The 288,358-nt window shown below is 38.6% G+C and overlaps 5 protein-coding genes and 1 long non-coding RNA gene across 19 annotated transcripts; 4 read left to right on the forward strand and 2 right to left on the reverse strand.

Annotated features, from left to right (window-relative positions):
• Positions 1–1,230: 1,230 nt before the first annotated feature.
• ABCB11 (ATP binding cassette subfamily B member 11) lies at positions 1,231–43,561 on the forward strand. Its single transcript, XM_053982216.1, has 29 exons — positions 1,231–1,306; positions 3,293–3,395; positions 6,847–6,868; positions 8,101–8,148; positions 8,240–8,288; positions 10,125–10,366; positions 13,324–13,411; positions 14,297–14,430; positions 15,088–15,259; positions 17,018–17,142; positions 17,917–18,091; positions 21,112–21,225; positions 23,142–23,252; positions 24,190–24,315; positions 25,133–25,336; positions 26,580–26,750; positions 27,129–27,330; positions 28,089–28,167; positions 29,117–29,252; positions 30,796–30,954; positions 33,567–33,671; positions 33,770–33,931; positions 35,724–35,927; positions 37,802–38,043; positions 38,153–38,309; positions 39,062–39,259; positions 40,022–40,228; positions 40,948–41,094; positions 41,620–43,561. Exons 2-29 carry the CDS (start codon positions 3,320–3,322, stop codon positions 41,818–41,820), a joined length of 4,056 nt encoding a protein of 1,351 aa, XP_053838191.1. The 5' UTR covers positions 1,231–1,306; positions 3,293–3,319; the 3' UTR covers positions 41,821–43,561.
• G6PC2 (glucose-6-phosphatase catalytic subunit 2) lies at positions 21,139–60,076 on the reverse strand. 6 transcript variants are annotated; one of them, XR_008437857.1, is made up of 10 exons: positions 53,002–53,219; positions 52,538–52,647; positions 49,428–49,539; positions 48,471–48,586; positions 47,043–47,263; positions 32,440–32,563; positions 30,874–30,990; positions 27,165–27,309; positions 25,758–25,909; positions 21,139–21,193 (listed from the first exon to the last, which is right to left on the reverse strand). XR_008437857.1 is itself a non-coding variant. In XM_053982221.1 (6 exons), exons 1-6 carry the CDS (start codon positions 53,217–53,219, stop codon positions 40,909–40,911), a joined length of 783 nt encoding a protein of 260 aa, XP_053838196.1. In that variant the 3' UTR covers positions 40,564–40,908. The 6 variants fall into 6 exon arrangements, 4 of the variants coding, with proteins under 4 accessions (XP_053838196.1, XP_053838194.1, XP_053838193.1 ...); XR_008437858.1 differs by lacking the exons at positions 21,139–21,193; positions 25,758–25,909; positions 27,165–27,309 and adding an exon at positions 30,365–30,459; XM_053982221.1 differs by lacking the exons at positions 21,139–21,193; positions 25,758–25,909; positions 27,165–27,309; positions 30,874–30,990; positions 32,440–32,563 and adding an exon at positions 40,564–40,914.
• Positions 60,077–60,182: 106 nt separating this feature from the next.
• On the forward strand, positions 60,183–63,510 carry SPC25 (SPC25 component of NDC80 kinetochore complex). Of its 3 annotated transcripts, none has more exons than XM_053982948.1 (7): positions 60,183–60,345; positions 60,432–60,600; positions 60,689–60,754; positions 61,517–61,663; positions 61,801–61,905; positions 62,212–62,310; positions 63,252–63,510. In XM_053982948.1, exons 2-7 carry the CDS (start codon positions 60,447–60,449, stop codon positions 63,383–63,385), a joined length of 705 nt encoding a protein of 234 aa, XP_053838923.1. In that variant the 5' UTR covers positions 60,183–60,345; positions 60,432–60,446; the 3' UTR covers positions 63,386–63,510. The 3 variants fall into 3 exon arrangements, with proteins under 3 accessions (XP_053838923.1, XP_053838922.1, XP_053838921.1); XM_053982947.1 differs by having other exon boundaries at positions 60,184–60,324; XM_053982946.1 differs by having other exon boundaries at positions 60,186–60,295.
• An 8,353-nt stretch (positions 63,511–71,863) lies between these two features.
• On the reverse strand, positions 71,864–170,900 carry CERS6 (ceramide synthase 6). Its single transcript, XM_053982802.1, has 10 exons — positions 170,608–170,900; positions 136,147–136,252; positions 133,755–133,885; positions 118,130–118,187; positions 105,919–105,969; positions 104,760–104,852; positions 98,272–98,400; positions 94,818–94,924; positions 81,145–81,301; positions 71,864–77,749 (listed from the first exon to the last, which is right to left on the reverse strand). Exons 1-10 carry the CDS (start codon positions 170,775–170,777, stop codon positions 77,588–77,590), a joined length of 1,164 nt encoding a protein of 387 aa, XP_053838777.1. The 5' UTR covers positions 170,778–170,900; the 3' UTR covers positions 71,864–77,587.
• Positions 158,986–163,997, forward strand: LOC128810171 (uncharacterized). Its single transcript, XR_008437965.1, has 3 exons — positions 158,986–159,053; positions 161,916–162,014; positions 163,901–163,997. It is a non-coding gene; the product is annotated as an uncharacterized LOC128810171 (long non-coding RNA).
• A 32,886-nt stretch (positions 170,901–203,786) lies between the features above and the next one.
• On the forward strand, positions 203,787–286,227 carry STK39 (serine/threonine kinase 39). Of its 7 annotated transcripts, none has more exons than XM_053982713.1 (17): positions 203,787–204,011; positions 220,995–221,107; positions 226,067–226,175; positions 227,586–227,727; positions 229,888–229,943; positions 231,558–231,667; positions 231,766–231,867; positions 232,059–232,192; positions 234,658–234,706; positions 234,813–234,878; positions 248,459–248,581; positions 248,710–248,742; positions 250,706–250,773; positions 264,815–264,867; positions 266,725–266,793; positions 280,641–280,705; positions 284,747–286,227. In XM_053982713.1, exons 1-17 carry the CDS (start codon positions 203,981–203,983, stop codon positions 284,819–284,821), a joined length of 1,398 nt encoding a protein of 465 aa, XP_053838688.1. In that variant the 5' UTR covers positions 203,787–203,980; the 3' UTR covers positions 284,822–286,227. The 7 variants fall into 7 exon arrangements, with proteins under 7 accessions (XP_053838688.1, XP_053838685.1, XP_053838690.1 ...); XM_053982710.1 differs by lacking the exon at positions 203,787–204,011 and adding an exon at positions 204,206–204,531; XM_053982712.1 differs by lacking the exon at positions 203,787–204,011 and adding an exon at positions 218,163–220,506.
• The last annotated feature ends 2,131 nt before the right edge of the window (positions 286,228–288,358 follow it).

Raw genomic sequence — 288,358 nt, forward strand, 5'->3', positions numbered from 1 at the left:
ACAAAAACAAACAAACAAACAAACAAACCCAAAAAACCAAAGGACTCATCAAGAGTATGCCAATGTGAACTCTGCTAAAGTACCTTGAAAACCAAAGGCATTGCCTTTGGCCATGTTGCTCCTGAGGAGGCTGTCAGTGGGGGTTGAAATAAAGCAGAGTTCTGCTCATCATATATTTTTTCTTCCAGCCTTTCCACTACTGTGAAGGAAACTGTCCCGCATTGCAAGTAACTGTTTGTTTTACTCTGGTTCTGTGCCATGGTGGACTAGATTATTATCACTGTGATGTTATCTCCAGTAGTGTTGTTCTCAAATCTGTGCTGCATGCAGTGGTATAGCTGGAGACTTCTTTTTGTAAAATAGTGGGAGGAGACACTGGGTTTGCACTTAGTTGTGCTGTCATTGTAAACACAGTAATGATGCTAACCAAGGAAAATTGGATTTCTGCTTATCTACATTTAATTGTGACACACTTTTGGGCATGAAGCTTTATCACTGGAAGTGTGAGAGCACAGAAGACTTGAAGAGATCTGACAGTCACTGTGATTAAGACATAGTCTTTCTATCTTGTCCTATCAGTCAGGGCTCTCTGTAGTGAGAACTGATTTCAGAGAGGAACTAAACCCTGTTTGTCATTTCCCTCTAAACTATGTGGTGATATTGTCTGAGGTCATAGCACTGTCTTCATCAGTGTCCCTTACTGAAAAATCCATGGAGGGCTTGTATCCAATGAGAATTCACTACTACTTAGGAGCTTCCAGGCTGTAAAATCTTCATTTCAAAGGAAAAAATGGAAAAAGTTAGAAGCCATGTGGAGATGGGCAATCTGAGAAAACCAAGCTTTTGAGCAAGTTTTTAATCTGAATTTAGCTTAATCTTGGAACCAGTTATCATGTTATTCAGCTGATGTTGCTATGTACGGTGCAGACAAGAGCGTACACAATTATTGTCTGCCAAATAAAGTTGCTGATAAAATTATGCTATAATAATTCTTCCTGTGCATTCAACTGTGAGTTGTTTTCCAGAGAACTGTCTGGTCTCCTCATGTATAATTGTTTTCCAAGTGCACTGACTTTGGAGATTGCATTAGTCAAATTTAAACACTCCATTAGATGTCAATGAACTGAAAACATTGCGACCGCGTGGTTACTGACCCAGGTGCAAATAGCCAATGCCCAATTGAAAGATTCAGTTCTGACAAATGGGTTAAAATAATGAAAATATGCTGGAAAATGCTCGAGTGCTTCACTAATTGAACAGAGTCCTTGCAATTTGTTTATGACCCTATGATTTTTCACAGCCACAGGTGAGTAACAAATTTGTCCTGTTAACTGATGACGCTTCCTGAACTGAAAGGTATTTGTATTTTTTTCCTTTGGACAATTTAACCTAAATGCTGCATTTCCTGTGCACAGTTAATGTTGGTGGGTTTTTGTTTTGTTTTGGTGGGTTTTTTTGTTTGTTTGGTTTTTTTTAATTTTTAATTTTTTTATAGGACTGTTTGAAGAGTAAGACATTTAAGTTCTATTTTGAAGCAAAATATATCTTTCTGTATAAATGCTATCACCAATATGTGAGGAACGTAACTTCAGAGAAACATGAAGGATAGTGCTTTCAGGTCCAATTTTGTTTGGTTTTTTTTTCCTCCACCCCTCCACTCCCATTTATGTTAAATAAAGATCTGATCTGAATAAAGAGGTGATTTGAAATGGATTTCAAAGGGCTTTAGATCAGGTCCTAATGTTACTCTATTTACAGGATGTGTTCCTTTGTTAGCATTTTCCAATATTACTTATTTGAATATGGATTTTGAGTTCCTCAAAGATTTTTGTCTCTCAAAAATCCAGCAACTGCACTGTAACTGGCTAAAATAAGATGCTATTTCATTTGAGTGCAGTTTGAGTTATTCTCTGTTACTAGGTTGTATTCTGCACACACATCATGGGTAGATCTATTGCTTTCTACTTTCTCTGATTTCTATTATCTTGATTTTAAATTGCAACACTATTTTTCAAAATACTAAGTGATCCCCATTAAACATTCAGACCCTGAGGAAGGTTATTTTAATAATCAAGTACAGCACGTTAATCTGCTATACAGATTACTAATCTGTTTAAGTAAACTAATGAATGATGCCTATGGAACAGGACAGTAGTTGATGTGTTGAGCTTTAGAAAAAATAGGAAAAATGTTTCAGAAATGTGGGATGGTCAAGTCTGTCAATCATTGGGTTTTTCCATTTTTCCTGTTACTTAAAACTTTAACAGCATTCAGGCTTATAAAAAAGTTACAATTACAGTTATCAATTACAAAATTGATAAATCTTTGTTAAAATGAAATAAGGACAACTGAACTATGCTATCTAAATGCTTAATATATTTAAAATGAGAGGTTGTGAGTGTTTTATACAGATGTATAATCATGTAAGTGTTGATACTTAAAGACTGGAAGAAGGTGCACTAACTGTGCCTTGGGATACATTACATTAAGCAATGATGTAGATGAGATAACATTGGTTGTGAAAGGGCATATTTTGGGGATGACTTCTGCAGCATTTCCCCCTAGGTGCATCTTGGATGCCAGGCTTTCCTGGCAGATTTTTCCTCACAAAAGCACTTCTTTAACAAAAAGGTATTAACTTTGTCTTCTTATTTCTTTTCATGTATGATATCTTCTCAGCACATTAGTGTGACTACAGGAATAAAACTGCTCAGAGGAGCAGCTCTGGTAGCCAAGAGCTGTGGGAATGCAGCTGGTGGTGATGATGCAGATGTCAACGTGGCCCTGGGGCTTCCAATGTTCTCCCTTCTTGAGCCCCAGTTGTCCCCTGTCATGGTTCTCCCAGCTGTTGCCAGCTGGGACAGCACAAGGCAGGGGCAGGTCCTGCTGCTGCCTTGTAATTGAGGCAGGATCTGTCTTGGTATGGTCTCAGCCTCTAAGCTACCCTCCCAGATGCCACCCTCACAGAGGCAGTAGTTCACTTCAGCAGAGCCATCCCTGGGGACAGGGCTGTTTGTCAGGATCTGCCAAGCCCCAGAGGGCAGCCTCCGCTGGAGGCAGGAGGCACCGAAGCCTCAGAGGCTTGAGAGGGGTGGGTTGGGCACTCTCCAAAGTGTTTTTCTGCTCTGTGGTTTCACTGAATCTGTGACATCTGTCCTGATTACAACTTGTGCTGTAATCAGTGGTGTTGTCCTGCGATCATGAGGGCAAAGGGGGAGTTTAACATGATGTCGTTTTATGTTCACGAACAAATGTAAGCTTCTCCCCATCCCCACACCCCATCTCTTTTCAGAACTTTTGATTGAAGTAAATAATCATCATGTCTGACCCAGTAGTTCTGCGCAGCATCAAGAGGTTGGGAGAGGATAATTATGCTTTTGACTCGGATGGCAAATGTAAGACGTTTATTCTTCAGTCACCTCCTTATGTTATAAAGCATGTAAAATAGGTGGTGGGTGGCCTAAGCGAAGGAAGTAGTCTACAGAATATAAGCAAATAGTCTGTGGAATAAATAGTGTTATATGTTACCTGCTGTCTTAAGTATGCTGCCCCCAAAACTTTTCTGTAAAAAATATAATAATCCCTACTCATGGACAATCCTTATGGGTAAACTAACAAGTTCAAGGTTTTTGTACACAGGTTTTTACACTCAGTACTTTGTTGTATGAGTAAAAGGGTTCTAGTGAAGAAAAAAAAATAAAAAGTGCTGTCTTACACAGTTTATTCCAGCAAAGACTCATATTTGTAGTCATACATATATTTGGCAGAATTCTTATGAGCTAATTCTAAGATCTTAGCTAATGCTAAGATCTGCATTCCTTCTTCTTATCAGAGCTTGTCCTTTTTTCCATTTTTCCTTTGCAATATGCATTTTTCCATTTTGTCAGTCCAAATGCAGAAAGAGTCAAGGAGAAACATGAAGAGAAACTGCTAAATATTTTGAGTTCACAGAATCACAGAATAATGAGGTTGGAAGAGACCTCTAAGATCATCAAGTCCAACCTATGCCTTAACACCTCAACTAGACTATAGCACCAAGTGCCATGTCCAGTCTTTTTTTTTAAACACATCCAGAGATGGTGATTCTACCACCTCCCTGGGAAGACAATTCCAGTACTTTATTATTCTTTCAATGAAAATTTTTTTCCTAATATCTAACCTATACCTTCCCTGACGTAGCTTGAGACTGTGTCCTCTTGTTCTCTTTGTAAGACCTAAGAAAAGCAAAAAAAAAAAAAAAAAAGGATGTTAAATATTTATACAGATTGTAAAGTACAAAGGAAAGCAAAACAGTAGTCCATAATGGAAGCTAAATAGCAATACAGATTAATGGGATTTGGCCAACTTCTGGGACAGAAAACTGTTCATCTCTTCCCAACACTTCCTTTGAACTCCCAGGCTGCTTAGATTTATCTTGCTGGTTTGAGGAGTTGTTTTTTTTCTGCCTGTTTGTTTTACACACTTGTTGCTTTTACTTGTTATGAGATTTTGGCAAAAGGCTATCTACTGGCAAAAGACTATTCTTCTTTTGACAACTGGGTTGCTCTTTTGGGCTATCAAGTCAGGTTGCCTCTGGATTCTTGGTTTCCTTGGACCTACACCCTGTTTTCTGCTTAATGTAAGGAGAAGGTTGTGAAACTGCTAGAACACCATTTCCAAAGCAGATAAAGCTTCAAGACCCCACTGGGATTCTGCTGATTGATTTCATCTCCAGTGAGGTTCGCTTCAATAACCACCTTTTGTACAAATTAGTTAGGATTAGCTCTCTCTGCATCAACCCTTGAACACCACACATGTAAGTGCAGTTAAGAGACGGATTTATTTGGGAACTTTTTGAGTACAATTTTTCATCAGTTGACTCTCACAGAACTTCTTCCTTGAGTGTTCTCACTTTAACAGCATACACTCAGATTCTTGCCAGTGTTTTTCAGCTTTTCGTTGAGTCTCTGCTGCTTTTTTTTTTTTGTTTTGTTTTGTTTTTCCAAATTGTAAAATTTCTTTCTTAAATGCCTTAATTCCTCTTTCAAATTTTTTTTTTGGCATTCAAAGATAACTATGGCTTTTTTTCTTTTGGGTTAATGAATTCTTTTATCTTCCCTACATTCTTTTCTTTTCTATGAACATCATGGTCTATCCTCCTTTTTCTTCTTTTTCAGTACTCAGTGTGAACTATTATTCATCTATTTTTTTCTTTCAAATTAACATAATTCCAAATTCTTCTCTTATAAATTCTTTTTCTAAAAACTGCTGGCCCACAGGAGCTGGCCTGCAATTTCTTCCACTATTGAATAGTATTGGTATGCTCTTGTTTCCCTCTTCAAATTCATAGATCAGGGATTTTTCACATTTGGACAGTGCTTGTTTTGCTCTCTCAATTCATGACTCAGAGAGCTTTTACACTTGGCTCTGGTTTCTCCCATTTTCCTTCCACTAGCCATTTCCTTTATTTCTTGCAAAACACTTTGTATTACCAGCCCATAGAAGGAGCTTTCTCTAAACCTTGACTTTTCTAATAAACCTTAGAGAATCCTCCAGAAATGGTTTCAAACCACTACTGTTGTTACCTGCTGCCAGACTTCAAATAACCAGATATATTCTTTCTTCACAAAAGAAAGGTTTTCTAGCACCAAATGATCCTTTGTAATAACAGTTTTACAAATTAGAACTTTCCTGGAAAATGTCTGGGATTCTTGGGATACATGTGCCCTTAATGAAATAATTTTTTTTTTACCATCCCAAAGTAACAGAGAGCAAAATACAACCACTAGAGTAATTGTTAACTAAAGCCAAATAAAGTTATCTTATTAACCCTAAAAAGGAGATGCATCAACTGTTCCCTCAGTCCCAAAGTCAGACTGTCTCCATCTAACATTGTAACGGAGGTAATGGAAAAGTCTTCTTCCCCTGGGTAGAAAAATGATAGAGGTAAAATATGTAGTTGCAGCGACTTCTTTGTACCCTCTGTGAATTGTGATGCAAACTTCTTCTGTGACTGATGTGTGAAACAGGCCTGTGCATGCTTAGTGATGAGTTTCTAGATGTGAAGAAAGGAAGGCAGTGCTTGAAATGCAAACTATGGTTCTGAACTTAATGTTGAATTGGCAAATGCATTGTAATTGAGCAAAGTACATATGCTCAGTGCCCTTAGGTTATCCAAATTGTGATGTAAAAATAAAAATAAAAAATAAATGTAAAAATGTAAATAAATAGATGTTAAAAAATGTAAAAAAACCCACTAACTCTTTATGATGACCCTTCTCTGGGGCCCCTGATAATACAAGCAGTGCTTTATTATGTCTTTTACAACATCTTTTGAAAGGGGGCTAAATCCTGACCTTTTCTAAGGACTAAGGAATTGTCCTACAGCTTGATTATATCTTGTAGTATGATTCCATTTCTCTAAGCTATGGTTCCTTAGACAATATCTCTAGAGCAGACATCAGTGTGGAAAGTTAATTCTACCCTCCAAAACCACAACTGCTCATCTTCCACAGGATTTGCAGTCTCTAAGTTATGAAGACAAGAGTGAAGAGCTACCACTCCTCTTTTGAGGGAGCATGCATGGAGTGAGTACTAGCTTAGTATCCTTAAGGAGGCAGTGTCCAAGATGACTTGTTGAATATTAGCAAAGAGTTGGCAATGAAAATGACTTTTGGCAAATGTCCTGAATAATGTTCTTAGTTTAAACCACATCCTGGCTATATGTATTAGTGGGAATAAGATGTTTATAACTCAGGAAAGATCAGGTCCCATGGAGTTCTAGAGTTTATGTTTCACATGTCTATAGAAGGTTATGTACTTTAACAGTAATCATTAACTAGACTGTGCATTTATTTTCCCTCACAGGTAACAGCTTCAAGAAATCAGAGTAAGTCATGTACATGATTAGAACAATCAATATTTCTATGAATATTCAAAGAAGTTAATTTTATTGGATCAAATTGATGGAATATTTATTTTTTTAAAAAAAGCTGTTCTCTAGTGGTTGACCCCCCCTTATTTGATACAACTGAAACAGGTGGACCAAAGCAGTCCTAGAAATTTTAAAAACATAAATGCCAGCAATATGATCTTCCTTCTGAAAATGTTTTTGATATTCAAATTTATCTTTCTTCATTGTTTTTAGTTTGAGAAATCACTTTTTCAGGAATTTTAATCAGACTTGATTAATTTCTCTTAAAACTTAATTGTGAGATTTTAAAACAAAAGAAATTATCTCAGATACTAAGATTTAAGTGTAGAATTCTGGATAGTTAAAATTTGGGATGATTTAGAGAATTTGGCCTTCAGCTATTATTAGAGGTCTGATTGGAAGTAAGAGCCTCCTTCCTAGACCTTTGGACAACTCTGTAGCAGGCTGGACAATAACAGTACTATAATTTGAGCCAACTCTTTCTGACACAGTGTACCCAGTCTGGAAGCTACCTCTAGAATAAGAAAACCAGAGTATCTCTTCATTTTTCCCATTGTCAGGTTGCCCATCTAAGAGAGCACCAGCCCACTATTAGAAGTCTACCACATCTTTCCACCTTGAAACCCAAGTTCTGTTGGACTTTCACATGTAACATACCTGTACATACCTGAAGGAAAGTTTTCTTTAGACTTTCTAGGATCTGGTTTCTGAAAACAGTTTATGACAAATATAGCTTGAATAGTTTGCTTCATTAAAAAACAAACCAAAACAACCCACTACAAACAGAATATCCCTACTCATTCATCACTGAATGTACACAGCTGATGATGATTCCTTGCTATGGGAACAGGAACTTTCTCTGTCTTAAAGGAAGGATTAACCAACAATTTGGCCAGTAGGTTTTTCTTTAGCTGGCCTCAAAAAACCCACAATCCACATTATAGGAACAGTGTGTTGAGGAGCTGCTTATGGAACAAAGTATAAACCTTTAGAGAATTTTAAACTAACCTTCATTCTAATCTCTGTCTAAAATTTCAAAGAACCATTAAATCACTGGTTCCAAAGAAATCTGAAAGAAACAGCTTGTCTCTTAAAATTCTGGGCAGAATGTCTCAAGTAAAATGTAATTTCAGAGAAGCAACCAAGAGAGTAAAAGTAATAATGAAAAATCATATCCTTTGTGCCAGAAATTTCTACGCATATGAAGAACCTTTTATAGAGAAGAAAACTGAAATGTGAGTTAAGTTCAATTCTTTATACTTTGCATGTAAAACAAAATAAGTACTAAAATACAAGTTTATGATTTTATGTTTTCTGTTGTTGAAGGTCATCAAAGAAGAAAGAAAACCGTGTTCGTGTTGGCTTCTTTCAGCTGGTAATGAAAGCAATGTCTATAAATATTTGATGTGTATTGTGTTGCAGAATAAGTGACAATAACCAATAAGGTTGTTTTGGGGTATAGCTGTGACTAAGCTGAACTTTTAAGGATTAAATCTTTTGGTCTGAAATCCTACCAATAAAATTCAGTCGTAATTCACTAGAACCCCTTGTCGTCTTGTCAGTTTGGTGTAAAAAATGTCTATTAAACACATTATATTTAAGCTACAGGTACACATATGGAAATGAGGTTAAGTTGCATAGCAGGGATCTAGGTGACCTTGGTTCATTCTTATTTCTGCCAAAAATTTGCTGTGTCATATTTGGCAGATAATTTAGCTCCCTCATAATTGTTCCATGGGTTTTAGAAAATTTGGTTGCAATGGCAACTTGTGGATGCACAATACTCAGTGGTATGAGTTATATCTAGCCTTTGATGTAATTCCATTGGGTTAATCCAAATTTTAAAATAAATGTAGTCAAGAGGTATCCAACCCAGCAGCATGCAGCTAAGAGATCTTACTATTCCTGTTTTGCACATAGCCCAGTCAGTTAGTCTGTAATGTGTCCAAATGAGTATGGTCCTGACTGTTGTAGCAGGCTAGTGCAGTAACATCCCTTGCAATGTACCTGGCTAAGTATCTCAGCTCCTGGTTGGGTGGAGAGAAGAGTCTGTTGCCACAGAGGGCAAACAGAGAGGTTTGAATTCTGTAGCTTCTTCTGCACAGATATTTAACTCCTGAGGTGCAGTTGGTAAATACAGTATGTTTGCTTCAGATGTGCTGAGAGATCAGACATCATATATCTGTGCATTTTCTGTGTGCTTCTTTTTTAATCAAGTGAATTCCTAGGCTTCTTATGAGCAAGGTTTGTAAAACAGTGGTAGAGTTACAGTTTTCTTCTGACTTTTTTTTTTGTTTTCTTTTTTTTTTTTTTTTTTTTTTTTTTTTTTTTTTTGTAGAAGGACGTTTTATTTATTTATATTTTATATTGTGTTAACTGGTTTTCCCTTTATATTGTCTTTGCCCTAATGTCCCTTTCCATATTTGCTGTAAATTCCCACCCTTTCTTCTCTAGGACACATTATAGCACCTACAGAACCTGGACAGGTTCTTCAGCAGGCTGTGATTCCTCTTGACACTTGATACTGATATTCTATATGGACAATTTAATCTATATATTTGCACCTGACTTCACCCAGAGAATCAGATTTCATACAATCATGACAAAGGCAACTTAAATCACTGTATTTTTGCCAAGCTACATGTGTGCAAACACTTTTCTACACATTTCTCTCTGATTAAGAGCCAATCCACAACTACGTGGCTCAGCCAAAGCATTTTAGAATTTTAGCTATGAAAACTTGCTCTGAGATGTTTGCTTGTTTTCCTACCACAGCACCACATACTTTTGCGAAATTGCCTCTGTTCAGAGGCTCCACATAATGCCCTAAGGCTTTTTGCTCCCCTCCCACTCTCTCCACTGGAAGTCTGCAAAGCAGACTATATATATGAATTATAGTTACTATTCTTAATCTCTTACCTAGTTTCTGGAATTATGATAATGCAGAAGGATATTGAGCTATTAATGTTATCTGATAATACATTCATTCACATGTTAAAAGGAAGCTTGTAATAATTTATGAGGCTGTAATCATAGATGTAATTAGATTAGATTGGACAGAGAGATTTGTCTTCTTTCTACATTGAAGATAATTCTGAAATTTAAAGAGAATGGTTTTTTATCTGATCCACCTAATTAACGATTTATCATTACACAACCAGTATGAAGACTGCCTCTCAACAGAGACCATATTTTTTTCTTCCCTCTTTAGTTTCGTTTTGCATCATCCATGGAGATTTTAATGATGGTTGCTGGTAGTTTGTGTGCTGTTGTTCATGGAGTAGCCCAACCAGCTGTGTTGCTTGTGTTTGGTGCAATGGCAGACACATTTATCAAATATGACATTGAAATGCAAGAGCTTAAAGACCTAAACAAGACATGTGTAAATAACACCATAGTGTGGATTAATGGTACTATTCATCAGAATGAAAAGAATGCCACAATAAGCTGTGGGTAAGTATGGATGTATTTGTTTCTTTCCCATTGTTATCACAGCTTGTCAGAGAATGCATTGCTATTGAAGGTCCTGTTCAGCCTCTAAATCTTATATTTTCTGTTCATAATAAGGTAGAAAAGAGGCATGGTTCTTGTTACATAGTCCTGTTTCTGAGCTGGCGATATTACCTGGAAGGACAGAAGGTCAGCTTGGATCTTGGTCTTTCAGTTATAGTTGTTAGCAAGAATATTTTTTGATTATGATTGTTCAGATAACAGATATATATGTTACATGTCTGAGTTCATTAATCTATTTTCTCTGATTACACTGTAGGTAGTTGTTGCATCCTGGGTTTCTGGTCATTCTGGTCAGGACTTAATTACCTGTAGGTGCCTGCTGACTTCTGAGCTAAAGTTAGCTAAACTTTTGTCACTGAGAGAAATAAGCATTTCTAGAATGCAATTCATCTTAGCTTATGGGGGATGTCTGAGGCAGTTCAGAAGAACTGCCCCATAAGACTGGCTGTTTCTTTCCATTAAATATAATAAATGGAGTCTAGATAATTCATTCAGATACAGATATCTGTTAAGGCCAAATTTGAACATGTAATCTTTCCTAAGAATCATTTCTTGGTGCATCATTACAAGAGTTTTCTAATCCCTAAGTGACATTTAAGTACATACTTAATTGGAATTAAAAGATACTTGTCTAAAGGTCTCTGAAATTCAGAGCACATGGGAAGGTATTCATATTCTTAGATGTAGGTGTAGATTTGACTAGGGACAAATGATTTTGCTCCAAGCCATCCAAGATAGCCTTCAGAGATGGGCTGGCAGATAGAATACAGGATTTACTACTGACCTCTGTACCTCTGAAGCAGCAACTACAGACCAGGCAGGACAGAACCACAGAACCGTAGAACAGTTTGAGTTAGAAGCGACTATAGGGATCATCCCCTTGTTTCAATTCCCTTGCTATGGACAGGGACACTTTCCACTAGATCAGGTTGTTCAAAGCCTTATTCAAACTGGCCTTGAACAATTCCATGGATTAAGAATCCACAGCTTCTCTGGGTAACCTGTTTTAGTGTCTCACCATCCTCACAGTGAAGAATTTCTTTATAATCTAAGAACTCTGTTACAGTTTAAAGCCATTTCCCCTCCATGCCCTCGTAAAACTTCTCTCTCCTGCTTTCTTGTAGACTCCCTCTAAGGTGCTCTAAAGGTCTCCCCACAGCTTTCTCTTCTCTGGGCCGAACAAGCCCAACTCTCTCAGCCTGCTCCAGCCCACTCGTCATCTTCACGGCCTTCTCCTGGACTTGCTCCAGCAGGTCCATGTCCTCCTTATGCTGGGGCCCCAAGAACCTGGATGCAGCTCTCCAGGTGTCACCAGAGCAGAAACAGAGGCAAAGTTCCCTCCCTTGGTCTGCTGTCCACACTGCTCTGGATGCAGCCCAGGAGGACATGGTTGGCTTTCTAGGCTGAGAGCGCACATTGCTAAGTCACGTTAAGCTTTGTCCACCAACATCCCCTAGTTGTTTCCCCATGGCTGCTCACAATCCATTCTTCACCCAGCCTGTGTTTGTGCTTGGAATTGCCCTGAGTCAGGGGCAGGACTTTGCACTTGGCCTTGTTGAATTTCATGAGGTTCACCAAGTCCTACCTCTCAAGCCTGTCAAAGTCTCTGGATGGTATCCCTTCTATCCAGCATGTCAACTGCACCACACAGCTTGGTGTCATCAGCAAACCTGCTGAGGGTGCACTCAAACCCACTGTCCACTTTGTCATCAACAAAGATGTGAAACAGCACTGGTCCCAATACCAACCCTTGAGAAACATCATCTGCCACTGGTCTCTACTTGGACATTGAGCACTTGACTGCAACTCTTTGAGTACAACCATCCAGACAATTTCATATCCACCGAACGGTCCATCTACCATGTCTCTCCAGTTTAGAGACAAGGATAGTATAAAATGCTTTGCACAAATCCAGTTAGTAGATGATGCCAGTCACTCTTCCCTCATCCATCAATGCTGTAACTCTGTCATAGAAGGCCACCAAATTTGTCCAGCATGAGTTGCCCTTAGTGAAGTCACACTGGCTGTCACCAGTCACCTCCTTATTTATCATGTGCCTTGGCACAGTGTCTAGGAGGGTCTGCTCCACATTCTTAATTATCATGTAAAATTGTTCTGGATATCTGTGTCAGATAACTTAGGTTAACAACCTAAGTTGTTTCCATGACAGTTTTTTTGTCAGAGATCAAGTCAGGTGCAGAGTGTCTCCTTGTGGCTTAAAATTTCAGGGTACAAAATTTGGGGTAAATTAAATAAAATTTGCTGTTCTGCAGGTTGTTTTTTTAAAAAGTTATCTAAAGGCATAACTTATAACAACCTATTTCAAAGTAGATTAAATGCAAAAGCAGCAATTCAGTGCCATTCACTGATATGAGGAGTAATTATCACTACTACTTGAGTAACAGAACAAATTATCATTTTAGATTAGCGAGCTTATGGTACAAAGTAATATTTTATTTGACTTAAGTAGCCCTCACTTCTCCCTATAAAATGCAGTTGAAATCTGAATGTTATTAGTTGCTGTAATGGTACAAAGCAAGCACATTCAACATCTAATGAAAACTTGTTGGGCAGCTCTTCTCTGAAACACCCTCTCACCTGTGCTGTTTCAGAGCAGGCAGTCTGGGGGCATTTCCTAGAGACTACAGGGGTGCTCCTGGATGGTGGAGCTTTTTTTGGTACCTGCCAGCTCCCAACCTCTGTGCAACAGCCGGAACAAGGAAGCCAGCCACTAGCAATAGCCTCGGTATTGGGATACAATGCCTCTGTTAGCAAAACAAGCTGACTTCCCCCTGGTCTGAATCTAACTTGAAGAAACATCAGATTAGAAACCTGTGAGAAACTTTAAAAAGTATTACTTCTTTTTTCCTTTTTTTTTCCTTTTTCTTTTTTTTCAGGCTGCTGGACATTGAACATGAAATGACCAAGTTTGCAGGATACTATGCAGGAATTGGTTGTGCCATACTTATATTAGGATACCTCCAAGTCAGTATTTTGTTTTTCATTTTGATTTCAAAGTTTAAATCACTAAATAATTAAGTTTATAATTATTATGTTGGTTATAACTGTTTAGCTACTTATTTGAGCAGAACAGATGCTTTCAGTTCTCATTCCATCACTGAAATATGTTAGCTCTGGCAATCTGGGAGCTCCTTGGATTTGCGCATGCATACCTTTGTAAAAGGATGCATTTTACCCACACCACAAGCAACACTTGATCAAGTGTTGCTACTGTGGAATCCACATGCCCTCCAAAACAGCTGAAGGGCATGCAGATTCCCAGTAGGCATCTCAACTGTGTTGAGCGCTGTTTCTGTTACAGAGATATTACAGAGCAATACTAGTGTAAAACTAATGCTGGAGAAGAATTGTACCCTACATATTCTGTAGTAATTGTTCAGTCCTTATGACTGAAGTGAGTCAAAAGCTTGGATGATTCCTGAATAGTCTGCTGAAGGGCCCATGGCTTTTGAAACTTTTTATAATTGCAAAAATCACTTGTCAATCTCCTTCCTGAAAATGATCCAAGAATTTTGCAGAGGTAGGATGGCTGCCATCCCTGTATTACTTACATTTGTAGATGGAAAAAATGTTGTCCATATGGCATTCATGTAACAGTATAAGTAATTTAACTTGCCTCTCCTCCCATCTTATCAGAACTGAGAGAAATGCCTGATCCAGAGGCTATATAAAATTGTTGGATTATTTAAAGATCAAAACAGCTATCATGTCTATGTAGTCAGAATGTATTTTACCTGAATAGTAATTTTATCAATAGCCTTTCCCATTGTAGCCATATTGCTTTTTCTGATTTGTTGGGAGTAGAAAGACTTTTTACTGCAATTATCAGCTGTTTTGTGCTTTTCCCAGGTCTGCTTTTGGGTTATGTCTGCAGCTCGTCAGATACAGAAAATCAGGAAAGCTTATTTCAGGAAAATAATGCGAATGGATATAGGCTGGTTTGACTGTACATCTGTAGGAGAACTGAACACCCGAATTTCTGAGTAAGTAATCTAAGACACCCATATGCTACAGAAAACATTTTACAATTCCTTCCAAACACTGCAGAATTCCAATAATCAGGCATGTGACAAACACCTTTTAGTAGAATTACAGCTATGTTCGTGGGAGCAGCAACCAGACTCTCCCATCTTTGAACTAAATACCATAACTGTTGAACCACTATTATTTCCCTTTCATGCCTTGTCTGACAGCAAATGTGTGTGTGTGTGGGTGAATGGGTTAGATGGGTTTTGGGGTGGGTTTTTTCCCCAGTTTGTCCTCTCCTCCCTTCTCCTTTTGTGCCCAGTCCTTTCAGAGTGATCTATAATTTGGGTGCCAGTGCACACTTCCTGAATCAGCTGGGGCACAGTAGTAAGAGACAGCTAGTGAATAAGTCTGCTGCCAGAACATTTCCTGGGAAAAGACAGTATATTCTCTGCAATATTCATGCCTGAAAGGCTTCTCCATTGCAAAGGCATCAGGTTTTCTCATTGTACTCCAGGGTCTTTGTATGGGGTAATGGTGAAAGAATAGGGATGAGGATGGGCCCTCTCCAGTGAAAAGAACTAACTCAAATGTGGCCAAGACCTGCAATGCAAATGAAAGTTATGCTCACCACTCTTCTGTTGATTTTTGTTGCTGTTGTTATTGTTTTCCAGTGATGTTAACAAAATTAATGAGGCTATTGCTGATCAAGCAGCAATCTTCATCCAGCGCATAACCACCTTTGTAGGTGGATTCCTACTGGGATTTGTCAGTGGCTGGAAATTGACCTTGGTTATCATTGCAGTCAGCCCTCTGCTTGGGGTTGGAGCAGCTCTCTATGGCTTGGTAAGTGAATTGTGAAAGGTTCACATTGAGCAATAATGAACAGGAAAGATCTGGCCAGAAAACTGTGAGAATTGGTGAAGTTGATTACACCCCTTTAAAGTCAAGAGAGACAGATTATGGTCTGAGGGAGCACTGAGGGAAGGGGGAGGGATGGAGGGAGGGGTGTGGTAGAGGGGAGGTGGGCTTTGCTCTCACTTTGGTTTTTCTAATTCCCAGAATAATAAATCCTGCTTCTAAGAGGGGAGTGTAAGCTTACCTTCTTGTGGGTCCTGTGGATGGGTATAAATGCTGAGATCAGAAGCTGGCCTTTACCTTTCTCAATTACTACACACCTACTTTAGATGGCTACAAGATACAGGACTTGATTTCTCTATGTAAATTAGTGACTTTTATGGGTGCTAAGTTTCAGAGACATAAAATGGTTGTAAACAACTTCTCAACCTTACCTCAAACTGTCCCTGCTCCCAGAAGCTGCTGCACCTTCTCCAGTTGCTCCTGTTCTGCTTCTCCATCCACTTCCTACAAACTTTCACTGTACAAAGGACAGTGAAAAGGGAAACTGCAGGATCCTCTGCCCTCTCATCTCCTCTCCCACACTCAGCAGAGCTGGGTAATTCCTGCTTATTCTCTTCATTCTTCTTGGGTTCAGTCTTCTGGCAATCTCATTTCTTTCACATCAGGAACAGCTTGCTATCATTTTGCTATCAAACATCTAATGTAACTGTGACTAATTTCTTGTCTTCCAGCTCTCCTTTAGCACCTTGTGCTGGCTGCCAGTAGCTGATATGAATAATGACTCATGTGAAGTGGGAGAGCAGAAGCTTGGCAGGAAATGAAATAAAACCCAAAATGTTTTTCCTTAATTTGTTTCACCTTATTCCCCTTTATGCTTTATGTTTGTAATTTTCTCCCTTTCCATTCTTACTTTTCTGTACCCATCTTTTTCCAGTCACATACCTACTGTTATGTTTTTCCTCCTTATAAGCCTTTCCAGCCCAAGTCTTTGTTTTACACCATGAAGAAAATAGACCCAAAGTCAATCTGGCCTGGTTTCCTGTCTTCAAAAAGGACTAATAGATGCAAGGGGTAGGGTATTTGGAAAGAGAAAAGAAAGACTGACACATTACACTTTCTAATGATATCTCATTCCCAAGTCAATGTGGTATCTCTGTGTATAATTGTAAATTACTACATTTTCTTCCATTAATTTGAGCATTTTTTGAGTCTAAGTAAGCTTTTGGCATCCAGTGAGCTCTTGGTTGCTGTATAGGGACCTTTTTGCTAATAGCCCACAAAACAAAGCACAGTGGTGGGCAATATCTGTTTTTATCCTCCCCCACCACTACAGTTACCTCTTTTTCCTCAAGTTGGGATCTGCCACAGTGGTTAAAGGGATACTCCTGGCACTTATGCTCCCCCTTCCTCCCACTTTGCACAAACCCTCAGTGTGCAATCTGCTTCAGCCTAGTGAGAGGAGAGAGAGGGAGGGAGGGAGGCAGGGAAAGCAGAAGTTGTCAGCTGCTCTTTCTAGCTACTTGGAGCAGAGCTGTTGCAAAACATATGCTACAAAGGTGTATGCCCTGGCACTAGAAGAACTAAGTCTTCGAGTGTGCAGCATGCCTAATAAAAGCCTGCTTGGAGTGCAGGAGGTGACCCAGTGCAGAGCAGCCAGCACAGGGTGATAGCCAGCATTGCTCATCACTGTCCTCTTCTGTACCTGGAGTTCAGGTGTAACCAGCACTGCTTTTGCTTTTGTAGGCTGTGGCAAAACTAACAGGCCGAGAATTAAAGGCTTATGCAAAAGCTGGAGCTGTGGCTGACGAAGTGCTCTCATCCATCAGAACAGTGGCTGCTTTTGGTGGGGAGAAGAAAGAAGTTGAAAGGTTTGTTTGGGCAAATTCTAAGGTCTCTGATTTCTTTTTCCTGAAGCAACGTAATGCTGTAATGCACATGAGATTCATAACAATTAATCTCTATATTCTACAACTATGACTATCTATTAGCTTTGAAACTTATATGCATGTATATTTCAGAAATTTAGGTTTCAAGTAATGTATGCAGAATTAGTTTTATAATTCAGTCAATCAGTGAAATAAAGCATCAGCAATACTATCTTCAATTCATGCTTACTTGTAGGAACATTCTGTCAAATTTTTCCCTAGATGCTGTCTGTTGTATCACTTTTGCAGCATATCTGAAAACTTTGTCCTTTCAAGCTAAGTAGAAGAATTAGTTTCATCAGGACATCATGATGACATTCAATCATGGCATCATTTTTCATCAGAAGAACATCAGGTTTTTCTTCTGCAAATTTCTCTTAAATTCTATGAAAACATAACATGGCTGTAGGATGTGCTCTGGAGTGTTGGCCAAATTCTCAAATCCTGTGTTAATCTGCTAAAACTCCAAACCCCATGATGAGGTATCTGCAATGAGTGTGGCTTTTCTTGTGCTTATTACACTAGAACATACAAGGATTTAATGATCTGGGAGCACTGCTAGTTTCAGCAGTGCTCTCTCCCTTCAGATTGATTCTGTATTGACCTTATGTGTGGACATTCTGCTGAGTCATCAAAGGTGCCTCATATGATCTTTGCTCATTTTGAAATTTCTGTCAAATTTATTTAATTACCTCTTATTTTTCTCTCTTTCTACAGATATGATAAGAACTTGGTGTTTGCTCAGCACTGGGGAATTCGAAAAGGAATAATAATGGGATTATTCAGTGGTTACATGTGGTTTATAATTTTTTTAAGTTATGCATTAGCCTTTTGGTATGGCTCTAAACTTGTCCTTGAGGAAGAAGAATATTCACCTGGCACTCTTCTGCAGGTACTCATTTTAGTTTTATGCAACTTTCCTAGACTGTTCTTTAAAATAATAATTCTGGAACACTTATCTGTTCTGGTATCTGGTCGCTCCATGGTAACAAACATTATTTATGTCTTTTAAAGATTATTACTCACTATATGTATGACACAACTGGATAAGATAAAAAAATGTTTATTTTAAATATTTTGAATATTACTTATGGTTACCAGAATAATGTCTTCATTTGACAGCCTACACAATTACCAGAGGCCTGAAACTAGCTTTTCCATTTTGTGGGTCAGCATGGGGCTTTTGGGATCTTGGCTTTTCTGAAGAATTTTACGATGAAAAATGTTGTGGTAAAGAGACACCTAACTGAAGAAAGTCTTGTCATATCTAATTTCTCATTAATACTTTGTGTTCCTTTGAGAAACTATTTCCTGTTGTTTTGTTTTTACAAAGGCTATGTAAACATGTATGCAGATAAAAATACACCTGGCTGTGGCTCCTGCAGCATGTACAAAAACTATGTTAACCTGTATGGCACTCATGCATTCACTTCTGCACAGTAGGTGCTTTAGACACTTCTGGCCTCAATACAACAAAGCCAACATCTACAGGTATTTTGGTTAGCTGCTTAAGCCAGGACTGCCCAAATGGCAGACTCCAGTCCAAACTCAGAACAACTTTTCCTGAACCTTAGTAAGTTCTGGGTATTCTGATGAGACATCTACTTTTGCTCCTTCTCTGCTGGATGCACACCATGAGAGTTTCCAACCACCTGCTGTACACAGTGCAAAGTTAAATGGAACTTGGCAAATTATTCTAAGAACATTGTAAACCTGAGTCATTCTGTTCAAGGAGGAAATCATTTGCACCTGCTCTCAATACCATAGCTGATATGAGGTAGTGCTGTGAAAAACAAAGTGAGCAATTTCTTTGCCTTGCTCACGGTAACTGTAGTCCAGTGCTTACAAATGACAAACAGTGGGGAGCTACTCTGTAGCTGAAAAACTGTAGCTGTCAATGGAGAGAGTCTCCCTTATGCCCTTCCTCACAGCTTCCAGTCATCTTTCTTCTACTTCATATTTTATACCATACACTCCTAGTTTGGCAGGGGGGCAGGAGGGGGAATTTCTAGATACAAAACATTGAAACATGCTTTTCCTGCTCTCTCAAAAAGTCATACACCTGCCATACTGCATGGAGCTGTACTAAGTATTGCCTTCCCTTCTTCTGCCAGGTGTACAGAACATGCTCCTTCATGTTCACGATAGACGCTGACAGGCATAGAAGCCCTTTGCTTTAAGACTCATTCCCGCAAGAAAATTAGTTAGTAGTAAAGCTGAGTGTAAATGTATGGCATGACCTCTGCATCCCAGATGTTTGCAGTGCACAGTATGCGTTCAGTAGATTCCTCCACTTTAGCTATAGTGATTTTCCCAGTAAACATCATTATACTGCAAAGGAGAACTAGTCCTATGTACTGTTATTTCTTTCTCAACAGTTTTCCTTATACAGTTTGTCCCATTTATCCTGAGTTCTGTTTGTGTTGTAGCCAAAAGCTTGGCTACAACAAAAGCTTTAGCTGGGTCCTTGATTGCTTCTTAGCAGAATTTGCAGGCCAAGCTAGAGCAAATGGTTACATACCAGATATAACATTCCATGTCACCTTATGTGCAGGGTGAATGTTCAAACCAGCACCCACAATAAAGCAACAAAATGGATCAAAAGCCTACACCAAAGACATTGTCCAACCCTTACAATCTGTTCTGCCAAAACACATCTGTAATTGAAATACCAAGAAGTAAAACAGAGTAAATTCTAGGAAAAAAACTGTCAAAAAGTGTTCAAAAGCACACCTATATGTTAACACTGGAAGAATAAGCTATACTTAAAATACAATGCAGAAAACAGACAATGAAATAATTTGCATCTATGTGATATACAAGTGCTAAATAAGCCTCTACCTCCTTTATGTTCACCACCTTCCAGTGTCCCGTTCTTTGAAGCCCCTGCCAGCATTTGCAGTCTTAGTTCCTGTCTATATTTAAGAACCTTCATAAAAACCTTTCATAGAAATGAAGTATTGGCAGCTCTTAGGAAATTTCGAACAAACACTTTTGTATTTTAGCTGATAGGCTACAGCTTCACTTGCTTCTGATCGCAAGGTCACACACCAAGGGTGAATTCTTGGACTCAAGGGTACTCTGATATTCAATACTGTATCCAGGTGCCTTTATTGTCTGTCAGTCTTCCCAGGAAGAGCAGATGCTGTTGCTCATTTTCTCTCACGTTGTCCTAGGCTTAGGCAAAAAGGGGATCCTTGGGCTTTCAGAAAATGGTCATTAGTAAGTAACTCTTCATTTTGGTTCTTGGAAAAGGATTTAAAACTGTGAGCCCATTGGGTATGTGCCACCTGTAGAAACTATCCACCCACACTGATAGAATAATTTCACCTCAAAAAGTGGCTTATTCAGTGTTGGTAGCAACCCTTACAGTTCATTTCTCTGTGAGACAGAGAAAAAAATATTCTCTATAGCTGGTACCTCCTTCAAAAATAAGTTTCTGAGTATTGGATGAGACAGGAGCTGCAGTATACAAAGATTGTAATACAGTGTTTTAAGCTCCTTTCTATTTTTGCTTACTGGTAAAAGGCATCCCTGAAAGAATCTCCTTCCCACCAATGTCCTGTTCCAGACCTTGTTTCAAGGAAAAGGCACCTGGTCAAACTGAGATGGCTTAAAAATACATCAGTGGCATCTCAGTAAATACCTACATGCATACTTTTTTAGGCAAAGACAAATATGAGTTGATTTACTTCAACCTCAAACAGAGCTCTGAAAGATAGCTAAAATACCTTCTGAAATGCATTTATTTGCCTTCTTATTGGCTAATAATGCTCATATAGTGAATCACTTCAGTTCAGCAGATGCCTGAGAAGTCATGAAGCTACTGTAGTTGGGTTTGCCTGTCTAAGCTGTAAGCTATAATAAAAATGTGATGTCATATTTTGTTAACTTCTTTTTCCACTTCTTCAGGTTTTCTTTGGTGTTTTAATAGGAGCGTTAAATCTTGGCCAGGCATCTCCCTGTCTGGAAGCCTTTGCCACTGGTCGTGGGGCTGCAACAAACATTTTTGAGACAATAGATAAAGTAAGTAATGCATTTCTAAGCTGTGCTACTTTGTAGTGCAAAAATAATTAAATAAGCCTGAAGTGGTACTAGTTTTATCTGCTGTGTAAATGAGGAAAAATGAGTAAATGAGTCCGATTAAAGAAAAAACTGCCTGTGCAATAGAAAAGTCCAGTGGGATGCACATGGGCTCAAAGAATGCATTGAACAGATTTCTTAAGTGGCCTGGTTCTGAGTTCTGAAGCTTTATCACAGCTGCTGCTATTCCTTGTTCCCATTTCTCCTTACATGCAATTACTTATCAGTGCTGGCCCATGGAAGGTGTGCTGGCAGGCAGTAATAGCCATTCTGCAAACAAACTTGCAGCAACCATCCCATAGCTCCCAGCCTCTAGATGGCATCAAAAGCTGTGGCTCTGTTGGCATTAGTGGTGAAGGTGGCCTCTGTCACCTCTCCCAGAGCTACCCTGAGCAAAAATGGGGCCAAATGAGCACAGGCACTGGTTATGCAGCTGTCATAAATGTTAATCACAATATTATCTAAACAGATACTTGAAATAATTGTATGAGAGACCCTGAGATGCCACTGAAATTTATTGATTCCTTTCTTGAGGATTCCTTTCTATAGCTTTATAAATGTAGTGGTTGGAAATGTACTGTTGATTTCTTAATGTATTATCTCTGTTCACTCACAAGCTTCACTGTGCTGAAAGCTGTGTAAACACATTAAAATGCTGCTTTTCTTCTACAGAGCACATGGTAATGCCAACAGTTTTTTAGTAACCCTTCAAACTCCTGAAATAATGATAAAACATATACACTTCATAAGCTAAAGCTCTAAAATGAACTGAAAATAGAGATGAATTAGGAATGTGTTTTTCTGAGACAAAATTTAAAATCATAAAGAGTTGCAACAGTAAAGATTAATCTCAATATTCAGGATAAGGCTGAGTCACATAACCTTACGGTAAAAAAAGCAAACCAACGTCACATTTCATCTATCTAGAGAAAGGGTGACAAAATTAAATCCATCTGCTTGCCACATTTGTAGATTTGTGATTAGACAGTACATGCACAGTTCTGCCCTGGCACTAAAACTAGTCATGTTGAGGTTCCCATTTGCAGGATCACTGAAACTTTTTTATACATTAGTATCGGAATTTAAGTAAGTTATATTCCCAAAATGGAACCAATCTTGTAGCTGTTCTTAACATCTTAGAACATACACATTTATCATTTTAACTTTTCTTTCAATCTGTTAGGCTATATTAAAAAAGCATGCACATTTCAGTTATCAAATATTCATTGCTATAGTTTTAATTTACTGTTTGTATTCCATGCTTCAGAAATCTATCCTTAGAAAATTTTATTTCTTTGTGATTCCTCAAATTTCTTTTAGTTATTTGCTCATGTCTAGCAGTCCACAATACTCTAGACCTGGCCAAAACTATGCGAGACCCAAAGCACTTGTTAGGAAAACTTCAGTATTTCAGCTCTTAGGACTGGGTGTACAAGGATGGATGTTTTAATTGCCAAGTGGCGAGGCCCGAAGATTTTCAGCAGTTTTTGAGTGAGGTAGTGCCATTTTATTGCTGAGGAGCTGGCTAAATTAGCTTAGTCAAAATGCCTCTGTCAGTCAGCTACTCAGTTCCAGCAAAAACTGCCTGAGTGGTTGGCTGTGGTATTTGCAGTAAGCCTACAATAAGAGGGTGCATCCTTCTTGTCTGTGCTACCCACCAGTGACAACTCCCGCATCACTCTGGCCCTCAATTCCATGTCCCTTGCCTGCTATCCCTGTGCCAGAGCCTGCAGCTGGCTCCATGCAGCTAAGTGCTGTTCTAACAGAAGTGCCATGGCTTTGTATGGTATTGTATTTATCTACTGCAGCACTGTTGACTGTTTAACACCAAATAAATAACCAAATAATTTTCATCCTAGAAACCCACCATTGACTGCATGTCAGAAGATGGCTACAAGCTGGATAAAGTACGAGGTGAAATTGAATTTCATAACGTAACATTCAATTATCCATCCAGACCAGACATAAAGGTAAGTATTCATCACCCATCCTGTGAACACAATTATTGTAAACAAGAAAAATATCCTGGCTCTGCCAGCAATTTCTAGATTTTCTGTAGAGATTGTTTTCCAGAAGCCCAGACTCTTTGCTTAAAAGTAGACTAAATAATTCTTCCATTAAAGTGTTCTTCTGCTTACTGTTTGGCTTATTTTACCATTCTGACATATCCATTGCCAGATCTGCATACTCCTTGCTGCTGAACACAAACTCCAGTAATTTTGGGCAAATTCACCTGCGTACAGCTTCTCTTGCAATCAGTGATGCCCTTGTATCAATGTGTATGAGATAGAACACAAAGTAATAAACTGAATGGTGCAAGGAGATTTTATAAAACTCTTCCATTACCCTGGGGATGCACCATGTGACCCATTAAAAGGTTAGCAAAGGGACAGGAGTGTAGGCTGTATATTCCACTATTTCTTTACTCCTGTGTTTGAATTGACAAATTCTCCTTAGAAAAGCATGTTATTGGACAAGCATATTAGTGCTATTACATCTAAAGATGGAAGCACATGTTGTATCAGATTTTTCTACAAAATTTCATGGTTACAGTCTTAATATTTATGCAGTGGCATACATTCACAATACACAGTGTTCTTTAAAGGGAATATCATTTAATAACTTCTCTAATGTATTAACTTGACTAGTTCTTATTGATGAACAATAGGAACAATGAAAGGTCAAAATCTGCCTGCCTGTTGTAGAAATGAGTGCTCTGCATCTACAAACTCTTCAAACACTGTAAAACTATGTGGCTTGATTTATCCTCTTTCTTCATAATACTTTTCTAAATTTTGTAAAATTGCTTTGAATCTTGACTTTAAGGTACAGACTATACTCACTTGGTTGCATGACTGTGGGAGAATTAAAATAGATTCTCTTTCTGTTTTTTTTTTTCCTATCCAGATTTTGGATAACCTTAATATGGTGATTAAAGCAGGAGAGACGACAGCTTTTGTTGGAGCTAGTGGAGCTGGGAAAAGTACAACAATACAGCTCATCCAGCGTTTCTATGACCCCACTGATGGCATGGTGAGACATTCTAGGTCCCAGCCTAGAATGTGATTCTCTGACTCCAGAAACTGAAAGAATGGCATGGTTTCTTCTCCAAAGTGGGAAGAAAGGCTAACTAAGGCTAACTAACTTCCTTTTCATTTCTTTCTTCTTCTTTTTTTTCCCCAATTATTTTTTTAAATGAGTGAAATATCTTCCTGCACATTTCTTTTATAAAACTGTGCTTAATAGTCTTATAAAAACAATTATGTGAAAGAGCAAACTGTTAGGAGAAAATAAAAATTCAGTGCTGAATATGTATAAAAACTATACCTACAGAAATGATAATTCAGGAGTGACAAATGTTTTCTGGAAAACACAGTATTGAACATTTAAACATTAACCCATAATATCACTTAAGTATGTGCAACTACCACTTAGTAATGGCTTGGCTAAAAATATGAATTATAGCTATTCAAAATCTCATTCCATTTATGTGTTCCTATATCAAATAGGAACACATAATCACATACATGTTGACCTGTTTTGAATATATAAAAAACAAAGAAACTAATTACTGTATATAACATAATCATCACTTTCATTATTAATTTTCCCCTGGTTTTATTTCTGGTGCCAAGCAGAAATGGGAAATGAAATCAAAGAGCACAACTCCAAGAGCCAATACTACTGCTACTGCTTTGCCACCTTCTGTATCTGAAAGCTGATATTTATGCTGGTCATGGAAACACAGCATCACAGGCCCTACACTTCCACTGTCTTTCTTTGTCTCTGAAGTGGAGGGCATAATGCCCCTGATTTTTTTCTTGATTTTGTGTCCATGTTCTAATTGTAGATTACCCTGGATGGCCATGACATTCGTTCCCTGAATATCCAGTGGCTGCGCTCACAGATTGGCATAGTTGAACAAGAGCCAGTGCTCTTTGCCACCACGATTGCAGAGAACATTCGCTATGGGCGGGACGAGGCTACCATGGAAGACATAATCAAAGCAGCCAAACAGGCCAATGCTTACAATTTCATCATGGACTTACCACAGGTATGCTCTGCCTTGGAAAGTGTTTGGCAGAATTTGATACGAAAAAGAATCTTTTTGTCCTTTTGTCCCTCCTAGCCTGCAGCAATTTGTGCTCAAGTGGAAGGGCGGAAGATAAATACAGATAGGAGGCAACAACCTTTCCTTTGACTACAGTTATTTAGGTCTTACTACATGTATGCCATGAAGTTATGAAAGTAAACATCCCCCCACCCCAAAATACAACCCCGAGAAGAATTAGTTCCCCAGGAATCATTTACACAACATTCAATATCATGGTAATAATCATAACATGGTTTAAAAATTTGTATTTTTCATGTTTTGAAGATCTGTTTCTGTTCAGGCCAAAAGCAATGTAGAGCTCAGCCTCTCACTAGCCAGTGTTTGTTACTTCACCTGTCTGTACTGATACTCACAACCTCACCTCCTTGTACGAGCTCTGTAAGCCAGCTGGAGGTTCCTTCTCCAGTTTCTTCCCTGATGATGACAGGGCTTCAATCATTCCTCCTTACAAAGCCCAAACTGGGTAGTATCAAGCTCTTTACTTTTCTAGAATGTTATTTTGCCAAGTAGCTTCTGAAAATGACATGTTACAACAGTGAATGTTATTGACATGATTCAAGTACCATTAACTAATATTAGTACATTGTCTTTATCCTCCATCTATGCATTTTGAGGCTTCCAGGAAACTATTTACTGAAAGGCTGTTCAAAGGCCCCTATTTATTTCATGGAAATGGAGGAATAAAAAAGATTTAACTCTAAGTGAATACAATGATCCTGTCTCTCAATATGCCAGACTTTGTGTATTTATTTAATTCTCTACCTGAACCCAATGCTGCCAGAGTATGATATCCATGAATCACAGACACAGTGTTCACGAGTCACAGCTCATCAGCAGATAAGGCCAGGAAAATTTTGCTTGTGAGTTATCTGATGGAGAATAGGTAGGTGATTCCTCTCCATTTCAGCTTCTGCTGACATAGCTGTTTCAAGCTGAACCAGAACATCTCACCTTTTTAATCAGGGCATACTTTTGCATGGGGTTGAAAACCTGATTCAGGCAAAATGATCTTGTACATTATCAAGAAAGTTATTTCACCTGTTGCTCTGTGAATCTGCTGCACTGTGTTTTTGTTTAAAGTCTACTCCAAGGACAAATCTGAGACATTTTGTCAATACGTTCACCAGGATCTTAACAGGCTTTTTACTTATCTGTTTAATTTTAACTTTTTTCCTTCACACAGAAATTTGACACTCATGTTGGAGAGGGTGGAAGCCAGATGAGTGGAGGTCAAAAACAGAGGATAGCTATTGCTCGAGCTTTGGTGCGAAACCCCAAAATCCTGCTCCTGGATATGGCTACATCAGCACTGGATAATGAAAGTGAAGCAATTGTCCAAGAAGCACTTCATAAGGTTTGCTATAGTATAGCAAAAATCAGACTTGAAAGGGCAGAAATTATTTATAATGCACTCTGCAGAGGGTGCTCCTGAATTGCAACAAATCAAAAAAGTCAGAAGGGTTTCTTAATAACTGTTTTATAAGTACAAGTAGAACCTTAGTATTATGGACTGAGAATAATTTTTACTTTCGTTGGGACATCAACAGAAACCTAAAGCTCCCTTTGCCCAGAAACAGATGCTTCTCTGTGGGCTGTGGATGGAGCTAAAGTCAAAGTGAGCTGAACCCACTAGAAGGACTCCATTTAATTTGACAAGGCTTTAGATTGCACAGCTCATTGCCAGCGGTTCAATGTGCTGTGCTGGGAGTGGGGCTGCTGTTGTCTCCCTCAGGCTCGCCTCGGCCGCACCGCGATCTCCATCGCTCACCGCCTGTCAGCCATCAGAGCCGCCGACGTCATCATCGGGTTTGAGCACGGCAGGGCTGTAGAGAGAGGAACTCACGAGGAACTCCTGCAGAGGAAAGGGGTTTATTTCATGTTGGTGACCTTACAAAGCAAAGGAGATGCAGCACCTAACACAGAAGAAACACAAAGTAAGCATTTTGTTTTCTTTTATAAAATCATGTAAAATCCCACAGAATGCAGATTTTCTTTGTTTTTCTTTTTTTTCTTTTTTTTTCTTTTCTTTTTATAAGGGCTAGTAGCTGCTTTTTTTTTTCTTCTGCTTTTATGGCTGAATTTTATTATTCATAGAAGTAATACACTGATAGCCCTGGCCAAACTGGTTTTGCTACATATGCACTGAAAGACTTTCCTAATATAAATCTGCCCTGAAACATTAGTTCTGATCTGCAATATCCATCATTTTATAACTCCACTGAGTGCCAAAAGTCCAGTTCTGCTGCATTTGGAATTCAGGCACATTACAGATTATGCTGAAATCATCCTATTTGTTTTGGAGGCAGATTTGAATCAAAGCTTCTGGAAATTAAGGTTCAATAGAATGATCTGTTGTATTTTTGTGAAGCATACATTGGATATTATTATACTGAAATAAGAGAGCAATTGCAGGGTTAAAATAGTTAAAAATGCTTTAGCAGTCACATCCAAAGTGAGATGGTCCTTGGGCTAATATTCAGTTAACATCATTATGTCAAATACAAATATAAAACTTGTGAAACATGTAGGTTGAGTAGAAAGATTATATTACACCCCTTTCCTTCTATGAAGTATTCAATTTATAACTTGGAGGCTATACACTTTTTTTGTAGAACAACAGTGTATTTAGGTTGTATTCAATTTTGGCACTAACTTCAGAGCTCTGTATACCTCTGTATACTGTATTTTGCAGCAGCAGAGAATAATGTGGTTGAGCCAAATCTTGAGAATGTCCAGTCATTCAGCAGGGGAAGCTATCAGGCCAGTTTGCGGTGAGTCTTAAAAATGGTTGTAAATCTCGATGTTTCCAGACTCTCAATATTTCTACTTCATCTCACTATTCCAAAATCCTAATAGCGCTAATAAATCATTTTTCTGTGTGCTGTGTAAAAGAGGCTTGAGGGGCTTGCAAGCATTTTACTGAGATAGAGTTCTCTTGCAAAGAAATAGTTTGAGTAATAATGCTACTGATTGAAATCCATGGATAAATAGCAAGGCTCTTAATTTTGGTCCTTTCTATGCATAGTACCTTCTCTCCAATTGTGATCTACTGTTAATGTTCTGGTTTTGATATTACTAACATACAGCCTTGGTTGTAATATCTAATGCACTTTCTGTCCAGTTGTTTGAAAAATTACTTGCTGTGCAATTACATGAGAAATCAATGCAATCCACAAGCACACTTTTATTATGGCTTCTATTTGATGAAAGTTAAAGCACTTTACAGCCAGACTGTCTTGTAGATAGACACTTCTTATTTCTTCCAGGCAAGCCTATGTCAGGCATGTGCAAATGAATACATCTCCTACATTACAGAGTTATGTTTTGTCAGAGAGAGAGGTGCATTGTTTCAGCATCCTGTTTTGCTGGACTGAATTACTGGTAGTGGTAAGAGTGATATGGCTTGGTGTCTTAACTTGTGCAAATGTAGTAGGACACAACAGAGTTTTACTTAACAAATACATAGTACATGGTCCATCTAAGACAATGTCTGAGTGGTGTGAATGGCATATGATCATGAAAAGTATTTGTCCCAGTTGGTGAGATATTTTCTTCCCAAGAAGTTGAGAGAACATATTCAAGAAAGAAAAAGTCTGCGGGATTCCTATGAATTGCTTCAGTGCATTCTGATTTAATTGACATGAAAACTGTACCTGCTTTGCAAGCAATTAGTGTTTTTACTAAGCTGTAAAGAACAGGCAATTTCTGTTCTCTTTGCAGAGCTTCACTTCGGCAGCGCTCAAGATCACAGCTCTCTAACGTGGTCCCTGACCCTCCACTGTCTATTGGAGGAGATCCTGCAGAGTCTACCTATCTTACGCCTTCTTATGGAGAAGATGATGGAAAAGCAAAAAAGGTCAGGTCCAATAGTTTGTAATGAAATTTTCAACTGAATAGGTTATATTACTCATTAATGATCACCTGTACCTATGTGCTCGCAGCTTAAGAGTTCTTGGTAGGTACATCTTGGCTTGATCCTTTTCTCTCCTTAAACAGAACCACAGCTTCAATTCTTATCTCTGTGTAAACTCTAGGCTTCATTTTGATGGCTGTTTTGGTTATTGGTATAAAATATAAAATTTCTAGCAGAGAAATTTTGCCATTTGCTCTCTGCTTGTTGGTAAATGGATATATGTTGTAGATTTAGTTGAAAAACATGCATTCATAAAAGCTGAATTAAGTGACAAAAAGCAAACTGCTCAATCTGTAAAATGTAATAAATGGCACTGCTTCTTGTTCATTAAAGAATAAATTCACTTTAATCTAAAAATCATCTGGAGACTTGAGCAGAGAGACACCCTCACTGCAACCTAACCCAAAATCCTTTTGCTTCAGTGTCTTCATGCAATCAACTGGCATAGAAAATAAAGGCCAGCATGCCTTAAAATTACACAGAATATGTAGGAACATGCACAGTGGGTTTCCAAAATGCCTATGAAGCTCCCTGCATCAATTTGCATGGCTGCAGTTGTTCAGTACAGAGAGCAGCAGATAGAAGTTACCCTTCTTGCTATTGCCAAGCCTATTCTGTGGATAAATAGAGGGCTTGAGTGCTGTCATTCTGGCAATAGCTCAGAAAAAAGAGAAAATACAAGATGTTTCCACCCACTTCTCCCTGCATATTTCCAAAAGACAGGTCTTCACAGTGTCTTTTTTGTCTGGCTGTTTCTAGTCATATGAATTGAGGGAGATAAGCAGGGCTGAGCACACAGTGTTACAAAAATTCTACACAAATAAAACTGAAGGATAAGTTATAATTTGATGATGAATATTCTGCCCTTACTGGGCATAATTATGGGAATTCAGCATATAGTCTGAGGATGTTTCACAGAAGGGAGGCATAATTACCATGTAAAAAGCCTGAATCCAGCTATCACTCTGAAATCTCTCTTGTTTTAATGATATCACATACCTGTTAATTTGATGCAGTCTGATCAGTGTGGTCACTCACAATACTTTAAAATAATATTTAAGGGATTGAATGAGTGACAGACAAAGCTGTTTGTGAGGAGGGAATTTAAGTTTTGGCACTGGGTATTTCATCACACCTTGTCTGGAGACAGCTGAAAGGGAATAACTTGAGTTTCAGTGGCAGAAAATCTCAAACTGGTTGTAAATAACCTCTGCAGCTGGAACAATTAGAGTTGCAAAAGATATGAATCTCTCTTTTTCCCCAGGGATGGTAAAGGTTGTTGTTTATTTAAGAGGTTTTTAAGTAAACTTGACTTATTAGGGCCACAAAAGAGCTCCAGACAGCAGCCATCTCTGTCCCTCCAAAGCTAGAGCAGCTGTTTGGGCCACTAGTTTAACAAACTTGCTAACTATTTTATCTCACTGTCAAAGGGAGAGCATCACTGATGGAATGCATTCATTTCAGAAATCCAACCTGTTTTTTTTAGGAATCTGTTGTGGAGGAAGATGCCAAGCCTGTACCATTTACCAGAATTTTGAAATACAATGCCTCTGAATGGCCCTACCTGGTGCTTGGATCTCTGGCAGCAGCTGTGAATGGAGCCGTCAATCCACTCTATGCTTTGTTATTCAGTCAGATTCTTGGGGTATGTTATGGTAATATTTTAAAGTGTATTTTAGCTCTGAAACAGAGGAGAGTGAATATATGACGCACAACTTGACATGTTTTGGCAAATCTTTAGATCTTATCAGGAAAATCAGGTTAACCTTCTTGCCTATAAACAATTATTCAGTAGAGATATTTATATCACTGTCATCAAACTATCATTAGAGCTCTTTGAAGGGGTAAGCTTATCAGCATTTGTCATGTGTTCTTCATTATCTCTTTTGTTCATTTTCCAGGAACTGTTGGGAATGGGTTTCTATACTTGCATACAGTTTATTTTAGATGAGACAAAAAGTACCTCACATGCAGGTACAGTGGAGAGAGACACATCCAAAGGTCATTCTCTGCAGAATTTTATTATACAGATTTGGAAAGCCTTTAAGAAAGCTTTGGATCAGATCTAAAAATACTTCACTTTTTTTGTTTACATATTTCAGGCACCTTTTTGCTGCCTGCTCCCTGTAGAATGCCTAGGGAGAGGTAGGTAATTGTACCTGGGTTCACAGCCACCAGCAAAGAGTAGGCTTGAATCAATAGGTTTGGAAGCAGGAAGTAGGAATATGCTTTAAACTTTAACATTCACTGAAAGATACAATTTAATCAAAATCCACCACCACCACCTCTCTTGAAACTTGTCAAGTTGAGCCATGAGTGTTTATTTCTTCAAAAACTTGTGGTGATAGAAAAAAGGATGCATCCTCTTTTGTGTAAAAGCTTTCTGGGGAAATGCTTGTCAAGTTGGTGGGAAACTGGAGGGCTGCCTAAAAATATTCAGTGCTGCTCTAACTGGTGCCTAGGAAAGTGTCTTGAATTTTCAAGAATTAGGCTAAAGAAATCCCATCTGTTCATGCTGTATCTTGTTAAGTAAAGTAACAACACATTCAGTGGGAACAAAATGGGAATGCCACAGGTTTTTTGTGGTTTTGGTACCCATCTGATGTAGGATAAAACTTGTGCTTCCCACTCACTTGCATAGGTCATGGTAGGTACACATGGGTGCAAAAATATATGCCCTAAAAAGTGGACAGATGTTGGAGGTCAAAAACCTTACAGGCAGGAAAAAGCAAATGAATGAACAAACAAATGAATGACCCAGCATTTGAGCTCCTGGTAGAAAAGGAATCTAAGAGCAATGTCAGTAATCTATCAAAAGAAAGTTTGACCTTTTGTTGTTTGGTTTTTTGGGGTATTGTATTGGCTTAGACATTTCTCTCTGGGAAGTTGCTTAGAACTTTGAATCACATTTACTAGCAGTTTTGCATTTAACTGAGATCCTGTGAGGAGAAAAAAGAATGTTCCAGGCCCTGTTGATCCACTTAACATTTCTGCCCAATGTCCTTGGCCTTTAGGCATAGGTGTGCCACCTCCAAACACTTTTTGAGTGTCCAGACCTCATGTCAAGGACCGTGGCTTTCACTAGACAGCAGGTGAGACACCAATATACACGTTCCACAGCAAATCTAACCTTTGATTCCTTTGGAGAGGAGTCTTCTAGACCTTGGGAGGTCTGGGGCTAATGATGCTAAATACCTTCATTGCCAAGGATGAATTCCTGCTTTTGAAGGCCTCAGTCTATTAAAGAAGAGAGGCTGCAAGAAAAAGCAAGCCATAATGAACATGAGGGAAGTCCAATATCTGTGTTTTATTATTCATAAATCTAAAATATTTCTGCCTCGTGCCAAGGCAGTCAGACAGATGGAATATACATCTGCTTTCAGATCTGCCCAAATATCTACAATGTTGTTGTGTCCAACACATGGGCTTGTACTCTGGGACAAATATGCTGGGGAAGTGAGGGAAAAATCCCCACAGCTATGAAGTGAAAGGATAAATTTAGCTAAGTCTGCCCTGAAGGTTTTCAGAAATAAGTCCCAAAAAGTCAATGAAGAACTAGATAATACTGTGTATGTACCTTTTGAACAAAGTTTTCAGTAGTTTCTTTTACTTATGCTTTGGTTCTCCCTGTGGAATTATCTCAGAGTATGGATCATTTCCAGTGAAACTCAACTGAAAGGTGTGCTCTTACACCTATTGGGCATGGAGTCCATGGCTGCAGTTAAAAGGTAGTCCTCACTAAAACTACTGAGACTTAAATGATCTGAATATGGACATATCCATGCTATTATCCATGCTGCATGTTGCCATGATCAGTGTTATTTTTTTAATAAAGAGCACAGATTAAAAACATAACTGACCATGTTAGGATAGCTGCAGAATGGGATAGTTGGATTTTACAGGATAGATTTTACTGTTGCTTTGTTGCTATGCTGTTTATTACATTGCTATTCTCTGGTTATCATTATTTACAGTGTGAGGTGAGTGGTTAATTATAACCAGGGATAGGCCACAAATAGGAGTAGTGTGTGCAGACACCAAGCATACTAAACTTGTTGGTTAACAGGAGTAAAACCCATTACCTTTTAATCCAGGCTTACCTTAGGAAAAACAAGGAGTCTGACCTTTGCAGAGGGTGAGGGAGAACTCTGTGTTCTGGCTTTGGTTGCAGGATGGGTTTCTGCACTTGGCAACTGGGAGTCAAGTGCATATGTCACACACAGCAAAACTGACATTTCTATTTATTTCTTTTCAAAGACCTTCTCCATTCTTGATGAAGAAAACCAAAAAAATCAGATCAATGGTGTCTGTGTGCTCTTTGTCTTAGTCGGAGTTCTTTCATTTTTCACACAGTTTCTCCAGGTAATAGTCCAATTTAGCAATACATATTTTTGGTTTTGCACCCTTTCTCAGTGGATGTCTCTCTCTTTACAGTCTGTTTTTATTCTCATGTGCCTCAGGGTTACACTTTTGCCAAGTCTGGTGAGCTGCTTACAAGACGGTTAAGGAAAATTGGTTTCCAGGCTATGCTCGGGCAAGACATTGGTTGGTTTGATGACCGGAAGAACAGCCCTGGTGCTTTGACTACCAGGCTTGCAACAGATGCCTCACAGGTCCAAGGGGTAAGACCTGGCACCTTATGAATCATTTTACTATAGACACTGATTGAAGGCTTATTTTGGCATGTTGTCACAGAAATTAGCTACCATGCAACCAGCCAGATCAATTAAGCCAATTCTTGGTAAACCAATTAAGCTGATTCTATTAATAGACTGCCACTGTGGAAGCAATAGTAGTATATGGTATACCATAAAAGTACAAAAAAGAACTCAAAAATCAATAAAATAACAACCAACAATGAAATGGGAAGAAACACCCAGTGTAGAAGTTTGATTTTCTTTTTTTTTCTGGAGATGAATTAGCTTTTTGCCACAATGTTAAAGTGTTTATTTCAAAAACACATCAAAATACTATGTTAGTGACAGTCATTAATACCCATGTTTTCCAGTTTTCAGCATGGTATTGTGCATGTTGTGGCAATTTTGATCTAAACTGACAACCCACTTGAAAAACCAATCTGCAGTACTGGGTGGTGCTCCAGCTGGGAATCCTGCAGCCAGTTTCAGTGTTTGGGAAAGTGAGACACTAGCTACTTAGTTCCTTAGTGGCTAAGGGTTAAATCATGCTGAGCTATGTATGTTCCCTATCTGAACTGATCCTTAGGTAGAAGTGAGTCAGATGCCATTTTGCTGGGCTGCAATGCAAGCAATTTCCTAGAAACAAGGAAGATGTACAGATTTATTTTGTTGCAAAAATTGTCATGTTTCAGCTTGATTGAAGATTGTAAGTTAGTTTTAAAAAACTTCAAACAGGGGTTTTAGAGAAGAGGTTTCCAAAAGCCCTGTCAGCAGCAATTTCTACAGAATCAGAGAAACCTGTTGCAAACCTCACAGGCACTTACAAGATATATTTTAATTGAAATAAATAAACTTGTAAAACTCTGACTGAACCATTTAATGTCCTAAGGGACATCTTTGTTTGAAGCACAACAGTGAGGCAAAGCAGTGAGGCACAGCCATCCAACCCACAGCTTGCAGGGGGTGAGGGAGACCAGAGCTACCTGTGCAGCAGTGCCCTGCACCTTTCACTGCCTGACACAGACCTTGCTGTAGGTCAGAGGAGGAGGAGATGATGAGCATTTTGTGCTGCCAAGTTCATACCCTGCAAATGAGTTTGACTGAAATCATCAAGGATATCAAATGTACATTTTTATTCTAATACATAGCAATATTGTTCCTATTCAGGGTGCTGTTTACTGCTATGAAAGAAAATTACTTCTGAGTAAATAAGTCTATTAGAAAGAATAGCATTGTTGAAGTACATAAGGAGCAGACAAATGTATTCAATAAAGAAGATGTCAAAGCTTTTTTTTTCCTTAATAAAAGGATAGGCAGAAATGCAACTTTGTTTTATCCCTTTTCAGTGATGTTGCTTACTGATTTTAGCACTGCTAAGGCTTTGTTGTTAATAGCTAAGCTATAAAATGGTCCAGTTGATTATTTATATTTTCATGGATAAATGTAGAGGCTAAAAAATGTATTCAGATGAGTGATTCTCCAGGGAACCAAGACAACAGATTTCAATAATTACATTATCCTTCTCACAAACAGTAGAAACAATCTTCTGAATTCCCAATGGAAAATTTGGTGGATCAAAGGAATATTGGACATTTGCAGTTCTGCTCTTGATCTGATTAACTGGAAACAGTATATCCAGAGTGGATAAATTCCAGTGCATTCTAGCTGTTAGTGTCTTATATTATTTTAATTCACAGTTTTCTAAAGTTTTATAGGAAGAGCTGTTTAATTTGTTTTTGAAGTACAAATCAATGATGTCTGTTTCTTTTCTTCAAAGGCAACTGGATCACAGATAGGAATGATTGTCAATTCCTTTACTAACATTGGGGTGGCCATGATCATTGCCTTCTACTTCAGCTGGAAACTGAGTTTGGTAATAATGTGTTTCCTGCCATTTTTGGCTTTATCTGGAGCTGTGCAGGCTAAAATGCTGACAGGATTTGCCTCGCAGGACAAGAAAGCACTGGAAGCTACTGGACGGGTAATGCTGTTTAAAGACTAATTTATATTTGCAGTCACAGGTAGATGAAAAATCAGTCTTTAGGGACCATCAGTAATTCAAATGTCATGAAACTGGCAATGCTTTGTTAATAAGTTGCAATATTTCAGCTTGTTAAACCATGGAAACAGCATTGGGAACTCCCAATACTGCAAAAGCACTTGCTGCATGGAATGTGACTGACTTGCAAAAGTTATTGGACTGAAGTGGTAGACACAGATCTCTCAGCAGTCTGGTTCACCTTTGTTCGGTTTTATTTAAACTCCCATTTGCTGATGACCCGTGATTAAGCTGTCTTCAGAAAGCAGTGATAGCTGTTCACCTAGAAATGCTCGCACCTGAGAATCTGGCACTGAACCACAAATCAGTATGTGGATTTTAGAGAGGACAGTTGTTCCTTTGGTGGGTCGCACCAGCTTAAGAATTAAGCTCTTAGCCCTTCCCATCTTAAGAATTAGGACCTGACCAATTGCCTGCACCCAGAATAATTAATTATTTACAAAATTCTTAAATCAAAATACTTCCTGACAAAGAGAGAAACTTCACTAATGAGTCAAGGCAACAGCTCTTACTCAATAGAACAACCCAGAGGCTATGATGAAGTCGTATTTTTAAGCAATGCTTCAGCAGTTTTGGTGATGATTGATTGTGTCTGGTGTTATTTTCTAATTTATTTGCCAGCACTGCATCCAAAAGCTAAAAACACCACATTCTTCCAAAGTGATTGCTCATGAGCCACGCTAACCATTGAAAAAGTCTGCACAATCCAATTCACAATACCTATTATCTGCTGATACCTATTATCTTCACATTGAATGATAATGCAAGACTGACTCTCAGTTTTGGCCAGGAAAAAAAACCCCTGAAACTGGATTTCTGATTGTCTACCTTCAGATCTTTTCCTCCATGCTGAAAACATTCATAAGCTATAATACCACACTTGCCTCCCAAAGGAATGTGTTACATTATGAATCTACTATCAAAGTCCAAGTAAACTACAGCATTTAAAAACAATTTCTTAGTAAAATTATTTGAGATTAAAAGGGTGAAATTAGGACCAAACAAGCCGTCAATTTACTTCTGTAAGTGAAATTGTGGTACTCTTTTATTGGGATATAAACCCAAATTCTGACTGACAATAAATTACAATATGAAGCCTACAACTAAAAGAAGTTCCACACAAGTTTCTGTGGGGATTATCTCATAATTTCCTGTGTTGCATTTTTCTATGTGCATAGGCAAGCATTTGCTTACTCTTTGCCTATACACAAGATAAAAATCTTGGAAATTGTGTCACTGAAGATTTTATATGTTCCATCTCATCAGCCTTTTGGACATCAGAGAGGGAGAGAGGGTGAGCAGGTGAGGAAAGTTAGTAAATTCAAATGGATACAATTGATGAAATGGAAGTTTGGGATGCTATCCCTTTTAACTCTTTCTCTGACTATTGCGAAAAGTAACACAAAACAATTGAAATAAACATATTTAATTAATAAATCCATGCAACCAAAGAAGTTCCTAAAACAATTTTTCCTTTTGTGGGAGTCACATTTATTCACATTATGTGAAGTAAGTCACAAGTGAGAGCATGTGCCTGATTCCCTAAAAGTACTTACAGTAACAGCTCCAGTGGAGCAGGCAGAGCATTGCTCTTGAGGAAATCAATAGGTAATTGCTTATAGGAAAAGTTCTCTTTAGGCTATCTGATGTTTTGGCCAGTCTGCATCATGTCTGAATGAATTTATATATAGCATCAGTGTCCTGAGCTCATGAAAGAATCATGCACTTGTGAGACCACACTCTAATTTTCCAAGTAAAAATTAGGAGTTTTTACCCATTTTTTTTTCTTCTTCCAGATTGCCAGCGAAGCTCTCTCTAACATCAGAACAGTAGCTGGGATAGGAAAAGAGAAAATGTTTATCGACAATTTTGAGAAGCACCTGGATTTGCCCTACAGAGCTGCAATCAAAAAAGCACACGTGTACGGACTCTGCTTTGGCTTTGCCCAGAGCATTGTGTTCATTGCCAACTCCGTCTCTTACCGCTATGGGGGATTTCTCGTTAACACTGAAGGACTCCATTACAGCTTTGTGTTCAGGTGAGGGCTGGCTCAGAGCCACAAACACGTCTCCAAAAGTTCTGGGCTTGATGTGGTGTTCAGTTTCCTGATGGCTTCCCAAGAATGACCGTTTCCCCCTTCCCCACAGGGTGATCTCTGCAATTGTCACCAGTGGAACTGCTTTGGGAAGAGCTTCTTCCTATACCCCAAACTATGCCAAAGCCAAAACATCTGCTGCACGCTTTTTTCAACTGGTTGATCGGCTTCCTAAAATCAGTGTTTACAGTGAAAAAGGGGAAAAATGGGTAAGAGTGGAGACGCGTAATTTGTGATGTCAGCTCACTACAGGCATGGATGTTGCACTACTGATTTAGGAGTTGATGAGGATCAATATTTTACAAGAAGGTTATGCTGATTGTAATTTTTTTTTTCTTTGCTGTTTTGGAAGCAAGCTCTGTACTAGATAGAAACAGCAGTATAAAGTCAGCCATTAGGAATTTATCAGTGTAAAACTCCTATAAATTGGAATGGAATCGATTTGGATGACTTACAGAACAGCAAGCTCTTATTTCCTGCTTTACAGTTCATGACAAACCTTACTATTGCTGATTATAATGAAGGTTTTTCCATTCACATCAAACTGGTGGGGGGTGTTCATAAGGAGGCAAAGAATTGTTGAGTCAGACAAAATGCAAATGCTCAGTTTCTGGTGAATTGGAAAGTCAGACCCAGAAAATTGAAATTACTTATTTTATACACAGTGTCTATATTAAAATGAAAAATGTGCCCATTTGCAAGGCAATGCCATTTCCAATTTATGCCTCTGACCAGTACCATGCAGGGAAGCATAAGCAGAGAAACAGTGTTATGACTAACAGCTTCACCTCTAGGACACCTACTCCAGTGTGTTTTTTTCCCATTTCCTGAGATAATTTCATAAGTACAAATGTCAAATTTTAAGCAAAAGATGCAAGAATGGATCAAAAGAAGAGTTGTCTTGTACTTTACAATTGAGGTTGAGCTTGAGCTCACTGTAACATCTTTTTCTTTTCTCCAGGATGATTTCAAGGGAAGCATTGAATTTCTTAACTGTAAATTCACATACCCTTCTCGGCCTGATATTCAGGTCCTGAAAGGACTCTCTATATCTGTTAAGCCTGGACAGACCTTAGCATTTGTTGGAAGTAGTGGCTGTGGAAAGAGTACCAGTGTCCAACTTCTCGAGCGTTTCTATGACCCTGAGAAAGGAAGTGTGGTAAGCAAAGAAAATGTGGTTTCTGTGCTCTGGTTTTCAGCAGTGCTCCAAGGGCCTTCTGCCTGTGTCCTACTGTGCAGCCTAGCAGTGGTGGCTCATACATGTGCAGTTGAAGGCTTCCTCTCCTTCTCAAAAGGACAGATGTGGACTATTTGGACAGTTCCCAAGTATTATCTCAGGCATATTCAGACAAGATAAGAGAACTACATGCCTCAGGTGCACTCTCATGCATTAGGCATTTGCCTTGGTAGCTTCTGTATGAAACATACAAATGTATGCTGTAAATTGTGAAAGCACAAGTAAAATCAAGTCTGAATGGAGCAACAAAGAGCCTGAAACTTGCCTAGATTTAACTTCCAGTTATTCAATTACTGATAGCTCAGAAAGCTTTTTTATGTTTTCCTAACATAAATACTTACCCATCTAGATTGATTTATCTTTCTCTGGAAAAAATCTGTGTGGTGATCACTATGTCAGGAAGGCAATAAAGCATAAGCCTAAACTTAAGCAATTAAATAGTTCAGTAGGACTTCTGTTGAGCAAATGATCCAGTGTATTTTGTGGTATGGATCAAAGCCATACCACAAAATACACATCATGTACAAAGGAGTCAGAGACAAGCAATTCAACCAATCACTTTAAATCAGTTGTGTTTGTGTTTTAATGATATGGTTCAATAATTTCATTTTGCTATAAACTATTTTGGTATTGCAATCTGTTGTTTTGTAATGATGTTTCAAGTTTTCTCCCATTTCCTCATAGTTAATAGATGGACATGACTCTAAGAACGTAAATGTGCAGTTTCTTAGATCAAAAATCGGAATAGTGTCACAGGAGCCTGTGCTATTTGACTGCAGCATTGCTGATAATATCAAATATGGCAGTAACACCAAAGAAACAACGATGGAAAAAGTCATAGAAGCAGCCCAGAAGGCTCAACTGCATGATTTTGTCATGTCTCTGCCTAACGTAAGTAGCTGCAAGGCCTTGGCTGCTCAGTGTTCATTGCAGGAGTTGCTCTGAAACCAGCTGAAGTTGCTACATGCATACACCTTTTATGTCCTTTTACAGCCTTGACAGTAGGAGCAAGAGGGTGCTGTGACCATTTGTTTAGTTCCTTAGAGACTGGGTGTGAGTTACTACTGAATTCTTACACAGTAGGCAAACACGTAAATCCTGTTCCCAGCTGTGGGAGATTTGCCTTGTGAGTAGGACAGGATACTTAGACAAAAATATTTGAAGCTGGCTTCAAATAGTACACTAGCTTATGTACACTTAAGAAGTATTTAAATGCACTAAAATAATATAAACATAAAAAGAACATATGGATACAATTTAGGCACCCAAACAAAGCACTTTTCTAGAAAGCCCTTAAATCACTTTCAGCCTCTTCTCCCAAATCTAGGGCAGGGAGAATTCTTTTTGCCTCTAATAGCCAACATTTTGCTATTATATTTTCCTTCCTGGCTCATTATTGTGCTGCCTGGGCCTCAGGACCATGTGCAGACAAAGCAGAGCTTGGAAACCTCACCCCAAACATGTCTGCCTGTACATTGTTTCTGCATTCCCAGGTTCTGCAAGTGGTCAGCAGTGGTCTACTTTCTTTCCTCTCTCTTGCTCTTCCTTTAGCTGTGTACTGGTGTGTTAAATTACACCTGAATAAAATACTCCTTTTGTATATTTTTCAGAAATATGAAACTAATGTTGGGGCTCAAGGATCCCAGCTGTCTCGTGGGCAAAAGCAACGCATTGCCATAGCAAGGGCCATCATACGAGACCCTAAAATTTTATTACTGGATGAAGCTACATCTGCTTTAGACACAGAAAGTGAAAAGGTAAATGTGCAGTGATAATCAATAAGGGAAAGTTAACACAATGGCCTACAACATACAATACCTTTTTTGTTCTATAGAGATGCCAATATACTCTGCTGCATGATTGCACATTATTCCACATTGTGAATTCAGCACTTTCACCTTTAATGATCTTTCCAAGAAGTGCAGGAGGTACAGCTGTAAGAAAATGCAGCCAGCCCCAAGTGCTCTTAAACTATCTATGAGACAGCACTTCTTCAGAAATGTCTGAATTGCCTGGATTTCAAAGCATTCAGCCGACATTTAGCATGGCAGCAGAGTGAAGGCCTTCCTTAATTTCTACCTCTACCCCTTGTTTGTACTACTGGTAAAGAGAGTCCATGACCCAGCTAAGCACATCAATATCAGAACCTCTGATTTAGTCTCTGTCCCTTTTACAAGTCTTGCACAATATGGTTAATTAATCTGAAGCAATTGGGCTCCTCCAGCTCTGAGCTCTGTTGTATTTGCACATTTTAATTCTGACACTTTGTCTGTTGCCTTTAGACTGTGCAGGCAGCGCTGGATAAAGCCAGAGAAGGGCGCACCTGCATCGTCATCGCCCACCGCTTGTCCACCATCCAGAACGCTGACATCATTGCTGTAATGTCACAAGGACTCATCATTGAAAGGGGCACTCATGATGAACTGATGGCTATGGAAGGAGCCTACTGGAAGCTTGTTACTACTGGAGCCCCAATTAGCTGAATTACTGTGATTCTAAATTTGAAAGATTTCTGTAAGCAAATACTTTGTGGTAGGTATGTGTATATTGGTGCTCCATTGTGCTACAGAGTGAGTGCTCTACAATACAGTGAGATCTGTAGAACCCTGAATGTATGTAGCTGTCTGCATCAAGTACACTTGTCCAGCACATGCAAGGCACTATGCACAGGCTGATGCATTCAGGAAGTATCTTAGCCCACTGATAAGGGAAAAAAAGTGGCAAAGATCTTTCCTGGTGATCTGGGGAGTTGCCACTACCTGCAGTCAGACTGCACAGTTCTGTCACGCCTCAAGTAGTGATCAAGGAAGACTCTGGTGTTCAGGAAACTGCCCTTTCTCTAGGTAAGCTAAATGAGTGAAAACAACCCCTCAAATGATGCTGTACATCTGAAGGGATCAAATCTGTCCTAACGTCTGCTCTGCAGATGATTTCAGCAGAGGCCTTTCCTGTGCATGCAGAAGCCCCGCTCTTTCACCCATTGTACCACACATGTCAGTGGTGCTGTTGGGGGAGGCTGGGCTTCCCTTGTGTGCACCTGCAGCACTGACACAGCTGTGCCCCTTCAACAAACAATCAGTACTTACAAAGAAGGCAGCTCCACAAAAGTAAGGAAAGCAACCAAGGTAAGGAACAGAAGCTGGTGAGGATCATTTCCTAGCCCATAACTCTCTAGCTAACACTCATCATTCTAATCAGCTGTCAAAAAGATTTTTGAATAGGAATAAATGCCTTGGTTAAATTAATGTAAAATTCTATGCTTAATCATCATTTAAACCACTTCTACTGAAATGGTGATGGATATGTTCTTTTCTTCAGAAGGTACTACAATCATGAGTGAAGGTGGAAAAAATAGGCATAATTAGTTCTTTGTATTAAATACAGTTGATAAACAGAGCAACAATATATTCAGAAATGACAAAGGTCAGGAAGGAGCTTCTTTTGGGAGAAACTTGTGTCTGTCACAGTTTATTGTAGCATCTACCACAAGTTTCACCGAAATATGTTATTTGTTATTGTCTGCAGTACAACAGGACTGTTTCCTTTAGTGACTAGGATCTTGGAGAAAAGCAGATAGAAAGTATAGATTACAGTTTCAATATTTAAATATTGATTTTAAACAACAGAGTATCAACTGGAAAAGTCATTCTCCATGTCCTAAAATCTGCATCTCTGGTGGGTGGGGGGGTGTGCAGGCAGGTTTCCACTCACTTTGTACGTCACACCACTTCTTATGAAATATTGCAACAGTAGCAGTACATAAATAGAGCTGTAAGTGTAAAAAGTTTATTAGCATACATCCCTTAATTCCAGGCAGCAAAATCCAATTTCAACTTTTATACAACTCCATTATCAGAATCACTGCCACATACCCTATTGAAATCACACAGCCAGCACTGAAATGGCTATCTCTCTAAGGAAGTCTGTATTTTAAACCTTAACTGAAAAGTATAAGCTGCATTATTTCCTTTAATCTTTTTAGTCTTGTTACATTTCAGAGCAATAGGTAAGTTTGATGGCTCAGGAAACTATTGGCAGAGTGACTATCAATAACCTGCAGACATGTGTATGTGATATTTAATTAATATTATTTTTTAAGGCCACAGAAAAAGAATGACTCTTCATTAAAAATTACAATGACTATGTAAACTTATTTAATAATTCTTTTTCCTAAAGGGCAATAACTTTGTAACCAAATTAAACCAATAAATTGTATTTTTTTAATGGCTCTTGTGCTCTAGCATTTCTTCTCTTACCCTTCAGCCAAGCACATGAGTATGTGGGAGCTGCCAGCAACTATCATGTCTGTGACAAGGGTTTGCTGTTCAGGACAGAGCTGCTGAGAAGGCCAACTCCTGCCTGCACAGGAGCCTGTTGTCTCCCTACAGGAGCACAGGGCCACAGCCCAAGCTGGGTGATTGTGCTGCTGCTCTTCAGTCTAACATTATCCTCTTTCCAGGCAGCTGGGAAACACAGAGAGCTAAATTTTGGGAAGGGTGCCACTCCAACAGAATGAACTCACTGCATTTGATGCCACTTTGTTCCTATGTGCTGTTGAAAAATCTCTGGTACCTGGGCAAAGGGATTGGATTGCAGGTGGCACTACATGGTGCATGGGCATGGGCAGCAAGCCTTGACTGAATGCTCAGTGCAGAGCTGGACTGGTCTTGCTGCTGCAGCTGCCTCACTGGTAAAATGTCCCAGCCCTGGGTCTTGGTGACAATATTCCCAAACCATTCCCAAGTCATTTGCTTACATCTTTCAAGCCAGACCTGAGTTATTACTCTTGACAGTAGACAGTGTCATTTGGTGTTTCCTGCTGTATGCTTCTGTGCATGGTCCATGGCAGCTGCATTTTCCAATACCCTATTCCTCTAGGCAGATATAACCATGATACTGTTTTGGGATAGCACCTAACTGGTCTGCAAACACAGTTCCTGCTCCAACTAGACTCCTCTGGGTAGGAGCATGTCAGAGTCCCTCCACCAGGAAGGCTAAACAGGGAATGGGGAGGATAAAAGGAAAAGCTGCATAGTAGCAAGAGTGTTGTGAACTGAATGTCATGACAACTTGTCAGCTAGCTGGTATGAGAAGGGACAGCTTCAGTTCATATAACTCCTGCCTCATGAGACTCTTTCTGCAGAGACGTGGAAGTACTTTTGGAATAGCATTTTCCCAATGCTATTATGGGCATCTCTAAGTCAGGAATTATTTGGTATCTCTAAGTCAAGAATAAAAGGTTAAATTTCTCCTGGGATCCTACTAGTGGGAGCAAAGGGATCAGTCCTACACTTTCCACTCTCTTTATTAACAGGAAAACCTTAATTCAAAAGGTTTGTGGCTCAAACTAAGCTGAGTTGCTAGCTCATCCTGCAAGCTTATATGTGCTGTATCTGTTCCAAGTATTAACAACTGAAAAGCCTGCAAAGGCCTGGTGAAATTGCAGCTTAAATGTTTGACAATTTGAGCTCTTAGTAAGGTCACACAGTCTATTTAAATAAAGTCTGGGGTATAACTTTTGACTGCAATAAATTTACTGAAGCCTGAGTAAGGGACATGCAGGTTTATTTCACTGCAACAACTGGTTCCTGGCTCCTGGTTTTCAATTCTGATTCTATCAAAATATCACGATTATCTTGACACTTTTCTATTCCACTTCTCTGGAAAAGGCTGGAAAACTCAATCAACCTGCTACTGCTCTGCAATGCCTCTGTAGGTCATCTCACTAGTAGGGAATAACAAAGCACACAGTATCTTGAACACAGCTGAAATCTTTGTCATAGCTGTCTTTGTTCTTCATTGTTTGTGTCTAGACCCATGAACTTAGTGATTTTGCTTAAGGAGTCACAATTATAGAAAAGAGTGGTTTCAGGTCAGCTGCTGTGGGAAAAAGTTCAGAGAACCATTAGAGAAGAATTCAGGAGATGCACAAAGCAGAATATTCCTCAGACTTAAAAGTAGATGACTAATTTTCTTAAGTCATGGTAGTCTTACTAGGCTCTTAATTAAGGATGCCTGTTTCAGATTTGCTTCTGTAATTTGCATCTTGTTAATTCCCACAGGCCAACACCAAACTATTCACCTTGTTTACCCAATTAAATAAGATTCTTTCAATTACCTCCTACCTAATTGGACGTCTAGAAGCAATATCATGTTTACATCTTCTAAGCCTTATTGCTTTCAGATCATATATATGCACCCCTCATTACTCATAGCCAGGCATACTAAGACTATATATATATATAGCTTATATATATATATATATATATATATATATATATATATATAAAGAGAGAGAGAGAGAGAGAGAGCGAGCGAGCGAGTTTTATGGGATGGTATCAGCAAAATACTGCTTAAAGATTGTGCACTGAAAGGGAATATACAATAATAGATGCCAAATAATGAATAAAGTGGAAAGTATCCCTTTAGAAAATCCATTTTATATAGCAAACATATATTCAACATATTAGTTACTTGTGTGCTTAGTTAAAGAATAGAAACTTGAAGTGACAGTCTGCAACCATATTTTCATGTTTACACAACTACTAACAATGATTCAGGCTTGTGACTGTGGATCTGAGAGAATTAGCAGGGAATTACCTTTGCAATACAGGAGCATGAACAACATCCTTGAGGTCATCTACTGAGATAATTTCATTATTGACAACTTTTTTCATTTGTTGCTCTGTGTAGATGTACAAAAACCAAAGATTTTTTACACCATATTTAAGCATTTTCCCTATTGAAGGTGTGATCTGTATCATTCATAATTCATATGACCACTTTCAAAAAGTAAAAATGACAAAAACCACACAGTAATGCAAAAATATATTCTACAGAGTCCAATGGCAATAAACTTCTTTTTTTCTCATCTGACTTAATCAGAAGCTGGTTTGCTCAGGAAGCTCAATAAATTAAAGCCGTGTTTATAACTATGCTGGCCTTTTTCACAGTGCCTAGGTACAGCTGTACAGTAGGTGGAGTGATAATGTCACACCATTATGTAGCAGTATAACGCACAGTATCTATTTATTAAAAAAAAAATATTGAGTATCACTATGTACAACTCATGCTTGAAGCATTATCTAGCTAGAAATGGACAGAACTAAAACACCACCATATGGCTAAATAAAGATGGTTGGTTATACTTTAAAATTTCATTATGACCCAGAGTATTGGGCCATTTCTAACCATACTGCAGTGTGCTTCCAATATTTCTAGGAATAAAATCAGCAACTAATATTTCTCAGCTGTTTGAGTGTACTGATTTTGGATGTACTGGTTACTTACCAGGAATACCTCAAAGATGCAGTGGCATCCCCTTGGTTTAAATGAATTAGCAAAACTGCCTTTGCAGAGGGCTCTCAAACAGTTCACATCCATCCCCACATTGCTAACCATTTTGAAACTTTACCTAATTCAGTTTCTTTTCAGTTGTCCTCATTAATGAGTGGACACAGTACGGAACCAAGGCAACTACAGTCAGAGGCATAGCTGCGCTCTTACAAAAAGAGAGAATGTAGAACAAATACTCAGTATGAGTAGGTATCTTAACAAAATTATACAGCTGCAGGGTAGCTAAAGAAGCAGCTATACACAATATGCGGAAACTTATCTTGCAGCTATTTATACCTTTGCAGCTTGTGATGAACATTTCAGAATTAATTCCAAGACCTAAACCAAAGAGTGCACCTAAATTCCTCACCAGTCCAGCAAATGGAGTTGTGTCAATGTTTATCCAGTCTGGGTTGGCACACCACTTCTTGGCCTTTGGAACAGACCATAGCAAGTCAATATCAAGAAGCTTGAGGGATAGATAAAAGCCAAGGGCAAAGATGAAAAGAAACAAGTTTGTCTTGATGTACATTCTCAAGCTTGCTGTCTGAATAGCAGGGGTATGCTCAAATGCTTCTGCCACAAGAATTCCTGTGGATTAGAAATTCAATGTTACAGGGAACAACACACTTGTGCTTTGAAGAAGTATTTTCTACCGTGTCCCTACAGAATTTGACTTTTAAAGACAGAAGAATATATCTATGTAATAAATATCTACGTGTGTGTCTATATCTATATATATATATATATTTATACATACACATATACACACACAATTTACCACTTTTGCAGTACATTACAAAATCTTTCCTCCCACTCAAAACTGCCACTTTGGAAAAAAAAAATACCAAACACTACATGCTTTTGATATGAGGCATACCTTAAGGCCTGACTGCATCTCCCAGATGACAACCTATCAAATATTAGATGTAAACTGGAACATTCCTTTTCCAAAAGAGTCCCTCACTCAAAGACTGGCTCCAGCAATGCAGAATTCAACACCAGTTCCCACACAGGCTTTGAGTGTTGTAGGAAAAGACACAGAACACACTTATCTTCTCTTGTACTCATTTTATCCTGGTTGTGAAGAGGGAAAGCTGTTAACCAGCACTGCCCAGGTGCACTGCATCCATGAAAGAGAACATGAGCAGGAAGCCCCTGCTAAATACACTGGTCACCCTCCTTAAAATCAGATAGATACCAGAGATACTGCTTACAGTTTGGACTCCATGAATACCAATTTATAATATGCTTAAGTAACTCTGAAAAATGTACTTTAGCGTCTTAAATCACTCAGGGAGTTTGTCCTGCTATTTACAATTTTTTTCCATTTTGTCCCAGGTCTCTGTGTTTGTCCACATTGCACACATGCTATTTTGCAACTGGACACCATTTGAAGTGACCCAAATAACTTCCTCCTGTGAGGAAAGGTCAGAGCCATGTAGGAGCAACTTCCTCTCTGATCTCTTCCACACAGGCAGCACAGTTAAAGATCAGATGCAGCCAGTTCAAAGCAGTCAGAGCTAGTCTGAGGCAGTGTGGACACAATACAGTCAGCATCAACTGGCAGGTGGACAAGGGCTCACTCCCTTCACTGTGAATTACATAGGCAGTAGGTACATTCTACGTCACAAATTATACCTTTGGACTATTATCAAATCCGAGACTTTCCAGAGAGTGGAGAGCACCACTGGGGCTTCAAGACAAGTCCAACTATCAAAAATCTCTTGTCTTCTCTCATATTTAAAAAATAAAATTGCATATAGGCTAAATAGGAAAGAAAAAATAGCAGCATTACCAGCAAATACTCCAAGAACAACTTGATGAGGGAAATGTGTTGCTATGAATACTCTTGAGATGCACACACTGATCTGGATAATCCAAAAAATACTCCAGAGGAATGACCATGTTAATCTAAGAGGGAAAAGGAAGATGCTTAAAAATTAAGACAAGATATTTCATCTACTTATTTACCCCAAGGCCCATCATGTAAGGCTCATGCTTTTACCAGCAGAGGTTGACTAAGTAGAGTAGTTTAGAATTAGATGATTAAAAACTAGAAGTCAGTACTAAAACATTATCAGGTGAGGTTACATTAACAGATCTCAGAAGTTTCAGGTCCAAGACACCTCTGCCGTTTAAGTGATGAAAGTCATCAATGGCAGATTAAATTAGGACTAATACCTTAAACATAGCTCTCATCGTGCAGTCATAGCTATTTGCAAAACTCAATTATTTCACGACAAAATTCACACAGTATGAAAACAACCTTGCAGCCTTAGAAAGAACAGCCACCAAAGCAATTACAGGACTTTTCCACAGAGCTAAGCAACACATTACAGTGAATTTTGTCAACATTACGTGCACTTGCTTTAGAATGGGCGAAGGATGACTACCAAAGCAGTAAATTTATGTACTAACCAAAAAAATCCAACACATAGTGACAATTATAGAATTAAAAATTTCCAGCACTGAAGATTTAGGACTGATTCAGAGATATTGTATGCAATGTCTGTAAATTGAATGTCTGTAATTGTATGCAATGTCTGTAAATAAATACCAGACTATACAAAAAGAGAAATCCTCTTAATATACTTTTTCTTCAGCTGAAGTAGATTATAATAAAGGGTTGTTGGCTTTTTCACAAAATAGACTAAACTGTGAATATTTATTTAAATTAAGTCCATTAAAAGCATAGCATGTATTTAAAGAAATATCTGAATATAATGAGTTGGAATCATGGAAAGACACTGACCTGTGAAGAGTAACAGCTGATTTATCTTTCCATCTAACTGTGTAGCTAAGTGCTGCTGTGACCATTACGTACCAGACGCAAGATGATCCCATGGCATGTCCAGATGGGCTTCCTAGTAAAAACAAAAAGGAAATATTCAACTCAAGAATGAAGACTGTGACATCTGTCATACAGAAAATGTCTACTAGTAGTTACTCAGGCACCTAATAATTTAGAAGGGAAATGGCTAACAAAGGCTGAAAGAATGTGAACTGCTTCTCAAAAGTTAATTTTTGGCAAATGAATTTTTCAGAAGGTCCACCTACAGGGAATCCATAATACTTGTCTGAAATAAAAAACGTAATAGCTTACTCATTTTATATTGGTGTAAGTTGGAATCTTGAAAGGAAAACATATTATTTTCCCATTACTTGGATTTAAAAATTTTAAAAAGCACCTAGGGCTGTCTTAGAGCTGTAGCATGGAATGTAGAAATTATGTATGAGGAACACATAAGAAAAGTTTTGAATGAACCTCCCCATAATTAAAAGGAGCAACAGAAATTTAGCTCTTTGTGACATTCTAAACTAAAGTACCAGTATAACTTTAGATAACACTTCTAAGCTGCTTTTTATCTTATATTGCTTCTGCAATTACCATGGTGTTAACAATTGTGAGCTGTGTCCCATTATCAATATTGCAATGCAGGTAATTAACATTTTGAGTAGCTTTGTAATAATTTTAGAAATGTATCGGAAGCATGGAAAAAATGTGTCTTTATGCTTTACTTTGATAAATTTTATAAATATTAAGGTGCTGTAAAATATCAACCAGAATAAAAGCAGATTGTCAATGAAACTGGCACATGATATGATGTTCTAATTGCTGTACCCACAAGTACAGCACACAGCAGTCTACCTACAGCAGTCTATAACAGGGAACACTCTTTCATCTAGAGAACAACAGTGATTTCTTTTTAGTCCAAGTTATAATAATATATGTGTCATTTGTTTTAATTTAAAAAGTAAAATTTTAATTTTACTGGAAGCAATATGAAACCACAGAGAAGTTCCTACAACTGTGAAAATCACCATAAAACAAGGTTTGCTGGCATAATGCAAGGGAAGTGATTCCTAAAATCACTCTGTCACTTCCTTTCTCATATTCACCAGATTTACATTCAACAAATCAAAATACAGAAAGAAAGAAAAAATTAGATCATTGGAATCTGTCAATCTGGGACCTTTACATCTTGGCTTTCTGTGGAGACAAAAGAGAAGGGACAGAGTTATTTCACTATTAGAAGAAATAATTTAGGCTCAAGAATGTGATATGAGCCAGCACTATCTAGTAGTGTGTACAGTAAAAGAATATTTCAGTGAAGTAGTAAAGCAGAAATGTCTAGGCAGGACAAGCACAATGATTTCTGACTCCCTGCATTAATTTTTGCTATTCTGCTTGGCAGTACATTTAGAGTCACTCTACCAGCTCTTTTGTTAATTTCCTCTCAGATGTACACTCCTAAACCTCACAATGGAACAAACGACACTGTAGTAACATTGTATGTTAGCTGTGGAAAAGCCTCTCTTTGTTGTCATCTAGGAATAGTACTTCATAGTTTATCTGCAAATTACCTACTTGAAACAGCATAAATTCCACCTTAAGGTTTATATTCTTAAAGTTTTACAAATACCAGAAAACAAATGGCTGCCGAGTTTTAGTTCAGTTAATTCCAGAAGTACAAACCAAATTCAGGTCCTAAACTGTTTGCCATGTAGTCATATGAACAGTCCCCTCACTTCCCTTTTGCTGAGACATGGAGTTTGGGGTTCAGGCTATCCTAGCAGTATTTGGATCTGCTTTTCTCATGTCTGTGGCTGCTTCTCTAATCTTTTAATATAAATTACTATTTTAAAAGTGTGTGAAGTACCATGTAAGCTCATACAATGATTGTGTGCACACAACACCTGCACTGACTGCACCTCCTCTTGCTAACAAGAAACAGGTCAGTGACAGTCTTAATGGTCCAGTGTAAGTCTCGTAGTCATTATAAGTGCAAAGAAGGAATCAACATGACAGTCGTACCCACTAGACAGAAATAGGAATGACCTTTCAGAAAGACAGTAACAAGAAGAAACGCTTTCCAGTTCAATGAATCAAAATGAAACACACTGACTGTCTCCTGAGCCAGGGCTCAGGTCTACACAGCACTGAATGGGCTCAGTTCTGAAGGCTTTCGATAAGATCTGAAGGACTTCAATACTTTGTGTTAAGTCCCAAATGAAGTAACTTGAAAGAAACTGCAGATTACATAAAGACCAGGTATTATTAAACCCTGCCTCATACAAGGGCTTAAGATTCTTGTTTACAATTACAATTGGAGGTTATGCAGGGTACTATTAACAAAATACAGCTATGCAAACTGCTTAAAAGCTTTCAGTGGCATTGACAAGTTGCAAAGCACATAATTTCCACAGTCAGTATTTTCTTGCACAACAACTTAAACTAAATTTAGTTAGCTCAGTGCAAATTCATCTTATTGCGCATATTAGGGTTGCACAAGTTCATTTAGCTTCACCAGTATTGCATTTGATTTCCACAGAAAAGATAATGAGACATAAAAAGTGAAAATATATTGAAAAGGTACATTTCAAAAATAATTTTTCCACATATATTTGTACACACACTCTCACACACACATTCAGTGGCAGTGTCTGGTTCTGGTTCATTTCCACTTGTGATACATTATATAATCGATTGCTGAGACTGCTGTTATTTACACTGAACCATCTATTTAGTTTATGGGGTTGAATATTTGTTGCAACAGCAAACAAGCCCTCAAACTCAACAGCCCTGGGCTCTGGAACACATTAAACAATGTATTACTATCTAATAGTAGTTATTTTTAAAGCAAGTCCCCCTCCCTTGCATCTTTTAAAGGCAATGAAGGAAATAGTCTTGTCACACAGCAAATACCTATTGTATTTCTTCCTTTACATGTTTTTGTGTTCTATTTTATATGTGAGCTCTGAGATTTCTGTATCATATAAGACCTTCCTAAGTCACATTCTCTCCCTCTTGAAGCAGCTATCCCTATCAAATGTACCAAGGAAATCTCCAACATTTCTTACCTGGTCCAGTTTCACATGTTATAGGAAACTGTTCAAGGCATGGGCTTGACTGATTAGGATAAATCATTGTTTCTTGCACCCACCAGTAAGGGCGATGGCCAAATAAAATCCTGACCCCAAAAGAAAAAAAAAAAAAAGAAAAAGAAAAAAAAATAAGAAAAAAAAAGACATTAGATGAAAATATTTTTACATAATAAGGCCTCAGCAAAGCATAATAAATAATCTTACATGGAATATCAAGAGCTATATTTGCAAAGCTATTCTATAGTAGTTCTACAGGTTCTTCTCATCTTATTACAATGTTATTTCAAACATATCTTAAATATCTTCATTGTGAATTCCTATTTTATAATTACCAGGGAAAATCTACTAGTACATTATTCACAGAAAGTTTTCTAAACTTGAGGTACATATAGTAACTATTATTAAAAATACCAAATTTTAAAACAAATCCTACTTCTTACCATTTAAATATGAGGTTGAACCAATCACCAATGACAGCCACCCATATCATTTTAGTACCAACCACTTGGTTGAGCTGAAACCAAAGAGGAAAATAAATTGAAAATATATTCCGAGGATCACCAACATGTGACATAAAATTAAGGAAATCCTGGTAAGCCCTGTAGTCCCTCTGTAAGTGCTGAATGATAAGCACTCCATTGCTGTGAAGGAGATCCATATTAACAGATGAAACTGTACTTGAAATATAGTAAAGTTCCTTTAATCTTAAGTTTCTAGTGATAGAGAATGAGAATCGTGGAGGGGAGCTATTAAAAAGTGAGAGAAGGTGATTGACGTTGCCTTTATATTATATTGGCGTGGTGCACCCAGCCATTCCCAAAACACGTGGCTCCAAATCTCTGAAAAGCATATAAGTCTCTTAGCACTGGAAAGCTTTTTTGTTTGCAAATTTTAATTGTAGGAAGCTAAGTGAAGTACATGCTGAGCAGCAGCAAATTGTGGGGAAAGTTTTGTGGAAACAAAATGTGTGACTGGTGCAATCCTTTCTAGGAACAGTTGGAACATGTTTGCTTAAATTTTTTCACAGTTCATTTCTCAGCAGGATGGACATCTTACTAATGTGTGTGCTTCATTAAGTGTTGCCTGTACAAAGGATAGAAAGAATACACAAATTACTGATCTTCACAGAACTGTCACTGAAGCTGTACATTTCACTTTGAAGCAGAACTTGGCTGTAACTAATACTTTGCACAACACATTTTTTCAGTCAGGGAAAATGCAACCAGCATCCATATATCAACCATGCTATTGAGCTCTAGATTTATTTTTAAAGCAACAATATTCTTAAAATACTGAAAAACAATTGTTTCCTTCCTACAAGAGGCCTGTTAATCCAGGGCCCAATGAAGATGATGCTCAGTCTCTGAGTCATCTTTCAGTACTGCCATTCTTGGGCATTGCTTACATGATACCAGTCCTACGTCCCTCCGCCTGCAGGAGCTGCAGCCCCCCCTTCTTGCTGCGCAGCCTGACAGAAATGAGACGTGCTGTACAAACCAGAACAAGGTTGGGAACAGATAATCAGGAGTATTTCCCTGAACTATTCCAAAGGGAAGCACAGTAGTTCTCCAGAGCCAACAGCCAGGAGCAAACAGATTCTGCCACACAGCAGGAGTTTAAAAGATTACAGCAGACAATATATTAGCATATCAGATTTATCAATATTAGTACTAATAACTGTAGTGTAGAATATTATGTTCATTTGAGGTGTGTTCATGAAAAGAACTTTTCCTACAAGAGATTAAATGGATACTAAAAGCCAGATGATATCAACTTCTGACATCACCAGAGGAAAACTTCAAGCTCTTTATCAGGCTCTAATATTCTGATGATTTCGTACCTCATACCAAATTATTATCTGTGCATCTGAAACAGTGTGAGTCAGAAGACAAAAGCAGCTCTATATATGGACTGCACACTTCTCTAATACTCTTTCCATGCACTTCAAGCTAAACTGCACAAGCTGTGGAGACAAAGATATGAACTACTTAACTGTTTTTTGCTGAAGAGGGGCTTAATGGCTTAAGAGGGCTTCATGATGTGTGGTCAGGAAAGTCACATGGAAACATTAAGTAGATTCAATAAATAAGGCATGACAATTAAATGGGCGTAGAAGATTTATCTTCCTGACACAATCTCACATTTACTTTAACTACTCCCATTTACTTTAGCTAATAATAGTCTGGTTTCAGACATTTTTTAGCACATTTAAATCCTATATGTTTATTGCTACCAAATGCATTAGCCATATAGAAAATCTTAACGTTAAAAGTTTCTATGCAGTGCTTCTCAATAACTACAATATTTTTCTATATACTGAGCGAATTATTCACTTTAACTAGTGATACCTGATTTCAAGGGAAACCCTTCCAAATTCAAAATTTCAGGATATTTCAACAAAAAATATTTCCTAGATTTTTAAACTGAAAATATTTGAGGACGTTTGTTTCTTGCTAAGTTGTATACCTTTACTGTTTTTCAGAATGCGCAGCAAGGCAACTGTCATAGAAATGAATGGATGGAATGAATTTTCTCTCTCCCAGTACTTCCCCAAGACCATACTTGTTTAGAAAGCTCTCTCTAACAACTCTGTACCTTATTGCTAAAGAAAATGTTCTTTTGCTACATTTTTTACTGCAAAAGTATCTTGCTTTTAAAGATAAGTAAGACAATATAACAATAAAAAACCCACTCTTTTAGACATGTCTGGGTTTAGTATGCAGAAATGTAGAAAATCTGAGGTCTTCCTCTGTTTTCCAATCTAATTTAGCAAGAACAGTTAGCTTCAAACATGAGTGCAAACACCAAGTCAGTTGGCAACTGAATAACAGACATCTTACTTCTAGTACTTGGTTAAAAAAGCAACAATTATAATGAGGTTAAGTCTAAATACCTATTGTTCTATTAGAAAAAAATATTTTGCAGTACATAGGTTTCCATCAAGATTTAATGTCCTCAGGAGAGTCAACCAGGTAATAAAATAGGTCATTTTACAGTCCCTCTTTAATGGCACCACTGTTAGTCAGTGGTATCTGAAAAATTGCCTCTGACACAGGATGTGCAGAGGCATTGCAATAATTGCAGTAACTTTTTGCATGTTTGCTTTATTTATAAATTCAAACCCAGCCATCCATATTATCTATGCACCAGGACAGCGATGCATCTGCTCAGGCCAAAGTCTTCTGACAGAACCCCTCAGGCACACTTTGGCTCTCCAGAAACTTTGTAAATTTAGTGTTTGAAGGTATGTCTTTGCAATGTTTCAGTAAAGTAGCCTCTTTTAGTATAAATGCTGAAGACGTCTTGATACTAACTTTCAGGATTTTGCTGCTGATTCTTATGCTTGGATAGAGAAAGATAAGCACCTTAGACATAAAAAAGACTAACAGCAAGAGAAAAGGCTTTCATTTTCTCCTACATTCTTTCTGAGTTTTTCAGAAGCTCCTACATCATCACCTTAGAGATACCAGAGGAGTCATGTTTACAGAGGATGTTTAAAAAACCTCAACAAATCCACAATCTAAAAAACAGACACCACGGAAGTTTTGGAACAGGTAAGTGGTTTCTGTGGGAGAGGCAGCTCTCACTGCCTAGAATCAGTCATGATCCTGTTCCATCCAAGGGAAAATCAATAACTGACATAATCTCTTGTCCTGCCTGTCATATTACACAACCAATAAAAGCCTGAGACACTAAAGATCTTCCAAGCTCTAATAACCAACAAAGATGGTGAAACATGACTTGAAATACTATATTTAATAACTTGTTTGACAAAGGAGAAACACTTCCTCAATAGACCTTCCCTCACTCCCCTATGCAAAGCACTGCAAAAAGCTTCTGAAATCCCCCTAATGCTTCAAAGTCACTCGAGATAATACATAAAACTATTTGCTGTCTTTTAGTATGGGGGATTGCAGGAAAACCTAATAAGCTATACAAAATGGTCAGAAAGTGTAAGCAATTAAGTTTTTACATTGAAGCTTTCTCTTGTTTTGATATTGGAGAGCCAAGGTTTGGCTTTCACATAAATTAGTTCTTAGTTCAAAGCAAAAACCTTTCAAATGCTATCTCTTAATATATTTTTAATTTATTGATAATTTCTTGATTTACTGTGTCTTCCAAGACAAACAAAACCAAAGACTTCATATATACATGTGTATATATATATATACACATAAAATGTAAAAGCAGCAAGAGTCAGGCTGATGATCCACTGAAGGGAGGATAAAATGTTTACAGCTGCCTTGCACCTACATTTTAGAGCAAATATTACATAACAGTCAACAGATGCTTTTAAGTAAATGTTTGCAAGGCATGGAAAAACCACCAAAGCAAACATTTTTTGAAACATTGTTAATGGAGGCCTATGTAATGGGCCTAACTTTCTGGTACATTATGCTTAGTTAATTGAACAATAACATGAATTTCCACACCAGTATTTCCATTGACACTGGACCAACTACAAGGATTAACAAGCAATTTACTAAGTTCACCACAGACACTGTATATAACAGCTGACAGGCATTTCTTCAGGTGGGAATGTTTTCCAAGTGGAACACTGAGAATATACACCTTAATTTTTGAATTAGGAAGAGAAGAATATTTCAAGAAGTTTGTGCTCTCTCTCTCTCTCTCTCTCTCTCTCTCTCTCTAATTTTTCACTTTCTTTCTTATCCCATGTCCTCAAACATTCCTCATTGGACCCAGGCTTTTTTAGGGTTGGGTTCACCAATAGAGGGTTAGCAATAGTTAACATGACCCAGTCTCTTTCTCTTTTCATTCTGCCACCTTAACCTGATCTTTCCTAGTTAGTACAGTCTTTGCTATAAAGTTAACTATACAAGCACACAAAGCCAACAAAACTAATCTGTGCACTATAACAATAAACAGATCTGCCAGACCTTAATATTTGTTTACATTAGTAATGTAAATTAGTAACATAATTACATTATATTGTGTTTATAACTGCAACAGTATAAATTATACAAACAATGCATGGAATACAATTCTGGCATGCCTATGAAAAAGTCACATCTAAGGAATTTTACTTATTTTAGTATGAAGAACTACCTTTTAGAAATTAGAAGCAACTTAGGATAAAATTCCTTCAAGTTCCATGAACTGCAGGCAGAAATGGAACTGAACCCATTAGGGCAACAATCTCCAACCCATTTTTTCAATTCCCTTTCCAATAAGAATCCTGTCTTACTGTCATTCTCTAATCCCTGAAACTGGCTGGCTCTAATTCTTAAAACTAGCCCTATGCCAACCATAGCCAAGGGAGTCAGAAACCTGCCACAAGAAGTAGCTGAGTCAGTTTATTAGTACCAGCTTGTCAATTTTGTGCTCCTTTAGAATGTCCTCATAAGCTGCAGTAGCTCTCCAACCCTGAGCTAGACTTTTCAGCTGCCTTTTAACCCAGCACTGAACTGCCCAGGACTGACTTTCTGTTACCAATAAAATAAAGCAGCAGATTTTTGTTGGCAACATTTTGCCCTTCAGTTTGACTGCAGGGAACTGTCACCCTGCGGCTGCTGCTGTGCCCCTTGGAACCTTGAGTTTAACCAAGTAGCCTGGGGTTAAAAGGACACCCATGAAGAAAATGCAGAAATAGCACAATTAATGGTCTCCAGCCAAGCTCATAGCATTAAAAATAGGGTAAATAACTGTTGAAACTTTTTTCCATCCATGACTACTCTGTGGCTGGCTAGGACAGACATTTAGAAAACAACATTTCAGAACAATTGTCTGGGCTAGAGTTATGGTGGATTGGCTGCCAGCATTTCTGTCTAAGGAACCTCTTGAATCAGACCCAGAAGAGGACTGAAGAAGCATCTGACCTGCACTAGTTTGGGCCATGAGGCCATATTCCTGTTTGTAGCTGGCAAAAACCATCAGTTTGAACTGAAACTTGCCAAAATCACTGTGCTTCCCTGCAACACACACTTGGTAAACTGATGGTGGACAGTAGCGGGAAAGGTTGAAGATAGGTTATAGTACAGTTCATGTCTCTCAAAACCTCTAAATGAATTGGAAAAGAGATCAAATAAGGTATGGATTCTGGCAGTAAATGTCACAGGCTATATTTAGTCTGAAACGGCGAAAGTCTAAAACAAAGGAATAGGACTAATGAGTCTAGAAGAACTTCACTGATGAAGAGAAGATAGCTAACATTTTTGAGCTAGTGCCTAGCATAGTGCTACTATGGGGTGAACCCATTATCTGTGTTAACCAGCTGTAGAACCCACCAAAAGACTATGGATTAGAAAATAGGGCTTGTTTAGATCAGTTTAACTTGTATTTACTAAACTCCAGGGCCTGGGAAAACTGTGTACTTAGAAAGTTATGAGCTCAAAAAATAAAGGCTAATAATGTCAGGAGCAACACTGAAACTTTATATTAATAGCACACACTTTGCTAGGCAAAAAATGTTCCTAAATAAAAAAAGGCATAAGGTATAGGTCCACAGTGCCCAAATTCATATGTGGCTAGGTAATCATCCCTGGACCAGCCCAACTTCAATACATTTAGGTGTGAAGCAGGTAAGAAACAGGGGTCTATTAGCTTTAGGAACAATGCTGAGGAAACTGTGAAATCTGGAGAACAGCATGTCCAAATCAAACAAGACAGGAATACAGTGGGGTAAAACTGTTTATACAAGAAGGCTGTATAAGAGTAACGGAATTAATAGTTGGTGGTCCCAGCTCAGACTTTACTAAGCATTGCACAGGTGGAAGATAGTAATTACACAGCAATCCTCAAAGCCATGCTAAATATACATTATCCTGGGATTACCTAAATAGCACTGGCATAAACTAAAATTCTGACAAATTCATTAACTATGGTGACAAAATTATTAAAAGTAGCTTTCATAATAAACTGAAGGCTGCTACCTTGGATCACAAACTAGTGCTTATCAACAGCTAAAAGGGACTATAAACAACTGGAGAAAAACCAGTCACACTGTCATAAAGAGCAAACTCACTATGACAGACATTTATGGCAAATGTTTGACTGGGTACAGGCAGGGCTACTGTATGCTGGATTTGTTCGCACCAAAAAGGACTGCCATTACCCCTGAACGTCATTCTCCTGTCGGAACGAGCTTCATCCACATTTTTGAGAGAATTTAAGCCAGGGGAATTAAAAGGCAATTCGGAAACTCACAAAATTTAAGACCGGTTACCGCAAATGTGTTCCATGAGTAAAACCAGACACTGGGAACAAGCTGTGGCTTCAGAGGAGCGTAAATGAGTCGCGCTGTTTGCTCAGCACTGAACAGGCTGTTCCCCTCCACCGGCCCAGCTGGCAGCCCCACTACCACCCCACCAGCAGACCCTGGCAACCCATCCCAACAAGCAGTCCCGAGGGGAAGGGGAAGGGGCAGGGGCAGGGGCAGGGGCAGGGGCAGGGGCGGGGGCGGGGGCGGGGGCGGCCCCGGCCCACCTTGGCGGCCGCGCCCCTCACGCCGGCCACGCCTCGCGCCCGTTACCGCAGCAACGGCCCGGCGGGCCCGGGGCGGCGCTCAGCCAATCAGCGGCGCGCTTGCTGCGGGGCGGGCGGGAGCGGCCGTTGGTGGCGGGAAGCGGCGCGGCTCGGACGCGGTGGGTGCGGGCCGGGCCCGGCGCGGGGGCGGCTCCCGGGCCGGCGGGCGGTGAGGGGGCGGCGGGGAAACCTCCCCTGGCGCGGTAGCCGAAGAGTTGCGAGGGAAACGCGGCTCCCACTGAGTCGATGGTGACGACAAAAACAACTTGCGCGAAGAGGTTTGAACGACAAGCGGGGCGGTAAAACCAGCCCTGAGCGTTTGTCCTGTGAGTTACCCGTGCTGCTTTTGCCTCCCGTGTCCTGACGCTCGTCCGTTCTCTCCCAGGTTTGGTACGGCGCTATGGGTAATGCACAGGCGGAAGATGAAGTAGCACTCTTTGAAAGAGATATGAAAGAGTTTTGGATCCAGTTTAAAATCAGTTATGGCACAGAACAGAACAATCAGACTTCAGCGCTGAGAGATTTGTGCAAGGAGACTTTAGAAGCTCTTTCAGGTACAAAGGCTCTATGCTCCTCTTAACTCTGCTTTTTGCAACTTGTCATCAAGCTTCTTCAGATAACTGAAGTAACTTTCCCTTACAGAGAAATGGTCCAAGAAGCTGAAAGAAGAGGACCTGATGATTGACAAAATTCACGAGTATAACAATGGTACAGTTATTTATTGTGTCCAATTTTTATAAAATTAACTAAATACACCTGAATAGTATGTTTATCTTCATTCTGATGTTATTACTTACCTTTTTAAATGTAAAGACAGAATTAAACCCAAACATAATGGGTTGGTTACAATATGAATTTACAATGTAAATTTCAAGTCAAAAGCAATTTGTTGAAAAACTTCCTTGATGATGCAAAAATTTGTTTTCTGCATAGAGCATAGGTATTTAAAACAATAGAGTATCAGAATTTTCTGACTGCAGTAGGAAAAGTAACTTAAATTGCTTAGTAAAGCTAAGTACTGTTATTTATGAGTTTTCCAAATTCGCCAGAGAATACTGTCAGCTCATCAGTCTAGGGTTAACTTGGCTGAATTTTGTAAACTTCAGAATATCAGGTAAAAATGATTGCAACTCTCATATCAGTGTTTCCATTTTTGGCTTTCTGTCATTACCTGTGGGCGGGAGCCACCATCTTCATGCTTTGAAGATGTATATAGTGCTGGCACCAGAAACAAATTTCATCTCATTAAAGTATCAGAGCATCTCCATACTTTGTAGCTTCTCTTAGGAATAACTTTTAAGTTTTCATTTGATGCTCTTGGTATAGTTAAGCTGACTTCTCTCTGTAGCTATGGTAGCATGTATTCCACTGTGTTTTATTAATATAAATAATTTCAAACTGCTTAAATTTTAAATAGCAGGGACATACTTAATCAACTGTATATGTTCATATTTTCTTGCCTCCTTGCAGAGATTCTCCAGCAGAGCAAATACGTAGCAGAAAAGGAAGAGCAGTTGTTAGAAATAAAATCAAAGCTAAATCAAGAAGAAGAGCAGCAGAAGAACTTGACTGACAGCATCCAAGAGCTTAAAGAAGAGTTGATGAAGAAAATGGAAAGTAAGTAAGAAAAGGATAATAAGTAAATTTTCTTAAAGATGGGTTGTTTTTAACACTTGTGGCTTTTTTGCTGTTCTAAATGTTTTTTTATGTGCTTGTTTTGCCTTTGATACTTACGATGGACTTTTAAATTCTAGTAAAATCTTCGAAAAATAAAGCTGCCAAGGAGAAAGTGGAACAAGTGAGCAAGATTAAAACATTGTTTCAAGAGCATCTTGCGTTGGAGATGCGTAGAATTCCAGGTAGGTTTCTGTACTTTCCATAGTTTCTGTGTGCATTGATACAATGTGGTTCATGTTGGATTGTGCAGTGAAGAGCACATAGCTTACACACTTGATTAGTTGGCTTAATCCAGATACTACATTTGTCCCTCAAATGGCAAAATATGGTAAAATGCATTTGTCTTGCAAAGAGGCCAGGGTTGCTTAATTTGTCAGTGTTCTAAGAATATTAATTGAAACTAACTTTGTATTGTGAGTTTTAGTCATCGTTGTGACTCTGCAGCAGAGGTTAGTGGTGTTAATTAATTCTGTTTGTGTTTATTTTAGATGAGCAACTACAGTTCATATTCAGACACATTGACCACAAAGATCCTGATAAGCCATACATGTGTACCCTTTCCATAAATGAACAAGGGGACTATGAAGGTATGTGAATTTTGAGTACTTAAATAAGAGGACTGAATCTGACACCTCTGTTTGAAAAAAGGGGAGGAATAAAGTGCAGTTTAGTTGTAATCTTTTATCTTCCAATTGCCAAATGAAAAATCTTGCAATGGTAATATTATTTCTTTAATTATATTTGTCTTGTTAACTTACATGACAATACGACTGCTTTTATTCACTACCCTGCATTTGTGGTGATGCTGTTTACTTTGTATAAAGCAAAGCAAGAGAAGGACCATATACAGAGATAAGGATGCTTCATTTATAGTTTGTTTCTGCTACAGTGGGTGTGTATGCTGACAGGCATATTTCAACTTGTTCCGGAAGCCTAGAGGGCAGAAAAATGGTGACATAGGTGAAAGAATAAAACTTGAAATCCAGCATTCCCCTTCTGTAAGGGCAAAGCCTTTTGGATCTCAAAGTTGGTTTGGCTATATGGGTTTTACTTCAGTTATGGAATTTGAGTGCTGGATAGCTTCTAGACAGATGCTACTGGGGCTCTGCCATGCCTCTAGGTATGAACTGAGCAGATTTCTGGTTTTACTAATTCAGATTTAAACTGTTGAAGCTAGAAGTCTATCACATGCTGGGCTACATCAGTTTACAATCTGCTAATCTGCAGAGCAACAAAATGGTTTAGGAATGTGTTTCAGTTTTTGAGCAGGCTGTGGATTCCTGGGAATTGCTGTAACAATTCAGGCAGGAGCACAGCACTGAGTGGGAGGTCAGTAAATCAAAAAACCTGTTATGTTCTTTGAGGCTCTTTGCTGAAAGAAAATAGGCTTCTCAAAAATAATGCAGGTGGAAGTGAAAACATAAAAAAGATAACGAAGTACATCAGTATTTCACAGGTGCAGGAAAACACTAGTATTGATTTATTATTTTAATAGTTTCTGATCTTTTGCAAATTTGTGTCATTTTAGTGACTTCCTGTACACCTCCTCTGGACTGTATTGCAGAATTACAGCTTAAATTGAGAGAAACTAACAATTTTTCTGCATTTGTTGCCAACATCAGAAAAGCTTTCACTACTTTATCATATAAACAGTCTGCATGAAACTGGTTTGTACCTCTCTTTCTGACTAATAAGAGTAGAGCACTCTTACTCCCTTCCTGTTGGTGAAATGGTGTATTTATCCATGTCTGACTCTTAATTTCTAAATAAAGATAATGAAAGCAGTATTTTAGTCTGATGTTATCTGGACACATTTCGGATCATTCTTCAAACAATAGTATCACCAACTACTGCCTTAACTGAATGTCTCTGGACATGTAAATTTTGATCCATTACATGCATTAATGATGTAATGGTTTGTATTTAGCTGCCACGGGAGATAATAAAAATAAACTACATTCTATAGTTTGTGTATCTTTTCCAAAAGCATTGATGTCTCTTTCAAGTTTCTGTGTCGTTGAAACAGGCCTGAAACCTGTTTTTTTTTTAAAAAAAAAAGTGTGCTGAAGCTTAGCACTTAGTTCAGTTATTTGTGTCATAGGTCATTGTCTAGATTTTTACCCTAACTTGTACTCTACAGTGTTAGCATTTCTATTCATGCATCTAAATGGTTGTTTTTCCTCTGGTCTGTTAAACTTTGTCATTGGAAATCTTTTGACATGGCAAAGCCTATATTACAATGTATAATGTAATAAAGTACAATGAAGTACAATATATTAAATGAAATAGAGTGGTGACAGATAAATCATGTGTATATTTTGCATCTTATCAAGAAGACTATTACTACCACAATGCTCAGCTTTGACTGAAAATATTCTTTTTCTATCCTTTAAACTGTTTTCATTTTTACAGAATATTTAAAAGGACTGTTGCAACAAGAAATAAAATGCTTCATTTGATAATATACCATAGTTTAAATAAAGTCTTGACTTAAGTTCAGTCCTAGGTATTCTAGTGAATCAAAAACTAATATGTATGACCTAGTCATTTAGGCATGTTTAAATCTGGTGATCAGATATTATCTGATAAGATATTCTTAGTACAGTTGGGAATATTTCCCAGTCACATGTGAACTGCATTTTGAAATAATTTGGTTTGTCTAAACGTAACCATGTGGCTTGATTGATGCACCACAGACTACACCCTCATCTTCTAGGAGCACAACATAACAAAAAAAGTAAACGAGATAATCTTCCATTTCTTCTTCCCTATAGGGCATAATTTGCTTTTTTCCAAGTAGTGCATAATTTTCCTTGGTGTGCCCTGTTTTTTTTTTTTTTTTTTGTCTTGTGTTGCAGCCAGTTATACACAAAGAACAGTAAGAAAAGTAAAGGTGCCAACTGATTACACTGCAATTTTGGAACAGAATGACAGCAGAGAATTACTAAGCATTACTATAATGAAATCTCAAATAAAACAAATCCTCAGTTTCTGCTTTGTGTCCTTACTCAGGACAAACCCTGTGTCCTCTCTGAGAATTCTGTAACTGGCAATGGTACAAAGAGGCGAGGGATGGGAGCTTGACTTCAGGGGTCTCATTGTTCATAAGTACATTTGCTTCCTTTTCACTCAGATTAACAGGATTTACGGTGCAGGTATTTCTTTCAACTAATTGCTTCTACCACTAAGAGAATGCTGTAGGCATTTTTATGGACGGCAGAAGACTAGTCAGGAGTTAAAAAAAATGTATTGAGCCAGCTGTGCACTTCGCACTTGAGTCACCTCTCGAGGCATTATGGCTGCTGTTGGCATCTCTTCCTTGTACAGAAGCCCTTACCTTCAATGGGGGAAAGCCTGTCCCTTCTACCTTCTCACTAAGGGCATTGCCCTCACATCCAGAATGACTCTTCATTTTGAAGTATACCCTTGCCCTACTTCACCTATCTGTGCCAAGCACCTCTGAGCTGCTCTGAAAGGAAATTTCAGCATGCTCAACCAAGTAGTTTACAGCTGTAGTATGAAAGCAAAAAGACAGGCAGGACACAACTTCCTCATTTCCTTGATTTCAAATGGAGCTGTTTAATCATTAAGGGTGTACATTTTGCTCAGACACCCCCTGTAACATGTGATTTGATCATGTTCACAGGAGAAAGAAACTGAAATGCTTTGAGTAATGAAGATAGATGTTCAAACTTAGTGCCATTTTCTTTTCTTGTTAATTGCAGGCATAAGTAGTTGGTGATAAAATGAATTTGTCAAGATTGCTATGCACAGAACATAAAATATGTGACAACTACTTTATTGGAATATACATTCTTAGAAATTATTTGCTGGAGAATATGTTGTAAATGTCCTGTGCATATGCCTAAGCAAGAAGTTTGGAATATTTATTCTGTGTAATACAAACCTTTACAATTCATTTTGAAGCTTGAATAATGTGCCTGCTTATATTTGCCAGAGCAAATCAGAGACCTTCGTTCCACTAAAACAGAGCCAGGCATTCCAAAAGTGGGTTAAAGCTAGGAATGTGTATACAATACATGTGCTTCTGTACTTATTCTAAAATATGAGTAAAACTGGCCTGTGACTTCCATGAAACAGCCTCATTCTAGTGGAAGATCTGTCTTGACATTTTAAAACCTTTGTTTTAAATGTGCACTTAGTGCTTATAGAATGCCACACACTTGGATCTGTGTTAATTTGGAATTTTTTATTTCTATTTTCTGTTTGTTATGAAGCTTCACAATACAGTGATATCAAATAATAGTGAAAACAACTAGGATAACACAATAGACTGACCCAGCAGGTACAGCTATTGGGAAGCCTCTGTGCTGGACAGTACAGATACAGACTGAAATGTCCCAAAGAGCAGATGGGAAAGCTCTTGAGCTCAAAAGCAATATGCAGCTTAGAGGCTGTGACACACAATCAGCTAATGCTGGTGCTCCATTTATTAGCAGGATCTTAAGGCAGACATAGATTTTAATGAAGGTCAATAAAGGCTTTTTTCATAAATCACTTTGCCCAATGCTGAACATTGCTTTTCCTTTCAAAGTGCTGACCCATACTTAGCTACCAAGGGTCAAGTCTGAAATGCATGGGCCATGAACTAATGCTGACCATACAGTAAACTGCTGATGTACTGGTGCTCAGCACCTTATCAAATTTATCTCATTTGTAAAAACCTGGGGGAAAAGTGTTGAATTTATGAGATACTGGAAATACCCTATGAATTTAAAGACTGCTGGGAAGACAAAGTAACATTAAATGTTAATAGCGTATGTATTAAATGCATTTAATCACTATTGTTTGTATGCTAGCTGGAGGTCAGATTTTTAAATAAATCTAATTACTGTGAGAGTCCTGGCTAACAGAACAGTTCTTTTACACAACTATTCAAACAAGAGTGGAGGTAGTTACTCTTGGATGTTGTTAGGTGTATCTTGAAAAGCAAACAGGTATTGGCTACACTTATGAAAATAAAAAAAAACATGGAAGTTATGCTGTGCTTATGTCATACTATCTTCTCTAGTATGTCAATAAATTGAATTTATTCAGTACCTTGAAATTGTCTAAATTAGTTTTGTCACTGTAATACCATAACATTGCTGTGCACTCACTTGTCATTTATAACTTTTTATAACTTTTTAAAAGGCTTGTGGAACTTGACATAACAAAGATATGCACGCATAAATCAATCTCACAGGCAGAGTAAGAGTATGTATTTTAACTGTGTGAATAAGCTGTACTATATGATTGTGGTATTAGTCTTACCTTTTTGAAAGCAATAGTTGCAATTCAGTTATATGAGGCATTACTGCTAAAACAGGATTGTATGCCTGAAGGGTTGGGAGGAATGGCTCTGACTGCCAGACAGTGACACTACATTCTTTTTATCCATATTATCCCTAATTACTCTGACAGCTCTATACACAGAGACCCCTTTAGAGTCTTGAGCTTATAAATAAGTTGTTGCAGCAGAAGCAGAGGCAATGAAGCCTGATTTCCTACAGATCTGTGGGTTTGTCCTTGAACAGTGCTGTTGCAGTGTGCAGCTACGCAAACGGAGCAAAAGGGCTTTGTGAATTTGAGATGGGAGTTTCTATTCTGTATTTTTACGTGTATTCATCCTCCCCCCGGAGTAATTCCCATTGGATTTTACCTATAATGTATTCACACTGGGCATTGTTCTATTGGTCTCACCTTATCTCTTATTTTTCCCTATAAAACCTTTGTCTGGACCCGAGATCATGGTCACTTGTACGTGTGGCGATCGGGCAAATACAACCTACTTTGGACTGCACAACAAGTGTCCAATCTCTTGAGTCTCTTTATCCCGGTCTTGCTCGCGCTCTCTAAACAGCTCTGTCCGTATCAAGCGAACCCACAAAGGTGTTTGTTGCCTCTCTCTCTCTCCGGCTGCTCCCGGAAGCGCCTGGCCAGCGCCCCGGGAAAGCGGACCGGGCGAAAACAAGGAAGTCGGAGAGAGAAGAAGAAAACAAAAAGCAACACAGTGCCATTCTCTTCACTGTGATATTCAGCTCTTCTTTACAGTCTAAGGATCAGAGCCATGAACCACTCCTGAGTTATGCCAGTTTGGCTCCTGTTTTGCTGCTGCTAAAGCTGCAGGACACCAGTTGCACCCTGCCTACTCTTGGTCCAGTGCATTCATATGTGGTTCTCTGTACTTGACTGCTGACTTTAAGTACATTATAAGGACAGGGATAACTGCCACACAATCTTCTTTTCAAATTTGGACTAATTGAGCAACACATTCAAAAGTTGTTGGGGAGACTGACAGAAGCTAAAAATAGTCTTCAGTCATGCAAGTGTGTGGTGGTTTTTCATATGACATTTTTATAGATATATATATAAGTAGTTATGCACTGAAATGATTAATTGAAATAAGATACAATTAGCTTCAGTGTGATTTTCTTCCTCTTCAGTCACAGCATGTTGAACAATGCAAGTTGCTACTGACTCACCTGTTTTGTGACTGATGGATAACTTTCTATGTGGAAACATGCTCTTTGACTGACTTGCCTCAATGGATTATTTTGCACTGGCTACTGGATCATGGCCTCAATTCTTCATTATCCATTATCTTCTACACCACAGCTTCAGCTGGAATAAATGGCTGGGCAGAGAAACAGGTCTGTTAGAACACCAGCTGTGTATCACTATTTTGATTTAGAAGCATGCTACACTTCATACTGATGGCAATTGCTTTATGGTAATCCATAAAGGAATCCAGGCTTTTAAGAGAAGACTGCATACATTAACCTTTTGGCTAAACAAGGAATAGGTCAAAATGATAGGTGACCTTATGGGTGGTTAACTAGCTAAGTTGCAGCACAATACATTAATGTAAATGCTTACCTCACAGGCAAACAACTAATACTTATCTTCTCATGCAAAGCTAATGAGAGAATTTTGCTTGTTTAACTCCATGTATGGCACAACTTCATAATGGAATGACAAAGCAGCAAATCGGTAAATTTTATTTTTTTAGTATTGTATCAGCATGACTTACTGGCCTGTATTTTCCTACACTTATTGCAAAGGTAGATAAGCCATCTGACAAACTCATGTTTCTAAAGGAAAGAGGAAAATCCTCTTCTGGCATGCAATTCTCAATGCTGTCAACTGCAACTCTGCAGCAATTACCCATCCTTTTAGGCTCCAGCCTTCTCTAAGGTTAGTCCACAATTCAGACAGTCTGCTTGGGACAGTAGTACACTAGGGATTACCTTTACTAAATCTTGTACTAATGGCATCCCATTGAATCAAAATATGAAATCCAAAGTCAATGTGAATGCAATTTACATAAGAAAGATGGTTTACTGTTCCCAACTGCTCCTGCTATTTCCCTTTGCTGTTAGCAACCCATTCTTCTTCTCACAAATAATACAGTTAGCAGTCTATTATAGTTACCTGTCAAATGTTATAGAGGAGTTCTTCTATGCAAAACAGCTTTGTTTGTGCTGGATGCTTGGACAAGTTGCAAGAGTAGTGCAGACCATTACAGCTCAACTATATGTAATCTCAATGGTTCACATGCTCCTTAACAAAAAGCCTTAGAAAAAATGAGATTCAGTTAGTAGGAAATTGGAATTAAAGTGAAACAGTTATTTACAAAAATCATGTGAGAAGGCAGCTGCTTCTAGTCTGGACAGCAGTCCTGGCTGTTGTTCACATCCACCCAGTCCAGGGGGTGCCACAACTTGGATCATCACTTCCTCAACATTGCTGAAGGACCAAATGTTGGACCTGTAAGTGAGCTAGACTATTTACATGCAAATCCTTTTCTGGAACTGAAATATGATTAGACTGTCCCATAAAGTAACAGCTATGGGCAGTGATCTCACTTGGGACATAGTTCCATGAGAAACCACATATAAAAATGAGAACCAGGAACACCTAAATGCTTTGGATGAATTAAGTTTAAATTAAGCCTAAATGAGGGACTAAGCAAAACTATGAAATAGCAAGCCTTTCTGGTGGGAAGCAGCTTTTTCAGATACCTTAGGAGACCAAGAGTAATTAAAATTACCATTACTGGGAATTAAAAGGTAAGGTTATCTTCATTATAGGCTCAGAAATAGGACATAAAATTGCTAGTTAGATTAATGTGAAAAAGCTGACGCAAGTTTAATTAAGGAAGGATCACATTTCATCTTTGGATTTCAGGATTTTGTGAGGGGAGATTGCAAAAAGTTGTTGTAAATATGCAAGAAACATGGCAGTTGTGCAGGGACTTTTGCTTGGTTTTGAAAAACTGAGAAATAACCTGTGCAGTATTTTCTAGGGACAATACCTTACACTTTGAAGTCTTTAAAAACTATAAAAAAACCCACCCACTATGGTGTTTTTCAGATGTCTATGAAAGAGCATTAATTTAGGAATATAAATATATGTTGCCAGCCAGTAGCTTAAAAGAGTACATTACCTTTTCATCTGATCAGTGAACTATAGCAGTAACATTACAGCTAGGTCATGTTGCTCTTACAAAACCTACAATACCCAACTTCTAATACTTAATTATATATTGCACTTTCCAGGGACTAAAATCTAACAGTTCTGTGTCACATGTAAACAATTACCTTTGAAAGTCAGAACCTCAGGAACATGTCAATGTCGCACACAACTCTGCATTTAAGAAATCCCTCTACAAGAATCATCATTGTTTTAGCAGACTCGGGGCTGGAGAAGCTGGGCATAAAACACAAACTGGCATCCTGTTCTGTGAAACCCACTTAAGCCATGTAAGAAGGTTACTGGCTGACAAGAGTAGACAGTGTAAAATCTGTCCAGGGGCAGGACTAGCTGCAGCAGAATGAATCACCAAAAAGACCAAAAACCCCAGCACAACTTATGGAAACAAGAACCCTCCACCCACACTAGCAGAGTTGGGACTAACTTCCCTCCACATAAGCTCCCAACCTCTCTCCATCACAGTATGATGAGCTACTGAGTCATGCAGGAATTTGCTCATCTGGTACATCTACACATTTGTATTCCCTTCACTCACCTTCTACATCTACAGGAAATTGTGTCACTGCCTTCTAACTCTCCTGAAGCAGCAGAGCTCCTCCTGTCCTCTGACAGCCACTGTTTCCTGTACAAAGGATCCTTTACAGACTTAGAGCCAGAACATAAAGGTCTTGCTCTTTATCATGTTATCCTGAGCTGCATTCTGCACACATTGGCTCTCCCTTGTGCTACGTAAGTTGAGAAGCACATGTGGCATAGGGAGCAAAAGACATTACACATACCACTGGACAATATTCCACATAAATAAATCTCTTCATAAATACGTTCAATAAACATGAACTGAAATGCTATATTAAATATAACACAAGAGTCTCTGTATATTATCACAGAGCCGTATTAACAACTACAATTGCTAAAGATCTACAGTTCTTTAACACAATGCAAATTCCCAGGTTTAATTCTCTTCAGTGAAAAAACTTCAGCTGATGTGTGAAGATCCCTATATGACTGATACTTGTGTTATGAGAACTGTTGCCTAAATTTCCTGCTGAAGTTACGAGAATTTTTTCAGGCATCCCATTTCTAAGTACCTTCGCATCATCTTTTAATGCTGCACCAGAGCCTGCCTGATAATGGTGTTTTGTAGGCTTTCCTCTGGTGAGCTGCAGACTTTCCTTAGGAGAGCCACTCCCAAGAGTGGCTCTTTTCTCTCACTTCCACAAGAGGTTAGTAGGTGGAGCTTTGCTGAGTGACAGTTTTGCTTAAAAGAAAACATCTGAATGTGTATTTCTAAAGAAACTCTGCTCACCTAGACTGAAAAAAGACAGCTTTTCCAAAGTGGGCTCAGCTGGAGATTCAGGAGTTCTTACCATGCAAAATTTTGATGTTTAAATCCTTGAAAAATATCCTTTTTTTTGGTACTGACAATATTTCATTTGTATAGAGAGAACTTGGATCTTCCCACACTTCCTGTTACAAACCGTTTCATACAAGAAATAACATAAAGTACTGCAGTGATGAACACAGCAAAAATATACTTGCATCTGTCCAAAGAGTGTTGGAGTCTACAGTGTGGGTAACAATCTTTGAGCTAAAACAAAGGAAAACATTGTCTGCATCTCATAGAAAAAATAAGAAAACAAAATCTACATTTCTAATACTTATGTTTATTATGAAACTGTCTCCAAATTAAAATAGCCCACAATATTGGTTTGTTCCAGAGATTTTATGAGGAATAATTATTCTCCATATTAGAAAAAAACCCAAACCCAGTCAAATAAAAGACAAAATAACTCCCAAAGTTCCACACAATAGCTATACATGAAAGGACTTCTAGCTAGTGCATCACTGTATCCAGAACAGTGGAGTTCCTACACATCACCACATTTCTGAGAGTTGCTCAAGCACAGGATTTTCATGAAAACACAGGTGAAAATGTGTCATCTGCCTCACCCTGACTTGCAGCAGTCAACATGCACAGTATGGTATGAAAGCTTGTGTAAAGGTAAACCCCAGAACAGCAAAAAGCTGAAGCTCAGCAGAAGCCAGAGAATGTGTTTTGTTGCACCCATTTTAAGTCATGTAAGACAATATTTTTTGCCTTTTGTCTGACACATGTGATCATTTACATGACTCCAAAACATCCTCTCATGGTATTTCCTCCAGTTTTTTTTAATTGCAAGCAATTTCAAAGATTGAGAAGTATGTAGAGACACACTCAAACACTGTGTTTTCATTGCAACTACAATCAGAAATCTTTACAGTGTAAAGGCTGTACATGTACACCACCTTTGCAAACCTTCACTAGAGCTTTTTAAAAGAAAAGGGAAAAAAGAATAATGTTGTCTTACTGAAGTTCCCATTAGGTCTCTTGTTCCAAATCAAAACCAGTCAAAACAACTAATACAAACTGGTTTTGCTTCATGGTTTAAAGGCAACTGTAGTTTGCAGAACACTGAAGTTAGGCCTAAGAGGGTCTACATTACAGGAAGGATAAAAAGTATTTAATACTCCTCTCCCACAAATGTCACAGGAAGTAGACAATAGGAGACATACAAAAATGAGTTGTAGCAAAGAGATTAAGAAAATACCAAAGCATCAGCTGTATAAAACCAATAATAGCCCATATTTCTCTGAGATATAGAAGGCTCTAGTAATGAGAAAATGAATGAAATGGGCATTAGGCTTCCTACGCGAGCACTCTGTGTAAAACACGGAGTGTCTCAATCAACCAGCATTGATCACCAGTGGCGTGTGCCGTGTCACGGCTTTCACCCTCATGTCCTGTTCAGAAGCAGGAAGTGATTTTCACCTGAATCAGATACAGATTTAAGACAAGAATCACTCCACTGTAAGCAAAGCTTTAGTGCATGTACTTGGGTCTCAGAAAAAAGCATTGGGCATTGGCAATCACATGGTCACAGAATGGTCACAGGCTGAGGCAGGAGATATGAAGCTGTGACACCTGTACCAATTCTGCTGGAATCATTAAATAAATAACAGATAGAAAAAACTACAAAAGGACAACAAGGAAACAGCATGGGGCACTTTGGTATTTTAAAACTAGCACTACTTAACATTGATCAAGACCCAAAAGACTCCAATGTCCACCCTTATTGTTTGATCAGGTATTTTTACCATTTTCTGCAATATTCTTCTTTATGAAAAACAACCAAACAAAACCACAAACCCACCATGTATTTTTCTTTTGATACAAAATATGCCAATATGGGAAACAGTACACAAAAGGTAACCTGAATCTTATTTTACTGTAATCTGGGCTGTCTAGGAGAGAAGACAAATTCTTACTATTTACTAATAATCTCTAATTTCCTCATTTTTCTACTTTGACATCTCAACCACTGTGTCATATACTGTACTACAAACAAGGAGCATAGAACTCAGAGAGGTTATAGAGTACAAACTTTCATTTCTAGAATTACTAAATTACAATTCTACAAAAGGTGTGAATAGACAGAACCTTTTAAAGTCTCACATTTACCATGAACCATGCGAATAATTTCAGCCAATCTTCTAAAATATGTGGAAATTAACCTCTAAATAGTCGATGACCTCCAAATGCACCTTGCAAAGCTCTTAATCAGAAAAGCAATCAAATTCAAATGAAAAAGGAAACAATTTCATGGCATTTTCTCTGCAGACTGGAAGATGAAGCCAAAGTTTTCACACCCATTAGTTGAAATGATGAATCAAAGCACACTGCCATGTCTGATCACTAAATCACTTGCTCCTTCCTGCTAGAGACAGAAAAAAAGTATGAATTTGCAATTTTTATAATAAACCTCTAGCTTGAAAGATCATTGTTTAGCAAAGGTTGGGAAAGTTCTTAAGGCTTCCTCTTACCCTATTTCCCCAAATGTGTCATTTGAATATCTTAACTTACTTTCCTGACATACCTGTATAAAGTTTATCCTAGACTGCTAAGAACAGACTTCAAAAAGCCAGGATTACAGGGGATAAGCATGTCATTGGGTGTTAGCTGAACCAAGGTAACTGCATATATGCTTTAGCATATCACAGATGGAACTGAATTTAAACCTCAAAGGAAGAGTTTCAATCCCAGATGCACCATTTAACAGTGGGGATCAAGGGACCTTGACAGGCTTGAGAGGGAGGCTGATGGAAACCTCATGAAGTTCAAGAAAGCCAAGTGCAAAGTCCTACTCCTGGGTTGTGGCAATCTCAGGCACTCCTACAGGCTGGGTGGAGAAGTGGTTGAGAGCAACCTTGTGGAGAGACTTGGGAGTGATGGTTGGTGAAAAACACAACGTGAGCCATCAGTGTGCACTTGCAGCCCAGAAAGCCAAATGTATCCTGGGCTGCATCCACAGGAGTGTGGGCAGCAGGGCAGGGGAGGGGATTCTGTTCCTCTGCTCTTGTGAGACTCCACCCAGAGTACTGCAGCCAGCTCTGGTGTCCCCAACATAAGAAGGACATAGAACTGTTGGAGCACTTCCAAAGAAGGGCCATGAAGTTGGTAAGAGGACTGGAGCAAAAAGGAGAAAAGTTTAGGTTAGCTATTAGAGAGAAATTCTTTACTTCAGGGGTGGTAAAATACTGAACAACTTGCCCAGGGAAGCTGTGGATGCCCCAGTCTTGGCAGTGTTCAAGGCCAGGTTTTATAAGGTCTTGAGCAACCTGGTGTAGTGTGAAGTGTCCCTGCTCATGGCAGGGAGGTTGGGACTAGATGATCTTCAAGGTCCCCTCAACGCCCTAACATTCTATGATTCTATGATACCCTAACAGCATATCTAGTGATAGTAAATCATCTCAAGGGTTGTAGCCTTGACTCTACATCTGAATGAACATTTGAACATTACAGAGCATTGCTGAAGAAGACCAACAGGGACTAAAGGCCCCTGGCACCGGGATTGTTGTTGGGGACTGCTCTATGCTCTGGTATCACCAACATTGCAGCATGTGGTCTATGTTGTGCATGTTGACAGTTCAGAGCAACATTCTGTTCTCATGTAAGACAAAGTATTTTGCCAGAATGCCATTTCTGTATCCATCTTTGCAGAAAGGAAATGGTTCAATGCAGGTAGTAATCAACACTATGAAAGAGCTGTGTTTAAACTGATATTCTCAGTTTCCATTGTAGCAGGTCAGATTTCACAAATTATAATCTTAATTTAATTGATCCCAGGTTGGTTTTATTTTAAAATCTTGGCATCATCTTTACAGTAATTACTACACAGCTGCAAACACCATGGATAGGATACTTTCTATTGCAATCAACATATTTTCACACATATAACCTGCCCTGCAGAAAACTATGAAATCAAATGCATAGGAGACAGATGAAAAAAAATCAGAGGCAGAGAAACTTTCTGGGGAGAAGGAGATTTAAGTAAGGCTCCCTTGCTCCCTCAGATATACTCATGGACATATAAGCTATGCAGCTGCTGGATTACAAGGTTATCTGGCTTTTTCAAAAGATGCTCTATGGATAGCAGAACTGACAGATCTTTTGTGATTTACAATTTCTGAGTTTTCTTACCTTTATTCTTTACTAAGTTGAAGTACTATTTCCATTCATGCCATTCCAACCTTGGCTTTAGCACACCTCCTTTTTCCTAACACACAGGAGTTTCTATGGATAATAAAAGTTTTAGAAGTTTTCAAGAGTGACCAGTAGAATAGGACAAATCTCAGTTTTCGAAAGAAAGAAGTGACAACACAACTTTCTTCAATGAAGTCTATATAAAATAGAGTCTTTAAACATGTTTTATGGCATCAGAAACCATCTATATTTTACTATTTGCATAGGTGGAAGGAATCAGAAATGACCTCATGGCTCAGGTTTCCAGCTGAACACAGCACTCCAATCCCTTTGTATATAGAAGACATGCTTGAGATTTTTTCCCCTGTTTTTTTTCCTTCCTTTATTTTTTAAACTTTTATATGTGTGTGTGTGTGTGTGAGTGAGTGAGTGAGTGAGTGAGTGAGTGAGTATATAAGTCTTTGGTCTATAAGCACATTGGTTTTGTGTGCACACACAATACTGTTGAACAGTCGGTTGCATAGAGTTTTTTACCCAAGAACCCTGCCTACTTTTGGCACTGCTGTCACAAATCACAGAAGAGTGTCCAGCAAGAACTGTATGATCCTTAGCATCCTACATCAAACTTTGATCTAGAGACTGGAAGAAGTATGTATATAATGTTTAAAAAGATGTTTACTTAGGGTGTTATTATGTCTTCTTTGGGACACTATTTGTAAATCTTGGATGAAAAAGGAATGCAAAATTATTTTACAGACACTCCCTAATTTTATTTGTAGAGGTGATGAAACACTGCTGAGCATTCAAAGGAATTATGCTAAGTGAATTTTGCTCAAGTTCTCACACACAGAAAATAAACGAATTTTAGTAATGTATGACATTCTGCCTTCTCTTTCTTTACCCTGCCAAGGAAGTGGCAATAATTTTGAGAACAATACCTAGACTGAGCTGAGTCTGAGGAAGAAATGAACTTTTCATCTGCCGTTTTTTCCATTACACCCCTGCTCTCAATCAGGTGAATGTGCAAGAACAATTTCAGGAGATAAGTCTGGATTCATAATGGTGCATTTGAAGAAACACCTTTTTACATGGAATCTCTGCAAAAAGCTAAAATCCGTAAAGGTCAAAAGTTGAAAGGCCAAAAAAAAGGTAATAATGAATTTATCCTAAGTGCTGACAACAATGCTTTTGGGTATTTGCACAACAAATCAAGTCTACTTCTAATGCAATTAACCACCAAATTGAATTTTAAATTACGCTAAAATAATATCCTGCAATTACCACATTTTTCCCCCAAATTGTTGGAAGAACAGTAACTGTGATTTGATAGGCAATTTCAAAACCAGTACTCTAAAAGACAAAGATAGCAAAAATATCTGAAGCAGATCTAAAATCTATAAAGCTATGTTCTATCTTACTGTAAGTAACAAATCAAGCAACTATTACTTATAGCAGATTCAGCAAAACCAACAGGAATGGACAGAAGAGATCTGAGCATGATGCTCTCCCCATTACCGAGAATCCAAGACACAAATTTTGAGAATGGATATTCCCTTTTGTCCAGAAGTTCCCAAAAGAATAAAAAATAAATAATATTTCAGACAGTACAAGTGAAAATACTGCTCCCATTGTGTCAGTTACATACACATACAGCATGCCTACGTATACAGAATGGTGTGCTGTCTTCATTCACAAACAGGAAATATGGCAGTGCGCTATCAGAATGCTTTGATACTCCTAATTTTTTCTGATGCTGAAATACATGAATAAACTGCATTCACAACTTATAATTTACTTCCAGTAGCAAACAGTTCATTCTGTTCGTGTCTCATGATTGAACTGAAGGATTAATGCTCCTCTGAGGAAGTGGCACCAGTAAGATACCCGTTTGTCCCATTGGCACCGCTGGTCCCATTCGTAGCGACAGTGCTGTGTGGGGCCTTTGAGCGAGGTACTGTTTCTTCCTCATCTGAGCTTGACTCAACGTCACTTCGGGCATCCTTTGCTACCTGTAGAATGTGGAAAACAAGTAGGCAGTAGGTGACTGTAAGGAAACAACTCAGCTTTTTGGTTCAAGAGAATCAGAGAATTCACACATTTTTTCCATTTGAGTTTTGAAGGCAATTTCAGCTCTGGCACACTTCTCTGCCTTTGCCTGCCTGCACTCACTTCAAACACAGATGTCTGCACATACATATGCCATGTGCAAAGGCAGGGTGAGAACTCAGCATTGGTGCACTGAAGGTAATATGGCCGAGTGCTCAAGGCAAAGAGTTTTGCACAGACCGAAGTAAACAACAATCCAAGCTCCCAAATTCAACCTAGGCTCAGTCCCTCTGCCCTCCTACTAACTACAACTTTATTTCCTGTCCTTCATTTGGAGTGCTGCTCTTTGACCTGGTAATACAAAATGTTCAACCCAGCCTCCTGCCCCTTACTTCCCAACTCACTGGAGACCACATGGCTCCAGGGAACAGTGTTGTGTGCTTGCAGGAGGAGACACAAGTACTGCTTGAAATAAAATTCACTATGCCAGGTAACTCCAATCTCTGACTTCAGACAAGTGGTGAGAACGGCACTTGCAAAATGTGGACATAGTCCAGTTCAGTCCCTAACATAGGAAACACCGTTCAACTGTGTGTCCCATTGTGTCACTGGAAAGGTGTTTCAGAAACAGATGGACCTTAGTTGCTAGGGATTTCCTGCTAATTTTCAGCTGACTTTGAAAAATCTTGAAAATCTCCAAAACTAGCAAGAGTCCACCAGGTGTAGTATAAAAAACTAGCATCAACAGAAAAAGGTCTGAAGTTTAACCTGCATGCAGCTCTAAGGATGCCATTTTCATGCCTGCTTCTACTCCCTTTCATATAGCTGAGCATCCCAATTTCTTCACAATCGATCCACAATTGATCTGCTGGTTGCCACAATCAGGCAATTACAGCTGACTTTACTAAAGCAAATGGACATAAAGGGGGGCAAAACTCACTCTTCTTTTTCCCAAAGAACTAAAAACACTCAAAGAACAGGGCCACTGTGTGTAATTTTTTGCTTACAATAATCCTCCTCTTCTCTGGAAAATCTTCATGACAATTCCACTCTTATCTCAGAAAGAGCCATTTGCCTTTCGAGCTGCCAGTGTTGCCCTTGCAATATCACAGTACCTAAGTGACACTATTCTGCTTGGAACTAGTGAAAAAAGAAAACAGTTCCCATACAGCTCCCAGTAAGTAAAGTTTTTAATGCCAATGTCTAGCAAGCCCACAATTCTAACACCTGTGAAACTGGACTTCATCTGAGGTCAGAAATTTGGTTCCATACTTCACAGAGCTTCAATTAACAGTTACTTCAGTGTCTTTCATATAAAGGAACTTTTATATTGCAGCTGGTATATATAATTATACCATTATCAAACAGAAGAGAATGGTCTCAGCACAGAGTTCTGAGCACCTGTGATCTATGTGATGGCAGCCCAGATGACTGAACAATTCTGCATCACTTTAAATTCTCTTAATAGATTCACTGCCAATTTTTCTGCTAGGGTCCTGCCCCAAAGCCAAAAATCAAAATAAGATTCTATGATGTAGCCAGTTCTGCTAAACATGGGATCTGCTCCTTTTGTTTTTAAAATGCAGCAATGAAGCAGGGTCTTTGCACTTAACCTGATATGAATGCAACATATCTTGCAGTACTTAGTACTTATCTGCAAGATATCTGTAATGTGTTGTGAAAACAGTTCTTATTTTTATTGCAGAAATAGAAAGAATGGCATTGCAAGCGAGAAAGTTAAGATCTGAAGGAAAATGAATCCTCTGTATACATGTTATACATATCCATCTCTAACCTGGTCACTGTGTTACTGCAAGCATCTAACTCTGCTTTAACTCTGTACAATCTCAATTTTCTCCTGTGCAATTGTTAGAACTACAAGGTGAAGGATTGACAGTCTCAAGTGTGTGTCCTGAATGCTGACAGAGCAGATGCTTATCCTGCTGAGATATATACAAATATATAGAGATAGATAGATAGATAGATAGATAGATAAGTATGTGTATACACACACACATCTATCCATCCATCCATCCATCCATCCATCCATCCATCCATCCATCCATCCATCCATCCATCCATCCATCCATCCATCTCTGTGTAAAAAAGGTGAAGCATAATAGTACCCAGATACTACAGATAGAAGTGGGTTTGAATGGTTTTAGGTGATGCATAGCCAAGAAGTAAAAAATGGCCTTTCAAGATAGTCTTTACTTAAATATATATATACAAAAAATGGATAAATACCAAGCAGAAACTACAAATTAAAAGAACCATACCAACCCAAACCACAAACACCAGTGTTGTCAGAATAAATCTTTTGCATAGTAAATTAAAGAAACTTACATGCAAGGGGTTCCACTTCCCAGCCTTCCAGCACAGCACAAAGGAAAGGATAAACAAGCAGAGTAAGAGAGAGCAGGAAGCAGTCTTTGAAGTTACTGGTATAATTCAGTCAGGACAGCTGAGGCTACTAATTGCTAAAAGCAGAGGAGACTAAAGCATGGCTTCCAGGCAAAATACAGCTCATGAATGCACTGTCTTTCACAGATGGAGTGGCAGATTCTGGGCTCTGCCAGTGCATGGCTGAGCTCTCCAGTATATTCATAGATAACAATTTTCTGGAGAACAATCCCATTCACTTTGGGGTCAGTCACATCAATGTGCTCTGCTCTTTAAGGGTAAAGTGTCCTGACTTTACGTGATCTATAAGGATTAGCTCCACCATCTGCATAGCAAGTGTATTGGGGCTGGTATTTCTGGGAGTGACATCTTCCTGTCAAATGTACCACTGGCAGCAAGACACTATATTCTAGCCCAAACAAAGAGAAAGAAAATACACAGAAAGAAAGAAAATGCATAGCTCTTTGCAATACCTCATTAATACACACACCTAGAAGAGGCTGTGATCTGTAACTTTGCCACTAGCAAACACAGCAGAATTTAGTTTTGTATTATTATTGCTATCACTTCCAGCTGTGAAATGAACATTTTGTTAACAGCTACTATACAGAAGAAAAACAGAACTGGCAGCCCCAAGAAAGCAGTTTACTTGTTGGGTTTCTTTAACCTGATTTCCCTAATGTAGTTTTGTTCAGTGTACCACATTGTAAAGAAGTAGTGCAGAAGCACATATAAAGACAATCACTAGACAGAGTATTATTAACTTATCTGACAATCATTAGTAGTGGGAAGAAGTTTCCAGGAAAGGAAAGAAGAGTTTATCTAAAATAAGATGTGTCTTCAGTAGCATGTTATGGATTAGAAAAAAAAAAACAAACCCAAACAGAAAGTGACCTCTGTTATTAATGGAAAACTTAAAATCATTAAACAGATGTCTTACCCTGTGTTGTCTTACCTTGCCCTTTGAAATAGCTTTGTAGGCTGCCTTTATGATTAGGTAAGACCAAAAACAGTGCAGAATTTGAAGAACCATAAGCAGCACATTGAAGACCCACAAGGCAGGAAAATTGCCCAGAGCTTCATACAGTTCAAACAACGTTGTATTTAATATCCTAGAAAAAAGGGGACAGAAAAAGAATAACACTTTCCTTAAGCCAACAATCTCAAAGAAGTTATTTTTAAATCAAAATGACAAATATTTAATTAGATGGGATCTACATGGACAGTTGGTTTTCAAAGTAAGAGTGACTTGGACTGAATCACACAGGTGTCTCCAGAGAGAAACATCAAAATGTTAATTTTGATATTCAACTTGATTTATAAACTTTGCATACAGAAAACAAAGGTCCTCATTGTGCATTTCTTCTCTCCATCTATACAGCTAGCAGGTGTTTGTTGACTGAAATAACTCCTTCCCTGATTCATAACAAAAATTACTGGCCCCCATATTAGCCACTGTTTTGCACTAAATCTGATTTGCATACCACTTATGTACAACCAAGAGTGAGGCTTAGGCAGTTACATCCAGGACAGGTGAACAATGGGACAGTGAGGGAAGGGAGACTTTATTGCAGCCTTTTAGTACTTTAAGGGGGCTTATAAAAACATGGGGACAAGCTTTATAGTAGGGCCTGTTGAGATACAATAATGGCTAATGGTTTTAAGCTAAAAGAGGGTAGATTGAGTCCAGATCTAAAGAAGATAATTTTTACAATGAGAGTGGTAAAACACTAGAACAGATTGCTCAGAGAGGTTGTAGACTCCTCATCCCTGCAAACATTCAAGGTCAGGCTGGACAGGGCTCTGATCTAAGCAATCTGATCTAGATGAAGACATCCCTGCTCATTTCAGGGGGCTTGGGCTAAATGACATTTAAAGATCCCTTGCAATCCAAATCATTCTATGACTCTAAGAAATTCAGGCAGTTCTACACATTTGAAACAAATTTTTGAGAATCAACATTTCAGATGCAGGCAGTAAACTGATGTCGCAATGAATTCTGAAGCTTTGTGACTACAGCACTAACTTTCTGCTCAAATCCTCTGCCACAGCAGGTGACTTCAATCTGTCTTAGCAAACAGCCTAGGAGCAGAGCGGAGAACAGACAATAGAAACAATGGCATTAGAAAAAAAAAAAAAAAAAAAAGGTCAAGGAATGGCTGTTAATTAGGGGGAGAAAAATAAGGCTATATAAGGATTTATCAAACTTCATCCACTTTCCCTGCTGATGCAGAATTTCATTAAAAACTCCACCTGTTTTCTGTTCTTTTCTCCTTGTTTTAAATAAACCATCCCTGCTAGTCAGTAGATGGCGCGTTTAGCCCAGCCAGCACGGCAGGCTCGGGGCACCAGCCGCGTCCCGGGAAGGCGATGGCACTGGGACTCCAACGGGCCCCAGAGCAGCGCAGAGCTCAGTGGAGAACTTATGCACATTGGTCTCAGCTTTTTAATAAACAACCACATCTGCCACAGCCCTTTCCAGCAACATAAATCCAGTTCAAGTAATACTAGTATGAAGTATGTACAGACAACAAATCCGGAATCCAACATTTAGTGGTAATGATACACACCCAATGTGTGTAACACCATTGATCAAAAATCAACCAGTCATTTCTGATACACTGGACTTAATACTGTAAGGGTATTTCATAGTACTTCTGCCTTTTTATTTCTGCCTTCTTACAGAAGTTGAATGTTTTAACCTTCCTATACAGCTGTGTTTGTACACTGTCTTCTGTTTATGGTGTGAACACCAGAAAATGCTTTCTAGTTTGGAAAACCCCATCATATTAATGCTTCTGTCAGGTAGAACTCTTCAGTCTCAGCTTTGTGCAATTTGTTCTGCCAGTGGTAGCTGTATTTGTCACAGTAACACCCCACTTTACAGTTCAAGGGCACACTCTCATCATATCAAAACAGAGGTGGAGTCAGCACTATTCAACTTCACCAGTGCTTACTGCAGTCCTACCCATTATATCAAGTTCAAATTTGAAATCAACAACTCCTGTATATAAAGTTACCATTGTTTACACTCAACTGTCTCTATGTCTAAAACTTTAAATGCCACAGAATTGTAAATGAAACATCTGTGGGTTTCTGTTTATATTTTATTAACTGGACCAAATTCATCTCTGGGGACTTCCACAGAAGTCAGGTAAAAAAAGCAGCATTAGAGATGGGTTAATCCACTCTTGCAGAAGTCAGGAAGAAAGCAAGGCCAAAAAGAGTGCTTTTGGTACCAAAAACAGTCACATGTGCAAATGACTCATATATTGTGTATTAGATAGGGAAATAAGCCTTAATGAAAAAGCAGACTTCTTTCTAATCTGTTATGTCTGGCAAACTAAGGACAGGGCTGAAATTCTCCATTAAAGCTGCAAAAAGGATCTCATTAATTGCCCAGCAATACTTAGAGGGTTCAGTGATATGATGTGCAGGCTAGGTGTTTACGTGGAGCTAAGGCTATGTCTAAGCACCTACAGGGCAGAAGCTGAGTGAAAAATACAGCAAACTACAGCAAAAATTGATGTAAGCAAGTAACTCTCAAAGTAATACATTATTTCATATTAAAAGTCTGAAATGGGGAAAAATTCATAAGATTATGACTCAGAATATACAGAGAAATTCTATTTGTAGAGACTGAGGAAGAAGGGGAGGGAAGACAGGTTAGGCCACTTTCCATCAATTTCACTGCTTCAAGTATTCAATGGAAGCATTTTAATCAACTACACAAATAATAGGGACTGGAAATAGCAGCACAAAAATAGATTACATGGAGCAGAAAGTGCCTATAAGATGTATATGCAAATAAATCTTAGATTCAAATACTCAGAAAAGCACTTAAATCTGTAAACACACTTGCTGGGACTTTTCAAAGCTCTCCAGTGATTAAATCCCAGCTTTTCATCATGAATGGTGGAAACTTTGATTCTTGGGTATCTGACTTGAAGCAGCTGGACTTGATCTCACAGGGGAAAATTACTTTAAGCTGCAAGTGCTCTACCTTTCTGAAAACTTTTATCAGCATTTCTCAGACTTTTGCAATTTGAAACTATATGTTAGCTTCTGATTTTGAAAATAATTTCTGGACTGTTTGTTTTCTGAGCCCCTGGAAGATATTGATAGCTGGAGAACAGAACAATTTCATGGAAGGTATTCTTCCCTCCTTAAATGCATCCCAAGGAGGGTGAATGTGCACCTGGCTGTGTGAAGCACTCAGTTTAGTATCTTGAATTAAACAGTATTGCTGATGAAAGCAAATAAAAATAAATTCACCACTTAAGATCCAATCTACTCTTACAGAAATCTGTGGTATTTTTTCAGGAACGCTGCCACAGTATCTGAGCCACTGGGAGAGATAATCCTGAACTTACTGTACTACCACTCTAAGTAAACACTCAGAATAAAATTTTCAACAACTACTAAACAATCACCTGCAACACTTCAACAGTAACACAGGTTTTTCCTCTAGTCTCTAGCTCTTTACCTAGACAGTGAAGCAGTACTTGGGACACTAGAGGTAACAGATCCACACTGACTCATTAACATTACACTCCCCTCCCACAAACTAGTGGGCCCAAATTCAGGCTCTTGGGTATCAGCTACTAATTCTTGGCAAGTTGATTCCTTGTCTTGCACCAAGGATGAAAGAAAAACCTGGAGATGAAGGGAGATAAAGAAAGAGGAATTTGTGGAAGAGTAAAATCCTTATCTATATTGTCTGAGAAGTGACAAAAATGTGCTGTGTTTGCTTCTGAAAGGATCCTGAGAGAAATGAAGAGGTGAAAAGGAGGATCATGTGGAAGGAGTAGGTATTCTTCCAGACAAGCAAGAAATCAGTTATAAACTCTACAGAATGATGCATAGCAGGATGATGGGCACTATTATCACATCTAGTGGGAGCAGAAACTGTGCAGCTGAAATTAGTGCTACTGCAAGTTCCCTTCTGCAGCACTGCCCAGTGACCAATGTATTCTGCTGCAATATGCTTATTAAAGTCACTTTGTTAACACAGCACAACACATGGAAGTCTCAGATATGACCAAGGACAGCACAATACGATACCAGCTTTTCTAAATAATTCAAAATACATGTCTTTATCCCCATTATGTGTATATTGGACAGCAGTATTCTATATTACACCATAACACCTGTACCAGGACACCTTTCAATACTGCATACATTACCAAGAAAATGCGTAATTACATTTTTGTAATTATGTAGTTACATTAATTACCCCATTTAGTGCAAGTAACTCAACAGTACTCCTACCAGCAACGCTTCGAAGTTGCTGCCCTTTCTGTAATTTTTCCTTTAAAAAACTTAACAATTGCACTTACTTACAATCTGCCCCCAAAATAGAGTAGTTTATTCTTCATTATATGTGGTAAAAAGTGACTATGGCCAAAGAATAAAGAGTCAGGAGTTCTAAATAGTGGATTTAGCTGTTATATTAACTTACGTGATCTAAGAAATTTTCAAATTTCTTTACACGGTTTATTTTTTGTTAAAGATGGGCACAAAGCATTGGCACACCTTGTTGGCCACATAAAGATGCTGTGAGAATTATTAGATTGTTTATAAAACACTGTGGACTACTTCCTTAACAGATGCCATAAACTGATAAATAGAAAATGTCACTGAGATTCACAGATAAATGAAGAGCAGGGAAGTGTGAAAGTACATGTACGTGTACATGTTGATCAGCCACAGGATGGTAAATCAGATACCTTTCAACAGCAGTCAAGATTCATCTCTAGGATTTAGACTACGATTGAAATCAAATAGGACTTCATATCCCAGCTGTCCTAGTTATTTTTAATGACAGTGCTAGACTACAGACCTTACACACAGATGTTTCTGCATGAAACTTCAAATGAGTTAAACAGCTTTTTACCTGAGAAGGGTATGGAATCATACACAAAATTGAGGAAATTGTACACATCAATTGAGGAAACTTTGGTTTATAGCACTCCATGTACTGGAGTCCTCAAGCCGCAGTGCAGCTAAATATTCAATTATAGCAAATCCAGTACATAAAGGGCTATACTGCCAAGTTTTTCATCTGAGTTTCAGCTTGGCCAGCTGCTGTGTCTATATCACTGTTCTGCTTCTTGGTTCTTGCTAAGTGGGAGAACAAGCTTGTTTCCCTTCTCAGATCCACTGTCTCTTACATTTTCAGCCCTCCAGAGTATCAGTGCATGTCAAATACAAGAGAAGTAGCAGAGACCTACTGTGAACAGGGAAGAGTCAGATAAACCAGTCACCCACACAGAAGCAATGAAGCAGGGAAAGAAGGACAGGGGGGGAGAGAGAGAGAGATCTTTCAACAGCATCTCAGACTGATTCATCAGATCGTTTGGTTGGTGATGCTCATTACCTTCCTTCTTTTAGAGAGCTGATGAAAGATCTCTGCAAAATGCAGCAACAGAAAGAATATAAACTATTGAGTCAGTATTCAGAGCAACATTAAATCCACATACTTCAATTTTATCAGTGAGGTCACCACTACGTGGCATTCTGCTCACCCACAGCAGCCCCGCATAGAGGATTTCCTGACATGGCACTAATACATGCTCAGCTGCTGTGGAGATGGGTGGCTTCTGTCCTAATACTAATCAGGAACAATATGTCTTTGCAGAAATTACAGCCTGTAAAACACTGAGACTGTTTTATTTTAAGTCCTGTGTGCAGATCAATAGGATTTCCAATTACTTAACTAAAATGATGGAGCAGGCAGGAAATTATTAATGTTTGATGTACTGTAGAAGAGACCTGATCAAGCTCTCACTGTCCTAGTTTCAGCTGTGCTTTTCACTCAATTCCTTCTCATCTTATCAGGAATAAAGTACCAAAAGCAGTTACTGCCCACTAGCTGATTTTGCAGCCACCGGTATGAATAGTAGCATTTACACTCTTGTGTATAGAAAAAACAAAGATACAAGGTCACAGGCACTTTCACAATCCAAACTCAAACTTCAGAAGAGTCCTTCATAGACATCAGGATATGAAGAGAACTCAAGATTCCTAGCAGAATGTAATTACATACTCAGCAAGATGTATCAGTAGTGTGTTATGGCAAAATGCTTGTGTAAAGGCCCATGATAATAACTCACAGGTACTGTAGAACTATGTTATGCTAAGAATGACATTTCCAAATCTGAAAATCTTCAGGCACATATAAAATTTTTATATGAGCAACAGAGAACACATATCAAGATCCATTTTCCTGGAGTGGATGTTATTCTCCAAAGAGGAAAAGCATTTTTTGTAAACTATATAGTTTCCAATCTTTGCAAAACAGAGTATCAGAGTATAAAAAAGCCATCCTCTCTCTTTCTGTTAACTAAAAATAAGTGCAGTGGTGCTTAACTATATGCAACATCAATGCCTGTGAAATCATCCCTAAATTTTCTTACTAGTTATACTTTCAGAGATACTATAGGTCAAACTGCCATTGTGCAACCCGATGAAAGCTATAGAATGTGCTCATTTACATGGGGGCTGGGTTTCTCCCAGGGTGCTCAGCCATAATGACCTCCTCCTAGCTCAACACATATGAGATGCCAGCTCCATCATGGCTGTTGATCATGGTGTTTAAAAGTCATTTACTATTTCAAGCTGGTAAGTTAACTTACTCTCCTGCTTTTGCAGAGCTTTGGTTTTTACATCCCACATATGTCAGAAGCTTGCAGTAGCATTGTTCTGCTTTTGTATTGACTGTGTAGCACCACGAAATATGTGCAGTAACAGCAAACCCTGGTGCTAAAGATATCTCTAAGAGAAAAGGGGCTGAGAAGAGGCAGAATGTTTGCACAAGTTCAAACTACCTACCTGAGCTGATTTAAAAGTGGCTAAGATGTCTGGCCACAAGAAAAACAACCATGCTGCTTCCCTTGCCCTGACACATTTATGCTTGGCAGAATAATTCTGAGCAAGAGAAGTGCCACTGCACAAGTATCTGTCCTGTTTCCAATTGGAGCACAGGTTTTAGACAGGTTTTATTTTTCTTAATAAAAGAAGAAGTAAGAACATTGACTGAATGGGCTATCCTTGACAACAGAAAGCATTATTACAGCCACAGAGTACAGTCTACAGAAACTAAAAATGAGGATAAGAATGGCTTTGGAAGTCTGATGAAGTCTTTTTTCATATAATTTCTTCCTGCTGTGATCACATGAAAATTTTAAAAATGGCAACACTGAGCAAATGCCACTTTTTGTTATTTACATTGCAAGCCCATAATTGTGAATGACACCTCTAACCTTTCCATTTCTTATAGCTTCTCTGTAAATAGCTGGATCAGTATCAACCTGGTACTCCAAAGATTTCATCCTTGCTTCTTGTAAAACTCAAGAGGCCTGAGTTCACAAATGCAGTAAAAAATTTGAGGAAATAACATAACTAGGCATTAGAAAGGATAATATCCGATAATGTTCTGTCAGAAGTAGATGGAATGACAACACTATATAAGCTCTGCTGAAGAGCTAAGACAAGAGTTGTGAGTAAATTTATAGAGACTTAGTTAATTAAACCTTTTTTATCCATAAATTGAAGTCTATGAGTTCTTTGAATATACTATTGATATTTGCCAAAACCTTGTTATTAAATGCTCTTGATAAACTGATTGATTGTAAGTTGCCTGCTGAAACTACAAACATACTGAAATGTAAGCACATCAGATAATTTTTGCTAGTTCTACAGCATCCACTCAATAACAGTATGAACAGCATCAGGAATAAAGTACCAAAATCAAAATTTATTTATTCAGTATTTGCTACCCACAAGCAACATGTGATTATGATTGTGCTCTGGTTTAGACAATATTCTGAGCAAAATGAGCTTGAGACAGTGTCAGAAGAGATCATCTTAACAAAGTTATTTTATTATCCTAGCTAGGCTAGAAAGGTTTACAATCCAACAAGAGTAACTAAAACCATTTCAAAACAATTGTGTTCATTCAGAGTGCAGACAAGGTCTGGGCAGCTAGGATTCATCTAGCTACCTGAATTCTCACTGTGTGAAGTACCTGACCAGGACTCTTGCTTTAACCTCTGCTTATGTATTGCTTTGGTACTGTAGGGTGCTTTTAATGTTAGGTTGGAGCTTTCTGTTTTACCAATATGTTCAGAGGAGTAAAGCAGAGTGACTCTGCTGGGATCCATGTGCTGTCTTCCCACACAACACAGGTACTCCAAGGGCCAGTCAGGAGAAAACGTGCCAGGAAAGAAAACCAGCAAGAAAGATAACAATTCAACTTCACTGCTCGTTAAGAGCTGTACAAAGCCAGCCAATCAGCTAAAGAACAAAATGAGGAAAAAGAGAGGGTCAGCAAATCTTTGTAGCAGCTGCTTCTTATAGGGGTTCTGCACTGCCCTATTTGCTCAGACAGAAGCCCATGCCAGGATAAATTAAAGAGAACAGTTCAAACTGGCATTACTGTATCACTATTGGGAAACACAGCATGTGCATTAAGGACAGGCCTATGCCCCACACTAGTGTTCAGCCAATGGTGGAACTCAATAGGAGCTATTCTGCCAGTCATGCAGAGATGACTGCAGGTCTGGTAATAAGTAACTAGGGTTCATTACAGCTCGCCACGGTGAACAGAAGTTAATTGTAACTCATGAAGAATCACACCAGGCTTGTCTGGTTCATGCTGATACTCATTGCCACGTACAGGCAATTAGATATCAGCCATGAGCCAGACTGTGTGTACGGTCATGAACAAGCTTTAAAAATGAAAGAATAGCAAGGAACGAAGTTATTCTTCTGAGGATTGGCTGACCCATTCTTATATAAGATACACTGTCACCAAAATCTCATTTAGAAGCCACACACTGCAGTTGATGAGGAGACATACACATGAAACAGCTTCGAATTTTAACAGTGAGAATTATTTTTTTCCATTTTTTCCCCAGAATATTTCCAGACTCACAAACAGAAGATCCAGCTAAGATGTAGCTACAGGCATGAAACAAGACTTTACCAACTAATCAAAGTAGTTGACTGTCCATCTTCACAGCTTTTAATGTGATACAATACTCTGGACACTGACAGTGTATGAAGAGATCAAGAACAGAAGGGCATAATACGGACTACCTGGATTATACCAAATTTGCCTAGATGAGAACTTGTGCAACAGCATGTGCAGAACATGACCTCTGCTCTTTATAATCTGCTTCAGTCAGGCTTTCACTTAAATCTCCACTGTTAAGGCACTATATTACATTTCACAGTGCATGTATATAATACATGCATGATGAGACCTCACAGGTCACATGAGTGCCAAGGCTGCTTGCTTGCCTTTTGACAGCAACTTGTCAGCAACACTTCCCTGAAACACAGGTTTTTACCTCCCAGACAATATAACTCATTATTAAAGTAATCAAAAGAAGTGAAAAATTCCAGAAAACTGCATGCTAGTAACTAGTTAGAGCAATTTGAAAGAGAGTGAATTTAACTGGCTTGGTGCCTTAACCTGGTAAATAAATATAAACCCAGCTTCCCTGAGCTTGAAGTCACTGCTTTACCCAGCCTGATTAGACTAGCCAAGGGCTTGTATAATTTATATTAATTTTTGGTTGAGATTGCTTTCATTCTCCCTACAATCCTGTATCACCTGAGAAGGCATCATGTTCCCCCTGACTCATGGAGAGTTGTGTTCTATGTTGTAATTTGCTAGAACAGTGATTATATGCAAGTGGGAGAATTTCACAAGCAAAATGTCTTGTCAGTGAAAATAGCAGCTTTACTCCTACATTCACTTAGCAGCAGGAGGCAGAAAAGTATCCTGGGGTTTTTGAATTATTGCTGAAATGAACTCCAGATGCCTGCAGAAAGACTCCTAAATATATACCTAATTGCCAGTTTCTTTTGTCTTAGCCCTGCTGTTAAACACCCTTCAAACAACAGCATTTGATACATTCTGAATTCTTTATTAGCACCTTTATGCACAATTAAATGGCACTTGTGCAAAGGGGCAGCAAAACAGCACACCAGTGCTTCGGAAGTGACGTCTCTGCAAGCCTGTCTCGAGTATTCACCTTCCTGCGTGGGGGAAGTTTTCTTATAAATTACAGCCTTGCTTTTACATTACATGCACATTGATTTTATACCTCTCAGCCTTTATGCTAGAAGAATTTGCACATTTATGTAATATTAATCAGGCACCAAATTTTGCTATTTTGAATTTTCAGCAAAGGAGAGCAAAACTATTCTTCCTGGCCTGCTGCCACTCCAGTGAGTCATCTTTGCTGACATGCAAACTAATAGAGCTGAAGATTTAGAATTGCTGTTTCATAGAGGAGAAGGATTTGGGAGACACAAGCTCATGTATGCCATGAGTTCATCCCTGCTAACTCTGACTCCCACGTGCATTGCCTACAGCACAGCTGAGAACAAAGAAACTGCCTCTGGCTTTATCTAAGGGTAGCCATTAGGAATAGATGCACAGAGTATTCTTAGTTGGAAGGGACCCACAAGGATCATCGAGTCCAGCTCTTAAGTAAATGGCCCATACAGGGACTGACATACATCAAGGTTGGAAATAAAAAGGTCTTAAAAAAATCAAAAGATCATATATACCACACTAAACTATTTGCATATTCAAATAAAGAAATGTATTTTTCATTGATTAAGAGATACACTGGTTTGGGCTTGCATAGACTTAGTTTTCTTCATGGTAGATAGTATAGGGCTATATTCTATATAGTATCTAGTATCTATTATATAGTACAGGGATTTGTGCTGGGAAGAGTGTTGGTAATTCCAGGATGTTTCTGTTATTGCTGAGCAGTGCTCACACAAAGCAAAAGCATTTTCTGCTCCTTACACAGCCCTCAGTGAGGAGAATGGAGGTGCACAAGGAGTTAGAAGGGGACACTTCTGGGACAGCTGCCAAGGAATACTCCACACCATATGGTGTCATGCTCAGCATACAAACCTGGGGAAGAAGGAGGAAGGGGATCATGTTTAGAGTGTCGGTGTTTGTATTTCCCAGGTCACCATCACACACAGAGCCCTGCTGTCCAGGAGATGGCTGAACACCTGCCAGCCCACAGGAAGTGGTGGATGAAAGCATTGTTTGGCTTTGCTTGTGTGCACAGCTCTTGCCTTAACCTATTGACCTGTTTATATCTCAGCTCATGAGTTCTCTCTCTTCTACCCTCCTGATTCTGTCCCCCATCTCACTTGTGGGAAGTGAGAGAGCAGCTTCTTGGGGCTTTGTTGGCAGCTGGGGTTAAACCATGACAAGGCAGAGGGATCACCAGGGTAACCACTCTGGTTGTGACAGGGAGTACACAGCACACTGTTAGCTGCTGCATTCCTGTCGATGGACAATCCCTGGCTCAGTCTTCTGTACACTCTCCCTTCATGTATTTCCACATTGCTAATACCCATTTTGAGCTTTCTTTTTTCTGTGTTAAACCATCCTGCCTGTCCCAACCTTTCCTCATGTGAGAGGTGCTCCAGTCCCCTAAATCAATCTCAATGACTACTTGCTGTCTCAGTGACTACTTGCTATTGGACTGTCTGCAGTAGCTTTGTGCCTCTCTGATACTGGGGAGGCCAGAACTGGACAGAGTGCTCTACACGTGGCCTCAGCAGGGCTGGTAGAAAGGAAGGGTCACCTGTCTCAGCCCGCTGCCCACACCCCTCCTAAGGCAGCCCAGGGTTCCACCAGCCTTCGTTACCACAAGGGCACAGAGCTGGCTCATGTTCACCCTGGTGTCCACTGGAAGCCCCAGTTCCTCTGGTGCAGGGCTGCTTTCCTGGTGGTCAGCCCCCAGAAACCCTGGTTCAGGGCCCTGCACTGCTTTTGCTGAACTTCTGAGTCTCCTGTTTGCTGTTATCTCCAGCCTGTTGAGATTCCTTCCCTTTGGATGGCAGCACAACCCTGTGGTGTAACAGCCATTCCTCACAGGTGGGAACATGAGCAAACTTGCTGAGGGTGTGCTCTGACCAGTAATCCAGTAATTATGTAATTACAAGTCAGTAATTTCATCACAGAAGGTTATCAGGTTGGCCAAGTATGATTTCCCCTTTGCAAACCCATCCAGTCCTCATCTGACTGAGCCTTCCCTTAAGCCAGTCATATACTGCAGTCTCCAGGGGCAGAGATGCAGTGGTGAAATTGGGTCTTCCCTCCATTTCTCAATATAAAACAGAAAGCAAGGGTCAGGTGAAATCCTATGAGCAGGAATGCCACCATGTTTCCTATCTGAGATCATGGAAGTAGAAAAACCAACTTATTTCATTTACAGAAATTCAGTGAATGGCCCAGCTGGCTTCAAGGAAGGACTGAGGAAGGGAAGCAGAACTGTTTAAGAAAGAAAAAAGTGCCCCTCGAAAAAATAAAAAGTGTTTTTAAACATGCAGTTTGTGTGTCTATCCATTTCCATGTTTTGTCATGTTTGTTCACCAACTCACAACACAGTAGGGACCAGGCATTATGACAATATCAAATGCTAAATGAGACTTCTATGTTGTAGGGTTAAGCAGAGCTGATGACACAGCTCCCTAAGGGCATCTTGGTCTTACCCTCTTTGCATTAACAACACCTCAAAGAGATGTCATTAGTGAGGTTTGGAAAGAAAACTGTAGCAGGGAGGTTGACATTGGCATCTGTAAATCCTCTGCACATCTGAATAAGGAGCTCAGTGGCAATCTAAATAAACTCTACAATGGGTATAATTTCTGTCATTCTTGCTGCTTCCCAGAAACAAAACTGTCATTGTTGTCTTCTGATGCAATGAAAGACCTCTCTTACTTTCCTAGAAATACAGATATCTGTGCTAGTTCTGTTTATAAGAAAGAAAAGATTGAGAATAGTAAAGAGCCAAGGCCAACACCTTCTCTCAGTCCTCCTCATATATAGTGCACAGGTTGCAGAAAAACTTTAATGCATTTTTACAGTGAAGTACATCCAAGTGTTTCCTAATTAGCCATCTGCCCCCCGGATGCAAAAGATCCCAGCTGAAGAACCAAACATCTATGCTCAGTCTGTGTGTATGCATGTCTGTGTACCTACAAGAGTGTGAGCACATGCAAGCAGCTGACTGGGAAGATGTGAGATTACAGTAAGAACTGTGAAATTACCTTCTAGACATAAGTGTTACACAGCTGCCCCAGGAACCCCAATTCAAAGGAGAGGTGGAAAAGGAGTAGCCTGCAGTATTGCAATCTGCATGGCAATAACATAGCAGGTCAGACTACTTATTCCACTGTGTTTTTCTTTAAGCTCAAAGTGTTCATGAAGCATGAACTGAGAGCTGTTGAGAATATTCTAGCTTCAAGCTTAGCTGCTGGTTGGTTTTTTTGGTGACTAATTATTTTCATTTTCCTCTCCTTTCTTGCCAACACAGCCAGCCACCTGCTAGTCTGAAGCTATGCTGTCTCCAACCCACTTCTAGCTTAAAACCAGCAGAAGACCCAGATGTTTCTCATCTAGCACACATAAACACAATGGCACTCTAGCAAATAGGCTATTTCAGCACCTGGTTATGTCTGAAACTCTCCCTGGTTTGGGAAACAGAGTAACAGCAATGAATGGTGTCCAATTATAACATAGTTATTTCCAAGCTTGTTTGGTACCTAGAGCTTGAGGAAAACAATGTCCTTACTCACCATAAGGGATATATGCCAAGCCTACTGACAATGAAGACAACAGCAAATGTAAGGAACAGAAGGTCACTCAGTTTTTGACACTTGCAATAGTTTGCCATTTTGGCAGCCTGCAAAAGAAAAAGATGTCTTTTTATTTTCATGAGGACAACTGAATTCTCTTGTACAGTGTATAAGCTGTAAGAAAAAGAAGAAATAAAATTTTTATGAAATTGCTAGCATTTTCACTGGGCCACCTAATAGTGGTCTTGGAACTCCTCTCCACCAAGCAGCTGGAAAATACCTTCTTTGGAAAAAAAAACCCAAACCAGACTACATAAAACTAGAGTATGTATTTAATTTCTTTATTTCCCACTCAATTTCATTTTTAAGATTCTACAATTTCAGATCTGTAAAACTCTTCTAAACTTTTTATTGAACCCCAGTATGTTTATGGTGTCTTTGTCCCCAGCCTCTTTACCTACTTATCTCTAACCCTTTCAGTATGTTCCACTGGCATTTTCAGCATCCATCTACCTTCCACGTACCCCATGCTCTCTGACCTTCTAGTAGCTGCTATATATAAATTTTGTCTCAGTTCCTCTAGTACACCCCATATACTGCATTTTTTCTGAAGCATCTCTTCTTCTTTTTCTGCCTATACAGAATAGTTTCCACCTCAAAGATTATACCCCGCCCCTTCAAGTATTTTTTCCAAGGCTCTCTTTTCAGCTTCTGCTTTCTAACTTGTTGCCTTATGCTTTTATTTACATGCTTTTCTCACTTGTCTTCATGCAATCTTCTGACTCTTTCCCAGTGAAGGACTCACAAATTCATTACCCTTCTCTGAAACTGCTCATTAAAACACTGATCTTCCCAGAAGTTTCTTTACCCTTTTCTCCCTGAAGAAAATGGTATATAGGGAAGGAAGCTTGTTTTAAGATGTCTGTGCTGCTTCCACAGTGTTAATGTGTGCAAGCAGTTAATTATTTTAAAATAACATCTGCTTTGAGATAGGGACAGTCTTTCTTCATGTTTTCTGTCAAATGTATCCAGAGAGTCCACTTAAGCCACTGGGAACCCTTTCAAAACTCCTTTCTGAGGGGACCTGCATCCAGCTCCCAGGATCCCAGAATATACTTGTGCAGGCCTTCCAGAGTATTAAGAGGGAGCAAAATTACTACCACTATGCCTACAGAATACAATTCTGAATGCAGAATTCAAACCAGAGAAACAGATAATCTGGATGCCAAAACCAAACCTGTACTATTGGTTGTTACCCAATTTCTGCAATGTTCCCACTAAAAACCTGACCATGAAGATTATTTCTCACTAAATAAACCAAGTTAGGAAGCTCCCAAAACATGAGGAAAGGCACCACTGCTGTGAAGAAAACATAACCTTTCTGAATCAGCCCTATTTTCTAGAGAACACACACAAATTTCCTAGCAGTTCGTACTCACAGCCCAGCTTAAAGGAAAAGAGAACACTTTGGTGCCAACATACAAAGCAGAAGCATAACTTCCTTGCTTTTCAGATGATGGAAAATTCAGTCCAGGAATTTTGGATGTATTTCCATGGTGGCAGTGTAAAAAAATGGTTTCATAGTGCATGAGGCTGATATTACTATAGCAACTTGTAGTAGTATCATGCCATTTCTCAAAAACAGTACAGCTATTGGGACATTGGTTCTCAAATAACAAATTACAGTAATTCAAACTATAGTGATAAAGAAAGACTACAAAAAAGGGAATGAATGTTGTTGTAGGATGGAATCTGGCTACCTAAGACAATAGAACACAATTTTCTGAGTTTAAAAACCAGGACTACAACTGAGGAATACAGCTTTACAATTTCTTGAAAATCCTACTATGGTTCTTCCATAATTCCAGATACATTAAGACCCGTGGAAAAAATCTCACCTCCAGTATTCCCACCAATGCATTTTGCAATGAGAATAACAAAAAGTGGTGCTTTCCAGCTTTCCAGTGGATGTGTTTCACTATGAAATGGTAGATGGAAAGAGTCTAGTGGCCTCCAGAAATAGCTTTTCATTTTTACAAATATGTACTAGGTAACACAGGTCAGGTGCACAACTGACCCATCACGGCAAGATATTTAACCAACTTCTTTTGCAGTTTGATAGGTTTTTCCTCTGCACTGACTTTCCCCTCAGTAACGTCAGCAGCATGCAAGAGTCCGTCTCCTCTCATATGGCACCAGTGTTGTGACCCACTGCCCTAGCAGAATTTCCAGTCAAACTGGACTGAAAGAACTGACTAGAAAGACCACTTAAGTATGTGCTTCATGAGGAAGCACATCTGATCAATGTTTGCAACTCCACTGAGAATACCAGTAATTCCTCTTTGTCTTAGTGAATGAACAGAAAGTAAAGTTTTAGCTAGCCTAGTACAGCTGCTCTCTAGTGTTTTTATAGTTCCACAGACACTGGTCTGATCTAGAATAAACATCTTTAAGTACTTCTTTCTGGTGGTGAGAAAAGAGGAATGAAGAAAGTTTAGGTGAAGTCACAGCTAGCTATACATATTGCTAAAACAGAAAAATAAACTTGCAAAGATGTGATTATTTTTATCTCGAAAAATCCACATTCTCTTTTGCTTTCTATCTCAGGCAGTCATGTGCCTTCTAGATCAAAAAAGATTAAAAAATAAAAACATATTTACAGCACTACTGAATCAGAATGGCAGGATTTTGATTTTGCAATAGATGATTCACACAGTAAGTATATATTCTTGCATAACAGGTATCCTTGTAGGTACTTGAATAAAAATTAATTTCAGACAAAATAGTTATTAACTTTGGAGTTCAGAGACAGCCAAATTCCAGCATGACCCAGAGCTGTCTAGTAACTGATTCAGATAAAGGATGACAACATCTCTAAGCTGCCACTATGGAAGTTACAGACCCTCTTGACTTCAAGAATTTCAATCATCCCTTCTTCTCCAAATACAGCTGCTGGTACTGGGATCCAGATGCATGGGAACCTGGAAAATCAGAGGTCAGCTCACTGGCCATGCCCAAATAAGCCACTAAATTGTCCAACACCCTCTGCCCAGCAAAGCAGAGCAGAAACACACCGTGACACCTTGATTCTTTCAGAGACAGGGTCATTGCTCCACACACCATGTCACAGGGGTTAAGAACCAGGTGACCCACTTTCACCACTTTCCAGATTTTGCAACTTTAGCTTTTGATTTTCCCATGCTGTATTTAGAATCTGCATGTAACCCTCCCTGGCATGCAATGCATTACCAGTCTCTGCTCTGTACAAGCAACATATCAAAGGATAAAAACCAGTGTGAAATCAGAAATATGCGCTGCTACAAGTGCAAGATATTTAAGCAAGGAAATACACTATATTAACCACCATTACCATCTTGAACAGGCTTAGGAACCACTTGTTCTGAATAGCAAAAAGATTCTACCTACTGACAGGATGATGTACAAACGATCTCACCTCTAGGACAATATCAGCCGCATCATGGAGACATAAGATCAAGGTTCCCACTCGTGTCAAATTGGTTACATATGAGAAGGTAATCAGGGTGACTGTTACAATGTGATGTGTAAACATGATTCCAAAGTCCTAGAGAAGCAGATGCAAAGAAAAGACACAAAAAAACAAAAATCCAATGAAGCAAACACTGATATTCTGTACTCATATACAAAAATGGATGGTTGTTCCTTAAATCTAGCATTATATTTAAGTTATAAATAGATATATTATATAAGTGTATTATACATCCTGCTCTATATTTCATTTCGACTGAATAAAATAATCATTGTATGTTAACCAAATGCAAAAACATTATTGAAAGCTAGGCAATGACCACACTTCTCAGTTCATAGTAATTTAACCTAATAAAGTGAACATTTGCAGTTGAAGTTACTTTGAAAACGCATATGTACATGCAAATCAAATTCCACTGTACTTTTTATGCAACAAGTAACATATGATTATAACAATATGCATAACGAAGTGCCAAATAATGCACCATTCAGAAGAAAGAAAATAGCTACAAAGGAGGGCACTAGTGCACTACGACAGCAGGCACCTGCAAAGAACAACTGGGAGAATCCCAGATCCAGGCTTTTATTTTTTTTTTTTTAATCAAAGTGCTTTGTCTTCACACTGTAACAGGGTTAGAAAAGTCTTCAAATGAGCTGGAGCATCTCCTCTTAATTGGTTCTAATCTACTGCTTCTCAAATGATGCAGGCTAGTTGGTCTCCACACCAGTAACTCTCAGTTATTTGGCCATAAAGTAACTGTTACAATTGAAAAATCTGGGAGTGGAGGTGCTCCCAGAAGTAACACCACATTCCAGACAGGGGCAGATAAAGCAGAGGGAACAACCTGCCTGCCTGGCCTAGGCTCCCAGACTGATTAATGAGAGAACAGGACCTGCAGAGATGAGACTCTTCTCAGGAAGGCACCGAGTCAGTAAAAAATAAGTCTTGTTGGCATTTGCCGAACTACCTGCACAGCTTTGAGAAAGTGATATTAAAACCCTTAAGAAAAGATCACAGGCAACATTTAACTGGGAAGTTTCTCTATGCGCCAAATGTAAAACCTGTAGCACAGCTCTCAGCAGATCTCATGCAGACATCTCTCAGAGTGGCTCTCATGCAGAGCTGACAGAAAGGAGAGAGACCCAGGCAGACAAAAGGAGCAGTTCCTTCAGGCAGCCTGCTCACCAAGTGTATTGGGAGGTGGAATTTGGCTTTCTAATAGCTTTTGTGCGCCAGTCCTGCTGAGCTGTGGTAGTCTCCAGCTAAGTAGCCCACAACAGAGAAAACCAAAACTGTGCCTTGAGAGGGGCAGCACCTGGTTGCAAAGGAACTGAAGGTACCTGTGTCGGGCAGGAGGGCCCTATGGAAAGTGCCATGAGCTCCAGTTAACACAGGGGCAGCTCTGGAAAAGCAGCAGCTGCGGCCCCTGACTGCACTGTCTCTTCAGTACTGAGAAGCAAACCTGCAGTGTTCCCAGCTCTCTTTGGGAATATAGCAGGCACCACTGGTTTTAAGGACGTGCAGTGTCACTGCCTCTCAGTACCAGCACGTGCCTTCCCTGCAATGTACACCTGCAGTCCATGGAAAACCTGCAACTTGAGCAGTCTCACTAACTGAAGAGGGATAGGACCTGCTTCCAGCCTATCACTCATGTTTAATGCTATCAGGTGCTACAAGATCCTATTTCCTACTCCTCAGTAGGCACTGCCAGTACCTCCAACACAAAACTGAGGAAGGGGAGGAGGGCAGGGAAGGGGAGAAAAGATAAAAAGACTAAAAGCAGAGACTCATATGCCAGTTTAGTATATACCAAACATTTCTCAGCCAAGTTATCTGGCCCCCAGAAGCATGGAACACAATAAAATTCATTCAGCAGTCATATTAAGCCATTGCTTTAAATCCATTTTCTTCAAGAAGACAGAAGAAAAAGACAATTAAAGGCTGTTTCCCTTTCTGAGTGTCGTAACAGAAAACACGGGCATGGCATCTCAGTCATTTCAGGAACTACAAACACACACATGAAGACCATTTCACCACTTCACAATAATAAAACCAGCAAAGCACCTACCTTATTCCATGGGATTAGAAGTAAGCTACCATTATTGCCCTATGGCCATACTGCAGCCTAGCTCTTTACCTCCTTCGCCTGCAGGTACAATGGCGCTGTTCTTAATTTTCCTTCCAAATGCAATTATGTTAGCACATAGGCAGTCCTAATGGGCAAAAAGTCAAGTAGAAGATCTCCTCTATTTTCACAGCTGACACATTCATGTTCTACAAATACTAGATTTCTAGTCCCTCTTGGGTATTCTTTAAGGCACTCCTGACAATATGGATTATTCCTAAGAAATCCTAATGTTCTTGGGCAGCAGTCTTCTGCATTTTTGCATGAGTCTTCTTAAAGAAATGCTGTCTGGGGAACTCCTTCTGTAATAATGTTTCTTAAAAAAGACAGTTACTTGACTCTGCCACCTCTGAAACAGAAGTGCTGGACTGACCCATGGAAAACTGTGGTGAAAAAAGTAGCAATGATATAAATAAGACTGCTTTGTTATTGGGATTGTTTCCTCTTTGTGACATTTTTAAAGTCATTAATTAACGCTATGCTCTGAAGAATTAGATTTTAGTTATACACAAGGATATTGAACACACAGATACCAAGTAGTACCTGTGTTCCCAGGTTACTCCAGCACTTTCACTCATATACAGTGGAAGAGCAGATGTACAGGAATGGGCTTCTTAATTTTGTTTTTTTTTTTTTAGTTAATGCATTTCAAATCATATATATGTTTGTGAAAGATGTTTTTATTTACAGAAGATTCATAGCCTCCAGTTGTAACTGCTGGAAGATGTCATGTGCCTACGTTAAGAAAATCTGTGGCTAAGAATAGGAGAAAGAACCTATTCTAGACACCATCAGTGGGAAGAACACAGGGCAGACAGCAGAGAAACCCCATGGGTCTCAACTTGTAGACAAGCCCTCTGGAATTAAGGCTTCTGCCACCCACATTTGTTTAACATGTCACAGTCATTGACTGAACTGCCAAGTGGCCATGGAGCATTACTGCCACTGAAGGGCAAAATATCATCTTCATGGCTTATATTACAGATCAACAAGGAAATGGAAAGGCCTGCAAAACATATGCAATCTAAACTGCTTCCACTGAAACAAAAGATATCAATTCTGTGTGTCTTTCTTTACCAAGAGTCTCTTTGAAGAAAGAAATCTAGTATCTAAATTTAGCAAAATCTAATGTAAATTTTCTAGAATTAAAATTCAGTATTCAAGAACATTAGCGGCTACAGATAATTTTATTCTTGGAATGACTGAACTGTCATTTAAAAAAAAAAGTAAAACATAGAAGCTCTAGGAATTGCCAAATGCTTGGAAATAAAAGGTGTGAATACACAGAAAGGTCTTCTAGACCTTCTACAAACCTGTTAAAACTCTGAGTAGAAATTTTATACATTTCTTTAAATGTATCTGTCAAATATTTTTCCATTAAACAATACATCAGGTATCCAGAAAGCTTGTAAAGAAGCCTCACTGCTTTTAAGCGTCATCAGGTGCTTTTGAAACTAACAAACTTCCATAATTTTTTTTTTCAGTGTTTTACAAAACAGGAAGCTGGGAAAAGATGATAAAACACCAATTCACACTAGGTTTCAGTCTTTGAAAATGAACACCCTTAAGGGAGAATATCATAACAGCAACACAGTGGATATTTATGAAGCTAAAAGCATGCCATTATAAATCTGTAGAAGTTGATACACATAGTTCACTGACTTAATGCCAATAGTAGGTTTGTGCAACAGCTTAGTTTGCTCACGCCTCCAGTCAGGCAAAGACAATCTGGTGGAATTTGTAACACCTAAATAAAGATAAACAAGTATTTGAAAGTCAAAAAAAGTAAAAAAAAAAAAAACAAAAAACAAAAAACAAAAACAAAACAAAAAACCCAAAAAAAACCAAACACACACACACACACAAAAAAACAAAAAAAAAACAAAAAAAAAAAAAAAAACAAAAACAAAAACAAAAAAAAAACCGCTGGAAGTAATTTTTGAAGTCATCGGTTTGCTATCAGAGAAGAATAAATGGAGATGGAGTAAGTCCATTTCTCTTGATCTACAGTAAATAAAATACCAGTTCTGGAGTTAGGCCAGTGCTGAGGGCTGCTGCTTCCAGCAAGGACACACTGCACCTCTCATTCAGACAAACCCAGCTACATGAAAAAGAACACTTGGCTGAATTCTTGCAGTGCACAAGACTGCCAGGGCACTTCTGATCAACCCAGAATAAAACACAGCAACTGCTGCTGAATTTAAAGTATCTAAAATGATAACCAAGATTTAGATAAAAAAATTCCTCTACCTGTAACATGAAAAGATCAACAGCTTACTCAGGTTGAGAACTGTTAATCTGCTCCATACAAGCCAACTGTGAAATATTACAATAGCATCCAATATTAGCTGGCAAATTTCCTGCTTCCTGTTAAACAGATCCCTATTTCATATGGGCACCATTCCACACATCGCATGTGGAGTGCATTACGAGGCATCCACATTTTTTTAAACTGAGCCTTCTTTTAAAAGAGAACTACTATGATGTTGCAAGAATTGGTGTCTCTGTCAAGTGTCAAGCTTGCACTCATTTTTGCCAATTATTGTAAGTCTTTAGTACTAGCTTTTTCAGCTCTGTGGGTTTCCTTGGCAGCTTGCACTCCAAACAGTTTTACTGTGTGACACCAGGGCACAGCTGCATTTCTCCAATCTGATCTTCCTCATTATCAATTTTGCTTATACTACACAAAGAGCTGTCTCCACAATCCAAACTGGTGAGTGAATTAATAGGTCATTAATAAAGATGGCATCTCCACTGCTCCCTACTGGGTGCTGATAATGAAAGGCTTTTGACTTGCTATTATTGCACTGCAGATGTTGTGCTCCTGCTCTCTGCTGGACACTGCACATTCTCAGACACGGCAGGTGCTTGGGACACTACTTGGATCTGGTGCTCTGGGTTCAAGAGCTGTGGCTGGGGTGTCAATAGGCTGTTAGCAATTCTCTTCTCCACCTCTATGTCCCGTCCTATTTCCACAGCACGCTGCCCTAAGGTTTTTCTGATAACAAGTGCAAGTCATTTATATATAACTAAGACACAGACTTGGCCCCTGCAGTGTAACATATTAGTCAATATTACTCTTGATTTAAATTCATCTCCACTATCATACAGCTCCCTTAAGCATTGTTTCTCTCTATCCCAGTTTGTGAAACAGGAAGTTATACTCATTTCAAGCTCATGATTAACAGAATGTTTAGCATCTACAGACAATGCAAGCAAGGAATTTATATGTATTCATCACAAATTGGTTGCTTTACTTTTAATTTATACTCCAATATGGATTAAAATTTTGTGGATGCTTTCTTGAGATTTCTACTTCTGGAATAACCTGGAAATCCAAACAAAGAAGTGTGTTTCTACATAGGTAGCTCTGGCATAGGACTCCCAATAATACACTGTGTTTCTAAATGACAGATAAGTTTATTCAGATCATAATGCATCCTTCATTTACTCTTTTCAGAGTTATGCTCCTGCTAAAATTCTAATAAACTGGAACTTTTCCATTAGCATAGCCTACAATCATTGATTTAAATGACAGCTCAAGGCAGCACATAAAGATATTATAAAATCCTTTCAAATTTCAAAAAAAAAAAAAAAATTTGAAACATTAAAGCCCCTGCAAGAATAGCTCAACAGACTGTTATTACAGAGTAACTGTTGTGCTGCTTGTTCTGCTGTGGACTAGGAGTCTCCTTGGAGGACAGAACTTGGCATATGGAACAGACTGCAATCAATTCTGGAAAAAATATTTCCATTTGGACAGAGTCTTGTTTTTTTTCATTAACAACTCTCTAACAGCAATGCTCAGCTACATGACTGGAAGGGTAAAAATTAAATATAACATCCTTTTTAATATTAAATGTTTTTTGCCGTCCTTTTGTTGAAAAATCTGAAAGCCCTCATAGATCTTATCTCACAAAGTGAGAGGAGAGATTTAAGAGGCAGTCTTGCCCTTTTCTTGGTATTTCATTGTTTAACTCTTAGGAGAAACAGTACATCTACCAGATATTACCTGTCCAATTCCATTCAAGTCACTGCATGAAAGCAGAAGGTTGTTTTGGCTTCTGCTATTTGCCCTTCAATATTTTCTCCAGGCTCTTCTTTTCATGTGCATAAACAACCTCACATTATAGCAACAATGAACAGAGTAAGACAATCACAGTTTCTCAGTCATGAATATCTGCAGGAGTTGAACACTAGAAAGAACTGTATTTCCAGTTCACTGCACATGTAATACAGCTATTCCTCAAGTAAAGAATGATATGTTAAAGCTTAAAGCTTTCAGTGTTTTTAGTCTCATTGTTCTTACCTTTCTTTTGACATCAATGAATTGAGAAAACATTAAGGACCAGTAGAATGACAATTCAACTATGTAGTAGTAATGAAGGTCAGGCATCAGGGGCTGAAAGAGAGAGATGAGGAAAGGTTAATAGAGTCTAAGTGACATTACAGGCAGCTGTGGCCTATAGGAGACATGTTTAATCCTAGGGGATTATTGAATTATACATAAGCATTCTATGTGAAAAAATGATGATAGCTGCCTCTTTCAAACTCTGATGGCTCTGGAAAAATAAAGCTTCCCAACACACTCTCTTCTAATGATTTAGTCCTGACAATACTGTAATACCAAAAATTATGATGTTGTCCATTTGGAACCCAGAACAAACTAAATTCTGGGTATTCCTAAGTCTGCTTTGAAAGTTTACTTGAAACATCTTGCTGTATATCAGTAATGTGGGTTCAAAACATAGCAAAAAAACAATGCTAGAGTAGACTAGAAAAAAAGTAATGCTAGTATATAATCTCATTTACTCATTATGAAAACGTGGGCTTTGAGCAGGGCTCTTTATAATAGAAATGCCTACTTTTGAAGAATTTAACCATCTTCTGGGGACATATAAACATTGGGAAAGAACAAAATAAAATATATTTATCCAAGTGTCTTGTCTGATATACAACATGGTTACAGAGTTGTTTCAAAGTAAAAGAAATTTTTAAAATCCACAACCAAAACCAACCTAGGGTAACTTCAAAGAAGGTAACTGGTGGCACACATAAACACTTTGACCCTCAGCCTAAGAGAGCCAATCCTCTTATTCACACTTTCCAGTCAGGCAATTGCTTTTTTTCCCCCTTCCCTGCTCTTAGGGAAGAAAAAAAAAATATATATATATGCACCCTAGACATATAGGGTATATATGTATATCTATATATATATAGATAGGTTAAATTCTTTCAACTGCAAACTCTTCTCTGGAGCTTTTGGAATTTAATGTATGGAATTCAGGAGTGACAGCTATGTTCATCTTTCCGATCTTGAACTCAAGCAAGATGGGAAGAATCTAGCAATGTTCTGAAATGCTGAGTAGCCCATTCACACAAACATACTGGCACAAAGCTCCACCATAACAAAAACAGAGCCCTGCAGAAGTGTCATGCTTGTTTTTAGACAGCACTGTAACTTTTACCTGATATGGATACCCGCTCCAGCACTGCCTGGTATTCCAGAGCCAGGGTGTCTGAAAGAAAGAAAAAGCAAACCAAAGGTCACTATAAACCACTTTGTGCAATGTTAAGTGCACATATTTAATATTAACAAAGGACAAAAAAGATAAGAACTGCTTAGAATTTGCATTTTTTTGATAGAGGCTATGAAAACCAAAGAACAAGGAGACTTCTCCGAGTTTCACAGCATGAATTAGAGCAACTTTCCTGTTTTTGTTGGTACCCCATGACCTCACTTTTGCAAGAGTGCAGACTGAAAGTAACCAGCTCATGCTTGGATGGTCAGATCTCACACTATATTTTCAATAGAACAGGAAATTTTTACCTCAGCCAACCTAAACATTTCAAAGAAGATTCCTTGCATGTGCCATTATATATAGGCATTCCTCCATACAGGATCCATCCTTCATCTTTACATAGCCTTATCTATTCTACATTCGAGTATAAAGGGGACAGAACATCATTAGTCAGTCTCCTGGATTAAGGCAGCACACAGCATACACTTACAGCATTAAATGCTTCCCCTAGATCACAGTTTTTCAAATAACTCCTCACTGCCTGAGAAAAGGCATGTTCTTGCTTTCACCATCAGGGGGAGTAGCTCATCTCAGGCAAACCATAATATCAAACTCATCCAAAATACAATGGGTGAGCGCCAAAGCAACAAAACGGACACTAAGCAGAATGTTAAAGCCCCAGGCTGAGAATTAGGCTAGGTCGGAAGGATTTTTTAATATGCCCTTTAATGAAAAAGAAGATAAAATAACATTTTCACACCAATCCCCCCAGTGCTCCTGAAATGAAAAAGAATAGTTCTTGCAGTAGACTGAAAAGTATACCAACATTTGAAGTAACAGACCTCATAGAGTTTCTGATTTCCTCTCTCAAGGATGCTGTAAGAATGCTTAAAGTCCATCCAAACTTACCCTTCCCTCCATTAGAAATAGCTTCTTCATGGAACCAATTAATTGGTTCTAATGTCTCCACAGTATTTACTGTGCTATACAAATCCCCCTCATTTCATGCAAGCAAAAAAAAAAGTCTTTGGAAACAGCCACAGCACCCCTGCAAGGCAATATAAAGAATCTAGCATATTTCTGTCTGACAGTTGCCTGAATTAGATCCACACAAATATTCTAGCATAATTCATAGTTTTAGCCAGGTTTGAAATGCTGTAACTGTCTTTCATATCATATTCAGCAAAAGATATGAGATGCTTCCTACCCAATTATTTTGCTGCCTAAATTACAGGTCCTAGCAAAAAAAACCCATATTTTTCTCTTTCAAATATTATGACATCTTAAGTCTTCTTCATAGAGATGCTTGCTGCAGGAGCTACAGATACAGAGGTTTATGAGCAATTAAAATGCTGATTGCTAAATAAAATAGGCCTTTCTTGATGAAACTATAACCACAAAGGCCTACAGCCTATCACAACTGACAAATAATGTAATGTATGCATTAAGCCTCAAAGACCAATACAGCAGAATATATGCCCCTTCTGAGCCACATAAGGCTCAGAAAGCCATGCTGCCATCTCAGACAAAATGCTCCTGAGTAGCTGTTTGGAAACCTAATGGATGCTTTGTGGGCAAGATCATTTAAAATAGCAGGGCTCCTGCAGCACCTTCTTACCCTTCTTGCCTCCCCAGCCTCCCTTCCCCTTGATTTGCCTTGGCATCTCTGAGTTGCTCTTAGTAGCTTTAGCAGCAGGGCATTTTGGTTATGCTTGTCCTGGAGGGTTTTAGAGAAGAAGTAAAGAGCTTGGTTTAAGCACAACCTTCCTCTCTGACCTACACAATGAGCACAGCCCTAGACTGCACTCAACATTCTAAACGTAAACCACAGTTACAGTTGGACCAAGAAGCATGTTATTTACTCCTCTGTGAACCTCACAACTGTGGAATACTGTGTAGAGGCTTCAGTAGGAAGCATCAATCTAAATAAAGCTCACACAGTCTGCAGTATGAGACCTAGAGCCATTAGTGAAAGGTGGATTAATCATAAAGGACCTAGGACTGAAACTCCAGCACTCAAGTGAGTCCTGTGTGTGCCCATAGGACATGTCTGCAAACTTCCTCATAACAGGCAAGTTCACTGTGAAGCAGAGCACAGCTCTGCCTGAAAGTCCCATTTTGGATGAGAAGGTCAATGACTTGGCTCCACAACTGATCCTTTTTTGATTAACATAAAAGCATGCTTCTGTTTTTGCTGCCTGCTGAATACCCAATTTTCATTTTACTTCCTATTCTTGGTATATAATGTCTGAGGAAGGGAGGGACATGAGGGGACTGGAGAAGAGATGAAATGCAAAGATCCTGATAACAAAAAGCACCCCCCCCCCCCGCTTAAGCTAGAAACAGAATACCAAAAACTTCAATACCAATTACACTAGCACCAGCCCTACAATACTGACACCCTGCCTTACAGTTTTACCACACTTAGGTGCAGTGCCAAATGAATGCAATATCAGTGACAGAGAATGTAAACAGCTATTCAATCTGTTGAGATTTACAGTATTAAGGAACACATCACCATAATTCCATTACAGGAATATCTGTTAAAAACGCCATCAAATCTCTCTCCAACTCTGTGATTAAATAAGAGTAATTTTAAAGAATTCTTTGAGAAATAAAACTTTTCTTGAGATAAGGGAATGACTGAGGATTTGGGAAACAAACAAACAAACAAACAAAACTGCGGGGACTGCTGGGCTCCAGGACGGTTTGGATGGGTGGTGATGAAGGATCTCTGAAGTCAGGTCTTTAGAACATGTGGTTTATTATAAGGGGTGAAGGGCCCTGCATAGGGCTTTCCTATTTCATCTTCCCCAACACAAAACCCTTCCAAAATTATCTCAGATGTTTGCATGCTGAGCCGGAAGCCCTGGGTTGTTTTGTATGCATTGCCTCACTCACTTATCTCTAGAGAAAGCATCTAATTGGCCCCCAGCTTTCAGAAAGCCCTAAGAAGTGAAAATCTCCAGGTCAGTTTCACTGATTTAAAACACACATCAGACAGTTTCCAGTCTCTACTGGCCATGAACAACAGGCTCTGAGGGCACCACCTTATCAGCCAACAACACCAAGAGCGCAGGATGAACTGTGCAATAAACTGACACCCTGCAAGCACCACTGCAAGCCACCTACACATCAAAATTATGTATGCTTCCCTCTATCCACAGAATCACGACTTCTGACAAAACACCATGCTGGGAACAAAGAGAACTTAGCAAAACAACAAAATCCATGGCTACTATTTGGCATCAATTTGTGCAGGTTCTTCCTTCCAGTGACTGTTAATTTGGTTTAGGATGCAGTTGCTTCTCACACCAGGAACAGAATTTTCATAAATCCTTCACAGATCCAAGCAGTTGTTGGTATTTCTTGGCATAGCTAACTACAGAAGTGAAGACAATATGACACATTGTCAATGAACCTCCTGAGGGGTTTTTTTCATATATTGTGACTAAGCAAGCTGTTTTAAGTTTCTGCAGATCAGGGGCTTCTTTTCCTCTAGAGTTTAGTGCTTTGTGTCTGTAGAAAAAAGGTTTTAGGGGAAAAAATGCTTCTGCAATGAAGAGTGCTCAGTGTTTCCTTTCAGCAATCTGCACTGTTGACTTCCAAGCATAATTAAAAATTATATTTCTGCTAATGGGAAACTATAAAATATGGAAGAACTTATAAAGGCCAAGATTAATAACAATCACTGGAAGATGCACTTGACATTCAAATGCAAATATATGTGTGTTCAAAAAAAGGTTTTAAAAATATTAATTCAAGTTTTGATGTATTATTTAAAATTATATTTGGAAAGGCAGAGTAAGCTCCACACACACATCCACTTTTCTCCTTAAAAATATTATGTACAGAGATCTGGAGCTTATGTCTTTTGTTGATAAAAGTTTACTTTCAACTTACAGCTTATGAGGAAAATGAAGCTGGCAAAAGGAATTGATAATTAGAATCTGGAAGGGTCCTAATATTAAGGTAATGTGCTGAACAGAATTGAAGAACACTCCAGATAGAGAAATTGGTGACTGTAGCATCTCCTCCTCCTCCTCTCCCAGACAGCCACCAGCCCCCTTACCAAGCCCAGCCATCAAAATATTTGCTCTTTTGTGTACCTTCTTCTTCTGACACTTGCTCTGCTGGTTGCTTTGTAGTAAACAAAACTTATAAAAACTTTTGCCTTCATGTGCAATGGCAACATTTTCAAGGACTGTTTGGTCATGAGCAAGCTGAGTGGCCAGTGGTGCTATTACACTTTAGAGCAGCTGGATGTCTACATAAATATTCCAGGAGCTACGCTAAAGTTCCCAGAAACACTATTCAATGTATTTTGTAGCTCCTCAATCTACATTGTAAGAACTGTGCATAGAAAGTAGTGGACACACTCACCCAAGCATTCCAGATGCCTGAAAACCCTTGGATGAAGCAAAGCAGCTGTACATTAGCTTTACAGCTGCCTTCTATTTTTGATCACAATGCCAGACCACATCAATTAGCCTTTATGGATTTACTTTATTTAAAAAGACAACACATAACTGCATGCCTGCAATTAGTTTTTTAAGAGAGAGTACCGAAGTTTACACTTAGAAAACCTTACCTTGGTGGGAGGGAGACCTGCATAAAATTAAACCTTTAAGAGAACAGGAAAAATCCCAAGAGCAAATCATTAAAAACATTAAATAGGGCACTTCAACCCTTATTGATCATTGCAGAGTAGCATGATTTCGGACTACTCCTAGTTTTCCTATAGCATGCAGCTTCAACAAAGCTCCAGGGTTTCCAGTGCTCTGATACTATGGTTACTCAAAGGCATACAGAAAGTGGTTAATAATTAAACTCATCATTACATATCTACTTCCTGTAATTATGTTCCTATTTGTGGCTGCTCTGCCAGAAGAGTCCATGTGTCTGATTCTGCCAGCCACTGCCTTCCTATACCATGTGTTGATGGCAAGTGTTTACCAGACTCATTGTACTCCTGATGCTGAGTTTTGGAAATCCTCAGGCAGCTGCTTTCCTTTGCAGGATTCACTGTGGCTTGCTTCACTGACATGTAACATGTTCCAGCACTGCATGCAGTCCATGAAGGGAGACAGAGTCGAATTTTAATAGTAAGAACAACTCCATACCAAGGTAAACATAAAATAAAATTTCATGCCTAAACCCAGATGTTTAAGATTGTGGTATTTATGAACCTACACTGCCGACTGGAAAAACACTGTATAGAGAAAAGCCAAACAAAAGCCCCAACTGATGTGTTTTGCTGTACTTTCATATAGGTATATTGTAGCAAGGTCTCAGGATCATCCCTGACAGTCTGAAAATTAGGAAGTTACTGCAACTGCAGAATTTTTAATAGGAAATACAGGTTTTCTCTAGTTCACAGGGCCAATATTCTCTAGTTCACAGGGCCTTGGAGAGGCAAGAATGTATTTGGCTAACATAGTGCCATTATGGGCAGGTGGTGAAGAAGACCTTTCATTAGTGAACTCCCCACTCTCAATTACTGCCACTAAAACCCTGGCAGAAGGAGCTGACTGCTTCTCAACACAGACACCACCGAGTCCCACCTGTGATGACTGAGAGAGCAGAATTCCTTTGGACAGGTTGCTGGAACAGGCAGGCCAAAAGCCACCCCAGTGTGTGGTCACTAGACAGGAACCCATCTCTAAGCACTTTGGTCACTAAGCACAGCTAAAACGAGGCATAACCCTAAGCAACAGTGAGTAATGACAGACTGAAGTAGCTTCTTCCCCTTCCACTCATGCAACCACTGCACTTTTTTGAGGTGCAAATATACTGTATCAGGGCAATTCACCCGAGGGGCAGCAGGTGTCACTACAACTGAAATACTTAGAATCACAGAATATGCTGAGTTGGAGGGAACCCATCAGGATCATCAAGTCCAACTTCTGGCACTGCAGAGAACACCCCAAGAATCACATTTCTTGGTGTATGTAATAATGTCACAAGTACTAAGTACTATATGAAAAAATCCCAGTGAGAGAATCTCTGTCATATTGTATTTTCCTCTAACAGAAAGACAGAAGGGGGAAATGTTAATTAATTTAAATATAAAAACACAGTTTGCAAGGAATTTTTCCTGCTCAGTTCTGAGTCAGTGACCATAATAACATTTCCTTCTCTAAAGTAAATGAAGACAGCTAAAATAATTTCCCAAAATGTCTAAACTTACATAAAATGTTATATTCATTTTCCCTGTTTTTCACCTTCCCCCCCTGCCGAGGAAGTGCAAAGACAGAAGTCTCCCAATGTTTCCATTTGTCATCTGCTGGTGGATCTATTCTGACATAACTTGCAGTTTTCTGCAACCAATCTATTAAAACAACTAACAATAAGACTGGCTGGTAGGGATGAGAAGAGGGGAACTGTCATAAATTGCATACAATTTTGTTTAATAAATTGTAAAATTAAGTTTTAGTATAAAACCATAAATAGTAAATTTGTGCCACAGCAAAAAACCTAAAGTAACTGGGCAAGAGGAAAGAATTTTTTCTTTCTCATCTACTTGAGCCTACAATTCCTGCAGACAGGAAAAAAATCCCTGTTGAAACTCCTTAAGTTACCTGTAAGATAACAGCAGTTAAAAATAGAAGCAAAACTCTGGATTAGTTTCAAATTTACAGCAGTACTTCCCCATGCTAACCTGGCACTGTTCAATAGCCAGTAGCCAAGAGCATCAGTGGGCAGAAGAAATTATAAAGCTCTGAGACGTGTGACAGGTTAACATTGGAAGGGAATATACTAGGAAAAAACCCAAAATATCACCAATGATGTATTTATTTATTGCCAAGATTTTTTCCTCTTCTATTGAAAAATAAAATGAAGCAGCTTAATAACTTGAAGCACTTATGGTATAAAAACACATTTTGTTCTACAGGTTTTACTAATTTAATTGAGAATACAGCTATCTTCCTCCAAGTCATTCCCTCAGTAGTGAGTTCAGCTGAACAATGGAAATGCAAAACACCAGTTACATTAGTAATAACCTGTTCTTATATCCAAACATGTACTCTTGGCTCAGGTTTAGTTAGCTGTGAAAAACAGGACTGCTTCATTAATTTGAATAGAAAAACATGAAAAGCTCATAGCAATAGAGTGCTGAGCTAATACTTTGCTACAGGTATGAATGAACCACCTTAGTTTATAGATGAATTTAAACTACTTTTATCATAAAATTGTCCAAATATAACACTTTGTGAAATATTTCTTCTACATCTGCCATTTTTATGATACGACCCTGAAAAAGTTTCAGTCTTTCAGAACCCTGGGCTGCCAAGAAAATGAATACTGTGCTGAAGGCAAAATTAGCAACCAGTCCACTGGGGGATATGAGGTGTGGCAGCCCCTCCTTCACTCACCCAAAGAACAGCGTAATGCACAAGCAGCAGAGATGCTGTATATGGCTCACTACCAGCTTAACTTGCCAATTTGATGATTACATAGCATTTACTTACTACTCTGATGTTATTAAATACCCCCAGCTGGATTCAAAACAGATAAAGTGAAATTCAATTCTAGATGCATTTTTTGAATTAGTGTGTTGCTTTTCCTTCCCATGATTATGTAAAATTTGTCTCCGTTGTATACATTTGAAAGTCCTGTTGCCATCCTATTACTGAATCAGGATACCATTGATATTCTCCTTTTGCTTTTTCTTTCAAAAACCTTCAGTTTCCTTTCAGCCACAAATAAATTCTGCCAACTTGCTTAGCTTTGTCCTCTTTTGCCGGATCGAGTTATTATCCTAACTTCCAACAGCTCATGCAGTGAATTACTTCCTGTGCTGACTCCCCTTCTCTTACAAAGCCTCATTGTCCAAAATGCATTCATTCTCCTTGTTGATGTACACCGAGGTGCTGCAGTCATTTAAAACTGAGTTTCTCCAGTAGCTTTGATCTTTCTCATGGCTTATGATTTGTATCAGCATGGCTCATGATTTGTATCTCAAGCATCCAAAACACTATTAATCTCTCCTAAATGCCCTCAACAATTTTTATGCCCTTTTGAAGATATATCTGAAACAAATTCCTTTTCCATGAGATGGCATCAAACTATGGTCTTCCTGGAAACCTTTTCCACTCGTGATGCTTATTTAAGAATGTAATATGGCTTTTCCCCTTTCTCACAATAGCATTCTTCAAAAGACTCTAGAGCATGGGTATTCTTTCTTGCTCACTCAGTGAATTAGAAATTGTTTTATTTATCACCTTATGTTTAGCCCTGCTTTCATTGAAAGGAAAAAGATTATAATTCAATTTTAACATTCAAAATTATTTTAGATTAAGAATTTTCATCACTTACAGAAACTGAGCAATTGGTTTTACAAGTAAAAAATAAAAAAGGTAATAAAATTCTCCAGAGAATCCAAATCCCTTTTAAAACAAGCACAATCTGCCAAATGTGGGCTTCATTTCCTCCCTTAGTGGCCTATGTATCACATTATCCCTCTGCTAATAGCACAATAAAATATCAAATATCAGCATTGTGTTAAAAGGGCTCCACAGTGGCCTCTGGCATTCTTCATTTAAATAAGAATATTTATCCAGCATTGGACAAATAAGCTCACTGGACAAAAGCAATTACAAGACTTCAGTAACAGATAATATAACAACCTTTCAGGAAGAATGTGGGAAGGAAACATCACAACAGATGCAGACTAGAGCCGAAAAAGTGCCCAGCAGAATGCCTGCTTCTATTGATTCAAGAATGAAAGAAACACCAAGGCCTCTGGAGGTAAACCCCCTGTGTCCCAGCTTTTGCCAGTGTTGTTTTCTAGAGTCAGTTCTGATTTATACCAAGGTGGTAGATATTTTCCAAACTCATGCTTTGGTATCGCAGTGCTAAAACCAGAAAAAAAAATATCAGCCTGCTTTAAGGAGTCTTATTCTATGAATCAGATGATCAGACATAATCCAAACAACGGTATGAATTCTTCCAAGATGCTGCATTTCTGCTCCAAATGATGTAACATGTAATGTGTTCTGCAAATAGCTTTCCAACAGCTGAGGAACTTTTATCACAAAATCAAGTCTGTCCTACTGCTACAAAGACTGAAAACTGTCTAGAGAACTGGACATTTTGAATATAGCAATTTAATTTTATGAAGTGGCTGTGCATAACAATCATTATTTTTTCATCTAAGGTTAACAATCTCAATAGTAGATAAGCTGTAATACAGAAACAACGTCAATAACCAACCACCACTTTATTGATAAGTTCTTTTTTTGTATTTCAAATGAAGGTGGTCTGACTTTAGGCTCTAAAATTCTGGAGTATAAGCAATCTGAAATGGCATTTACAAATTCTACACCACTCTCTCTGGGCTGTAACATATGCATGTATCACTGCTGCTATTTTATTACAAAAAGAGGGAAAGAATAAGCCAACTCAGCTGAGCAACAGAATGCAACACTCTCTCTCACAAAAAAAGCATGAAGCCAGTTTCTCTCAGTGTGCACACAGAAACTGTGGGCCACTAACAGAACATCTCCTGCTGTCACACAGAAGCTTGCTAGCTCAGTGGTTAGGGCACATATGAGGATAATAAGCACTTCAATTTCTTCATTTGAAACATCCTATAGTTTCAAGAAAGAGGAACTTTCCTAACAGAAGAACTGGAGCTCTACCTGTTGGGTTTTTTTCCTTCATACTACCCTGCTATTTTCTATTTGCCTTCCATACATTTATGTCCCTTGAGTAAGCTTTTGGAGTCAAATTTACACTTCAACATGGCCTTCTCTGTTCTTTTGCAAGCTAGATGTACCACTAGAAATTTTAACTACCCACCAGACAGTTCTCAGGAGACAGTTCTCAGTTCTTCCATAGGGGATGACTCATTAGGAAGGACACTCAATCAGCTGCATACATCTAGAAGCTTGTTGCACCCAGTACTTTTAAATATAGCCACAGCATGCTCGTATCATCTGCCTTACTTCAACATTAAGTTTGAAAAAACGCAAGATTTGTTTATCCAGGCAGATGATTCTTTTCCCAGTACAATACCTACATGCAAGTTCAGGTTTACAAGTCTCAGTATAGACTTCAGAAGACTTGCAGAAAATTCATCCTCTTCTGTGAGATTGTAATTCACATGGGCAAGTAAAGGAAGGAAATTAAATGTGAAAAGTCTATATATGTCACCTGGAAGCTTTGCTTCCATATGCTTGTAAATATTTTTCATTTTACAGCATTATACAGGCACTGCTTAGCACCAAGGATGAGCAAGCAAGAAACAAGCCAATCCTGAACTCTTTGCTCTGTTTCTTTATCACCAAAGATAATGATATTTTTTCCATTTAATTGAAGCACAGTCAGACCATTAACTCTTAATGAGCAAAGGCATCATTTATTTAACTACAAATATTACTGAGGAAAACAAAAACATTATCTCATTCCTATGTTAATGATAAGCAAAGCAGTCAGTTTAATGCCACTGAAACTTAAGGTCTTGTTGACATCACTACTGGTGTGGTATTCTGCAAAGAAGCAGACATGCAAATGAAACAAATGATAGAGCTGAAAAATCTCGGTTTCATTCAGAAAGGAAAGAATTTGCATACACATGATCAAAGTGGAAATATAATTGGTTACTTACCTTTTATGCTTCAAATATTAGTGATTTATAAAGACACAAAGAATGCTGTAGTGAATGCTGGCTTCAGTCCTTCAGTGCTAAAACATCTCATTCAGAAGTCTGAAAACTAAGACGGCGATGGTCACATCTAGCATTTGCCATTTTACCAAGACTGGGGTAATAAGGATTAGATGGAAAGGTGAATGCTTCACAGTAAATGATTCTGTGGCCCACCCACCCACTCTGCAGTCACTAATAATTGAAACCTGATCTAGAAAACAGTGAAGACTGGAGCTGGCAGCTAGCAACAAAGAAAGTTTAATTTTCTCTTTCAAAATTGGTACCTTGGTCCATTTCCTCACACAGAACACTCATTACCAGATCTGCTCTTGAAAACAGTATTTGAGGTAGAAGGTGGACAACTTGAACTCTTAACCTACAATTACACTGATTCCTTCTTCTTATAAAGTATCAGAAATGACACAGGTGAGTTCGAATCCTGATTATGATGATCTGTTTCATCCCCTCAGCGCATTAGCCATCACACTGCAGGGCATGTTCTGAAACACACAGTGCTATGGGATCAGGCGACCATACAGCATGTTAATGGATGAAGTACACATAAAATGTAAGTGTTCAAGGAGACAGAGGGAGAATGGAACTGCATGCTGCTCTGGCCCATGCTTCCCCTGGGGCTGACTGCTGCTAAATAGCTGAGAACAGCTCTGATGTGCCCTCCCTGCACAGGCACGCCACCATTCCTGCTCACACCAAGTTGCCTTGCACCTGAGACAGCCTCAAGAACTACAGACACAAAAAAAGATTAGTAAACCTCTTACTTACAAAGCACCAGAGACATTCAGGATACATTTTCTTGTGTCAAATTTTTGACCAAAACAAAGATTATGTGAACACACTGAGTGCACCATTCCCCTAATTTCACCTCCTAGAATTACAGAAATATGGCCCAACTTGCACAGAAGCTCTGAGAACAAGTCACACTGTAAAAACACTTTGCACCACAAATCCGTATTACTCTCTATTGCAGGGTTAACAGACCTACGTCAGAGTGCTTAGAAGCTTTCAATACCCTTCTCTTTTTAAATCAGGTGAAACACACCACTGATGGGAAACTCCACAGAAACCTCCTTCCACAGTACATTAGACAAAGAATAGGCAAAAAAGGTATTCTTTTCTAAAACACTAATGCATTTTGTTTGCTAGTAAAAAGTAACCACTGTCAGAGGCATTTAAGCAAGGACAATGGTGAAATTGAGATTAATACTTTGGTAAGCCTTACTGCTAGTTTAATACCTATAATGAAAAGTAATCAAGTGAACTAGGCATGTTGCTACACCATTTTTCTTTTAAAACCCCATTAAATATTGATAAGAACTTCTATTCCTTACCAATGCTAGTAGCAAAGCATTTTATGAATGTAAATGAAATTTTCATTTTCACTCCTCATGAACATAGACTTTATGCCTGTGCTGTGCTTTATATTATACCTGCACAAGACTTCAAGTCTGTGAAATGTTATGGAAGCATAATAATATAAGTGCCTACCTTTTTCAGGAACCGTACTCCATAGGTAAATATATAAAGGTAAAATGTAAATCTCCACCTGTAAAAAGGTACAAGAGATTAACTCCAGGATACCAGGTTTACATATTTTACAGTTCAACACATGATTTCTTATTTCACCACCAAACCACCACACCCTGGTTACACTAACAGAAGTTGAAGCAAAAATATGGTCTGATTTTCTACAACTTTTGTTATCAAGCATTGTGCTCATTTGCCTGCTTTTCCTGGCCTCTCATTAGCTCTCTGAAAGTACTTGCTAATTTTATCTAAACAGGGGGAAAAAATCCTCACACATTTTCAAGGATATTAAGTTTTTAAAAGTTTAATAAAAACAAGCAGGACATTGGAGGAGAGAGGACAATTTACCCATCTGTTGCAGGAAAGTTCATCTCTTATTAGACACCAGGAAAAAGATAATAAGAAATTTTATTAAGACTTCAACAGGTGACTTGGGAGTACTGCATGTCAAACAGACTCTTCAGTAATGAAAAGTGTCATTCACAATGAGCTGGAAATTCACTTGGCAGATTCCAGCACTTCACATTTGGTTTTAGGCAGTGCATTTGAGTCAGATAGATATGCAGATACAGATATATATCCATAATTTACATCCACTTCCCATGCATCCCTTGATGAAAATGATCTACATTTTCCCAAATGCACTCAGAATAATTGCTGAGCTTCTGGTTTTTCTTTTCAGATAGAGGCAAACTAGAAGTTAAGAACAGGATGCCATGGAAAGTAAGAAAAACTACCAGGAGATTTAATACAAAATCATCCTCTCCTCTGTCTTTCTCTAGTCTTCAAGAAAAGAAAACAGACACAGTAACTTCCTATCTTTTGGACCCATTATTCACTTATGAAAGAGCTACTGGAGGTCTAAGGAAATAAAACCATAACCTTGTGCAGTATAAATTCTTAGAGGCATTCCTTGGGGCTTTTTTTTTTCCCCAGGGTTGGACTGACTACACACACATGCTTAAGGTAAACACCAGAGAAGTAATAATCATAATGTTTATAGCAGGATGAGATTTAGCTGCCTTAGTGTGAAGAAATGCTGCAATGTGAATCATCTTCAATGACATATTTTACAGCACTTACAACTTTCTCTCCACTGGCAAAACTATTAGCTTCCAGTTAATTGGCACTGGAGTGCTTTCAAACATGACTGGAATGGTTACAAAACTGAAAATGTTCCGATGTTAAAGGTTAATCCAAACCTTTCTCTTCAAAGCTACTTTTACAAGTATTTAGAAAGACAGTTGTGTCATACATATATAACCCTCTGACAATTTGAGGAGAGTGTAAGAACATCAATGAGATTTAAAGTGTGATACTTCAGTTGAACAGAAACTCTGTTTTACACTGTAGTCTCCATAGCATGGAAGAAATTAATTTATTAAACTGATATGAGAGAAATAGCAAACCCTTCAAGGGTTTGATCACTGTAGTAACATGGCACACTGTTTTCATGCTGGCATTTTCAAGATAATGTGAAAATAGAGTACTTGGAGGCAAAATGTTAGTTGTGCTGGCAGAAACCTTCAGATTATGCACATGAAAGAAATAGCAAGGATAGTATTATGAAGGAAGGATTTATTTGGGTGGAAAGTTTCTCGTTAGGCCAGTCCTACAGCCAGTAAACTTGCCATTCAATTTCATGGTTACATATATCATCTAGTGAAAGTTTTAAGGCTGTCACTGAAAATATTAGGAGGAAAACCCTGTCTAACCAATTCACTGATGAGCACTTTCCATGCCCTTCTTTCACTCCTAAGTGTGAGCTGCTATGATCAATTCCTTGCAAAGAGTTTTATCACCTTTCACATTTCTCCAAGCAAAATTCATAACATGCTTAAGGGCTTTTCTAGCTTGCTGTTGGGAGATGCAATATTCCACAGAGGAGTTCAAAGGCAGTTGGATGTATCTGAAATACATTAATAGCTGAGTTTTATCTGGCGGGTATCAGGGATTTTCCAGTCTGCATGGACATTTGGAAAACTCTGATTGTAGAATGTCCTGCAGCTACCACCCCTCAAAAAATAAAAAGACCCTCTCCCAAATCAGGCAAATTAAGAAACACTGATATCCCCATCTAACTCTCCACCCACCTCCCAAAGCACTGACACTGCTATAAATTTGTGCTAAAGCCATGGATTGCTCTGGAGGAGAGCTTCTGGAGCTCCAGAAAACCCTCAGAGCCAAGAGCCACTGGGTATTATTTGGGCCTGCTGAAAACAGTCAACTTGCTTAGACTGTTCAGCTGCTACAAAGGTGATAGATGCACACCAGGATATGATATGGTCTTCTTCCCAAATGTGCCAAACAAGTGGACTTGGATTTAGCACCAGAAGATGAAACAAGGCTAAGAATTGAATGATAGACCAAGTTGGTCAAAGTACTAACTTCTTAAAGAAAATAAAAATATTGATAGAAAAAAAAAGCTCATTCCTGCTGAACAACAAACACAAAAGCTGTTCTACAAACTTCGGGCTTGGTCAAATTCCAATAAACAAAAATTTGAAACAAAGCAAAGTTGGAATTGGCCCCTGGCATGTTTATTATCACCATTAACCAGCTAACTCTGGTGGTAGCAGATCAACAAAGGACTTTCATTGCTGTGTAGCTGGCAGCTAGCTGCTTTTTCTGCAGACTTTAAAGGGCAATTCTCCCAGCTCAATACTCCAGATGGTATCTCAATCCCATACAAGAAAGTCCGAGGAGCTTCCCACATTGTTTTACCAGTACCTGTAGATGGTTTATTGCTGCACTTAACAGTAAAACATCCATAAACCAAGGTAAAATAGATGAATGCATACTCAGTAATTTGGGATTAAAGATAGGGAGAAAAGGTACAGGAACTAGGTTATGAAGCTGCATTATTTACTCAAAATCATACAGACAAGGACAGAATGTATGTGAGAAATACCTTTCATACAGTGCAGATATCTCCAAGCAAGATTCCTCCAAAGGTGAACTCTCAAATCAATTCCTTGTAACAAGTACTCTAATATGAATGATGGATTTCAATCTACAGTACATACTTCTTTATGCCTCTATTTGGATCTCACTGAAGCCCACTGATGAGGAAATGCAAATAAAGGGAAAAAGTTATGAGCAGTAATCACACCTATCCACAGTATAGCCCAGTGTCCAAAACGTCTTCGCATTTTGGGAACTTGGGCAAAATGTTCTTTCTGTCTGCACAGGACATCATAAAAGAGAAGGACACCTTTCTTAAGTGTGAGGTTATTGAGTTTTATTCCAACTGAATTCACAAAGTGGTAGCTGATGAAATGCTGTCTTGAATTTGACCTAGGTAACAGTCCCAAATCTAACGCTGGAAAGTGCCCCTGGCCTAAGCACAGTCTGAATAGTTACAGAACCCAGGAAAGGGAAGATACTTAGCCAGTGGTATAAAACCTCCTAGTACCCTTTCTAATATCCTGCTTAAGGTCCTCCTTAAGCATCAGCAGCTCATGCTGAGTGTCTGCATGTCACTGGATACTGTTGTTGTTTGGTTGCCTTCAACAGGGAAAGCAACTTCTTCTAAAGCACCGGTAGCAGAGCCCAAGAGACTAGGAAAAGCAAGGCAAGATGTATACTAAAATATCTCTTGTTCCCCTTTTCCCCCAGCAATAATCTCTGCCCTATTAAAGACATACAAAGGAGGCCACAAGGTGAAGCACTCCATCGTGGGCAATTGCCACATCAATTCACGCTTACCTGAAAGATGAAAACAACTGAAGCTTCTCTGTTTTGTGAGAATTTACTCTGTCTCCCAGACTTCAAACATTCCTTTGGTCAGTTGTATAGAGACAAAATTTGAATTACCCATATACAAACAAAGTGTGCTGCTTTATAGACTGAGGTTAGCTTAAATCCAGCAAACCTAGATGAAAGCACTCAAGGCACAAGAGCTCTGAAAGACCTGATCTGTCTGCTCACAATAAGGTTTATGAGGTTCACTTTAGTCCTCTACTAAAAGACTTCCAAACTGAACCAGGCTTGCGTCTGGTCTGCTCAAACTCTGAGTAAGGGAGATCAAATGGACTTATGGACCTTCTAGCAAATTCTTCAGGTTGTGCTTTTGCTTACCAGGCCAGTGCTTCAAACATGAATGTGACACACTGCAGCAAAAAAGTCAAGCTAAAAAGTGACTCTGCCATAACAGAAAAATAAATTCTTTTCTAATGTAATCTTAAAAAGAATGCTGTAGAGTCCCTCAAAGGTGCAGCAGCAGATCTGACTGCTCTTGTTCTACATTTGAATGTATTCTCAGTCCACAGCACAATCTCAACCCCTTTAACTTTGAGCTGCTAATGAAATCTTAAAGATGCTTCAGCATGACACAGAACATCATCTAAGAAGATGGAAAAGTTGGAGAGCCTCCACTAACTAATTTGATATACCCCATGGTATGCTCAATTCAGCAAAATATATTTAAAGTGTCCACTTGAGCAAGTACTTCACTGGTTTCATGCATATGTCTTGTCAGGTTCCCTTCATCACACATCGATGAAATTTTGTCCTTCAAATTTTCCTCTGAATTTTTGCACTAAAATATGAAATTAAATTTCGGCTAACAAAAAAAAAAAAAAAAAAAAAAAGATCAAGCAGTGGTCAAGCAAAGCACCCCCCTACTCCATACTTTTTGCAGAGCTCACCACATGGGGTTCATGCCCTGTCAGGAATATCTGACATCTTCCCCACGGACCTGCTGTCCAGCTGAGTGAGCTCAGTATGGGTGCCTCCCTACAGAAAATGGTCAAGGCAAAGGTGGAGAGGGCACAAGGCCTCTCTGCTCCTGCAGTTTTTCCCCTTTTTTCCACTTCTTTTGCAGGAAGACTGAGTGGCCAGGCTGTGAACACCGGCACTCCTGCAGAACTTTGCAGCACATACCTCGCAGTGCACAGTGCTTATTGGCTCTGATGCCAAACTACTGTCTACTGCTCAGGTGTGCAAAGATCCAAAGCTATCCAACTGCTGACAACAAAACATCAAACATAGTAAATGCAGAATGCTAAAAACATAAAAGCCATTATGCTTGCAGAATTGTAGCTGTTATTTACAGAGATGTCTTTGCCATTGATTTGCTAAAGACAGGGTCATAAACAGCAATTTAAGAATGCCACACTTCAAAACAGTTAACATTAAAAAAACCTCATCGTTATTTAACAACTAGTCATAGACTCACCATATTGCCTGCAGTTGAAGAAACTGGCTCTCTGGCTTGGAAAACTATTTTCAGAGAAACTGCAGATGCCTGAAGTTTTTCCATGGAAATACACTTCCATGTGTAAATGAAAGATTCCAGTAAAATATAAGATTTGCTGTTCTCCATCATCCACTGCTCACCCTCTGGCAGTGGCTGACAGACCTCTGAGCTCAGGCTTTGGACTGAAAGTCAAACTGAGCTTCATGCAAACTTCACAGTTGCAGGTCTTGGTTCTGGAGATGAGAAGGCTTGAAGTACCATTACATAGCTTGTTCTCCATTTTAATCCCCACAATCTGAATGGACTGCACAAACATGTAGCTGGGCTACAGAATCATTAGTTGGGACTGAAAACTACTTTTTGCTGCAATGGTTTTCTGTGGCTGTGAAAGGAAATGTATATTCACTGTGAGAGTGCTCAAAGGAGCACTTCTGAGGCTGAGTTTAAACAGTTCATATGCTAAAAATTCAATGTTTATTTCTTTTAAATGGGAAGCATCACTAAGTTCTACACATGCTCACTGTGACTCAAAGCAGTCTGTTTTATCCTCAAATTGCATTTTTCTGCTCCCCCAACTACAGTATGACAGCCTTCAACTTTCTGATTCACTCAAGAAGACTTAATCCAATTAATGTTGCTTCTGACATAGCCAGAGGTATACATTCCTTCTAGATGATTACCTCAAAAGACAAATATTTAGAGGATGATCCTGAAAAAATAATGGACTCTGAACTTTTGGATCAACTTCTTAATATTTCTGACATTGTCTACCTACCTATTATACTCCTATTATACCTATTATATATTAACTTTAAGTTAAAACCAAAACTAAACACAACAAACAGTAATCCTTCTCCCCTAAACCAACAAAAAATTTCCCTTAAGATACTATTTTTAAGGCAACAAATAACGTAAAAATACAAGACAGAGCACTGAAAAATAATGCTTAATCCATCCAATAAATAGGAGGTCAAACAGTAGACTCCACAAAATCTTTACTTATCTTCAATATATATAAAAATATCTTAGGTATATATCTTCAATATATATATAAATACCTAGTTTCATACAAAGCTGCAAGTATGACTGTATGGTTGATGGAAGTAGCTCCACTGTTCCAATTTCCTGCCTCCCCAGATTTCTGTAATGATAATTTGCTGCATTTCCACAAAGCTTGACAGATGCAAGCAGATATACAAAATGTTAATTAAAAATAATAGGTAAATAAATGAATGAATAAAATCTTCTTGGCATGGTATTGCTGTTGAGTCAGTCTGGACCATGCAAATGGTAAATAATTCCCACACTGTGGTTATATGTTATATAGATGTTATATGAGGAAGAAGGCATCTATGCACAACTCACTAAGATGTGCAAAATAGTAGGTATGATAAATTGAGAAGACTGTATTGCTCTCCTCTTCAATCTTCTGGATTAAGACTTGACTGTCATCTGATTTTCCTCTTGGTTGCAGTTTGAATCAGTTATTTAATATTTAGTATTACAGTGCCACTTGAGACCAGTCCTGTCCTAAATCTGTATGCTCAAAATGCAGCTCTGAAAGTCTTAAGAGCAAAATTTAGTAGTGCAGAAAAGAGGAAAGGAAATACAGTACTAAATTTTGAAGTGATGCTGTTTTATAAATAATAAAGTGTGTTTATATAATTAGGCCAGAAAATATGTATAATGCAAAAGGTGTTTTGGTAACTCATTCTAGGTTACATAGTTTCTGTTCAATGATTATGCAACTGATACACCTTTGTGTCAGGTAACCACCTTCTTAGACCAACATGCATTATCTGTTTTCTTTTGTTGCCATGGTGAATGTTACTTTCCTATAGCATTAAGTGTGCCCCAGAGTGGTTTTAGCCTGCTAAAGCAGATGCTGAACCCTTAGGAGTATGATCTTTGTGGAGGCAGGCTAGGTGTCAGTGCTCTTTCCCCATTTCCCCGAGGAAGCTGCCGGCTGTGCTTTGATCCATGCAGCACATGCCAAGGTTGTGCACAGCAACCACACAGCCTCTGATCACACAGGTAGAGATCAGTCTGCCGGGGAGGGCCTGCTTTGTCTTCACATTCTGTACTTCCATTTCAGAAGATAATCCTCCCCAACTTCCAAGTGAGAGTTGCAGGGCTATCATAGCTAAGATTGGAGGATAAGCAATGCTTTTAGCAGCATATTCAAACCTCATCTTGTCAATTTTGTTTTCCCTTTTATATCTGAAGAAGTATATTTACTTTGTCATTGATGTTCCTTCCCTTTCCATGTCTCCCATTCATTGCTTGTTGGATCACTGAAAACTCCAGAAAAACCTCTACAAGTTGCTCATTACAGTGAAGGCTTTTTTTGGTCCATTTTTCATTTTTATTTTCCCTCAGTATTCCAAGTACTGTACAAAGAAACAGGGACAGGAAATTTTTGTATTATTTTTTCTTGCAAAAGTGCTTTTATCAGAGCAGCAGCAAAGAAACTAAAGAAGACAGAAACCCAAATTTACCAGGAAGCACCAGCTAACTAAACTATATTCATTAGTCTTAAAGTATTTAAATAACTAACCATAAGGGATAGCATTAAGAATTTCAAAGCACACTTTCTGCAGCACCTTATACTGAATATTTCCTGTCTGATAGTCACAACTTCAGGCTGTTTCAGGGCCTGATCTTAGAAGATTTACCCTGCCAGTAACAGGGACTACATGAGCTGATGCACTACTTGAATCCTCTGAAAAAAAATTAGTGAAGCATTTAAATCTCACATATCCTTTTTTAAATCTGCTAGTTTATTGAACTTCAGGGAAGTGAAAAATAAACATGCCTGTATGAGAAAATCCTGGTCACCAGTCAATACAAGCAGAAGAGCCTGCCACACTGATAGTAGCAGTAAAATGTAATGAGTTCATGGATTTACATATAATGCAAAACAGGAGCACAGAGATGAAGTTATCAGAAAGGTCCCCACTGCAGCCTGGGCTCTGTGTGCTGTCACAGCAGGTCTATGCTGAGACACCAAAGAAGAAGACAGAAACTGTATCAAACACAAGGTTACCATATGCCTGTAGCTACATTACCTACCACAGCATTATCCCAAAAAGCATTAGATGAACTAGCAAGTTTCTCATCTCCATCAGCATCATGTACATGTTCTCACAGAGACCACCTACCACTACATAAATTCAGCTACAGGCCACTGCAAGCCTCCTCCATTGGCAGGCAACTTACTAACATAGAAAACAGTGTAGTTATATGCCTAACTAACATAAGTGAAAATTGGTAAACAATGCGAAAGCTAATTTTGCTCTAAACTCTGTGCCTCTGTGAAGAGGCGTAGTCCATGTATCTACAAAAAGAAAGGCAATCAGATATGAAACAAAACTGTGTAACAACATAAATACAAGTGAGAAGAGAGATGTAAGGATTTGCAGTGTATAAAATAAAATTAATTAACTGCTGTGTATAAAATAACATCTTACTGCCACTTAACTCTTCAGTGTTTCAAGCCACTCCAGTGGCTCAAGTGTCTCCAGTGTTTGCCAGATTCATTTAAAGCTGAGGCTGACTGAAGGTGGCAGCTTGTCTCTGCCACAATGAAGAACTAGACATTTGAAGGTGCACAGAACACAAGAAAGCAGTAGCTACTGCAGTCTTTTCAGTTTTCCTTTAGTTATCTTCAATTGTTATATTGTGACTGTAATTTTGGATTTGTGTTAACATTAACTAGAACTTAGGGAGGAATTATTTAATTTCCATAATATAAGATAATGGTGAGCCCATACAACCCCCAAGAGAATGGAAACCTAGTTAATTATAACCTTGCTTAATGTACAATGATAATGTTAAGTGATGGTGTCTTTGCAGGATGAGCACAAGAGTTAATTTAAATTTATTAATTGTGTTAAAAACTATGTCACAGAAGGCAGTAAGGGCAGGGAATTCAGAGTTTTAAGTAATTCAATTTGAGGGAAGAGGGAATTTCGTAAGATGCAAAATAATAAGTGCTTAAAGCACTAAAGTCTTAAAACACAGTGAGCATATTATGAGGACATGGCATGGACATCTTTGCCTGTCTGCTCCAACAGAATAGCAGGGAAAGAGAGCTGGCAACTCCTGACATTTAAACAGTGTTGTAATTTCCGCCTAATACCATGTTCAGGCAGTGAGAAGTCCTGAGGCCCAGCTTAAAAAGACAGAATGGTGATCACAGACGAGATTCATCTGTGGGTACGGCAGACACAGTTAGGAGAGGAATCATGAGTGAAACTGCCAACCTTGCCCAATGCTGGGGTCTGTTCCATATGAGCCCTGAGCTAACTGGAGCCTTTTGAGCAGCATACTATGGAGTTGCAAGAAGTCTACTTCCATCTTGCTCTTCTCCAGATGATTCAGCTCTTTAATGTAGCAGGATAGGAGGGCAACAAGAGCAGACCCAGATCCAGTATTTTACTGTTCCAAATTAAAAAATGATAGGAAGAATGAGATAAAGGGTATAAACAGAGCCACAGGTGCCGCTCTTAGTAGAAAAGTATTCATTCACTCAGCCTGTGTTACTCTAAGCCCTTGTATTAGAGCTGGCAGAAGGAAGAGATCCACTCAGAGGTCCACATGGCACAACATGCCCTGCTCCACCACACTTTGTCCTCCCACCCTCTCACATCAGGAGGGGCCAGGTGGCTGAAGCTGCTTCCCCTGCTTCTCTCCTCCATCACATCAAAACCTGAGCTTTCACCATGGACGCAAGTACTGCCCATGCTTCCCTGGTTTACCTTCTGTTACTTGACTGCACACACACTCTCCACAAGCACAAGAAACAGAACTCCAGCAAGCTCATTACCCTCAAGAGGAAAATCTGAGTGATGTGGACTCTGTGTTTGCATGCAGGGTAACCTTTAATCCCAGAGAGAATGGTGGCTCACCCTACAAAACAGCAGTACAGCCAGCTGTCTGGCAGGGCAAATCAGAGGGCAAGGATGCAGAGCTTAGGGAGGAGGCCTTTACTGCTTATTGGACCTACAATGGTAGCCTGTGCTGCTGAACTACAGCTTGAGCCAGCCTGTGCAAGTATGCCTAATACAGATGTTCCAAGAGGCAAAGCTGAATGTATAAATCCACAGCAAACCACGCTGTAGCAGCTCGGCTTGATTGCCCAGAGTCTGCCTTTGGAAGTGTGAGTGCCGGGCAAGCTGTGTGATGGAGAGGAGGTACATGGAAGATGTTTAATATAGATTTATCAGAGAACATGTGTTAGAGAATAATTAAAATTGCTGACATGGCTGCACTGTGTTCTCACAACTTTAAAATTAGGATAACTTGCTAGCCATTGACTTATTTGTGTGTCCAGGGACTCAAGCTACAAATTACAATGTATTATGTAACTCAAGGCAACCAGTACTGTCTTACTCTCCTTCTCTTGGAGCAGGGAGGCCATCAGTGACCCCGTGCTGAATGTCATCATACAAAAACATACATTTACACAAAATAAAAGGCTCCATTGATACTCTTCCACACTGACTTCATATATGGCTTAGAGAGTAGCAGACAAATGAATCAGTAACATGCAGAGCTATTGAGTGCTACTCTTGTAGAGTAACATTTCACCCTGATGTAAAACAGATCAGGATTTCTTTCTTGGTTCTTACATAGTCAAACATGACTCCAGGCCTTTTTGCACAGCTCTAGTTTCCCGGACATGAGTCTCAGTATAAATGCCTCGTTCACTTTTGCTTTCTAAAGAGGCTTTGCATTCACGCACATCTCTCTTCATTCAAAATATTACTAGACATAATTCTTTTAAGAGAGTAACAGGTCCTTGAATGTATCAACTCCAGAGTCCAAATGCAACTCTTACAGTACTATCGTAAAACTGCAGTATTTTACATGCTTAGTATAGATAACAATTGCCAGATGATCTTTGCTGCTCTGCACTTCAGTTACCACTTGCTGGCAATTAAGATTCTCCTTTCTCAACTCCCCTACCACCTGAAGCCATAATAAACACCTCTTGCACTCAGCAAAGTCACATCTTCCCCGTTCTGGAACAATTTCACAGACTCCAACTCCCTTCACATTTCATTGAACACATGTCCTTCATCCACAAGCTGCCTCACAAATCTGACTGCCAACACCTGAGCCTACTTGCCCTTCATGTCACAATCCACTTATCAACACAATACCAAATATCTGATTGCCCAAGTAACAGCAATTCCCGTTCCATGGAAAACAGCAAAGGAAAACAAGGGAGATAGTGCAGCTCTGTGGCCATTGAAGAGTAACTACCACACTTGCTGCAGAGCATGTTGTGTGTCTTCACAGACCCATCCCCCTTCACTTTTCTGGTCATGAAACACTGGTTAGTCCTTCATTCCATGTAGCACTGGAGCAGTTGACAAATCAGAATTAAATGGATGCAAAGTACTATCTACTACAAATTTTTGCTCAGATCAGAAGTGTGTTAGAAGCTGGCTTAGGAGAGCCTGATGCTATTAAACACTCAAGAGCTAAAAGCCTATTTATTTTTTAATGCTTTACTGCTCAACACAAAGCACAGACTGATGAATTCTTTCACAAATTTTGTTATCATGTGTATCAGCACAGTTCAGAATTTCAACAACCACACAGCTGTCTTAATTTCTTTCCCTTGCACTGTTATTTTTCCAGTACAACTTTGTAGGAGGGAATTACTCTGCTAGTTGAGAAAAGGAGTAGGCCCAAGAAGTTGCAAACCACCCACAGAATTTTCACATAAATGTGTGTAACAAGCAAAAGAAACTCCAATCGGTATTTCTCTATATCTATACACATACATGTGCACACACACATACATATACAGTCATAGATAGACAAAATCTTCCTCCAAAGCAACATGCATAAACAAAATTTCAATGCCTTAGGAAAAAGAATGTCTAGCTAGGATACGAGACAGAGGCTCTTCTCTCCCCTACATCAAAACTAAAAGACACCCTACTTACAGACAATTTTGTATCCTAGCTTCTTCTAGAGAATAAAGGGGGGAAAAAATAGATCTTTGGCTCTTCAGTCTGCACATTTCCATGTTTTCACACACAGAATGTTGCATAAACTCAAAACATCTCTCTTGGCCATATGTTTCTTCCAGACACTCCTTAGAAACGATATAAATGTCTCTAATAAACAGCTTGCTTAAATGTACATAGCTGTAGGACAGACAAGTCACTGGTTGACATTGATGACATTCCAAAATCCCAGGCTAGTAAATTACAGCATCACAGGTTCTCTCCCTTTGCACCGGACAACAAGGGGAGAGGACAGAATGCTCTCTCTTTTTATACTACCAAGTCTTTGAGAAAACCAGACATGCCTACACAGTGGTAGTATGAGCAGAAACAGCACACTAAAACTGGGAAGTCACTGGAAGTGGTTTGGGAATCACTACTGCATTGGCTTTCTGACACATCAAACATTAACAAAGGTATTATTGGATCTTGCATTCTGTGTGGCAATAAGCAAAGTAATATTTTTGATGTTAGGCTGTGCCATAGGGACAGAGAGAAAAGAATAATAAAAACCCAACAGAAACACATGGAAATAGAAAAGTCCATTTTGCACACTCAGTTGACCACTTTTTTTCCTCCTTTATGCATCTTGGATCTTTCAAGTGGAAGAAAGGAGTGCTAATGGTCTAAGTTCACAAAACAGAAAGAAAAGCTATGGACAGACTAACCCCTGCAGCTAAGACAGTAAGCTAAGTGCCTGAGCTTTGCAATCTGAAGTTATACTAGGTGGATACCTTTCCTAGTGACTACAAACTGTGACTTTAACTCCAGGTTTCATGCCAGAATCACCACATCCTTGGGATACAAGGGCTGACTTGCTAGTAAAATGATACTATAAACTACTATAAAACTACTATAAAATAATGTCTATAAACAGGAGATTTTATTACTGCCTTTTTCTACATATAACCATCATCTGCCCATAGCCTGAATATCTGACAAAGACTGGCAGCAAAGGAATTATTCCACTTGGGAAAAAAACAACAAAATCAACAAAAAAATACCCCCCACAAAACAAACAAACAAACACACAAACAAAAAACACAAAAAACCAAAACAAAATCCCCCAAAACAAACATACAAACAAACCACTAAACACAACAAGACAAAAAACCAAACAAACCCACAAAACAACAAAAACCCCGCAAAAAACAAACAAACAAAAACACCACCTAACATCCCCTCTCCCCTCAAGAAGCAGTGAGCAGTGTAGGTTTTGGGGTTTCTCTGCACTCTGTTTATGTCCAGAATTGTAATCGATTGAAAAGAAGGGAAAGGTTAGAGAAAGTAAGAAATCTGTGACAATAAGAACCTAGTAATGACTTACTGGCATAGTGTGTTTGGGGCTGGATCTTTGGCATCATTCATCTCAGGTAAGTGTGCTTATCATTAAATTTCACTCTCAGCTTTTGTCACATTAAAGCTACTCTACCTTAGATAGTGCCCACGCTATTCATTTGCAAGAAAGATAAAGCAGTCAAAAATGGCCTACAGCCCTTCTGGCACAGCTCCTCTTCCCTTTCATCATGGAAAAGCCACTCTGGGCCCAAGGAACGCTTTGTCTAGCAGTAAATTGAATTATCACCATGTAAAAAGAATTGGAGTTCTTTTCAAGCAGATCCACATTTGGTGTGGGTTCTTTCACTTTTCTTCCCAAGCCATAGTCAGTGCTGTTCCCAGCAAAACTGAAGTCTTCTCTGGAGGGACAACAGCAGCTCAGCAGTATGAAGGTGTAGGCAGAGATCACTGTCATTTTCCTTGCTCTGTTCTTGCTTATTACATAAGGGCATACTTTGTTGTGTCGAAACTCTCCACTGGCACCTGAATCACTGAAGACTTGTGTGCTCCCCTTCCCATGACTGTTGTGGGAACACATACTTGAGGTAGCTCAGAGCTTCAAAGCACCTGTCACACACAGTCACTACATCTGAAAAGCCACCCCATTAACTCAATAGCTATGAAAAGGCTATGGACCTCATACCAAGGGATTTCTTTGGTCAAAACCTTCTGAAGTACCTCACTTAGTGCTCTGATGGACAGATTTAACTAAACATCACTTTAAAACCCATACTGAAGGGATAAAAGGGTAACCCTGGGTTCCCAGTGGTAGCCTGACTACATGCCAACAACTTTGTCCAAGATGTGTCAGGTCAGCTGGTGGCACACAGTCCATCACTGGAAATGCTCCCAGGGCAAGGCACACACAATTGGTTGGATAACACCACATTCCCACAGCACTACGTAGAAATGGAGAGGCAGCTCCCACTACACCTCTTACAAACCATGAACAGATAGAACCTCAAGTATTGACCTATTATTTATGCCATCTTGCTTCTTTTTAGGCAAGTTCTATCATTACTATTAAATACACATATTGGAGAAATGCCAGTGGTTCCCTCTAAACAAAGCTGGCACTATATTCTGTCAGCACTTCACTACAGCTTGACCTTACCTTCCAGTCTGCATTCATAGCTGTCATTTGCATCCTATTTTGATCATGTATGTCACAAAGGAGCAAATTCAGCACCCATTACTGTCCTATCCATGCCAGTATTTCATGGTATGCTTAAATTTTTCTACCTGTAGGGTCATCCAAATGCCCTGGCACCAGTGCACCAGTGCAAGAGAGTGAGGTCTTTGAGCTGAGTTACAGAGGATGCAAAACATGCCACCCAAACATGCTACCTCTAACACTAATAAAGCAATAATTTTTCCCAAGACTCCACAGCCAACAAGTTAACAACTACAACCTTTGCAGAAAAAAAGTTTGTTCTTCACTGATCTCAAAAATTAGTAACTCTAAGGCCAGCAGCTGCTGGCAACCAAATGACCAAGTCTGTGCATACTCTCATCATGCCTTGATTTATTAAACATTAAGGAAGGAGGATTTTAGCTGTAAATACCAAAGAAAGGACTTAAGCATTCTGACATTTAGGTTCTTCTGTTTAATAAAGGGCAATCATCTTTAGACAATTTATTTTTTGTCTTCTTTTTATTTAACATACCCAACTGCCTTTCATCTTTACTCCTCCATCTCAGATGTCCATCAGGTTGTACGGCTAAAGGTAGTGCTGTAAGGACAGCACACTACCACCAGATGACTTGTCTTAAAGGATCAGGCTGGTGCCCTGATAGCATACAATCACAACAACATGACTTCTGAAAGCTTTGGACCACTGAAAATACCCGAAAAGTACAATCTGACTCCTTCAAGAGAATGAGGATTATTTTTCTCATTAGTTATATTCTACCAATGTGTATAATTTTCTAATTGTCTGCAAAAGTACCTGTGAAAAACAAAGGGGAAAACTGATGAGAACACAAGCTCAACAAGACTCAAGAAGAGAACATGCATCCTTACATGCTCTCACAGAACTTCCTAAGGGTGCTGGGCTTTTCCTGGTTGCGTCTTTGTCGAAACCAACGTTGAATGCTGCGTACATCCCAGTCCAGCTGCTTGGAGAGGCCTTCCAGCCTCTTCTCATCTGGATGCTACAAAACAGAGAAGCACAAAAATTATTTTCTAGCTCAACTGCATTAACACTTTAAATTCAGAACCAGTGTAATTGACTATTGTCAGACACATGGATACACAGAAATACATTCACAGAAATTTCTACTACCAGATTCCCATCAGAATACATTTACAATGACAATTATTAATCTAGAACAGATGTTGTAGTATAACATGCAGGTCCATTACTGATAAAAAAACTTTAAAGAGACAACGGGATTGAAACTGGCCTGAAACTTGGAAGTGAAGTTTAGCAGCCATAAAATGCCATGCATTTCTGGAGCAGTGGCTCTTTCAAACACTGCCTGCCACACACTAATACCTGTTCTACTCTCCTACATCAGGATCTTTGCCCTGTTGACTGTTGCACTAGGGAAGACGATTGACTGACATAGAAGATAAATCCCATGTTTCTGCACAATAATGTTAAAAAACGACGTCGTTAAACAAAGTGGCACCGTCAAAAGAAAGATCACCTTGACAACAGGGAGACAGAATTGTTTTCTGTAAAACTAAATATACACAAATATTCTCCAAAGCAGAAAATGTAGAAGTCTCATGCCATGAGTGTGTCTGCAAACCAGAGCAGAGATAAGGCAAAAGAAAATGAGTCTGTCCTTAATTTGAAGAGCAGTACAGGATGAACCTCCAATCATACAGTAATTCTACATGTACAGTGAAGCATATGTACTACTTATATATTTCTCCTGATCACATAGTTTTTTAAATAAACAGAAAAATGGACAATCTGTTTTCTGGAATTTTAGCTTTATTTCTGCAAACCAGTTACATATATTGAATGAAGTACAAGAGTTCTTACAACAAAGAGCTTTAAATTTTTAATTGTTGCTGGACAGAAACCAGCAAAATTTCTGTTAGGCTGAAGTTTTGTCTATCAGCCTCCAAGAAAACACAGGAAAGAGAGGGGAATGAAAGGATGAGACAAGAGAAGGTTGAAGTATTTGCCATCTATCTCAATAAAGTTTTTTAGTCAACCAAAATATCTACTAGTTTTTCAATGGAAGGTTAAGAAAAGCAATTTCTGTAACCTTAGAAAAATGAAATGTTTGATGTAGCTCTTAGGAGTTTGACTAGTGCGAACTGCTGAATTCACAGAATTCACAGAATTACTGTATAGGATTCAAAAAAGGCAGGTAGCTAAACTGGACAGTTTCTCTGAGAGCAGCTACCAGATTCTTGCAGGAAAGCAAGAGCTCCATTTGGAGCTCTTCATACTCACAGGTATCTCACGCCCTGTGTCAGACTACCAGATTTTATGAGGAAATATGAGGAAATATTAAAACCAAACAACCAAACAACGTCACAACAAACAAAACCTAACCATTTTTCCTTCAGCTGAGTCTCTGTGAGTGTGTACCCTACAGCTTTCAGAAACAAAGCACATGCAATTCCATCCCTGAAAATGGGACAAAAGTCACAGCAAGTGCCATGGTGTTCTTTGGATAGTGTAGGACACACAAGCAAGACAGATCCAAAGCATATTTCACTGTCAGTGACACTGAACCCAGTTTTGCCCTTTATGACTTTAATACACTATGAAGTTTACACTGGTGCCCAGCTGCAGTCTGGAGCCAAGGTGGGAATGAAAGCTCCTGCAGAAAAATTTGGGATGCTTGAAAAACATGGACAAAACAACAAACAGATTAAGTTGAGATATCATATGGTGAGAGATATAGAGACAGATATGTAAGCTGTGGGGGAAAATCTTGTACAAGAAAGATATGCAAGCTGTAAATAAAACATTATTCAGTCAGTTTCTCCCATTTTTCTATGTTGTGCTCCTTTAGCTGGGACACCAGAAAGACAGGCCTTTCCCTTGAAACAGTAGTTTTGTAGCTTCATGGAAAACACAGTATCAATATTACTGGCTTACAATGAGCCCTTTTTTTTCTAAAAACCCCAACAATTTTGCAAAAATTGATACAAAATAGATAAGAAGCAAAAACAGATAAGAAGCAAAAAAAAGTAGGTGGCCATATGGCATCTACAAAGCGTTTCTGTGACAATTTTTTTTTAAATGAAAACTTACAGGAGACATCACAAAGGGATACACAACTGCTCAAGCTGGCATATTAAAGACATCCCCAATACTTGAATTTCTGGTTTGAGGTGAAAAAATGCAGCACTTGCATTTATCTGTTAGTTTTGCTTTGTTCAGACATAGTTTACAGTGCCACATCTCACTTCACAAGGTAAATATTTTAGTCAGACACACTACCTTTGTGATAGCTGTGAAAACCTTCTCCAAGATAGCATTAGGTTGAGCTTTCTGTGGTCCATTGGCTTGGACTTTAAGGCCTAAGGCACATGGTTTAGCAATGAACCTGTGAGAAACAGAAAAATGAGAGAAGAAAACAGGTGAAATCCTTCAGTTATTCATTACTGTTATCAATCATGGCATGTGGTAAATGGGCAAACATTATAATCCTGCCAACAAAAATCATACTTAGTTTTACAGCTAAAAAGCAAGCTCATATAGGCAATTACATCACAAAGTAAGGAACATCACTTTGAAGGATGAAAGGAACTCCACGGAACACATGAAACAGAGGATTTTCTTTCATGTGTGAAGAAAGAGATTAGAACAAAAGCATGAGAGGAATGCCTCCTAGAGAAGCACCAACTAAAGAAAAGAGCAGGGCAACTTGAGGAGCATATAATATTATCCTCCAAACACAGTCTTTTTAAAAATCAGTTTCCAAAGTACCTACTGCCTCCTTTGGCACAATAGAATTTCAGAATCCTGAAAGGCAGTAAGCACTTAAGCTGCCCAGTCAATACAATCTCCTAAGAGCATAAAATTTACATAGTACAGAGACACAAACAATGCTCTTCTGCTAAAGTATGAGGCTGTCCAAAATCCTCACACCAATCTGAAAGTTCTCTGAGACATTTTAGAGATGAATTGGATAGTTTACATTACAGATAGTCAAAGACCACCACTCTACTCATGAAAAATTAAATTATTTAAACTATGGGTCTCAATCTGGAATTCCCATGAAAGCTAAAAATGCTGTATAGGAATCACATTCATATCTGAAGACTATGAACTTCTGCCATCTTTGAACTATATAACTCGTGATTTCACTTAAACAGCTTCTGTTTCCCAAAACTTCATTTGCCGACAAGGACCAAAACAACACTTGGTACTTAAGTAGTTCCACATTTATCCAGCTGAATGACCACAAGCTATAAAAAATCCCGGAATTCTTACCCACACACCAGCCCCATTTTAAGCCCTGTTATGAGCTACAACTGCTGTTTCTGCCAGGTTTAAGACTGCACCGCTGATTAAAGGGAATTATGTCCTAATCAATGTGATAGTGGTTACAGCAATAGTATTTGACAAACAAAAATGGGTGATGCCAGACCACCCTGTTTTCCTGGAGAAAAATTCTTGATACATTGACACAATTCCATATGAAAGGCAATTCTATAGCCCAAAATAATGTTAGTGATTGACTGAGAGTGAGAAGACAAATATTCAAAAACACATGCACTGTATCAGTGATCTTACTATTTGCTCCTAGCACATTACAGAAGAAAAAAACCCTTATACTCTGTAAAACTTTGGTGGCAATCTAAATTGGTTGCAGATTGCAGCCATTGTGCTATCTCTATAGCATCAACCAAATTAAAGGCATTGCATCAGGTGTCAATTCCCTGCTTTATAGAGTTCAGAGCTTGGATGAATCCAGTTTCACTACTAAGCTCAAGAAGACAATCCAGTCTTCTGCTCATGAAAGAGAAGCATGTAAGCTCTGCACATGTTAAATGTAAATACAGTTTAATCAAGCCACATTGGAGACTTGTACGTTAGTTAAAGCTGACAAAAGAAGTGAGAATTGTATTCTTAAGTTCAATACAGACATAACCAAACCATACAGTGCTGGTCATTGCTGCTTGCTGATAAACAAAAAGATAGCTGAAGAAGCCAATGCAATCTGAATTCAGAAATTTACTTTACTAAGGAATTCTAAAACACTTCATTATAGAACAACAGGGCTCAGAATATTAGCATCTATGTCTTTGTATCAAAAAGCTGAAAGACAGCCAGAAATTCAAGTCTTCATTATTACAGACAATTTAAAGACCATAAAGACAATTTCCTGAAGAGTAAGCCATAGACAAGAGTCAATCCTTAAAGAGACAATAAAGGCAATGTCAATCAGTGTTAAAGGTAATTTTACAAAGCCATAAAAGGAAACACTTAAAATTAGAGGGGCAGGGGAATGCCGTCAGCAGAGTAAAAACAAATAAAAGAAGCAGAAGACAACTGCAGCAGCTTTATGCATTCACAGAAGAAACCAAGCTCAGCCTCCACCATCAAGAAGATCAAGAAATAGTCATTAAATAAACACAAAAATCAAAATAAAAATTGTTTCAGATGGATTTTCTGTGCACTTAGTAAATCAGTCTCCTCTGAAATAAGACATGATTTGGGAGTTTTTTGTTTATTTGGAGGGTATGGGGGGGCTTTTCTTTGGTTGGGTGGGAGGGGGATTTTGTTTGTTTGCTTGGTGTTTTTGCTGTTGTTTTGTTTGTTTGTTGTTCTTTTAATAAAATACATCTTGCAACTTCTGTTTTGCTTTTCTCCTTCTCCTGAGTGAAGGAATGTGATGGCCATGATATAACTGCAATAGAAAGGCAGCTCCTCGAACATGCTAATTTAAAAGTAAAAAAGCAGATAAAAAGTCCCAGTTAATAAAAAATTCAAAAATATGCAATTCCAACACGTTTCATGCTGAGCTGATCTTCATTTAAATCTAAGCCAACCAGCTGGGTTTGCTTAAATTACATTCTTAAAATTACATGTGATGCTAATGAATAGCCTAGGTAAATCCAGGACAAAGCACAGACCCAGTGGGGTTGTTTTTTACCTTAAAATTGTAATATAGATGTTATACCCATTACGTAAAACAAAACACATTTTCTAAACACAAACATGAGCTTTTCTGCCTTTGTTGCGTATGTTTTTCACATACATGGGAGGAATGGGCACGTGACTTAAAGCAGAGCTTGTCCACAGTACACAGCTGCAAGACACAGGATTATCTTGGCCAGCTATGTCAGTGATGAAGGGACAGGGAAAGCTACAAAAAACCCATGAAGGTCCCACTAGGACATGCAAGAGAAAGCAGTTTTAACTGAAACATTTTATACACCTGCAATACTGAGCAGGTTTGACCACTAATTCAAGTATACATGAGCCAAGCTTTGTCCATGTGACTACTTTTGGTAGAACTTGTAAAATGTAAGATTTTTTTTTCACAGAAAAACTTAACCAAATAAAGATATACTTTAGAGTATAAAAACTGTTCTTCAGGGCTATAATAGTAGAGTTCAAAGTAGTTTAAAGTAGAGTTCATTTAATAGGGTCCCAAATTTCACAGGTGTCATAAAAAGCATCATTAACATAATACTCTTCTATAATAATTTAAATTGATTAATAAGTAAAAAAAAACAGAATTAATGTTTGATACATGTACAAACTATGAGTGTTTTGCCAAATGCTGCACTTCTTAAAAGCATCGTTCATTTTTTCCATTTCTGCTTACACTGTGGTATTCAATTCCCTAAACAGTCTTGGTGAAACCCATGGGACTATTTATTGCATAAGGTACTGCAATTAAGAGGGAGCAACTATTGCGAAAGAGTAAGGAGAATGGAATTGAGTATTTTGCCAGCTTTTCTCTTTAAAACATGGAAATCTGAACAACCACCACACTAATATCTCTTTTTCAATGTATTTCAGTACAGCTGAATTAAAAGCTGGTATTCAATTACACAGAAATTAAAGGACAAACACATTTTGCTGAATATAGCCCCATTTATTTTGGATGTAGAAAGAAAAGACTAAGACAGAAACAAGGGAATTAAAATCAGAATTAAATAACCTTTTGAAAGGCAGCTTCCTCATTCACAGACAGAAGCCACATTTAAAAACCAACCCAGGCCAAGGCAAGAAGCCCCCAGTGAGGCAGCTCAGAGGAGCTGGGTTCCTGCAGAGCCCCGGTGAGGAGAGCCCTGAGCCTTTGCAGCCCACCCAGAGCGCACCCAGTGCGCGCCCGAACCCCCCGGGCAGGGCCTGGCCAGCATCTCCCGTCCTGTCCTGCCCAATTCACTTCTTTACAACAGCGAGGCCTCCCAGCCCAGCCCAAACTTAAGAGATCAGTGTTTCTCTAGAAAGGGGTCAAAAACCCTTTGAAAAATGATCCCCCACCTTGTCCAGGGTATAAAAAAAACCACCATCTTCACCTTGAATCCTTGGAGGATGATGTGCATTTGCAATTGCAAAGTCTGTGTTAAATAAATAAGATTTTTAAAGTATCACATGAAAGATGAGAAGAAAAGCAAAATTATTTTTAAATTTTTCTTACAATAAATCAAACAGCCCTACTTGTAACATGTCATTTTTGCCCTGAATCTGGCCAGACACAGATACAGAACTCTTTAGTCATCTGGGGCACTGGGAATGTGCCTGTAGGGCCCTCTGATAGGATGTGAATGCAGCGTTTTCACACCAGCAGGTCATCTGCCATTTTCGAGCTGACCTTTAGCAAATTCATGTCTGACAGTTTCTCAGCAGCTCTGCAGATATTTAAACCACCACAGAGCCCACAGCAGGTAAACAGGGATTACAGGTTCGGGACTTTTTAAACAGCCTTAAAGGTCTGCAAGAATTAACAAGGCTTTCTAAAGAGGGCCAAAAAACCCAGAAAAGCCAACCAAACAAACAAATATTAAGCTAACAGGGCTAATGAATATTAGATTCATGTAAGTCACACTCTTTTAAATGTATGGAAAGAAAATAATGGCTTCTTCTAAACCATCAATTTAAGAAACACTAGTCTAAAAATAATTGACATATTAGGTAAGTGATACGCGTTAACCAATTATTTTTGCAAAAGGATAAGATTACCCATTCAACAGAACCAATATCAAAACAAGAGTGGTTGATACAGAGAAAAAAGGGTGTTTTATACTTCTGCACTTAAAACTAGCATGTCTAAAATAAGTCATCATCAGTGGAAAGGATCTGCAAGAGTCTTACCAAGTCTCAAACCCAGCAATAAATAACTGGCAAAGTAAGTTTAGATTTTTTTATTATTATTATTATCATTTAGGTACACATCATCCCACACATTAGTAAACCTTTTTTTTTCTTGCAGTATTTTAAGCACACAAAATTTCTTCCCTCATTTAAGTAACTTTCTTTTGTGGCCAACTTCAATACAGAAGCCCACTCAGAAATTTTCATTAGTGCAAGTGAGAAAAGCTAAGCCAGTGCGTATTTCACACTTTCCTAAAATATCTTGGTTAATCACAGCTTAAATCAGTCACTTTTGTCATTCATTTTTATCAAAAGTAGGTCACATTATGGACCAAGAGACATGACTAATGGCCTGTTATTACATACCATCCATCCCCTAACTAATCTATTTTCTGAGAAGATACCTCAGCATGGCACAAAGGATCTGCACAAAATCACCCTGGAGACCGCTCCTACATGACCTCTGCTAACAGATAAAAAATATCATGAAGCAAACAGGCAGGACCTTAGCTATGAAGTCTCCAGGTACCCTGAGAATATGCAGAGGTTTTTAGCCTTTCATGTCCAAAAAACATCGGAGTTAATTACTTGTCAATGCACAATGAGAGTTGAGTCTCCTCGTCCTGTGCTGAGGATGCATCTATGCACAGTAATTGGAAAAAATGGTGGTGAATGTTAAGGTGTGCAGTACATGTCTGAGTCATCCCACGTACAACTAGAGGATCTCCAGAGGTCCCTTCCCACCGCAACCATTCTGCAGTACCAAACTCTAGTTAAGTGGTAGGCTCTGATTACATACATTCTGTATCTCTGTGAAACAGGTAAAAACTCAGACACTGGCATAGTTCAAATTATGATTGCATAAAAGGCTGCTCATGTTGCTAACACCAGCCAGCTGTGAGCTCCAAAAAACCCCAAAAAACCAAACAAGCAAACTATTCCTTGCCAATCAAATACGTCCATAAAATCTCCGTTTCCTATCAGTATATTTAAAAATATCAGGGAAGGCAGTCAAACCAGCAAAAATTCCTCTCTGTGCTGAAGATGTACACAGATCTGTTTTGAGGAGTCTGGCTCCTTTTTTGAAAGAGTGATGCAGAGCAAATTTTCCCAGCTCATCTACTTTATGCTCACTAAACACAGATTATTCCAGGGATTTATGATTACAATTGTCTAACTTGTTGGACATTGCTTGCTGGTTTTAAACAGAAGCAATCTAAATTTGCTCAAAGGATGAGTAAAAGCAGAAGAGGCTTGTTTCTGAGCAGATGCTCAACTGATTTAACTGCCACAACACTCAAAAACAATTACTGAATTTCTTATTTTGTTATAGCTGACCTACTTAACTCAGAAGTTACTTGTATTAGCAATAACTAAAATAAAACAAACAACCCCCTCCACAAAACCCAGAAAAATCTTAATAGTCCTAGAACAAAATCTGTAGATAAACAGTGTTGTCACTTCAGTATACCTATCCCAGCAGCGGTTTTGGCTTTATGTTTCACAACTTATGTTACAGAAGATCCAGTAAGATACAATGTCTGAAAAGCACAGGCAGGGGTCTTAATGAAGGTAATCTCATCCAAAATGTATGTACACAGGAAAGTTAGCTTCACTGAAATTTTTTGTATGCGCTGAGAAATGGGTCAGAATTCCCACAATGAAACCTTTTCAAAGGAAAGAACCTGTCTCCCCAAGCAAAAAGCCAAGCACACAACTGTGTATGTCAGCAAGAGCCTTCTCCCACAGAGCACCCCAAGCAGCGTCTCAGAGGGCAGTGTAAAGGACAGCACAGAGCCAACCCTTCCTGGGGGACCTATTCCAAACCCTGCTGCAAGGACTTCAGCAAAGCACACATATGCACCTGCCTTCCATCTGAGATGTTCAATGCTTTTCCTGCCCTCCTCTCCTCTCATTAGCTGTTATTCCCACATCAGCATCATTATCCCATACCTTACATATAAATTATATAAAACAGAAACTATATGGTGCAATCCACACGTTTCCAAAAAGCAAAAGCTAAGAGAAAAGGTAGCTGTGTAAAAAAAACAGATTTGGTATCTGTATTTCAGCTTTCAGACTTACTGGTTAGTACAGAGCAAAACCACATAATTTTAAGTAAAAAAAAAAACAACTTATCCTTATCACTCAACAGCATTATTAGGAAATGCTTTGTCCTAATAGAGTTACTCTTAAAAAACGCAACTGATATGACTGACCCATACCTTTCTTTCAATCACTGTAAAACTGTTTCATCCTTGCAGTGGATTTCTCACATTTATATTTTCCTGCCTTTTTGACTGAAAATACACATCTCAAAGACATATTTCCTCATGATGCAAAGTTAAAAATACTCCCATTTTCTGAAGATTTTGATCCAGTAACAAAAACCATGACCAGTAACATTTGGCTTGAGCTACCTTTGCATACCTGCTAACTCCCATCACAAGCTGCAGGCCAGACCCCACTGATCACTGACCCAGTTCCAGACCCTGGTTCACACACACTGCTAGTCCTTTGTGCCCAACAGAGTTGGAAAATCTATTTAATCCTTTCTCCACATTAGTTCATAATGGGACTGACTCATGCAGGAGGTGTTCTGCCACCAATATGGGGGACTATTCCAGCCCAGCCTCTACCAGCAGCGCTCCAGTTGCTTTTCCAATCCATATGTTACCACAAAAAATGGGAAACAAATAAGGCCAGCACTTTACAAACAGAAGTAGTCCTTTTTTCCAAATATGGAAGCAATTTTTTTTTAAATATACATATGCATAAAGTTTTAAACATATCAGTTTCTCCTTAAACGCTAAGACTGAAATCAGGGGAAACAACATGCTCCGGAATAGCAACAAGCACTGCACAAATGTAGACAAAGGTCACAAATAAATATTTTTGCAGCCAGCTGTCTAATGCTTTCTTTCTTTGTAATCTCTAAAAATAAAGTTTAGTCACTCTGTAACTTTCCAAGCACAGATCAAGGAAAGGGAGAAGGAACGGAAGGGGTGATAGACTCCAGTCCCCCCATCTCTAACACATAGTGCCTTCTCTCAGCTGCCCTCCACCAGCATCACTAAAGCTGTAGAAGGCATGGACAACACAATTCTGAAGGTATCACTCTCACCCTTTTTGCAGTAAAATCAGGACACACAAGTGAGGGTCAATGGTGAAATTCAGGCTCCAAAATCGTAGCCCACTTCTAAAGGTCAGTGAAGACAAAAATATTCTCCCAACTTCTAGAAAGTTGTGGCTTAGGGACTTTTTAGACCAAAAAAGGCATCTTTGCACATAGCAGTCCCCAAAGAGCTGACCCTTCCTTCCCAAGCTGCACTAGTAGCTCATTGAGCCTGTGAAAACTTTCCACAGTCTGTGGCAGAACTCTCCAGTGTAAATTCAGACTCTGTGAGGATAACTATCCCACTTCATTTTGAACTCATTGCTGGCCAGTTTTGTTTTTGCTTTTTTATTTCTTGCACTGGGTAAAAATGAACAGTCAATCACAAAGCATCCTTTGTCACTCCTGACACTGCCCACAAACTCACATGACACTTCTAAAATACAGAGCTGGTAAGTCTCTTCATTACAGCAAGTGTGGGACAACCAAAGCAAAGAACCAACCATAAAACATCTACATATGAAAAGACACATGGTCCAAATGGGATTGATGCTGGACAGGGAAAAGGGCAGGAAGACAGCACAGAAAGAAATTAAAGACTGACAAATTAATTTTTAAATTGCAGTAGGTTACCCTAACACAATGACACTGTTCTAATCCTCCAGGCCCTGCAGCATTACTTCATCTTTTACTTTGGTCACATCTTTAACACGTGAGCAAAAAAAAAAATTTTTAATTGTGACTGATCCCCATGTCTACAGTAAAGGAACAGCCAAGGCATGCCATCCACTGGCCTCTTGATGGGTGCATGCTCTTGTATTGCAGTTCTCCTTCACCTACCAAGGCAGATTCCAAGGTGCAAAAGAAACTGCAACTGCCACTTGAGCAAGTTGAAAGTTGCTACGTGGCTTATAGCAACTGTTTAAAGCAAAAGTCTCAGCAATCATTTTGATAAATAACATAGCTCCACCCACTAGAAAGTCAGCGCTACTCCTCCAGGTTCCCCCATGGCAGGTCTCAGCCTGACCAGCACATGGTAACTTGTCTCATCAATACCCCCTTAAATTCTAATGTATTTGCCTTCTGATCTGTTTACTGATCTATTTACTACCAGAAGGCCAAATAATGAAGGATGTTGTTAAAAACCCCTAGCAATCACTAACAACAAACAGTCTATCTGATATTATTACTGAAGACCTTACCGAGTCACAGAACAGAACTTGAAGAGTTCAGCAACAACTTCCTGGAAAATATTAACAAGTATCTGAAATGTTGGGAAATTATACTGTTCACCAAGAACAGAAGCTTAGTAAGTTATATCAGGTTAGAAAACATTTTTGAAAGCAGAGAAGGTAAATAATGCTTTATATTTAATGGAACATAAAAAAAAATAACTTTCCTAAAATATTTCAGGGCTTGAGAGGCACAAGGATCCTACCTCCTGCCCTGCTCCATGGATTATGCAACCAGGCCCTGAGCAAGGGCAGGAGCTGCAAGAAAAGTGAAGCCTAAACCTCTGTCTTTCTGCTCCAAGTGTGCATTTGTGTTTGAGCAAATGACCCAGCCTCAGCCAGGGAAGGGAGCCATGCCACAGGATGCACTGGGGAGTCTGCCTGCATGACTTGAAGGCATGCTCTGCTCCTGAACGTTGTCATTACACTACCTGGGAGTGGCACAAACTTAAGAAAAGCAGACACAACAAAGGATATAAATATTTTCAAGCTTTCTCTTTGTCTTGTGTGAGTTCAGCTTCTGGTGGGCTGTCATGACATAAGACAGAATTTCAGTATGTACCTCAATCTTATAGGCAAACCACTACCTCTGGGGCAAATACTATTTCTCTCAACCTCAGGAGGTAGGACATGTTTCAGGAACTTTCCTGCTCTGAGTAGAGTGCTCACACTAAATCTTTATTCTGTTCCCTTTGAAGAGAGAATAGGTCATGGACATCTCCCTGCAGGATGGTTGTACTTCTGTAAGTACTGGAAATTGGGATGGTTGGTTTAACTTGGAGGTTAAGCTTTGATTCCAAGAGCTAGGTCACAAAATCATCAAATCTTTTGCAGGAGCTTCAAGAGGAACCAATCTTCATTCTGGCTGGCAGGTATTAACCACAAAAAATGATGACAATAGTATTCATTCACTGTATTTTCTGTATGTATATGAACACAAACACAAATGTGCACTGAAACAAGCATACATATATAAAACATATGTAACAGCATATATTTTTTTTATATTTGTGTATGTGTACATTTAATATATGTGTGTATATACAATCAAACTTCAGCATAGTGTCTGGCTACTAAAATACAAGAATTAGAGCCTTATTTCTTTCCAGACACTTTACACAAACTCAGAACAAAACCCAGTTCCTATCTGGTACAAAAATCTAGTTCCTCAGTTTATTTCTAATTAGCTACCAATACAAAAAGATAAGAGATACATGTCGATACTCAGGAAATCTATTCCTAAAGAACCATACAGCCAAACAACACAATAAATTATTTTCCCTGTTTTCTCCTTAAATTGGTATTACTTAAGAAAATAAGTGCCTTTCAAAGTTCGCAGACAGAATGGGGCAGGCTGGTCCAACCCATTCCTGCCCAAGTACCACACCCTAAGCAAGGGCAGCCACCTCAAGTGCTTGGGCTCCCTTTCCCTCATTTGTCCCTTTCTGCCACTTTTACTGCAGCCACAGAAGAAGCAGATTTGGGCTTAAAGAAACTGAAGACTATCATTGCACACCACCCCAGAAGAGCATGGACTTTTCAGCTGGATCAGTGATCTGATCTGACTCACTCTATCAACACAGCATCACTAAACTGAGACACTGGCAAACTTGAAGGTGAACTCTCTAAATGCTCAATTTAAGTTATCAAAGGACCATATTCACATTCTGCTTTGGAAATCTGTTTTTGTATTTCTTACAATGTATCCTCTTCTGAGAAAAAATATTTAAAAAAACACATTAAGGTACCTATAATTCAAAATATTGTATTTTTTCCAAAAGAAGTGCTTCAGCAAAAGATTTATTAAAATACCTATACACGTGCTCACACCTAAAATCTCAAAAACCAGCTCAGATGGACCCCTTTCAAGAAGTAGTTTCCACCTGCATTGTATGATCATTAAATACCATATGGACTGATCAAAACATTCAACAAAGACAAAAAGCAACTAGGCCTCACTAGCTTCCAAGTCTTCCTATAGATTTTCACCTTTCTATTCTATTACTGAATATTCTTAAAGCTTTCTTGTTTAATTGCCAGCTCAGTAGGACACTCTTTCAGAAAGGCAGGTAAGCAATCTGGAAGGCAGCTGCAGCTCTGTATGCAGAAGTGCAAAACACCCAGCCCTCAAAATGAGTGACCCTCTGACCCTATCCTGGGGAGTTGGGGAAACTAGTGCCCACCAGAGCGCAGAAAATACTACACTGCCATGTTTAAAATGCAGAGCCTTATGTTTTCTGCCTTCCACACTAAGGCTGTCCTAAAGCAAAACCTGCCATCACAGGCAAACAATGAGTCTTGCACACAAAAAGCTCAAAACACAGCTGACAGGCATCTCATTGTAGTCCTAATGCGTGATAAACAATTAGTGATCGGACCAAACAGTGCAAGAACAAATCCTATTAACAAATAATAGGATTTGTTAACGGATCACCCAAATGCCACTTTGGAAACAACTCCCTGGGCTGCTGCAGCCAGAAACCTCAGCCAGGGAAGGGAGCCATGCCACAGGATGCACTGGTGAGCTGCATGCACAGCTACCAGCCATCTAGAGGAGCTCACCATGCAGCAACCATGCTGGCCCACCGGTTTTGACAGCATTTGTACATGCAGCAGCATGTGTCAAATGAAAGAAAAGAAGTAATCTCATATATTGGGTATTTCTGAATGATTTACACTTTAGATCCATAAGCAAGTGTATTTTCTACATCAAAACACACAAGAAACTGTTGCAATCGTATTTTCTTTTAGCTCATTACAAGATTTTTGTCAGCAACTTTGCACACTACAATTTCAAACAACACCTGACTACAGAACACCTGACTAAAACATGGTTCCCTAATAGTATTGCAATATAAATGCCCACCTCTACCAGCAGAAGCCAAAGGGAAAAAAAAAAAACAATGGGCAGGTGGGTACTTGAGGAAGCCTGACCTGATACTGTAACATTGTTCCCCAGCAATTGTTATTGGGTGCCACAAATAAGTGATGCTAAGACAGTAACAGAAAAGGTGGCTTTTTACTATTAATAATTTGAAAAAAAAGGAGAAGAAGGGTGCATCATGCTGAAAACTAGACAGAGCACCTATCTGCCCTGTCTGGTCACAAACTACATGTAAGATAAATAGTTACTCAAAACCTTCAAGTGGTAAGTATTTGTTACTCTTTGTATTCCTGTTTAGGGTGCCATAACCCTTTTCATTCCCTTTGAAGCATTAGAACTGTCTTGCTTATTTGTTTTCAAACACACCACAATGCACGCTGCTTGGGATGCAAACCAAAACTGGGAACCCATACGAGTTATATAATTATAGAAGATTTTTACACAATTGTAGATTGTCAGTTACATTTTTTTAATGGCAAGAAACATAATTTCTAGTTAGTCAGTGAATAATTCTTGTTTAAGAGTATAACTAAAAAGGAAAAAAAATTCCCTTACAACTCTCAAAGCTCTGAGGTCAATGTCTGGGTGCAGTTTGAGCAAAGCAGCAGTGTGTACATGCTTCTGAAAGTGCAGACAAAGCTCACCCAAGCACCAAAACCCTCCCAGCAGAACATAAGACACAAACACACTGCCTTGTTGGGGATCAGCTCTTCCACAGGTTTTCAGAACTCTTCCCACTGCTCTCCCACTGCAGTAAACTGAGCATTCTGGTGCACCTGGACAATTATGAGACAACTCAGCCAAAAAAGCACAAAGTCTATCCAGAATGTTATCTAGTTTGTTCATCTGACAACTCAAATGGAAGCAACAACCAGTCTCTCACCCAGCTGGGTTAGAGATTAGCCATGTGTAATATTGCTGCACTTGAACTGTGAAGTGCTGTACACTTGGCAAGAGGACAAAGAAAGGAGAAGATGGAATAGGCAGGAGAAACACTGAGGCAGGAGTTACTGCAGGACTCCTTCTGAAGCCTTGCCCATGCCAGCCTATTTGCCCAGGCAAACACAGATGTTATAGCCCACCATATGCACTTGGCCAGCGTGCTGCCAAATCCCTCACACTTCCCTGTTCATACACTCCAAAACACTCAGCATGCACATCAGTTAAGTATCTGCACAGTGCCTGAACTGCAGTAAGGCTTTGCAAGCACTGAGGACATGGTAATTAGTGACTTTACAGAGAATCACAGATCAAACTCTGTCTTCCCTTGAGAACAAATGAGACATGATGTCTATAACCAAAATACATGATCAAGTACCTTGGCCCAAGACCATTGCTCAGAACAGGACTGGGAATGTCAGGCCAGCAGATATGATGCCAAAGAAGGATACTCAGAGCAGCTCCTGTGAGCAGGCACCTCCTTTCAGCTTCTGGGGCTGACAGTCACTTTCTTGACATGCATGTTACCCATGATCCCCTAGAGAAATATTACTGACACAGCCTGGCTCCCAAAAAGCATGACTGCTGACTCCACCACCTACAGCCAGGCACACAAAGAAAAGCAAAAGTCATCAGAATACCGTGGACTATGGCATAATTCCAAATCTTCCTTTAGAATAGGAAAGAGTGATGAAATTATTAAATTGCAAGATCAGCTTCTACCTACAGGGATATCCTTCCAGCTTCAGAGAGAAGCACTGGCAAACCAAAGCGGGGAGGAAGAAGGAGGGCTGATGAATGGTGTTACATCAAGGGCAGAGCAGCACGTACCCAGTTCCAAGCCTAATGCAGGGCAATATTGTTGACTGACATACAGGCTGGCTAAGGGAGGAGTTCCCATGAAGCCTACAGAACCTGCCCTGGTCCAAACACCACCTTTGCTTTGCTTTTTCCCCATCACTGTGGTCCCATCCTTGCCAGCTGAGAGCTGCAAACTCTTGCCCTTTCAAGAGCCTCTCCAGCTGGCACAAACCAACACTGGAGCCACAGCCAGTGCCATAAGAGAGTAAAGATCACGAGCAAACAGTGAGAAACTGCAAAGCAGCATAAAGCCATATTCCAAGGCCATTGCCTACAGCACAATGAAAGAGAGCCTCCAGGCAGAACTAAGAAGCCAGGCTGTAACTAGCAAGGATGGGTTTATGCAGTCTCCTGATACAGTTTCAGCTGTATCTCACAGCAGCTTCAGGAACAGAAGTCCTGGTTTTCAGTTGGTTATGGTTTTCCTGTAGCAGATGCAAGCAGCTCAAGAACCAAACCAGTTATTAAGAAATGCAGAACAGGTAAAAAATCCCTTGTTGGGCTGGCCAATCCCAGAGCCATGCGTACAGTTAACCAAGCACTCTAAAAGGAATCTGTAATCAAAAGGAAGAAAAACATGATCCATAAATCTATTCATCAACTGAATATCCCCCTTCAAATGTCTGTTATGTTTATTCAGAGCATCTGGAGAACCAAAGCTCTGGTCAAAGCCTGTCATAAATCCCCATGTTGCTGCAGAATTTAGTACTAATCCCTGGTGCTTCACTGCTAAATGAGGAAAGAAAAATAAACAAACAAGCAAACCAAGCAAAGGCCAGGGCAAGTGGTATAAATAGATATAAGAAGGCCAAATTATTAGTTTAGAGATGCTGTCAAAACTTTTAAAACAAAAGTCTTTCAGCCTCCTTTAGCTTTGTGTGCAAAGCAGAATCACATAGCTCTTTTGCAAAGTAAAGAGTGAGCATATTTCACACACACAGTTATACTGCAGGCAGGACAAAAAGCCAAGCATGGAATGTCACACAGAAGATCGAGCAGCAGGGCAGAAAGCAGCAAACCCCACAGCAATCCACCAGAAGTAGGTGACTTCCCTTACTTCCTCACCACACAGGCACATTTCATGACACTATATACAATGACGACAAAATTTTATGTTTTAACACACCAAATTTGAACATTCAAAATCAATGCAGCTGTTCACATAGGGGGAAAAAAAAGTGCTCTTCTAAAGCAGCAGATTTATAATTGAGTCTGTCTGCACAGCCGTGCAGATTGAAAGAACTAGGTCAAATCTTTTGCTAGTCAACCTCACTGCCATTCTTCCCCAGCCCTCCGCCCCCTTTAGATTTCAGCAGTTATTGAAGGAATCAATTAACAGACCTGTCATGTAGGTCTCAAATCGCTTCTGCCTGGTACATATCAGGGGGGTCATCTGTGCAACTACAGATGGAAGGGGGAAAAATTAAATCATTAAATTCTTTCCTATTCACAAACCCTAATCCTTGAGCACATGAATGTGCATCTAGCACTCAATGCTACTAGAATCCATTAGCAATCAAATAAATGATGCATATCAGAAAATAGATGTAGAAGGGGCAAGAGAGACAAATATAGGCTAGAAAGAGGCAAAAATAGAAGAATTGCTGTGCTTTCACTTTTGCTGTGCTTGCAGCAAAACCATAATAGCATCTGCTGCTTTTAATGACATCTTGCTAGTGTATTTTGTACAGCTTCCTGGTGAACAGTTTTAGAAATCACATAAATATCTCCATTTTGACACTAGATTGCAAAGAGAAACTATAATAGTAGGTTTATATTTACTCATCACCCTCTGTATGTTTAAACAATTCTTGTCTGGAAAAAAGGACTCATGTACTGGAATTCATATATTCACTGTCACAAAGGCATTAAGTGGGTTTTTAAATCTTCACAAAATGTAGGGACTAAGTCAGTCCAATTGCAGCTTATTCATTTTTACTCATTTCTCTCCTTCTGTTGCAGAGCCAGAAGGGACTCTATTTTGTTATCATTTTAAAAAATTGCCATTTTGTATCAGGCAAATATGAAAACAAATCACTCTTGAGCCCTATTTCCACCAGATATAATATACTACTGGACAAGTTTGTGCAAGAAGGTGAAGAAATCAACTTCCTGACTCACTGCAGTGATGACCAGCCTAACTGGTTTGGTAAGCCACATACCACAACCATATGGTTGAGTGCCACAGGGCTACAGGACTGTTGAATGACAGTTGAAGGCTGGGGTGGACCAGTCCCAGCTCTTACCGGCAAGCACCTCCTCTAACCATGTGGTGACTGCAGCCTTGTGTGCTGCTGCTGTTGTTGCCTTCCATGGGAGGAGGACTGGGACAGCAGCCAAGGGACTCCAGCGGTGGGAAAACAAGTGCTGGGGACAGAGGGGAGGGTGCTGCTGTTAGGCAGGAGTGCCTCGTTCATTTGCTTTGGTGGAAAAGAATGACCATTGTGGAATATGACACGTGCAGATCTGGCTGGCAAAATTCACAACCAGTCTCGAGCCCTTTTAGTTCAAATCAATGGAAATCATCATAATTTCACTTTCCACACAGGTGCTGTGCAGAGTTTCTATTGTGCTGCTAAAGCCAGGACTTTCACAGACCCCCCAGAAAAGCCATTTGGAGCACAGTATACAGCCAAGTAGCAGACTACACAGACTGCATCCTAAATTCTAGAATGTGCACAGGGAGCCTTTGTCTTTGACTTTTTTTTTTTTTTACTTTTACTGTTCCTGCCTTGGGCCAAATTCCTTTGAAGTTAAGGCTATGCTACACATAACTCATCTAAACCTGCCCCATTTAGCCTTTGTTTCTGAGTAGTATCTTATCTATAGCAGTTACAGCTGAATTTTCATTGTCTTGAATAATTTTTCACCCTTAACTCAGCAAGCCATAAACAATTATTGCCTCAGTACCTTAGATAAACAACTATGGAAATTCTGAGGAAAACATCTGGGCTCTCTTTTGAGCTGACTGGTTCATGTTTGTTTCATCAGGTTTTTTGACAGTGACATATTTAGAGGGGGGAAGCATTTTGGACCTGAGCCCAGAAAGACATTAGGAATTGGAACCCTCTGTTGAATGTATACTGGGTCAGAAGGTAAGTAAAAGAATGGCAATGATGGAATTTTTGAGGTACATATGAGGAGTTGACAAAGTAAGGTAGAAAAAACAAGCATTTGCAAGAGAATTGCCAAACTAGAAACATTCTGGAACCACTACATTGTCAGGTAGCAAGATTTGGCATATTTACTCAGTTTTGAAGCCTGGACTTTAATGTTCAGCATTTCTCCTTGAGCTGTGCTCATCCATGATGGTCTAAAACAGATCTTTTGCTTCTAGAAAAATGCAAAGCTCATTTGTGTTAATCCTTTCAACAGTGGTAAGATAGTATGTCTGTATTTACCTAAATGATACTTCCTTCATTTGTCTTTCATTTTAAATACTGCCCCACAAAGAGAACACTGAGATTCAACAAGGTGTTTTTTTCACTATTCTATTCAATTGATAAATTGTTTCACAATAACTTGTGAAACTTCATTTGCATCAGTATAGTTTCTTTTTCCACAAATCAATCAGAAACTGGTGTTGTTCTTTAATGATGTCTAGCAGATCAACACTGTCAGCTAGGTTTGCTTCCTATATGATGCCAAGTTTATTTTTACTTCTAAAATACTGTCTGAAATTACAAAAAATAAGCTGGAAATTACTTTCTCCATTTATTAAAAAAGCTACTCAAACTAATGTTTTATACAATTTTAAAACAGCTCTCAAGAACATTCAAACTGTTTTAAGAAAGTGATTTTTTTTTCAATTGTTTAAATTCCTTGTGTTAGATCATTAATGCAGCTTATGACTGATAGTCTAATGACAAGTTAATTAACAGAAGATCTCCTTTATGAAATAGGTGTTTCTCAATAAGGAAATAAAGTTTGAAGATTTTTTCCCTAAGCCTCAGTTATTGGGAAAATATCTGTGAGTCTTTCAGAGAACAGCTCTTGTCCTTTATTGGGTTCTTGCCATAATGAACATCTGCTTGGTCTATAAATTAATTGCTGAAAACATCTTGTGCTTCTAGATGATCCAGGCAATCATAACTGTTCTGGGTTACTAGAGAACATTACCATTTTTCTCATACACACAGGAACATGTCCCCCCTTACAGCACACCATAAAACAAGAACAATTATTTGTCATTATTCTTAATGTCATAAAAGAAACTTTGCATGCTAATCAAGTCACAAGAGTAGCATACTATTAGGTTCCCCAGATGATTTAAGCAGTACTTTTGTACTGTGATAGCTTAAGAACATGAAGGATGCCTTGTCTAGCTGATTGGAAATGTTCTTTATCTTAAAATCAAGAATCCTTTTATCAGTCCTGGTTTGCCAACAGTAAAATTTGTCAGGCAGTTGCAATGGGCAAAGAAAAGTCCATTTTATACAACTAACAATGACAATATTTCTCTTTCTTGCAAAAGGCCCACCAGATTCAAATTTCACCTACTTGCTCCATGCTCAAGGTCTGCCATTGTTCTTGGCTATACTAAGGTTTGTCACCAACTGTAACTCCTCTGTTCTTGGAGCTCTCAGCTCACCAGTCAGAAATGCTCTCATTCTAATACTATTTTTAACCTCTACAGATGCAAATCACTTTCCCCAATGACACTTAACATAAATCTCCTTTATTTCCTTTCAGTTACATTTCAGACCAGTTCCTGGTCTCACTGACCACCCACGGTTCTGGTGAATGACAAAGATCCAATCTATCACTAAGATGTTCCAGAACGTTATTAATTGACTTATTTTGGAAAGAGAAGAAAGGCTGCTGTCCGTCCCAATAACAGATTTCTAGATCTCATCAGAAGAGATTAATATAGACCAGTCCATAATCATTTTGGGTCACATGACCCATCTGGCATCTCTTTAGTTGTCATCTGTCTTCATCAATGATTTTGCAAGAAGGTGGGTGTGGTGCCTGGGCATGCTACACCTTTCCATGTGGGACCAGACTGCAACAATACAAACACTACGGCTTTTGTACTGCCAAAAAAAAAATAAAAAAAAAAATTGAATTCTTCTGAAGAATTTTCAGGTCCGTTTCATGAACAACTTGAGGAAGACAAGACATACATACATCAAGCCTCTTCCTTGCCGAGGATATAAGTGTTCTCATATACCTTGGAATTCAGAAGTGTATCTGAAGGGAATAGTTGCAAACACATTGTTTCTGGTGACACAAACAAAGGGGCATGTCTGGTTACACCACATTCCACCCAGGTGCACAGACTTACATCATAGTCATGTTTTCCCCACACAAACTCTATCTTTAGTCCCACTCCCCTCTCCCACACTCCAGAAGACACCTGTGTGCTCCTTCCAATTCTACTTCTCTGCCCCATTCCTACCTCTGGTCCTCAACCTCTCCATTAACTATTTTTACCTAGCAAGTACAGGAAGAGTTTGGTGAGTAATTAGTTCTCTAAACTTTAAATTCCAAGTAAGCAACAGAAGTGTCAAGATATTGAAGAGCAGCAGATTGTCACACCACAAGTCATGTGGCTGCTGCACTGCATCTCCACAAAAATTATCTACATTACTCACACTCATGAGGGGGTTGACTTGTCATGATCTGTCATCTGAGATGCAAATATTTATTGATGGCACAGAAGTATTCCAACTTCTGCTTTTATAACTCATTCTTTTAACGCTGTTAAGAGACTTTGGAATGCAAAAGCCTCTTATTCTCAGCTTGTTCTGCAGTAGGACCAAAAGAACTTACATTTTATCATTATTTTGTTTATACCATAAATAATCCAGCTGCAGAAGAAAGATCTAAACGTAGAACTACAAACTCAGAGCTGGAGCACACTCCACTAGTGTGCTATTGTCATAAATAAAGCCTAAGAGTAAAAAGTCCTTCATTAAAATTACAACAATTACAAGAGAATAACTTTGTAAGTACTTTTTCTTTTGTGTCCTAGATAACATTCAGGTGTCCAAAAGCACTATGAAAATCCATATTTTTAGTGAGTTACAAAATTTTTTTCTTTCTAGCCAAATAAAGAGGACACATCCCTTTGGTATAGAGCACTGCCACACACAGCAGCCCTCCCCCACTCCCAGGTCTTCATGCCAAGCATTATCCCACGCTTAATGTGGAAAAGCATCAGCATTTCCTTCTGCTGGTTTTTCACTTTTACACAGCCTTATTAGACACAGGCAGTGATGCAGCCATCATATTATAGTTCAGACCTTTCTCAACTCTTCATATGCATTAAGTTAACTTCATAGACCTGCATGGGAAAACACTCCTTCAAAACAGGCAAATAATCAACTCTACTATTACTATTGTTGTTATTACTATGCTTTCAATACAATTTCTGAGGTAAGAAATGAGAAAGGAAAATGTGCATGACTCTTCTGGGCACACTGTAAATGAACGAGCAAGGTGACACCATTAAAATTAAGATAGCCTGACAGCTTGCATTTTGCAACCATGAAGAGTTTCTTTTGTTTCTTTTAAGTAATAACCTAGAAAATTTCCAGCCAAGACAATATCCAAGAAGGTGTTAAGAAGTAAAAAAAAAAAAAAAAAAAAAAAACAAAAAAAAAAAACCCACAAAAAAAAAAAAACTCTTCAGTGGCTGTTAAATCTTAGAGCTGCAAGTGCCTTTTTTCAAGATTTGAGTTCTCCGAAACAGACTTCTGGTAAGCCCTGCATGTTTTGTACTTAATTGCATCTTCTATCAGATCTGCCCTTGTCAAACCAGGAATAGGACTGACTAATGGTGCTCATTTAAAAGTGGATGCTTCATACAGTTGAGGGCCACTGCCAATCACTGAGACCTTATAAGTGTAAGTCTTATTTAAGAGGGGAAGAGAAAATTATCCTATAAAACTGCAGGGTGAAGGTGAAATTTTCCATCTTCTTGCTTCTGCTCTATCCTCACATACCCCAGACACATCCCGAAATTATTCTAGGACAGAAGCAACTGCACCTGTAAGACTAGAATAAACTGTCCAAGGGGAAAGGAGCTTAGGAGTTCAGCAGCATGGCTCACTCTGCATTAAGTTCTAAAAACTTCTTTCTATCTGTGATAGTTGTCACTAAAAACTTTTTTGGAAGCAATAAGCAGTTACTGCAGTTATGCTCATACCATAAAAAAGGATCCCAGGCCCCATAACAGATTACTCAAAATAATCAGCAGAAAACACAAGCACACTAAGTTTTAGTCCTCTACTTGACTATAATATTCAAATTTAGACCTCCTGAGCTCAGGAGCCTCACTCTTTCAAAGTCAACAGCAAAACCAGACCAAAATATTTTCCATTACTCTCCCACAGGCCAGAAGTGTGGAGGGCTAGAAGGATGCAAGGCTCACTCCTGTGATTAAGTTTTCTGGTTGGTAACCATTCTTCTGTAGGCAAAGCTGAGAGGGAACATTTGCCAAGCTTTCAGTTGAAGAAAGCCCAGGGAATGGAAGCTGGAAGAAAGTACAGGGTGGATCCAATGAATGCACTGTTTATTATGCAAGTGTACTCATTCAGAGGCCTCTTTATGTCATTCAGTGTAAACAAATACCTGCAGCACTACCATGCAAGGCAAAAAAAGCCTTGTTGTGAAGCAGAGTGGCAGACTTGTTGAGACAGTCATGGAGGTCATCATTACAACCTATTTTAATATCAACATGTACACACACCCCGTCGTACTCTCTAAATCACAAAATCATCACATGTGGAACAAACATCCTCATCATCATAAGGATGACAATTTTTCTGTTTGTTTGTACTCAGAGCTCTTAATAGCTGCTTATATCGTTACTCTGGCAGTGACTACAGTGTACATAGAATGCCTGGGTTCACATTAAACTACCTGTCACATGGACTGACAGAAATGCAGCTGCAGCACACTGCCTGCTAGGGCAACACCTGAATACTACTTCCAGCCACCCTACACATGTAGACAGGAGCTACAACCACCACACAAATGTATCAGACCTTCTTCTCCACCATAAAGCAGCTTGGTGCAAGAGCAGAACTGAGGCAGGACACAGAAAAGCTGTCCACAAGGTGCGTACCAGCAGCCTGTCACCAAGCAGCAGGCTCAGTCTTCAGTCACTATTAGAGCTGTTCTTATTATTAAAGGGACTGAAGGAAGGAGTAGCAAGCCTAGCACGTGGTCCCTTTCACTGTTCCATCACCCTACAGCATGCAGGAGCACTGCCTCCTCTGTGAAAAAAGAACAAGTCATTCTGGTTGACATGAAATGTTAACTAACCTTCTATGTGTGAGGATTTTCAGACAAAATTAATACTTTTTGGCTGCACACAGACTACTAGTCCTGAAAAAATGGAAGGGGGAGGAAAATGTGGCACTTAGTCAAGGAAAGAAAAATGCAATGCAAAAAAAAAAATAATTCATATTTATATATACGTGTATATATAGGTACAGAGATAGAATTGTTTCTGCTTCACAATTACTAAAACAGCAACATAATTGCTAGATTAGATTACTATATTACTAAAATTCCATGGATACACATGACCATGCATAATGTCATAAAACTTCTGGTCTTTCACAAAAGTTATATGCAGATAAAACACCAGAACTCAGCAAAAGTTGATTTCTAATTTATATTGGCAGAAGATCAGACTCGGGACATTTGAGTAAATAAATTATATTTAAGTGCAATAGAGATCCTGAAATCAGTTCAATTACCCTCAAAGACCATGTAATTTACATCTCCCACAGACCTAACCCGATGAGACTGTTTGACAAAACTCTTTATGCATGTAATACAGTTTCACAAAATTAATATTCTTTTTACATTAAAATTCACCTAGGAAAACAAATGCTAATGTTGGAAGACCAACAACTAGCCTGATGTATGGAATCCAGGATGCTTCACAGCAAACTCTATGGAGTCACTGAGATGGGAGCATGAAAACCCCTGACCCTTATCTTTTAATGTATGATTTAGGATTTACCAGTCCATGTGCACCAGGCAGGCCTAAAGCTTTGCAAGAGATTCACAAGAGCCCCAGGTAAAGTTAATGCAAGCCTGAAAAAGAAGACAAGATGTAAGTGGTAATATCTGGATTCTAAGGACTTTTTTTATATATGAAGATTAACTAATCTCACTTTTTATTTGAAATTTCTACACATGAACAAGAAGGTAAGATGCTGGAAACTACTGCCTTGGCTCTTCATTCCAACAAGCTTTCCCCAAGACAGAAACCCACCCCCACAAATAAACAAAAAAGTCAAACAAAATCCATAATAACACCTTCCTATTGTGGTCAAGGTCTCAAGTCAGTCAGAGGTATTCAAGGGAAGCAGAAGTCCTTTGCATATTGTACACAAAATACTGGATATGGAGGACTGAAATCAGAGAATCACTTTATGGACCACATAGCTGGCAACACCCTTGCTTTGACAGATACCTCATCTCTGTATATAGTTTCTCAATGTGCTGTGCTCTAGTCTGAGAGCTGGAAGAGGATGGCAGATTATTTAGCAGATGTCACTTCTTAGTCAGTGCACTTGGGTTATTTTCAAACCATTAAAAAAATATTTCCTGGTATAGATACAGGACTTTACAGAAAGAAAATGTGAAAGAAGCTATGGTTTCTTCCTAATAAGCACATAAAGAGTTTTGAGATGAGGATGACCAACACATTGTTTTTCCACCAAACTGAGAAAGATCCTTGATAAAATTAGGATCAGCTTGAAACTCTTGAGAATTCCTTTAAGTGTAAAAGCAGATCCTTCAAGGTAAATTTGAAGTTTTCTTTCCTTTGAGGCAACTTACTTAAGAGGTTTGTTATTAGTATTTAAAGCTCTAAACCACTCTAGTGTTACACCTGAATAATTTGGGAAACAAGGCAAAACACAAGGAATACTCATGTGATGGATACAGGTGGCTGGGTTCTCCTCAAACCTTAGAGGCAGGTCTCAATGGAAGAGTAAGCAAGATGAAGTAGGGTCCTATTTCTGCTAGCAGTCTTCATCTTGACAACTGAGGGTAAATGTCAGGCTAGAGATTCAAACTCTTGCCATGACTCTAACAAACCATCAGCCTATTTTCAAAAAAATCAGCCTTTTAAGAGGTAATTTTACAGGTTACCTGTTAAGGGGTAATTTTTTCCTCCGATAAAACACAAAACAAACAAACAGAAAAACACAATGAAACTTTCTGTGTGTCATGCATTATACAAACTGGTTAATTCTGATGAAGAATGTGTGATTCTGGAGGCTGGCAATGCTATAGAGATCTCATTTTTATCTCTACATCCTTGTCTTGTAACCAAACCCATTTATCAGTGCTGGCTGAAAGTCAGGACATCTGCTCCTGATGAAATTTTGACATTTCTAACTTTCCATTTCATTCCAAACTGGAAGAAAATCAAGTATTTTTCATGTTTCCTGTATATGCTCTAGAAAATAACAATTCCAGATTAGCACACACAACAGTATCTCTAATTAGGAGAAAATATATGTTTCTTGTTTCAAATATCAAACTGTTTAATTATCATCCCAAAAAGTCACATTTCAAAATATCTCATTTTCTAGAGCAGGCAATATTTTACATCCATGCCTTACAACTATATTTTGATGTAATGATATTAAAAACAAAATAGAGAAAAGCACATTGCATCAGAGTGATATGTTGTCACTATGGTATATAAATTATTTTCTGTCACATACATATACAAATATATTTTCAACTGTGCATTTTATTACCAATATAAAGAATTCATGAACATGAGACTAAAGACTGGCTTCTCTCTTTTTTCCCCTAAGTCTGATTTGCTCTTATTATCCTGAACACAAAGGGAATAAAAGCTTTTCCAGTAAGGCATGTGATTTCTGCTTTCTGTTGTCTAAGCACTCCTTTACATGAATTTTTTCAAACCCAAAATTATCTTAAATATATTGCAGTGTTGAAAAGAAACAACTTAAGTGGAACAAAACTAAAATTATCCTCAAAATGGCCTGTTATAATCAAATTTTGTGCTGTAGGAGACTCAAAGCATTGATCCTAGAAGAGAATAGAATGTATTTATTTCAAAGCAACTCAGACTTCATTCTGGGTACCCATAAGGTAATTCCTGTCTTAGGTAGCGGAGGTTCACACCTATTTCTCATCTCATCTGTTCACACACCAGACTATAATAAAATCAATCCTACAGAAAATGGAAAATCCAGATGTCCATTCAATCAAATGTTACATGCTCTGCCCTAACTTTCTTCTATAGGCTTCCAGTGAACTTCAACTTAATCCTCTCCTATTCAGTTTTCCGACACAGTTTACAAACTCCATCCACACATAGGTCTCAGGAGGCCTGCACTTATGCCATTCCGTGAGGTTTATGATTTCACACAATCACCAAGGTTGGAAGAGACCTCTGGAGATCACCAAGTCTGCTGGATGGTCAATCAGTACAGGACTATGCCCATGTTTTCCAAGTACATCCACAACTGGAGACGCCACAGCCTCACTGGGTAACCTGTCACAGTGTTTCACCACCATCCCAAGAAAAAGTTTGTTTAAACAGAATTTCCTACATATCAATTGCTTGTTGCCTCTTGTCCTTTCACTGTACACCACTAAGAAGAATCTGTGTCCACCAGCACTCCCAGGACTCCATCTACAGTTCAATTTGTCATCATCATAACAATGCAATCACTGCTAATTTAGTACAAGTGTTGTAATACTGGGAAATGTTTGGCACCGGAACTGTTCATATTTTCAGGCTTCTTATCATATCAGTTCTCACCCTCCTCTCATACTCCTGTGTGGGAAAACTTGACAGATAAGAATCAACCACTCAATTATTGCATCAATATATACACAACACATTTCTGCTTGTGGTCTAACCACCTGCATTTCTTTTTCTCAACAGTTTCTTTCCAACGTGACACCTCATAAGATAAATTAATTATACCTAACTGGACCTGATCATCTCATCAGCAGTATGCTTTGGACAACCACAAGTATTGAAGTAGGAGGTTTGAGAAAAGTTAATGGACAAATGCAGAAAAGCTTCTCAACGAGCACATATTCATGACCCACTCATTTCCCAGAAGTTTGTTTTCAACAGAAACAACTGGTCTTACCAGTTGTAAGGGGGATTCTGGTCTTGACAAAGCACTGGTCTCATCTACTATAGCAGAGCTCAGAAGAGCTGTAGCCCTGATAGGCAACTGATCAGAGACTGGAGCCCTCCAGCTCCCCAGCTGCACAGGTCTCTTCCTGGTTGAGAAGTGCTACCTGAGTTCACCCACCACCCCAAAAATTTCTGAGCTCACTTTTATTTCATGTAGATTTAATTTTGTCTGCTTTGTCAAACTGTAATGCCCTCTGGTTTAGACTAGCATTCCACATTTATGCTGCCCACTTACAATGTTTCAGCAGTTGCCATATCAAGGCTAATTTCTGTGCACCTTAAGGAACATACCTTGTTTGAGCAGTCCCCTTAAAAACAGCACACCAAGCAGTATCTCTCTAACTATGGAGGCAACTGCGTCTCAGCAATACGTACATCACACAGTCACAACAGACACGAGGAAGAGCAAGCACAAGGGATATTACAACACACCACTCTGATCTTCCTTTCACATTACTTCTGTGATCAGGGACTGCTTCTAAGCTCTTTACTTTGAGCTATAGAGCACAGTCTTATCCAAATAAGCAATTCCCTGCCACTCCAGGAAAGCATCTCTCATTAGTCTAGGCAGTTTAGCTTGTTTGTACCATTTCGAGGTAGACAGTATTGGTACAAAAGCAGTTCTCATAGTTTAAAGTTCTGTCAAACACCATAGGAAAGTATAAATTGAGAGTAGTCTTTGCTTCCACTGTCTTCCCAGTGAAAAGATAGAAGTCCCACAGACATGGTAAACAGCAGGCCCAATGAAAAATCAGGTATCTGAACTTTTCTCAATGTCATATAGAACTGAATTCACTCAGCAACAGAGATGAAAAGGGAGTGAAGAGATCCCAATGCTGAAGTGAGGGTTTCAGCATCATCTCTATTAAGCCTTTTTCTCTTTCTGCTTGTAGAACTAAAAAATACTAAGTTTATCTCAGAGGATGGCAAATGGGCAGCGAGTAGATTTGATGATACCACATGTTATGTTATTTCACTAGTGATAAAAATAGAGCTACTAGCTTTTGCAAATGATAAACACTACTGCAAGCACAAATACTCAAATAGCCTCAAGAACGTAAGATTTTATGCCAATGAACACATTCCAAGCTCTAACCTCTGCTTGTGCACCAGTGTTCACTATGTCAGTTAGATTGATTTAATGTAGTACTATAGGCTATTGCCCTTATCCATACAGGAGAAACAAATACAGTGAAGATATTATCAAAAGGAAACTTCTACTGCACTTGCACTGAGAAAAAATGCAAGTGATTTAGGTATTTTGCTTTAAGTATCCTAGTGTGACCTGTGAGCACAAAGAAGGCTTTTCAACAGTTCAGACCAAACTTCAACATGCATCATTTATAATATTAAAATGAGTTTTAGGTGAGTGAACCTGAAAGATACTTCATTAATACAAGGTAGTCTGGAGACCCTTAGCACTTCATTCCCCCCTGTGCAAAACGTAACTTGGATTAATAGGCAATATACATGACATGGTTAACTGGATGTTACACTCCTTTACAATTCTTAAATTTTCTTAGTAATTGTACAATTACCTTGAGAGTTAAAATTTGATTGTGCTACATCAGCAATAGTTACATGAGGATTTACAATTCCTCAGAGATAATAAAACTTAACAACAACAGAACTTGCTATTAAGAGAGGTATTAACTACATAGGGAAAAAAATACAGTTTACTCTCTGTTTTTTTATGCAGAAGTCAAAACTTTGTGTTACAGGTCCATCTGAAAACCATCTCTAAGATTTCAACTGACTGGGCTAAATACTCCAGTTCTCTCACCCTGGCTGCAGTTTGACTACTTCAGAAAAACCAGAAAGGCATTGACAGAAACTGAAGGATGCCATACGGTGTAGAGTTCGTCTTCTGTAAGGACTATGTGCTAAAACCATTTCCTCCCAGAGGACAGAATTTCTCAGCCCATCTGATTGTCATAAATTTTGCACACCTTAAAACAAGACATTAGTGATTCCTCCTATTCCAAATAATCAAAGACCCACACACGTCATGAGCAGAGACCCTCCCTTTCCCTTGGCTGTCCCCCAAAATCTGTATGTGCCCAGTGAGTGAAGGAAGTCACTCTGGGGGGAGACACAAAGCAATCCAGGTGTTAGATCAACACCTCCAAGGAACTGTAGATACACATCATATGCATCTGATTGTCCATAAGGCATCAACTACAGTCTTAAGCATATGACTGGACATTATATAAGGTTACATCATTTTAAAAAGCTATATAGTTTTATGCTGTAATTTTAACTTTCTTCTCAAAACTCCAAGATCATCTCAAGACAGGCACAGAAACACCACATGCTAATAAACTGTCAATCTACTGCAGGCATGGGATATATAACAACTTGAGAAAAAAGGACAAACCTCCCCCCCACAAAATATAGTCAAATAAATACTGTTCAGCTTGGGCATCAACTCTGTTGACAGGAACAGAGATAGACTTAAGGGAACAGAATGTCCCAAATGTTAATTTACTAAATATTTTGTATGAACTACTAAGACACTGGTCTGCAGATGCGTAGAAATGGGCAGCATACTAGAAGCTCTTATTTTTCCAAAAACAAATCCTTGGCACATGCCTGTTAATCAGTGAAAGAGGCAGAAGCAGGAACAGCAGAAAGAGACACAGGTAATTTGGATCCAATTGCGTGGTTGCAGGAATCCTGGCAGGAACCAAATTGGACTTGCTACCAGTAACTGGAACCTGCACTCAGACAAAACCCCACTACCCGTGACTCTGCCTCAGTAATAGGCTCCCAGCACCCACTAGTGACCTGTCACTGAAACCTTTCCATTGGCAGAGCTGTGGTTTAGCTGTCACACTTCTCTCACATGGATATTTTAGGAATGACTTTTAATGTCATTCGCTTCTGGAGCTCGGCACCCATTTCCCATTTAACTCCTAATTTTAAGACCGACAATAATGCACATCTGTAAATGGCCCTATATGAAGGACATTCAAATAGTGTGCATTTTATCCACTGCACCTTCTTTGAAAGGAACACTCTAAGCCTATGTGTGAGCACACAACTACATTACACAACAGAGATGTGTACCAGCCAGCACTGGCAGGACCAGCGTGCATGAGAATACACTGCACTTGTCTGAGCTGGTAAGAAACCAGCCAAAACAGACAACAGCTCTCCAGGTAAAACAATAATTTTGTTGGGAAGTATTAGCCTGCAAGTGTTAGTGGCTGAAGCTCAACCCTGCAACCCTAGGAAACAAAAACTGGTTATATAAAGAAAAAGATAAATGACAGAAAATTAGTAACTTAAAAAAAAAACACAGAGAAATGAATAGTACAATCAACAGGATACAAATGTATTTTAAAGCTATTTACTGCTAAGGCTCTATTGTTACTTATTAAAATGAAATTGATTTAAAGTTGAAAATAAAGAGTTTTTTAGTTATTTTTTTCCCAGGGTCTGTCTTTTCATACAAGTTAGCAATTTCAATACCCTATTCAATTTTGACAGAATTAAGCATTTAGTAAAGAGCAATCAAGCAAAAAGAAAAAGCCCCACATGTCAGCTTATGAAAAAAATAAATTATAAGAAAAGGTAAAGAAAGAATTGATAAAGTTATTGTCAGAACACATGCATCCACTTACATACAAATGAATTACACCTGAATGATCAGATTTTGCCTAATGCACGGGGAAGTAAGCAAAAAATCTATAAATATTACAGCCTAGAAACAGGTTTTGACTGAAATAACCATCAGTGCCCCACCCAACCGCTTCAGATGGGGTTTTGGGCTGCTGGAAGTACAGGAAGTTTGCACAGTCGCTTCCAAAATTTGTATCCTGTCTAGCCTCTTTTTTATTGTAAAAAAACACTGATACTAGATGTCCTAGGGAGTACAAAAATCAAATTTGTATGTATACATTACACACCAAAAACACTTCTAAGACTGTATGTATTGTCATCTGAATGAATTTTTATAATTAGCAAATATATATATATATATAACCATACATTGTATCATGTTAGCCAGATCCACTAGGTGTCTGTGTCATGCTAAATGAAAATCAGCTGAGGTTACCTTTGAGATAGAATTATCATTACAAAAGCAGTTTCATATAAAAGCCATGAATTTCCATATGCTCAGTGTCGACAGCATCTTGATGGGAGTAATAGTAAATGATGTGGCTGGTTCAGCTTCAAGTCAGTGCAGCTGGAGGGCTGCTGCTATATATATTCAAGCTGACCTTATGAGCCATTCCATCAACTGCAGAATATTAGCATCACCTTTGAGAACTGCTTCCCATCAAGGCCAGATTACAATTACAGTGTAAGCAGTTTGCTGGTTCATTGAGTGATTTCATTAGGTCTGAGCCCAAACTGCTGCTTACAAGATGAGGGAAATAAAATACAGTGCAACTACAGTGCAAAGATGAAGTATTAGTAACTTCAATAGATGAGCCAAGTGTAAAGAAAGCAGTAATATCAGAGTACTTGACTCGGAAGATTGCTAGACCACATCAGAAATCTGTTTTGTCAGGAATCCTTTGGAGGATTCAGTCAATTTCTGCCTTGAGAGAAGTCTCTAAAACAGAAGTGTTACTCTCTTGCTTTGTGTCCAGCAAGCACGCTGATTGCTGAGTGAACTCAGTTTTTGTATAAGCACACACTCCTTGCAGAGGACATGCTTAGGAGTTTACGAAAGGATGCTGCTTCCGAGGAGTGAGGTCTAGCACAGAGGGAGAAGAGCCACGTTGTCCCATAAATAAAAGAAGAAAAATTGTATTTACCCAGAACAACAGGTGTTTATTTATCTTTTTTAGACCAATCAAAACTACAACACCCTGCTATTAGTAAGACCAGTTTCAATTCAGCTTTAAGCTGTCTTTGCCACACTAGAACTGGAAAGGATCCAGGGAGACAGAGACTTACTAGTGAGCACTTACATTATCTGAAGGCATTGTATAGTACAGGGGTATCCTTAATTGCTACATGCCTTTAAAAAAGACATACAAAATGGATACATACTAGGGGGAAATACGTTCCCACATTATCCACTGCATTGCTAAACTTCTGCCATCTTCCAAATTACTAGGTAACACTATCTTTGTGCTTAGTTATTACAATTTTCTAAAATGTACTTTGTGATTAAAAAAAGATGAATGAGAAGGAAGGGGAAAAAGGCTGTTAAAGTATTTTAACATCTCAACCATAACTATAATAACCTCAGCAGATACATCCACTAAATCTCATGGCTATGAGGTTGTACCTCAGACCAAAGCTTATTTCAGGAGCACTCATCACCATCAGATCCACTTGCTGAGGTGACTGAACATACCATTAATGTTCTAATCTATTTTTTCCTTTCATTCAAGAGGGCTGGTCAGGGATAGCAGGACAAGGAAATCAATAAAAAAGCAACCCATTTGAAAGGAGAAAAAAAATTAAGAAGTGTCTAGATTATTTTCTTGGCATGGTTAGCTGATTCACCAAACCAGTAACAAACAACAAAAACAACAATCCTCATAGGATTAACTCTGTAAATAATACATGTATATATAGAGAACAAAATTTCCAAGTTCTATCATTTCAATTCCACCTGCAAATATGCACACACAAACACATATGTATATAGAATATAAACATAATATCAACTTTCAGCATTGCAAGTTGCATCCCCCAAACATGTCAAGAACTTTGTAAGCAAAGACATGTAACGTTCAACTCCCCAAAACCATATTTCTTACTATTGTGAGGATTCATGAAGTTAGTTACCCTTCCTATGAAGCAGAGGAATAAACCATACTACTACAGCAGCCTATCAGTCAGCTGCTATGAAACAGTCTGAAAATAATGGGTATAAAACACATAATCAGATTCTTAACACCTTGTGTCTCCTTACCTACCAGACAAAATTACAAGAGCACCTGTATTAGAGTTAAGGTATCTTACAAAACAAAATAGAAACTACACTGATGTTACAAATACTACAGTACAGTCACAGATCTAAAAAATAAATCTGCAAGTTTTTAAAATGTGTTACAGAATCAAATTTAATTTCTTCTTTAGCTGCTACCATTGCAACTGCTAAACATCTGTAAGAGCATGCTGCAGGATGCAGCACATACATCAGTCATCCACAACTTGAGTTTAAAAAAAATGTTTTGATACAGAGAAGAAAGAAAAAAAATCAGTTTTAAAGATATTCCTTTCTTCCCCCTTCTAAATCGTGTATAATTGCAGACCTTTAATTGATGATGTGCATGAAGTGTTTCTGTAGCTCCCAACAACCAAAACACAGAAATCTGAAAAAACCAATTTACAATAAGCAATAATTAACCTTGATCATTCCCCCATTCAAAGTCATACACAATCCCCCTACTTTCATCAGAGGAAACAGGTCCAGTTGCTTTTGCTCAGCCTGCTTTAATAAAATGCTCTACATGAAAAATCACTGTTGTACCATGCCATGTGGATTAATCCCACACAAAACAGCCAATCCTACTCACACAGCGGAGTTTTGAAATTTATTTTAATTTTAAAAGGAAAAAATACATACATAAGTAATTGTTAACAAAACATCCTTGGAGATCTCTCACCTACAATCAGATTAGCAGAACAAATTTCTAGATATAAATTGCAAAATCCATCTAATGAATACAAGAGAATTTTAAATATACTGGTATTATCATCTATATGTATAACTAAGATCTAAAAATATAACGCATTGCAAAATTAAACATTACTTTAAATGAATGAAGAAAATTACCAAGAGTAAGTGGATACAAACTACTACATAATCAGAGCAGCTTCTACAATGCTAACAACAGCCACATCAGGATTAGCAGAAATATGAGTTAAAGTTGAGGCTGAAACTATCTCTCTGACTAGCTGTTCCTCCATCAAAACAGAGTCCTGCGGTGATGCTTATTGCAGTTCAGATGACAAGAGATGCAATATCATGCACCCACTTTCAACACTCAAAAGTACACATCATAAAGATTGCAAAAAGAAAAATTAATTATTTGACATCATCTAAATACTTGTAATTGTACTCATTACCAGTTGTTAACTATATTGCAGTATTTAACTCAATTGCTTCAATTAACTTTTCACAACCTCAGATTTTCAGGCAGATTACAATTTTTGCTGTTCACTAAATCTGTAAAGCAACACAGAAGATAACAACAGCCCGTGACAGCTTATTTTTCAAAACAAATATGGTCCTCTCAACCAAGCTAGGAATACAGGCAAGTTCTAACCAGGGAGAAGGAATGCTTAGGAAATTTGAAGTGGTACCCGGCAGATAAGCTGTTTTATCATTTTTAAAGTATCTTTACAGCCCTTCTCTGGCATGTAGTAACTACCAGTCTTCCTTTATCTTCCTTGACTACCCTAATAGCATGCCTAAGAAAACAACACTGAAAACACGTAGGTGTTGGCATAAGGAATCGTTCTTTTGTTCTCTGCTGTTGAGGGAGCAGCACCTTTGTCAGGCGGCGCAGCAGCGTGCGCAAGTGAGCACCCACTTGGCTTCAGCTGCCTCCCCGTGACAGGCGGCCCCTGCTCAGCACCCGCACGGAACACTCACAGAAAACACAGTCCCTGCTGACCGGTCGCTAGTCTGACGCCTTATGTTTAAGTATGCATATATACGTATTCATGTATTTGTGAAACGTGGTTTATGTGTTCAGCAGCCTCGAAGAACGGTGAGTTTAGTTCAGAGATGAACAGCGTCTGCCGCGTTTCATCATTGAGCTTCCACATTCTGACAGGAGTGTTCCGACACTCGGCACGGACCGCTCACCGATACCATCTGCACTGGCCACGCACAGCTCTGCTCAGCCCCGCTGCCCCGGGCTGCCCCTTCCCACCTGAGGCCCCACGCTGAGCAGCTGACCAGCCGCCGGCTCCCAGCTCCCGCCGCCGCTCCCGGCTGCGCCGCGCGGGCTTCGCTGTGGAGAGCGGCCCTGCGGCGGGGGCGCGGGCAAACTCTCCTGCCGGGACCACTTCCCGCCGCGGCCAGTCGCCACCGTTCTTCTTGCGGAGCTTCCGTGAGCAGGGCGGACAGGACCCCGCCGCAGCCCGTGGGTCGTGGGCAGACGCCCCAGTCCGGCAGAGGTGCCGGAGGGCCCTTCTCTCCCGCCCGCCGCGGCCGGCTCAGGTGGCGGGAGGGCTGCGCCCATTCCCGGGCAGACCTCGCCTCCTAGTGCCCGCGCCGGGCCGCGCTGCCGGCAGCGGGAACAGCGCGCCGGCTGCCTCTCGAACCCCTCCACCTTCCTGCATCGGGCCCGCTACGTGACCGACCGAGGGGGCAGGGATAACGCAGGGGCCCGGTAAGGCCGGCAGTGAAGCAGCGGCGAGGGAAGACGCTGGGCTGACAAAGCTCCTCGGCTGCCCTTGGGCCCGCCCAGCCAAACCCGGGGCGGCGCGAGGGGCTCGGCGTTACCTTTCGAAGAGCAGCCGGATCATGAAGATGCAGAAGGCCAGGGGGAAGGCGAGGTAGAGGTCCTCCGCCTGCGGGAAGGCGGCTTCCTCCGTGCTCTGCAGGTCCGCCCAGGTGACGTTGTGTGGCAGCCAGAACCGCTCGTTCCAGAACCAGGCGAGGATCCCTGCCATCTTTGCTTTGTCTGCCGCGGCGCCCCTCGCTCCGCTCCGCCCGCGGCGAGGCGCGTGTGAGCGGCTGCCGGGAGAGAGGATGGAGGCGTGTGTCAGCCCCGCAGCCGCGGATGATGCTGCCAAGCGCCGCCGTGCAGGTTCCCCGCCCGGCGGGGGCAGCGACCGCCCCGCCTGTCACACGGCCGCGCCGGCACCCATTGGCTCCCGCCTGCGCCCGCCGCTGCTCGGGGCCCCGCCGGGCGGTCCGGAGCCACCTTCGCCCGCCCCTTTCCCCTGCCGAAAGACCGCACTGAAGCCCGAAACCGAAGTGACGCGGCCCGAACAAGAAGGACCCTGTCCAAGGGGCACTCACCGCGGCCGAGGCTGCCGGCAGCAGCGCTGTACCCAGCGGGCGCAGCCTCCGCCTCAGCGCCGGCCCAGGGCACGCCGCCCTGGGCGAGTGTCACCCACCCGCCCTTTCGCCGCCCAGCCGGCGTCCCGGCGAGCCTGGAAAGGCTGTGGCCCGGTAGGAATAGGCAGGTGGCAGCAGTGAAGAGCCCTCTGTGAATTCTGCACAGCCACGTGGACCGGGGTCGGCTTCCGTAGTCCGGTCCCCGAGAGTGATTCCTGCCCGGAGCGCTGCTCCCGGCCCTATCGGCTGAGGTGTTTTACCAGGAACGGGACTGTCCCGCGTGGAAGGACTCTTGAACATTCAATGACTTACTCTGCACGCGGGTACAGCAAACACGTGTAAATGTGGCATGGAAAAGCACACGACTCATCAGCAACAAGATTGAGGTTAGGACTGTGGCTTTGCATTCCTGGCTAAAAAAAAAAACCTTTTTCGTTTTACATAGATTTTTACCTCTGATTCCTTATCTCATTGCCATGTCTTGCTAGAGATATGCTGCAAGAGGAAAACTACATTTGACTAAATGATTTGACTAAACTTTACAGCAGGCTTTAGGGTTATAGCCACAGGACTGTACGTGTCGTGGTCCTGGCACACACAAAATTACTTGAAATAGTAGCTCCTGTAACATCACTGTTTTTCTGCCCTGCCTCAGTTTATTTTAGATGCCTTCTGTTTTCTTCACTATACCATCATACTTTCCATCAGGCTATTGAATACTGAGACACAGACCTATGTACATACTCCAGAGTTTTATCATCCTGCTTTTATGTTTTATGCTAACTTGCTCTTTTTACCCCACTGGCTCTGTTTGCCCTTCCTTAAAAACTAATTGCACAGCTCCTCGTGTCTGTGCTGACATTTCTGTGCTGAATAAAATCATAAGTCAAACATAATGCTGTGGAAAATGCCACTTCAATTTAAAGGAAGCAAACAACTTCTGTATATGGAGATAATTTCCATCTAAGACATTTCAGGGAAGTTTCAGGAAATGCTTTGGTAGGATGGCTGACAAGCCACGCAGGTAAACCTGCCAGTGAATGTTTCTGTTTTATTGATGAGACAATTTCCTAAGTGGCTGTATTATTATTCCAATTCAGTTCTTGTGGCTGCTTCTGGGGGACAGAGTACAGTCTCTCCTTCAAATTGTCTGGAAAAGAAGTGTGAGTTCTAGCACCGCTGCCAGATCTGCCTGGCCCCAGCTCTTCCTTCACTTTGTCTCAGGATTCTTCTCTGACATGACCTGTCAAAATCCAGGGCTTTGCTGGAATTTCAGTTCAGAGGGAAAGCATACCATGAGTTCCACATCCCAATGAAGTTTTCCTCACATAAAAATAAGATTTTTCTGAGCATAAGAAAACATTTATTTGCCCAAATCATCAAGAGTCCTTTAATCCAGTACCAAAAAATTGCCTGTCCTTCTTCCTTCCAACTTCCCTGCCTTGTTCTCACAGTCAAATTTCACCTCTCTTCTAGCTGACCTAGAACTCCCCTAGAATTTCCCCTGGGAGCTTATCTTTCAGCACATTCTCACATACACCTGAGCTGGCTCCTGCACATACATATACGCCTCTCAAATTGTCCAGATCACTCAATTTTCTGAATGGACATGCATAAGTGAGTTTTAAATGGAGGTATGAGGGCACATTCTCAGAACGACCTCAGAAGCATCAACTTTGATTAAAAGTTCTTTACATATTGTTTTAATATCTGTCGACACACAGATAAATATTTACTTCATTAATAATTCTGATTAAGGCAAAAGTATTTTTAATCAGTGAAAAATCAGAAAATTGGTGTCATTATCCCATAGCTGAAGGGGACCTATCTTTTTGCAGCCTATTTCAATATTCCAATCAGTTTAGAAGTACATTCAATATATATGTCTGTTCTCATTCCAGTAAAGTAGTTATTCCCCAGTCAGTACTGAGACTCACAAGTGCTGGTGCTTAGCTTTGCTTATGTACAGATAAAGGAAAGATCTTTGTAAAATGAACCTAGCAACAGTAATAATCTGATGATGCATAAGAGGCTAATTCCTGCTGAACAATTAGTATAATTGACTCCTGTGTCAGACTAAAATTATGTTAGGACAATAGATCTCTAGGCATATCTGAAAATGAATGACAGTTTGGAAATGTTAGGAAGGATGACCAATTAAAAGCTTTTAATTGAATTCAAACTGTGGCTGTAGCCATGATATGACTATGGAATAAGAATGCCTGAATATTGTGCTTTGAAGGGAGATATTACCATGGTGTTTTCCTTTCCTGCCCCCCACACAATGGAGCCCAGAAGAACTTAAAAAACTGTGGTCTCATATCTTGAAGGAACTTACTCCAAGATAGTGCTAAGACTTAGCTGTCCTAAAAGAAGGTAAAGAGCTGAAACTAAGAGTGGTTCCTCAAAAGCCCAGCCTAGGCACTCTGTAATTACAAACAAGAGTTAGTAATACCTAAGCAAAAAAAGATACACAGATTCCCCAAAAGTTACTGAATTTATGTTACTGTTCCAAAAAGGAAAAGGGAAAACTGACAGCCTATACATTGCTAGTTCAAGACCTTGAGCCATATTGCAGGCCACCTGGAGGAGTTTGTCCACTAAAAGAGGAGAAGCTGCAGAAAAATCTCTTGATTTTAAAGGATTGCTGAAGATTTGAAAGCAATCAGCGAATTTTTAAAAAAATATCATTTAGTCTACTGTATTTCTGGAGTAGGATCAGGCTTGCACATAGGCAACTGTGATAAGACTCTGGACCAGTCCCTTTAATGAACTGGGTAGTACAGGTGCCAATAACACAATCCACTGAGACTTCTTGTTATCCAAATCTGAACTGCATTGTCCCTAAGCAGAAGAGAGATGGCTATGGTTCATACTTATAAAAGCATTGGTGCCAGTCCCATTTCCAATGGATAGGTCAATATCATTAGACTGCTAATGATGTGCCAAGCAGAAGGGCCAAGGACTGCCTGGGTGTTGTGTGACTGCTCTGTGCCCTCCTGGGGAAGATGAAGGACCATAGGCACAGGGGAAGTGGCAGTGCAAGTCATGGCAATGAGCTGCCATTCTTCTAACATGTCTTTTACCTGCTGGTCCTGGCAGCTTCTAGTTTCTTGTACTACTAGTTTTGCCAGCTTTTTAAAAATAATTTCACCTAAGAATCACACTAACAGAGCAGCAGTCTTCATTACAAAACCTATGCCGGGCCAGTCACATCAGTCCTGACTCCCGTGTGGGGTTGTATTAGTCTGAAGAGATCAGTCTGGCTTCACTAAATTTCCACAACATGCCCTGAATTCAAATCGCTAGCAGAGCTCTGTGTAATAGCACTTAAGATACAGCAAAACAAAAGTGTCCCCAGGTTACATCACTTTGCAGCCTTCTAAATGTTTTGTCTTGGCAGACAAGCAAGTTTTGTCACTTGGAAAGACATGCCATAGTAATTGGCAGTTTGGCTGCCATGGAAAGATATGTGGACAAATAGCCCTAGCTGAAAGAAAGGTTTACAAGCCTTGGGATGGTTTTTGCTTTGTGCTGGGCTCCAATTAAAGTGAAGCGCTGAAGCAGAACTGCCCTGTGAGGACCGTTCAGAAGGAGAGTAGGAAGCAGGGATTGCCTGATACAGTATGTCTCCATGCTTCATTTGTCTTCATTGTTCACTTTGATTTGGCTTCCTGCTCTAGATTTCTAAAGAAAGTGTTTGAAAATGTATGTCCTAATTATGATACCATCATAGTTCACTTGATTGCAATGTTGCTTAACTACCTGAATGTATTCTGCACTGAACTAGGCCCACTCGAACTACAGTAAGAGTAGTCAGAGTCTTCCATACCAATTTTAAATAAATTATCATGAAAAAAAAAACTTGTAATGAGCTTTGCACAACTCTGAGAAAAGACAGGCAGCTGGAAAAAGTGCCGGTTTTATCTTAAACTAGATACACTGTGTCACACTTCAACTGGCCCTTCAGAAACATCTGCTTCATGCTTATTCATGTGGCACGGTTTGGGCTATAGAGTCACATTAGAATTTACTTAGTAAAGGGACTTTGCAAACCTGCATGACACCAAATTTTTTTGTATACTGTATGTATCTTGTTTCCCCAGCATCCACACACGCTCTGCAGGACTGCAGACTTTCAGTAGCCAGGCCTTGTCTCCAATGCTCAGTGAAATCTGGGCTCTGACCAACCACACTGGTGTGCTCGACTTGCCAATGAACATGCAATCTGGAGTCTCTGCCAGCTATGTGTCAGCTATGAGGGGACAGACAATACCTGACTCTCCATGCAATGAGAGCTCTAATCTAGCATAAAAAGTCAGCTACTACAATGCTGACCTGTCATATCATTTACAGGGAATTCTCATTGTCAGTGTGAACGTCTGTGAGATCAGTACCTCCCATCTCGTGGCTCCAAGCTGTGTTCCAGTCCTGCCAGCCTGGGAGTCATTTGCTGTCTTGTTAAACCACAGTCCCAAAAACTCCAGAAATTACTGTCAGAACTAAATTTTCTTATTCTCTAGTAATTTTCAGACAGCTTCCAAGGTAATTACATTCTGCTCAGAAGAACATTCACCTGGTCATCTCAGATTTTGCTTCAAAGCTCATTTAACATCACTGTCACAATGTCATCTGGCAGTTACTTGGAAATACTTTGTGTTCTTATCTCAATGAAGACAATGCTATTTAGTATTTGGTTTTAAGACCCCATCTAGATGTAAATTACTATTTTCCTAGGAGCTAGGGGACAGTTAACAGGGGACAGGCTAGCAATAAATTTGTATTTTCTTATCACAGTTTTAAATGTCTTCCTTATGAATTTCAGTATACTTTTGTCACAGCTGTACAGAATTTTATTTTCAGCCAAAATATACATTTGGGTTGACTAAAAATATTGTTAAATTAATGCTGAAATTATTAAATTAACATTTTAATTTCCACAAATTATCATGTATATATTCTGACATTTTTAAACCAAAGCATCCATTTTTTATTTCATAATGACATTGCAAGAATAAGGTTATTTCATTTTTCATGTGACTTGGAAGTAAAATATAAATCAAAAGACTGGGTAAAATCAGACACACAATAATTGTTTGATACAAGTTTATTTTTAAAGCTCTAGATAGTAATTAAAGATTCCCTTAGCTTTACTGTGTCAAAATTCTCAAGATTATAGGTCACACATTATTGCACTTAAATCAGTTAAGTGGAAAAGATGCCAGAAAGCTGAAGTGATAACTCGATGGGCCACACTCCCTGCTGGGGTAACTGTTTATGCTCTGTAGTGAACATGACAACTTACTGTGTCCTGTAAATACAGTCCTGACTCCAAAAATGGAAGCTGACTATCTTATCTCCTCCCTCTGATACAGACCACATCTATTATGGGCACTGACACAGCAGATTAGTTAGGCATGGCTTTAAGCTTTTCCTGAGTTGGAAATATAATACTCTATTTCTGTTTTCTCTGGACTTGTGGAGAGGCAAAACCAGAGAACAACAAGTTTTCCCAGCATGTGTTCTCTCTTTTACAAGTTTATGGGGAATAATTAATCAACAGAAAAATTAGAGTACCTTCATCCCAGCTATGAAAAAGGGGTTGTTTTTATTCCTCCTATGAAAACAAAAAGCACCAATAAACTTTGCCAGGTTATGTGTATAGGTACTATATTATTACACAAAACATTATATTTACACCTTGAATGAAATGTTGTATTTAGTCTTTCACCAGTGTCATCATTTTACCTCTTCTTATGGATAACTCTCCTCCAATTAGTGGCTGCAGCCCATTTGTATTCTTCAGAGCCTTTGTCTCCCTCTTGATACCCAAAGCTGCCATCCACCCTCCAAATCAGCTGGTCAGCCCAGGCTAACAGCAGCATGGACACAGAAGCAAAATCTGTTCAGGGATTTATCTCTCCTTCAATTTAATCTCATCCACAGTGCCTTTTTTTTGGGATACATAGTGGCTTAGCTGTTTAGCAACTGTATTTTTGATAAAAAGTGTAAAGATTTATAAATGTCAGTTCCAGCATCCAGGAGACAAGATGAGGGGGGTTTTCAACCTCCCATGGTCTTGCTGCGTACAGAAATAGGAAGCCTGCACAGATAATGTAATATAAATATGAGTAAAATTAAGTACATTGCTTTGTGCATTAGCCCATTAACCATCTCATCTGGAAGTAAAGATCAAGAGGAATCCAAATGAATTTGTCCTGAGATGCGTTAGTAAAAGAGGGAATAACCTCAACCATCCCCCCTGTACCGACTGACCATGACACATGTGATATACAGAGCATCAGAGCTGCCCTTACTGTTGTTTTGTTCGGTGTAAGGGAGAGAATTTGTCCAGAATTTAATGCAATCAGTATAATTAATGTTGGATGTGTTTAAAAAAATCTATGCAGCTGCTACTACCTCAGTGTTTGATGTATAAACTGAATACTGAGGAACCAAAAGAGTACAAAAGATCCTCACTGCCAGAAGTCTTGGATTGCCAGTGTGATACTAGACTACAGAAATTCACAGCAAATAAGCTGGTATACTCTTACTGATGCTGCACAACATCTCAACAGTACTGTTTCCAAGGGCTCAAGAATAACACCATAATGATGTTTGGGGGATATTTATTGGAAGGACAAGACAAACCTGGAGAGGTTTTTTCAAGGATTTTACATTTCATAGGGATCCAAAGGAATCACTAAGATTGTTTTATGACAACTTCATTAAGAATAAATTTATCAAAACCATATGTGCAATGCTGGCTTTTTATATGCTTGGAACATTAATTTATAAAAAAAGATCCAGAGAAGATCAACAAAAAGGAATTATTTTCTCTGGATCCTTGTTACTGAAACTTTTCTTATTTGTAGGAAAAACTATATTTTCTTAACTAATACTTCTTCAATATTACCTTCTTGAAAAGGTAGAATTGACTTCATTGCTGGGTGATTTTTTTGGTGGGATTTTCCCCATTGCATTTTAAACCAAGAGAAAGAAAGAGATGCTGACAATTTGGACTCAGTTGCTTACTTTTCCCAGGTGTAGGGGAAAATCCTGGTGTGATCAAGGCTCCTCCTGCTCTATAAAATGAGGCTGATTCTAAAGTGACTGCATCACATGGAATGGTATGGAAGGTGCAAAATTTCTCATTCAGCCTAGTGAACCCAACAAGTACTTGGAAAGACATGCAGCTGTACGTTTATAATCTGCATATTTAACTATATCAATATTTTATCAAACAGGCCTAAAAGTGGTTATTAGAAACTTACTTTTAGCACAATATATGTATGTAGGGTTGAGGTGATTTTTTTTTTAGAAAAGATTCCAAAGCTCTAATGTCTTTGTCTCTTTTGACCTAGAAGCCAGAGTTCTTAAAATCATGTAGTGTTAAGAAAAAAAGCCCTAGGTATTAGTGGTTTTGTGGTTTTATATAATTTGTGTACAATCACAGAATGGGTCAAGTTAGAAGGGACCACAGCAGGTCATGTGGTCTAACCTCCCTGCTCAAGCAGGTTCATCCTAGAGCACAAGATTGCATCCAGAGGTTTCTTGAATATCTCCAGTGAAGGAGACTCCACAACCTTTCTTGGCAATCTGTTCCAGTGTGTGGTTACCCACACAATAAAAAGTTCTTCCTTATATTCAGGTGGAACTTCCTGTGCATCAGTTTCTGTGTATTTCCCAATGTAGTCCAGGATACCTTTGCCTTCTTGGCCACAAGGACATCCTGCTGGTTTATGGTCAGCGTGTTGTCCACCAGAATCCCCAGGTCCCCAGTCGGTACCTGTGTATGGGATTATTCTCTCACAGATGAAGGATTAAGAGATTCTGCATTTGCCTTTTTTGCATTTCAGTTCTTTTCTGCCCATCTCTCCAACCAATCAAGGTCCTGAAGGGCTATGCAGCCCTCTGAGGTATCAACTGCTCCTCCCAGCTTTGTGTCATCAGTGAACTTGCTGTGTAGGCATCTGCCCCTTCATCCAAATCACTGACAAATAAGTTGAACACTACTGAGCCTTTGGGGACCACCACTAGTGAGAAGCCTCCAACTAGACCCCATGCCACTGATTATAATCCTTCGGGATGTGCCATTCAGTCAGTTCTCCATCCATCTCACTGTCAACTCATCCAGTCTACATTTCCTGAGTTTTCCTTTGAGAATATTGTGAGACACAGTGTTGAAAGCCTTGCTGAAGGCTTCTGACATTGCTGCCAAAGGCTTTGCAATCCATTTCTGAAGTCAGTTGCAGTTTTGTCGCTGATTTCTAAGGAATATTACCAAACTCATAGAAAGGGCAGGGACTGAGCTTATTATTTTCTCTCTGTCATCAGGTTGTTATTATTTTGCTCTAACTAGTGTACGTTTAAACTTCGTACAAATTGGAAACAAAAAAATAGGAAAAGGCTATTTTACCTGATTAGATGTACCATCTAATGAATTTCTATAAAACTGACCTGAAGAAATAAGGTACACTAATGAATAACTTTCTGGAAGTAGAATTTTGGTGGAGGGCACCCTATTGCCACATGCAGCACAGTTGTACTATTTCATTCATTTCCCAGTTAAAGGTAGATATTGTTGAGGCAGGTGGTGTTCATTCCAGACTAACCAAATTCAGCTATCACACTACATGCTGATCAGCACTGCTGCAAAACACTGCTCATGCTAATGTGGCCTCCTTACACTTTGGCTTTTCTTGCAGTGCTGAGGAAGCCTTTCCTTCTGCACAATGAAGGGGGCCTGGCTGGAATTTGGGTACTTTGCAAACATAAACTGTACATTGAAAACTACTTTTTGTTAGCTAAACCACTTCATAAAAGAGCAGAATAAATACAGCTGCAAAAGTTCGGGAGTTTCCCTGGTGGATGAGGTCCATATCAAGACAGCTAAATTAAATAGGAGTACTCTGAACCAAGCAAATGAAGGTAGCTGAATAATATCAATTAACATTGGCAGACTTTCCTTAAAAAAAAAAAAATTACCCAGAGTTTCAGTCAATACAATGACTTTTTCTTGGAAAGGATATTCCGCAGGGAAAAAATGGTATAATTTAATTTTAATCATAATCTTTTAACTAGCCTTCTCATCACTGTCATTATTTGCTATTGTTTAGCAATAAAAGAGACTTTCATTTACTAAAACCCTAAGTAATTAAACCTCAGGAAGAAAATGCTGCTTCTAGAAATAAGAACTCATCACAGAAACAAATGAAATAATGCAAACCACAATGCACTCATTTCTAACTGTGCACTTAGGATATCAGCAGAGGATGACGATGTAGCTGATTTGGTGCTGTAGTGTTGGCAGGGAGAGTAGGCAAGGGAGTTACAGGGACATAGTTTAAGTAAGGTAAATTCTATCTTTCTTTATCCTGTTGCACCTTCCAGTGGATTTGATCACCAAGTACAACTTACTTTTGTTCTGCCCTCGGGAAGAGAAACACTCTGACACTATTACAGCTGAAGCCACATGTCTTCAATGAGGTCAGTGCTCTCCAGTCTTGCCACAACCAGTTCAGGTTCTTCAGTCTTCTTTTTCAGAGCTCAATTTGTGCTGCTCGTGATATGCTGTGGCCCTTACAAATGGGGAACAGAGCTGCTGCCTCACTTGTGGAATAAGATGTGCCTGCACCATAGCAAACTTTTTCAGGAAACGATAGACCAAGACAGGCAGTGTCCTGTAGCTATATAATTTCAAACACAAAAACTCTTCACATGACCTGTGGTTAAGCAGAGTCAGACACACAGAGCTGCACTGAATTCCAAAATCCACCACCCCCAATTTGCCTGTATTTAAATAAATGCCACTTCCTTAAGACACACTAATGCTGTGTTCTGTTTTTCAAGTCCTCTAGAGGACATCTTGGAGGGCAGGCTATTGCATGATGGGGACAGGATGGACACAGTTCAACCATTTTAATGAAAATCTTGTGTAGTTTCTACCTTGAGTTTTCACTGAAAAGCAAAATAAAAACTCTCCGGCATGTTATTTTGGGTCATATGATGTGCCTTCCTGCTACATGAGTGTTTACATCCTGTTTGAAGTCAGTCAGCAGGTACAGTCACAATACAACTGCTATAATCCTCTGCTTGTTCCAGTATGTATGCAGGATTTCCCATAACAGCATGTTTGATGGCTTTATTTCACTACAATAATATTCCATAAGTCAGTCTGAAAGTAGAGGGTTCAAACAAAGTTTTGGGATTAAACCCTCAACACACATATTGTAAGATTTATACAATATATTATAAGATGTAGAAAAATCCGATTTCATAAATACAAGTGTTTTGTCAGGATCTATATATTTAAGTTTTAATGACTTTTAAAATTAAAGGAAATATAGTAAAATAGGAAAACCTTTCCTGCTTTTCCTTTGGTAAATTTAGTTTATTGTGTTGAATTGTGTTCACAAACCTATTATATGATATAGAACTAACGGAGGGGGAATTAAGGGATCGTAAGTAACACTGAGCACTAAACAAAGAACAAGCATCTGCAAGGATGGGCTGAGCTAATAACTGTGTGGATAGTCACCATGTGAGGGAGGAGTTAATGTCAATTTGTCAACTCCTTTTAACCACACTTTGCAGTGACAATTTTCTCCTTTTATTTTTACTCCACCAATCAGTAACTGTAAAAAAACCAGCCGCCAGTGCTTTGCAGGTGTTCTTTTGTAACAGGATAACATTAATTAGGCATTTAAATCTGTAATTGCTATTTATTTCCTTGACTTCTGCATCAACAATTGCTTAATGCTTTCTTTCTGTAGAAAGACTTTTTACTAGCTTCTAAGCCATTTGTTCTTTCTCACTTGCCTGCCTCTCTTCTGTCCTTTCCTGTATATGTGGTCATTTTCCCACTCACTTATTATTCAAACACAATGTTCAGTAAATTTAAGCCATGAAAATATGTATCTTTTTACTGCAGTATTATTTGAGACATTTACTGTGTTTATTAGTGCACTCACAGAATTATGATCTTCTGTTTTACTTCATGCTGATTTGATTACTAGATTATCCTAGGAACCAAAAGAAACCAGCAAAGAGTATAGAGGTAGAGGCTGTTTTAAATAGAAATTAAGAGAGTACTAAAATATGCTTTTAAAACCACTCACCCAGAAATATTGAAGATAGTTGTCATGTTTACCAAAACATTCTCAGCATGTTTTGTCATCTCATAAGTCTGCAAGGCAAATACGAGTAAGGATGCTTCTAATACTGATTGAATGTGAAACAATATTACCAGATTTTCAATTTTAGGATGGAAAAAGGTGCCAGCCATAAGGAATGCATATTGCCAAGGAGATAAATGGATTTGTGTTTTTTAAAACCTCATCTTTCATTCTTTGTCTACCTCAGCATTTGCTGTTAATTCTGCAAAAAGCTGAGGTAACAGAGAAAAAGAGTGACTGAAAGGTACATGAGAAACACTCCCAGCAACAGAATTTTGTTGCCACTGACTTCAGAGGAGCAGGAAGCAGCAGAAGCAGAAGCCTGAGCTCTGATGGTAACTCAGATTGACTCAAAGATCAGATGAAGAAGACATGAAGGGAACTGCACCTGACAATAAATTATTTAAGGGTGGTACAGCTCCTGTCTGCCTGGGAGGAGCAGAGATCAGTGGCTTGTCCACAGCATAGCACTTACCTTAAGGGATGCTTCACATGCTATTTCCCTATCTAGTAGCTAAAAGCACTACAAAAATACTTATGGAAGCATGACCCATGAATGAGATTTGCTAGTAGAGCAAATACTGAGTGCCCCTCTTTGGGCTGGCCATGTCATAATATTGTGTGACAGCTGACAGTATGTCTGTGTTATCTGTATAGAAGTACTGTAAAAGGAAAGCAGATCTACCTTTTGTTAACAGTGGACTGTTCCACTGTCATTACAGAAATGACCATGAGTACCATGGTATTTTTCAGTAATTAATAGCAAGTTTCTTCTCATCTTGTCTGCTGCTGTTGACACATATTAGGATGGATATTGAAGAAAAGATTCTTAACAACCTTTGCCTTCCCAGGCTAGCCTTAAAAATGTATGCATAACTTGAAGATACTTTGGTGGTTTTACAAGCAGGACAAATGCATCTCTGTACATGGCTCAAACTACAAAGCTCTGCCAATTAAATGCCACTATTCTTCCCCTGGTGCAGTAACTGATACTGTGCCAAAGACCAACTAGCAGCTTTGACTTCTGAGTTCACCATTTTTCTAAGGTTAATATTACAAATCCTTAAATCCTGTGACCTTCTACTTTTAATGTAATTCCATATTATACATATGACTCTACAGCTGCTTCTCAGCACTGATCTAATCCTATCAATTTTGCCTGTTAAGTCACTAGATGTATTTCCTTCCATAGACCTACTATAGGATTGTGAGATGGTGACTAAGAGATCCTTTTGTCACCATGACTCTTGGCTTGTTTCCCAGCACATTGACTCGTGCCTTCTCCATAATTTCATTTTGCTGTAGGCTTCTAGTTCTCCTTGATTTCAGAGCTTCTTAAAGGAATATTTTATCAATTTTAAGACCCCCTTCTTCTTAAAATAATGAGCTATATGTAAGGATGTGCATAAGAGAGCATAATATTATAAATAACTCAGCTGGTGGAACAAGCTTTCTAAACCAAAACACAGCTTAGTCTTCCTGCAATTCTAAGCAGCATAAGCATCCTATTACTTCTGAAATTCTATTGTCTCAGTGTAGTCCTGCTACCTCCCTTAACCTTAATTTTTACATTTGTAAAATAGCAGAAACAGTATACAGCATGTTTTATCTTCAAGGACAAACAAAGAACTGCATTTCTTTTTTTTTTTTTTCTTTTTCTTTTTCTTTTTTCTTTTTTCTTTTTTTTTTTTTTTTTTTTTTTTTTTTTTTTTTTTTTTTGAGGCTAAATCTTAACTTATTTCACAAGGGGACAAGGAAAACTGTAATGAACTTCTTTGCCAACCTGAAATCTGAATTACCTCACAGCATTCACCACAGCTGGTTTCTCAGAGCCTCTGTTAGTTATCCTTTTTTTTGGATATCCTTGAGTTGTGTGGCTGATAGCCACATCAGGATTTGAGCAGTTTCAAATACTCTCCTAATCAGCTAGCCACATGCATCTACAGCTCTACACATTTCCCGGGTTCCAGTGACAGCTGTGTAGCTCTGAAATGCAAACCAGAAACAAAGTATATGTGAAAATGTGTGCAATCCACAGCAGTTGGAGTCAGAACAGTAGGATTTTACTTTCACCATGTGCCTCTGGAAACAAGGGGAGCAGCATGGAAGCGCTAGCTTCTGCTCCCTGTTAAAATATTTTGGTCATCCTATCCTGATACATGCCTCTATGATTCCACACAAGGTCATGAATCCTTCATTCTCAGCTTCTGCTCCAGGCCCAAAAGAACATCCTCAATAGTCCGGCACTGATTCTTTTACCTGTGGGCTAGCAGACAGCAACAAACAAAATTTAATGTGGAAGGGCTGACACTGAGTAAAGTAATGCATATTCAGAGATGTGCAAAGAAAAAAAGTGCACAAGAAATAGGAGTTGGAGAGCTGGTTGGTTACATGCCTTGGCATTTTCTGCATAACTGGAAATGTATTGCACATATCCAGGATGGCTGCATCCTGTTCCCAAGCCCCCAGCTTATCAAGCCTGGCTGCACAGCCCTTGCAAGTCTGAAATCAGATCTGAAGTATCAAGAAAACATATGCCATCTATCCTAACTGCTTAAGCAACAGAGATCCAGGACTGGAGAGAAGGGATTAATAAAAAGAGGAAAGGCACTTCACTGGTGAATTTATATTAATTACAGGCAAAGGAACTAAGGACACAATTTTCAGGTCATTGCATCTCTTCTATTACAATGGCTGTAGGGACTTAATCCTCATCTATCTTGACTGCACATTGTGTGGGTTAATTGGCATTTCTGCATAAACTATAATATATGAAGTGTGCTAGTAAATTTTAAGAGTCCTTAAAAAGTATTAACTGCTTAGAAAATAAGTAATATATTAATAACTTAGTTCTGAAAGTCATGCTACATTTAATCATTCATTTTAAATCACTTCAAATTCCAGCAATAAACACCTACAAATCAGACTTTGTGAGAATCAGCAAAAAGACAGCCAGAAGCTAAGGAAGATTAGCAGTTGGAAGAAAAATAATTGACTTGCCACTTCATTATGCTTCAGGCTTCTAGGCTGGGATTTACTCAAAGAAAAATCTGTTTAATGGACCTTTTGAATTCTTTGTCTTCTGATACCATAACCTGGGGGAAGCAGGCTGTGGCTCATCAGGCAGCTGGGGGGGACAGAAATGATTGACTTCTACCTGTCGCTGCTACAAGGGTGCCTGGTGCCCCACCACAGGGGTGGCCTTGGTGGAGCACCTGGCTTTGGTGCAGCACAGCCTATGCTGCCCTGTCCTCCCACCTAACCCTGGGCTCCCACAGGTGCTGCCTTCCTGCCTCCCGTGCTAATGGGCCAGCAGGGCAAGGTGCAGGGGTCCACTCCCTTTTGCAACTGATGATGAATGAGGAATACACTAATTAAACATAAACAAGTAGAGTCACACACTTCCAAAGAAAACTGCACACAGCAATGCCACCTGTGTGAACATGCCAGGAGGGAAACATGCCACAGGGATGAGCAACAGCTGCAGCCCACATGCTGCCCACGTGCCCAGGGCTCTGGAAGGCACAGTGGGACTGTCCCACAGTCATTCACTTTGGTGGACCCTTGTAGGTGTCATTACACATCGAAGTTCCTTTCTGTGACAGATTTCCCCAGGGGAGAAGTCATTTTACTCCAATTGCTTTGCACACATTCACATTGCAAAGACACAGTCTTCTCCTGGGGCATTTCTCCTGACTTCACAATAGCAGACAATTTACTAAAGAATGTGCAACATCTACCATACATTAAAGTTAACCCAAGGGCTAAATGTCCAGGAAACCATTATGCAAAATTGAGGGCACGATTAAAAAAAAAGCCAAGCCATCAACCCTAGGGAGTCTGGAGACCATGTTCTGGCAGGAAGGTAGGAGGCTGGTATGGATATTGTGTAACTCCCTGGAAGTCTGAGTGATGTAGCCTCACCTGTAAGGCAAACTCTGCTGTTTGGAAATCTGGCTTCCTTGTGCACATGCTGTGTGGAAACTGAGTGTTGCAAATAGTCAGCTTTCTGGCATACAAGAGTTTTGGGCAGTGGCATTTGCTGGCAGCAAGATCATATTCATCTTGCCAGGCTGGGAATGGGGAGAAAGGGATACCCCATCATGAAAAATCCTTCAGTTCCTTTGGCAGCTGTTATCCTTATGTACCCTGTGGCTATGCTTACCCTACTGACACTCTGCTGGAGAAAGCTTCAGTTTAACATGCACTGTTTATTAACACCTTTTCAAATCCTAGTGCAAACCAAGCTGTGAAGTTTGCAGTCATGAGCTGGTAAAAATTAACCCTAGCATAAGGTCCACGGTTTGGCTTGAAAAGCTAACAGCATATTAACCACAGACTGTCATTGTACCAGAACAAAAGCAGTTACTGGGTGATTGCTCACCATTTAAATGCTGTGTTAGGAATAATAATATCTGGTTGAAGTGTATTCATTTTTCAATAACTGCTTTGTTTGGAAATACTAATACAAGCTGAGAAATTTGTATTCTGATGTGTTTTAATTGGAGACCTCTGAAACACAAATAGTTTCAAACTACTTCCTTCTACTCACATCTAGCCTGCTCCTCACTTAAAGGAAGACTGTCCCAGCACCCTGCCCTTGTCCCAAATACAAAGCAATATCCCTGTGGAAAAAGAGCAAAGATACCTCAAAAATTCAAGCAGCTAGAGCCAGAGGACACTTCCCTTTGGCACAGTTTTACAGAGGCCTCTGCTGCTTGAGGCTTTAATATACCTACTGCACAAGAGATCCTGCTTTGCTGGGAGAACCTCTCATAATCCTTCGGCCTGCTCCACTAGGAGGCCTGCAGGAGGACAGAGCAGAGGCTCTGGAGCTGATGACTGCAGGAGGCTGAAGAAAAACACATCGTGTCAGAGAGAGCCACATGGTGAGAATGCAGCCCAGAGGGTTCAGGGCAGATACAGCCTTTGCAGCCTTTAGAGTTTGCAGGTGGCCTGGGAGGAGGCTCTGCACCTCTTCTAACACATAGTGCAGGCCATTGCAAACAGACTTAAAGGTGCATTCCAGCCTTCTAAATTAGTGTCTGAAATTCATCATCAGGCTCATGCTACTTTAGGATTTTGTATCATGATGAGTGATTGTCCGTGCAGTTAAAGCAATTAATACATTTCTGAAAGGTAAGGTCAAAATCTTAACATTTTGATACGTCCTAGAACAAATCAAGAACTTGACAGCTGAATCAGACCAAGATTGGCATTTTCTGCCAGTAGTCAGCACAAGGTGTTTCGGAAGAATATATAAGACCTCTGCAGCCAGCATATGAGGGAAACATTGTGTCTTCTATTCTCACCCTGTTCATGCTTTAGATTTCTTCCTGATCTAATAGAGATTTTTTAAATACCTAAAAATACTTTTCAGAGAGCTTTGACCATAGGTAAAACTCTGGCTATTTGTTATTTAGAGAAACTCTGACTATCACTTGTCAGCCTTCATAATTTTCCTCACACTGGAGGAATACAAAGATCATGTTAGCTGCCAGTGTAGAGCCACATTACTTTTGTATGCCCGTTCTTTAATGTAATTGAATGCTGCCTTGTTCTTTCCTGTAAAAGTACTGCAGACAGAAAGCTTCAAGTAAGTTCATAATATTATTTTAATCTACCATATTCTTATCTTCATATTAAAGCAAACATATCTTGTATTTTTAACTTGTCTTCATGTGAGAGTTTTTTCCATTCCCTTGATTCCATTCCCATGTTTTTTTGATTTACCTATTTTTGAAACCACTCTAACTACCTTTGTGATATCCTTTTTGAAATGTAGTTACAAAGAGTATGCACCTGATGCTGCAGTGTCAACACAAACAATGACAGATTTTTATCCATCACAGTGTATTTGCTATTATTTTCTTCCCCTTGTTTGCTCTTTTGGCCACAATGCCCATTGAGAAACCTGCAATTATGCTTCATTTAGTTTGGACTCCTATGAGACATATGATTAGTTTAATTTTTCACTTCCAATCTACAGTAGATTGCATATCTCAGCACTGAAAAATCTATTCTGTCTCATCTGACAAACTTCAAAGAGACCATTTTAAAATATTCCACTCTCTTTTCATAAGTATGTTTTCTCCTAGATAATTTTCTAGATTATAACCTCCTAGATAATTTCAGCTTCATTTTTGTTGTGGAAGTAAACTGGGATGATAAAAAGAAAACATGATTTAAAAAAAAAAAGTGCAAGAAAATTATGAGTTTGGGGGAATTGTAGGGTAGGTTTTTAAAGCTATTTTAATACTAATACTGTCTTTTTATTTTAATACTAATACTGGCAATTATGGAACAAGCCTGTTTGCTGTAAGAGTTTTAAAACCTCACTTAGAAATTTATTTAGGAACCCCACTAAGTATATTCAATTATATTCAAGTATATTCGATTAATGAAATGTGCTTTTTTTAAAAACAACATTTTTTAAAAATATGGCAAACAACTTCTTATAAGTTACATAAATTAAACATAATGATGATGTTTTATTAGTATGTTAATGGGAAAATTCTGATAGCTTCAGTGATACCAGAGCATATGTGCTTACCCTCCTTGTTTGACAGTCTCTGGCCATATCATGACAAGCCTTCAATAACACTTGTGTGAACAATCTGATCAAAGATTTCCTTGAAGCTGAGAATTAAATGCTTTGCTCTATACAAAATGAACCATTCAGCAGCACTTCTCATCATGAGTACACTATGAAATACTTTTGTGAAACCAGTTTAGCTGAGCTCCCTAACAACTGGCCACAAAAGTACTTCTATCAGATGAGTGAGCTCCTTCTATATCTTAATTTCAGCTTTCAAAAATTGATTCTGGCCTTTATTTCAAGTACATTCCACTGCTGTCTCAAATCAGAAGGTTAGCAAGCTACTTAAATGCTAACAAGCATTTATCATTGTGTCAGGAGGAGAAATCTGTAAAAAACATTTTAAAATGATCACTTGATTAAGATGTAAGAATAAGAATGGGAACCAGAACTAGCTTGAGAGCCAAGGAATATAAATTCATGTTTTTATGTCTGTGAAAGGAGCACAACATGGCCTTAGACAAATTGCTTCATATCACTGTAGTTCTGCTTCCTATCCAGCTGTCAAACAGGGATAATTTTAGTCTGCAGAACAGGAAAAAATGTAATTTCCACATTAAATAGGTAGTGTGGTGGTGTATGATATTACTGGCAGAGTCCTATAGTCCACTAGGACTCTTGGTAATTCATCCTGAAATTTGGATCTGTTGTGCATCCAAATCTTCTTGGTCTGTGCAGAATTCAGGCACCTTTTCTAGCTTGATCTCTTGTGTTTTCAGTGGAGGCAGGATCTGGCTCAGCTCTTCAGTGTTCTTTAACTATCCCTGGGACCTGCCTGTATGGCCCTTAGAAGTGTTTCACTGACTGGCACACTGCTTGATAGACTCTGCCTCCTGTAATAGTAACTGCACATATACCTGAGTAACTTGTTATAACTCAGTTATAACCCTCAGTCACACCAGATTCCTTGATCATGGAGAGCTGAGGCCCCCAGGATACTTGTTCGAAGCACCATTTCACCAAGTGAAATCTATTCAAATAAAGCCCCCATGTGCCTCCAGAAGTGTTTCTCTGGTCAGTCTGTGCCACCCCAAGAGATTATAATCCAAAACCAAAATGCAGACAAATGGCAAGAGACAAGTTTTAACGAACCTTGGCCCAAATTACAATAATACTGATTAAAATAAATACATGCCTTAAAATCATAGAATTGTTAAGTGTGGAAAAGACCTTTAAGATCACGGAGCCCAACTATGACTAACTATTAACTATAATTCATTAGCTGTGAGTTTGGAAAGTGAAGTGATTTCCATTTTCTCTTCTTTCCCTCACTCTCTCCAACACTTGAGTCATAATAATGATGATTGGAACACAAAGAAAGGTATTTTTACTTTTAAATTTTATGATGGTCACTTAAGTTGCCATAATGACACTGTAGAGAGATTGCCTGGTTGATTCTAAGATTTGTGGCACATGAGAACTCTGTTGAGGCACTTCTTACAGTAGAAGCCACAAACAGACTTAAAACATATACCACAAAGAAAAACTGGGGACAGAATTTTCAGAGTTGGCAATTAATTAAAAGTTGCTTCTTTCTTCTCAGTTCCTATTTAAGTAATTTATCAGTTTAAGTGTTGCATGGCCCACAATTTCTGCTTTCTGATAGAAGATTTTATTAAATCAATAATGAAATAGATATAAATTTCAGCTCCATAATCCCATTTTAATTTGGTACAATCAGAGAAAAACACAGCCCTGCTCCGTTCAACAGTGCCAGGCTGTAAATCCTTGCAGCTCTCAGCAGTACCTGGTGTAGTGCAGGTGCCCCTGACTCAAGGAGACAGAACGAGCTCCTCCAGGAAGCAAAATGCAGCTCCCCCGTGCCCTGAGCAGCAGCTCCCACAGCCACTGGCACATCTCAGCAAGTATACCATAGGATGGTGATAATGGAAGGGCTCTGCTTTTTGTGAATCTGTTTTATATTTGTCTCACTTGCCTGTGTCTAATCTTACCCCTTCCCCAGAGAGGCAGGAGGACTGGGCTCTTCTGGGAGAACCCAGTGTCTCTGTTCTCCCATCCCTCTGGACTCTGGGGAGTTTTTGAAGTCCAGTGGTAAGCTCTAGACTGGGGTATCTTTTGAATGAAAAAAAATCAAAGCATTAGAAGTCGTTTAAACAAATCATTTAATGCCAAATACTATATTTGAAGTAAGGTAAATTGTGTAAGGATTTCTCTTTTTGGCATGCTGGCATGATGGTGGGATGGATTTTTACACACTTCTAAAGAGCTTTGCAAAACAACTATTTAACCCTCCAAGGAGAATGTTAGGAATGGAAGGTGGTAGGGTAATTCCAGTAGCTTGTAACTTTTCTGAGTACCCTCACATTAGCAATCCATCTGGTTTTGTAGCTCTTCTACAAAGAGCTTTTTTAACTGCACTGGATACCAACAAAATTATATTGCATGTTCCTTATACATGCATGTATCTACCAGGGAATAAAGTTGCTACAAATACCCTGAAAACTTCCTTGAACAAGTAAACCTGCAGCAATTCTTTCTCCCTCTGTTATCTCAATACAGACTTTTATAAGACTTGTTTCAGGCATGTCAATGTAGATGTCCTTTCTGATGAAAGGAAAATATTTTAGATGGTAGTTCTCTGCATTCAAATTCTGCTGTTAATTTACAATTTTTTTTTTTTCTAAAGACAAGGAAAAGATAAGGAAGAGACAAGGAAAGATGGCTTAAAAATCAGGTGACATGATGAGAATAGGATAAAGAGTATTATTAAATAAATAAAACACCAATTGACTGATATACATTGGGAGAAACATGTTGACACACATTTTCTGACCAGTGTTAGGAAGTGCTAGAAAGAGCCAGGCTGTGAACTTTCTGGATTCCCATGTGTTAATGGAATTCTGAAAAATTTTACTGTAGTTACACAGATGGCCACTGAACTTTTTGGTTTGATTACCATTAAACACAATATAACTAGTACAGAATGTTAACCTGCATCAGCTTCTCTTCAACATTACTGCACTTGTGAGATCCTGAACTTTAGAGCTCTGTTAGACATGACGGACCCAAGTCAAGGAGCACTGCTTCTTCTTTGACTATAGGTCCCACCAGCAGGCCCTATCCTTCACAAACCTCAATTCCCAATGGACAGAACTGAGCTGAAACAAAGCCATGACTGTTAAGGCCTTGAGTCCCTCACCACGCAGTGTTGTCTTTCAGGGATTGCTTTGCCTGTGCTCGAGGCCCACTCTGACACATCATGGCTGGGTGACCTGAACCAGCCTGCTGTGAAAGCTGTAAGTCCTGCCCTCCTCCCCTGGCTGGGGTCATGCCAGACTGCCCCTGCCACTGGCCCTGCTGGCACCCAGAGCTCCCAGATTACCCTGTCCTTGCTGCACCCTGATTGATGCAGATGTACACGGTCACCTTCCAGAAAGCTTCAAGTCTGGGAATACAGCCAATGCTAAACAAAACCAGAAAATATATTGTCATGCACCTAAATGCATGTGTACTCACCCTATGGTCTGTGATAAGTTCCAGGAATAAGCCCATGAGTAAAGATAATCAAGGTTTATGGAAGAGTAAGGAATGGTATTGTAAAGGTATGATGGGACAAATAGGAGAGATTCCATCTTTTATAGAGCATTGATCAACCTTCAAACCTAGAAACTGGCAGTCGACAAGTGAGGTAGGTCTATTTGCCTCTGATTACAGAGTGTCCCTGGCCCTGTCACCTGGCTGAGAGAAATCAGTTCGTTCTCTCCTTGCAGTTTGGGGGCACTGCTAAATGATGCTGTGTGGCAGTCTCTGCAGAGACCTTGAAGATTGATGGGGTGGTGGAACCTGGGACTGTGTTGATTCTGCAACCATAGGAAGCCTGTCTGCTTGCCTTGCAGTATTACTCTTCTTCCATTAAGTAAGTGGTTCTAGCATCCAGACTAGCCAGCTTGGCAATGTTGTAGGGGCAACTTTCGGGCCACAAGATTAAAATGGTTCAAAACCTGAGAAAACATTAGATCTTTCTGTTTTGAAACCTCTCATCTGAAAGTGATAATTCTTTGTGTTTTTCTGACTTGTCTCTACAAGCAGTATGAACTTATAATTCATCAAAAGAGAGGAAATGTCACCTGAAACTTGCTGAGGAATATAAGATCAGCATTAATGCAAATCAATACAGGTTACTTTCCTGATTCATAATGTGTGCCAGGTTGCAATTCCCATGGCTGAAGGCAGCCTGCCTAATATATTTGTCTAGTACTTGAATCCGTGCCCAGCTCTGCAGAATATAAGATTTTAATTTAAAAGTAATAGTGAGTTTTTAGGCTTGTTGAGAGATTTCATATTGCCATTGGAGTACACAGGTTTTTAAATGTGTTTGGATGTGTGGCCTAAGAAAAGTCCTAGTGGTGATGGTAATGAGCAGCACTATTTCCAGCTCGGGGTCATCGCGGTCAGCAGGGAGAGTTTCCTGAAGGGTTCATCATTCATATGCTGGTGCATCACTTGTACTGTGTCCAGAATGGCTTAGACAGTAAGACTGGGTCCTGCATCTCTCATGAGTCACCTTTACATTCCCTGCAAATACAGCTGGCAATTCTTTTTTCCATTTATTTTTTTTTTCAATCTGTATTATTGGTAGGTTTGGGATAAAAAATATTTAAACTGATTTAAGACCTTCCTCCTGATTTTTGACTATGCTTCAGAGAAGTTACATAGTTGAATAAAGACTTTACCAGAATCTCTAGGCAACTTTGAAGAGGACTGGTATTATGTGCAGTTCAAATGTTAATTCAAGCAAACATAATCAAAACTATTTTATTCGTATTACAGGAAAATCTTGCATGAGCCTAGAGCAGTTAATTTTTTGTTAAAATTTTGTTATAATTTTAATGTTTTACTTTACACCCCAGAATCTAAGGCAGTAATTAAAAGTGTAAGTCTTTATAGTTTGATTTAAGATATTTGGAAGACAAGATCTGAATCTAAAAAGTAAACGTATTTTCTCAACATGCTCTTCTTCTAATTGTTCAATATAGCATTTTTACTGCATAATCTGTCAGGGAACAGTAATAAATATGCACACAATTTGTATGAAAAGAAAGCTTTTGTGCTGTTTATTTTAATAAAAATAGCATTTTACTGTAGCAGAATAGAGAATTCTTGCAAATGTTATAACTCCTGCATATTTTGAGTTTACATATTGTACTGTTTGAAGCAGTGAAATATATTAATATATAGCTTCAGAAGTGCATCAAAGAGACAACATAAACTTGTCCCTTTAAGTGCGAATCAACAAAAAGCCCTTTATGTATTGTCACTTGCTGGGAGACTTGGAAACATTAACAAAACCAAAGTCATATTTTATTCTTTGCTTGACAAGGCAGCAAAGGAAATATTAATTTCTTTTGCCATCATTAAAGGCTACCACTTTTCTGCCTATTAGATAAAAACTACCTGATTTAAAGCAAATACAAAACTGACTGAGCCTTTCTTAACCATGGTATTAATACATTCTTGGAATACATTCAAACATCTGCTTGCTAAAAAGCTTGTGGCAGAGACAGGAGTTTCTAGCCTTCAGTTGGGGTGGTGTAAATGACCATAGGGAAGTCTTTAGCTGTTTTTAATGCTTCAAATTTCTTTGTGGGCAGATTAAAAAAGATATGAATATTTTTTAAATTTCATGTTATAAATGGAGTCTACTTAGATGTCTAACAACTTTGAAGTGACAGTGATTCTTAGCTGAAATACCACTGCCACTACTGATACAGAAAATTCATTTGTTCTGCTTGTTTTATATCAGGAGATTTGGTGGTCTTGCCTCAATTCTGCAGCAAGCCATTATTCTTGTATGTATTTGGTCTCACACCTTTCTGGGAGCTGGGTAAGGTGCCACGTGTTCCTTTTTCCTTTGACTGTCTCTGGTTGGAGATCAGACTTACTTGTCATCTCTGATACGTGTTCCCATCTCTTTTTCTGCCTCCAGCTTCCTCCATTGTAAGTATTCTAGTTGTGAGTTTTCTATCAAAAATGTTTGCAGGTTACTGCCAATTATTCATTGCTAGACCCGTCAAATTATACTTTGTGCTATTAAGTAACAGGATATGGCATCAATGAAACTGAATCTGACCCTGTTTCTCTATAATCCTTTTCAATAGGGATGGTGTTACTTGCAAGGGACTTTCAGCAACCTACTAAATTAAGGGATAAAGATGATCAACTTTTCTGTGATCTGCCCAAACTTGTGCCACACAAATTTCAACTTAGAATATTTATATAGCTAAAAAAGGCTGACTTTGTCAATCAACTGCTTAGATGAGATACTCCTTTAGCATATCTATTCCAGAAAAATGAGTATATTAAATTGTGTATTTTCACCATCAACATAGACAGGTCTATGAAAGATTTTACTCATGCTCATTTTCCCTGTTTTTGTCTTCAGGAAAAAACTCTTTTGTCTCCACTGAACTTGTGTTGTGGCATATCTTGTTTGCTTTTTAAATCCACATATAGTCTAGAATTTTTAATACATTTTGATCTTAAAGATCAGGCCTCTGTTGTCTTATACAAAAATTAAAATTAGCATATGAGTAAGATCTTGCTCCAAAATTGTTAAGTGGAGCTGGGCACCTCCCGTCCCCATTTGTGCTAATGGCTTTATCTTTGTAAGGCATGCCCTTAAGAATATTATTTTTGACAATCACAGCCTGTGTTTTGTTCAAGTCAGTTTTCTGGTTTGGTTTTTTTGTTTGTTTGTTTCTTAATCTAATCATTATTTACCTGCCTGCCTTTTATTTTTCTTCACTCATGGAGGCAAAGGCTTTCAGGGCTTTCATGTTTAGTGCTACTGTTAGGACTACCTGCCAGTCTTCCTAGATTTAGAGCTCTGCCACCTTTCCTGCCTCAAGACTGTGCTAGTTCTCAGTGCCATGTTTTCCACCCTCTGCAGATTTCTTCCTAGAGTGGATAACTTCAGTTGTCTCAACATGTCAGCAGGCTAACCAAGATTCTGGACTATTGAAAGACCAGGAATGATGCTTCTGTTCACACTTCCAGCCACAACCCAGTCAACTTAAAAAACCAGGATAAGTTCATAAAGACACACATCTTAATCAGGTTGCATATTTCCTTAGAGTTTCTCTTTCCTTTGGTTAAAAGATATTGCACATGTACATTTCAAATATATGTGTGATACACTGCTCAAGTCTTTGTAATAAAAATTCATAGTAAACTTGTTCTAAGTAAACAACGTCTGAGATGCTACTGTAGGAAATGAGCTGATATCCCAAGAGTTTTTTGGCTTGTTGTACTTTTTTTTTTTTTTTGTAGTACAAATTCAGACGAAAGATCTGTTTAAGTATCTTCCTGTTGTCATTTGTACTGCTGAATCACAGAATCAGAGAACCACAGAATTGTTAGGGTTGGAAGGCACCTCTGAAGATCATTATCTATATATTCAATTGTACTAGAGCTTCCAGATACCCTATTCTTCCCATGAAATACCATTCTTGCCTTTTGATTGTTACCCCTCAATATTCTCCATGGACTTTACACATCCCAGAGTAAGTTGTGCCTGCTGCCCTGGCTTGTAGCATCCTCTTCCCATACAGCTCTCTTTGGTGCCACTCAAAGATCACATCCCAGAACTGCACCACTCCAGCTGATGCTCTGGCTAAGTGGTGTGACCTAGATCAGTGAGTACTTTCATACCAGCACTAAGCCGTCTGTTGGTGGTGTAATCACTAGCAAAAAAAAAAAAAAAAAAAAAGCTGTGCCTATGCTAGGACATATTTACCAACAGAGATAATCTGCATTTTACTGGCACCATTTCCTAGTATGTTTTTCGGTATATTGGCAAAATCAGACTTTTATATCAATACAATAAGCACCCTTACATAAGCACAACAAACAGAACTAGGCAAAGTGTGGCTTCTGCAACTATACCTAGTTTTGTAGGTGCATTGTACTGGCCAGAATGCCAGGTCAGAGGGAGGACTTTGCTGTATTTGCAGGGGATGCATTACAAGATGTAACAGCAAAGCCTGCTGAAACTAAAGTAGCTGGTATTTGTGCACAGTTGATTCTACTATTGGTAAAACAGGAAACAAAATTAAGAATTCTGTCTGTTATACATAGTGGTATACACCAAAAGTAAGGCTTTTATGGGTACATCATCTGTGAATAAAGATGTCTGTTGAGTGTACTTTGTATATATTTTAATGATATGCCAGTAAAACTTAAAGAATGTTGTGCCTAAACTGCCTAATTTCTGTTTCTCATCTATTAAAAACACAATGTTGATTAGTTTAGGTTTCTTTTATTCTTGGATAAATTAGATTTTTAAAGAAATCATTAAAAAAATAAGAGATGTGTTAGGAAAAAATGTTATTTATAATTCTACATTTAAATTCCTTTTATGAATGACACAAATTATGCAAGATCCAAAGCAATTGTTAAATGTCTTTAAAAGAAGACTAACACCTAAATTTTTGAGTCAACAAATGTTTGGGTTTTTTTTTAATATTGTGAACATTCTAGGAGATATGGAGAGGAGAAAAAGAAGTGTTTAGGAATTTTGAAGCACCTCACTGTTTTTGAGGAAGAGAGATTTTTCTTTAATTTGACTTCTATTTTTAATGCCTTAACTGGTATTTTAATCTTCCTAGCGTAGAGGCTACTCATTTGCTGGATTTACTCCATGTTGCTTTGTTTCAGACATTATTCCATAGCTTGTCTTAATCCAGGAAGCTTTATGAGATGTAGCTGATACACAGGAAAGGATGGTAACTTCTGTACTTTCCCCTTTGGGTAGTTTCTTGCAGTGTTTCAGCACTTTATTAGAGTAGAAGGAATTAGAGCAATAGGCAATTTTCTGAATTAAAATCTGAACCTACACTGACAGTACTTTTGATCTGTCACATGACTCTAGAAATTAATGGTGGGTATGGCAAACACTCCTAACAAGAGGAACACTCGAGTTCTTGATGCTAAGCCCATGTTGCCAGGGCTCTGAGCACACCAACTGGATTTGCAACCTCTTTCCCTACACCTAGAGTTTTACTGTCTGCACTCAAGGCCAGCTCAGACATGGTGCTGCTCTGTAACCTCGGATCAAGGTGCTGTGAAAACAACCAAGTTGTAAGACAGAGGTAGGAGTCTTGCCTGGGTCCTCTGCTGTGTCCAAGCTCAGACCTTTGCCTGTGGTTCTTGCCTGAGCAATGCTGAGCCTGTGCTTGGTCCTTGCCTGAGCCTACTTTTACCCGGTAGCAGAGCCCAGTCTTGCACCCGGATGATCCTGACCTTGCCTTGCTGAATGAGCTCTCCAGCTGCAGCTTGGACCTGCTCTGTCCCTAGACTGACCTGGCAGTCACTGGACTGTTAGCTGACTCTGGCTGCCACCCCTCGGTCTGCCTGGGCTCCTGACAGGATATCTCCTGCTTGGTGTGGCCACTGGCCCTGCTGCCTCACTGGTACTTGTTCACCTGCCCTCCAGGGCAGCCCAGCCCTTGTTGCTCCCTGCCATGACTTGTTCAAGCAGAAGCTCTTCATTAAACAGCTTTCTTCCTCAAGGGTGACCTAGACCGAGGAGCTCGGCCAGTCCTGTAAAAGCCAAGCAAGCTGCCCTGAGAGAGGGGAGGCTGTGGTTTTCATAATGCTCAAGCTTGACTGGGAATCTTGTTGACTTACTTGAAGGGAAATTTATCCAGCAGCATTGGACATTTTAATTTCTCATTTGTAAATCATAATGTTCGACAGAAATTATAAAATATGAGCAAGTTTTATTTTGATTTTAGGTGCCATTTTGATTTCCCAGGAAGCACTGCTCATCAGACCCCAAATTTTCCAGGAAAAAAAAAACCAAAAACCAAAAACAAACAAACAAACAAAAAGCAACAAAAAAAACCCACCAAAAACAACAACAACAAAAAACAAACCAAAGAACCAACCAACCAACCAAAAAAAAAAACCCCAAAACAAACCAAACAAACCAAACAATAAAGCAAAAAAAAAACCAAAGCCACCAGAAAAAAAAATCTAAATGTAATTACAGTTTTTTGGTTAATGGCTGAGCTTCATATACAGCCACAATTATGGCATTTAGATTACAAAATTATTTCAACTTAGATTCCCAAAACTAAAAGGAAAACCTTTAGAAATTTTTAAATCCCAAGAACTCAAGCACATTATAAACATTGCTCCATTGAAGCTTGTAGCTTTTATTGTAAAATATGGACTGCTTCTTTGATACTATAAAAAGAAAATGAACAAAGGCTAGGGTCATTTACTCAAATGATGAATAGCCTTTTCTAATTAAGGTATTGTTTTGGTCATTCCATGATCATCTAACAAAGCTAAAACTGTGCTTCTGCTTAAATGGTGGCATTTCCTATTCCCCACTATTGGCTGCATTTTTGTCAGGTCTCCCTTTTTTATCCTGTCTATGGCTTGTTTGGCTAACCAGTAACTAGCCAGTGTTTTCAGATGAACCAAACCAGGAACTAGCTGTCAACCAGATTAGATCCCTGATCTCGTGAGGCTGTGTGAAATCTCATCCTTAGAAAATGTGTATTACAGTCCCAGTTTTGCTACAGAGTTCTTTTATGACCTTTAGCAAATCCCTTGAGCTTTTTCTGTTTCCACATGTGAACTAAGGTAATTATATTCCCCAGTCTTTTTGTATGTGAAGATTAATTTATTAATATGCATCCTACAGTGATGAAAGCCATAGAAATTCCTAGATCAAATCTTTTATATATTTGAATTTTATTCATTCACAGCTATGAAGAGTTTATTCCTGCTAAAAGCTTCAGTAATCCAGACACCTCCACATCATCCTAATTATATTAAACTTTAGTTCAAAAGCAACAATAATATTTAGCTCACTGTCATTTTCATGGTGACTGTATCCTAAATTCATTCAAATAATCATTGTGGAGATTGTGATTCCTGCAGGTTCCAAAAAGGCTATTGTTGTCATTATGGCTAGCATGCAAATATTCTAAATGAATGTAAAATTCTGAATTTTGAATATTTGAAATGTATAGTGATTGATGTGCCATCACGATTTAGGTCATTAGCCACTGGGGCTCATGGTGCTGGGATGAGCTAGTAATATTTAGCCCGGGATTTTAAAGTTTTGGGTGGTTTGGCAGCAAGAGCAAGTTAACAGCACAATGTGTTCCCATGGCCTTGTTTGAAAAGCTGGATGGGCGGATGTGAAGGCTTAGCTGCTGTAACAGGAGTTTCCAGCATGCAAAGCCAGCTGGGACATTGAGGAACAAGCTCTGATAACACACAGGCTGCATCTGCTCTCCAGCTCTGCAGAGAAGCTCGCCCAGGCTCCGTTACTCTTTTTAAGCTATGTCTTCAATATGTCTGTCAGGGCTTCTCACTTTCAAAGGGGTTGAGACAAAGATGTGAGCATTTCCTCTACCTGTGGCCTGAAAACCAGGTTAACAAAAAATAAAACCCTTTTTGCAATGACCAGAAACAGTTTGGTGTGTGACACATAAGTAAATAATTAAAATACCCATTTTACTATATAGCAATAAATTTTAGCTTAATAGTTATTGGCTCAATAATCATTAATATCCAAAACACAGCTTTTCCTAGGATATTAAAAGGACTAATCTGCTGAGTGGAACACCTTGCAAAGGTTTACAAGAGGAGGAGGGGAGAAGAAAAGAGATGAAGGCATCAAGGCCTTTAACCTAGGAAAAAAATAGAAATGGCTTATTTTGTAAGGTCACCATGCTTAGATGGACATTAACTTCAGTGAAACTTAGTAAGAACTCAGCTGACAGTGCCATTGGAATTGAAGCCTTTTCAGTGTAAATGTTCCAGTGTTTCCATCTCAACATGAGAAAGAAAGAAAATGTACTTCTTTACATTAAGTATTGCAGAGCACTGGAATGCACTGCCCAGGGAGGTGAAGTCTTCTCTGAAGACATTTGAAACCCACCTGGACATATTCCTGTGTAACTTGCTCTAGGTGACCCTGCCTTGGTTGGGGCAGGGTTGGACTGGATGATCTCAAGAGGCCTCCTAACCCAAATGATTCTGTATTAAGTACAATGTGTTTTGTAATGTGAATTGCCAAGATACTCATCTGTTCTCTGTGAGCAGAAACCAACCTAAGCTGTAAGCTTTGATGAAAGGAAGCATCCTAGTAACAATAATGGGCATGGTATCTATTTGACTGTGTATTAACTAGAGGAGAAAGGGAGGTTGAAAGCATTTAGTCTGCTCCCATAAGCACCAGCTGCTGTTGTGTCAGCCTTCATATCTCATGACATTGTTTAAAGCACAACCATTCCTCAGTGCTACCAAATTAGAGGCTTTCAGACCTTACCTACATTATTGAAGAGAGCTGTGCTGTATGTGATAGTCATAACTGCATTTTTAGGCCATTTTTGGAAGAGAGGGTGGTTTTCCTTCACTCATTTCTCTGAGGTAGACTAAGTGACAGTAGAGAGTCTGAGTTCCTTCTTGCTCTGGGTTAGTCTGTGGTAGGTAATATTGCTGTTTTGGTGGCATCTGCTGCCTTTCTATTCAGAAAAAAAGTTGTTTGGGTGGATGCTGTCCCTTGTCTATGCTACTAGCATACATACCTTTGCTTATAAACCCCAGTCCTTATGCTTGTCTGAGATTTATATAGGTATGCTTATGTTTGAAATTATTTAGTTGGTCTGCAAAGTCGTTGTAAGTACCAATGTTATCTTGCCTAAATTCTGCAAGCCTAGAAAAGGAGTCTGACTTATTTTGCTCTGAACACAATTTTGTCCCATCTGCAGAGGGTACTGTGGGAACTTTCAAAAGGTCTGAGCGTGGTCTGACTCTCCTGTCATAGTGGCCTACATGGTTTTAAATTTTGCCAGTTTTGATTGTAACCTGGCTGTGTAAAGCCTTTATTCACTTTGGAATCAATCATTTGGTGACTGGACTCAGTGACCCAGACAATCTCATGGAATCCTATGTCTTCAGGCACTCAGAAAGAGCAAATCACGTTCAGACGGGACCATTCTGAATTGTCATCAGAGAACAGTGATTTGTACATGAGGCCTATCAGTTTTTCTGGAACCTTCTAAACCGGCAGCTTGCTGTTCTTTCCAGTGTCCAGAAAGCCTTGCGGAGAAGGGCGCTGCCTGCGCGGCGGACGCGGCCGAGCCCGGGGCTGCAGGGCCCTTCCCCGCCGCCTGCAGCAGGGGGCGAGAGGCTCCCGGCCCCGGCCCGGCTCCCGGCCCGCGCTGCCCTCGCAGCCGGCGCTGCGGCGAGACCTTCTCCCGAGCTGTGCCCTGAGCGCACGGAACACTTCCCACTGCTTATAAAATCACTATCCGGTAAGGGTCCTCCTGTAGAAATTACTCATTTCAACTAATTACAGAGTGCAGGTGCACTCTAGAAATCCCCAGAATGGTAGGGATTTTTGGGCAAATTGGGCAACAATCAGGACAAAAATAATTATAATGGTATCAGATGTTAACCAGCAGTTTAAAGAGTGATATGGCAGTAGCATCACAGAAATTCATGGCTCGGAAACTAACCACCTCCAACCTCCTCCCCCCGCAACAACAACTGAGTACAGATGGAGAAGTTGGCTGTTTTCCATCAATAGTGAGTAACCCATTTTCTCTGCTGATTGATTTGGCCTGTGCTGTTGCTCTTCTACTATTTTTTATGCTATTCCTGGCAGAAAGGTCTTGGCATTAAACTTAATGCCGAATGACAATTTAATACTTCCTCTTCCAAGTCTTGCTGACCTTCAGTTTTGTGGCAAATTATTTCTAATTTGTATATACTCCATATATACTCCATATATACTTTTAAAAATGAGATTGAGAGGAATCATTAGTTTAGCACAAAAATGTGCAATATTTTTATTCTACTGCTAAAAGTCTCTATACTAAGCTAAACTTTTGCTTGTGAGAAAATGGAAGTGCAGTGCACAAATATTTGCAAGTTGCTGATACATCTGATCAATCATTAAGCAGTGGTTAGGACTTCCTTCAGCTTTCTCAGTAACACAACAAAATAGAAGTAACTTTCTTTCCTTTTTGGAATAGCCTTGAATTAACTGAATCCTCACTGAATTGACCACACACAAAAAAATTAGTTACCAAAAGGGCATTATCCCAAATGGAACAAAGTAGCTAACAGGCGTTAGTTGTTAGATGTATCTTGACTCTAAATCACGCTTCATCATACTTCCTAACAATTTGTGAGGTTCTCTTCTTTTCGACAGTGCTATAGCTTTCCTGCTTGCATACTGTATTAGTTCTAATTCTCTTAGGTTCATTCTGTAGCAGGAAGTAAGAATTTGAACTATATGGAAATGCAAAGCATTCAAAGTAGGAATGAGACTATAGACCACACAAATAACTATTTTCTAAATTACTTCATAGTAAGTAAAATGCTGATGATATCATTGAACACTTGACACTACTAAGAGTCTAGAAGGAAAAAATCCATACTATCATTAACACCAGAGTTTCATTTAACCCCAGGTTTGTTATTTATTTTTTTTTAACCTTGCAATGTATAATGGGAAGCACTAGAGACATTTAATCATTATTCTTATTTGTTTAAATCACTTGGTACTGGTTAGCCAAAGGGAGCATTTTCAGCTGTCCTCAGTCCTTCAAGGTAGCATGAGCTGAGGCAGCGTCTGCGCTGAAGTGACACGGTGCAGCTGTCCTGCTCATCCTGGAGAGGGCTACTGCTCATATGGTGATTTAAACACTTTGCAGCACGATCACCGATGAAAGCAAATGCTTTTTTCACGTCCTCAAATTCGAACACAAGTCATCTTGCAGCAGTGACACTTCTAGTGAGCTGTGCTCCAGAGCAGCCTGTGTGCTTATGCTATCGGCCTAACAGGTGCTTTAGCATCCGCCACGCGACGTGGCTTCCCTCCCTCCAGTCCTGCCCGTCCCACGCTCGGCCCTGGCGGGGTCCGGCAGTCCGCCGGCAGGGCCGTGGCCTGCACACGCTCAGCCCGCCGCCCTGTGCAGGACCTCGCGGTGCTTCCAGACGCACAGAGCATCCCAGCGAGCCGCGGGATGAGCGGGGAAGGGCGATGGCCAGAGCTGCCGCCAGCAGGCACACAGGTAGGTTACGAGGTGCCGGGGAAGGCGGCGAGCACCGGGGTGCGCGGGGCCGCTCCCGCGGGGCGCCTCTGCCAGGGCGCCCGCGCTTCTCGCTCGGGCGGGGGCGCGTCAGGGGGCACCGCCTCGCTCTGCCGGCGCCGCACCGGCACCGCCCGGGGCCGCCGGGCCCAGGCTCCGCGCTCGGGCTCCATCTCTCCGCAGCGGCGCTGGGCGAGCGGCCGGGGCCGGCGGCGACGCCCGCCTCTGCCTCCTCCCCCTCGGTGCCCTGCCTCCTCCCTCCGCCGGGCGGGCGGCCGGCTGCGCGGGCAGGGCGGGCGGGAGGCAGAGCGCGGCTGAAAGGTGTTGCTGGAGGGGAAGTTTGGAGAAGGTCGTCGGGTGCCTGGGCGCTCCGGCAGCATCATGGCGGAGCAGGGCGAGTCACCGGTCCACGTCCAGCAGCCCCAGCCGGCGCCCGCACCCGCCGCCCCGGCCGCCGGCTGGCCCATTTGCAGGGACGCCTACGAGCTGCAGGAGGTGATCGGTCAGTGGAGCGGAGGCGCGGCGGGGCGGAGGTGGGGAAGGAAGGCAGGGATGCCGCGGCCGGCTCCGGGCCTACCAGCGCTCGCTCTCCCGCAGGCAGGGCTCGCTCACTGCGGCGGACGCACCCGGCACTGCAGCGGCGGCTGCTGCAAACTTTATCCGCCCGGCAGCGGGCGGCCCCGGGGGGCGGCGGCTCCTGCTAGAACCCGCCGTGCCCCGCCCGGTGCGGCTCGGCGGAGGTGCCGCTGTCCTGCGGTGCATCGTCACTCCAGCCTTGACCTGCTGGTTTGCGCTGGGACCCCGGCAACTCCTCAGATGCGCTCTGTGTGCTTTGTGTGTCTACGCTGCGTGTGTCCGTGGATGCGCACATGTGCGTGCATCCGCTTAGATTACTCTGCATTTTTCCGGTGCTTTCATGGGGGAGGTAGATCTCACCCGTAGATCTGCTGCTCACGTGACGACTCTCTCTTAATCAGTATATATACGTATATACATATTTAAACTATTTCCTCTTCTCCCTCACCATTTCATCTTGTTCGCATCTCCTTGTGCCCCGTCGGTGGCACGAAAGGCCAGCGGGGGATTACAGCTTAATTTTCACCCCGGCCAACCTGCTTTTGACCCGGTTTGCCATGTGAAGTTTAACCCGTCCCTGTAGGAAGGGGACTTTATTGGTTGTGTGCTTCAGCACTTTGTTCACGTATCCAACTAATGCAGATCAGATGTGTTCAGCCTCCATTCCCTTTATGTAGATAAGGTTATTTTGAATTTTACTTTGTGAATGCTAACTGTTGTTGAAAGTATGTGCAATGGAAAGTTTTTCATCTCTTGCCCTAGATGCTGCTTGCTGCTAATGATCTACTTTGGGAAAACTTGCTTTTATTTGTATGTAACATTTTAAACTTCTAGCAAATACTGCAGATGGCAAATCCCAGCTCTGATTGCTATTTCTAACAAATAAGGCCACTTAAGTGAGAAAAGTCCAGGTGACTTGCCTGCTGATGCTGTTGATTCTCTTCAGTATTACACTAATTGCTAATTGTTGTCATGCTGATGACAACCAGAACTGCATGTTATTGATCTGGAAGTTGTGTGTACTCAACTTTGTCATTAAGCTTTTTTATTTTCCACAGCCACAGAAACAAAATAGTTGAGAAAAGCACTTCTTCCTTAAAAAGGGATGGCTTTTTGTTGACCCAGGTGGTACCTTTGTGTTTCTGTTTGTACTTCCAGGCTGTGAATAGGGACTAAGGAGGGATGAGGGTTCAGGTGTTCAGGTCCCTGGAGGTGGCTGACTTGGTTCGGTATTGAGCAGGTGTTACCCAAGTATGGGTTTACTGGACAGAGGACTGTGTCTTCCTCAGTCTGGGGAATGGATCAAAGTTAGCTAAGTGGAAGTGATTCTACTAGCATAAAGGTGTATCTTTGCTGAGCAGAAGATCCCTCTTCTAAGGTGAAAAAGGCCTCAAAGGTGTTGGATTAATCCTTCTCAAGGGTGTAATATGAGTCATATGAGTTACTTAAATAATAGTTGTTTTCTGTTACAGTACCTGTAGAATGCCTGAGAATTTCCTTTAAAAACTCCTTTCCACTTTATTCTTTCCACCTAAAAGCTTGTATCTTTTGATATGTAAACTGTAATCCTAACTAATACATATTTATATACATCCATTGAACAAGTGGATGCTAAATTGGACTAGCAGATACTTATATGTAGAGAAACTTTTTTGCTAGTTAGCTGTGGGTGCTCCTAAATATTGATGTTATTTAACTGAATGCTTAGGGAGTAAATTGAGGTCAGGGTACATTGAATCAGATTCTTGGACATACTGAACTTGCCTGCTGAAATTTCACTAAACTTAGGTTTCTTCCATGACTTTCCTTGAAAGTTGCTGAGATTTATTTTGTACCACTTGACTAAAAAATCTTGCGCTTAGTCAAACATGTCTTTTTTTCATTAACACCTTCTATTTGTTCTCTTAGTTTACAGGAGACTTACTATGAGATTAAATTTAGTCTGGATACTATTAAAAATAGTAAAAAACCCCAACTGAACATGCCCCACCCTACTTTCTAAAAAAAAATCCAGCCAAACCAAGGCCCCTGTAAATTCCATGTGTTTGACCACATGCTAACATAATTTTGGAGCTGTAGGATGAATATTGTTTGTTTTAATGAACATGGTAAGGGACTCTTAAAGAATATTTTTATATTGGAGGGAGGAGAGAATGACACAGTCTGAACTAAGCTCGGCAGCAACCCTTTGCATGCGCTAGGCCAGGCTTAATTGTGTTGTGAAAAGGAGTAGTTACCTCTTGCTGAAACAGGGCTGATCACCTCTGGAAAGCACCACATACTTCTCCCTGAGGAGCTGCATAATGTCAGTTGAGTTCAGTTACAACAGCCCTTTCCCAGTTAAATGAGAAAAAATAACAATGCAGTGAAGCACCATTTTGGGCTTTGCAGGAGGAAAGATACACCATGATGGTTTATCACAATGCTTCCTGGCAGAATAGACTTTAGATTCTTTGGAAACTAAAGCAGAGATGCAGGAATAGCATCTCTGGGAATGTTTAAGAGTTTGGGTGGGAATTATGAAATGAAAATTATTGTTAGTCTTGTGGGCCATCTCCATCCCTTGGATTTAGCAGTCGGAGAAGTTCTGTTCTTCTTCTCTGTGAGAACATGAACACTTCTTATTGCTCGTCTGCATCTAGCCACATGCTATGTTGAAAACCAAGGCCACATTATAAGGATTTCCAATGAAAAAGTTTTGTTTGTTTTTTTTTTTGTTTTTTTTTTGGTCTGTTGTATCCTTCAGGATGGCTGGGAGATTCAAGTGTCTGCTGAGGAGAAAATACTAGCTTTAAGGAACGCTTCTTATGAGATGTTATTCCAAATCTGCTTTATTTTTTAGGTGGCTGGCCAGTTCTCTGTAAACTCTTTGTATGCAGTTTCATGATGCATTTAATCTGCTCTAACAGGCAGCTGCTGAAAGGATCACATTGATCTGACAGCAAACTAGTTCTTCTGCCGGGTCAGTTTTCTGCAGGATCAGATTCCCTGCTTGACTGGCTGCATGGCTTTGTGATTGATAGGTTTGATGCAAGGAAGAGACTCTTCCAGTTAATGCCTAGATGCTTATATTTTCTGGAGTGGGAGAAAAGCACTCTGATTACTCTCTGTAAATGTATAGCGTAAAGAGGAAACTTTTACATTAATTCAGATTAAAACAGACTGTCCATATATAAAAGCACTTAGGTGTTAGAAGGGGATTCCTAATTGTTAGGAAAGGAGGATCCAACCAACTTTCTGGCAGTAGTTACAGAGATAAGAACTGTAATTGCTATTAAGGTAGAGCCAGATTTAAATTAGTGAAGACCTGGGAGATGTCTTTCTAATATTTAAATGCATTAAAATGCTCAGTGGATTTTAATATGTGTGGAGGGGATTTTGTTTCTTTTTGTCTTTTTTTTTTTGTAAGATGAATATGACTTGGATTAAAAAAGCAATACTGTGAGGGTGTTCTCACAGTTTGGGTTTATAACCAAGTATTCAGAATAAAATAACTGAAATAGATTTCTTTGAATTTGTCATGTACATATGACTTTTTTTTTCCTCAGAAGCAATATAAATCTTCACAGAACAAACATTTAAATGGTAATCAACACTAACACTTTATTCAATTTTCAGTTTTTAAAAAATCATCTTTCTACCTTTCCAATTGTAATGAGCCCTACATCCTGTGGATGAGACAAAGCAGCATTAAATCTTTTTATTTTATTTTTGTTTTATTTTGGGTGGTGCTTTTTTTTTTTTGTTGTTTTTTTTTGTTTTTTTTTTGTTTAAGTATGATCAAGTTGCTTCCACTTTATTTTGGAAAACTACTTTGGACTTGACGCTTCTCTGCTGGATGTAACTTGTTCTCATCCTGCATTGATGGAAGGTGGATTCTGTTATGGAGAAGCAGTGGATAATCTTGTGATTAGGTTGGCTACTAGTTTCCATTATGAAATTATATTTTTCTCTCCTGCTGCAACTGACTTGGAAAATTATTTTGGCTGGGAAACAGCCAGAATTAGATTGAAATAAAGGGTTATTTTTATGAGACAGATTATCTATATTGGCTGCAAATCATTAAAATTACCTTAGTTGAACTTGTGTGTTTGTCTATTTTTTTTTTTTTCTAACTTTGAGCTAAAAAATATCTTGTGGTTTGTTGCCTCATAAGGTGCAGTGTTGCTAAGTCAAGTGTGTTGGGATTTTGGGTAGAACAAGTTACTATGTGAGACTGTTCTGCTGATTTTATGGTTCTTATTATAAGCAGCCTGAGAACCGCTCTTGGTTAATGGCTCTGGGGTCCTTGGTTGTGTTTCCAGGGTATGTTATTTACTTTTTTTTTCTCCCCTGCTGCATGTATTGCTAATGGCTCTTTGTTTGACAGAGAATAGACTCTCCTATATTTGTTATTATCAGAGATCTTTGACTGTCTCTATTTATGGCCCTCAGGAACCTGTGTTCATGTTGGTAGTGCTGTACAATGTTTTGAAAAGCCTCTGTAGTTAGAGGTAAAATAACAGTTCTGTGTTGTTCTTCTGTTGATCAGACACTCATGTCTCATTCACGTTTTCCAAAATTGCTTCTCCCTGTGCTGAATCAGGATTTTTTTTAACATTTGAAGGTCTTTCTTTTGCAGTAGTTTTTATGTATGTGCTGTAAAGTAAATCACACTGTACCGAATGAAATACCACACTAACAACTAAAGCTATGGAATAATTTCGTATTTGCTCTTGCGAAACCTCCATAATTCTTGCATGAGAATCTGCATAATTTGATAAGTAATACTTAATGCTACCTAATGTCTTTTTATCAAAACATTTTGTAAAAAGAAAAATGTGTCTGCCCTTAATTCTGCTCCAAAGTAAATTCTATTCCTCACCAATAAATTTTAAAAGTTACTACAGCAGCCTAAGCATATTTTACATGCACATATTAAATACAGCCTTTGTAATATTAATTGTAACTTAATACAATTGCAGCTTGGCAGGAAGAGTTTAATTTTGTAAGTTAAATTTTACGTTTTGGGAAATAATTGGTTGATATTTTCTGTCTGCTAATAAACATCTGTAGAAATGGTGGAAATATTAAATCCCCATTTAATATTTTAATAAAGAGTGGCTTTTAATTCAGTTGCCAGGGTAAAGGTGGTCATGGTGCAATTTAAAAACACCTTGTGGAACATTTACAGTGCTGTGCTGCTAATGAGGCTGTACAGAGCTCAAAGTTCTTAATTATTTGCTTTGTCTCCACATGGTAGTGTTGGGGAAGGGACCTGTCTTGGCTATTTTTTTTTTTTTTTTGAATGGAAGTGCATTAGAAATACCAAGATTGGAGACATGGCTGTACATAGCTGTAGTTTTCATTGGTTCAATAGAAGTAAAACTTTAAGTGATTCAATGTTCAGACTTTTTTTGTAATCTAGTGAATTTTAAAATTAATGTAAATTGTAAAAAAAAACTGAAAAAAAATAAATAGCTTCCTTTGGGTTTCTCCTGATTGGAAGTAACCAGGATATTAACCTTGTTTTAAAGTTACCTTGTTTACTGTAAGGGTAAAGGAACATAGATCAACACTTTGGGCAGTTGGCTGGTGCTATGTAATGATAATTTATAGAAATATGCTTTCCTGCTCTTCTGATCTGCCTACTTCCCTATTGGTTGCTCTCTTCTCCCTATGCTTTCTCTTTCCCTTCCCTCCAAGTTCTTCTTACAGTTAAGGCCCAATACCTCTGGAACCTGCAAAGTCCTGGCTCCACAGGATTTGCTTGAGTGTTAGAAGAGGAGCTGCTCTACTGATGAGCGTGTAGAAATTTGAAGAAATTGCATGATTTTGCCCCTTGCTAAGTGTTACAACAGCAAGGCTTTGCATCTTCAGAGTAGAACTACTTCTTGTAACCAGCACTGTGCTTTGATGGCAGAGGCCAAGTTCAGATCTGGCAGAGCTATTTTAGACTGGGACAGATGTTCTGAAACAACTTAAAAACTGCTTTACTTTTTTTCTTTTAGTGAAGAACCATTTTCTCTTAAGTCCTAGAGCAGTTGTTTTTTTTCCAGAATTTGTTTGTCAAATGGAGCTTCTCTTTGTTAACTGGAAACAAAACCACATCTGTTCTGATTGGCTTGAGGGGAAAAAACAGTTAGCTCTCCATGCGAAGGAGATGTGGATGGCTCATATAGTGGCTACTTGTCTAGGTCATATTTAATTCTTATGTGCACTGCCTTGGTGCTCTCTTTCTTTTCCCCCATTTGACCTTCCAAAATAATTTGGAACTGTAAGGCAGCAGTTGATAGAGGCTTTTTTTCCCCCCAGTAATAATAGTAATTTTCAGTGTTTAAAGAATGGGCCGTAACAATCAAGTTAGCTACTGTTGTTAACTTCTTGGGTTTGCTGAAGTCACTGGGACACTGCTGGGCAGGGGTTGCAGAGGAGCGCTATGCTTGAAGCACTTGGAAAACAAATATGTCACTAGGACATTTTCTGGTGCCCAAAATTAAAAGTGAGTTCCCCCCCAACCCCAAAAATCATACATAATGTATGTTGATACTTCTTACCCTGCGTAAATAAAGAATGAGCTGTATTGAATGAGTGGATTTTTCCTTATTTCTGCCTTTTACAGCACAACCTTTCCAGTGGGATGAAATCCTTGCAGCTCTACTAGTTTTCACTGTTTCTTACTAAGTTTGAAGGTCTTTGGATGTGCACAAGGGTTTCATGGTTGAAGCTTGTGAGTGTAAGAACATTATCATTCAGCAGAAATGTAAGAACATTATCAGGCAGAATGAGGTGAGACTGGTATGGTGAAAAAGTCTTGAGGAAAGAATTATGTCTAAAACATTCCTTTTTCCTTACAAGAAGTGAAACTTCAGTATGATAAATTAGTTGTCGCCATTAATCCTTTATCTTCACAAATAACAATTATTTGTTATTTGAATTATTTTATTAGCCTAATTATTCATCTGAGGTATTTTGATTGTAAGTTAAATATGGATGAAACTTGAGAATGTTCTATAGGCTGATGTAACATAATCATTACATAGCTTTTGAGCTATGCTTCTGCACTTGGAGAAATTAGAATTGGAAGGAGACTGAAAATTTGGAGCTTTTTTGTGTTCCTAATCATCCTTTCAGAAGAATTGTCTACTTAAAGATCTTGAAAGTTAAGATCCATATTGAATGTCTATGTGCCAAGTATACCTGGTTCAGGGTACTGGTACAAAAATAGTTAATTTAACCGACCAGAAAAATACTGTGTATTTGTTAATTGTGGTTTCTGTCTTTTAGGAGTAATATGAACAAGAGCATAGACTTGAGCTATTGCTTTAGAATTCTGAGAAGCAACATATTTGGACTCAGAAGCATAGCCATTTAATTATGAAGTTGCTTTTTCATTCTCACTTTCTTGCTTTGAAGACATTTTATTACAGGGACTGAATTTAAGTTTATAATTTATTCCTCTTAGTGTCTTGTGGTTCCAGACTCTAAGCCACTTCAGACTAATAATAGGAACCTCATTAGAATTAGATTAGAATTGCCTAATGAAAATTTAATGATATGATAGTATTAATATTGCTCCAACTCCTCCATTGTTTCATGAGAAGCAATATATGAGAAATAGGTAAGTTTTCTGCTTGTAGTGTGTGGTCACAGTAGACTCAATTTCTAGAAGGCACATTTTTTGGGGTGAATTAACTGAAGACTTGTAGCTCAAAACTGCTGTATTAATTAGAGATCTTTATGACACTACAGTAGCAATAATGCCTTTGTTTTGGTAGATTGCTGTTTTTCATTCTTGGAAGAGAATGATGCACTATGTGGTGACATCCGGAATACTTGGAAAATACTGCATTCATGGTATTATAATTGTTGCAAGTGTTTACTTTCAAACTAAATGAGAAACAATGAAATATGCTGACTAAATCAACACCAGAATTTGTTTATAGTGCTACTTCAGAAATGAATAGTAATTATTTTTTAACAGCTTTTTTCTAGGCAGGAGACCTGACACAGCATAGCAAATCTCAGTTTGCCCTATTTTTATAAGGGAGTTCTGTGGAATTCTGATGGTACCCTAGTAAAGTAACTTTTGGTTCCACAGTGAATACCAGATACCAAGTTCTCTCATAGGACAGTAGGTCTGATTACAAAACAACATTTTTGTAAAAAAAAAGTTTTCCTCAATTTTTCCAGTTTAATCACAACTGGAGAAGGCCTCATGTGCCTCAGTTCTCTTCTTCCCCTCCTCAGTCCTTTGAGCTGGTTTACAGCTAGTTTTTTTCATTATGCCCAAAGAAAAGTATTCTTTCAAATCTCTTCAAATAATGAACTGTTACATGTTATGTTACTCATTGTTCAATGGCACGTGTATTTTCTAGTCCTTAAGTTTGGTGAATTCACAAGTTACCTTTATATGCTGATATGAAAGTGAAGGCATTTTAGGTATTCATTAGGTGAGTACAGCTAAACACCCTCTTTGCTGTGTGATGTGATATATGTTGTTTCTTGGTGGTATTGAATTCCTAATTCCTGCTCTGCAAATGCTGTAAATTGCAGTAAAATTAGTATTATACAGAGCATAGTTTATTTTGCTCTTACACATAACATGTTTCACTTTTTTCTTTCTAATATGGCAGTTCATATGGAAAATAATGTGATTGAGAGGAGAGGTAATTTCAGACTTTTCACTGCTCAGTTCAGTTTCATACCCTTTAGTTCATTAAGCTCTTAAAATACTATACTTTATTTTACTTCATAATCACAGCTTTGGAAATATGATAGTGAAGGGAGTGTGAGCAGACTAGGTGTATAAAGTGGTTCTAAGACACCTCAAGCAGACCTAAAAGCCATGGAACTTCTGAGGAAAGCGTAAGTTCTGCAAACTGGAGCAGAGATACTTTATTTGCATTTCACATTTGCTGCCCATTAATGTATTATATGTTTTAAGTAGCATATTTTACGAGAGATTCAATGTTTTTGGGATCAGAACGAAATATTTTTAGCTAATTTACTTGTTTGGTTTAGGTTTAGTTGAATTTATTAAGTAGTTTCTGTGTATTGGTTGTTCCCCCCATACCCTTCTTTTTTAGCATATGTAAGCAGAATAATTTTGCCGATTTACCAAAATGTAATTAAGATTTAAGCTTTATGTTCTTAACCAGATATTATGTTTACTATAATACAGAAATTATGACTAGAATGGCACAGGATTTCTATAAACAAAATCTGTTTAGAACAATTTATAAGTAGCATAACAGAGAACTTATGACAACTGAAGATTTCTTATTGACTACATCCTAACTTATGATTTCTTATCAACTAAGTATCATAGAACTTATAATATAACTTAGCTTCCTGTTTCCAATCACTGGAGCCCTCTGCAGATCGGGTCAAAACCCAGTGCATTGTTTCACATGTCAATATAACAATCATAATCTAGACTGGAAGATCGTATGGAACATACGAGTCAGTCCTCAGAGGTAGCAGATGATGGAAGCTTCTCTGGCCACAAGGGTCCTGGGTCTCACTCTCCACTAGCAGCTTGAGTCTAAATTCCTTACTCAGGACTTGTAAGTGCTTGATGTTATGGGCAGTTCTAGTCTTCCCTATGTTGTTGTACTTCCCACTGACGAGTTCGTCACCAGCACTGGGACCTGGGATATTCAGTGCTGGTACAGAAGGGACTAATCACAGTGATTCCCAGGAATCTTGAAGCTGGGAGGGAGAAGCAGGAGAAATCCATTTGGTTTGTCTGCTTGGTTCACAGGACCTTCAGTGCCTGAGAATATGGGGGAAGGAATGAATATGTAACCTGTTCAGTCACAGAGAATTCCTGCTTGCCTTATAAAGTGGCATTAGTTATGCCAACCACTTTACAAAGGGTCAGGAGCAGGGCCTGTGGGTCGCACCAGTCTTATCCTGACATTTCCACAAGGCAAATTCCAGTTCTGATAACTCTAAAGCCTTGTGGATTATGGATTTTTTTATACAGACATTTCTCACCTAAAAATAAAACTTCTTATGAAGATATTTGAGATGTGGACCAGAGCAAAAGGAATTTAATACAGAGTAATGTTTATAATAGGGGGTTTCCCTAGACAGTTCCCTTTCAACTTTATTTAGATGACTCACCTGTTTTAAAGGACAAGTCTGGGAGAAAATAACACCCACTGATAGTGGACTGCTCTTGTTTAGGTTTTCCTTATCAGCTGTGATGCTGACATTTCCATGACAGGTTTACTTGAATGCCCCAAACATAGTTAATGGTCATCCTTGGACTTTTCAATCTAATCTTAGTGTGTTGATGGCATTGTATCAAGCTGACAAGTGCTGAGCTCTGTATGGCTCTAGGCAGAAGTCTCCTTAACAAGAAAGTGTCTGAAAGCAAAAAGCCATCACTTGGGCTGATATTTCATTTTAAAGCTGAACACAGTCACTATTAAAAAAAACCTATGTCAGATCTAAATATACCTGGTTTCACTTTCTAGCCACAGATTTCTTAAATACCTTTGTCAGTGACAGTAGAACTCTATAATTCTTTTAACCATGGCTCGTGGTGATAGCTGATTATTCTTCAGATAAGAAACATGTTTCAGAAGAGATCCTGCAATACAGTGTGTCTGAGCTCTCTGATGGAGGGAAGCAATACTTGTATTTTCCAGATCATTAGTAGGGCTTCTCTACTTTCTTGTACAGTTCCAATTTGTCATATTTCCTTAATTCGTTTGTGATTGACACTTATTTGCTGTACTCTGACGCTACAGCCCTCTGTGTTCAAGAAAGTAGTTCTATTTTATATGCTTTTGGAGAAAATTTTATTCTGTTCTGAAGATTTGACAGGGATCTATATCACAGCAAACCTCAAAATATTTTTTGTCATTTATCTGTGTAAAACATCTGTTATAACCAGTTCTTCTACTATTTTAGTGGGAAAATAAAGAGAATATCTCAAAAAGCTAGGTATTTTTCTCCTATGTCTGTTTTTCATGCATGTGGGGTTTATTGCTGATTGTGAATCCCCCTGCCTTTTTCTTTCTGTATGGAGAATATGATATCTGGTTAATGCTGAAACTTGCTTTATCTTAGCCCTAGCACAGATTGTCTTAACACTTGTATAGAATTTTTCTATAATGCATAATCATTTTGACATCAACATTTAGGCTATTTATGACTTCTCTGCAATCACTGAGATATCTGTATAGCATATTTGGATAGGTTTTTCTGGATTGTTTATGCAACGGGCTTTTAAAAAGTAGTATGGGATAAGCTGGATCTCAGATATTGTGTAAGTTAATTTCCCACAAAAAGGTAAATACAAAACTGAGTAACCTAGTGGTTCTATAGCCATAATAGTGATGTTTTTAAATGTCCAACTGCAAAACAAATTAATTGAGGAATTAAAGAGATCAATCGTTGAATGTTGAAAATGCAGAAGTAGCAGTTCTATGTGTGGGCAATTGATTTCATGTAACAGTGTATTTAAGTGAATTATGTCATAATTGCTAGGATAAGCAAAGTAGTAGCCAAGTGAGCTATAAGGAGAGAGATTTGATCCCAGCATGAATTCAGAACACAAAGTGGGCAGGAATTGTTAGTAAATTGTACTTGCATGATTATTGTGAGGTTCTTAAGAACTCAAGTATTTGTCATGTGAAGATGTAAAGGGAAATAATGACTCATTTTTTGTCAAGAAGCTAAATTTCAGAAAGATTTAGGAGTTCAATATGGAGGTGTAAGCTTTACCTGCCTGATTTATAACTTATTTTAATCAGTGGAAGTAATATGAAAGAAAGTGAATAATATTGAAAGTTGTCTAGAATATTGTGGGGTAAAATCTAGAAACCAAAAGGAATTCTTTGTTCTCTGTTTGTTAACCAAAAGTATTGCTTTGCCACCAACAGAATTAATTCTTTCAAAACTGAAGAGACTAGTTTAGCCCAGTGCTGCTATGGAATATTTTGAAGGGCTGATTGGTTTCATAACACATTTAGTAATGCTGGAAATATGCTACACATTATTGCGTGCAACATACAGCACACACAGCATAGCTTTCCAAGCTTGTATATAAGTACAGATGCTTTGTATATCACATTAAAAAAACTCCACATGTATTCATGAGTAGAAACCTGATCTAGATTTGTGCACAGTTTTTGTGCACAAATGCATTCTGCTCCATGCAAAAGGAATCCTGCAGTTACACTGCAGGAGTTACATTTAAGAATTACCTAGGGGCCTCTTCTTCAGAACTAGGATGTCATGGGAGATTAAATATTGATAGGCAGTTTCTGTAGGCTGGGGGAGCAGAAGATGTGTACAAAAATGCAGGAGGCATAGGTTGGTTTATAAGACTTTATAGATTCTGAAATAAGATAGTCTTCTCCAATTGCAACTGTTCTCTATCCCTTCAGACACCTAGTCAACAAGAAAACTTACCATTATCAACAAGTTTCATCCTCCTCTTCAAAAATTAGAACCAGTGTAGTATTGGGGAAGATCTTTTTTGTTAGAGTGGCCTAAACTTCAGAGATCTTTAAAAGAGGTTTGTGCTGAAATACTGTAGAGACTAACACTGAGCCACTAAAAGAGAGTCTTGATGAGTCATTATAGGCTAATGGGCTTTTGTTTTTAAGGAGAGGAAGAAAATTGAAAATAAATGTTTGTGATCTATTTTGAATACAGTTACTGTGCCATGAGAAGTGGAAAGTATCAGACCTTTATCAATAATGGAATAGATGAAGTGTTACATCCTTGTATGAAGGATATGGGCATGTGAAATATGCCAGTGATATGGTCCAACCATCTCACCTCACTGTCTTCTTGAGACTTGACTAGTGGAGAGCAGTTAAAGCTAAAAGGTTAATGTCAAATATCCTTCTTCTCTTTGTTGAGTTGGGTTCTGCAAGGGTTAAATTCATGTTAAAAAAAAAAAAAGGGCGAGAGGAAAAAATACCTTTATGTCAAATTTAGGAAGGAACTTGAACTTGAAGAAACTTGTTCAGGTAAGCTTAAATCCCAGATAAGTATTTTTGGAGTTTTTATATGCTCTCTGTGAGGTATATGCAAAGTGGAATGCAGAAAACTGCTTTTAGGTTACATCCTTTCAGAAGAGGTGAAGTGTGGCCATATGTAGTAGCTCTTGAGAAGGTTTCTATTGTGTGAACCCAGATGGTTAAAAAGCAATTCTAATTGCTCTGTTGCATTGAGGACAGGATGGTAGGGAATGCATGAAGGGACAGGTTGGCTATAAGGGCATGCTTACACTAGAGAGGATGGCAGCAAAAATACCAGGACAAGATGAAAATCTGACCTGTTGTCTGTTGTGAAATGGGAGTAGTAGGTATCTTGATGTGGTCTGAAATTGCATTGTTCACTGCTAACTTTTGAAATTGGCAAAGAGAACTTGTCTGTAGCAGAATGACTTTTCTGGTAGTGGAAAAACCCGATTGTTCTTACAAAGCTGTTTTTTTTGTGGTTTTGTTTTTGTTTTTTGGTTGGTTTTTTTTTTTTTTTTTTTTTTTTTGGTGGTTTTTTTTTTTTTTTTTTTTTTTTTTGGTTTTTTGGTGTTTTTTTTTTTTTCTTTTGAGTCTGACCATGGGTAATCCTTTTGTTTTGTTCTGCAGGTGACAACTGGATGTAAAGGCTTCATGGTTTATGCAACCTGAGCTTTCATTATACTTTATCAGTTTCCTAAACAGAGACTGGGTGTTGAACCAGTCTATATTTTGGTTATGTTGTAGTTAGCAGTCTCTGCTGTGAGGGTTTTGGAAGACTTGCAAGGCTCAATGTATCTGAAGAAGCCCTACCTTCTGACAAGGAATGGTTGACTGTAATCTATTCTATGCAATTTTTTCTGTGATCCTAATTTGTTTCGCTAAATGGTTTTTGTGACAATTTAGTTTCACTGTATGATAGTGCATTACTTCTGTATTCTGTTACCTCTCAACTGAAATGCTTATTTAGGTAGTCTGGTCTCTAATAGCTGGTCCTATGGAACACTTCACACTTCTCCTTGTTTAGTAGATGAGACAAAAGGAGTCTTTTGACAAGATGTGAAAGCTGCAGGTTTTTCTTATCTCTATCCCTGCTTGTTCTATCCCCCTTGTGAACCAGAGAAGGAGAGAACATCTTTAAGAGGAAGGAGGCATATAGCTACTCAGTGTCCGGCTCCTGCTTCAGTATGTGAAACTGCTTTTTCGAACAGGTTTTATAGGTACGTAGGTCCAGCCGAGAAGACTGCACAAATTGACTTTACTCTCAAACTAGTGTATTGTGTAGAGAATTAGAAAAGCTGGAGAAAGAAGAAACTAGGTAAATTGGCTTTATTCTAAACCTAAAAAGCTTTTTGCATTGTCAGCACATCTTAGTAATGTGTTGAAGAACGTTGCAAGTCATCTCTGTCAGAGAAGAAAACAGAGAAAAATATACTTTTTTTTTGTAGTTTATTTTTTCCAAATGTTTTGAAGTGTTACTTGCTGTCATTTAACTTGAGGAAGTAGTTAAGATTTTATCCTGGCACTGGGTGAATAAATTCTCTGTGTGCTTGTTCTTTCTGTCTTTTCTGAGGCTTTTGTATACAAATCTATTTTAAAAGTAAAGATCTTAGTTGTTTTCTACAAGTAGTTAAAACTACTGGCATAGATGAAAAAGATACATAAGGAAAATCTTGGTCTTTTTTCCTGTATACTTAATAGCTAAAAATACTCTTTCTCCTGTTTCAATGTATGTTTGTGTAGTCAAAGTAATGAGAGGATTTGTGTCTTGATGTCTACTGAATGACAAATTCATTAAAGTGATGTATATGAGTCTTACCTTAGCTGAATTGTGCTGACTTGGTGGTTTCTTCCTTGCGATGTCTTATTTAATTTTTAAAATCTCTTAATTCTTTTATTACCTACATTATTGGAATTTTAAAAGGCTTTGTTATGTAAGCAGACAGAACAGGACATGTCAATATTTGTCTGTGACCACATCCTGCAGAAACATGACTAGTTAGTCCTGTTTTTTTAAAGAGACCTTTTTTTTTAAAGATGAGCTCAGAATTTTGACACAAAATTCATACACAGTTAAAAAGCTATGTCATTTGAGTGAAAACATCATGTGAACCAACAATACATAAAAATAGCTAAGCAAATAGGAATTAAAACATGTACAATAACTTTCAGTCATGAGGTATTGTTGGTGCTGTTTTCAGATGAGCAGAGGGAAAAGCTCTCAATTGTTCTTAAGTCGGCTGGTAACTGAATCCATGTTTGTGGAGCTTAACAACAAAAGGCTTTTTGTTCACAATTTGTGTTCATCTAGGACATGCCAAATAAATAGAACATAGTTTATAAGCAGGACAATATAACATGTTGCTCAAATGACTTACCAGATATCCATAATTTATATTGAAATATTTAGAATTACGGGTAGAAGCTTGTTGGGAGCTTTTAAATTTCTGCATGGATGAGCACAATGTAATTATTTGAGGAAGCACACATTGCTATATTTGATGTGGCAGCAAGATGTGCAACTTGAGCAAAACTCCTTCTGAATATTACTTGCAATCATTTCATTAATTTAGGGAGGCAATACTGACTGGGTCAATGCCAGTGGGTGCCTGATAAAAGAAGCAACAATGCCTTTTACTCCTGTGGTTCACAAAGAAAGCATTCTAGAGAAAATTATTCTATTTCTTTCCCCCATGTTTGTTCAGTTCCCCTGGGTTTTGTTATCAGAGTAGTTGTGTGACTGTCATTTGCATGCCAAGTAAACATGAGTGACTTTCTCTGCTGGGCCATTCAGTAACCTGCATCTTCTCACTGTTGGTGTGGTACTTGTGCCTCCTGTGCTCTTCACAAGGATCAGCATGCTCCTTGTAGGGTGTTACTCCAGTCATGATGAATGAGCACGAACACTGGTGGAACTATAGAAGATTTGGCATGTACAGTTTACTAATTTTTTTCTGTTCATTGGATAAGAGAACAAAAAACCTGGTTAAACAGGGACTGACCTAAAAGAACAGAAAAAATAACAATTGATAAAGAACAGTACCCACCCCTCCATGTATCAACTGTGCAGGTCATGTTCTTGATTAAAACAGATGTATCCAAAGACAGAAGTGTAATGAACTATGAAATGCATTGAGGTGGTGGTTATGTCTTGATAAATGAACACATCATTTGAAATCATTGGCTTTGGAATTTTTTGTGGTGTATGGAAAAGAAACCTTCAGGTTTTTCTTTTCCATCTAAAAGGTGTGAAAGATGTCTTGCTAGTGGAAACGTATGCATGTGGGGAAAGCACTGAAAAAGAATAAACAGCAGCTTTGAAGTTCTTTGTCAGTATGGGCTTCTCATGCTGGTCACTGGTTTAACTCGTCTGTTGAACTCTGTTAATCTCTCAGACTGTTCCTTTTCTGCCCTTTTTCAGGTAGCGGTGCTACAGCAGTCGTCCAGGCAGCACTCTGCAAACCCAGGCAAGAACGTGTAGCAATAAAGAGGATCAACTTAGAAAAATGCCAAACCAGTATGGATGAATTACTTGTAAGTAAATAAAGGGCAATATGTTACATGGAGACTTACTTTCTGTTTTGACTTTGTTTTTTGCTTGGTCCAAGAGTGAGGGTAGAATTTTATGCAGGATATGAGAGAAGGATTTGAAAATAATCTGAAAGACTTACAGCATTCCCTAAAGATATAATTTTTTAACGCATATTTTTTCATGTCACAAAAATGACATACGCAAACTTTAATCTTGGGATAATCAACTTGGGATAACTGTGGGAAGACCCTAAAGTCTTGTTTTCTGGAAGCTCAGTTTTTAAGCGATTACTGCCTGGTTGTCTATTTTAATACTGAGGAAAGATACATTTTCCTTTAGTTAAAAACTGATTAAAAATATGAAAAAAAAAATTTAGTAGGCCTCCTTAAAATGTCTAAAGCACCAAAACATGCTGGATCATTTCATAATGATAACTTTTAAGGAGAAAAGGAGGAATGGCTACACTGCCATCTACACAAGGTAACTCTTGTTAAAGCTAGTAACATGCATTTATGGGATAGGCCATAACAAGAATGTCTGAAGAGTTTTATTTGTTTGGGCCACTGATCAGAGAAGAAAGGGACTTGTAAGAAGCCATTTGTAAAGGAACTGCAAGAGTTTTTCCTCTGCACTGGTTATGGCAATCCAGAAAATTCACAAAGAACTATTGAAACACAAAACCTATTGCTTTCTAATGTTCCTAGATAGGTGCTTGTAAGACTAATGTGTGTTTATATATAGGCAGCATAACAAGATTTGAAGAACACAAAACCATTCTAAAAGTGAGAACACTCTCTTCTGTTCCACAGGTTATACTACAGCCTAGAGACTGTGGGCTTTTTCTAATGCAGAAATTCCTGCCTCTGAAGGAAATGATCTCCTCAGCAGGGAATTGCCAGTGCAAAAGATATCTTGAATTTGATACAGAGGGTATGGTCCGTCCAGTTTCTTCAGATAAAATGGCTTTTTTACAGTGGAGGACCCAAAATGCTCTTCCCCTGGTGATTGATGGCATTCGCCTTCAGTTTATGTGACCTCTTGTATGCAACAATGTTGTGCTTTTTACCAGGATTGTGGTAGTGGAAGTTACTTCTGAGGTAGTGAGAATTCTGTCAACTGAAAACTCAAAAGATAAATTCTGAACTGTCTTTAAGCCCAAGGTGAGATGCTGTGCATGATGTATTAACAGCTACACTCCCCAAAGAACATTTCTATAAAAAGATAATTACTAATGATTGTGAGATAAATTGGTCAGAATTGGAAATTTTTGGTAAGAATTTGAACTAATACGGGGAATTAATAATTAAAATGTTACAAGCAAACAAGCAAAACCAGACAAAACTACCAGAAATCTGCAAGAGAAATTCTTGTGGTCTGGAGAAACAATTGCATTTAGTTATGAGCTTGTAAAAAGTTACCTTGCCAAATGCTTGAGTGTCTTTACTGTTGACATGTCACCACTGTCTGTCAAATGAGGTAGTAGGTCTTGAATTTTTGGTCCTATATTGCTTCCTTTTGGTACAAAGACAGCTGTCCATACCATCTTTTTTTGTTTTATAACATAAGTCAATTTCTACTTTTCTGTGCTCAGATTTTTTTGTTTCTTTAATTTGTTGATCTGTTTTGATCTGAACATGAATTGGGATTTTCCTGGTTCCCAGGAAAAATGGTTAGGAGAGTTATAGAAGCGTGTACACATATGTGCATGTGTACACATACAGAGTTAACTTTTTTCTGTGAGGTTCAGTATGACTAAGTTCTTAAGAAACTTTAATTTTTTTTTTTTGAAAAATAGAGACTTTTTCTGGAAAAAGGCGTAATTGACCTTCAAAACTCTTGTTACAACTGTACTGACATTTTCATTTCAGTTGATAGTACTTAGAATGTTCTTGTGTTTTTGGCAGAATTTGAGTCTAAAAATGTTGAGTTTAATCAGTTTTTAATCACTTATTTTTCTGATGAAACAGTTTTTGTTGGCACAGGAATGTTCTAAAACTGTCTATTCTCTGAACACCCTGTTTTTTGAGATGATGGTGCAGAGTGCTTGTGAGTGCTGTGCACAGGCACCCTTCACAAATTCTCAGCTGTGTGGCCTTCAGAGAAGTGGAAATGCATCAAGCCTGGTGCCCATGTAAGCAGACTTAGGATTTGGGCCAGTGTCAATTAAAATAGAAAGGCAGTGTGGGAGGGAGTTTAAATATTACTGAGGTTACACAAACTGCCAAACTCCTGAAATTCGATACTCTGTTTCCTGCAATGTCCTGTGTTCTCTCTATTGTAACCTTAGTGTAACTTTACCCCCTGAGCCAAGGAAACGTCCTGTCCTTAGTACTGTCCTGACTGGGTATCTTCCCCATTCTTTTACCTCCAGCTTTTTAGATCAAAAGCTCAAGTCCACAAGCTCCAGAAAGTTCTGTAGGATGGTTGTGTGGTTGAAGGGATTTTCTAGGCTGTTTGCGTTTCGGCGGTGAGTGCCCTCGGAGCAGGAGCTGTGCGGGAGCCCCCGGCTGTGTGGAGGAGGCCCGGGCCCGCGGGGCGGTGGCACCTGCCTGGCCAGCGGGAGCCGGGCCCGGCCTGGCTGCTGCAGATCAGCACAGAAAGGAGCTGCCTCGCTGTTGCTCATTAACTGTGTCACCCACCTGCCCGTAGGCTGAAAGACATTTTTATGCAGCTGTTCAGTGAAACTGGATCAGGAATAACCTGGCTGAAAGAGGTTAGCTTTTAACCTGGGCATATTGCCTGGTGCAGTATGCAAATGCCTGTGATAGTGCAAGGCAGGGAGAAGAGAGGAGATGAGGGAGAGACTTAAATTGTGGTTACTTCTTTGCTGCTGTTGAATGTCTGAGGTGACATAAATGTGAAGAAGACTCCAGCATGCTCGCCTGGATGTTCTACTGCAAGCTGTTTTCCTGGCAGTGCATTTTAAATGAATGCTTCTCTTTCTCACCTGTGCGTATCATGGGCCACAGCCAAATAGATGAAGTCTGTGGAGGCTTACTATTCTGTTTGTGATAGGAGTTTTCTAGAACTGGAAGTCTGAAATTAATTAATTCTTTCCTGACTAAAATTTCATCCCTTATCTGTCATGAGGTGCTTTCTGTTTGTTTATTTTTGTTTTGCAAAAGCTCTTTGGAAAAAAAGTCATGAAAGCTGAGACGCAAGGTGCCTTTGGCGATGATTACTGTGGTAGCTCAATTGTTGCCCATGAGTTGATGCAGGGAGGTAAAATATTCAAAGCACTTTTCAGTTAAAGATAGTGAAGCTTATCTCAGTCAATTAGTTACATTTCTGCATTATTAATGTCTGAGAAAAATAGATGAGATGCATTTTTGCTCAGTGGTGTCAGCTGGACTTTGGAGTCACTGTTATATTACCAGCATAGGAAAATAATAAAACAGTGTAAGAAATGAAATAGTAACCAGGGCTGGGGAAGTTACAGTTAAAGTCTGGAATGGGTAGCTGAGTTAAGAACATGAGGCAGTAATTTGACTTGTGTTTAAGATGACATGTCTTCTGGGAGAGGGAAATGTACTCCACATGTCTGTCTTCTGTCTTTCACCTACTGTCTTCTGAGGGATGACAGGGAGCAATCTTGCAAATTGCTCTTATTATTCAGGCTCATTGATTCATTATCCAGGCATTCTTCCTTCTGTGTTTCAGGGTTCAGAAATTGTCTAAGGAGGGGGACTTTGGACAGCAGAACAAACTGAAATGTGTGTCAAACTACAGCCTGACTTTAATAGTCACTTACAAGCACCATGAGATTAAATCACAGTCTTTAATGCATATAATTAACTTTTTATTAGAAACCAGCTGTGCTTTTGAGTGCATTGCAAATAACAAAAAAAACTCTTTCAAACAATTGCTAAAATGAAGTTTAAAGTTGAAAATGGCATTTGTGGCAGCTTTAATCAACCTAAGTGGGACCTGCGTAGTGCGTGACCTGGACAAGTGCTGTTGAGTCAGAGAGAAACACAGTCCACCTCAAACAGTTGCTTTTCAGGAAGAGAGGAGAGGAGAGGAGGAAGAGTTTTTTAGCTGGACTGGCGTCCAGACTGGCTCACCCTCCAGGAGTATGTCCTCTAGCACCAGGAGTGAATTGAGGCTCTGTAGCTGGAGATAGAGAGGGAGAAGTAGGGCTGGGACAGCTTAAATTGGTGTGAGGCCAAGCCCTGTGGTACAGAAGAGGCCTCATGCTCCTATGTAAAGGATTGGCAAAAGAATGAGAGCGGCCGGAAAGGTGTTACAGAACAATTATGTGAAAGAGTGAATAGAAAAAGAACTCTGCTTGAATTAACAGATACAAGACAGTCATTCTTAATGTGTACAGCTGTGGTGTGTCATAGATGCTGTTACTTGGTAGTGCCACGTTGTGCATCTGTTGGTGACTGTGTGTTCCTCTAGCCAATTGTTTCCTATGACTTTTGGCCCATAATATTGCTTTTTCTCTATTTCTATTTAATTGTGTGGCTCTGGTGTCTACCTGTCTCTCCCACAGTAGCTGAGCCAGTGGTGCTGTGTCCTTTGTTTGATGGCTTCCTTCCTCCTTTCCTACCTATTCCCATTCTATTCTTCATATCCCTTTTAAACAGAAAATGCATTAGATTTTGACCTTTCCTTGCATTTTGTTGTCCAGCCTGTGCCCACACCTTCAGCTCTTGGAGACTACTCATACTTCATTGCTTACTGTGAATTTGAAACTTTAACAGTAATTTCTTTGCTGTTCTCAGGAGAAAAGTGATGTAGCTATGCCTGTATCTCTTGGCCAAACTTCCCTCATGTTCTTAGCAATAATGGTTTTTTTTGCATGCAGATCTTTAGGTAAATTGAAATGTTTTAATGCATTGATGCATACTCTGTACATACTTTAGTTCTGTTATAATATTTCAGTTTGGAAATTAAACTTTATATTAGCAAAACTGAAGCTGGCTCTGTTGTTTTGGGCTTTGTATTTCTTACAGAAAGAAATTCAAGCAATGAGTCAGTGCAATCACCCTAATGTGGTGACCTATTACACATCTTTTGTGGTGAAGGATGAACTGTGGCTGGTTATGAAGCTATTAAGTGGGGGTAAGTTACTGGTTTTACTTGTTTAGCTGCAAGGCAATTGTAGGACTTTTTTTCTCCTAATATACCACCTTTGAGTTCATTGATCTAAACTAACCAATGAAAGAGAGGTAGACAGTACATAGGATGAACCTTAAGATGTAGGCATGTTAAGGGGACATATGCACGCTTAAAAAATTTTGTCTATCTGTATTCATAGGACAGGCTAAGAATTACTGAATAAAATAGAATTTAAAATAAAAAATAAAATAGATTTCATTTAAAATAAAAAATAAAACTGAATAAAACAGGCTAAGAATTACTGAAATACAGTAGTTATATAAACAGAATTTAATTTTCATTCTGAGCCAATTTATCAAAGTTCTCTATTAAGGCTGTGTAGGGAAAACTGATTGGAATTAAGTAAATTCTGTCAGTGTGATCTTTTATGGAGTTTATCTAGAATCTTCTGTATTTTTATAAAAATGCATGTATATTTTATTTCATGATGAGTATTACTCATTGTTCCTTATTCAATCAAGATCCATCCTAGGCCAAGTATTACACATATTGCATCCTTTTTATTGCTTAAGCTAACCAAACACTCATTGCATTTTTTTATGATGATAGTTACTGGCATAAAATTCTTATTTAGTTCTGGAAGAGGAAGAAGGAGGCTGAGCTTAATGTGCTTGTAGTTTAGAAAAGAGAGGCCCAAAAATAAGATGTGGTAGTCCTGGTAGCTGCATGATGTTGTTCAAGATTAGTCTTGATGGCAGCAGGCTGCTTCACCGTGATGCTGGGAAACAAGGAGGGGAAGTGCTCATAGCACTCGTGTCGCATTTGGTTGAATTGGTCAGTTCAAGCAAAAGCAAGCATAAAGCATGAGAGAAACAAGTGATTCATGACAGGAATTTACTGTGAGCTGTGTGCTTGGATAAAAACAAAATGTTTCCATTGAAAGCCTTGAAGTGTATAATAACTGAAGTTCAATGTCAAATTATGTGTCACTGGGAATGTTATAATTTGTTTGCATTTGTCTCCTTCCAATCTTGCAGCTGCATGTTTACATTGTGAACACATGAACCATGATCTAAACTGGATAATAAACCAAGACCTTTGCAGTACATGTCTGTTTAAATATGGGGTACTCCTGAATTTTTAATTAGTGGTTGCTTTGCAAGCTATTAGCAGATCTTTCTAATGGATCATTAAGTGTTACGGTATTTTTGACAAAAAGCAGTGCTCTGTATCTCACTTGGATGGATTAGTGGTGTGCTTTATTTTAAGAGCTAGTTACATGCATTTACACATCCATGCAAAGATTTAAATTGCAGTAGCATAGAAAGAATGAAGACTTACAGCTTTCTATGGAATCTGATATAATACTGCTTTGTATATGCTTTTTATTTGTCTCCTGGATCTGTAATACAGGTTCAATGCTTGATATAATAAAGTATATTGTCAACAGAGGAGAGCACAAAAATGGTGTGCTTGAAGAACCCATAATAGCAACAATTCTTAAAGAAGTTTTGGAGGGCTTAGACTATCTACACAGGAATGGGCAAATTCACAGGTAGGAGCATATACATGGTGAAAAGCATTTTCAAAATTGACTGTAGCTTGTTGATTCTGGTCAGCTGTAGTAGCTTGTCTAAGCAAGTTTTATTGCTTCTTTCAATACCGTAAATGTGATCACTACTTATGAAGTGATAGGGCTTGAGCAGAAGCTGTAATCTTGGTTGCAGTTTGTCACTTACATTTTGTGTTTGCCTGGATCTTTATCCTGTCTTTCTCTTCTAGTTTGGATAGGTCTGTGCTGTGATAAGCATGTCAGAACTGTGGTCCGTAGTCCTGTGCCCGCTGGTGCTCCAGATACCTAATCTGGTTCTGGTTTATGGTATATGTTTTGTGACTTGGTTATTGTGTTGCACAGTAAACCTGTAATCTTGGGTGTTCGGACTCCTGTAAAAACGCAAAATTATTTTTTTCCCTGGTAATCAATAAATATCTATTACAACTCTACAGACCTTTTATGACCACATGTGAAGCTGAGATTGGTACTCTGGAAGCGCATCTTAGTGTATATGCACCTAATGATTGCTGTGTTCTGTATAATCTCTCTCCACTGACTTCCTCCATGTAAATTGTGCAGATCTCCTGGCATGGTATATCCATATCTGCTGTAGGAATCCAGAGGTTGTTCTTACTCTTTGATTGTTGGAAGTGTGTTCTGACCTTCCTATTAATTCTATTGAGGTGAATTTTTCCTTTAAGGAAGGTGTCTGCAGTAGATTCTCTGTTTCAAGCATTAGCCTAAGATAAGGGAATCTTTTACCCAAAAACCAGGTTTGCTACAGACAGGACTCTGAAATGGAGGTGGTACTTATGTAGCACAATAATTGTTCTTTTTGTGTCTGTCCTATGTCTCATAAATGAACTGTCGCTGATGTAAATCAAGAGCTATTTCCTCCTTGTACAGAGAGAAAATTGACATAAATGGAGAAATAAAGAATAGCTATCTTGACTTCTGTTTTGGAATGCCAAAGATCTGCCTCAGACCTTAATTCACAGTATTCTGTTAAGCTCATATTGTTGTGAAGGGCACATTCATGACCTTTTAAAGATAACAGGGCTCTTTGAGGTCGAATTTGTGAATTCCCCTTGTGTATTTTTAGAGTACCTTAAGATAAAAAGAGAGATCTATATGATACATCTGAGATTTCTCCTTTTTTAAACTATGCGGAAGTCCTGTTGAAGCTGAAACACTGTGCCTTCAGTTTCTCATGTACATTAGAGGTGAATGCTGTGGTATAGTTCAGGGAATATTGTGTCAGGTGGCATTTGTTAGTTGGAGATGTTTTCAAAATTATTCAGGGATTTTGTTCTATTGTTTCAATGCATTCTTTTTAATATGTTTATATATATATATGAGGAATCAGGCTATGTTACCTTTCAGTAGTAATATAAATTTGATGAAACTTGCAAAGGTTAATTTTATCAAGTCTTAATTGCTATGATAGATTTTGTATGACAGTTTTAAACTGTGCATTAAGAATGGGGTGCATATTTCTATTAAAAAAAACCCAACAAAACAACCACAAAGTTTTCTTCTGAACATTACATGTGAAGGGTGTGTTAAATGGATATTGTTAACTCTTACTAAATTTACATACTAAATTCTGAACATATTCGATGCCAAGTAACTTTTCACCACTGTACCCTATAGCAAAATATGTCTGCTATTCCTGAGCTTTACTAGGTTAATTGAAGAGAAATGTACCGTACATTTATGTCTTTTGAAGATATGTCTCTTCTCTGAAGATATCAAAGAGGAGAATTTTTTTTCAACTTTTCTTTTTCATTAGTGGTGCAGTTGGATGTGAAAAAGCATTAATTCTTGGTTTACAGCTCTGAGAAGTTTCAGTTTGTGAGACTGTACCAGGTGGTAAACCAGACTTTGAACCTAAATATCTACTTCCTTAAAATCTATCCCTGAATTTTGCCCATTTATGCTAGAGCTGAATTCTGCTCTTTTTATATACGAAAATTTGTTAGAGTTTGAGTTTGGCACTCTGTTTTAATGTTATTCAGTTATATTTTACACATCAGCTTCCTTTTGCTGTTTTAAATTTGAAAATGCTCTCTTGTGAAACTATTCAGTATGCAATATTTATTTGTTTGCATAAAATGTGCAGTATGTGCTTTCATGCTAACCCCTGTTTGTACATTCCAGAGATTTGAAGGCTGGCAACATTCTACTGGGTGAGGATGGCTCTGTACAAATAGCAGGTAATGGTGGTGGTAGAGTAATGGATAAATAAAAGCAAAAGGTAATTGCAGCTGGATCAGGGGCAACTGATATTGAGGGGGAAAGTTTTTCTGTTGGCTTTAAACTATTTCTTTTGGGATGCTGTAGCCACAAGTTACCCAGTTTCAGATTTCAGGATTCTTGATTAATGATACTTGACTCAGAAATTATTCAATATTTCTTTGTGTCCCATCAAATATATAAGGAAGTTTTCTAATGTCCTCTTAATGTTTCCATTTGATTCACCCATGCAACTTAAAACAGCTTGCAAATGGTAGAAACTGTTATTTCTGTTAATTTCATTTTTTTCTGCAAGTGATTGTAATAGTTCTTTGGGATCCAACAGTCAGTGTATACTGTCCTTCATAAAGACTTTGACTATAAGTTTACTAGTCACTGAAATGCATGAGATATATCTCACTGAGAATTATTTTTGGCATATTTGCCATTTGTCTGGCAGTGGTATCTGTTGGATACAGTTTAGCATCTTAAACGTCCTCTGAGTGCATTGATGTGCTTCTTGAGCTGTAGTCTGTAAGAATTAAATTATTTGGTCTTGTAAGAGCAAGGCTCATATCCCATCTCTCAGGCTGGTATCAGATTTCCATTGTTTGGAAAACAATGGGAGCAGGTGGTGATACTTGCCCCTTCCTCCAGCACACTGCCAGGCCTTCCACAGTCTATAGTGGGTGACTGAGCACTGAGAGCCCTGGGTAATAAAAGTGGCTATAGACAGAAGTTGTAATTTTTATATAAATGATGCTTTCAAAGTGCCATGTAAACATTATTTTAAGGGCTTTAATATACCTGTGTCAAATAATGATAAAACCACATTTTTCTGTAATTACTGGAGGTGTTTTCTTTTCAACCTTAAAATCAGATAACAATAGGAAAGCAATAGCGAATAAATTTAAGTCTGTAGTGAACTACTCTATTTCAGTATAACTGGATTGTAAATAATTGTAAATAACTGGATTGTAAATTCTTCCACTTACATGCCTGCTTCTCCCATACAGCTGTCATTAATGTAGTAACGGATTAACAGAATACTGAGCCTTTTTTTTTTTTTTTCTTCTTCTTCTTCTTCTATTTCAGAATTTGGAAAAAGCTATTCATGTCCTGGTCTACTATTAAGTACATATTAGTGGTGGCTTTTCTGATTGTCTTTGGTTTTTCAAATTCCCATAAGAATTGAAATTACATATAGTATTCTCTCTAGTTCAAATCACATTCATATTTAGTTGCTATGCAGAAGAAGCTCCTTGTCTTTGAACAGTAGCAGATGCAAACCTTGGCACAAAGTGAATATTTGAAAACTCTAGGTGACGGATGTATTGGAGTCCTTTGCAACTTTATTCAGGGAGACACATACTGGGAAGTTAAACTTGAGGATGTTTTAGTGTGGATTTCCCTGATAAAACTATACCTTCTGTTCCATAGCATTTCATGAACAGTGTGTTGTGGAGCAAAGGTCAGCTTTGCAATGGAGAGTTTCTATAAGCATAGCTTCAGGAGCTGACTTTATTTCTAAAATGTAAAACTTTTGCTTTGTTATTGGTAGTTTAACAGATTTCAACTTTTCTCCTCTTTCCCAGATTTTGGTGTTAGTGCATTTTTAGCAACTGGAGGTGATGTTACTCGTAACAAAGTAAGGAAAACATTTGTTGGTACTCCCTGTTGGATGGCCCCTGAAGTAATGGAGCAGGTATTTCTAATACTAATAAAAAACATAAAACATTTTGTCATTTACTTTTGGAATGTGAGACATTACCACCTTAGTTTTCCCTTCTGGTTCTGTTTCAGGTGCGAGGTTATGACTTCAAGGCCGATATGTGGAGTTTTGGGATAACAGCCATTGAGTTAGCAACAGGAGCAGCACCTTACCACAAATACCCTCCTATGAAAGTAACAATCACTTTGTAATTGTTAATGCTGTTAGCTGTATTATTAAGGCTGCTAGATGGTTAGTACTACTTCATTTTCAATAGCAACTCAGGGTATCTAAATAGATGTATTCTGGGGAGTATTTTTTTCTTTTAATTTTTACATTTCAAATTGGTTTTGCTTACGACACCTCATTTTTGGGTTTATTTTAGGTGTTAATGCTAACGCTTCAAAATGACCCTCCCACTTTAGAGACAGGTGTAGAGGACAAGGAGATGATGAAAAAGTATGGCAAATCCTTTAGAAAACTAATCTCATTATGCCTTCAAAAAGATCCTTCCAAAAGGTAGGTCACTATTGCCATGTAAAATAGAATTATTTTTGAAAATATGTAGACTAAGTTACAGTGATATAATCTTGAAGTGTATGGTTTGAATTTTGTAAATAGCAGCCTTCAGTCAACTCCATCTGGGGAGAAGAAATTGCCTTTTTACTGTTATTTGAGTTTACTTCTTCTGATTGTTAACCTAATATATTTATACTTAAACACAGTATTGAGTTAAATGTGGATCAAACAAAAATCCATGCTCCACATCTTAACTTCTCATATGAAGTAAGATATATATCTTGATACTGATGCCTTAAACTTAGTGCTGCAGTTTGGCTGCTTACAGATAGGAATAGTAAGAATGATGGATAATCAAGCTCTTGATAATCAAGCTTCTTTTAGTTTCCTGTATCTAGCAATTTTCAGGGCAAGATTAAAGTGGTATGAAGTAATGAGAAGTAAATAAAATGAGTTTTCCTCCTTGAATACATAATGTTGAGTTACCTGATATGTAGTAAAGGCATCGATGTTTAAGGTACTTATTTAAATTTATACATTTATTAAAACACATGCAATACCTTCATACTCAGGATTGCCTTGAATGGAACAATTATACCAGCAAATAGATGTTCAGATAGAAACAGGTATAGAGCAATTGTTTTTATACTGGGGGGTCATCATATTTTTACAATCCAGGATGTAATTTTGCATGGAGATCCCTCCAGCAGCCATTATGTCAGTTGTGGGAAAAGTCCTTGCTCTTTGTGGCAAATTCTAGGACTGGCATTGCACTGCTGCTGTCTCAGACTGTGATGTTTTTGTTTCGGGGATCTCTGTGGGTGTTTCTCTCTCTCCCCAGTGCCAGGGATGCTGTTCACAGTCCTCAGCTGAAATTCATTGCCACAGCTTGTGTGGAAAAACAGGGCCAGAAAGCATGTCCAGACCAGTTCAGCAGCATCTGGCATAATTAATGGTGGAGGAATGGAGAACACTAGTTTGGAGAAAAGTTACTAAAATGTAGCTTTTAAGTGTGCATAGCTCTGTTACGAGATGTGATGGTATTGTACTTTGAGAACTTAAAAACTTTGGCACAGAAGCTGGTTTTTCTTTTAAATAGTTTTCCCTTCCTTTTTGCTCATCCAAGATACATATATGAATTACTATGGAGTCTGGTGGTCTCCACAGGACCACTGATCAGAACTCCTTTATTGTAGGGCTTGGTGCTTTGGAGGTGAAGAAAAATATGTGCTCTGTGGAACCTACTGTCTGTGTCTAAATTGAATTTTTTGTTAATGTCAAGAGATGTTTCTTTATTCCTTGCAGGTATTAAGTGATATATACATACAGACTATTTACTACTCCTCTTTTGCTCACTTACTTTACAGATCTGTCCTCAAAGAAATAAACTAGGTCAGATTTTTGGGGTTTTTTTGAGATTGAGATCTTCCAAATGGAAGCTTTCTCACTGTTTTACGTAGTTTGTTCTATATTCAATCTCTTGCTGGAATTCAAATAGAAAACTAGAGCAGGTGTTGCTTCTGTTTACTTAGAAATTGTGAGTCTTGAAGATTCTGACTTCCCTAAATTTAGCTGTGTCAAAATTAATCCTGGATGGGGATGGTGGTGTGGGCTCCTAATGGAAATGATGGAGGATTTTATCTCATCCCAAGAGATGCTTCACTTTCTCTTCAGAGTCTGCTTCAGTACCAGAGTCTAGCTTTGGCTAGATTCGTGGCTTTTTGGATCCCTGAAGCTAGGGAGACAAAACCTGCTGTTGGAATCACTTTGGTAGTTGTGAGATTGTGGTTATCTCTTGGAAATGCTGAAACAGAGTTAAACAGAACTGCAAGTAAAAATGAAGTGTGTCAGTTTTTACCTTACAGCTGTTGTTTTGGTTTGTGTTTGTCTGTTTGATTGGAAGATGATCCTGATGGCTCTCTTTGGTTTATGCATATGTTAATAGTGTCAGTAGAGTTTCTGCTGACATCTGCTGACATCAATGAGGTGAAAGAATGCCAATAGGAGGTACTGATGCTGCTGTATGGAAAATGTGATTATGCTTTTATTGCTATGGAGCAAAGTTTTAGTTGTATTCATAGAGTCATTTGGGGAAGAAAGCAATACTTGCCTTTTTTGTGGTTTTTTTTTGTTTGTTTTTTTTTTTTTTTTTTTTTTTTTGTTTGTCTTATTTTTTTTTAAAGGTTAAATGCATTTGTGTTGAACAAAAAAGGGGGAAAACTGGCAGCTTAAGAGACTGATTTTTTTTCTCTCCTTTTTCGTATTTTTGCCATAGAGAGGCTTAATTTTTTTCATGTGTGGTAAGTGAGTTTGTATGAATTAATTCAGTAGCTATGATCATTCATTCCCTATTCATACAGTACTAATTCAAAAGTATTAGAGACGTACTATTTAACTAACGTCTTGTACTGTATTCACTGAGAGGGGTCTTTGTTTTCTGTTCTAATTTATTATTGATCTTTCAGGCCCACAGCAGCAGAACTTTTAAAATGCAAATTTTTCCAGAAAGCCAAGGTAAAACGTTTAACCCTATGAGTAAATTTTGCTCTGCCTTAAAATCTATGTGAAATGTCTTCTTTCCTTGTATTGATTTTTAACTTAACAAATGTTGGTTTTGCAGAATAGAGAATACCTGATTGAAAAGCTTCTCACTAGAACACCTAATATAGCACAAAGAGCAAAAAAGGTGAGTGCATTCACATATTTTCCTTGACTGGTGTGGAAGGTAAAACAGGGACTCCTCAGTTGCCTTACATTTTTAGTTGACTAACTGATCCATACTTTTAATGTAGTTCTTCAAAGATAGTCAGTGTTGAATGAGCGTTTTCTGCATCCTTGTTTTCTCTAGGAAGCCCTGAGGCGTTTTTACTTCCTTTTTGACCTTGTCAAAATGATACATGATGTTTGTCATACTTGATATGATTTTTTTCTCACTTCCTTTTAGAAAGCTACAGGTGAAGTAGGTGTGGGGGAAAAAAGGTGACCTGCAAACATATAGATTAATAAACTGCACAGTTCATATCTTCACTGATCACCTAGGGAAAGGGTGAAGACACTTTAAATGGTATTTATTGAAAACTGCCTGGTTCTTTGGATTATTTCAAATGTTATTCCCAAAAAGTCAGGTCAAAACTCTGCAAGAGTATTGCTGAGTTTTTCAGACCAGTGGAGCCTTATCCCACAGGTGACAGAGTTAAACCCATAGCTATGGCATATGCTTGTTTTTCTGTGGTGCCTTTGGCTCTTGTATAAATGAGCTTACCAAGTCATGTGCAGGAGAATAAAAAAATAGTAACTCCTAACAGATAAGTATTATAAAATCTTTAAATATGAAGCAAACTGCTGTTCATAAGAGCTAAGAAACAGGAATGAATGTAGACTCCTGTTTGTTGTGTGTGAAAAATGACTGAACTCCCTTTTCCCTTTCTCTTGTGACTTAACTCACCGTGTGTCTTCAGTATGAGGTGCCTGCTCAGAGACTGCTGAGCCTCTGCAGGTGACAGACACAGTAGAGTACTGAGTCCAGCCTTCTAAAAGCAGGCTTGCTGGGGGGATATTTTGAGGAGGGCATTTTAGAAAAGGAGCTGTTTCAGCCTTTGTTGCCATGGCAGTTGGGCTGCAGCTACCCTGACTGGCACTTGTACCATTTTCTGTTGTCTTTGGGAGTACAACACTGAAATGTTCTCACAGCTGGTGGCTCACATTTGAAAGAGACAGTCAGCAAGATCCGAGTGCTTCAAGTTCTTTCGAATCTTGTTCATAGGAAAGTAATTTTGAGAACTCCTTGGTGGAGGGCTCTGAGAGGCTGGAGTAGGAAGGGATGAGAGGGTTTGTGGCAGGGCTGAGCAAGTTCGCGCCTACAAAGCGGGGAGAAGGAGTTCGGGGTTTGGCCGTGTGGTGGCAGCAATGCCCACATAAACCGTGATGCAGCAGGGAAAGCCCGTCCTTGCTTCTCGGTTTGCCTCGGGAGCGCAGCAGGGATGCAGGCATGTGCTGCTGGCAGCCAGGCTCTGACAGAGCGTGTGCCTCCTCCCAGCTGGATCCCCGCGTCAGCTTTAGAGACTGCCTGTTAGCGCATGCACACATGCACGTATACTTCATATTTCTTTAGATAACATAGCACTTGGAATTGCAAAGAGAATGCAGGATAGCCTGCCATACACCACCAGAAATAATTTTCTGAATTACTTCTTTGACAATTATTTCTAATTTGAAAGAGGTGTGAATCTTACAAAATCAAAGCTATACAGTGGTGGGGACAAATTAATATCTTTAATTACATCATAAATAGAAAAATATTTGGATTTTAGCTACTGAAAATGCTAAATAATTTATATTTTAAAAGGACACAATATTAATATTCATTGGGGACTTAAAGTTTAATTCACTTGTTAGAACTGTGCATGTAGCTGCTGTTTTAAGACACCATAAAATATAAATGTACTTTAATAATAAAACTCTGGGGTTTTGTTTAAAAAGCTTGTGTAAGTTGAGTTTGGTTGCTTAAACATTAGCATGTAAAATGTCTAAGAGGTTGCTCTTGGAAGAAGTAACCCCTGTTATTGAAAAACTAATATCACTAGGGCAATAGATAGGAAGGAGCTGGTGTCATCACTGCTTAAATTATCTTCTGTGGCACTTGCTGTAAAATGCCTATGACTAATGATCTGTAGCACCACTGCTAGTACAGATGTCAGATCTGCCCTGCGGTAATCGAATTTTTCTTCCATTTACCACATGTATAATTGCTTTGCCTTGTTGCCCAGAACTCCAGCCTCAGTTTAGTTTTAACTTTAAATTTTTCTCTCTTGACACAGTGTTCCCATGTTTTGCTTCTGCCTCTATAGCTTATACTTGGCATCTGTTTTTTTCTAAATATGAGTTCAGGTCTGTTTGTGAAATCCTGAAAGCAAATACACAGGTCTTGTATGCGTGAGGAAAACATTTGGTGCTGTAAAAGTGTGTCCTGCTTTAAACCCCAATTTGATAATTGAGCAACATCTTCACTGTGTGTTTAAAATACTATGTAACATTAGAATTGTAACCTACGTGTTTGTGCACGTTTCCCCTCTTCCATTGTTTAATTTGCTTTTAATTCTCCTGAATTTTAAATTATGTCCTTCTTGCTTGCCCTAGCCTAGTAATTAAGGAATTAATGCCTCTTCCTGTGCAGGACCTGGTTAGATATGTATTGGTACTGATCCACAGGAATGAGTGTTACACCATGTAACTTCTTACTGGCAATTCTGGGTTTCACTAATGGGACTGCTCAGCTTGTGAGCAGCTTTGCTGCTATCAAGAAGAGCTGGAGAAAAGGCTGTGAGGAATGGTCCAAGCTCAGTATGGTTGGGTAAGCAGGGACATGCTTTGAAGCCACACTTTTGTCATTGATATAAATGTAGGAGCCCTGACACCCATGCCTCTGCCTGGTTAGATGGTGTGATGCTTAGAGCAGCCTGCCCTGTCCTGCTGGGATGAGGGCTGCATAAAACAGCCCACCAAGGGTTTACATACACTATTTATTAACACGTGCTGAAGTAGCTTCAATTTTAAACCAAACACTAATTTGTTTCATTTGTGATTAGGATTGCTGTATTGGAAGAGAGCAATTTGAAATTTGAAACAGCTTTTAGAGTTCCACTGTCAGTTTTCAAATCTTGTCACACTAAAAAATTAATTATAACTCTAAGTACTCTGTATGCCCAAAGGCCCTGGGTCAATTTTATAGTTTTGTAATCCTATTTTTTTGATTTTTAAAATCTCCTGCATGACTGCCACTTCTACAAAGTGAACAGGGAAAAATATGTATCTGCATTTCATTTTATTGCTGTCTGAAATGCTGCTAGTAAAAAAAAAACCTGAGCAATAATTGGGCTTGAATACTATTTTTGGAATGGTGGTATTGCATTGTGCTTGTAATAGAAACTTTTTTTAGAGCTGAGAGTTGTATGTTAGTGGGAAAAATGTATGACAGCATGAAGAGATGATTAGTGTGAGTGATACCAGCGTTTATTACACTTCACTAAAAATGCCCTTATGGATGGGTTGTAATTCTAGCTCCTCAGTGTAGCTATTTTAAGGTAATGGTCATATTTCATTACATAAGATATCATCAATCTTCTGCGTTTAATGAGAAAAATATCATTATATCCCAGATTTCTTGGACAGCTATAACAGCATGATTGCACCTCAGCAAGACATACATGTGCAGCCCTTCCTTGCTTCAGTAATGGATTTAATCTGATAGATACATCTCCCCAGTGATGATGAGATGTTAGTGCAGCTGGACTCCAGCTGAATTGAAAAGCAGAGAGCAACATGAACCTGAGCTCAGATTGTTAATATAATTGTATATTAACTTTTCTTTACAGTTTAAAAAAATCCTTTTTCAGTAATATTGACATATAAAGGGAAGGGACATGGGTTATACTGGAACACTTTTTCTGGAAGGTAGTAGCTGAACTATAAATATGCGTTTGGCAAGGCTTTGTGTGAGGGAGGGCCCTCCATTGCAGAGGATTAATTGTTCAGGTTATCCAGAAGACTGCTACAAATATAAAAAAAAATTAGTGGAACTGTATTTATATGGTTGAATATTACTGAAAAAAAGGGCGAAATTGCCACTCGCAGCATGTCAGCTAATTTTTTTTTATTTTCAAGAAGTTGTTGGAAGGGAAATTTAATAAAACCACTTCTTCCAAGTGTCCAAATGTAAATTTGACAGCAATTCAAATAATGAGAAAGCAGTGCCTGCATTAGTGGATAGTAGAATTGGAAAGTGTTTTAAGGGGCAGACACATGTAGTTGCATCAGCTTTGTTTTAACATTTCATGTAAAGGAAGAAGAGAGCTTAATGTTTTTGCTGCCATGTAGTTGTGCCATTAGACGCAAAGAACTTAATGCAATATATGAGTTTGTCCATCTTTTCTTTCATAGGGTGCTTTTACCATCTGTGTGGTTGTTTGTGAAGTTGGATTCTGTGCCTTTTCCAATGGATCTAATTGTTACGTAAATAAGTGACCTTTGAAACAAACCATGGATTAGTTGAGTTCCTTTGTACTTCAAATAGCCATATGCATATCTAAAATAACTTGGATTACTTATTATGGCAGAGTTTAAAAGCTTGTACATGATTCATCTTAGTTGTTGAAAAGTAGCCCTGTTCCCTATTGGAAGGTATGTTCCAGTCCATGGGCCATCATGGTTCCACTTCAGAATTAATTTTTGCAGTGAGTCCCTGTCTCTTGTGTGACTGCATTGATCTGCTCCTTAGCTAATGTTGTGTTCATAACCTGTTGACTTGTTCAAAAATATCTTGAACATGGACTGACAGAGGGTTGGTGTGTATTGAGAACTTTTCTGCTTAGAGCAGTAGCTCTAAGTATTTGGCTGTATATTGATAAATATCGAAGCTGTTGAAATTTGCAGAACTGGAGAAGGATTTTCTTAGAAGTGTTGTTGAAGGAGTCATGAATAAAGAATCAAGATAGGATAAAGGAAGTCAGGGTGTGTATGATGCTGGTGGTAGTCTTTGATCAGGGATTAAGCCTTGTAAATAAGCAAAAGATAATCCTATTTTATTGCCCTGTTTTGTAAGGATTTGGTTTTCTGTCACTGAAAATGTTCAGCAAGATGCTGGTTTTACCTGTTTACCTTCTGAGAAATTAAACGTCAATCATTTCACTCTCATTACATCCAATACCAGATCACTTCTCTTGGATTTGGAATGGCTCCCTAAATGAAAGTGTCTCAATGGAATTCATTCTAATTTAATAATTTTCCCAGTTTATAGGCCAAATCAATATTGTGTCAATGCAGGCAGCATCAGCTGGCTAGCTTGGGTCACCTTACTGTCATGGGGTTTCCTTTCTGGAAGAGACAGCCTTTCTGCCTGTCTTTGTTCATAAAGGTAACAAGGACTTTTGGGAGGATGTGGAAGTGTGTATTACTTGTGATTTTGTATATTTTTGGGAAGTTTGTCAGGAAAGTCATGCAGGCAGATGAATTACAAAGAAGATTCTCTAAAAGCAAGGTGTCTCAGAAGCAGCATTCCCACCATTTACTATTTGCCTAAAGACTGATGAAATAGGTGAGAATTTTTGCTTTCACATGGAGAAATTAAATATTTATCCCTCATAGTTTAAAAATAAAAATTTTAAAAAAAGGAGAATTTAAAAAGAAAAAGAGCCCAGGCTCAAGAATCTGAAGGAAGTGTAAAGTAAATATGTTTTCCTGGTTAGACCCTGTAAAACTTTTAAAAGTACAGTACCAAAAAAAATTGTGTGCGTCATTTGTTTTGACACTCCCCCCACACTTGTGCTTGATACTGGTGATATCCTTGGAAGTTCCTGGAGTGAGCTGCAAGGAAAGTACAGGTGACAAGGACATGCTTGAGATGGTGTTTCCCAGTTATACTCTAGGGGACTTAATTTAGCTGAAAAGTGCTCTTGTCTCAAGGAGCTAAAATTATGTCTGGAGCTGAAAACTTCAAGGTTTTAACCAGAACAAGTAGATTAAGGCCAGCAGAGCAGAAAGGTGGTCTGGAACAGTAATAGTTTAGCTCTGAAAAACAGCTCCTCGAGAAGGTTATTCAAACAGTTCATCTGCAGCTAAAGTCAGACAGTATGGGAAGAGAAATGGAGTGTCAGGGATGCACATGCCAAGTGTGGGATTTACTGGCAGCAGAGGGCAGCGACATCCAGTGCCGTGCGGCCGGCAGGATCCATCCTGCCTGAGCTGAGTCTGCACTCGCAGGCTGCGAATCTCACTCCAGCTCTGGGATTTTTAACGCTGTAAGCTGGTTGAATGCATGCTGCTTCTTGATATCTGACTAAAATAGAAACACTGGGGGTTTTAGAAAATTTGATTTTATAAAAATTGCAGAACTCTGTTAATTATTTTCATGTTAATTTATGACTTTTTTTTGAGAACTACACACAAGTTTAAATTTGATCACCTTAATATTTGAGAGAGACCTTGAATAAATTCAGGTCTCTTTAAAATCTGTGTGGAACGCAGAATGTGTATTACAGTAATTTCTCTTATGTACATAAGCAATTGGAAACCTTGGAGAAAATAGAAAAAGGTAAAAATTAGAATTTCACCTTGAAATGGTACTTTCAAGCCTCTGAGTTTGAAAGTAAGTGAAAGTCATAGTAATTTCTTACTTGAATTCTACAGTAATATACTGTTTTCCTAATTATTCTTTACTGTGTCTCTAATGCTGACTGTGAAACCCACCTTATAATGAGTTTTTTACTACTGAATAATGAAAGCTCTACATGAGGCTGTATTTGTCTTCGTTCTTTTCGCCTCTGGTTATTTTAAAAAAGTAAACAGCTTGGATGATAGAAAAGGATGGTGGAATTGGAAAATGATGATTATCAAGGTAGCTCTAGTGGTCCCTCTAGTGGAAAGTCTTCTAGTAGTGATTCACCATCATGATGTGCATTCATCTGAGTAGCCAGGAAAGAAAGCTCTAATGATCTGGATCTGTCTTCATCATCTTTCAGAATACTAAGTTACTTCAACAATTTGCTCTATCTTTGATTTGCTTTTTTTGATTCTTGCCAGGTGCCTTGGGACCTTAATTTGATTGGAAGGGTGGAGGGAAGCAGGCAGGGAAAAGAAAGAGGATAGAAAAAAGCCTCGCTCTGCGTGTGTGAATTAGCCATCAGGTCATACCTGGTGGCCATTTGGAGTGACATTTTTGTGGAAAAATGTACCTCCTCTGCACAATTAATTGAAAGCATCCTCCTGAGCACAGGTACACGTTCATGCCTGAAAGGACTATTGTTGAAATGTGAGTGAAAGAATTATTTGCAGCTAATAACATTCAATAATGAAGGTTACCTAGTGGAACTAATAAATGGAGAAATAATGTCTGAAAACCAAAAATCATACTGAGTTACTAAATTTCACATTTCCAATGTGACTGGAATTTCAGCAAAACTGTGATTTCTCAAAGCAAAATCAGATTCCAATTTTGGACTTAGGCTGAAAGCAGAGATAATAAGTATGTTGCAGTATTTAGGTAGAACCTCATGTTTAAGGAAAGCAGAATTAGGAGTCCAGGGAATACCTGCACTTGTAAACAAGATGTTTTGGTAACAAAATAGTGTCTTACTTTGAGCCACTGAATTTTGCTGTCTTGAAGCAGCATTATCCTAGCAATAGAAGAATTGGTGAAGCATGGAAAGGGGGAGGGTGTTGGACAAAGAATCCCCTAGAGCAGGTGAGGACTTGGTACACTGATTCCCTGGTACTTTTCTCATCATTTCCTCTAGAGGTGCAGGAATGTGCTCCCTCATCCCATCTCTCTTCAGCTAATAATGGCTTTGTTTTCCTCTCACTGACAGCTGCACTGTATTCCATTTCTAAATTGGGAGTGTAGGTAAGATTTCATGGCAGTCTTCTCAACTGATGGCCATGCCCTTGGGTGTCACACTTGTCATCATGTAACCATGATACTGTTTGGCTTATAAAAACAAACCAGTTCCATAAATATTTAAAGCAAATGGTCTTTTTTTTTTTTTTTAACAGAGATCTGGTTCTTGTTGACTTCTGCTGTGTTATCCCTTAAAAAGGGTGCTCTTCCAGATCCATTAGAAAGCAGAAGAAATCCCGTTCAATGTAGAATTATCAGTCTCCTGTATTCAGTATTATTTCATGAAGAATGATAAAATTATCTTATATTTCTTGACTTTAAGCTGCCAGTGTAATTGATTCCTCTAGGAGGGAGTATTCCAATAGTTTCTGCCTATGAGTATGAAACACTGCAAATTCTAACGTTTTTTCCAAGTAGGAGAAAAACAAAAGACTAAGGTTTTTTTCCATGATGGTATTTGCAGCATTCAGACTGGTTTAAGAGGAGGTAGTGGAACATCCCATTAATAACGATGGCCTGCATAAATTGTGGTGAGAAAAACAAAGGGTTTGAATCACATAAAACACATTCAGGCTTGCAGAAGTTTTGTGCCTTCCATCACAATAGAAATAAGACTTCACAATATAATGAATTCAGAGGAGTTCAAGAATAGCCAGCAGTGAAGGGATTAGGATGTTCACATGATCTGTGAGACTGGGTTGGATGGGGACCAGCCTTCTCCTGAGGTAGTGCTTCAAGTCTGCAGCAAAGGATGATGTGAACATGTGGGAATTCTTGTGCTGTCTTGGGCCTCAGGGTTTCTGTGGTTTGGGTTTGATTTTTTTTGCAAAAATGTGATTACAGTGTAGGTGTTCTTATGCAAAAAGAACAGTGTTCTTTTGCTTTACTATATAATGTGGAAAGTGACTTCATGCCCTTAACCTCAGGAGTTGTGATTAAAGCTGTAACTGTTTTAAGCAAAACACTTGCACCATAATTGAATGCACAATGATAGGCTGATTTTCTTTGTTGCATTGGAATAAAAAATAAATGCATAGGGGTGGAGAAGGAAATTTGCTTTTTTGTCTTAGGAAGCATTCAGGAAAGGTTTGCAAGATGGTGAAAGGTAAAAATTATAAAAACCGTTTGCTCTATAAGTTTAAGCTGTGTATGGAAGGAACTGGTCTAGGGATTTCTTTCGAGAGAAAAATACATGGAGCAAAGTGTGGTGCTAAAACCAAAACTATTCAGTAATATCCTATTCCTCATCACTGTTCTTTCCATAAAATAACTAGCATGGAACTGGCATGGGAACTGGTATTATAAATACTTCTCATGAAGTTGTATGAGAAATGAAGCTCTTGAAACCTGTGATTAAAAAAAAAAAAAAAAAGAGGGGAGCACTGGTTATGCAAAACCCCTCCCCTTATCAATTGGCAAGTAATTATTAATACTTTGAAGAGTATATTTTTTCTATAAGATCTTCAGGGATCTGTGTAGCATGGGAGTCCAGTTTCCTGTAAGAACCAGTGTGAGATTAAGGTATACAGCATCAGTTGACTGGTCTTTCTTTTTTTCTGCCTGAAAGTCAAATTTAGGCTTTTATGAGGACAGACAGCATAAAATGAAAAAGGTGAGGTTTTTAAATGACTGCCTTGTCATTACTGCACTCACAGGCTGCTCTCTGGGATATGTGGGGTTTGGTTTATCTCCACTACTGTACTAGCATATGTAACTGTGGTAAAATAAAAGACAATCAGTGGTAAAATAAAAGACAATTTTATCTCCAGTTGCAGTATTTCTGGAAGGATATGTGTTTAAAAATGAAAAATAAAAAAGTATAGCTTGCCCTTTGTAGAGATACACAAATGCAAAAACTGGACAACAGCACTGACTATTCTCTAGTTAGAAATTAATAGGAAGCAGTGTCAGGGTTCCACAAAGACTTATGCAGATGTGCTTTAAATGTGTGGAATCTACACATTTGCTACTCTCCAGGAACACAGGAACAAATTAAATTTGGGCTCTCTGTTACCTGTATATGGAGCGTCGCAAGGCACCTTCCATGATACTCAATACTAATGCTCATTAATGCCATCAGTTTTACTTACACAAATGCATCTTACTTCCCATGCTTTCAGGTCACCATACTCCTTCTGTGGAACAAAGTTTAAAAATACTGGTTTAAATCTCTCCAGGCCTCCATTGCAAGTATTCAGTTGCCAGAGCTTCAATAGGAATACCTTAAATATTTCAGGTAGTGGGAAAGTCAATGTTACTAGTTCAGTCATGTTCCTGCAGAAGGAGGAAAAATACAGTAGATGCATAATAGTGCTCTTACTGACAGACTGGATTTGTAATGTAGTCTAAGATCATGTGTTGTACCATGTATGAAATGCAGTAATGCTTTATGTGTATGCACTGGCATCCCACAGTGTATGTTTTTTATTTATTTATTAAATTTAGACCCAGAAATAAAATAATCTGTAAGTGGGCCCAGTTCTTTTCTGTTTTGAATAAGGAAGGAATAAGAAAGTAGAAAATTCTTAGTGTTCAGAAAGCATTCATTCCCTTTGCTGTCACTTTACAAAAATAAACTTGCAAAGGGATTGCATCAGCTAGAGAATCAGTAATGAATAATAGATTCTTCTTTCCCCAGTCTCTAATATCTACATATAGTGAGCACATCAGTGCCTTGAAGACAACAATTTATGTTTTGCTTCTCTACATTGTAGCCTTCTTTTCATCAAGCCTTGGGAAATGTGGCATCTGCATTCTGCTGTTGGAGTTCTCTCTCTGTCAGGCTTATTAGGCCTGACCTTCACTGGGTGGGATTTACAGTTGCCCCGTTCATCTGTTAACACACATTCTCCTGGAAAGCTAGTGCATGGTGTTATTGGCAGGAAATGTTAAATTATCTGTATCCTACTTTAAAAAGGTGGGGACAAAGAGAAGCTTAATTTATACTTAAATCTTTGTGACTGTATTGAATTCTGCAATAAGCTTTAACCAGGAACAACACATACAACAATACTATTACTACTACTAATATAATGCTTAATATTCTGTGGTGGTCATGCTTTTTTCACTCACTGATTTGTCCAACATTCTGTTTTAACTGATGCTCATAATGTCTTTCTTCCACAGCTGTGGTAATGTTGATAGTCGCTTATTAAGCTTTTCCTCCTAGAAACAGCTTTTGGTTGTACATGACTGTGTTCTGAGCTGCTTTTGTGTTGGCTGTAGTTTAACTGCCAGTCATTCAGAGTAATTTTTTATTCTCTGTGTCTTCTGACTTATGTGAAATATGTTTTCTAATATGTATTAATTTGTCTTGTAAAACTGAGCTTTCATTGTTTTCTTTATTAGTGAAAATTATGGCTCAGTTTAGTTCCTATTTGGAAGGATCATTTAGATTTTTAATCAGTAAAATCCAAATTTGAACTGAGCATGTTTTTAATTTGTTTTCCTTTCCCTCCAAAATACTCCCTAAGAAATATACAATTCTAGCATAAGGAATTATCGATGTTGTGTATTTTGACTGAAGCTGATGGGGAAATTACATTTGTATGGCTACTGCATGCAATGTAAACCAACTTACTTCTTATTTTTGTAGATACACAAGAAGTTTGTTTGGGTTCCATGCTCTGTCCTGGATTTGCTTTGTGCCCTTGTATATCAATAGCTTCCTTTGTTTGCTGTTTTATTTCTCTCTGTAAAATGGAATACCTGTAGCAGGGTATCAGGAGAAACATATAGAATATTCTCAATTGCCTTAATACTGTTATTATTGGAGTGAAATGCAAGCATGCTGCCTGTGGTATCAGTCTGCTGCTAGTATCTCAAATTATAGCCAGAACAGAAATTTAATATGTTATGTAAATGATGTATATTTCCATCCAATATCTGATACTAGAGTGAGATGTTTATGATGAACAAAGAGACAATTTATTTGCAGACATGGTGTGCCACTCGTGCTCTCTCCTTCACCTAGGTAGGGTACATGCCCTCCATATGTGACTGATTCTTTGTGGCTTTACCAGAACTAAGTTATCAAAGCCAGGCTTGTTAGTCTAAAAATTGTGCAAATTAGTTCACCAAGCAAGTGTTAAGAACACACACCAATTAAAAAAATGTTCTAGACAACAACTTCACATTTTTGAAAGTTGAATAGGTTGGGTACTTTGCTCTAGATGAAATTATAATTTCTTTCCTGTGAGCATGTGTATTGGTGGGAATCAGTCTGATTGAAACAGCATAACAGTAAACTTCTTTTCCTGCTTTCAGAAACCTCTCAAGAAAATAATTTAATTTAACATGGTATTTTGCTTTGTACTTGAGCCATTTGTTTATTTTTTATTAAAAGGCAGTCTATTTAAAAACTTGAAATGCGCTCCTCTCTGCAAATGATGCAAGCATCATTAAGCCCCATTAAAATAATTCTGTTTAGAATAAGTCTTCAAAACAACTGAAAATGGAAGCAGCAGAAGAAGATACTGATTAGTGCACGATGCAGTGTTTAAATGTGTCTATAAACCAATATATCCTGTTGTGCTGGAAAAGCATGCTTTCAGTTGTGGATGATGTCCTCTGCTAGGTTTATGTAGAACCATTTGGAAGATGCCTGTGCTGTTAAACAAAAGCCTACCTCAGTCTCCTTGAAGGATAATAAATTACATCCAGAAGCAGCTGGCAAATTGCCTGCTAGATTGCCTTGTGTCTGTGCTGATCCCTGATGATGTAGACAGTAAGAGCCCACTGATTGTGCCTGGGCTGATTGCAGCTCAGTAAAGAACTTCGTGCTACTGCTTGCATTGAGGTCTGCCTGGTCCTCCCTCCCAAACACACATGAGTTGCTTCTACCAAGTTTGGAGGTAGCTAGGCTAAAATGGGTCCAATAGGAGTTTGATATAGGAAACAGGGAAAATTGTGCAGAATTTGTCCTTCAAGAGACGGAGTAGGGCATTCCCTCAGTGTCCTGCATAGGTTTCCCCTCTTCTCAGTTACAAATGAGAACAAAATATGAAGAAACTGAGTAGGGCACTCTAATTCAGTTGTACAAGGAAGAAATGTAAAGGAGGAATATCATAAGGACTGAGATCTGAAATCTTCACCTTCTTCTCTTGTTTAGTCTTATATATGCAAGAGGGAAGGGGGAGGAGCAGGTGGGTGTTTGGGAAGTGAAGAGTGGAAAAGAGTCCAGACAGACATTAAGATGCCTGTTTGTGTATGGACAATGTTTTGGAAGAAGGCTCCTATCACTCATGCTCTTGTGGTGTCAGGCCAGCCAGCTCCAAAATATGCTTGGCCTAAACCCAGTACAGGCATAGCATAAGTGCCCAGCTCTCTATGAAAATCTGGTTTGGAAAAATTGTATTAATTCCTGCATCACAGTTTCCTTGGAGGCTCATAGTCTCAGACTTGAAGTGGTCTAAACTATTTTCGTGTCATGCATCTTGCTGTTATGGTAGCTGATGGGATTTAGAAGCAGCTGGAATTTGTCCCATGCTGCATCTCTCTACACATTATGGTTTGCAGCAAACCTTAGGGGGTTAGAGGAGGGCTAATACCAGTTTAGTCTTTCTGTTAAAATTCATTATGCTGAAAACCACTGTAATTTTTCTAGTCAAATTTTTATATTTAGTTTTTTTCCCTGTTTTGTGTTTTCCATCACTGCCACCAACCAACAGAATGTAGAACCAAGTTGATCACTGCTCATATGATGCAAGACATCGAAACACCACTGGCTTAAGGAGGTCAGATATTATTAGAGTATGCTAGTGGCTCCTGCAGCAAATTAATGAGAGCACACAGAATAAAAATTGCAAATAATTGCTGATTAACCAGAACACCGATAAAGACTAAAGATGTCTGTGTAATAGTAAACAATATTTTGTTAGGTCAGACGAGTACCAGGTTCCAGTGGTCACCTCCATAAAACAGAAGATGGGGACTGGGAATGGAGTGATGATGAAATGGATGAGAAGAGTGAGGAAGGCAAAGCTGCTATTTCTCAGGAAAAGGTATCTTGTGTTTGTGCCAAAACATTTATACTGTAAAAGACATTCTGTCTTTATGTTAATTGTTAGTATTTCTGGATCTTTGTTGCATAAAGCTGTATAGCTCATATCTCACTGCATTTGTTTTCCAGTCACGAAGACTGAAAGAGGTGGAGAACACAGAGGTAAAAATGTCTTTATCAATATTTTTTTCTTCTAAGCATTTGAGTAAAGGGATTTCTTTTTCATGTCTGCTGTTAAAAATGTGAATTAAGTGGGAGTATTGTTCTGCAGCCTTGTACGGCGAGCGCTTGTGATGATAGAGCTGTTCTGCCATTGTGCCTGTAACAATGAACTTCAGCACACAGTGGATAAAATGGATAGGAATTTAAAAGCCACGTTATATTTGTGCCCAGGAGAATTCATGAAGATAAGTAATTTGGCTGGTTTTAATGAATCTTTGTAGCTAGATCACATTAATTGCTGTCTGTAAGGGTAATGAAGGCTGCATTGGAGTAGCCTGAACATCTCCAAATAAATTTTTCTTCTTATTATCTATATCATGACATGTAGCTTATCATTAAAATATTTCCTTCCAAACACAGTAAAATAGTTCAGTACTGATGCCTATTAGATTAATTCAGAAGAATAAAATACTATATAGAATTTCACCTGTGCTAAGCCTGTGCTAAGTGTGAGAAGCATTGCTGCTATAATCAATTGTTTAATAGGATTATGGGTTACAGACTAAATGGTCTTTAAAAATGTCTGTTCCTTGGGTGGGTGACCCTTGCCACTTCACCTGCAATTTTAGATTTTCTGATTTTCATTGGTGTCAGAGAAATCTTTAAAAGCCTAGCAGCTTCCTGCCAGATTTAGTCCTGTTAGCTCCTGTAATGACTCCAGTGTCTCCAGGCAGACCTAGTTTACACAGCTCTTCAGCATCTCAGATACTTTTTGTAAGCAGGGTACAAAAAAAGGACTTTCACCACACAGTCTTACTGTCTTAAATGTTGAGAGTTCTACTACTTGTGACCTGGTTTATAGAGGTAACTCATAATAAAAAAAGTTGCTTAGTTTATGAAAGAGCAAAAACCCTCTGATTGAAGTCTTCTGTTGATTTTTGTTTCCTGAAATGCTCTAGAAGATGACTTGGAACTAAGACTAGTATATCTTGTCATTGTTGGTGTATGCCTCTTGGGTCTTTGGGATCCACATTCCTATATACTGGCACAACATGTCTGTTGAAGATGCAGAAATAATAGTAGCCTATATGAATGTAAGGAATTTAATCGAAGCAGAAAAAAACCCACTTTCATTTTAGTGATTGTGAAAAAGAATTTTCCAAAAATTCAATAATGTTTGCTGAAAATATGTAGATAATGAAATATAGATCTTGTGTAACTTTTCAAAAAGTGGCTTTAATATGGAAAACTGTTAAAAAAAAGGTCAAATGAAATTTGTGATGAAAGTCTTTATTTTGGGAGGGCTTCTGAACCCTTTGTAACTTCTGAGCAGGCTGTTCTGTGACTGGTGACAATATGCCAAGTTGGCTATGAAATCATAGTAGGGTAGAAGAGCCTGGTGCATTCTGTACGTAGGATGCACTTTTGCTTGAGACTTCATACAGATTTTAGTTGAGAGCGGGGAGGATATCACAGTGTGAGGGAGGAGTGATAAGGTGAAAGATATCAGTATTCCTGATTTTTCTCTGTGGAAGACATCCTCTGAGCTTGATACCTGCTTTGATATGCTGCTAGTTCCTTGCATATGGGTAGATGTAAGACTTCTTTAACAACCAAAACTGTTACACAAAAATAATGTGAGTAGCAGTTTGGTATTCTTACTGTGTGCTTATTATTCAATAGGTAATTGTTGCTTTGATGCAAGGTGGATTATAAGCTCCTACACTCAGTGCTTGAATGCAGGCCGTATTTATTAATTCTTTCTCTGTAATTGAAATATGGAAATTTTACTGGTATCAGCTATATTATAGGCTGTGTACTGAAAGTGTTTAAAGGGTTTCTGAGAGTTAGAGAATGTGTTAAATATTCTGTGCTAACTTCAAACTGTTAGTATGGAAAGTTTTTTGTGATTTTTTTTTCCTTTGGCATGCTTTACAAGACTTTTTGCTTTTTTCTCTAATAGTCTCAGCCTGCTGTTAGTGAGGAATACAGTGAAGTTCCATGTGCAGTGAATCTTGTCTTAAGATTAAGGTAAAAGATCCTTCTATTTATTTAGCTGTATTATCTTGATCTCCCTCATTACTTTCATAATATTAACATAAAATCAATGCTGAAGTGTATAATCTCCCGGTATGACCAATATGAATAGTGTTTCTGTGACTAATTGTTGTCTTTTAATTGCTTACTGACATAGTGTAAAATGAAAAGCAGAATATGAATGTGTCTTCAGGCTAAGTGTACCCTTCATTAAGTATTTTCTTTTTTTCCTTATAATGCAGAATCACAGTGAGAAGTTTTTAATGAGTTTCTTTCACACTTCAGCAGTCAGCCTCTGACAGAAATAAACCTTAGCTGTATTACAAGTTGCCTACTCGAAATGTTTTTCACTGGCAAGTTTGATCAGCCACTGTGGAGAAGAGATGGGTATTTTAGAAAATGGATACAAATATGTTGTCTGACTTAAATTTTTACTTAGTTGAAATTAGTCAGATTACCTTTAATTAAAATTAGTTTATAACTAAGGTTTGAATTGCTTAATTATGCAGTCTAGTTCTTGGATAAAACTATTTCTTCATACGAAACTTTGATAGCTTTAAAATGTTTTTTCTTAAAAAGCTTATTACCACGCACTTTAAAACTTGCTTACATCCAGTTTATGTTGACAGGATATCTATGTGAGGTTGTAAATTCCTAATTATTGCTATGGAGAAAAGTTAAGTGTTACTGTTTTTTATGCTAACAAAAAATGAGTAGTCAGAAATAAATAGAAAATTACAACCAGTATGTTAGAAACAAATAGCAGATTTATGCATAACAAATAGCTTTAAAACAGTAACATTAAAAATTGTTAGTGTCCTGGTTCCACTGTTGTAATCAGAAAAAAACCAATTACACAGAATGAGTGCCAACTTTCAAAATCTATTTTCTTCCCTTTTCTTTGACTACTTTTCTAGTGGCAGGTGCAAAAAAAATTGCATGGCTGCCAAAGGTTGTGTACAAAAGAGAGGATTAATGAATTTTATTGTGGGGATAGGAAAGACTTAGAGATTATTTGGAGTCATTTTAGTTGTCCAATTTACATAACTGCCCAGTTATGATATCAATATTCTTTTTCATCTCTTTGCTGGCAGGTAGATGAAACCATTTACAAACAGACCAATTTGACTGCTGTGTGGATATACCAGTGAGGTGCTTTGGGTATCTATAAATTATCCTGAAACCCAGATAGTGATTAGCTTCTTACCCAGTTATTTGCAGTGTTGGCATATTCAGAGGGCAAACATTTTAGACCTGCAAGTATATGGGAAACATCAGGGATTACGCTTTCAATTTTTTGCAGCTTTTAAGCCTGAAGTGAAGGAGGACTGATCCTGGGAGACTTGAGTTTCCAAGCTCTTACTTGCACAATGAACTTCTGTTCATTCTGTTTCTAAGGATCCTCTTTGATTCGTGGCTGGAAAAAAATTCCCTCTCACTACCTTCCTTAAAAGCAAGTCTGTAGTAATAAGATTAATTTCTTTTATTTATGAGCATACAGGTGGTTATTGGTAGAGAGGGAAGAAATAAGAATTTCTGTTTTAGGAATCAGTAAGTTTCACTTAAACAGGAAAAAAAAAATAGTCTTGAAGAGCAGATACACTCTTGTATCTAGTGTTGGCAGCACTGAAAAAAACAAAAATCTGATGTGTAATTTTGCAGAGTTCTGTTAATTTAACTGTCCTGCTTTTGAGGGAAGAATGCTCTGTGGTGCAAACCTCTGTCCCATGTGAGCTCTGGCTGTGTCTGGTCTCAGTGGTTAGGAGGGGGACAGTTATAAATCTTGGCACAGGCTTTGCTTCTGGTGGAAGCCTAAGCATGTGAGTAGGGTCAGAGCTAGCACATGAGCAGAGAGTGTGTGTGTGTGTGTGTGTGTGTGTGTGTGTGTGTGTGTGTGTGTTTGGGGGGAGTGTAGGGGTGTGGGCTACACTAGGTAACACACTTTTCTTTTGTTTGGCACTTTGTGAAGGGCTGATTTGACTACGAGGGCTACAAGCTGCCTATATCTCTGCTCAGCAGCGTAGATTCAGAGACAGTATTTAGAATTTCTTTATATTTACTAATTTAAAGGCAAGAGTTATCTTGCTTATGGAACATTCATCAAAGCTCAGGCAGCCACCAGCTCACTACAGATATTGTTTTTAGCAAGGTACCTTTGGTGGCACTTGAGTTGTGCTTCCTGTTCATTGTTGACCCTCTTCCCTGTTGAGACTTTGTCATGGAAGCTGATGCAAACATTTAGAGCTTTTTGAGCAGAAACAACTTAGTATGAGGCTCAAGAGTGTAGACCATAAGGTTTAAAGAGTAGTGCCTGGGGATTTGGAACAGGGCAAAGGGTAAGGAGATGGGCAACCTTAAAAAGGAACAAGAGGTGGGCAAGAAGAAAGTGCTCCTCTGCTTTGTTCTTTTTTCCTCTTCTACAGTGAGGCTACACTATGACAGCCCATCACATTTTAGATGACATCTTGGATTTTTTTTCCTAGCAGTATGTTCCAGAACAAGGTTAATAGTACCCATAAAAATTAAAAATTGCTTTCATGAAGGAGGGATTCTGGCAGAAGAATCAATGCATTTAAGTAATTCTTTACCTGGATGGTCAGGTTCTATTATTTTTTCCCAGTCACAGCAGGGTTGGACTCATTCAGTAATTCAGTGGGGTGTGCTAAATTAACACCGTCCTCTGTTTACTGCAAATGCCTTGTTGTGGATCAGAAACACAACTTACAGTCTGAAATAATCTTTGAAGAATCCCATGATACTCTTTATACAAGTGGTGGTATTTAACTCCCTTACTCAAGTTGAAAACCATCCAGACTAACTGATTTATCTGTCCTCTACCTTGTATTTAATACCTTTCTGTTTTCATAGTTTTCTCAGCGTGAACCAACTTGTCAAAAAATTCTCTACTGTCAGGGTTACTTCATTGGCTGGAGATAGCAATTTCCAATTTTTCTTCTATCTTTTGCAGTGTTGTGTCTTGGAGTGCATTGCCCCAAAACAGAAATTATCAGCAGGCTGTTTTAGGTAATTCCATGCAAAGCTCTTGGAAGGCTCTAGTATTAAATGCTTAATATGGGCCATTAGTGTTTTAAAGCTCAAATGTAGTTAAGAGACTGTGCTTGAATTTTGCAGTGAACTGAAAATAGTGGTTCTCACTGGCTGGATCTGTTACCCAGTGTGTAACTCTGACCCAGCCTAAGCAATTGCCACTTTGAAATGCCGATGCTTCTGTATGCTCACCCTCAAGAGAAAGTGGTATTTGAGAGTAGGGAGGAATGAAATCTGTAATCCAAATTTTTTCCAGTAAGGCTGTGAACACCACGTGTCTCAGCAGCAGACCCTGGCAGGAACTCTGCAAAGAGAGACCAAGGCATTGTCTGTGATTTAGTCCTCCAACAGGACTGTTCACAGCACCAGGGAAAGGAAGTGGGGAGGAATTACCACCCTGGATTTGAAATTTCCAATCTAACCACCAAGCTGTTGCAGGTACAGATTTAGGAAGGTTAGAGGGTTTGACTATTTGGATTAATAACAGAGATATTTCATGTTAAATTAGGAGATTTGTTAATGGTTAATAATTAAGAATTGCAAATTATCTGAAGCAATCTAAGGTGGCTAAATTAGCTGCAATGACAGGAAGATAATTTATTGACAGTAATTCGGAATGTCCCAGGACCTAATTTAATACAGTTCCTGCACACTAGATGAATTAAGCCTGTGGAAGAAAAAAAGGGGCAAATGGAAATATTTTACTGGCAAATGGGATATTTCTGTTATTGCATATCTTATTTTAAATAAAGTGTAGAGCAAATGCTATGGCAGAATTGCCTGTAATGTCACTCTATTATTTACATGTAAATGTTTGTGTGTATATATAATAGAAAAGCATTTATTCTGCTAATGTAGCTGGAAACTGTGGCATTTGATGAGTTCTGAGAACTTTACGTCCTGGGGATCTGGACAGACACAAGTCCAAGGTGTAGCTGGCAGCAGGTGATGCAGCAGCAGAGCTGTCAGGACTTGAGTCAAACCTGATTTCCTGTGTGTACCAGGACACAGGCGATGAGGTATCACTCACTCGTCTGAGCACGGGCTCAGGTGCTGATCTTCCTGCTTTTATGTTGGCCTGTTTATTTGACCTTTTCTTACAAAATTAATTACATGTAAAGTCATAAGAAAAATATACTTGGCTGGAGGTACCTAGTAGAGCTACTCCTGTGTTGGTTAATACCTAAGTTTGAAGCTTACATTTATAGGAATAAACCCCTAAGAACTATGAACAAGTAAATCCCAAAATATGTTCTGGCTAGGGGCAGAATGAGTTTGATAATTGGCTTAGTACCATAAATCAAAGTTCTCAATTCTCATTCTGTTTAAAATATTTTTATAGGTTTGTTTTGGTATATTAAGCAAAAACTTCCATCATTTCCATCTCTTTTGTAGGAAGTGGGGCTAATGTATATCTTTTCACCCTCATTTTTGCTATTCAAGTGGCTTCTGTTATCAAGTGTATTTAATGACAAAATTCACAAACATACGTCCAGCTGTGCAGTAGATTTACAACTGTAAAGTAACAGAACTTCTGTATAGTCTGGGAATTGATCCAGTTACAAACATCATAAACAAAAACATTTGTATGATTCTTGAAATAAATGTACCTGTGATTACAGCATTTATTTTGCCACATCTAAGGGATTTGTTCTGGGAATCACGGAGGTGTGGGGATGTGGTTACTGAACTGAATTTTATTTTCACAGCATGGAGATTTCATTTAAATACCCTGTATAACCATGATTAAATCATGACTGAAATCAGTAAGTAGGAACCCTTGATTAAACTATGGATTTTAATCCTGCTTTTTCTTTTTACATATATTATTTCCTTCAAAGCTTGCTCCTTAAACATGGTAAATTATGTATTTCTCATTCACTACTTAAGGATGTTTTTATGCCTTTCTATATTTTTATTGAAAATAAATTAAAAATTGAAAAAATTTAATTTTGACCTAGATAATCCTGTATGCAATTGCTATACCATCACTCATTTATAGAGAAATGGTATATTTTTTTATCAAAACTATGTAAAATTTATAAGTATTGAGTCAAGGAATCAATATATTTTTTTCTGCTTATTAAATTTAGATTATCAAGAAGATTTGTATGTCTAAATATTTAGATGGAAAGGAATTAGGCTTTTAACCTGCACAGCTGAGGTTGTAAATTATGCAGGCAATTGCATTTGGGGATGTTGCTTATACTGAAAATTAAAAATCACTAGAACTTTTTTGTTCCATTCTGTCTTTTTTTTTGGTACTACTTGCAAAAGAAAAACAAAGAGGAGAAATAAAAAATAACAATGAAACCTAAGTACCACCCCCAACCTTCTTTATGTTAAAGGAAGCAATTTAAAGCTTAAATCGATCTCAGTATTAAAAAAAATTTTATTTGTATTATTAATGGCATGTACATTACTTGTCAACTGTAATAGGGTTTGCATTTTGATAGTTCAAAATTCAGTTCTAATTAGATATTTTTCTAATATTTTTAAAAGCATTTCTCTACATTCAGAGTGTGAGAGATCACACTCTTCCATCTTCATCCATCTGCTCTAGAGATATCTGTGAATGTGGTGGTGTAATACATTGGGCAGGGCTGAAACCATTTGAAATAATTTTTTGTCTGTTCCCACTTGGTGGTGTGGTTCTCCCTCTTCCCTCTGGTAGGGATGTTCTGGGACTGTGTTTGGTCCCTGTAAAGCAGCCAGCTTTCAGTTGGTTGGTTTGTGACTTCCGATATTTTTGAGGGGAAGGCAAAATGTTAAATGAACTAATTTATTTTGTTTTGCTCCACATTTGTCATTGCTCTAGTGGGGCCAGTGAATGGCCACAAGAGGTGCACTGGGACACAGGTGTGACAAGAATTTAACATAGGAGCAGACTTTGCTGGTGAAGCTGATTTACTGTCAAGAGAAAGTTTGGCAGGATAAACAGATGAAACCTTGAAGATTTTAAAACAAAGCTTAGACTTTTTCTCCATGCTTCCCACTCTTTTTGATAAACTAGTCAGGATCCATGACTTTTAGATGGATGATACACAGACTGTAATTTTTATGGTGGCCAGCTGTCTCTCTGGTTTAGCTAAAAGTCTTCTTTAGTTTGAAGTAATATACTGACAGGTGATCAGAACTGTAAAACTCTGAGTGGGATTAAAAGGATGCAGACTTCCAGGGAGTTTTTGATTCAACATGTTTAAAACTTTCTTTGATTTGGATAAAGTCAAAAGTTTCTCTGTACCTTCCCCTCAAAGTCTATTTTGTGCACTGAGGAATTACAAGGTTCTATTAAAAAGCTCCATATACCTCTAGAACTCATTGTAAGTCTTTTGTCTTGATTTCATAAATAAAATCAGTTTTCTAGAGCTCTATTCTGAAACACCCCCAGCCTCCTGGCAATGATTGGCCTTTCAAGCTTTCTGATTTAAGGAACTGACATTTTGTTTCAAGCATTGTGGCTATTTTTCAATGCTGTACTTGAAGAATTTGTCACTGGAATAACAGGGTATAATCCCTCTTCCTGTGCACCAGGCATGCAGAAGCATACAAAGCAAGGCTTTGCTTGCTTAATCTAAATTGCTCTGGTATTTCTTATCAGTCAGACAGATGGTGTATTACTTTAGTCATGCAGCTAATACAGGTTTGACTTCCTTAAAGTGTGCACTGATCAATAATATTTGGTATCAAGACATACAGAGATATTTCAGAGATACACTCAGAGTGGATAAGTTAAATTACAGGCAGATCCAGAAAGGCAACTATAACCACAATGCACTGTAATATTTAACAAAGTGATCAAATTATGTGCATGTTGTCTTCTCTATTATTGAAGTGCTCTCTGAATACTTCCAGGTGGTTGGTTATTTTAAACATTACTGATCTTTGTGTACTTAATTCTAGTTCTTTCTAGGGAAAAGTCTGTTTTAGATCACTTCTGGTTTCTACCAAGCATTAAGATTTTACCCCATTAATAAATTCTAAGTATAATTGTGTATGCCCTTCCTTGTATTTCAAGTACTTGTTAGAAACTGATGCTTTTCAATCTTTACCACTGCTCCTAAAAAAAACTTCTGTGCTACTTCAGAGTAATTTCAGAGGAAAAGAAACTTATGATCAATATTGCCATCTCTGCTGCAAAAAAAACTGATAGCTTTTTGCCAAAGTTATTCCCACTGCTGATGTATGAGAGCAGGTAGGAAGTGTGAATTTCAAAAAAGATGATGCAAGTGAATACTGCTTTTCACTGCCTGTGCAGTGAAATGAGTCACTGATAACTGAGGCAAAAAATATTGTTTCAGAATTTGCTGCTTGACTTAGCTGGAAATGAACATAGCAAGTAAAAAAATTGAAGCGCTTTTAATGTTCTTCTGATTTAGCTTCTGGCATCAGCAACTGCAGAAAGAGAGAAGCAGCATATCTGGATATAGATATATTTAAAATGTCTCTAGTTCTAACACTTCTTTGTCATAATATGTAGACTTGGGGCTGTAACCAGTGGATTGAGAGAGAGGACGTAATGTATATATGTCACTTCTAAAATGTATCAGTTTTCTTGTGTTTCTTCTGTCACACATTTTCTAAGTTTCACTATCATATCCCATGCATTTCTACTAGATGGAAAGCACTCTAGTTTCTTTTGAGTCTTAAGCAATTTGGACCTATCAGCTATGGATAGAAGTGTTGTAAAGACTCCTCCTGAGGGAGGAGCTATCAGCTGCCCTGGAGCCTTGGACAGTGTTCCTAGCTGATTTGATTGTGACCATAGCAATTCCCTTGGTGGCTGATTTTTTTAATGTGCAGTTGCCTTTTCTGTATGGTAAGTGGCATAGAGACAGTAAATCTTTAACAGGTAACTGCTGCTGTCTCATTCCAGCAGCTTAACAGCCAAATGACAATGTTTCCTTTTGGCATTGGCGGTTTTCCACTCTTGACAGCATCATTTGGCTGTGCTTTGCTGTTAGTGTTGCTGCTACCTCTTGATGTGTACTGATGAACAAGTGTTTGCATCATCCGAGGGATCTGTTCTTTACCAAAGATCATGTGATCATTAAATAGTAGTGCCATTTTTTTGTGTATTAAACTGTTGAGTCCTATAACCTGATTGTGAAACATCATATACTAAATGTATTTCCTTCTTCCAGTAATCTATATAGAGGGAGCTAAGTTGTAAACTCATGGAGTTTTTCCAGAACCACTGAAATAAATTGTATAGTTTTGATGAACTTCAAATAATTGTTTATTTTGGGACCACATTTTATTAATACAGAGAGATTTTAGTCCCATTCTTCTTGGTGGGAATCTGGAAGCAGAAGAGAATTCAAACATCTCTTTTGCTCTTACCAAAAGTTAGCAGCAATGCATTTTTGTTTAATTTAGAATTGACCTGAAGTAAGTAAAATTAAGTCGAGAAGAACCATCTCCACAGTGCTGAACAGACATGATCTACTCTTGATAGTATGATAATTTGTAATGGAGGAGCCTGGGTATTGATTAGTAAATGACAGCTGAGCATGAAAGTGTTAGAAATAAAGGGCTTTACATAAGCATGTGGTGAATCCTCAGGAGGCTAATGCTTCTTTACAAATGCTCTATTCTGTTGTGTTTATAAGATCCCACAGGAGCCTTCGAGTTCTGATTCACAAAATTACATTAATTATAATAAATTTGTCTTATTCCTGCTTTGGTTCATCTGTGTGCATAGTATCATGACTTCAGAAATCAAGAAAGCAGGGGCAGGAGCGGGAAAAAAGTGAACTGTGATTTCTTTTGAGGTAGGAGAGGATTCTCACTTGCTCTGTCCTAGATTAATAGCTAAATTGCACAGCTGAAGCATAAGAAAATTGTAAGGCAGAGAACATAAATATATCGAAGATTGAGACCTGGCTAAATCTCAAATATGTGATGAATTAATATGTTTACTTGTTTATTCCAATATTTTATTCCCTTATCCTCTTTATAATATTGAAAGTAAAGTGCCAGTTTGTATTTCACTGTTGTGTGTATATTAGCTACGTTCTGTAAATAAAGTTGAAATAAAGTTTTAATTAATCAAAACTGAGACAATAAAAAGGTACTACAGATCATCAGTACAGGTATTTAATACTTAAAATTCTGCTGTTAATAAAAAATACAACACCTATGAAATAAGCTAACTGTGAAAACAAGGCTACATAGGCTACATGGGGGAACTGTGTTTATCCTGGGCTTTGTGCCTTAGGCATGTGAAAGAGGAAAATGGGAGACACTTTATTGAGAGAAGGCAGATTACCTTTTGAAATTTGAGTGACATTTGGTGAGGCCAAACATTTGTCTCTCCAGCAAGGAAAAAAAGAAGCATGTAAAATATCTTTTAAACAAACCTGCAAACCCCACTCTTCTGTGCTTCCCCCCCCCCCCCCCCCCCGATGATATTTCTTGCATTGCATGCACTAAGATCTTGCCCCAGAGATGTAGAATGAAAATTGGATGAATACAGCTCTAGGATGTACAACCCACCTACCATTCTGATTAGTCCACTTCATTTTGATGTGAACTTCTGCTTTCTCTGCAGTCTAAATGAGCAAGTCGTTTGAATTCTTGTGTGGTTTTAATTACAGCAACAACTGCAATGAGGTAGTACAAATGCCAAACTGCTCGCCCTTGCTTCTTAGGCTATGCTGTCTTGTTTTTTCCATTTGAACTTTGCTTCCATGGTAGTTTCACTGCAGTTCAAATTTTAGATGGTAGGATATCTGTAGGTCTGAAATTTTGTACAAGTGAAATAATTTTTTTTCTAATTTTTTTTTTTTTTTTTATGTGTGTGTTTTGTTAAAGCTGACACACTGACTTGGCCGTCTCATTACTCCCTGATGGTGGGGAAGCTTCTGTCCTGGTGGGAATAGAGCTTATTAGTAATATAAGAAGGGGAAAAACTGACTGCCATGTGGCACCATTGTTATGGTCATTTTCATAATAAAGTTTCTACAGTTTTGGTTACAGATGAGCTTATTTCTGGTTCTGGAAAAGAATACATGTTCTGCATTCTGCTGTTGTCTCTTCCAGTCATGAGTCAGCTGTGGTGGTTACCATTCCGTCAGTACCTGCATTCTTGGACACTTAGCTCCTTACATCAGTCTTTGGAACATGTGATGATTGAGTAGCTGAAGTCTGAAAATTAGGCAAGCAATGCAGAGACAAAATGTGGATGTTCTTACACACCTGCATACACACACTTCTTTTGGTTTACCTTGTCTGAGAATTTTTTTTCTTACATTGTGAAGGAAGAATATACAGTTATTTAGCTATAGTAGGATGCATCTCATCCAGGAATACAGACTCTCCCTGAGGGCTGTATGGAAGATGCTGAAGCTTGTGTGAAATAGAAGTGGATGTTTTTGATAACTCTTCATAAAAAATGATGGATAAATTTGTGAGGGTATAAAAGGTAGCAAAATTGAAAGAAATTCTACTGCTTGATACATAATCAAAGTATGCCAGCATGTTTTAGTCCTAAAGTTTGATTCCAAGACATCTCATTTTCTTGAACTGCATTTACATGACAGACATTCTGTTTTTAAGGACAAAAATAATGACATTTAATGTCTCTAATTTACAGTTGTATCATTACACAAACAATTTTCTATTTTAATTCAACAACACACATCTTTTGTCAATCATGTGGAACAGAGATAATTGACTGTAGCAGGAATCATGCTATCATTAGGTAATTATTTGAAGGCTTTGTCTTCAAATGCAAATGCCTGAAATCTCTCTTGTGTCTTATGATTTTGTCAGTAGAACCATGTCATTATGAATAGCTGAAAAGTTTGTTTATTCTCTAATCCTGATTTTGGTCAATATTAGCATTGTTTTGCAAATAACTTCCTTCAAAACAATATCTTTCTTTTATATCCTAATGACAGGATTACCAAAGTTTGTAGGTGAGGGGCTAGGTGGATGGCCTTTGTGCTTTTTCTACTTCCTTGAGGAAGCATTATTCCCTTAAAAATCAGATTTAGCAATCTTGGTGTGCACATCAGGTGGTTCTGATGAAAACAAAAAAACGATATTGCAGAGCATGCTTTCATGAAGTGGGAAGTTTTAGATTCTGAAATTACTTTGCTGGTAAGATGGCTGCCAAAATGTCTTAGCACGGCGTGCTTTGGTGTCCTCCTTATTTAAAACATTTGGAATTCTTCCTGCTGCAGGTGAGTGCATAAAGGAAATCAACTTGAAGTGAATAAAAATACACAAAGTACATAAAATTTACTACTTTTAAAAAGAGATGAGGGATGGGCTGGTTTTATCCATGATAATCAAGGTATATTAGTCTGTAATGGCACAGAGCTAGAAGCACATAAGAGGTATTATAAGACATGGTAAAAAGGTCTGAGTTGGCATTTTAAAACAGAAATAACTTTTTCACAAATGCATTTGAGAAAATAGGAACCATTAAGAAATGATGAAGAAGATAAAATTATTAATCACAAAGATACTAAGTGCCTTTTTTCCAATCCTATTTCTATATAGCAGAAATCAAGTCTGTATGCTGCTGCATGATAAAAACGTAATGGATGTAAGTAAAAAAAAGGAACAAATGAAACGCTGCTTGGAAACTCTGCCTACAAATAAATCAACAAATCCAAACAGTTGTCACCAAGGGAACTAGCAAACTAATTTGCAGTTACAGTAACATTAACTAGAACCAGAGAAGTGTCTAAAGGCTGGAAAAGAGCATGAGGAGCTTTTAGGGGATTTGGTGGATTATATATTCGGATACATAATTTATGGAAATCAATAGATGTCTGGCAGGTAATGGAACAATAAGCAAAAGCACTTACAGGCTTCTAGCAAATTAATCTTGCCAAACTTTCGTTGTTTAGCTTTCCTGAATTGTTGTATACCATTATAGAGAAAGCAGCAGTGTCCTAAGTTCAAAATAGTTCAGAGTGTAACAATTCTCAATAGCAAAGTTAGATTGCTGAGTATCTATCAACCTTCAATGAATTTTCACCTTGACTAAAATAAACTGATTTGACTCCTTAACTTTTTATTTGGGATATTTTGGAATTTGGAGACAAAGTAATGTACACCCCATGTGCATCCTGCTGGAGGAAAGAGTATATCAGGAGCAGCTCGTCTTTCACACAGCTGTGAAAAGCTGGTAATTTTCATAAGAGTTCATAATTACTTGGTACCTTTTTCTATGGTAGATGTTCTGCTTATGGGTAGTCTGTGGAAAGATATAATTGGAGAACCTAATGTATTAGGTTTCTTGGTCATAGAATCAGAATGATTTGGCTTAGAAGGGACCTTAAAGGTAATCTAACTCCTACCTCCTGGTTTACCTCTACAAAGGTGTGAAAGTCTTTACTCACTTGATTTGTTTCTTCCAAAGTGTGTATGGGAAATGAGTATTTGAGTTACATCACACATTCAGTCAGAACATTTCTTATTTCAGAATAATGCTAAATTTCTCTGCATTTTCCTTTTTTTTTGGAAAGCAGTTTTTGTCAAAAGGGAACTTGGAGATAGGTCTTAAGTTGATTTTTTAAAATATTTTTTGTTGTTGTTGTTTGTTTTAACAAAAAGCCATACATATTTTTCTAGGAGAGAGAGAAATGGGAAAAATTGAGGTTCATACTAATTCTCTGTTGAATAAAGATAGATTCCATATAATGGCAGTAGACTTCTACAGGAAAAGTAAATGAGCCTTGTAAATCTGTACCTGGCTAACTTCATTATCTGCAGCTTTGTGTCAGTGATCTTAAACTACTATAGTTCTTTATTTAGAGTAGAATTTTGGGAACCTGAAACTCCTTCAGCTTTGAAGCATTTAGTAGATTCAGTAAATGAGTACTTTTCATTTTAAGCATTGCATGTGGCATACTTATTTTTCAGGGTTTGCTATCTTGCTGTTGTGTGTGTTGCCAATTATTCTGGGTTTTGTGTTTCTGCTTGTTGCTGGTTTTGGCTCTGTAATATTCTTAGAAGTATTTAGCAAGCAATAATAGATGTAAGTCACAGCTGAATATGCATGCCTATTGGATTTAGTTTTCCCACAGCAAGACTTCATGGCCTGGTATGCTGAAATAAGAGCTTGCATACAGTTTCCTTGCTGAGGAGAAGAATAATGAGCTGCAAAGCACATTCTGTTGCTATTAGCATTTCAAGTGGATTGAGCTATTCATTAGAAAAAGAGCGGGCTACAGCAATTAGGTTCCTCCCTGTGTTCAGTTGACTTGTCATTTCCAAAAATGAGATGGACGTCTGTTTTGCAGAGGCTAATGTTTTGTTGATGGAAGAAATTATTAACTAAACCTGAAGCTGTAAACATGCATGGAATGGAGGTTTGTGGCTCAGTATAATGCTATAAATGAATTCTTTAATATTGCTATTAACTCCCTTAAGACTGTTTCACACACTGAACTGGTTAAACACTCTTTGTGGCAAGCAGGAAGACAAGAAACCTTGGGATTTAACATTTTACTGCTCATTTTATATGTAGGTGGAACTTCACTGCTGAGACAAAGATGGGCAGTGAAAGAATTTACCCTTTTATAAACACTGTGCATCACCACTTGTCTCTTAAACATCTTTGTAAAAATGTGACCTTAAATGGGGAGCTTTAAGTCCAAGTGAATCTTCTGTTGACCATGGAGCATAAGTTGTCTGATTCAAACTGTGTTGAACTATTAGAATCAATATGGCAGAGTATCTTTTGAAGATGAAAAGGAAAATATTTATCAGAGGACTTTATTTTATCCTTTATGTTACTGAATGCATTTTCAACTTAAGCATATTTTTCTGCTAGTTTTCCCAAAATACTGCCATGAAAATGTAATGGAGTCTTTCCAGTCTGGGTGCTTTGGGAGAACAGTATTTTCAAGGAAACACATGCTACAAAAATATGGTTGTCAATGCCAGAGGTGTTCTTTGGTTGTAGGAAGTGAATAGTTGTTCTATTCTTCATTAAATTTTAATGTATGCACTGTCTGTTTTTCAGGAACTCCAGGAAAGAACTTAATGACATACGGTTTGAGTTTACTCCTGGCAGAGGTAAGGCTCCTGCAACTGAATTATTCTCTTACTGCTTAAAAAGGCATTTCAGAAATGGATTACTGCTTATGCTTAATGCAGACTGCCTCTCTGGAATATTTCCTACTGTGCAGAACTTTATATTGAACCTCAGTGGAGTAAGAATTGCAAATGTATGTAAATTCTAGTGGCAAGGTTGCATAATATATATATTAGAAAACTTTATTCACAGTATACTTTTATCAATTTCATGTCTTATTTAAATGATCTATATGGTATATAAGATCTTGCCTAGCAATCTTTCCATTTTCACATTTGGAAAACATCATAGGAAATAGAATATAGTAGCCATAAAAGTGTGTGTGGTGATGGTAGTAATATTTAAGTTTCTTTCCCTTTTATAATAAATGATGGTCTATTAACAAGTATGAAGTGCAGACCATTTTTCAAACGCTGTCTTCAGCTGAAAGTTTAGCTGTATCTCTAGCTTTGGTATTACCACCAGAAAGAAATTCTGGTATTGAAACTTCAAACTCTACTGCATACTTATAGAACTGTAGGCTTCCCAGTGCTAAGAGCTGTAACAACTTGCACAGTTGCCTTTGTTTGGAAAAAATCAAGTATTATGGGGATGAAATGCACAGAAGTCTAATATTTTGAATAAGAAGGTATCATCCTTGTTAAGCTGCAACCCTTGGAATGATGAACCTATTTTATATTCCTTAGAAGTCAGTATTCACTTTATTTAGAGTAGCCTTCAAAGAGCTTTGCCTAAAATTAAATCCGGATTGGAAGAGGTGTCTCTTTCACAGTAAGTCATAGTATGTTTCATGTGCAGTAGTTCTGTGCATGAATTTATTCAGTATTGTCTACCTGCTTTTCTCATTGATTTTGGCAATGAGTGAAAACAAAAGAGGCCTGTTGCTTAACTGGGCACAGAAGATCTTGGTTTGCCAAAAGAATTACTTGGGAAGCAGTTACTTAAGTCATTTGAGAATTCCTACTTGGTCAAAAATAAGAAGATAGACCAGGACTGTTTCTATAGTCAGTCACTGAGACAGCCAGAAGGCAGCTGTGCTTCTCATCTCCAGAAACTGCAGCTGGCTCAGCTACCTTGCTTTTCACCTGTGTGTGTTTCTTGAGGAAATGATAAAATTTTGTGTAACTGCCTCAAAGCATGAGCTCCATTAGGGTGTTTGGTGCTGGGGCCAGATTACAGTTGAGATTTAGCTGGAATTTAGGCTTGTTCCTGCTGTTCCTGCCTACTTACATCTAAGCCTTCTAAGGTCTTTATCCAGGGCAAGTACTAGTCACAGGGACTTAGGAATTGACCCACTCAGGTACAGAAGTTAATAGAAAATCCATCCAAATCTTTGAATTTCCTGAGTCTATACTTACAAGCTATTTAAAACCTAGATCTCAAAATAATGACTATTCATGTAGGTCATTTATGCCACTTGCAACAAATGAGAAAGCCTAATTAACCATGTCTCTGTCTAGATATGCAGAACAATGGAGGGCATAAAGAAAACAGTGAAAACCACACTAAAGTCTTGTTTATTTTCTTGGTTGTGAAGATACTGAATTTGTAAAATGTGTACGAGGATGTAGTTAGATAAGAGAAAAGTGCTGGTGGTCAGGAGAGGTCTGTAGGGGGTTTGTAATGAATCAAGTCATTGCCTTATGTGATTTGCTGTGCAGAAGCTGATAAGATAACTATCTTTTTTTTCCTCCTAATTAAAGATAATTTTGAATTCAATCCTGCCTCCATGGGTGTTTTGGAACTAAAATATATTTTTTGTTAAATTGCATTGGATGACTGATACTTTTTGTTGTTTTTGTGGACTCTTACACTTATTCCTTTCACCTTTTGGACAGACACAGCAGATGGCGTTTCTCAGGAGCTGTTCTCTGCAGGCCTGGTTGATGGCCATGATGTAGTTATAGGTAAATTACATTTTTGTTTGCAACTATGCTCGTGTGACAAGTTTGTGTTAAATGGATGTGAAAAAACGTTTTCTCTGATGCCGGTTTTCAGAAAATCTTTTTTGTCCTATTTTTGCTTTCATGTATGCATAGTTCAATCAACAAGGCAATTTTGATAGCAGTCCATGAATTGCTTTTGGAAGTCAGATCTCTTCAGTGGTTTGACAGGAGTGATATAATATAGTTCTCCTGAAGGATTATTGGCAATTCTATGATTGAGCATTTTTGTGATAATTTCATTTTCTTGTGTAACAATCAAACGATTTGTCAGTAGGATATTGCAGTGTGCTTTGGCGACTCTGAAGTTAGTAAGTCTTCTGTTTGGGTTCACAGAAGGAGGAGCAAGACAGTGTTCAGGACCTATGGAAATTGCATCAGTAGTGTTATTTCTGTGGTTAAAAAAAAAAAAAAGAAAAGTTAATCAGAAATGTTTTCTGGTGGCTGAAAGATGCTTCTTTATTTTTCTATTCCAGGCTTAGTAATGTCTTAATTTTTTTCTTTTACTTGAAATTTGGTGCTTCATAAAGATGATTAATTAGGAAGTGCTTATTTCTCTGCATCTTCTTCCTTTCTTCTGGATGCTCAAGACCAGCAGATGTATAGTCACCAAAATCAGAGGGGCATAGTATATGCTAGATGAGGGAGAAGTGAATTGAGGAATACAACCAAGTCAATTTTTGTGTTGTGGTCAAAAAAATTCTTATCAGTAGGTTAAGATTTCCTTACCAAACTCCTCAGTGGTATGGAAAATGTTTTATAGCTCCAGAATTTCATTACTTGCCTGGAAGATTATCTAAAATACATTCTCACTGCATTTGTAGTTAAACTCCTTCTGAGAGAAGCCAGTACTTTTTGCTTTTCAATGATCAGAATACAGATTAATTCTAGCTGATCTGAGAACTAAAATTCTTATCTGATTTTTTTACCTTTATTTCTAAAGAAAAAGTATTTTAAGGAGGCTTGCAGATGATACAACCTGTAGACACTCTTAAAGTCACTTCTACTGCATGGTTATTTTAAGGGTTCAGGAAGAGGAGTTGCTTGGCCTTGCTTTGTTGTCATTTAAACATCCAGTATGAAAAATGTCATTACCATACTGCTGATAATATTTCTGGCAGAATTTTCATTTAGAAAAAAAGACATTTTTTTTCTTCATAACAAAAGGATTGCTAGGATTGCTATTTGACTGCCTGGGCAGTCAGGTGGCACTCTGAGTCACAGCTGGTGATGCTGCAGTGCAAGTCCTGCTGGGACCCAGTGAGAAATCTTTTCCCTTCTGCATTTTCCCTTTGCTGCAACATTCTCTTTTGATGCAAAGTGCCAGTACTTCTGTGAAAATGGAAGCACGAATGGGATTTGTTATCATCTTGCAAGGGGCATGATGGGGGAAAGGCAAATGAAAATAGATGTCCCTCAAGTGAAAAATTCCCATCCCGCAGTGATAGTATTTTGGTCCTTGAAGAAGCACAAATATTTAAACAAGATTTTCTCTAGCAGGTTTGGTTAGAGACACTGTCTAGTTAGTGATAAAATTTTACTTCTTTGCTTAGGCCTGTTTTGAATTGCATCAGACTTTGATTTTTAGGATTATGATGGTTCCTTCTGTACTTTCATGTTTTGTCTTTTATTGTGGTACTAAAAAAATCAAAGAAAATAAAATTTCTTGTGTGTAATGAAATGAATCAACTTATATTTAATTTCAATAATTTATTTTTAGTTTATATTAATCTTTATTTAGTTTATATGGTGGGTTTTTTATGATGTAACTTACCTCAAGCTCCACAGGCACAAATTCTTGAGTGAATTTGTGTTGTAATCTTGTGTCTGCTTCACCTGTGAAGTTTTCAAATATGTTTGGACATTGTTACCTTCCTAGAAAATTACTTCAGATTTCATATTTTACTGAAGGAAGATTTCTGCAAAATATGATTTTGCTTTTAATTAAGTAAAAAATTAAATTTGCACTTTGTTAGAATATTTCACTGTAACAGTGCAATCTTAAGAAGTGTTTCAGTTTAAAGGCAGAGGTCATATAAGAGAGCAGATGGTGCTTAAAATGTAAATCTGCTTACAAAACTAATTTTCTGTGTAAAATTATGTTAGCATCTTGTTCACTCAAAAGGTTTAAAATTTTCCTGTATAGGAAGAAGGGAATAATATAGAAGAGCTTGGTTAACCTTCTTCCCCAGAAGAACTGATTCCATTAGTTTCTAGATTGAAAGCAGGTGATAAATTACCTTTCATTTTTTAGCTGAAGCAGGCAGAAATTCAGCCTCTGTAGCCTAAATGAAAACAAGGTTCTGAGATAGTCTCATGAAAGTTGTTCCTGTTGATCCTTTTCATGGATGTTAAAACATGTGAAGACTTGGACAAAAGAGGAAGGTGAAAATACCTGGTTTTATGTTGAACTCGGCAATTTGTTGGCATAATGGCTGATCTCTTCTGAAAGGACATTTAAATAGGAATCAGCAAATGCTGTTGTGCAAGTATGGCCATGGCATGTGTGAGCTGAAGTTGTTAGTGTATAGACTTGAAAAGCTGACACCTTAAGTTCTATAGAATTTACTTCTAAACATCAACAAGCTTCACCTTTTGAGTCTTGCTGGATTTGCTTCACTTAACACAGGCTTCCCAGGAAAATTTCCTTTCTGATGTACATGAAGTTCAACCTGTTCTGCAGAAAAAAACAAATCCCAGCTTGCATGTTTGGTGTTGGCTCTGATTGGCTGGTTTCTTTTCCTTTAGCACTGTTTCACAGAAGGTCCCTAGGTCATGGGAATCAGCACAGAGATTTGTTTAAAAGCAGACTAGAGTTTGTGTTTGCAGAGGGGAATGAGCCTTGGAGCCAGTGGTAGCTTGCTGACGAGGTGTTTTTATGCAGTACTGAAATATCTATGTTAAATCAGATCTGGAGTATATTCAAAATTCCTTTTGAGATAATGTGTCTCTGTATGCACTACATGTATATTAGCTGGTAAATGTTCATCAGGTAATACTTCAGGTAATGCATTATATTTTTGATACCATAAGGAAAGCTCAAATCATATCAACAGTTGATTGATATGATCAATGGTAGATTCTGTTCAAAATCACATAATTGCAATCCTACTCCACTGTTATATACAATGTGCATATAATTACAATGAAGCCTTAGACTACAGTTAATTTTCTGTAGCCCTTGCTTAAATTTCAGAACCTGAAGGTGTATTTACAATTACTAAATTGCAGTATATACATAACCACTACCCCCTTCCCTTCCTGAATACTGCTTAAATAAAAGCCTTGATGTCCATGCCATCAAGAAATGTTAAATTGCCCTCTGCTGTATTAATGTTTTAAAAAGATGTTTTTGTCAAAAAAGTATCTCTGAACCTTCACTTTTAAATACATGTGATGTAACCTACTGCTGAAGCTCTTTGATGTTGGAGATATCCACTTAGTAACCAGAGAAAAAGCTTTTAGTCAGTTAAAAATAAAGCTTCCTGCTGAAAGACCTAAAGTGTTTAAGAGAACCAGCTGAAAACCCAACAGATTGTATTTTGTAATGAGGTCATATTTTGAAAGTAGCAAGCTTTTTTCATCAATATCTTGAATATTTTCTTAGAAGTGTGAATGCAATAGATGCCATAATAGTTTGATACAATTACTTTGGTAATTGGCATTTAGATTTACAAAGAAAGCCTATCATGGCTGTGGATAGGCTAAGGAGTTCAGAGAACATGAATCTGACCAAATCCAGAAAAACATTATTTCAAGGGTTGTTAAACAGTAAGTAATATATATGACATAGTGTAGCAATAATATATAGTAATTATTCACAGTAGTAAAACATTTGAAATTGAAACAGCTGACTGTCTTACAGTATGATGTCTGCTGATGCTGAAGGTACTTTCATACTAAAATGGAATGATGAAAAAGCACCAGCCCAGTTTGTTAGTACAGTTAGCTTATGGTGGCACTGATAATCCACATTCCTAGGTTTTGCTCTGCATTTCCTCATACCTAGTTTTACTTTGTCCTTTTAGACTAGTCATCTTTGAAACTGAATGAAGTGATGACTTTTGTTCAACTAATTCCAACTCATCTTACTGCAGTTAGGAAATGGGATAGAGCTGCATGAGTGGAAGACATACTGCATATATTTTTGTGCTCAAAGAGCAGTATGGGTGCCTAACTGGAATAGCATTTGAAGGCACCTTAGGTTTGTCATTTAATATCAGTGGTATTTTGACGTGCACAGATTTTTGTAATATTGAGGAAATATTTTAGAAGTTTTGTTTGTTTTACTTGTGGTTCAAACTGAGTGAAATAACTGAATTTTTAGTTAAATGTATCACAGTTTTATTTATTCCAAAGCTCAGTGTACTCATAAACTTTCTAATGAGAAAATGCCTTTATAGATTCTTACCAATTAATTTCAACTAAATTAGATAGACTAAATACTTAGTGTTTACTTTTAATATATTATCCAGAAAGAAAACATATAGATTTAATGAAAACCTGACTGTATTTTAAGGCATTTTGTAGAAACCTATGTGCCTTCAATATGTGTACATAACTCAGTATCTCTTTAGCAAGATATGCAAATGCATTACAAGTGGAAGAATATCTCTAAAATCCCTGGGGGCTTTAGAAGGACTTAAATATTTCAACACATCTGGCTCATTTAGAGCTAATGCACTGAAGGGTGACTCATAATGATGAGACTGCCAGGAGTTCTGGAAGCTTGAGGTGCACCTGCAGCTAATGAATTTTTGTGTCTAATTGCACCTAAGTTATTTTAGACTTTCCATGTTGGATGTAAGAGGTGCACTGGAGGAAGTGTATTGCATGAAGCTGGCAGGTTTCATGGAAGTTCCCACCGTGATGAATTTTCAGTGTGGTGAAAATGTAAATGTTCAAGGTGAAAAAAACCTTGTATTAGGTGAATAATCACTGTTGCTGTGGTTTATGGCAGAACTATAAATGTGTGATATAAGAAATTCTCCGAGTGTGCAAATTATTCTTCACACATACAGATGTGTGTTCATGTGTCATAGTGAATGTACCTGTCTTACAGCCATGATAAAGTAACTAATATTTTTTAGTTATTTGAAAGAAAAAAAAGGTAGAATTGTCAACTGCCTTCAAAGAAAGTTCCTTTTTTCAACCTGCAGTCCACCGGTTCCTACTTAAGTGCAAATGAGGAATAAATCCTTGTGGTTATTAGTGGGATTAGTTTGAGTTTTGTCTGATACAGTAAGTGATAAACTCTGCCCCTCATAGATCTGAATCAAAGTTTCAAGGACTTTCCTTTCTAGTTAAGAAGAAAACAAAACAAAAAAAAACCCAATTGTAAATTTGAATCAGAAATTGCAAAAGCATCAATGTATGTAATGTTCCTGTTTTCAATACTAATTTACTTGCTGTTCTTTATTTCCTTGGCATTCACTTCTCTACAGGGGCTAGTATGTCAAAATAAGGATTTATTGAGGTTCTTCAAACTAGATGTATTCTACTTCAGAACCTAACTCAAGCACATCAGGGATTCTTTTCTAAATATATTCTTCTTGTTTCAAGTTTCAGATACAAGGTATTGAAGTAGCCTGGCTGCTCTTTCATCTTCTTAATAGTTTTGTCAGAACATTATCTATAATTCATAGCTGAACTTGGGACAGGAGGACTTGTGAAGACCTGATAGGAAAAGGAGATTGCAAAGTAATAATATGCATAGGAGAATATGACCTGCCTTATTTCCACATAGACCTATATTTCAGATCTAATCTGAAATCCAGTGTGATGAAGATACTTGTTAAAGCTGTCTTACTTATCTTGATGATTATCAAACTGTTGTCCAAACCTGTGTCTGAAAACTAGCACTTGATTTCTACATTCAGTCACAGGGAAATGATTTTTTCAACTTAGTACTTTTATTCTTTTGTATAGAGAATTTAAGAGAACAATTTACTGTAATATCTCAGTGCCCACTAGCAGTGCTGGGCAGCAGATCTAAATTTTTATTATAAATGTTCATTTGAGAATAGACTGAGGTTTAAAATGCTCAGGATCCTGAAAATGAAGGGGAAGTGATGAAATATGTATATACTCATCCCTCACCTTCCTAAGTAATCTACTCTATTAGGCACATGAAGAATCAAGGTCTAAAATACATAAGTATTTAATTATCCAAATATATTCAATTTATCCTTTTATACAGGAAAGTAGAATACCCTTTTACTTTGTTTACTTATCCTTTTAGTTTGTTTTAAACATGCAGTGGTTACCCTAAGCATTTTTCACATCCTCTGGGGGAAGAAAAATCAATTTGAAATATCAACCTCATTTTTTTTATAAGTTTTTGGGAAAAGGTACAATTTTCCAATTGTACAATTAATACTTAAGTCAGTTTCTATTTGGATACAGTACTCTTGTTTCATTTTTTTTCTTTTTTTTTTCAGTTTGAGCAAGGGTAAATATTTAAAGTCTTTATTTGTGGGTAGAAGTCAATCCGGAATATACTCCCCAGATGTCTCTATGTTTCTGCCATTCCTTTGAATAGCCTAGGGTAATTGGTTAGTTGTTAAAGCTTTGGTCCCAACCAAGTCCCCTTTTTTTTTTTTTTTTTTTTTTTTTAACTAGATAGCCTGGTGCCAAATGCTGATTAATGTCCTTAATGCCTAAACCTAGCATGTCTGTGTAGAATAAGGAATTTATACAGTATTGGGGCTCAGAACTCATATGAACCACAGAGCTCAAGTGGTGTTAATAATTGCTTTAAATTGTGGAAAGTGCAGGTGGAAATTGTTCACTAGGATCCTTGTTCACTGGGATGCTGTAGGAGACCATTTCCAGTCTTGGTGTTCCTTTCAAAGCAGAACTGCTTTGGCCTTCTGTTGTCCTGTACCTGTCCTCTTTAATCTGTGTTTTCTGATAGTCAGGCTGCAAATCGAGCTGTAGGAGATTATCATAGTATCAAAAGTTGAAATGGGCATAATTTCCACTGTCTTTTATCTATATCTACTGATTCAGCAACACACTTTGAGAATTCAGACAAATTTATGAGCCTTAATCTCCCTTTGATAAATTCCTAATGACAGCCTCTTCATAAATAATACATTTTTAAATGCTTTTAATGCTTCTGCCATATCAGTGTCCAATAGCTTCCTCAGAAGAGAAGCCAGGTTTGCTGTTGATCTTTCTGTTTTCTTTTATTTCTTACTTACAAGAATCATGTCTAGGTCCTTGCAGTCCTCTGGCAATAAACACTTGCTGGTTAGCTGCCACAGATCTTCAAATGGTTTAACATTTCCCTTGCTACTGAGCAACATAAACTGAAGGGATTTTTTCACAGCATCCTGAATGGTTGAATTAATGGAATCACATTACACTTAAGTGACCTTTTTGATCTCTCTTTGAAGAGACCTTTAATCTTTCAAGGCAGACGGTGAGCTGTTAGATAATAAGACAGAGATCCGGAGGAATTGTTACCAAAGCTCTAAACAAAAAGCTCTAAACACTGATTTTTTTTTCATTGTTTGCATAATATACTATAATACAGTACAATCTAGATTTTAAAACTTAGTTTTGATTTCGTTCTGAACTTGCAAATGCATGAAAATCACTGTGTAGTATGAAATATAAATGAATGCATAGATTGCAATGAACCTCTTGCAGTATGTGAAATGGCCTCAAGAGTATGCATAATAAATTCAGCCCTTTGGAGGAAAACCCTACCAGTAGCTGAATTTTTAGGAGTGATAATTTCACTTAAAAGTATTCCCTGCTACTCAGGCACCCTGTGTCCTAAGACCTATACAGGAGAACACAGCATTAATCCTCAAACCAGCAGACTCCCAAGGCAGTTAATTATGGTGAGCTCCATGTATCAGATGAAAATGGTAAAATAACTGCCTACTGTTGGGGAAGAGGTAATATTTGAAACAATCAGCAGGAAAGCCAATAAATCTGTGGAGGTTTGAACTTGTCTTCTCTAACAGCCGTACTGTTGATGAAGTAGGGAGCAGATGAAGGTAGCTATTTTTTATAGACTGAGTTTTAGACTACATAAAAAATATTTCACTTCTAACTTATTAAAAATATTTTTCATTTTCTCCAAGGTTATAATTTTTCTCTTTTTTTGGTGACAGTAATTTTGTGCCTGAATAATACTTCCCTTTCCTCATATCTGAATTTCAGGATTACAATATGCACTAGCTTTGCAAACTGTTGAACCTAAGCATAAGTTCATGAGCTATTTCCGAGGTTACCCATCCATTCTTTGCAAAATGGAAAAGCAGATGAATCATTATTCTTTTGAGAGCACCCCAGAAATATCATCTCAAGCTTTAGATTCTGCTTGTGTCTGTGTTTATGCCAGATGGCTCTGGCTTAGTTGGCTGGGTGGGCATTGTACTGGAAATAGTTTAACTGTACTTCATATAGCTTTATTTACTGTCTCATTAATTTTAACTTTTCCAGAAGTTTTCCCTCTTCAGAAGCCATTAGGGTTAAGTTTCATGCCGTGTTAAGAATTTTAAGTAACCAGAGAGAGAGATTTGTCACATCACAGGAGAAAAACAGCTATTTGAGACTGCCCAAAGTTTGTTTATTATCTTGTATTTGTAAGATCTTGAAGGTGGCCTTTTTTTGTTCTGTTACCTCATATCCTTAACTCATTTAAAAACTGTAATTTATATGGTTGGCCAAAATTGTAATATAGCAAAGAGTAAGTAATTTGTATTATATACAGGCCAAACCTCTAGTTATATGGGAATTTTTTATTTATTCCATCTGCAATTAACACTCTATGTTCTGTATATTTATATGCTGGGTTTGACCTTTTCTCCTACTGCATGTTCTGCAAGTGCAGACACTTATTTTGTCAGAGTGGCACAACCATTTGTCACTGAGCAAAACCTGCAAAAGGACCTGGAATGATTTGTGGTGTGTAGGTTGATTACATGTCCTTCAGAAGGCTTCTGAAGAAAGTGAACAGCACCTCATTTATTGTTGTAAACAACAAAAAGCCTCTTGTCCCAACTGTTGCTAATGTCTAAAGAGAGCTTTTGCTCCAAGACATGATTTGAAGTATACTCTATTTACCTGAGGTTACTGCTGGCAAAGGTTTTTCCATCACCACTACATTTTTTCTTGTTAATGTTTCTTCTTCTGACTTTTATAGGTGCATGGCCATAACATATTGAGAAAACACTCTGCAAAGTAAAGTTGAGTATAGAATATCCAGGTCTTGCAGAAGCAGTGAATTCCCAACAGGGGTTTAATTATCAATTAGTGCTGCTTGCAGGTGCTAATCTATGAATTTCACAAGTACAACATCCAAGGCATGACTTCAGATTATTTAAAAGAAAAATGTCTTAGTCAATAGGAACTGCAGTATACTTAACTTAGAGATAAGGTGTAAAGAGACATATATTTTACAATGCTCTTCATTTTTCCAAATAATCTAAGTGGAGAAAACAATTCTTGCCTCTCTAGAAAGTCCTAGTATGAAACTCCTTTTCACTTTAGGGAGAGTGTTACTGTCTTAAATTGACTTTGCTCACCAACTTGCAACACAAGAATTGTTGGGACTGTGGGGCTGGGAAAGGTTGTGAGAATGGGATGGTTATTTTCCTCACTATGGTTTGCAGATGTGATTGGGTTCATTTAGAAACTTTAGTCTCATTTGTCATATTTAAGCCATATTAGAACTTTGCATGTGAACTGTACTAGGAGGGTTAGTGAGTCTTGGCCTAGTAAATAATTTTCCTGAATGACAAGAGCCTAAATCCAGTAGCTAGAGGAGATTTTCATCAATAAAGCCTCATAGTTCCACTTAAAAATAATTGGGTTTTTTTACTTGCCTGAAGTGACAAGTAATTCTGTGTAGGGCTGAACAGTAACAGCAAGTGCTTCTAAGTGAAAGCATTCTTTACTGTCATGAGTGTATACCTGGCATGAATTTTTTTGGTGTCTTTGGGGGATATTTGCATACCTAGTGGTCCAAACTGTGTAGGTTTAGTAATAGTCCTAAATTTTTAGAAATATATTTACAGGAGTGGTAAGTCAGTTATATTTGCTGCAAGTGATATCTTTAATTGCATTTAAAGTAGGATGAGTATTCAACTGTAGAGTATGTTGTTGTATTTAAAATTCTGAGGATGTCTTCACTGTATGGGATCCCCAGACCTTCTGGAGAAATAACTGGAAGGGACTGCAGGCATTCAGGAAGGACTTTCACCTGCTTGGATGGCTTCTACTGCCTGTGCTGCAGGCTCTGTTTCTAGTGGAATTTACCTAAATTAGGGATGCCATGGATGCCTGCAGTTTATGGGTTATGTTTTTCTTAGGTGACTTCATCAGGCTCCAAAGGATTTCAGTTACCACTTGAACCCAGATCTTAAACATTTTAGGTGCAGAGGGACACATCCAAAGCTATGTACTTACTGAGGTCCTAGAAGGTTTGGCTTGCATTAATGTGAAAAGGGTAATGATTGTCTCATCCCTAAAGGTAATGAACCATATTTTAGAGTTTCCTGAAATACTGATTTTAGGTATCCAAATTCAGACAGTTGCTCCTAATTTTTGCCCTTGTGGTCTAAATAAGGGCAAGACCTTTCAAAACAAAAACAAGGAGTTAGAAAAATGAAAAATATGCCAGCAGGATGGTATGGTTTTGCTAGATAAGTATGTGCAAATACTTGGCTCTTAGTTGATGATAATTACATACGCTTTGAGATATTGCAGAAAGTGTAGGTTTTTGGGAGGATTTGCATTCATGGTGGCTTGATTGACTGTGATTAATGACATTATTTTGGCTAAATGATTTCCATTGCCTTTCTGTAAAGGCCAGAAAATGTAAAACACAGTACCAAAGTCTGAGGTGAAATGCTAGTTGTACTTGAAAATGCTGGATATGTACAATTAAAATTGAAAAGATCTCTCTGTAGGAAAAGATCTCACTGCAGATATGACTATTCTTAATGTAAACTTGTATTCTAATATTATGGACTCTTTATAGGTTTGCTTTCTCAATTTCAAGCATAGCCTGAAAATATCTGACATTTTGCCCTTAAATCCTCCTAATCTTCTATTTGATTACACTTCGCACTCTAGCTATGGTCCATCAGAAAAACAGAAATAAAGCATATGTAATATGTAAGAGTTTCTGACTTGAGTTCATATTAAAAGTAAAGACAAGCGAATAAATAAAACTGTGTCCCATAGCCTTTTACTGGGCACTGTTCTTGGCCTTCTTGAGGAATGATAGCCATCTAAAATACCACTCAATTCTGGTACAGTGTTTAAGTAACAACTACAACAATGCAATTAACATTAACTATTTACTTATATTAAAAATCCAATTTTGCTATTTTTACTTGGAAACTTTTAATCTCTTCCCTGGTAAAGAATCAATCAGGAGCAGGGTTAGGGTTTTTAAAGACTCAATACTACCTGTGACATCCCTGATGCCCCTTAGCCAAGTGTATGCTAGTTCATTAAAACCCTTGCTAATCGTGGGCTGCTCTTTGCAAATGCACTAATAATATCTTTGCCAGTAACTGCCTAAGGGCAGCTGGAAGGTTTGCTCCTGGAGGGAATAGCCCAGCAGCAGGCTGACTTGCCTTAGTTGTTCCACAGCAGGTCGACATTAAATGAGAGGCTGCCCTTCCTAAAGATATGCATGCACTTGAAGCTTGTATATTTGTAACATTTTATTTAGGTGAAGTTAGAAATCTTTGGATTTAGGACCCAATGCCTATCTGGTTTTGTAGCAGTGTCTTCATTTCAGTGCAGCCAGTCAGCTGGAGTTGGTGTGGGTTTTTTTTTTTTGTTTGTTTGTTTTTTTGTTTTTGGTTTTTTTGTTTGTTTGTTTTTTAAGATATGGTTTACAGAGATTTGTATAAACCAGAGCTGCTCTTGAATGCATGATTGTATTTCATAAATTTTAAAAATCTAAAAAATGGAAGCTATTCTATCCTGGCTCCAGGACATACGAGGCTGAATGTTCCTAAGGTTCTAAATATTAATTGTAATGAAAAGCATTATATGTATTTGCATGTATTTTATCAGGTAGGAGGTATTGCAATAAAACTGACTTAAAGATTGTGGAAGTAAATTGTGTGACTAAAATAAAAAACTGTTTGTAACTGGTAGAATAAAAAATTTTATTAATAATGAGGCTTTAAAAATGGAAAGACTTCCTCTTGCAGTGCCTGTAGTTGAGTTCATTTAACTGTGTAGGTTCTTTTCTTTACAAAACGTGTTCTCTACAAAATGTACCTCATGCTTGCTTTTAAGTCCTATTTTTAGTTTCAAACACTTTCATGTCCAGTTAAATTTATTACAAGTGTATAAACAATCCTTGATGCCATTTTAATTGTATAAAGAAAATGAGACCCACAGAAAATTGATTTGCATTTAACAGTGGCAGCAGATTGGCCTAATTGTTTACTTCTCTAAATTCCCTTGCTAGATACTGTACTTCCCCTGTGAGGTGAATTTCTGTTATTACACAGTGGATCATGCATGATCAGGCACAGTGGGAATGAAAATGTTGTCATCACAATGTTAGAAGAGGGAGGAAGCAGAAACCTAAGTTTGTAGCAGTAGGACACAGAATGTGCAAATGTTTGGTGTGTATCTTCCACCATATGAATGATGTAGAGAGAGTTACTTGTGGGCAGCATGGACTTCCTTGCCTCTTTGCTTTATGGTACTCACCTAGTCAGTGCACTAAGAAATGTCTGTCTATCTGTTCATTTCCTTTTTATAATCTTGTTTAAACAGCTCTGCCAGGTGTGAAATATTTATCTCATGCTCATATCCTGTTGATTACATCTTGTGCTCATATATCAGTCTCGAACAAAGGCCCTTAATGATTTGGTCTGATTTATTTCAGGATCTGTGACTGTGCAAAGTTGGGGAGCCAGTTTAGTAAACATACAAAGCTGAATGCAGACATTGGGGTTTTTTAGTCAAGATTAATGGTAACGATATTGTTAAAACAGAACAATTAAAAATGTAACTTAGGTGTTTTGATAGAAACAGTGTTTATTAATTTCTTGCATTCTCCTCTGTTTTCAAAGCATAAATTGTTTCCTTCCTGCTATTTCTGTTATAGCATAGAGCTTCCTTTTCTGGACACTCAAGCTCTGTTCATTCAGTTAAAGTGTTTGTTGCTGTTACTTGACAAATCTTGATCATGTTTTCTTAGAGAGTAGTTTGAAGATCAGCTCTTTTTTTGTCACTCTCATATTTTAACTTTTTTTTGGGTTGTTTTTCTGCTAGTGAGCTGTAATATATTACCTAGAGTCTGTGTTAGTGCCAGGCCAAAAAAGGGAAAGAAGCACATGCAGAAAACCAGTTAGAGGGGACAGTGAGCTCAGAGTTCTGCTAGAAGCTGATCCTAATAGTAACCCTGGCTATAGCAGAAAGATGATCTAAATCATGCCAGCCATCAACTTATCCTTGGCTGTCTGATTCTTCACTCTTCCTTGCACTTGCATTTGTGTGATTGTTAACTGTTTATGGAATAGACTAAACTGAAAATCAGTAAGTTGGGTTTTTTCCTGTCATTTGGTTTTCAGGCAGATTATGCCCCTGAATCAGTTCACATAGTCACAAAGTATCAGTGACTGTGAAAGAAAGGAAGTAGGATTTATGGCAGCCCAACTGCTCTCTGAAACAACAGCTAGAGGGATTAAATGATTCAAGTGGTAATTTACAGACACGTATATGTGTAGAATTAAGTAGAAGATTCAATAAAAGCCTTGATGTCAAGTTGAATGCAATTTTCTGTAAATAATATTTTTTGTCTTTTTTTACAGTTGCTGCTAATTTACAGAAGATAGTAGATGATCCAAAGGCTTTGAAAACACTGACTTTTAAGTTGGTAAGTAAAAGCATCAATGGAAGAAATAAACAAATTATCACAATATTCACATAAGAATCTGGGTTCTATCTCAGTTACAGATACTTTGTTGAATAAATGTGTTGACAGATAAAGTGACTGAAATTTCCATGTATTAGAGAAAAAGCTTAAACCCTGTTTTGACAGGACAGTTCCATAACTGCATGGGGAAGGAGGTTCAGTCACATGAGTTCTGAGGCAGCCTGAGGTTTAGGTGAGAAGCTGCAGTAAGAAAACTCCTTGCAGAAACAAGTAAAGCAGAGAAAACTGTAATAGCTAGGTTAACACTCCTTCACCCCCACCCCCTTAGCACTACCCTGGCTGAAGTGTCCTCTGCTGATGGACATATTGTTCCAATCCCATTTTTTCAAACACCTGCCCCCATTTTTTTTGCATGCAGGTCACATTCTCCACTGCTTACTTCTCCGTAGTTCTTCTTTTCAACCTTCTTTCAGTTGACCATCCACACCTGCATTTTGGTCTTTCTCCTGCTGTATTTTATTGTTGTCTCTCCTTCTCTACCTTCTTCTGTCTTCTGTATGTGTCATCAAACCCTGGGTCGAGGTTTGGGAGTCCTTTCTGTGCTGCATTTTGTACACTGGACCATGGGTCCTTAATTTTGGTCAATATTGATCGTAGCATGATAGATTTAATTTAATACTAATAAATTTAAATTGCAAAAACTTGAGCCAGAATTGATGTGCTGTGTATGTTTTTATTTATTGTTAAAATTAAGTTGAAAAATGTATATACCTGAAGCTATTTAATTATTAGTTATGTAAATACCAGTTAGTTTTCAGCACCTTTTGCTGAGTGACTCAGTCACTCGAGAGACTAGACTGAATGTCTGTTAGATACGCAGGTCTCCAGAATCACAGCTTTGTTTATAAAAGCAGCTGTTATAGAGAGCCATTTTTAGACCTAATTGACGATGATGTATTAATTCAAGACTCTTCTTCCCATGTCATTCTTTATACAGATCTGAGGAGTTTTAGCTGACTCATTTGAACTAATTTTTCCTTTACAGTCCAGTGAAATCCCCTGAACTTCCACATTCCTTGTGAGAAGGGGTTGGGGCAGGGAAATAAAGACATGTAACTCAAATTAATTTCTTTCTCTGGCCTTTTCTATAAATATAGCTTAAAAGCTACTGCTTTTCTTTTTGCAGCTGATCTGTGCTCTTACTGTCTGAACATCTGACTTGGCTTTATTGTGTAGTAAGTGGCATCTCACCAAGAGCATTTAGATAACACATACTCCACAGGCTCTGAGAAGTCTGGGTTTCTCATTCACACACTTAAAATAGAGGCTTGTGATTCCAAAATGTAATATCCCATAGTATTCAGGTTATGCATGTTGAAAACACATCCACTTGAAAATTTAGGTTGGGATATTTTTTTTTCTATTTTTCGGTGATTCAGTTATATTTATTGCTGAGTTTAGTCAATGTCATATAGCATTTCAGATTCCAGTGAATGAATGCTGCTATCATCCTGCTCCTTACCATACTCAGAATTAGTAGACAATCCAAAATCAATGTCTTTGTCCTTGCTGTAGGTAAGTTCCACTGGATAGGTAGGAATTCTGGAGGTTAATTTTTAACCTTAGTTTCTTCCTCATACTTCTGACCTAGGTTTCCTGCACTGGTTCCTATTTTCACAGGGAAAGACCATAAAAAGAAGTATCCTAATTTATTTTTCTCCTTGGATTAATTTAATATATGTTCTGCTTCTGCCTATTTCTGTATTGTATAGTTAAGTTGCTAAATGAATTGTTGCCTATGAGAACTCTCATCTTTGTATGCACTACTGGGCCTTTGTTACCTCATAGCAAGATCTCACTGAATTTGAACACTTGTATACAATTTGATTAAAACACATTTTGTTGGTAAATAATTAATGGAGATTAAATATGTAGCTGATTAAATGTATCTAATCCTATATTCATTCAGAAAATTCAACTGAAAAATACTTCTTAGTCTAGGATTAGTTGCAAGTATTTCTGGACAAGGAGTCTGCTTAGTATCTCACTGCTTACAGGTAGTTGCTGGTATTTTGCTGGTAAATAATATTTCTATTCAAACAGCAAGCTGTCAATCTTTGGGGTAAAAAAGGAACAGTTTATGTCTTAACTATTTTTGTATTTAATTATTACCGAAATAGTAAAGAAAATTTTTAAGGTGAGGTGCCTGGGTGGCAGGGGTTGGATTCCCTCTCTTGCATATTTTAAAAACAATGTATCTTTGATCTTGCAATGATGTAATTCTGCAGAGCATATATAGTATTAAATATCCCCTAGTTGTCTTGGCTAACACAGAATGGAAACTTTCCTATAGGATCCAGCTGTCCACACTTTGGGAGGGAGGCTGCTTTAATACACAAATAATCTTGGAAACACTCAAGGAAACACAAATCACTGCACAGCATAATTTGCATTTTGTGTAAGGACTTTGCTTATGAAAAAGGATGGAAAGAAACCCAGTAATGAAAGAGTGTGTTCAGTCTCTACCAAGTACTTTTATTTTGCAGTTTGTGTAGAGTATTTGCATTTATGCTAAGCACAAAAAATAAGTTAATAGATTCCAGGTGCATTAAATAGACATAAGATAATATTTATTGATAAGGAAGGCATTTAAAAATCTATATGCATCTAGATATGTAATTTAGCATGGCTGTGAGGAGATTGACAACTAGCTAGAATGTAGAACAATGTTAGTAGTATTAGCACTTTTTAGCATTAAATTTTAAGTGTAAAATTCAAACTCCATTTATTTGGTAAATTCCCAATCCAAGCACCATTCAGGTATCTGAATAGTAACCAGGAGTAATGGTCTCAGACCTTTGAATTGCTGCTTCTGTGGAATAAGAGATGTGAAATGCTATCTGAAGAGAGAACTGTTCTCTGTGTCTGCTCAGATTAAATTTGAAGGAGTAGCCTGATGTAATACTTCCACAAGTGTCAACACAGTTTTATTTCTGGTCATGAAAATTCAATGGATTATGTCAGTGCACCTTCTATGCACAATCTGAGAGCTCTTAACCTTATAGCACATGTTCACAAACCAGTTCTAGTAAAGGGTTCATCTGCTACTAATGCAGAAAAGGATCAAAAGCATTTTTATAGGGGGGGACCAATTGTTCTGTTGGAGATATTTTGTGATATGCAAAAGAATCTGAAGGCATCTGTCATAAACAAGTAAGCATTGCACACTTTTAATCCAATTCTATTAATATTTTGACTTATCTACCATACAGATAAAAATATATAAACCTCTTTATTTAAAATGTCACTTTTATCCTGCAGAAGCATCTTTTGTGCTTAAAAATTGAAACATAAAAATACTTTGCCTCCAGCGTATTTTTTCTAAAACAGACCTAAAGTAATTGTTTAGTCCTGAGCACAGTGGTTTTATATTCTTACTGTTACATATGAAAAATGAACTGATCACTTGTGCCAATTTGTTTTGTGACGGGCTTTACTGAGGAATCTAAACTGTACAATTTTAAGTACTAGATTGTACTGTCAGGAGGGAACTGTCCCGTTGCAAATATTAGTATTTACTCTTTTACTTTTACTGAAGACTGTTTCAGTTTCCTGATTAAAAATTCAGCTGGTTGGTGAACTAACTTGCTGGTTGGACTAATGAGACATTTGCTGTTTACAGCACAGTGGTAAAAGTGGATTCTATACATGTATATTAGATGCTCTTCATGAGTGAAAATGGTTTACTCCCATGAAAAAGCAAATTTGGGTCCAGTCTGGAAAGTTTGGTTTAAAGATTTTGGGTATTTCAGTGTCCATTTTCCAGCATTTTTTCCCCATAATTCTTAATATTGACTGCAAGAGTTTGCTAAAATTAAGGATGCAATTGGTTGATGCTGACTGAGGCCACATGAAGCAGTCTGAAAGCTTTCCTTCAATCAAGCTGTTTGCTGACTGGGTGATATGGGGAAACTTCATATTCTGTCTGTCAAATGCTCCTTTGTAGCATGATATACTAAACATTTCTGTTTGTACTTGCAGGCCTCTGGCTGTGATGGCACTGAGATTCCTGATGAAGTGAAACTGATTGGTTTTGCTCAGTTAAGTGTCAGCTGATGTCTGTCCCTTGACCCCAAGCCGAATTGTGAGATTGCGAAAAAGCCAGCTTAGATGCAAAGGAAAATTAATGCACCACACACTGAGTTCTGCTTCATTATCTAGCAATTCACAAAGTCAGAACAAGCAAAGCCCACAGCTACACCGCTGCTGTTAACGTTCAAAATGCTCCTAAATGTCTCTTAGCAGTTGATTTGGATTCTCCCAAAGTGAAAAGCCTGTGGAAATGCTCTCAGGTGGCTGTACTTATTGGTTACAAAAGGAACTTTCTATCAAGCTTACTTCTTTCATAGACTTTGAGTGATACTATTTTACCTGTACTTGTGGTTGATAATACTGCCTTTGTTCTGTTACATTTAGAAATTAACATACATATAAAAGTTTAGAAATTTTAGCCAAACTTGAATTCTAGTTCAAAAAATGACTGTGAATTTTATTTTTCATATATTTATGCATTACACCTACTAGTAATAAGAAAATTATTTGACTTGATTATGTGCTATTTGCAGTTAATCTCCCACTATTTAAAAGAGTCTTTGAAGTATTTGGTAACTTCTAGGGGTTTTTTGAAACAATTTGATCTGGCATTAGCAAGATTTTGTTGGTTGTGTGTCAAAAAACAGTCCACAAACTGATCCTCAAGGGAGTGGGAGGTGCCTTGCAGATATTAATGTTTTAAGAATGTGCCTGAGGCTGCTTATATAAATAATCTCAATTTTCTAGAAGTACCATACATATGGTACAATAAATATAAATATTGTTATCTGAGCAAGGAGGGGATATACAGTAGCAAAGGTGTTACGAGTGTTTTGACTATGCTTTACTGGGGAGTCCATGAGCTAGAGCTACTGTGAACTGTTGTTAAGGTAGAACGCTTACTGTGTCCATCTCTGATCTGACTTACCTGTAATGATAGAAACCAGTTTCATACTAGTGAATAAAAACCTGAAGAATGGAACTGAAGCTTTATTTGAAGTTCTGCTAAATGCCAAGGTGGAGTGAAAATAATAGGGCTTTGTGCAATGATCAAGTAAAACTCTGTTACAAAGAAAACACTTCGACCCAAGTAGTCCTCTGCTTAACCTGTGACATAGATGTTATGGAGCTAGGGAACCTTAGAAAGACTTCCACATTTGGAGATGTGTTTCTCAGAGGTTACACTTCAAACTACTTCCTAGTTAATCCTAGATAAGTGGCAGCTCTTTAATGTACTGAAAATGGCAAATATATATTGTTAAGAGAAGTTATTTATAATGCCTTGTCATAATCGTTGAGGTGTTCTAGAACTATTTGCATATGACTCAATGTAATCCCATCCCATCCTACTGTTTACATGATGATTACTCCAAGATGACTGCAAAGATTAAAAAAATAAAATTAAAATAAAGATATATTGCACAAACTGATTTGTATTTTGAATTTCCATGCTCTGAGTGGATTAGAGAGTTGTTATCACAAAAGGCTGCTGCTCTTACTTAGTTTGGGTGCAGCAGCTGGGGAGGAGGAGGTGGACGAGAGGAAATCCTGCTTACGCCCTCGGGGTAGAGGGTTGCTTTGGCTCCTTGCTCTCCAGGGCTTTGCCGAAGCCATTCCTAAGGCTCCCAAGGGCTTACTTAAAGAAATCAATGGTTTTCTCGGGATGGGCCCCGTGTGCTGCTGGCTTGTGTGGGCGGAGAGCGGCAGGGCCCGGGGTGGGGTCGGCGGCCCAGGTGGGGCGCCCTGCGGCCGGTCAGGCCTCTTGGGGCTGTTGGTGCCCGCAGAGCTCCTGATGGCCGAGCCCCGGCGCTGGGCTGGCTCTTGGCAGCCGTGCGGCTGGCGGGCAGCGGGGTAAGTGAGCCTTTCCGCCGGGGCCTGGGCACTGTGCTCTGGGCCCTGTGCTGGCCGTGCCGGGCGGCCGCCGGGGCTGGCCCGGCCTGGCCCGGCTGTGCGGGCCCAGGGCGCAGCGCGTCCGTCTGCGGGGCAGGCGGGGTTTGCTGCTGGGCGTTCACCTTTGTGCCTTTGCAGTGTGATTCTATAAAAAAGGTACCTGAAACGTGCACATAACAGTGACCGAGGTGATAACTTGCAGCACTGCGATGGGGAGGGGTTAATTCTGAGCGTCGCTATGGGATTATTTTAATGTACATTTCTCTAAGCATTGCACCATTATTGACTAATCCACCTGCACTACTGCTACAGTACTTTCTCAGATGAAGTGAATGTTCAGGGAGGCTTCTTGTTTTCACTGTTCTAGAAAAAGAAATGGAATATATATATAGACTATATGCAATCATGTTCCACTCGCTATACACCTCCCCAGAAGCTGGGAAGAAGTGTTGGGATATGAGTAGCAACTGTCAAAAGTGCTCATCTGCTGTGCTGGTTGGGGCTGCAGGAGGTATCTAAATAAAGAATCCAATGTTTTAATTGAGGCAGTCAGCAGTATTGTACCAAGATAAAGTTGTTACAGTTGCTGCTCACTTGTGGTCTGATCCAGAATCATGGGGATGCTTCTGTGGTTCAGTGAGGCAGGAAATTCATGTGGCACTGTTGTCACAGCTGTGTTGGGTTTTAAAACTTTTTTCTTGTTTATGCTGCTAAGATATTGTGTATAAATACAATGTGAGCAAAATGCATTTTAGAAAAGGTAGAAAGAAAGGGTAATTAAAGCTATAGTGCTTGTAAGTAGTTTATACTTTTAGTATATACAGAAGGTAAAAAGAAGGTGAAAATATATAGTATATCGCAGTAGAAAGCAGTGAGCAAGCTGTGATGAGTAGAAGTAAATGGCAAACATCATAACAATTTGCTTTTTTATTATTATATACACATCCTCTGTTGAATAGTAAGGGAGAAAACTAACAGCTATTCATTTGTTCATGTTTACATGAAAAGCATTAAGAAGCTGGGTGAAGTTCTTATATATGTGACATTACTTGCCCCAAAATAGTTGTGGTGCTGGCTACTGCACCTGTCTTGTTTGAAAGAAAAGGTCTCTAATTAATGAGGTGAAGCTGGAACAGGGGAGCTACCATGTAGCTGTCTCTAAGGCCAGGAAAATAGGGCTTAATTAGATAGTGCTAAAAATATAATAATCTGTATGGTGATTATATGCCAGTGCCTGCAGCTGGGCACTTGCAGGCTCTGTGGGCTGATTAATGTCAGTGTCCATGGAGCCAGCCATGCCAGTGTGCTGTGCTTTAGCTTGCTGGAAGTAGCTCTGTGGACTGAGATGAAAGTCAGTCAAAACACAGTTCTGCATTTATTAGTTTCAAAGTGATAGGATGAATATAAACATAGAATTAACTTAGCACAAAACCAGATCTGGAGACTGGTTTTGCATGTGTAAAGGAGTGGGAGAGAAGGGACATTTCCAGTCTTTTATCTTGTGGGACTCCAGCGTGGGCTTTAGGCCAGGAAAGCTGTTTCCCATGCTGGCAACATATGCTTATTGTGCCAAGAGCACAGGAGCACATCTATTCCTTCTGACAAGTGCTGACCTCAGATCTTCCCACCAACGTGTACAGAGTTGTGCATTCAAACTGCAGTTCAGCTAGC

This window comes from Vidua macroura, chromosome 7 (assembly GCF_024509145.1).
Source record: "Vidua macroura isolate BioBank_ID:100142 chromosome 7, ASM2450914v1, whole genome shotgun sequence".
Classification (NCBI taxonomy): Eukaryota; Metazoa; Chordata; class Aves; order Passeriformes; family Viduidae; genus Vidua; species Vidua macroura.

Coding starts and splice junctions, on each gene's coding strand:
- ABCB11 (XM_053982216.1), top strand. CDS start 3,320: ATGTCTGACCCAGTAGTTCTGCGCAGCATCAAGAGGTTGGGAGAGGAT. Junction 21,226..23,141: donor TTTTTGAGACAATAGATAAA/GTAAGTAATGCA, acceptor TTTTCATCCTAG/AAACCCACCATTGACTGCAT. Junction 29,253..30,795: donor ATGATGGAAAAGCAAAAAAG/GTCAGGTCCAAT, acceptor TGTTTTTTTTAG/GAATCTGTTGTGGAGGAAGA.
- CERS6 (XM_053982802.1), bottom strand. CDS start 170,777: ATGGCAGGGATCCTCGCCTGGTTCTGGAACGAGCGGTTCTGGCTGCCA. Junction 136,253..170,607: donor ATCCGGCTGCTCTTCGAAAG/GTAACGCCGAGC, acceptor TGTTTCTCACAG/GTTCATTGCTAAACCATGTG. Junction 133,886..136,146: donor TTTTCACAGCTATCACAAAG/GTAGTGTGTCTG, acceptor TCTGTTTTGTAG/CATCCAGATGAGAAGAGGCT.
- SPC25 (XM_053982946.1), top strand. Junction 60,755..61,516: donor AATTCACGAGTATAACAATG/GTACAGTTATTT, acceptor GCCTCCTTGCAG/AGATTCTCCAGCAGAGCAAA. Junction 62,311..63,251: donor TGAACAAGGGGACTATGAAG/GTATGTGAATTT, acceptor GTGTCATTTTAG/TGACTTCCTGTACACCTCCT.
- STK39 (XM_053982710.1), top strand. CDS start 204,411: ATGGCGGAGCAGGGCGAGTCACCGGTCCACGTCCAGCAGCCCCAGCCG. Junction 264,868..266,724: donor TGAGTTTACTCCTGGCAGAG/GTAAGGCTCCTG, acceptor CCTTTTGGACAG/ACACAGCAGATGGCGTTTCT. Junction 266,794..280,640: donor TGGCCATGATGTAGTTATAG/GTAAATTACATT, acceptor CTTTTTTTACAG/TTGCTGCTAATTTACAGAAG.
- G6PC2 (XM_053982217.1), bottom strand. CDS start 53,219: ATGGATCTCCTTCACAGCAATGGAGTGCTTATCATTCAGCACTTACAG. Junction 49,540..52,537: donor AACATGTGAAACTGGACCAG/GTAAGAAATGTT, acceptor TGTTTTTACTAG/GAAGCCCATCTGGACATGCC. Junction 47,264..48,470: donor TGTTCTTGGAGTATTTGCTG/GTAATGCTGCTA, acceptor TCTAATCCACAG/GAATTCTTGTGGCAGAAGCA.